This window comes from Catharus ustulatus, chromosome 14 (assembly GCF_009819885.2).
Source record: "Catharus ustulatus isolate bCatUst1 chromosome 14, bCatUst1.pri.v2, whole genome shotgun sequence".
Taxonomy (NCBI): domain Eukaryota; kingdom Metazoa; phylum Chordata; class Aves; order Passeriformes; family Turdidae; genus Catharus; species Catharus ustulatus.
Window position 1 is genome coordinate 13288212 of NC_046234.1, and position 288358 is coordinate 13576569.

A 288358-nucleotide genomic window follows, 5' to 3' on the forward strand; every position below is an offset into this window, starting at 1 on the left:
ATCAGGTCAATATCAAACTAAATCCATTCAACAGGAATGGGAAATTAGATTTTCCTCATAAATTTCACCTTTTTCAATTTGCATGTCTGTGAAATGTACAAGGGATCAACAAAACGAGGACTCCAGTTTCTCAATCGCTGTGTACCCGGCGCGTCCTAGAGCTACTCCTACCGCGCCAGCGCCAGCCCGAGCCGCGCCAGGGGACACCGCCGGCCACGCGTGTCCCGCTCCGGCCACCCGCGCCACCGACGCGCGCGGCTCCGGCGGGACGAGCCGTGGGACCCCGGCGAGGCCGTGCCACCCTCGGGGAGCCCCCGGCGGGAGGAGACGCGCGGCCCGCGGAGGGAACGGCTGCTAGAACGTTGCGATGCAAAAAAAATACACAGTCAAAAATCATCAGCTAAAAATTTCCAACTAAAAAACACGGCTGATTGTGAAATCATGTTCCAAATTACTAAAAACACTGTACTTAACAAAAATAATCTTAATAGTTTTATGAATCCATTTTATTTTAAATCCCTCTTTTATTGTCTGCTTATGTTACAGTTTAGTAGTAGTACTTTTTATTGAAACTACTAACAACCTTTTTTCGTGAAAATGATCAATCTCAGCTTTCATTTTCCCTCTGCATGACCCGTTTTATCCAAGTTTCAGCATTTCTTGCATATTGTTTGCATAAGGCTGAGAGAAATGGACAAAGAGAAATAACTTTGGATAAATAAAAAATATAGGTTCATGGAAAGTGGGAAGCTTATAAAAATGTCACTAAAATTATATCGATTTAAACAAACTTACATACATCTCTTGTCAAATAAAGGATGATATTCATGCTTTTATGACATTTGTTTAGAGTCACTAACTAGCTCGGTGACTTTGTAATAGTCTATTTAGGAAATTTATAGTCTGGCGACTGGTTTTTTTTTTCTTTTCTTTCTTGAACAAAGAAAATTAGAGCAAGTCATTGCACAACTAGTTTAAATAGTGCTACCTCAAAATGGCATTTTTGCCGAGATTGTTTTGAATTTGGTGAAGTTTAGTGCTTCAAGCTTTTCTTTCCTTAAACTCATTTACAAATTAACTCTAAATTTGCCAGCAATATAAAAACTGTTGTGGCACCTAATATAACTACCCTGAACATCCCTCATTGGACCTCTTTAATAAAAAATAATCCTTAAACGCTTTTTTTTTCAGTGCTTTAAATGTGACATGAAAACAGCTGTATTCTAGGTTTACATTCTATGCACATCTATGCCAGATGTTTAAGTCGATAAATAAAATAGGAGGTTACATCAAAGTTTCAAGATATACAAAAATCCATTTAGCACTGAAAAAATTTCAACCTCCTTGAACTCATAAAGCCATACAAGCTTGAATGCATCCTTTCTGGCTTAAGAAGATCAGCTCTGTTCTTTGTTGAGGCACTGGCACAGGTTGTGCAAAACCCATTTTTGATACACAAATAATTTCAAACAGGAAGTACTCAAATCCACTTTTTCCACTAACAATGTTATGGTTTCGGGAAACAGAAACACAGTGGTGAAAAGAACAGGTATGTGGTTGCCAATACAAATGAGAGTCACTGATTTCAGGCCACCCCACCACTTGTGAGCACAGGTGGCTGGGGAACATCCATGGGCACAAGCGACTGTCAAAACTCAAGGTCCATAAAGGAGGTCTGGGGGGATGTTTTTTTCCCCTTTCTATCAGGGTTTGGTTCAAAGTCTGCCAAATTGAATAAAAAGATTCCTGAAGGCCTTCTTGAGCTGGTCTCAAAGGTTCATGCTATGAGTGAGTCTCCATGGGCAGATGGTCAGAGCCTGCCCTGGGGCTGCGCCTCCATCGCTCGTGGCCCATGGAGACACACAGCTAGCAAACTCTCTGTGCTCATACTGCAGGAGAGGGGCCAAGGAAAAATCTAACCAAGGCCAAGGAACTGGGAAAAGAGAAGAATTGTCTGAATTTGGCACTCTACAGGACCACTCTGGGCTCGGGGTCGTCACCCCTCCAGACACTGTGAGCTGACCTCTTGCTTGATTCTCTTTTCTCCTTGTATGGAGTTTGTGGATTTACAGCAGCAAATCCATCTCTTCCATAATGCCAATGATACTGTAGAGATATGAGTGGGATGAATTTGGAGGTATCCTCAACCAAAATGCATTTCTGCAGCCAGATTGTTCAGCAACGCAGCATAACGACAGGCGGGGCTGTCCAGGGTGCACGGGCTGAAATGGTTTTATTCGTGCGTATGAAAAGGAGGTATTGAGAACTAGCCCTTGTTGTGCAGCAAACATTGCTCTTGATCAAGTAGAAGGTGCCAAAATAAATCCACTGACTGACAGGAACTCCATTAAGACGAATGTTTATCTGCAGCAGAAAGCTTATGCTGAGCTTTTTGCTGCTTTGTTACTGATGTGTTTGCTTCAAAGGGCCAGAGATCACGGGGTGGGGGGGCGGGCAGGGGGAATCACCCACTTATGGAAAATGGTGATTAAATAAATGGGGCATGCTGACAAAATTTCAACAAGAGACACATACAGGATTTCAGGCCAAAATGTTTCAGCATGCTTGGTGGAGACAAGCCCCAGGGCTCGGTGCTACCCAGCCTGGGCTGAGCCACCACCCCGGGCCCTCCCCAGCCACGGCTGGCACCTGCTCCTCTCCAATGCAATGAGCTTTTGCCCAACTGAAGCTGTCTCATTCCACTACCATTTTTTTGTTGTTTGTTTTGACTGCACCATGAGAACAGCGAGAGAGATTGTGCGCCGTTTGCAGCTGAGAATGCACTTCAATGGACAACAGAGCTGCAGAAATCCCTTGATGCTTACCCCTGTCTGAGCAAATTGTTCCTGTGCCCTTACTGAGCCTGGGCTTTTGTGGCTTTTTTTTTTCAAAAAGTTTCCAGAATCAGCTCATTGTATTGAAAGAAGAACCCTGAACTGGACTAAAATGATAGCTTGTCCTTTCACATCACTAAAAATTTGGAGACTATCTGAAGGCAAGTTTTAAATGATAAAAGGAGCATTTAACATAAGCAACTTTAGCTGACATTAACAGCAAAATCCAGCAAAGGGCAGAACATTCTGTGTCGTGTTTTTCAAGCACATAATTCCTGTTTCCCACAATAACATTTTTAGTAAAAAACAAACAAAACCCCATAAAACCTACAGTATATGAAAACTTAAGACATAACAATAATGAAAAAATGGTATTGAGTATACTTGATAATGATGTACACTTTAAAACAAATCAATAGACTATGATGTAAACAAAACAGTAAGATAACACTTTAAAAACAAGACAAACATTTATCCATCGATAGTATACAGTAAACCAACAGTCCGCTGTGCAGATGCACTTATCATGATGGTAGTCATAAAATGATTAAGTGTGTTAAAGTAATGTGTTATAAAAGTCTATTATAATTTCCTACTTGTATATCTCATATAACAGAGCGCTGTTTGTTAATTGTTTCTATAGTGCTTTTTTTTTTCTTTTTTTTTTTTGACATTCCCATTGATCAGTTTTTGGTTAACATGTAGGCTGCAACAGGCTTACTGTAGAGGTGGTAGAGAATGATAGAGGGAAGAGGGGAATATATACAGAAAGGCCATGCGCAGCTTCCCACCAAGAAGTCCTGGTGCTCCATAATTTTACTGTTCAGAATTTCAACATGGTCTGCTGCAGGGGAAAGAAAAGAACAACAAAGAACTAGTGAGAAGTTAATACATCTATATTTTAAAAGTCATTCTAATACATTTTACATCCTCAATGTGTTGCCCAAGAGGCTGTCATTAGTGTGTTGCAGACACATTTTATTCCATTAATTTTCTGATGTAGGGAGAAATTGCCAATAACACACTTGGCATCCTCTTAAATCTGCACTTATGATTCTCTCTTTCCCATACACAATGACAGGACAAATAGTGAAAGAAAGAAGTGGACAAATAATAGTCTTGATTTTTGGATGGGATGCCAAGTAGAGGGTGGCTAAGGAATCCCTGATCTGTGTTAGTGCTTGCTTCCTTCAGCCAGTCACATTAAATCTGATCCTAAGGAGTCACAAGCCAAAGGCAAACTGAGCCCAGAGATAAAACACAGGCACAGAAACCCTGTGCTCAGAGGACCCTCTTCTGGAAGCAAATTGCCTCTTTGTGGTGTACTCGTGAAAATCCTCCACTGAAGGACCCAACAGCTTATCTCCTGCAGAGGCAGACCAACCAGCCTGGCTACCAGGACTACTTCAACCATGGAGGAAAAGAAAATCATCCGTCAGAGCAGTGAGTGTTTCAGTTACCAAAGTGTCACTCAGGGAAAGTCTCCTGAAAAAATGCTGAAAACAATCTCAAAGACTTCAAGACGAAGCTCTTCCAATCAAATGATCTCCTTACTGGGTGGAACAGGCTGTTTTACACTGTCATGGAAACGGGTTAACATGTCCAGTGTCATGTCTGTCTGTCATCTGGAACAGCAGTACAGCCTAAGCTGAACATTTTCACTCATGTGGATAAGCTTGGTGTCACCCCTCATGAACAGGGTCCATGGCCACAGCTAGCAGGTCATGTATACATATGGTATTTAATTAAGGTCAGCAGAGATAAGGGCCACCACTAAGAAAGTAGCTTCTGTTGGTTGCTAATAGATATAATTACAGAATTGCTTGCCAAATTAATTTCCAGTGTTCAAGGACTTGTCTGGAATATGTGACCTAAGGAAGAAATGGGTGCATATCTGCATATACTAAATGGCTGCTTTGAGAAAATCTGCTGACCTCTTGTTGAATTGGCCAAACTGCTCTTTACTCTCTTGGGGTAAAAAAACACAGTCAAGAACTGAAACTACCCAGAGATTTTAGCTCATGAACTAACAAAGAAATGCAATGGAAAAATGACTTTGCTGCTATGGCTGTGAAATACTACTCTGTAAATCCAAGGACAAACTCCTCCATCATTCCTCTCAGAGGAAACTATCATCTTGGGAAGCCCAGGATCTGCAGGTGGAGTGAAGACTATGTTGTGTATGACATTCATTCTGGTCTTCACCCCACCATGAGCCAGGCCCTCTCTGCAGCTGACCAGCAGAATTCTGCCCAGACCAAGCCAGCCTTGCAGATGCACAGCAGCTGCTGCTGATCCAATCCTGCTTACCCCAGGAAAGAAAATATGTCACTAACAGCAAAAGAGAAGTTACACCTTTTCAGCTGACTCATTACCAGAGCAGTCTTTGCCATCAACACTGCAAATCCCTGAGGCATCTGCAGGCAGCTGGGAGCTGTGCAGAGCAAGAGCAACGTGTAAACAGAGCCATGGGACTGGGGGATGCACAGGGAGGCTGCAAACACCACACAGGTACTTGAGACACAGAAAACTCGTTATAAACCACGGGGCTGCTCCGTGCCTGTGCTGCAGCTGCTGAATTCCTGTTGAGTTGGCAGAGCATGAAGCCAATGAGGTCCCACGAGCTCAGTCCCTCTGCCTGAGCCAGCCCCGTGTTCAGGGGATTCACTGCCCATGAACAAATCAATTCACCATAAAGAGAAATACCAAAAAGGAACTTACTGTTCTATCGGGAACTTCTACATCTGTGAAACAAACATGCTGCTACTCAGTTCATCTACTGATAACTGGGATATCTACAGCAGAAAAAAACAAAGAACACAACACATTAAAACATTGCCTTGAGATTGGGTTGTTCATTCTGTCTTCAGTATCAAGTTAATATGTACATCAGTGTCTTATAAAACAGGATCCACTCCCAAGTCTTTATTTTGCTACACATTAAGTACAATGTAGTTGCACCACTACTGATGCCTTGTGGAGTACCTGGTGATTGTACTGGGATTTTGACTCCATAGACTACAAGTAAAACAGAAATGCCCTGAAACTATCTGGCTGAAACAGGACTCACACAGCCACAGAGCAACGCTGCACAGGAATTTCTACTTTCCTCTCATGACCAATACAAGTCTGAGTAAGACCTGCTCTACCTGAAAATAACAACAAAGCACAGAAAAAGACCGGCAATTCCTACTGTGAGCAGTAAAACACTGCCTAGGACTTATGCAGGCAAAACTACTGAAATCCTCATGACCTCACATCATCAAAAGACTAGAGGATGCCCTCAGAGATATTACTGGAATTCAGCATGGCCAACAGCCTCCTACAGAGCAAAGTGACACCCTGATTTCTTTGCAATAGCTCTAAACCTGAGAGCATGACAAATAAAAATGCTAAAATTAGTCCTGGGGGAAAAATTTTTAAAAAGGTGTTTGAAATGTCTCTGGTCTAACTGGGAGAAGTTGTGTCACACCAAATTATCAGGAAGCAGCACTAGGACAGGTTGTGCATATACAGTTCAGGACTGGTGCAGAAGCAGCCATCACACTCAGTAACTTCAGAGGAAAGTTTTGGAGAGAATTATGGCTCGGCAGACATGCATGGAATCCTGTACACTTATGGCAGTGCTACAATGGCACATACTGCACATCCAGAGTCCTTTCTGTAGGGATGGGTGACATGCCATTGGAATAAAAAAAACTTTACACTTCACAGCCTCACCCCCAATTTTTGGTTTTTTGGTTGTTCGGGGATTTTTTCTGTAGTTTTTGGAGTCCAATTTTGAGGTGGGGAAGGCCACTTTGTGTTTCCACTTCCACTTTCCAGCCCAGAGAGGACATGCCAAAATACCACAGGGAAGGATGCTCAGAGTGGTATTTCTGCTTGAGACTGAAAGCAGAAGTGCTGCAGGTCTTGCACAACCGGGAGCTCCACAGCCCGTGCTTTGAGGACGCGGGGAAGGTGTTTTAGGAGGAGAGCCTGCGCCCCTGCCAATCGCCCATCCCTACGCTCCGGCCGGGCTGGCGCCCGTCCCGCAGCGGCAGGAGGTCCCTGTCGGATCCCCGGCACACTCACACTCGCACTCACGCTGCCTCTGCGCCCCAGCCTGCGCCGAGCCGGGCGGGACGGCGCTCGACCCCGCACGGGATCCAGCCCTCGCCCGGTCCTCAAGATCTGAACACGTGAAAGAAAGCCATTGAAAGGGCCAAACCTGATTGGCGGTAGCTGTTGCAGCGAAGGGGACGCTGGTGGCAGGAGTTGTTGCTGCAGACACAGTGGTGGGCGTAGCACCGTGCATCATGGGCACTTTCGGAAGGGAACCATGGAAGCGACATATAGGAGGGTGGAGCGTATATATATTTTGTTTGGTTGGTTGGTTTTATGTAACCATGGCAACATGTGGTGGATTTGGGGGCGTGGCAGGAATCACAGCAACAAGCCATGTGACATCGTCATGAAGGACACATCGGGGCGCAGCATGCAATCACAGTGCAAAGCAAGACAGCGTTGGGAAAAAAAATAAACAAGAGAGAAGGGGAAAAGCCAATTACAATTATAATTAAGGAAAAAACCAAAACATTCTCAACACTTAGTACATTTATAAGCAGAACAATGATGTATTAGACTCCGAGGGCCAAATTTCCAAAGGGGGGAGAGGATGGGTGTGCTAGCAAAAGCCCACGTCAGCTCGCACCCGTGGGGAGTTAGACACAGCCAGTGCACGTTCCTTTGGGTGGGGACATTTTGGCAAGCGCACCCTCCCGCCCGCCTGGGAAAGCTTGTCCCCTTCCCTCCCCACCCCGTCCCCGCCAGCAACCAGAGGTACATGATGCACTTTGCAGCGGCTGCCGCAGCCCTTTCACCAGGTTTTCTCGCCTCTCTCTAGCAGGGACAATGTTTCGGCACGGGACAGAGCTGGAGGCACGGCATACGAGCGGCTGGCAGACTGAGCTCTCTCCGTACAAACTCAACATGCTTCCTTCCCACCCTAATTCTATAGGGTTTGGCAAAACTCCCCTCTTGCAGGGTGGGGGTGAGGGGATGGAGAGGGGAAGGGACAGAGAGGGGGAAAATACACGAATGCATCTGAACAGCTACGATTTGCAGGAAGAGCATCCAAAAGGACAACACGGCAGCAGGGAGCTCGGCAGCCTCCTGAAGCTGCACGTCCCGCAGAGCACAGTGCTGGAAGGGATGCTCTGGGGCACACACGGGCATCCCCCAAACCCAGGGCGGTTTGTGGGGCCGAGCAGCCCATAGGAAGGCCCAGCCATCCCCACAAACATGCCGTGGGAAGCAGACTTGCCTTCTGCTCCACCCCAGCAGCCACGGCCAGCCCCGGCAGGGAAGGAGCGTGTGCCTGTGGCTGGGCACGCTCCGGCCACGAGAGCTGGAACGTGTGGGTTGGGGTTTCCTACAGGCAGAGGTGCATTTGAGGGACTCAGCTCCCCGTCATGCAAGCGATGTGTCCTCCCTGTGCTACAGGGAACAGGCAGGTTCAAGAGCAGAGTGTTTAGCCATTCATGCCAGAGTTTCCAGACCTGCTCTTGGAAAGCCTTGCATCCCCCCAGGGCTCTTGCCTCTCTCCCTCTGGCTAAAGCAGGCACACACCTGGATGTTGGTAGTCTTGCATAAAGCAGGCACACACCTGGATGCTGGTAGTCTTGCATAACCTTGGTCAGAGGATGAAAGCTCAGCTTTCACCCGCCCTACTGTGCCTAGCAGCTGTAGACAGAGGGGAAGTCCTCAAAGGCCTGCAGAGGTTTCACCAAGACCCAGATGCTGAGCCTGAAGAGTGGATCCCTGCAGCACTCAGGAGCATGTACTCACTGCCTCCCTGCATCCCACGTGCACTTGCAGTGGTGCCTCCCTATGATCTCCTGTACCTGCACATCTAACACTGCCCTAACAGAGATCACTCCCCAGCCAGTCCATGGTTCAAACCCTGCTTCTCTCGCTGTACAAGCAGCATCCTGCTCTGGCAGAGGGGCTGACCCCAGACATGCTCCTCCTTAACACCTTTGTTGAACCAGTCTCCTAAAATATCCTCAGAAGGACAACTAAAAATCCAAACTTAAATCTGCCTGTTGCTTGATACAAAATAAAACAAAAATAAGCCAATAGGATCCTCCCACTTCTATTTCCTTGTGTCAGATGACTTAAATGGGTTGTAAAGACATTTAAGTGACAGATTCTTGTCTCTGAAGTGGAACTAAATAAGGGTGGGAACACATCACCTTGGATTCTCTTATTGTAAGTCACATGAAACACTGCACAGAAATTAAAAGGGATACAACCATTTAAGCCTCAAAGAAGACAGCAGATAGACAGTCACACCACTCAGCCACCCAGGTTCTCACTGATGCATACTAACTTGCAGTCTCTTTCAGATTAGGAAAAGTTGAGAAGTTTGTGTAGAAAAACCTACCAACGCTTGCAGTGGGTGTCATGCACAGAACTGACCCTGCACACCATGCAGTGAAGCGTGGAAAGATGAACAAAAGGGATATTTCATTAGTGAAGCTTCAGTGTTAGATATCACTTTAACTAAAAAGCAGGTATACTCTTTGCAGCATTCAGTATTTAAGCACATGCAACCAGATTCTGCATATTGGTACATCAATAGTTTAAACTCAGTTTTAAGAGATCACAGCAAACCAAATTAATTCTTTAATTCTTGGGTAGTAGAGAATAAACTCCTCCCACCTTGGTATTAAATTATATGATTGATCCCATCAGGGTTGTTTGGGATTTTTTGGGTATTGGGTATGCTGATTTCTTTCTGATCATGTCAACAGAAAACACATCACCCTCAGAATGTCACACTCATGTTAAAATTGACTTTCCAAAAGCAATTTACTCCCGCAAGCAGGACCTGTGATTCAAAGTTTCTAGTTTAAGCTAAAAGAGGCACTTATTTTTCTGGACTTGAGAAAATGGCAGTGGTGATGCCATTTTCAAGAGACAGCCTGACTCCCCCCTGCCATGGCAACCCATGATGCTGATCTCTCAACAACTGAACAGGAGATACTAAGAAAAGCAACAGCTGCCTTCCCCTCGCTGCAGTGAGAGCTGCGACGTGCCACCTCTCTGCTTTGCCTTCCTCAGCACTGCCAAGGCCAAGCCCAGAGCTGGAGTCTGATGTGCAACATAAATTCATCACAGATCCATCCTCTGACTGGAAATTTGCTGCTCTGCCCAGCATTAATGTCTTCAGACAAGAGCAGGTGCCAGTAAGCAGCCCCGTAATGCATCAGCCTGCACGTAATTTCATTGCCGTGAGACGGGCACTGCAGCTCAGCAAGTGCTGGGTACAGCTGATTTATGGTGCTCCATCAGAAATGCGTGTCCTTATGTCACCTTTGGCAACTGTGACCTTGGGGAAGAGGAGTGTGTAGCCAGCTGGGGGACTTGGCATTCCCCAAAGTGTTTCCTGAAGAAGTATTTCACTTGGCATCTGTCAGAGCTGTGGTAAGGACAGCTCAGCCCAGCACCTCCAATGCTTTGCAGAGCACAAGGTAAGAGGTTACCAATCTATCTCTCTGCAGGAGAATCCACTTCCCTGGAAGAACATCTTGGTAGCTGCTGAGTTCTGAGTGTTTCCAAGGGCCCCCATAACAGAAAGGCCACACAAGCAGAGGGAGTTTAGGTCCCCACTCCCTGGATCCACACTCCACCTGAGAAAGTTTGCTCTCAGGACAGGATTATCTCTAAAGCTTTCCCCCTGACCCCAAGGAACAGCAGCAGCAAGGTGCAGGTCCACTGTGTGTTCACCTTCAGGGATCAGCCCAGAGAAAAACTCTATGTGTATTTATGTAAATATAATCTGACAAGTAAATACAGCATTAAACATTAAAAACATTAATTTTCCTATGATGCTCTGAATGATAATAATGATACTAAAATACGAGCTATCAACTCCGTAATATTCCTAATTCAGCCACTTAAAATACTTTCCAAGCAGGTTTTGTTTTTCATTTGGCTGCAGTTAATTGGCCAGTCAGAAGTCAGTCACATCTGCCACACTAATATTTCCAGTCCTATAAGAATTACTGAACTGCATCTTTCAATTTAACTCTGAGACCTTAAAGGTACAATAAAAGCTGGGAGTTAAATTGCTTTTAAAAAGCTTAGGGTATTGCACTGGTCAAAAGACAAGGAAGAGGGAAATATATGCCTTTAAAGAGGATTATATAATTTCTATTTACTAAAGACTAGCCATTCCCTCTATAAAAATCACAGCTGCAGCAATATGTAGGTCACTGAGATACAAGCTCATGGAGGTGCTACAGCCTCAAGAGGGCAGGCACAGAGGTCTACAAGACATTTTAACATGAGTCCAAAAGAGTGCCACACAAGAGTCAAAGAATTAATTTGGGATTAACCAGTTGAACCATAAGGAGGAAAAACAGAAAGTATGAATTTAAGAAACATGCAGACATTTTTCTTAGTTTGACTGCTTAAAAAAAACCCCAAACCACACAAGGGCTAAGAAGGATCTTTACATGTGAAAAGCTCTAAATTGTAGTAGATGAAGAGAAAAAAAAAATCAAACAACAGATGTTAATTTTTCATCCATTTTTAACATGAAACTACACACCAATACTCTTTTACTAAGGACTCTTAAAAAACTGTTTATTAGCTGAACACCAAGGTCATAAAATAAACAACCATGATGGTGGGAAAGCAAGGAGACACTTACCTGTAGGGATGAATGTAGGCTGTTGCAACTGCATGTTGGCTAGAGCCTGTTGGTAGTGGAAAACGCTTGGGTTAAAGACTGTGGTGGCACCATTGTTTTTTTCAAGTGCTGGCCTCTTTGGTAAAGGTTGAAGTGCACCAGGCGGCAGGGCCTGTGGATAAGGGAGTCATTAAAGACAAGTGGAGTAAATAAAGAGGCCCAGATGTAGGTCAAGCATGCAATAAATAATAGGGGGTCTTGGCTGCAAATCACCTGCAACTCTATCAACTTAGCAAGACAGGAAAGAGAAGAGCGGCTAAGTCACAGTACGAGTAGTTGGTGAAACAACAGCTTCACTGGGTAAGCAGCTAGGAAATGCACCAGGAGGAGGGGCAGAGTCCAGAAAGAGGAGGGATGCTAAGGAGCTTTTCAGCAGGACTGACTTGGGTATAGAGGGAGAAAAAGGCACTGGGAAAAGGAAGGTGAGAGGTGATCACCTGGACAGGATGCTACAAAGAGCAGTTGCAGGCAACAAGCATTAAAAACCCCAAAACAAACAAGAAAAATACAGTAGGTGACTAAAACCCAAGATTAACATAAGCAACAAATGCCATGGGAAAAAAAAACAAATGCTTGCCTCTGGTTCAACACCTGCCTACATGTATGTGTGCATGTGTGGAAGCATGCACACTGTGCAGCCAACCCATGTGTCCAGATGGTAAAGCTGGAGCTGTTGCCAATTACACACATAACATTACACTCACAGTAAAATGCATTTCCACTTGTTAGTAGAGAGGCTGAGCAACATGGTCAAGACCAGGCCTGATTCTCCACCGCTCACAGCAGAGGCACAGCCCACCACCAGCAGATTTGGACCAGCTCCCACTTTATAGGAGGTGGCCTCCATCAGTCAAATACTGCTCACTCGTTATTAACAGTGGAAAAAGCCATTGACAAATCCCTTCTTTTCATTCTATCACACCACCGGGCTTCTTCCAGCCCGTCAAACCTGTTCCATGATCAGACTTGGTAAAAAGGATTAACCCAACACAGGAACTTTTCTCAGTGAGTTACTCATCATTCATCCAAGCATGTCTCAACAGCAAAGTAGTATGTCAGGTTCTTAAGAGACAGGAATGTTTCTAATGATTTACAGCTTTTCATTGTACCCAAGTAAGAAACCACATTTTTTTCTCCACATTGTGATAGAAAAGGGTCCTTTTTAATTATGCCCCGCAGTCCTTTTGCACGTAACACTCCCATTGACGTCAATGAGATTTATGCACGTGGAAGTCATGCAGAATCAGGTCATTTCTGACTAGTTGTTAGTCTGTATCATGTAGCAAAGCAATGGCTGAAAAACAGGGTTATCACTCCTATTTTCATTTTAATAGGGCACAAATGAATGGTAGGTAATGGAGAAGGTTTGGCTAATGAAGGGTTAAAGCTCCAAACACACAATTCACAGAAGAAGGGACACAAGTAAAGAGATTTTAAAGCGTTATGAAGATCAACACACAACAGAATGTAAGTGAAAGCTTGCAACAGTTTGTTGCCATCTAGAAACAGGTTTCACTTTAATTTGCTATAGGAGACTGCTCATCTGAGAAATGTTAAGCAACATACTTCCAGGCAAAACATTACTCCATCCTATCTCTACTCACATGGTTGCTTTTGGGTGGTTTTAATATTAAAAAAGAAAATTAGAAGAAATTGCATTTGCAAAACTGCCCTCAGACATGCACACATCCTTTGCCTATGCTAGTGGGCATTCACTGTCAGCATTAGGATTTCACCTTCCCAGATTTCTGGCTGCTACCAAAAGGCAGTAGTCAAAGATGGGACAGTATTCTCAGACACAGACACCAAAATATTTAACTTAAGATCCATATTTTAGGATGACGTATGGGTTTTCATTTCTAGGTAAGCTTTCATTGGTGTCTGTGTGGAATCTGCCTGTTATCTACAACTTGTCTATTTAATGATGGCTATGTGAACGTTCCTCCAGGCACAGGACAGATTAGCTTACAGTCTGGAGTAGTTTCATGTACATCACAGAGGTTTTACAGCTTTACAGTGACTGAAGAACTTAAATTCATGCTCCTTATGGTACCCGACTGGAAAACAATCCTTTTCAGACACTTCCAAAATCTGCCCAAGAAGAAGAATGTACTAATTATAGCAAAGCAACTGTGCCAGGCACATAATGGACTTTTGACTCCCTGCTTCTTGGCCAAAGGCTGTCACCACCCCAAACTGCACAATGGTAGTGCCAAAAGCAGAACAGCTGAAGGCTTTGAGACCTTGCTGTGATGTCCTGGCACATCACACGACAATTCCAGACCCAGCACTGCAGTCAGAGGGGAGCATACAGACACCAGCAGGCCCCAGGGATGTCAAGACACATCAGACTATCCCATCACCTCTCCAGCATCACCTCCCTCCTAACCTGCTACAGCCTCTTAGGAGCAAGGTAAGAAAGAAGCTATGGCAACCTCACTGATGCTCCCTCAACAGCAGCCAGGTGGAGAAACACCAATAAATGCAGCATTTCCAGAGTGCTCTAAAGAAACAAGCACTCTGCAGCAGCTCCTGTGCCATCTGAAGTCCAGCTCTCCCATGTGGGCTCTGTGGGCAGAGGAGCTAGGAACCCATCTTGATCTGCTCCTGGGGGTCACCCTCCATCCCAGCAGCTGGAGGAGTGTTCACACAGGATGCACGCAGATGTGCTCCTCCGGCTGCCAACCGATCTTATTTTAGATACCAAGGTGTGGGAGGGCCCAAGGAGACAGAATGATCTGGCTTCAGCCCTTCTCCAGCCCATGTGCTAAGGTAAGAGCCTCAGGACAGGAGCATGCTCACTTAAAGGTCCAGCTATAATGCCTTGAAGAGGCATCTACAATTGCACATGTTGAAGCTGGGCCAATACGGTTTCTGCACCGGGATGTGGCAGGGACACAGGATCAAACAAATGTGTCTTATTTGACACAGGTTACAATTTTTGTATCGCTCAGGACCCTGCAGGAATTGTAGCAGTTTGAGGGGATATAATATTTCTTTCTTGCACCATGTCCTGGTTCTGAAGGAATCCCAAAAGCAGAACACACAAAAGGCAACAGATTCCTCACCACCAAGTTCTGTAGCCAGTGTCTCCGCACTGCAGCAGAGGAATTAGAGTAAACCCCCGTAGCAAAGAACATACTTGATGAGCTTGCCTCATCCAGCTGCTTGTGCTTTCCCTCTGGACAAGCTCTGACCACCACAAATACAGCAGCAGCTCTGGACAGTAACTTTTCCTGACTTCACTTTTTCCCTGTGTGCTTGTGTGTACACGTGGCTATGCAACCTTTGCTACAGGATCTGGCCATCTGCACCAGGGAAAGGGTTAATGCAGTTCAGTGTCCATGCAATAGTCCTGCACTGATCCAAATGAACAATTTCCACTAATTAAATTCCAGGCAGCCTCCCATTTTTGGGCTGGGAAAGCCACATTCCTGCTCGAATGAGCATCTGAACAAAGAGGCTTGTGCCACTTCTCCGCATGGCATGGAAAACAATTCTTCAGCAAAACTGACAGATAAAAACACACCGCATGCCAAAGTCAGAATTTCCCACGTGCTGGTTAACAAACCTCTCGTTATTTTTTGCAAGACAAGAACTGGATTAAATCTTTGCAACAAATAATTTAATTGCACCTCAAAGTTCCCCTCAGATCTCTATCTCCTGGGACCAGATCACACTTTCACCCTTCTGCACTCAGCAAAGAGGGGCTGGGTCTGCTGCCAGGGATGACAAACACAGCATGATCTGACAGAGGGCAGAGGTAGCACCCATTCCCTGGCAAGCAGCACAAGCAAAGTGAGTCGTTTCCTCTGAAGATCATACATGCTCTTATCACTCATGAAGGTTTCAGAGGAGGTGACATGGAGGTGGCTGCAAACCTTTCAATGTGTCAAGAGCAGGAAGACTCTACTCGTTTGGGTTGTCTTGTCTCACAGGGTTTGTTCAGTGGGGGAGCAGTTATGGGCTCTCTCATTCTCTGCCAGACTGTGTCTCCTCAGAGTGGTGGCTCTTGGAGAGGGCAGCGAAGCACTGAGCAGGTCCTGCCTGCGCTGGCTTTGGGGCCGTGTCTGTGTCAGCCATGAGCAGAGGAGGTGAGAGGCTGCTGTCATCCACAGCATCATTCCACCACTGCTGCCAGAAGCTGGGCCCTAGCAAGGCTTCCTACTGCTGCTGCCTAAAACTCTGATAAGGAAGCCTCTTGACTACTTAAACCCAAAAACAAGTCTTTAGAGAGGAAGGGGAGCAGATCAGCTTCTTCTTCCTAGCTCTGGGAAGGAGAAGCAACATCAGCTTGACGGTTTCACAGCTCCTCTGCATCCACTCTTCCCTCTCACTGCTACAGCTGGGCAACAGGAGCTCTTTCTTTTAAAATGCATTGTATCACTTATTATTTGAGAAAACAGGAAGGAGCTGTCTTCTCTGGAGCCAGGACTGACAGCACTGTGAGGATGCCTTTTGCCTCACTGTGAGCATCATAAAGCCAAGTAAAACATACTATTTGAGAGTCATAAAACAATCAAAGACAGCATATATGAAGACAGCTTGCAGGCAGAAGCTCAGGGAGCAGATCCCATGCTTGAGACTGAAGCAAAAGGCACCCAGAGTGAGCTCCCTTTGCTGACACTGTCCCACAGGGGAATGGGGGATGAACCATAGAGCCAGCTGAAGAGACAGTCATCTCCCCAGCTTACCCAACACATGATCCACTGCACCTGCTTCAGTTCCCAGCACAGATCCCTAAGGATGCTGTTTAGCCCTTTTCCCATAAACCTCAGTTGTCTCATTACACAGAACACTCTTGTTCAGGGCAGTTACCAGCATGGCACAGCCAGGCAAGGCTGTGATGTTGGGAATACAAAGAGAAGTTACAGGATCTGTCCCGCAACCACGCAGTCCTCTGGCATTTAGAGCATGCTGCAGACCTAATGAGCTAAATTCTCAAATTCTCCCTGAAACCTTGCACCTTGTGACTCCAAAGCTGCCAGTGTTTGGAAAAACACTTCAAAAGCCAGAGCTGCCTTCCCCCAAGATTATTCACTGTCTCCAAAACACATCCAGGCTTCAGGAGGCAAAGCTTAGACATTAATGGATGGTGTGTGGGACACAGGATTGGCATGTCTGAATGCACACTGCACATTTCTGGTTGGGATGGGCAGTCTCCCCAGGCACTACCACCACAGACCAAGAGCAGAAGGCTTTCATGCAGACTAAGATGGTTACGTGCAAAGCGAGAAGGTGAAAGGTCCAAGTACCAGGTCAAAGGTTGCCTCGAGCGGTCGCTTCAGTGATCTGACAGCTGGCTGAGTCTTAATTAGCAGGCAGCGAGCACATGATGGCAATGGGCCGGGGAGGGGGATCAAGCACAGTAACAAAAACAGCAAGCAGAGGTGTGTCAAGAGAGAGCAACAATTTGGGAAGGCGAAGAGAAAAAAAAATAAAAAGTGAATGCATTATACAATATATTAAGAAGACGAGGCATGCACAACATGGGGTGGCTGGGTAATTACCTGGCCTAGTGGCAAGTCAGTTATTTTGCCTCGGTAAGTTTTAAAAGTAAAGAAATGTCATCACAGGACACGTGCTTTGGAGCTTCATCACATCAGCTGGCACAGCAGGGCAGGAGCACTCAGGGACTGGCACTGGGCTCCAGCCCTCATGCTGCAGCTACACATCATGCAGAGGCCAGCAGAGCACTCATGGAGAGGAAAGGACCACTGGAAAAGGAAGGAGCTTCAAGCACATGCTTAAGTGCTGTCCTGAACTGGGGACTGAGCCTTACCCAGTTCATCCAGTGCTGCACTGACTTCAGCCAAGCAGGAGTGAGTAAAGCTACTACCTGTGCACATCGAGTGACTGAAGGATTGGGTCCCTCAGAAATGCTGAATTTAGATTTGAAGTAATTCTAAACTGTTTTAGAATGCAGACCCATAGCGTGGCATCTGTTTTTCCCTCCAAGAAAATGGAGCACCTTTCTTCCCTTTAATAAAGTCTTACACCTCAACAGGTACAGTGAATGCGTCAAGCCTTGAAAAGTTAATGAATAATGTAGGTTGTTTTGGTAGCAGGGGTAATGCAACAAGCCATCAATAAATATTTTAAAGGTTCTAGTTAACAGCATACAAATAGGGTTAATTACATTTTTAAGAGAAGCCAGCAGGATGAATAAAACATGCATTGGCTTTGGTTAAGTAGCAGTGTCCTAGATAATTAGTGAAAAAGTAAAGATTCAATTGTGAAAAACACAAGTTTCATTTCAGAAGGTTATTTTTTGATAGAGCTGGACTCTTATTTCAACAACAATAAAAACAGTAAGTAAACTAATAAGTAAACTCTGCAGGACAAATAAGTACTGCAGTAAAATTAAATGTTCAAATTACATTCCAGGTAACATTGATGCTACAAGGAGGGCACTTGTTTAATTTCTAGAACTGCCCTGGCTCTGCATTAAATTTCATTATGAATTAAAAGCAACCTCCTTTACTAACTTAAAGAAAAGAAAAAGGTATTTGGAAAAATTTTAGTGGCCTTAATTCTAAACTAAAGAGGAGGTGAGAGCCTTTTTAATATTAATTAAAAAAAATTTAAGAAATCATAGAAGAGATGGAAGGGACTTCTAGAGATCAGCTAGACCAACACCCTGCTCAAAGCAGGATCAACTACAGCAGCTTGAGACTCCATTCAGACAGGTTCTCAGTCTCTACTAGGATGGAAAATCCTGTTGTAGTGTTAGAACTTTCTATAGTAAATAAATTTTCCTTATGTTTAAATGGAATATCCTGAATTTCAGCTTGTGCCCATTGTTTCTTATCCTTTCATTGGCACCAAAGGGAAGAGTTTCCCTCCACCTTCTTTACCTCCCACATCAGGAATTTATGCACATGGGTAGGATACCCTGGGCCTCTTCTTCCTTCCCCAGCTCTCTTATCTCTGGAATTAACAGGTCCCATCCAACCAAACTCAGCAGAATGGCAAACACATATACCAGCTAGAGAGTCACCTGGTGAGTCTTCCTTGACTCCTGTTCGGAACTGTAGATATAAGTAGTCACAATTCAACTTAAAATGCAGGTAGGACCATCTCTACCAGGTCCAAAGCATCAAACAGGTCAGGAAATAACCCTCATTTTGTGTCTTGTAATTTCAGTAAGTCTTGGCAAAGGTATAGGATACAAGTTTGGTAAGCTCAAGCAATTGATACCATCTGCTTTTTGCAGAGAATGGGCCAGGATCTCCCTGAAAAGGATATATTGTGTATTGGGGAAGCTGAACTGATGCCTATGACTCAGCCAGGGAAGGTGTTGGGTGCTGCTGCACTTGCATTCATGTCACATCACAATGTCATGTCAGCAAATCACAGGGCTGGGCACCATGTCCCTCCCTACCTGGTGAGATGTTTTGTACCACTGAGAGCTTCATGCTATGGTGAGCACAGAGACAGGATGAAGAGATGGGATGCATCTTGCACATGCTCTCAGCTCTCTAGTCAGCCATTTACAAAGCTCTCTACTTTTCCACAAATGACACATGACACGTGAAACCTCTTAGCAATGGAAATGCAGCTTGAGAAGAGCTCTACTTACCATTGCAGCTGCAGCTGTCTGGTTCACCTGGTGTTGAGCTGCCTTGATTTTGGCTTGCAGGTGTGCAGGGGGATGAAAGTACTTGCATTTCTCCCTAGAGCATCGACCTTTGATGTAATCCATGCAAACTGTAACAGTATTTTCATTTGTGTCTATCATTGCAATATCTATAGGGTGAGCATAGCGGCAATCATTCTCACCACGTGTGCAATTTCCACGCTGAAACTCTCGACAAACCTTAAAAGAAAGTCACATTATTGAGCAGAACATCAAATTACTTTTCACTCAGTATTTTTAACCCAGAATATCACATCAGTTGGCCACACTAAACCATGTGTATACTCTAAATCCATGCTCATCTGGGGTAGCACATCTATCAACAGACACAGGGGCAACTGGTGCAACTCACAACTGCTTCAGGGGATGAAAAAACCTCAACATTAATAAGGCCAATTACTAAATGCAACACAAGTACAGAATTTGTGCAGAATGGAAAATGACCCCAGAAAATCAATGTCATTTTGACAAAACTTTTGCAGCTCAGGATTCTTCCCCTGCCTCTAAAGCTTAAATGTTAATAACTTTGCCATTTGTGTCTCACCTGGATTATGTGTTTGTTATGGAGCACACTCTTGGGTAGGACATTTAATTCTAAATGTTACATGCTACTGCTATTTGCAACAAGTACTTTTTCTTAAACATGAGGTGCCTCTTTCACATAAATAGTCTCCCTGCCCTTCACAATAAATCCCCGACCCTGGCATTACGTGACAGCACATTTGATTACACAGCAATGTGTTTGAAGGTGTTGCCAAAATTACTAGCTGTACTAGGATCTCACAGATCCTCGTAAGTTATGAACACTGAAACATCACAGAGGAAAAGGTTTCACAAAAAGTCTTCAAGGTTTCTTGTCTGAGGAACTGAGAAAAGTTGTTGAATAATATAGCAAGTGGTGTAGCTCACATACCAATGTGCAATCACACCGAGTGTGGGGAAAGGTGAGACGTCAGAAAGGCAAGATAAAGTACATCACACAAAACAATGTGTTTTGAAATTACACCCTTCTCTGCTATCTTCCTGGGTTATAATTTACACCTGCAGGGGCCTCTGAATTCAGGTCCTCAGCCCTTATCTCCTGCAGAGTCTCTGCTTAGGGTTTGAAAGACATTTACAACTCCTCCACCAATAAGTCCCAGCATGTCCAGTCAGCTGGGGAGGCAGAGACATCTTTCCAACACTCCACACTCACCACTCCCATCAGTGTAATGCTTAAAGCTTTTTGTAAAAGCTCAATAAGCTCATCTGTTACCTCTAAAACATCTCTCACCCAACAAAGTTCAAGGGCAGAACACCTACTTGGTTTTTTGAGGTTTTTTTTAACCAATCCTAACCCTGCTCTAACACCTACTGATAGCAGAAGAGTGAGTTTTCCCAAATTTCCAAGGATTTGGGAAAAGGCCCCGCAAAAGCATCTGCTCTGGCAGAAAGTACCAGCCCTGTGCTAGGAAAGCTGCAAGTTAAACTCTGTACTGTGCAACATCAGGTCATTTTAGCAGAGAGCAACAGCTGGGACCACATGTCCCGTTCATCCCTGTCAGCAGTATTGTATCAGATGTCCAAATACCTCCAGTTTATCCGTACGCATCAGTTTCTGCCCAGCAGAGCCTCCTGGTACTGTAACAGTAGGATTTCCAGAAACCAGGACAGGAGTATTTGGTAAAAGCTCTGCAGGAACTAAGCCCATCCCAGGAGAAACATGACTCAGGTAGGGACTAAAAGCCATTGTAGGGCTTGTTGCAAGCGATGGAGTCACAGGAAACGTTGTCTGTGTACAGAAAGAGAAAAAACAAAGTATTAGTTAAAAAGCTTTGTCTTGGATTTCCCATCAAAGCCCTGCATCACACTTCAATCCTTTTAGACAATTTGATTAGCCACATCAAAATGCTGTGCTCTCCAATCTATTCATTTATTGCCATTTATTTGCGATCCATTCGCTTCTCCTGACTCACAGATTTGTGACTCATCCTGAATACAAGGCATCTTTATTTCTCAGATCAAAGCATATTGATGATCTTTATAGTTTAATGACACAATTAAGGATTTTATGCCAGCAATTAGGGCAGGCCCAAATTAAACAGACTTCTCATTCCCAAATAAATGTCTCAGCTTCTTTATGCCTACACCGCAATGCTGTAGAGAGACTCCACGGTAAACTGCAGCTTCAGGACCTGGAAGCAGGTAATACCCCATTAGCTGCACTGCTGCATTCACCATCAGCCTGCCCCTGAGCTCCATGCTAGCACGGCCAGTGGGCCTCAAGTTAGACCAGAGGCATCACTCAGCCAGGTAAGGTATCCCTGCTGCAGTACACTCTGTTGGTCAGGCATCCTGCACATCCGGGTTGGTTCCAGAGTGTCAACAGACTCCAGGCAAAAGCCACTTTGCAGAAGGACCCAAGTCTGTGCTACATGTGAATGGCAGAAAGAGGACACCAAACTCATTAAAGTCATAAAACGGCAGATCTCATGGCTTTAGTAAGAGCAGATGAGTCTTGCTTGGAATAGCAATGACTACCAGATGAGACAGCACAGGATTAGTGTGAGGCCCAGGACCCCAGCTGTGCTACAAGGAGCCATGTTCTCTTTGGGTCAGAACAACAAAGATCTCGACTGCCTAAGGTCCCTACATTGTGTTAGGCAGGTCTTCTGAGTGCAGCAGAGCTTCAGTGCTGGAGGCCAGAGGCACTTCCCTGACCTGAGCTGCTCCAGCAGCACTTGTCTGGAAAAGGAGCTGCTGTGCTGGCAAGCAGGTGAGCACAAGGCTCCTAAAAAAATGCTCAGTTTAAAGTGTGGGACTAGCCCCTATTGCCAAGGAGTTTGTGAGGTTTTAAAGCACCAGATCCAAAGTATTCTTGGGAATGAAGCCAATTCCAGCTGATCAAAAACTCCACCTGCCCCCACTGAAGATGAGAGTGTGCAGGGCAGCACCGCTGCTCCTGTAGCAGGGGCTCAAGCACCCGCCAGGGAAAGCAGCCTCAAACTTGCAACCATTTTTCCCTCCTGTCACCTACTCCAGTGTGAACTCTGGGTTCCAGTTAAAGCTGCTCACAGTGGCAGGTGTCTGTGATATTATCCTTGCAAGCTCTACTTGGCAATAAATACAAGCGTGCTTACACAATGGCCTGGGGCAGGTTTTTGGCCACACACATCACTCCCTCTTCTCTTCTGTTTTGGTATGCCTAGTCCTGTGAACTTCTAAAAGAAACCACATATGGACAGTGTGGTCCTCAACAGCATCGTCATCCTGGTACTTTCATACTTTGCTTGTTGTGATGTGGAAGAAGTTAACCCACAGTAACACCAGCCAACTGTCCTAACGCAGCTTCAGCTCAACAATGCCCCTTCCTAAGGTCAGTGACAGCAAGCAGCTCCACAGCTGATGGGAAAGGGAATTGTTGACAGAATATATCCCATTTTCTCTTTCATCAGTGGTGCTGGATGCTTTAAGTGTAGCAGAACCAAATAATTCCCTTTCTGGGAGGGATTTCCAGTTTCCCTTCTTGTGAGCCTTAGTCAAGCACTGCTTCAGCTGTTAGGAGACTTCAACCACTAAAACCAGAGATCCCTCAATCCATAGCCCTTTATTAAATAATTTTCTTCTCTCTCTCAATTCTCTGTAGCTCCCAGACATTTTACACCTTTTGCTGCTAAAAAAGCTCTTTAGGATTTCCAAAGCTGTGATTCCCTGAACACTTTAGTGAGAAGGCAGTATCATTAGACTGTTTTCTTTTGTGTAAGTACCAGTAATTACAATGGTGTCTGCTGAACTCCCATCACCATTTCCATTATAAACCCTATTTTAAGGAACTTTTCCCACCTGGTCAGTTTGCACAGGTTTTAGTGGGGCCTGACATGTCAGCACTTGTTTTATGTACCCATAGTAGCCCAAACCTTGCAGTACATGTGGCTTGCACAAACGTGTGGGCAAATCTACCCTGTTTTACAGCACCTAATACAGCAGAAGTATCTTCACTGAGCAGGTCTGGCACAAATATTGCTCTAAAATGCTAGGAGATCCTTCTAAGCAAGCTTCTCCTGCTTGGGTTCAAACAGAGCCAGCAGCCAGGCCAAGGACCTTGCTGATTTCTGAGACAAAGGAAAGGTGTTCCTCCCACTGCTGAAGGAGGGATTTGCACAGACCGGGAATGCTGGGGGCTTGCAACACCTCAAACTGAGTGAATTCACCTGAAGCATTTACTAAGAGATGATACACCAGCCTCTGCACCAAAGCTACTACAAAGGTGGAAGCAAGACCTGCTCCCTGAAACACAATCCCCATCTTCTCACTGGGAGCAAACAGCAAGGACTAAGGGATCCAAACCCAAGCTGAAGCAAGAAAAGATGTGCATGAGGAACAACTGAGTAGTAGGATCCAGTTGTGATCCTGGAGACCTGCAGAGTGATGCTTGCAGGAGCAGGATGAGTTTTTACTGCTGCTGCTGTTTTGTTCAGCCCTTTCTGTGCCCTGACATCTGCTGCTGCGTTCCCAAGGTTTCACAAGCACTCCTTCTGCCTGCCTGCACCATGTGCCTGCTTCCCTGATTGGAAGTGCCAGTTGTGCTCCACACCCTGCCTGCAGGCTGGGGCTGAGCTCACAGCCAAGCGGGTGCACAGCCAGGGAACAAGCAGACCTCACTCGACATATTAAACCTACAAGAGCTGGGGTTTTAAGTCTGGAGTGTGTGCAGCACTCTGAGAACTGCGCCTTTGTGAGCTGGCACCAGGGAGCTCTGTATTTATTGTGGCTGATGAGGGGAAAAGATGGGCTGTGCTCACTGCCAGACCCGGCTGCCTGTCTTGGATTGGGAAATCCAGTCTGGCTCATGCATCAGTACCAGTAATAGGGATGCTGCCAGCCAATTCCTTCCTCTACGTCTGTGCAGGTCCCCCATGTCCTCAGGGAATGTGAGCAAATTTTCTCCTTGCAGCCAGAACCCAAATGTAATTTTTACTCCAAACAGCACTGCCCTCCTCAACATGCCTCCTGTCCACCTCTTGTGACAGCTGTGCTGCTTTTGGCTGGGATACAGTTAATTTTCTCCACAGTAGCTAGTGTAGGGCTGTGGTTTTAATTTGTACAGTGTAGATAACTCAGGGACGTTTTTGTTGTTCCTGAGCAAAGATTGCAGAGGGTCAAGGGCTTTTCTGCCTCTCACCCCTCTCACCCAGGGAGCTGGGAGGGGACAGAGGACACCTGACCCCAACTGATCCAAGGGATACCCCAGACCAAATGGCATCATGTTCCTGATATAAAGCTGCCCCCAGGAAGAGGAAGGGAGGCAGAGGAGACCTGACAGAGCAATGTTATGGCTGTACACCAAAAAACCAAACTCTCAACTTAATTGCTGGTGTGCTCTAGGGCAAAACAGAGGGATTGAAAGTATCAGCACTTACTCCTGCTGCCCCCCTTAAAGCTCTTGCTAATTCAGGAAATACAGAGACAGGTTTCCTTGCAAATTAACTTTTATAAATCATAGCACAGAGACACTACCAGTAACGCCTGTGCAGAGGTTACAGTGCAGTAGCAAAGGGTTGGGGTTGGTAGCAGCTCACAAGACTGGTTTACTGAGTATTAAAATGCTTGTAAGAATAGTAATAATTTTAAAAAGCCAAAATGGCTGTTGTGAGAACCCATCTCAGGGGGAGGGTTGCCAAGGACTTTGACAGCTCTGAACTCCTCACACACCTCAAGCATGGAAGCTGTTGGGTTGAAGGTGTGAGCAAAGAGAAGGAATCGTCCCAGGGAGGGACATTTGTCACCACAGGTGATGACAGAACCCTGAACAGCTGATTTTGTTAACAATCTAGAAGTTGCATTCGATTTGGCTAGCAGAAATTGTGCTAAAGCTAGAGAAGAAACACAGAGTGGGTGTGAAGAGGAAGGCAGAGGAGCGGTTGGTGTTTTGTCAAACACAAGTACTGTCTCAGCCAGGAAGTGTTGATTCTGAGTTACCTCAGACCCTAAAAAAGGGAAAGCCTGAAAATGAGAGGCCCACTGTAAATACAGAGGTGTTGATAGCCTGAAGGAGGGGAGACAGGTCACTGCTAAGCAGCTATATATGGTAAGCACACAAAAAACAATGGCAGCTTAAAGTCTGGTGATAAAAACTGCAGATAAAGATCTCGTACTGACAAGATTGAGAACCTGGATATTAAAAACGTACTTGATGGTGTTAGAAAACCCAAAAATCTTCAATGTAACTGCATGGGGCTGGCTGGCTGCAAAACCACCCTCCAACATGAAGGCTGAATATGCTGGAGTGAATCTAATGGCCCAAAGCATCCAGCTACCTACCACCATGGATGCTCATTTCCCCATCCAGACTGCAAAGACACACTCCTAGCTCAAAGGATCTCTCATTTGTGGGCTGCTGTAGTGTAAAAGACAGGTGTCAACACCCCACAGCATTGTCTCTTGGCAGATACCAGCTCCTGGGTGGGCCAGGGTACATGTGTTTATTCATTCCTAGCGTGCCTTTGAGAAAGGCTGAGATATAAATCAGGTTTTTGCTTCGTGGAACAAATGCCTGTGCAAAGCACCTGTTGAAATTGGCTCCAGCACTAGCTCCAAGCATCACTGGCCAAGTTGTCCACCCTCTGCTTTAACCCCTCCATCAGCACCAAGGAGTGGCAGCAGGATCCCGCTGCCTCAGGAGGGGACAAAGAGGACTAAAGGCTGGGTCAAAGTCTGGGCTGTCTTCAGGGGCATGGGTGACTCAGAACTACCAGGATAGTCCTGGCTACAAAGACCTTGACACGAAGAAAAGATGAAGAGCTTGAAAACAAAGAAAGGAAACAGCTTGCCAGGGCAGCAGCAGAGGCAGGAGTGGTGGCAGGAGTGTCACCACTGCCATGCTCCATCCATGGCTTGTTCAGGCACTAACAGGGAAACACTGGGCAAACCAGTGCCCTGCTCCACCACTTGGACCCTGGGCTGAAGCACCTCCACAGTCAGCTCCAAAAGTCTGTCCCACACTGCTGCAGAAGGATAAAGCAGGATGGAGAGGGTGGGGACAAGGCACAAGCTGCAGCACTTTTTGGGTGGTCTTACACTGGCACACACAGGATGCAAAGTGACCATATCAGAGAAAGCAGACATAATATTGACCAAAGTAGCTCTTCCTATCGATGCCAGAGCCCAGCTCATAGACAGATGCCATTTCAGGAAGCCTGGTGAAAAGCTGATATAGCAAGTGCTGGTTTGGTTTGGATTTGGTGATTTTTTTTTCTTTTTAAACTCAGTAGCTTTTCTGGTGAAACTGCACTTTAAAATGTCTAAGCATTCAGCTATTGTTTGGAGCTTATATTAAGCATGCTGTTTCAAATCTCATCTCTGGCAAGCATCCCAATTAAGCAGGCATCCCGTTGATCAGTTTTCTGAACACATGGGATTTGTTCTGCTGCTGTATCAGATACAATACTTTCTGCTTTGACGAATTTCATGTGTACCCAGAAGGAGGCCCCACCCTTCTCATTTAGAGAAAAAAATTCTCAAAGCCAGCTTCCACTGACAGCATCTTTGGGAAATCAAAGGCAGTTGAAAGAGCAATCTCTGGTTTGTCCTGAAATTGGTGTGGAGCAAGTCGGGCAGCAGGAATCAGACCAAGAGATTGTTTAGTCTGAGTAAAGTGTGGGAAAGCATGAAGGGAGCAGTCACTGCAGAACAAATTTTTATTTTTCTTTTTTGCTCATGCCTCCCTTATGGCACAATTTAGAAACCAGGGGCCTTTCTCATCAGATAAGGTTACCTCTGAAATGAGAGCACTAACCAGACACACCAACACATTCAGTCTCAGAGGCAATTTAAAAGGCAGGAGTAAAATTTAGGAGCATACTGGACCTGCAAGATTGCAAAGTGGGAAGATGGGAACTTTCCAAAGAGGAAATCCCAAAGATGCTTTGAATAGCCAGCCAAAGAGCATCCACTGTGAATTCCCCACAGAGGAAAACTCCAAATAGGAAGGGTTTGCTTTCGGTACAGGGCTTGGAAACCAATGCCATTATTTTGTGGGAATTCAGTATTTCCTTCTGATGTGGACATACTTTCAAGCTCCACAAAAAAGAGGTGTGAGACTACAGCAGGTAACAGCCTAAGGCACAGCACAACTAGAGCCTTTTTCTGTGACAATTTTCTGTCTTACCTTTCCATCTTCAAAATGGGAAGAATAAATTTCCTAGCTTATAGGGCAGGGTCAATTTAAAGCTACTAGCAGACACACAGGATGATCAGAGTGATAGCAAACATGGAAAAGCCCCCAAAACACAGGAGGAATATGCCAGACTGAGGAAACAGTCCAGTCTGGTGGCAGACCAGAATGAAGGAACACTGGCCAACTTTCCCTGATGAAACAGGGAAACCTCCATCACAAGCTCTCACACCAAACATCACAACAGCCTCAAAAGAGGAAGAATCCTTCACTACTCTCTGTGAGAATAAACCAGAAACACCTGAGCTTTTCAAAGCTGGGGTGACAGATGCTGTGTCCCACAAGGGCAGAGAGGCCAGGCACTGCAGGTGGGACACCAGGAGGCCAAAACCAGGCTGGTTCACAGACTTGACACCTTCAGGCTAGAAGAGTTTGTCCGAAGGATCTGGCCAGTCCTCCCATGTGGAGTGCACAAGGAGCCCCACCCAACTACAGCACACTAAGTGCACATTGCCTCAGGAGAGATACTCAGCCCCAACTTTAAACTGAGAACTCCTAATTAACTCTCAGTGCAGCTTATGCACATCAGCACTGAAGAGCTGCTTCAAGACCTCTGACAGTTCTTAAAATATACGTTGTGACAGATAAAACTCAGCTGACAAATGTCATCCCCTCACAGATACACCAAGCAGCAGACACAAGCCATCCTCCCTGGCGTAACAGGGTTCTCCAGCCTGAAACCTGTTTTAACTGACAAGCAAAAGCAAGGACAGGCAGTGAAGGCTTCTCTGCTACCTGCTCTGCCAACACCTATCTCCCACAGGCTTCCCTTCCTACCTGAAGAGAAAAAAATCTTTCCTGCTCTTACTCTAAATCAGCATTACTGTGAAAAATAAGTGACAGGGCTGTGACATTAGCACAACTCTCTGCTGAGACAAATGCAGTGAAACGGGTCTCACTCCCAGACTTAAAAAGGATTGAAGTCTAGGTAGGATTCATCTTCCTCAGTTTCAGTCCAACAATGCAACACATTTAGTCTAAGGGAGTCAGCACCATCTCAGTGCAAAACAACTTTCCAAAACAGGATCCACTGGAATTGAGCCACTCAGAACTTCTGGGATGTATATCAACTGGTCAAATAAGCAAGTAGGTGCTTCCACTTGAAGCCCTGAATCTCACAGCTCCTCAGCTATCAGAGGATAACTCTGCAGAGATGCAAAGGTAACATCAGACACCCCTCTGGAAGATTCTGCTCAGTTCTGTGCAGCACAGACAATGGCCTGAGCTCAGGCACAGCGCTGGGGCTTCCATGAACAAGCAGGGGAGGAGCAGGGAGCGGTGTGAGCGCGATGGGTCCATGCTGTAACTCACAATTGGCTGTAGCTGCGCGCCCGGTAGCATGAACTGCATCTGCTGAGCAAACATGGCTGCGGCCGTCTTCTGCTGGATCAGGTTGTTGCGTCCATTTATTTCAAGTTGTGTTTTTAAGTGTGGGGGAGGGTGGAGATATTTGCAGTTCTCTCGGGTACACCGGCCCTAAAAAACATAATGGAACAGCATTTCAGTGAATGTAACACCCAGGGCAGCCAGAGAAATTTAATTAAGGATTGTTTGGGTTACTGGAATAACACAATCATCGAGGCGGAGGCGGCTTGGTAGCTACTGTGGCTCTTTTGTGATTTTTCTATAGTAGGTGAAGAGAAGAGCAACATGACTTCTCCTGCAGTAACACTAACTGAATACTATCCAGCTAAACTGAAAAGTCAGGCTTCCTGATGTTAAAATGATTGTTGTAAGAAAAAAGCCCCAAACAATCTAACACAAACACCAATACTTTCAGAAACTAGTGGCAACAATTCCAGAAACAACAACAAAAATTCAGTTTCCTTGCGTGGGTTGCTTTTCCCCTCCTTCCCAACACCAGACCACTTAATTGGCCCTGACAACCAGACAGCAAGAAACAAAACTGTCTCCACCACTTCCCCAGCTGCACTGGGTAAAACTTTTAAGAGGACAGCTCTGTAAGGCAGCACCTCTGATCCACCACACACAGGTACCCCAAGACACTGAGAACTGGCAGTCACAGGAGAAGAACTGAAACAATTTTCCCCCTTCATGCTTTCATTTGTCAAAAGTGATGTGTGTTGCATCACTGATTCCTTCCCCTCTGCAATAAACATAAGCACTGGCCATGCCAGTGGCTTCTAAAAAGCAAGAGACAGTGATGTTATCCCTACAAATCAATTGAGATCATAACTTGAAAAACATGTATAAACTGTGCCTTACTTTAATAGTGTTTGCAAGTAGACATAAGAAGATAAATATCAGTACACCGCTAAAAAAGGAAGTAACAAATGTTGTCATTAAGATGAAATAGTTCTTGAAAACCAAGGTTTTTTTCTCTCCTCCCCTTTCTTTCTGAATTTCTTCCTCAATAAACAAAAAGCATACAAAAAACATTAAATACTTAATGTAACTCTATGCAAAAACGGTGAATTTTTTGAGTAACAAATTCTTTTGAGTTATTCAAGGCCTATGAAAATAAGGCCAGACCTGGAGGCCACAGAGCTGTTCCATGACAGATCATTAATAACAGCTCCTGCAGCCAGCAAAGGCACAGGACCATCCATTACCCAGCATGTCCCAGGCACAGTCGTCAAGGGCTGGACACAGAGTTCTCAGTCTCAGTGTAATTAAATTTGCTTTCCAAAAGGGGCACATCAGATGACTCCATGCATCTGCCCCTGTTAGCAGGACCACGTGCAGCAGAGCTGTCACCCCACAACCAGGTTCAAAGATGCAGCTGTCACACATCACTCACCCAAGGCTCAGGTGGGAACCTCCTGGGATCAGCCCCTGATGCATGCAGGATACTGCCCTGGGGATTCTTTAAGGCTTTTGCAAACATACTGGACACTCCAAGTACCACTGCAAAAGGCCAACACTGTGACCCACTGCAGGGACTGGTTTTGAATCCCCAGCCAGGCTCCCCAGCACGCCAGGTTGCTGTAGAGCAGCCTGAGATTTCCAAGCTTTATTCTGCCTGCCTCCCTGGTGGGGTACAGCTCCACTGGGGAGAGGGCTGCAGAGCCTGACTGCAGCTTAAAAGGGGTGGTTCAACAGGTGGCATGGGAACAGGCTCCTCTCTTATCTGCTCCAAGGAGATCAGAGTTAAACAAAAGGCAAATAATTAAATGCTAGAAGGGATGGGCTAAAGGCAGTGGGACAGGAAAAAGAAAAAAACACTTCCAAACTTTAGTAGCCTGGCTTGATTGAATGAAACTCTCTGCCCTGCTCCTAAAAGAGCCCAGTGGCTCCCAAGAACCCAACTCAAAAGGAAAGAGGATTTTTAATGCTATTGTTTTGGCTTCTCAGCAATCCAACAGCCCCAGATCCTCAGCAGTGAATTAATTGCTCACAGGCCCTGAGGATATGAATCTTCACTAGACACCAGACACCTCCTCACATCTGTGTGAAGTGAGGGTAAAATGGCACCACGAAGCTGGCTGGTGCTCAGACACCCAGTGCTACTACAAAGAAAATAACTGCATTAACCTGCAAGGAGAACACTCATCAGCACCTCAGCACCGGGCAGGTTTGGGTCATCCTCTCATGCTGCAAGGAACCAGGCTTTTCTACAGCCTTTCCCATCACCTGGGACCCAGCAGGAGGGCAGGGCTCAGCCTCAGAGCACATCTGCAGTGCCCATCTCCACAGCTCTTGCAGGGCTGCTGCTGACCAGGAGCAGAATCCAGGAACCACAGGCTGTCCATGGACAGGCAGTGACTCAGTTCTAAGCTCCAGCCTCCACGGGCTTACACATCAGCCTTAGAAATTCCTCCTGACTGTAACTTGGCACAAGTGCTTTGGGTTGGGGAAACACTTATTTCTACCAAATTTGGAATAAATCTGTGTGGATGTTTCTACACTGAAGGAATGGAGAAGATGAAAAAAAGAACTACTACTTTTTGTAAACAATATTTACACAGTTGACTTCAACTAGAGAAGGACTTCGCTATTTCAACTGAAATTGTGAATATCATTGATACCAGCAACCCCAGCTTGGTGTGAAGCTTTGTTCTACTTTTTTCCCTCAAAGCAGTTTGTTTAATTCCAACAGGGGGTTCTACAAACAGAATATTTTTACTACCAATAAAAAAACCACCATACACCACGAGGCGTTGGTCTCACAGACAGAGACTGTAAGCTGAAACCAGTGCCCACACAGTGCTACTGGTTTCAAGGACACATATTTGTAAGAAACAGAGCTGTGCAGATGCTGCTGCAGAGCAAAGGCTGTGAAATGCTGTCAGTCAGGCCTTTGAGGGCTCACAAAGAGTAAATGAATCACTGCTACACTCAGATTCAAACCCATGCCTTTGGTCTAACTCCTCCTTGCCAACATTTTGATCCTGAGTACCACCAACCACTGTGTTTCATTGGAAGCCACAGCTGAGTTGAGCTGCACTCTCCAGCACCACATCTCTCAATTAATTTTAGGAACTGGTGATGTGACAGAGTGACACAAAATGTTCCCAATTTAGACATTTTGCTAGATAACAACTTTCAAGAAGTACTCTGTAGTAATGGGCACCACTAGTACCCCCTGAACCCCAACACTGTTGGGGTGAGCCCTTCTTCTACCCTTATATCACAACACCCACAGTTCTTGGTGCTTCCCAAAAACACACACAGTCTTCAGGACCAATTTCAGCTTTACAAAAGCTGCCAGAAGGACAAAGGAACTGCCATTTTTACCTCCTCAGTACCAGCTGCACCACAGCAGGGAAAGCAACAGGGAACTGGTAGCAAATCTGCTGTGTGGATGCTGGGCTGGGGATAAATAAGGACAACTCCATTTTATACCTGCGTGGCCTAGGAATACAGCATGAGAAAATACAACAGGAGCTAGGCCCCCTGTTTCAGATGAGCATATTTATGCTACAAGGCCCAGTTTTCCTGCAGGGACTAGCTGTGGCTCCAGCATACCAAAAGCTCAGCATAGGGCACAGGACAGTTCCAGGGCTGTGCACAGAAGACCAACTGAGACACTCTCCAAGCTGAGTGCTGCACCAAAAGCACCACTGCAGCACCTGGAGTGGCCACTGCACATATTGGGGGGCCTGGTGCCCAAAGACTGCACATTGAGCCTGCTGGCACCAGTGCAGCCATCTTCTGGAACTGGAAATTTGAAATTTGCTGCTGTCAGTTTAGCCTGAGTACTGACTCCAGGACAGGCACATTCCCACCCTGTCCCGGGTGGCACACAAGCCTGCAGCCAGGGAATCACCACCCAGTAACAGCCTGCTGCTGGCCTTGGTAACATGCTAAATATAGCTGTATTTTCTGGCTCCTCACAAAATGGAAGAAGTCTCAAGGACCACGTTCATCTGCTTCTTTGCCAACTACAGCCAGGAGGGAAAAGCATATGGAGTGCACTTCCCAAGGCTCGAAAAATGGATATTAAAAGTAAATCATTAAAGGATTTTATAAGAGTATCTTCTCCCCATTTCTTCCCACACACTCCCCCACCCTTACAGTAGGCTGCTGGCATGTGATTGACTCTGTGTTGCCAACTTAAGTCATGCTGTGATGGCGTATACTGTAAATGGCTGGCATCTGACACCGGCTAACGTGACAGCAGCTTGCACTGCAACAAAGCCAGCTGTTTGGAGTGCAGCACTGACAGCAGCACTGAAATCCAGCAGAAAAACCTGCATTACACCTGGCTGCATGGAGTTTGCACCTTGTCACCTGCATCCTAGCTCAGAGGGATGCTAACAAGAGCATTCTGGTTATTGCAAGAGACTGGATGAACCTTCCCCAAGCATGTTGCACAAATTCTCTCCTCTCTCTTCCCTGGCTGCTGAAGTGAGTTGAACTGTGCTGCAGAAACAAAGCCCCCAGTACAAACCCAACGCTTGCTCACATGTGCACCAGTAATGCAGTTTGTTACGGTCTCTTTAATCCCAGACACCAGTAAGGGGCTCCAGACACACATTTCTGGTTTTAATGACTGCACACTATGTCCCATCAATCATGAGCAGTTCTCATGTGAAAATCTTCAAGCTAATGCGGCTTTTTACACACTGGAGGCTGCAGTAGGTTGGTGCACTGACTGTGCAGTCTTTTCCACAGACACTGATGACATGTGCAATGACTGACAGCAAAAAGAATGAAAAGAGACCAGGCAGGAAAGGATTTCCATGTTTTGCACAAAACCAGGCACCAAAACACAGCTTGTCTACATAACTTTTCTCTGCATGAAGCAGCAGATTTCCACCTCCCCAAGAGGAACTCAGTGGGGAGGCACATTCAGAGATGTGCTGGCCCAGCTTACTCACTGCCTGTCGCTCCAGTGCTGAGGCATGAAACGCTCTCTGCTTTCCATCCCACTTGCCACATGCACACAAAGGCTCCCTCCTGGCCATGGATCCTTGCTACTGCCACAGCCTTGCATGGCTTTCTCATACACAATACAACCTCAACCAACATGGGGTTTGTCCCACACTTGCAGGGCAGGCTGCAAATTCATGTCATAGAGCATGAATTGTCCTGCAACAGTGAGAGGCAAAAAGTGGGAAGCTCAGGGTTGCATCCCTGTGTCCATGCAGCACAACATGCTGCTTCAGGTCTACTCCTACTGTCACCTGCTCTGTAACCAGAGAGGTCCTGGAAGGCAGAGCTGGTACCTGGTGCCCTAGCTCTAACTCCTTCACCCATCCTACAAGGACTTGAAGCTTCAAAGTTACCCTTCCAGGACAGTAAACCACCAATGCACCACCTCTCCTCAAGTGCTTTGCACTCACTGCAGTTTGTCCCTAAGCAACCTGCTCCAGGGCAGGGATGGAATGCTGGCTGGATTGAGTGGCTCATCCTGCCACCTCCAATGCTGCACCACACTCCTCTTTCCACGCAGGCAAAGAGCTGAGTCGGAGGAAGGGAGATAGCTGTCCATCTCACTGCTGGATCAAACACCTTTCACTGGCAAACATCAAATAGCATGGAAATAGCATGTTTTCAAGTGGAAAACAAAGGAGGCTGGAGCTGACAAGTCAGTCTGATCATTAGCGAGTGTTACGTCTCAGGTAAGTGTTCACGCAGCCCAGCTGTCACTCGCTGCAGTTCAAAGCCAGCCCTGAACACACCTTTATCTGCAAATCCCTTCTACAGGATAATGAAATTTCAAAAACTATGATCCCAACAGAGTCACTGAGAACTGCAACATTGCAACCTCCTTTGAACGTTGACCATGGCCCAATATATCAGGTAACTTCTGCTTAAGGGCAATGCTTTCTTCCTAGCAGTGTTGGAGCAGCTCACTTTCACAGAGAAGTTTTAAAGTGAAATTATGTAGAAAACAATCCTTGAATATGATCTCATGGAAGGCTGTTAGACCTCTATAAGCACCTCAAAAAGGTCTAGAAGAATACAGTGAAGTGATACATCTCCCCATTGCCCACACAGATCACCTATTTCCTTTGTACCCAGTACTTGTGTATTTCCCAGACATGGGACTCCAACACACCAATCTCAGTCTCACAGCTGATTTTCAGCTGCAGTTTTGGTCTACTTGCAACAGAAACCTAAAACTTCTGGTTTAGGCCAGAACAGGAATTATTCCCTTCCACCTTGAGGAAGGGCCCATACTTAAAGGTTGTGGTCATATCTACCCCCTTTCTTAAAACTCTCAGCTCTATAGACTATGCAAACCATCCTCCTCCAACTCTCCCAACACAGTCTCCAAGCTTTTCCTTAGTCCACTCCCCCAGTCCCTGCTGCTGTGGGTACCTGCACAGGGCACTGTGCTCCACTAATCCCTGACCAGTGCTGTGCAGGAACACAGATTTTTTCACATGTCCTGCAGATGACACTGCTGCTTTTACATCCCTGCATGACATTTTCTTTCCTAACAATGTAATGTTCTTTGATTCACTCTCAACAAGCCTTTTACAGAACCACTCCAGACCCAGCTATGCTGCACCCTGTATGAGGCAGCTGATTCACTCCAACGCTGTATTTCATACTGCTTTTATTGAACTCACTCGCCTTTTTATGGATTACTTTTCCAACCTGTCAAGACTATCTGCAACTCCACGTCTGGCTCTCTAAAGAGTGTCTGTAGTTCCTCCCAGCTCAAAGCACCCTACCAATTTAACAAGCATACTCTCTCTATTCCATCATTCAAGCCATCAGAACAAAACAAAACTGAACAGTCCTGCCAAGCACATCCTTCCTGACTGCCAGTGAACTCAGTTTTCCAAGCTGTTGTGAATAGTCACATAAAAGTTTATCCTATGCTTTGTTCCCTGTCTTGTTTGGAAGTGGATTTGTGCTGTGTCAAAGACTCCCAAGCCTAAAGCCAGCATTTCATTCTCCCCCTCTGAAATAATTCATCTCAAAGGCTTTCCAGTTCTACTGCTTTTTCTGCTCCTTTTGGGACAGATGTTGGAATTCTGGAGAGTCTGTGTTCTGCACCCCTCCTATGCCAGCAGCCCTGCTTGTACAATATTGGGTACAAAGAAGCTGGTGGTCTAAAGTTAATTGTAACAGCAATAAAAAATACAGCACAGCTGGCTGCCGACATTTTTCAAATGCAGGTGTAACACCCTTTTAACAGAGAGCCCAGAGACTGCTGCTATGGTGAGGACCCTGCTGTGAACAGATCATAGCTGGAAAGAAAAAGCAAAATGTATCTTCTAGTCAGCATTACCAGATGGCAATCAGCCTCCAAGGCAAGGGAAGCAACACAGACTTCCTACCATACAGAAGTTTCAATTTCAATGTGTGTGAATAAAAATGCTAGAGTTAAGGTTAATCTGGCAGTTTCCAGCTATGGATGATACAGACTCTGCAAAATGCATGCTCTAGCCAGGAAAGAGTAGAGTTCATGAATACAGAATTTGCTGGAAATAGAATTCAAACAGGCCACAAAAAGCACAAATCAGAGTTTTACAATATCTCTAGGGTGAGTTTTGCCTAACTTTGAAATTCCCACCTCTGAGTATAAAGAGCCACCTCCCTGAGCTTGCACAGACAGATGAGAAGAAAACTGCTAAAAACATTCCAGGTGTTATTTTGGCCCAACTCAGCTCCCCTGCAGTCACTTGAGAATCATTTGCAGATTTTATGCTGCTCTGAACGATGCTCTGAGCTGCAGCAGCAGCATGTCAGCTCTGACCCAGGGCTGCTCAGGTGAACAGGGACATGTCTTTTGTCAGGGTACAGAGGACAAGAGTCAGACCTGCCTTTCCACACAGCTTCAGTGGGAAAGCCAGAATAGCTATCACAAGCTCCCAGGGCTACCAACGTTCCCAGGGCTCTCAAGGCAGCCCCAGCTTGTCACTAAAACAGCAACTGAATTTCATGGCTTCAATGAATGTTAGGTCAAGCCCTTTCTGAGCAAGCCTAGACTTGATTTTGATCGAAATGAGTGAACCTTGATGTTTTGCATGATTCCAAATGAAAGCAGGTGACATTTGGCAGCTACGACAAGAGTTTTGGGTCTTTTTGAACTGAGAGCTCAAAGCAAAGCTCAGTGGCACACAAGTGCCAGGCAGCTTGGAAACCCTCGGAACACAGCAAGCAGATACTCTGTTCACCACACTGAAGGGAGGCTAGTACACTTTGCACAGTCCCAGTCTGCCTCTGGTACATTTTGCACACTCCCAGACTACCCAGCTTTCCTCTCCCTACAGCTGAGGGGCAGAGCCTTGGGAAGCCAACCAATGTTTGAGCATAAAAAAACCAAAACATTATATCCCTCTGCAACTTTAAAAGAACAGGTCAGTGAAACACAACCACTTCAGTCCAGGTAGGGTCTAGCTATGCACAAAGAATGGAAAGCAAACACAGCAATCTCTAAGACACTGATGCTGCTCTTTGGCCTCTCCCTGTGACTGTTCTGGGATATTTTTGCTTTGCAGGGAAGATGGAAAGAAAGACACACAAGGTAAAAAAAGCCAGCATCATTGTTGCAAAACGTATTCAAGTCCAGAAAAAAGCTGCCACCAGCCAGCTGAGGAGATTACTGAACAAACACTGCTGAAGACCCGTAACACTTCATCTCTGTCATTCCAGCCTTTGTCTGTGAAAGCCAAGCTCCACCACAAAAGGTGTAGGGGCTGTGTTGTGTGCCACTGGCTCAGGGGATGTGCTGTGCTTGAAGGCTCTCTCCCATCACAGGACAGGACAACTGCCCCTTTGATGATCAACCCTTGTGGCACATGGCCAAGCTGACAGGGCTTGGGTCATCTACTTATTGTAGAGTTGGACAGGTCACCAAAAGGCACATAAGGGACAGCAGCACTTTGCCCAAGTTGGGGACATGCTTTCCACCACATGGCACAAACAGTTTAGTAGCTGAACAATTTCACCAGTGTATTAAAAACGTACACTGAGCACATCACAGTGCTTCCCTTGCACCAGGGTAAGAGAATGATCAGGTGCAAATGCTGGGAACAAACAGATGCACAGCGTGGCCAAGCCCTTCTGTACATGCCAGTCCTTCCAAACAGTCTCTATAAAAGTGCAAAGCACTTGGACAGGGGGGTTTGTAAGATCAGAGGTGCTCTGCTGCAACTCAAACATGCTTATCTAGGACTCGCTTAAAATCTGCAGCCTCAAAATGCTTGTCAAGCTTGTTTTTGTTACATAGCTCAAACCAGAGCAGGAGACAAAAGCAAAGCAGAAAGCAGTATTTCTATGTCCTCATCTCCCTTTTTGGTAGCACCTTAACTGGTGACAGCCACTCACAGCCATTGCCAATCACCTCAAACCACTGACCTCGGCAGGCAAATCCAGCTCCAGAAAGAAACGATGGCTTGTTACCACAGAGCTCAAGTACTATCCCCCTGACATTTTAAAATACATTTTAATTAGCAACTGGGGGGACATGCAACTACTGCATTCCAGAGAACTCTAAGCAGCCACAGGCACTAGCCTAAATTCCCAAATCCTTATTCACCTGGCAATTAGGGAAGCTGAGAGCTGCTGTGAGTGAAGTTTTGCACATTGCTGAATACAGCAATGTTCCACTGAGTTTCCCCAGGACAGCACAAAGAGGTCATAGCTGTCCTCTGCTTTCACGCAGGATTTTCATTCCAAGCTGTTTGTTATACTTGAAGGTTCTTAAAAACTCAGAGCAGTTATTTTGTTGGGGAAAAGCCCTGTAGCTCCTTCATTATATTTTTACATCTTGACAACTCTTTCCAGCTCTGTTCCCCTGCCAAGCTCTCTTCTTTGAGGCCAATGGCACGCTGTTATGCTCAATGAAAAAAGTGTATTGATTTTAATGTTTTTGGTTTGTGGAACATTTAGCTTGCTCCAAGCAATGGACAGTGTTTAGCAAGCCCAAGAAATATATATTAAAAGAGTATGGCACTGTCAAAGTATGTTTTTTGAGCTGTAGAGCCACAGAGCAGAAAAATTTGTTTATCTGAGAGATTACTTTTTCCAATAACAGCAATCTCATGCCATAAAAGACAGGAAAAATACTTAATCAAGCTCTTTTCTTTTGTATCCACCAATACATTTTGATTATGCTACGTTTGTAAACCATATCAGTCTGTTACTACCACGTATTTGAAATTATGTTTAAACAGAGTAGAATTATCATCATTTAGAGTTCTGAACTGAGCATTTTTAATGTCTTCCAAGTATTATTCCACTACTCTCCTAGGTTCAGGAATGTTAAAAGCACAATAAAATAGGCTTCTTCAATACAGTATCAAAAACAGGTTCTATCCAATACAAATAAGACTTTAGAGACCTGCCTGGCCACAGCCCTGCTGAAGGAAATTACCAATAACAATTACAAAAGAAGGCATTTAGTGTCCAGTAAAGAGAGCAAGTTCAGGAGCATGTTTAGCCCTGGAACAACTGCATGCAGAGTGGGACGTGGAGTAGGTGACATCCAGCAATGTTAATATTCCTGTGGGTTTCAGTGTGGGACTTTTTCTAAGTTAAAAAATCAATTCTACCTGGAAGATAGAAACACTGGCAAGTCATTGATTTTTCTTCTATAATAAATTACAAAAAAAGCCCATGCCATCTTTCTGGAACAATACTGCACAACTGCTGTGTTTAAAAAAAACCAACACAAAACCCCAAAGAAAAACAAACAAAATTAAACTTCCCATATCTTCTACCTTCCATCTCCCTCAATTGTGTCCCTCCTGATTGCTATTACACCACACCAGCATTTGAAAACAGCAAGTGCAGCTTCTCTTGTCCCTTAAACCATCTTTTCATTGTAAATCCCATAATCCAATTCTATAACTTTCACCAGCTGAATCTGTCAAGGTCATATGGAAAGTTGATGCTTCTGACCTTCCTCTACCTACAGTGTCTGTTGAATATTACAATTGCAGCAGGCAAACCACACGCAGACAGAACCAAGCAAAGTACATTAAAGCCCAGGAGAATAAATGTTAAAATACTGTGTTCATGAATACAAATATCTGACATGTGACCACCTCTGGCAGCCTCATGCCTCAAGTTTACACAAGGGAAAAGGCAAATAGGGAAGAGCAGAGATTGATAACTAAGTGTCTGACCCAAATCCTCCCTCCTGTCCTGCAGAGGGTAAAGTCATGCTCAGGAAACCTCATTCTCACCGTGTTTCAGAAAGCAAAATGAAATTGCAAATAAAGATATGGAGGTGGCTAGGTTTGGTTAGGTTTTTCTAAGGCACTTGGCAGAATACAACCATTTTCTGAGCAGGGAATGATGTGGCTGGGCTCTGCCACTCTGGCTTTCCACATTTCAGGTGGAAACACCAAGATATGTCAGAACAAGACAGGACAATAGCAATACCATAAGCCAACAAAGGAGGTGACAGCAGGGCAAAGCAGAGGAGCAGTACAGGAGGGTGATGGCCTCAGCTGCCACCACAGGATTTGCTCCCTGACATCTGTCAGAGCCAGGGTCTGATGTTCCCAGGCACAGGACACCTTTCTGCTCTTGGCTAGGATTTGCCCCATGGCAGAGAGCAAAGCCAGCTTGCCCTGCTCCTCACCCTGATGGCCCACTGATGTCCCCAGCTCCTTTCTCAGGCTACATTTCAGTTCACCATAGACCAAGCTTTGTCCTTGTGCTCCTGTTTCAGCTACACGTGCCAGGCATATTTGTGCACAGCAGCACGTTTCCCCCTGCTCTGGTTTTGCAGAGAAGCTACCAGAAAAGGGCTGACTGTGCCACCAACTCCACACATCTCTGAGCAAGGAGCCCAAAGTTTGCTGGGCCTCAGATTCCGTGCCCACAGTATAATGAACTTGCTGTTGGTCAAAGGATTAAAGGTGCAGATACAAAAAGTACCTTCAAGAGAGCTCCTGCAGCCTGCTAGGCACAGCAGGCAAGGACCACACATCTCACACAGGCCTTGGCTTCCAAAGAGGACATTCAGGCCAAGTGACATTGAATCACAGCCCTCCATCTAGAAGGCAGCAAGGTTTGAAGAGAAAGGAAGAGAAGAAAGAGAAAAAAGAAAAAAAAAAAAAAAAGTAAAAATAAAAAGAAAGCCTGCCTTGCCCTAGGCAAATATTCCACCTCGGTCAGCTTTTGCAGACTGATCTATTTAGTGAGTTGTTTATTACAGCCAGTAACACATGCACATTTAAGTCACAGAGGAGATTTTTCTCTTAAAAAACCACCTTCAGAAGTGCTCTTTAAAAAGCACCTGGCAGCAGAAAGCAGATTTGTGCTCAATGCCTGCTAACATCTCAAGTGAAAGGGAGGTTAAGGCAGTGTCAATGTTTGTTAGGAGCTGAGCCCATGGAGAAGCATAGCAAGCTGTGGTAGCAACAGCACAGACCTTTTTACACAGAGGCAAACACGATGGGCTCACAATGCCAAAGATAATACACTGACATCTCTATGGGCAAAGGAGAGTTTGGCAATGACAATTCTGGGATAAGGCTGCAATTAGTGAGACATATTTAGGTGCAGTTCCCATGCACCAGTCACAAGAGCCACACAGGCAGCCAGCTTTAATGAACACGATGCCCAATTCTGTGCAAACATCTGAAAATCTGTTAACATACAATGGATTTATTACAACAACCTTGGCCAGAGCAAAACTTCTACCTGTTCTAATTACAACACAGCTCACAGGTCCCTGTTCCCACAGTCTGTTATGTGTTCTCCTGAGGGTCTGTGCAGATTCACACTGCCAACTTCACTCAGCCAAAGCAGATCCGTGCCCTTGTCCCTAACTGAGCACACTCAGTCAACAAAGTAAAAAAGCCTCTCCAGGAACAGTAAGCCAACACAGATGCTGCAAACCAGACTGCTGGAAGAGGCTTTCTGCTCACCCTGCATTCCATCCTGACCTACATAGCCAAAATTTGGGGTCTGTAGGTCTCTACACTGACATACAGCTCAAAGACCCCAAAATCTAGCAAGAGTGGTGTTCTTTCTCCCTGTGATGCCAAGAAAGGGTATTAACTGATAATGCATTTTGCAGAAACCATGATTTCAGCTGCTGAGAAGTGGCTCCATTCCATGTAGTCACTGAGATCTGTTCCCTTCCATGTAACAGGAGCTGTAGGACAGGACTCTGAAAAGGTTGTATGCCTTGTTAGGTGGATGTATCCATTTACTCCTGCGGGATGCAACTTTTGGTCTGACCTAAATTCTCCGAGCAGTACTGGTGCAAGTGCCAGAACAGCTAAGAAAGGAATGTGTCCTGCGTGTCCATACATGTGTGTCTGTCCATCCATCTGTCCCAGCTGACCAACAAGAATGGAACTGATCAGGGCTTTCCTTTCATTTGCTTGGTGCTTTGGAGCTCATGTTTTTAATAACCACCAGATTCACTTACTTAGGTTTGAGAGCACAAGAGAAAAGCTGGGGGAGGCAGAAGCAACTAAAGCATATCCATGTGGATGTGCTTGCTTATTCAGACTTGAGGCACAAAAGCAAACTGATCAAATTACCATGGGGTTTTTCTGTCCTTCCTGTATTGCTGCTCTGCTTTCCAAACTCCTGCCCTGAACTGCTTATCCTTGTCCTGTTCACCAAGTGCAGCACAGACTGCCTGAAATGCTCAACCTTTATGATGGGGAATGCAAGGGTTACCTTTTGAAGACTGTTTTCTATTAGAAAGCAATCTTAAAAAACATGACTTCCTTAGGCAGCAGACACCTATCTCATGTATTTTGCTTTTGCTTCTGATAAGAGGTATCTTCAGATGCAGCACAATTCCTTCCTAAAAGGGCAGCAAGAAAAAGACCTTTCACTGCCCTCACCGGGCACAGTCAGGATGAGTCAGCGGCAATGCAAATGTTCATTTGTTTTTAGGTGGGATGGGCCCATATAGATGAAGGTAGGAGGGACTGAAGGGATTTTTTTCTGCAAGGAAGAGTGACCTTTCTTGAGGACATCTGCAGTCTCTCTGCCACGTGAGAGGAGTAGCTGCAAAGAAGCTCCAGGGTCATTAGCAAGTCTGGAATGCAGCAGGACCAGTGCCTACGTAAGCAAACACTCCAACACTGCCGGAAAAAATGCTCAAACTGGTTTAAACAAAGATAGATGGGCTTCTGATAGGGCAGAAATCCCTGCACAAACTTTTCTTCAAGTGCCTCTGATACAGGCCAAGAAAGCACAAAGTAAGAAAAGTGCTAACACTTTTCCCCTGATTGGGCTAAGCATTGAAAGGATGCTTAAAATCATTCTCCAAGAATTAGCACAATCAAAACAGGAAAAGAAAAAAACGCTTTGAGTAGTGTTTTTGTCCTACCTAATGTGAGTTCTATTCCAAGACTTCTAAAGATTTTATATTACTGTGGACTCTTCAAAAACCCATGCAGAGAAACACAAAACAACAATGAAAATCCTCTTAATTCAATCTGTGCTTTATCGCACAAGACCGCAGCAGGGGATTTCTGGCTGTGGGAATACAAATACTCATCAATGCTACAGCTCAGGGTCCTGCTCCAATTACTACCCAAACACAAAATGAGACAGTCCCAGCCTGAAGAGTTTTCAGTCTAAATACACCAGACTCGGTGGAAAAACCCCAGGCAGTCAGGGGAAGCCTCAGCAACACCCAGACTGCATTCCAGCTGCTCTGTGCTGGGCTGCTGCAGCCCTGATGCCCTTGATGCCTCCCGAGCTCCTTCCTCGCAGCAGCTTGCCCATGTCCCACCTCTGCATCGCCAGCTAAACGTCATCCTGCCCATTTGTCTCCCAGCCCCCCAGGGATCTCCCGCTCCCTGCCCCAATTCTCCCAAGGATGGTGCAGAGCAGTTTGAGTGGGCTCTGGTGACAGGAGTGACGTGGGCTGTGCGGGTAATCCGTGCCCTGCTGTGACATGCCAGCCAGCAGATGCTGACAGAGCTGGCAGCAATAGGTAGCTGAGGTCCCTGTCACATCCATCCCCAAGCTCCCCAGTCCTATGGGAAAGTGGCTTGGGGAGCTGCACTGCTCCTCCCCAGGGTCACCCCCACCTCCTTCCCTAGAGGTCGTCCCTCGCAGCTCAGAGAAGGTTTCAGACTTCCCTGTCTTACTTTTATTAATCCTGATGGCTTTCCAGCTTTGACAACCAGTCACTCAGCCTGCCTTCCTTGCTCCAGCTCCAGCTCCCACCCTGCAGCACATCACCGAGGTTTTACACACAACAGGACTGACGCAGCAGGGAGTCAAAGTCTGCAGGGAGGTAATCGTGATTATATCTTCATCTGCAAGGGCACCAGATGCACTGAGAAATAAAAATGGTTGCTGAAGCAACAGGAGGGGAGAGCAAGAGACTTCTCAGGTTGCCTTGTACAGTCCCTGCAGACGCTACAACAGGTAGAAAGAGGACAGGGCAGCTGCACTAGGGCTTGGGGACAAATAGGCCCAGAGGGGAGGAGGAAACTGAGCAGAAAGAAGAAACAGGGCATTAAAATAAGGCTGCAAGTCTTGCATCATCGGAGCAAGATTTGGGAGGGTTTCTGCATAAGCAGGAGCATCTTTTAACACCTTCCCCTACAATGTTTGGGAAGAAGCAACATTCCCTCCAAAGACAACTCTCTGTTGTTTTGAAAGTCCGCTGGTTTATGAAACAAGATTCCCTCACAGGGAACAAAAAGCTTTCCTTCCTACAGCTGATCTAAAACATCACATCATCTCTGCCATGCCTGGATGACCTTCCAAACCCTCCTTAAAAGCTCATCTATATGTCTGGCTTTCAACTCCCCATGATCCTGAGCACTAAAGTGCTACTGCATGGGCTGAAATGTCCAGCCCCATGAGGCTCTAGCTCTCTCCTGGCAAACTCATCCTGGGTTTGCTGTCAGCAGCATCACGTGGAAGGGACTCTGGGAGCAGAGCCCAAGCACTGCACGCAGCACAACACTGCACAAACCAACCATTTGGGATCAAGAGCACATAATGGCCGCAAGCCTCACCCATGCTCTGATCCTTTAGGAATGGACAGCAAGAGGAAGAAACGGAGATCAGTGGGATCTGCCAACACCGTTGGGATTACACACTGAGGTTTTGTATTCAAACTCTACTCAGCTGAAGCAGGGCTCTTTAAGGCCCTAATCTCCGTGTGACTGCTCCCAGCATCAGTCGTGCCCCTGAGGATAACAGGGACTTAGGGAAGCACAGTCATGACGGCTGCGGTCTCAGGCACGTGGGCTGCAATTCCACAGTGTTGGTGCTGCCCTGGCCACCTCTGAACCACCAGATACTCCACACTTTCCCAAATGCCCCTCTCTTTAAGAGTTGTCTCCTCTCACTATGCACCCAGAGCTGATCACAGCACCCAGAGTTCATAAGGCAAAGAAAAAGTAATGAGACAGAGTTAAAGCACCATGTTTCAGGCTATTGGTTTAAATCCTCACCAGAATCTGATATGGGTACTGCTGGACACCATCCATGCAACTCAACTGGATTCCAACACTCCTATCTATAGTGGTTGTTTTGGGTCTTTTTCTGACATCAGTGTAGGAGAACAGCTGAAAGTTAGTGCTGTGTTAATGCAGAGTATGGTCAGAAGCAAAATAAAACTTGGAGACCACTCACCAAGGCAATGCATTGTGACACCATACCCACTGTGGAGTACTAGCTAAACTGCTCCTGGTTCCCATTCCCAGAATTAAGCAGAATTTGCCTCACTTGTTAATGGTGCTCTGTGCACCTACCTCAGCAAGGGGTGGGGGCCAGCAGCACCCCTGCAGCAATTATGCTGGACTGGGTGGTGGGTCTTTCCACTGTGCAGCCAGACTAACACACAAAGTAGCTTGCTTTAAACGTTCACATTCCACTGCTGCAAGAGGAAAACTTCCCAGAGCACAGGCTGCCACCTTCCAAACAAGGTCAGACACTGACCTCCTCCCCCACCGCCAGTGACCTTATTAGCACTGATCATGGTTCTAATAATATCCCGCACTGTAAGCAGGCCATCTGCCGTAACATTTCACTACAAACTTGGGGAATTGCTTGATTTGAGTATGCTCATGTCCCAGCAAGCCAATTGTGCCCTCTGAGGTATATGTTTCTGCCTCACAGTTTTAAACTAAATGTTGCAGAAAGGCACCTCCAGGTCCTTTCAGCTCGGAGCTGAAGCATACAGAGAACAGCACCGAGCCTTCCCAGGTGCTGGCTTCAGACAGAGGAGGTAAAAATACAGTTAGTGGTTAATAATCCCTCACTCTGGCATCCGGCTCCTCTGACAGTGAGGACATCAAGTAACCACGTCACTGAAATCCTAAACCAAGGCCAAACACTAACCAGACATTCAGAGAGCCAGATGCAAAACCCAGGGCTCCCAAGGGATCAGCATTACTTTTGTGCCATGTAATTTCTACTGTGTGGACAGCAGAAAGATTTTACTATCCTAACACATTAGCTATGGTCAAGCTGAAAATTTTCACTGCCATTACAGAACAGGGGGTTTTCCTAACAGGCAGGTAAGCTTACACAACTAAGCATGCCTGACAGGTATTCCTTTGGAAGGAGCCAGGGTTTGAAATGCTTACTCAGGACACCTGCCTAAAACACCCAGTCTTGCTACTACAGCTCAGCTACACTCAGCCTTCAAAGGCATTTTTTTTGTACTGCTCCTGTGAGGTCAAAAAGTGCAATTAGGCACAGAGACCGACATTACAACACTTTGAAGCAGTTTGCATCATCACAAGGCTCTGAAAGGTGGTTTTCCAAATTCTTAGCCTTTCCTCTAATCAAAAGACTGTCATCAGACATGGCACGAGCACTATATGGGGTGAGGAAGGGGGTCAGTGCCTGGGTCCCTGCTGTTTTATGAACAGCAATAAAACAGTATTAATAAGCCAGAAGTAAAACTGTGCCTTGTATGGGGCAACATTCACCCAAGGTCTTCAAAGCATTCATTTTAATACCAGCAAAACAGTATTTATAGGGGCAGAATTTCAAAGAGCTCAGCTCCTCACTTGGAAATCTAACCACTTATTGAAATGCTCTGTGGGAGATGTCAGGCGATGGGCTCTCCAAAAAGCCTGGCACATCTTGTTTATATTTGTTTTAAAGCTTCTAAACAGCTCAATTACATAAAAGCATGTTACTGCACCCTCCTTCAGAGGGGTGAACCAAGTGGCAGAAAGCTATTGTCAGCTAAGGGATTACATCAAACTGATGCTATGCCACTGAAGAAATCCACCAACTCCACGTGCTGTTCAGTCACTTCCCTTGAAGGCATCTTTCACCACCTTCCCCCCAGCTCATTCTGCTGGCCTAAAGCAACCAGGAGCATGAGAAGTCCCTAGATAGCTTCACTGACACTCCAGCAAGACAGGACATCACAGTCAAGCATCCTTTTTGCCCCAGACTCTGTCCAGGCATAGAGAATTGTAAGGTTTGGTGCTTTTATTTCAATCCCAGAGTCAGCTACTGCTACACATCAGGGCTGGAAGACGTAATGCTTGAACTTCTTCCCTAGAAAAATTTGGCAGTGCCATATTTTGCAACATGGCACCATTTGAGGTGCCAGAGCTCACTGTACACACACACACACCTCCTTTTGTGCTCCCTTGGCCAACTTCTGACTCACAGCAGGCGGGGTGAACGTGAGCACAGCTACTTGCTAACTGGGCCCAGCACCTCATCTTCCTCCTCCCTGTGCAGAGGAAGATCTGGGGCTCACAGAGCATCCCCCTGCAGTTGTGCTGGGTCACAGGCACAGAGCTTGTGCTTGCAGATCCCAGCAGGCTTGTCAAGACTGCAAACTCAAAGTCTGTGTGCAAAGAAACTCCCAAAAGCCAAAGGTGGCAGAGAAAATGACCATGGGCAGCTCTCCCCCTTTAGAGAGTGGCCAAGAAGACCACTTCCCACACTCAAAACTTGATGCAACAGCTCATTCCAGCACAAGGAGCTCTGTGCTGCCTGCAGGCACTCTACAGGTTTAAGTATTTTGCAGAGCCGGAACCTTGGTCTGGAGAGCTTTGCCCTTCAAACAGGAAAGCAAGCCTCAGGAGCAGGAGGTGGCATGCCATGGCCAGTGAACACTGCAATATGCCCATAAAAGGTTTCAAAATGTATCTGCTTAAGCACACACAGAAGCTCAGAAGGGTTTGGAGTCAACATCCCAAAATAATTTCTCTCCTGCTTTTTTAGGCAAGTGTGAGCAGCAGTCAGCACTTTACCATCATCTTCCCAACCAGAAACCCAAGGTTACTCTTGGCTAATATTAATAATGTAAATGCTCTGGCTTTACCCTTTGAGGATGGTGGTTTGCTCACGCCACAGGGAGAAGAACGAAGCAACATGAGCTGCAGGCAGGAGCAGAGGCCCTGCATTGCCAAGGCTGCCTGGCGAGGAAAGGAGGGGCGAGGCTGGCAGCAAAACCCCACTGCTGAATTTGCTTGGCCCATCTCCCTGAAGGGGCTGGCCTTCAAAGTGTGGGCTCAGGAGCAGTTTGTGGGCACAGCTCTGCTTTCCAACACGTACAAGGAGAAAAGCACACAAGCCTGAGGCCCAAGGAAAAGCTGTAATCAATTCATCAGCTGCAAGAAGATAAAGGATGGTGTTCCTGTCCTTGCCCCTTGCATTAGGGGTGCCTCCACATGCCAGCCTGTGCCTACACCTCTGCCAGTCCCTTGAATCTGTCCCAGAGACACCAAGAATGAGATTGGCACTCTCACACAGGCAACAGCAAAGGCATCTGCTCCTGTGTGGGCAAGCCCTCAGGAGAAATGTGGGGTCAGGAGGGCTGGGACACAGATGGTGCCCTCCACCAACTGCACAGCAAATACCCAGTCACCAAACGTCCACCCTCTGCAGGAGTACGAGCAACGAGCTGAGGAGAGAGAATCCCTCCAGGGTAGCATCAGAGCTACTCTATGCCAGGAAACCTACAGATATCTCACCTTTCTTGCCATGTTACATTGGACAACACCAAGATTACAAAGCACATGTCCTTGTAAATGTAAAGGCCAAGGTAGTGTTCCCTGCTGAGGCTGCTCAGCCACAGAAAGACCCAGCAGAGATAAGGACAAAGCCAACCTCCTCGCTCTCTATAACACAACTCAAAAATCACTTCCTTGCTTTAGAGCACAAACAAGAATTCCTGTCAAGGACTCTGCAAGGACCTTTGCAAATGGCTGGCAATGAGTAAGACCTTCCTGCACCTCCCTGTCTATTGCTGTCCTTGCAGCACTGTCACCAGGTAACACCAGCCTGTTTCCAGCTACACAAGTTCATCACCCAGCAGCTCTGCAGAGAGCCAGGACCAAGGGAATTCCAGCTGCTGGACTTGGTATTCAGTGCCTAAGGTGCTCTGTCCTCCTGCTAACCCTGCCACAGTGGCAGCAACCTGCAGCAGAGCAGCAACCTTCTAAACCATGACTACAAAACCCACCAGTGCCATGGTTCAGCTGTCAGAAAGTCACAGATATCTGAAATGAGACTACAGGGCCATCAGAAAAACCACTGGATAACACTAAACAAATCACACATGCTCTGTACAGATCTCTGTCCCACTGGAAGATCAGCTAGGTAGATTTAAGAGACAAGGTGTATCCTTTCTCTGGAAAGCTGAACATGCCTAGGGAGGTCACACATCACCTTCAAGCAACCAGCCTTAACCCCACTGAGAGCATTTGCACTGGGGCAGGCCTGGGAGATGCTCTGCCACAGACAGTGCCAGGTCAGCTTTTCCATCAGTGCTTCTCCATCCCACAGATGTACCAAAACCTTCTGAAGACACTACAGAGAGTACAGACAGAATGTGTGCCAATTAAATTAAGCTGTGAAAACATGGAGCTTGTTGCAACCTATAGACAAGAAGGGATCAAGCCTCAATTATTTTTCCCCCACAACTCTCCTATTCACCTTGAAATACCAATGTACATCAGAGAGAAGTACAAAGAGAAATACAGAAATTAACAGAGACACAGAAATACAGTATTAAGAGTTTTTATAAATAAAATTGTTTCTAAATACATTTTCCCTACTTTAAGTAGTTTGATTTGGTAGTTATAAAAAGCACTTATGACATGCGGTAAGACACACAAGCATCCAGAGTGGACAGAAAGTTGCTGCAAATCTACTGTTGCCACAGGTAAGTGGCTTAATGACCAAGGCAAAGTGGATGTTTGTCACACAGGCCACTTGGCCCAACACTGTTCTTGTGGAATATATACATCTCCATTACACTGAGTTGAGACATGGAGTCAGAATGTCTCCAAAAATATCACTATGGCTTTGTTTGCTTTCTTCTTCCTCTCTAAAAGTGTAACCATATGCTAAGTTTAGTGGGTGTTTTCAGTTGTTTCCTAATTTGGAGTTTATTTAAATTTGTAAAAAACAGATTTGATTGCCAACCAGTAAGTCAGAAATAATTCCAGTCAAGTCAGCATAAACCAGGTACAAATTAGCATGAAAACTGTGAGGAACAGCCTCAGGTACATCAGTTTCAAGATCATATAGTACATCCATTGCCCAAGCAGTGTGAACTTTTTGGATTGCCGTGGGATTTTGAATATTATTACCAGAGAATAACACTTCTTTTAAAAAACAGACAATTCATGCAAAACTACTTTTAACTTCTTTTTCTGCCTGTTCACAGAAAACTTTTCACCTTCTTTTTATAGAGTACTGCTTTGAAACATGCAATAGTTTAACAATGTTTTTCACATGAGACCTCCCAAAGTCAAAACTCACATTACTGAAATTTTTCACCCCACTATTTTCCATCTCAAAATGCTCTTTAAAGCTTCAATTCACATTAATGTTCATAAAGAAAATTTAAGTTTTAAAACCCCCTAAACATCAAAAAACCCCAGCCCACACCTCACAAAGCTGTATTTGGAAATTTTTTTAAACCCCAAATCCTCAGAGCAGATACCCAAACTGTGAGCAGTATAAATCAAAGCCTCTGTGAACACCTGATGTGCATTACCTACACATTTGTATATAATATGCCACCATCTCCTAACACCCCATCTCTCAGCTCTTTGCTGCATTGATGATGACCAAAGATGATGCTTTTTTTTTTTCCTTCCTGATAATATCAGAAGCTGAAAACAAGATCAATGACTTTTTGGCCAGAAACTGTGTTGGACAGGCTCATATCCCACTCTCCTGATCCACCCTGAATAGGAAAGTTAACGACTTGATGAGCAGTCCACCAAAGTGCCAAAACAAGCCTTTGTAGGAATTGCCATGTGCCAGTAAACCATGTCCCAGTCCTTACAAGAAGCACTGGCTCTGCAAGGGACACTGCACACTGAGCAAGGGAGAGAAGGAATAAACAAATAAACAAACCCAGAGGCCACCCGAGCTTACAGGGATGACATGACATTCCTCTCCTTTGCTCAGAACATTTCTCAGGTACCACAGGACCTGCCTAGGAGGTACCAGAGAGCACTGGCCACTGACCAGCAGCCCTCGTGGTCACTTCTGGAAGCGGGGTGGCCCAGCACAGCCAGCTCTTGTGCCTCTGGATTGCCCTGCAATCAAGCAGTGCAGACTCTCCTGCCATTCACACAAATTAATTCAGAGAACACTGCTTCCAGAATAACAAGGAGGGATGCACGAGTAGAGTGAGAGCTCTCTTGGCATCTGATTCAAATCACAGCTTTCTGCAAGGAACTATTTTTAAGTTTTGTATCAATCTGCTTGAGAAAGGTTCCTTCTGCTGCCTACAAATGTGCAAACTCCCCCTTCAAAGAAACACAGCTCAGGACAGCAAGATCCAGCCTTACACTTTCAACCTAATCAAGACCAGATATTTCACCAAAGCACTGCACAACACAGTTCCTGCAGAGCATACTCTGGTGACCCCCACCTGAGCATCAGTGAGGGCCCCCATTACCTTCAAGGAGTCCTTGTGTTCTTCACAAGATTACAGGTAGCACACATTTACTTGTGAAGAATCCACACTGAGGCAATCTGACTGCTTCTGGAAACATTACTGCTTTTTCCACTGGAAAAGGTGTGGAACTACTATAGGAGATTGAGGAAAAAGGGGGAAAGGGTGATTCAGTAAGCATATGGATGCTGTACATGACCTGACCAGTGAGGTGAAACCATTGTTTGCTGGGTTATCACAAGTTCCTGTAGGAAGGCATTGTTCAAGCTTAAGAGGTCTGTGAGAAAAAAAAAACAAGCAGCAGCAGCACACAATGGATGCAGATAAGCAACGTCTGAACAAAGCCCTGGGCGGCTGCAAGACAACGGGAAAACTTATTAGCCACAAGCATCCTATATCCTGCCTCCAATAAAGCAACACAGATGTTCTGCTAATGCAGGGCATGAAAAACTAAGCAGCTATTGAGCCCTCCACAGGAGAGAGGGTCAGTATTCTCCAGCTGCTGGGCACCAAGACATCCACAGGATGGGCACGAAAAGCCTCTTAAAGGGTCTGAGAATGTAACATCTCTCTGTGACCGGTAAGGGTGCAGCCACCCCAACAGCCATGAGCCCCCAAGATCACTGCCAGCAGGGCTTTGCTAGCCCAGCTCTGGCCCAGGAACACAGTGACCTCTGTTTGAGGGTTTAGTCCCCATGGGAGTTATCCCCACTGGGAAATGCATGGCATTAGACACACACACACTCAGGGGACTGGGAGCAGCCCTCCATGGCACAGGGAAACAGGGCTCTGCCCACCGAGAGCTCTGGACCCACGGGGCTGAAGGAAGTGCTCCAAGAGCCACTTTCTTGTCTGCAAAGAGGGGTGCAGAAAAGCCTCATCACCTTTGGCCAAGCGCTCTGACCATCAGACTTCCCTTCGAGTACTTCCTAAAGACAGAGTTGTCAGCCCTCCATGAGGCTTTCCTAAGTAAAAAAAAATCTTTGGAAAATTCAGGCCACTTAACGAGCACATACTGGGCATCTGCTAATGAGTCAAGAGGAAACTGCAACCAGAACATTATTTAACAGCCAGTTACACAGGAAACACTCTGAGCTGTAGAAGATTGCACCCCACTCCTTCCCCTGGGCTTTTTTTGTTTTGTTTAGTTTAATTTTTTCTTAACATGGTGTTCCCCACCCCACTCCCACTGTTGAAGTGGGAGAAGTGTTTGCTCATACCAGTGGCTGGGATTTGAACTCCAGCTGCCCGTGGACCTGCAGATTGTCCCAGCCCCAGCTGTGCAGAGAGGGGCTGGCACAGAGAGCCTGGGCGTGCTGCAGGAGCTGTACTGCCAACAGCACATGTGGGCAAGTGTCACACACCAGGTGACAGCAGAGCTCAGAGCCCAGCCAAGCTGGGGGGCTGCACAGGGACACCTCCCCAAGATGCTGCAAACACCAACAAGGGGCACAAAACTACCCTCCACAGCGTGACAGCCCGCCTTTCCAATCACAAATAAACACTATAAAATATGAACATATTAATCTCTTCATTAACAGTATCTGCACTGCCACTGGCTACAATTCAAAAGTTTCAAGGGCATAAGGAACAAGATTTTTTCCTCCTTCGATAAAAAAAAAAAGTTTGTCTCTCACTGTCGGCAAACCAGTAATGTAAATGAACATTTGAAAGTCACTGTATAACTAAGAGTCATTTTATATAATCAGATTAAAAAGAGAAAACCGAAGGCAAACAGAAAACTTGAGCTTCTTGGAAAAAGAGAACAGAAATGAAAATATGAAGAAGCCACTAACAGGAACAAATGGTATACTAGTGCTAGTCCAGATCCAGTCCTGGTCTGAACCTCTGTATATATAATTCTACTAGTTCTGTTACTCATTATGCTCATAAAAATAAAAACAAATCTTTTTAAGCAACAATTGAAGTTCAAGAGAAAACTTTATAATCTTAACAGTTTTCCAGACCTCTTCTAGAAATTTTACCAGGTTGATTACCTTGGTCAAAACATTAAACACAATGTCAAGAATTCTCATTCGCTATCAGTTATCCATATGGTCTCAGAGTAAAAATACTTTAGAGGAGTCATACATTTGGGAAAAAGAAAAAAAAGTGGATCTTCCTTTCCCAAGACCATGGTGAAGAGAGGCCAGAAAGAGATGCCCACATCCCCCTCCTGTGAGCCTCCTCACTCCTCACCCTGACTCACAGTCCAGGTCTTTGGTATTTTTGAAAGTCACCCCTGGAACTCCAACAGGGACAAGAAACCAAGAGCCAAATCGACTCTGCAAGGATTAGCACCAACCTCAAGGCTTAGTCATAGCTCCTACAGGCCTGGCAGAGCCATGGAGTTCGTGTGTCCCTAGCAGAAAGCATCTTCCCAATGGCCATTTCTGGAAATGTTGTTCTTCAAATATTTTGGCCGGTCTTCATCTACAGGACAACCTTGAAGTGCATGTGCAATTCCGTCTCCAGGAAATACGTGTGAAGTTGATTCATTATCTTAAAATGCTGCTTTTGTTTCTGCTCATTAAAAGCACATTTCAGGTCCCTGCACCAAATGCACAGCTGATGTGATCTGGGCACTCAAAACTGGGTTTCAGCTCTCCCTACTCTTCTAATTTCATTTGCTGCCCACAACCTGTGTCCTCTGTTTCAGGGACAGCTGTGTCAGACCTGAGCTACCACTGAAAAATGCCCTGGATGAAATCCTCTCTCCCTGCAAAGCCTGGCACTCCAGGCAATCGCACCCGATGTCAGAGTGAGCCTGGATGGCAGGAGCAGCATCCTCCCTGCAGACACAGAGCAGTAAACAGCTGTTCTGCACATCCCACACCCCTGCGCACCGAGCCGCTCGGAAGGGAAAGAAAAGCAAGGCAGCTGAGGTAATGCACGCGTTACAGTCCTCACCTTTAGGGAGTCAAAGCAGGCAATAACTCGACCATTTTCCACATGGCAACTCCGTGACGGATGGGCGAACTTGCACTCTGCATCAGACCGAGAACAAGTCCCTCTCTGAAACTCTCGACACACTTCTAACGTCAGCCATTTTGTATCACGAACCAGGGAAACGTTTACAGCCATATTAAAAAACAAAAATTAAAATGCAAGCAATCGCACCCTTCCTCAGGGTAATGTTTACTGCTGATCTTCTTTTTTTCTTCTTTTTTTTTAAAAAAAGGGTAAAAAAGTGAATTCAAGTTAAACGTGAAGAAATAACTAACTTGTTGCTTTGGTAGAACTCCTATTCATCAGCACTTAGGTTTTCATTTAAGTCAAATCGTGTTTCTTTAAACAAGAATTAAACATAAAGCCAATCATAAAATAGAAATCTTATCAGAACAACTGAAAATCAAATTAGAGGCCAGCTCCTAAAAGTGCAATTGTAGAAGTTAAAATACAAGTGTTATATTTTGTGCCACTGCCAAAGTTACTTGCAAATAACTGGCAGACTTTCAAAAGAATTCTGTGCTCTCCAGTTAATGGTTTCAATTATTCTTGCAAAAAGCATATGCTGCTGGCAGCACTTCAGTTTGTGGAATGGTCTCGGTCCTTGGGGAGAAAACTTCGGGTTGTTTTTTTTTTCCTTCTATTTCTTGCGTTTAAAAATTATGGTTCACGAGCATCAAAACAGGCAAAAGGATGTCTGCCTTTTTTTTTTTTTCCTCTTTCTTTTCTTTTAAATATTTGCTACATAGTCGGGGGAAGGAAAAAATAAAATGGCTGAGCAAACTGCGTGTAAATGGGGAGCAAAAAAAAAAAAAAAAAAAGGGCAAGGCTGGAGGAGCCGCCGTCAGGGCACGGACCGCAAGCAACGCCGAATTAAACAGAGAGGGGGGCGAGGGGCAGAGAGAGGCAGCCCTAGACAGAAATCCAAGCAGCGGTGGCTTCAGGAAAGGCACTTTTCAGCAACCTGCAGGAAAAAGAGAAATAGAATCAGCCAGGAGCCTGCGGCCCCGCTCGGGCGGGCGGGCGCGGGGCGGCGCCGGCGGCCATTGCGGGCACGGGGGCACTGCCCGCGCCGCGCTGCGCATGGGAGGCGGCAACGGCCAATGGCGCTCGGCGTTACAGCAGCACCGCGGGCAGCCGACCAATCCGAGAGACCGTCTCATCGGGCCGCGGGGGGTGCCCGCCGCGCGCCGCAGCCCCGGGACCCTCCGGGCCCGGCCGGGACAGCCCGAGGTGCGGGCAGCGCCCACAAACCGCCCGGGCTGCGGCAACAGGCTGCTCTTCAGTGTCTTCTTTTTTAAATTAACATTAACTAACCCACCCCCTCTTCTGTAGGAAACGCTGAGGCAGGAAGAGCAGCCGGTGGCTTTCTTGCATGCACGGCTCAGCCCTGCTCCGCACTTCCAAGGTGTTCCATTAAACCCAGCGCCGGGCTGCTCCTGCCGAGGAGCACACGGCTGGTTCGCAGCCGCTCCTCTATGGATTCAGAGCCTACAAAACCCGACAGGGAAACCTAAGCCACACACAGACACACACGGAAAAAATTAACTCATTGCTCACAGCTGTAGTTTTCCACCAGACCAAAGGCAACTCGAATTACTCTGACTCCAGCAATTCGTGTTATACAACAAACAACTTTCAATGCATTCCAGTTGAAGGCTTCCTTGGCATCCACTAAAATGTTAAGCTGTCCCTAGAGTCTCCCATTCTAATATTAGCTGTACCATTGCCGCCTGATAGGATTGGGCTGTTTCCAAGTTCCCAAAATCCAGCCCTTTATCTTCCTAAAGTACGACCGTCCACTTCTGCAAACATTTGACAGGCGCGGGATGTTGCCTCTGTGACTGCTATTAAGATTTCAAGCTTTCGTAGGAGAAGAGCCTTCAACTACAAAAAAAGGAAGCTTAAATTCCTCTTTTATTATTGGTGTGTTATTGCAATTACACTGATCAGTAACTGAAACCTACTGGAGCTGGAAACAATGGAAACAATGCTACCAAGGAAGAAGTGTGGGAAGAGGCTGTCATCAGCAGCAGGGGGTGGGGCACAGAGGCTGTTTGATTCACAGATCGAATTATTTCAATTTAGAAAAAACAACGCTCGTTAAACCTACACTCCAAGTACTTTCTAGGCTTAATTAGACTCAAGTTGATAACAAAACCTGCCCAGATCCCTGCAATCCAGCTTGAGGCATCAGCACAAAGCTTGGTCTGACCCATGCTTCCGGAAGGACCTTTGCATTTTTGCACATCAGGTGGGGATTTGCTAAGCGTGTTTTAAACTTCAAAGAGAAGGAAAAAAGGCACATCTAACCATGCTCATGTCTTTCGGGTTTTGTAAAGAAGAGATGCTCTAAATCAATTCCAGTTTTGCAAACAGGGCAAATTTATACAGGAATCCCATTCAGTGATATGTGGGCTCCCTGTTCAAATGAGCTCAGAAGGCAAAAGAAAGGAAAAGATGGGCAGAGCCCTTCTGCAGGGAGCTAAGGACTAGCTGGGTGCAGCTCTTATAAACGAGCTAGAACAGGTCAGATATGGGTGGGGATTAGAAAGAATGCACTCTCAGAAGTTCTTTCGAGCAGACTGAACTACAACCATCTTGTGAATTAAGTGCCTATTCCACAGCTTCAGACTACCAAGGGAAGTGAGGGTCTGCTGGGGATAGAATGTGATGGGTCTGACTTAACACACAGTTACACCAGCACCAAGGTGTCCAAACAGCATAGTAACATCTGCCCTCCCAGCCCTTCAACCTCAAGAAATCACAGTGTAACAAACCAGATGCTGATCTTGCTCTCAAAGCCATGCAGCTCAGGAGCACACACTGCCCACAGGTACATGGCTGCACTAAACTGCACAGTCCTCAAAATGAAGGGCATCATGTTAATGAAAGCTAAATCAAATGAATTTTACAAAACGTTAAACTACAAATATCAAAACATTCAGACACATGTAACACGGTGGATATTTTTCTTTACAACTCACGGGGGAGGAAACAAACCCACTGATGGTAACTGCCCCTGCCCCACACCCTGCAGAAGGGCACACTCTGTGCAACATTCAAGAGACAAGAAATTTTCTGTGCTATGGAAACAATCCTCCTCCCTGCAGAAGGATTGACTCATCTCAGACCCTGGCACTAGAGCTCCTGTACTGGAGGGAGCCAAATTAATGAATATATTCTTCATACCGCAATCCTGCAGCCTGCGAGGCACCTGGCAGAGCACAGCAGCAGCACACACTGCCCCATCACTTGTTTGCTGGGCACTCAGGAGAGCAGTAAAGCACATGCTTAACTCTGAGCATGCCAAGTCTTTCTGGAAAGAAAATCTGAAGCATGTACTTAAGTGCTTTGCTGAATCAGGGCCTAAATAAATGAATCTGTTTCACAGGTTTATCAGGACTGGGAGGCCAGCAAGCACAGGCAGCAGTCATCGTGTTTCGGCTTACATGATCCCAGCCTAGAGGAGCACGAGTTAGGCTTTTCTGCAAGTCAACAAATACAGTTCTGTCAGTGTTTGGATTGCTGCAAATCCCTCTCCATGTGGTCACGGGGAAGGCTGGAAACGCGTGCATGCAGGGCTGACATCACGGCAAGCGCTGCACACTGCTGCAGCGAGGCTCCCACGCACAGCCCAAGGACAGCACACCTCAGACAGGAACCACCGACAAGACAGAGCTTCAGCTCTCCAGGTTTCAACTCCTGGCAGCAAACAACTGTTCTCACCAGAATGCATCCCTACAATTCCCTTTTTGTTAGGGGGGGGCAGGGTGTGGGGTGGCTGGTATTTTATTCCCTTTGTTCTCCCATATATTTCAAATGGGAGGAATTAAAAAAAAAAAAAAACATCCATGCCAAAACCAACATACAACCTACAAGGATTAAAAAGTAGCTCCAGAAATCAGGGGCTTTGTTAGCATGCAGGAAATACAACAAAGGCTAGGTGCTGCCTTTTGAACCCTTCCCAGCAAGCCAGATCCATCTGGCAGGGCTCAGCTCCTCCACTACCAGATGAGCCAATCTCATTTCAACGGCATCGGCATCAAAGCTGGAGAAAGCAGCAGAGCAGAGAGAAAAGCCCATGGCTTTTATTCCTGTAAAGAAACTACAACATCCCTGAAGCCTCTGCTCCAGGGCCACTTGCTGGGCCTGACTCTAATTGCCTGAGCTGCAGGAGGATGGGGCTTGCTGCAGATGTCAGAGCCAGCCTTCCAGCTACCGAAGTGCAGGGAACAAGGGCAGTCTGAGGAGCAAAGGTCACACCAGGGCTCGCCTCTGGTGGGACTAGGATGCCCCGGCCGCTTGAGGTAACATGAGGACGAGTGTATTCACTCGATGCTTGAATTCCTCCTGCTTGCCACGAAACTGATCCCCTTCCACTGACAGCCCCCATGGATGTCAACTTGTGAGGACACTTCCTGACAGCCGAGTTCAGAAATGGTAATTTATGTGACAGGATGGATTCGAGCAGCTCCCAAGTGTAAATGATGCTATTTAAAAGAGAATTTTTTTCTTTCCTTTTTTTTTTTTTTCAAAATGACTACGTAGAAGTGCCAAGGTGGGTTCCTTATTTACTGTTTTTCAAGGATTTCTGGGTCACAACTGCTCAGCAGAGAAACAGAAGTGCTGTTGCCCTAACTCACAGTCCAGTGAGTAAGAAGAGCAGCTATTCCCTTTGCCTAAAGAGGAATAGGGATACTGCAGACACACTGGAGTTTTCCCAAGGTTAAGTTCCAGCCATGCCTGTTCTTTATCATATGTTATTCTGTCCCTGCTCCTCTTCCACCCAAACCACCATCCCGTGACCCTGGAACTGAGGACTGGCTCTCCTGAGTCCAAGCTCGGCCCTGCCAGGCTGCAGTGTGCTTTGTGCTTTACCTAGTTTTGCAATTTATGGTGAATGAAAGCTCAGACCCATCCTGGATGGATGGATGGATGGATGGATGGATGGATGGATGGATGGGGTGGATATCCTGGAGGAACAGCAATAGAGAAATTGTGCTTGCAAAATCAAGACTTCAAATTTTATACCAAATTCCACTAAAACTAAATATTGCTATTAATGTACACTGAGTATCTAGATACTGTCACTGCCTAAAAAAGACTTTTGTCTGTGGTCTTTCCTCAAAGCACTACATCCAGCTGGCAGTATAAGTGCCAAACTCACTCATCAGTCCTTGCACATTTGAGATTATTCTGTCACCTGGGATTTTTATTGCACCTTAATGAGTATGGAAGAGCTTGGTGTGCCCACCACCACTTCCTTGATAAGCCAGAATAGGGAACTCCTCACCCAAACAGCAGTGAGATGTTTCCATTATCAAACAATCTTCCAAATAGACACAGTGTTCCTAGAAACACAGCAAGGCAAAGAGAAATGGGAGCAATGAAATTAGCACATTGAACTGTTTTGTTCTGAAAGAGAAAGAAAACTCTGTGGAGAGAATACTACCACCCATCCAACAGCCTTCCTTTCTCTTCCACTTTCACAGCAAGTAGTAAAGGACTCACGAAACTCTATCCTTGCTTATCAAAGGAACCAAAAAATTGTAGTCAAAGGCAAGGTTTTACTGAAAAGTGTTCTACTGTTACATTTATTGGCAGTGATGCATGAGTTAAGTTAATGCACATTTGTGGGCAGCTTTCCAAGTCAATGAGGAGGGGAAACAAAAAAGTTTAAAAAATCTTCATCTAGGATCTACCAAGCCAGGAACGCAGTGATACTAGCTGAGATGGCTGACAGTAGAGAAGTTCATTTTGGGCCTCAGAAAAGCCCATGGCAAGTTAGGTCTGTCACCATCGGATCACAAGACTTTATTTGGGACTGATTCAAAAGTGCTGCTTCACGACAGCAAAAGAAACCACAGAATTAACCCCCATAAAGCCCAGGCGTGGACCCTCCATTGCTGAGGCACCAGTGACAACGCTCCTACCCTCCCTCACACAAACACAGCGGTGTTCAGATTCCCACAGACACGATTCCCTGCCATGTTCCAATGGTGGAACAGTGACAGTTTGCGCGCAGCAGGGCTGCCTCGGCCACAGGCTGGCTCCTGCCCCCCGCGCTCCCAGGCTGTGCGCTGGGACCGGAGCCATCTCAGCTCCTCCAGGGCTGCTCAGCGCTCCTGCTCTTAATGGGCTGCACTATCAACACCAAAGAAGGTCAATTCATTTTCTGTCACCTGCAAGAGGTATTTTTGCTTTCAAATTAGAAAATAATCTTCTATTTTTCGCTCTGGCCTCATACTTTAAAACAAACACTTCAGGGACACAGTAGATACTTTGAATATTTCCTTTTTGTACATTCTGTACCTGGACACTTTCTCCCTCGGGGAACAGTTTACTTAATTTAAGGTAGACCTTTACAGCTAAAAGAAAATAAACCTCCTTTTGTTCTTCTATCAGTTACTCAGAAAAAGAGCAAGTTTCCTCTACCATGGGCATGCATGAAAAGTTTCTGTTCAAGGTCTAATCACAGATGTTGGGGGCCGTGAATCACCAGGGGTCACACCGCGTGCCAAAAAGTCAACTCAGCTCCGAGTGCCGTCTGTTCAGAACAGGATGGCAGAACCCAGAAATAAATAATAAAGCCACGCAAGTAAAACAATCCCTCGGTGCTGCTGCAATGGAAAAGCCTCCTTTTCAGGATATAAACCCACTACAGAAATGACAGCCTGAATGCTTGGGCATGCAGGTACCACACAAATCTGTGCTGAAGGAGTCACTAACACTTGTCCTTCCTTTCTCACACTCTCTCATTCTGCTGACAGAGCAACTTTGGAGAGTGGCTGATACTGGTCGTGACCTCTCTGGACAGAGCAGCACAAGGAACATCCTCCTGCCCCTCAGTGGGGAAGGCTGTCCATACTGCATCCCATCTCTTCAGAGGCTCTCCAGCCTTGCTAAACTCCTGATTTATGGCACTCTGGAAGATGGCTGTGGGGCTCTGCTGGGCCAGCAGTGCCACTGTCCTTGGGAAAATGGATCATGCACCACTGGCCTCTGGGTGCTTCCCACTGCTCTTAGATGTCCTAACACAGCCTCAGCACCTCTCTTACATGCAGAGGTGGGCAACTGAAAAAAACAAAGGTGGGGGGAAAGGAAAAGATGCAAAATAAAGTAGCATGATGGAAGGAAGCCTTTCATTGCAGAGAAAAAGAATGTAAAAATACAGGGAACTTTATCTTCCCTTGTGTACATGCAATTCTCCACACTTACACCCTGAAGCAAACAATCACAGGAAAAATTAATGCTGAGTTTAAGGAAATATTGAAAAAATCCCTTTGTTTTTGCACTTCTTGTCCACCAAAATTCAGGGAACTCCTTTCCCCTTCGTTCCTACAAGATTAGTTCTTCAAAATGCTTCCACAGGCAAATGGCTGGGAGTTATTTCTCACTATCTGCTGGGGTTTTCTAAGCCAAAAATGCACTACAAAAACACTGCAGTTTAAGGAGCTATTTTGTTTATTTGTTGGTCTTTGAACAAAGTCACAGAAGCTGCTGTGCTGGACCCACACACGTGCCTTGGCAGAACAAATACCTTTCCATAGGGTGTTCCAGGGCAGCATGCATTGCGGTGCTTCAAAGGGAACTTCCCCCTCTTTCACTAAATAGATTTGTTGTTAGAATAACCACACATGCACATTTCTGTTCTTTTGGGCTTTTGATTTTCTGCCATCAGCTTATTTGGAACCAGTTAGAGGTCAAGACCCCTTTCCCTACTCCAGCTCTGACAGTGACCCACTGCCATCCCACCCCTGTGGGATCTGGGGGATGCTCTGTGGATCAGGCAGCCAAGTGAGAGTTTTGCTTAACTAAGGCCATCACCAGTAAGAGGCACATGGAGAAAAATGCTCCCTTCTATTAGGACCTACCTGGCAAATCCCTTCTGGACTCCTACACAAGGCAACTTCCCAGTGCTGAGGGCCAGGGAGCTGCCTTACAGCAGGGTGGCTGACCTGAAAGGAGCATTTCCTCTGCAGTGCAGAAGCAGCTACTGCACTTGCTGTGAAACAGTGCTAAAATCCTCTCCAGTGCCAGCACCACTTGGGAGGGGTTAGGACCACAATTACACCAGCTGCAAACACAAAAGAAAAGGGAAAAAAAAATGTTGGCAGGGATCTCTGGAGGTCAGCTAATCCAAACCCTGTCTCAAAGCACAGCCAGCTTCAGAGGTGGATGCTTCCATATCCAAGCACAAAGAGAGCTGTCTCACACAAAGAGAGCTCAATTGAGTCAAACAAATTTACAGAGGAGACAGGAAAGGCCAAGGCTCATTAAGGCTTGTTCCCCACCATGTAATCGTAAGAAATAGGATCAAGCAGATGTATCGCACAATCTATCTGATTATCCTACTCAGTGTTCAAGAAACCCCCAAGGTCCTTGCCAATCAGGTAAGTGTCTGCATGTGTTTGGGACAGCTCAGAGGAGGGAATGCTTCTACCCCACTGCCCTTCCTGGGATATTCTGCTGACAGGAACAACCTACAGGTATCTCCTAAGCTCCAAGCATGATCCTAGCCCTCAAGACAGGCAATATACTCTGTCAGTCAGGAGAAAAACACAAACAGGAGCCCAGCTCAGTCATTCACTGTGCTGCAAAGGCAGCCTGGCACTTCGAGTATCAGATATGTTCTATACACACAGAAGACCAACCCAGCTCTGGTGCTTCATAGATACCTCTGCCCAGGCACACACACTTGTGCCTGCAAAACTCCCACTCCAGACTTCTCAATCACAGAGCCTTCTGCTCAAAGAGACAGGTTTTCCTCCAACAAAAAGGCACTTTCCCTGCAGGTCCCATATTATATCTTCCATAAGCACATGCACTATCCTACACACACACTACAGCTGAAGACACTCCAGTGTTAACTGCCCTACCTGGTCACCACAGGCCTGCAGAAAGAGGAGACGGCATTTGGACTGTGGTTTGAATTACTTCTCAGCTGGAAGAATTCAGAGCAAACAAAAAAAGTTTTTCTTTTAACATTCTTTGTACTGAGCGCTTGGATAAGCCATAAGTAACTTGGCAGCAGACCAGTTTGGTACAAACACAGCACACCAGAACACAATGCAGTCATCACAAAGCCACCGCTCTGGGCCAGACAGTAATTTTCCCCTTCGCGCAGGGCAGGTCTCCAAAATCTTTGTGCTCTTACATTCGAGTCCATCTGAGTTACATGATGTGTTAAAAATGAGGACTCATGCACCTATCATTTATGGGCTACATGGAAGGGAATACAGTGCACAAAGGTACCCAAAATACATTGGTCAAATAATTCAGGACATGAGAAAAGTAAAGCCATGACTAATTTCTCAACTCAGACCTCTAACAGCATCCTCAGGTTGCAAATCAAATACACAATGGCAGAAGGAGACTGAAAGGCTGGTAACAAAAGCATCCAATGTATTTACAATATTTTCTTTCAGACTTAAAATAAAGAAGTTAGAACATATAGGAAAGCAGGAAAATCAAACATAATGATAACTGAGAGCATATTTAGCACTTCCATATGCCAGTGAAAACCCAGAGCAGCCTAGTCCCAAACCCCAAAGGCATTATCATTGCACAGGTAGTGATCATTTTGACAGGAAAGACTTTCTAGTCCTTCAGAATGGGACCCTGGAAAGAGGGGCTCAAACACTGCTGCAGCCACAGGTGCCACAAGTGACAAGTCACTTAATCCCTCTGCAAACAGGGGGTGTTGCTTTCCCATCTCTCAGTGATGTCTGGCAGATAAAACGCAGGAACTGCAATCAGGCATTAAGAAACTGCTGTGGTAAAGGCTGCACGAGCACCAGATGAACAGATCTGTTTCAGACCCCACAGCCATTACAGTATGAAGCAGGATAGAGGAGAGAGAGCAGAAAGCATGCACACGCACAGAGATCTGCCCCATTAATCCAGCAGGCTGCAACAGGATGAAAGGCACATCCAACAATTCCAATCCTGCTTGCGCAGCAGTAAACACCCTCCCAAGCGTGCAAGGGAGGCACTGCTGTCATACTTACAGGGGAGCAGCCAAACCAAAAGGCACCTAAAGCTGTAAGGGCGAGGTCTGGCACCAAATACCACCCACTTTACTCTCTGTCCAGTGCCCCTGTGGGAAACTGGGTTTAGGGGTGCATGCAGGGAGAAGCCAGCACAGCTAAGCCCTAAATAAGGCAAGAGGAAGTCAAAATCACCTTGAGGCACTTCCCAAGCCATTCAGAGTCAGTGTGTTGGCCTCTCCTGCCTTCCATGCACCCCAAAATCTGTTATTCATTACTCTTTACCTCACTGCCAGGTGGATGAATCAACTTTTCAGGGACTGAATATCCTCTGTTTTCCCTGCCATGCCTGAGTCATTGATACCAACTGAAATCCTCAGATCCTCAATTATCTCATTACTCTCCTGCATCTGTAACACCACAACCTGTAACTTCTCTCCCCCATGGAAGTCCTGAATTATTTTCAATTTCCCCCTTAATTCCCGTGGAAATGCTTTCCTTCAGAAAGCATCTGAATCAGCATGAAACCCCTGAATCAAAACCAGGAGCCCAAGAAGGTGGGCAGATGTACAGAGTCTTTCATGTGCCCCACCCTTCCTGCCAGCAGTCTGCAGGCCCCAGCCACATGCAAACACACAGGCACCCATCACTGCCTGGCTGGGTGTCTGTCCAAGCTGAATTTTAAATAATTGGCAAAAAAATCCCAAGTAGAGATATATCCCATTAAAACTTGAGCACACACACTGAACCACTATCCATTAATGCACTTCTGTCCCCCCACCCGAGAAAAGGAGCTTGGGAGATGGCAGAGGGAAGAGGGGGTAGATGGCAAGTGAAGTCTTTGTTTTAATTGGCTGCTGTTAAGAACATTAGAAGGATGTTTGAAGGAGAATGATTACGGGCAGAGTGCAGGGGAGGTAATCAGAGGTGTCCAACAAACTGAATTTATGATGTGGCTTAGCAATCCATCACCTGGCTATCATTCCTATGTACATGCACATACATAAGCCTCAAAATATATTTAGCTCAGAGGATCTGGAAAAAAGAGGCTTTTCTTGCAACCCCAGCTAACAGGACTTTGCTCCTTATAATATTACAGAAGCAATTTTTTTCCAACAAGGGTGGAAAATCAGATATAAAGGATAAATTGTTTTAAATTCTTCTTAGTGTGAAGACAACTTTGTTTACTAAACGCATACGAGGGAACATATGTGTACAGCACAAACTCAGCAGTGGAAATTTGGCTCCCTGCAATTCCCTGTTATATAGATGCATTTTTTCCAGAGGAAGTCCAATGCTCTTGTTTGTTTTCACCACTAATAGAGGAGTTCAATGAAATTTTCTATTGGGAAAGTCTAATGAGGTCAGAATAAGAGAACAGAGTAACTAGGAAGGAATGTCATTGCGTTTTATTTTTAGAAGAAGGATAAAGGTGGGGCCTCACAAGAGGCAGGGGATGGGCCTGTTTTGGCACAGAGGGACAGGCTAGAATGCTTGGTCCTGTGAGCCTGAGGGGGTTTAGCGTTTTTATTTTATAGCAACAACGAATCCCTTGCCAAAATCAGAGAATGAGTGGAGGGGTCCAGTTGGGAGAAGAGCAGAGTGATGCCGGGGGTGGCAGCAGCCCTGGGGAACAACAGAGGGGCAATTCTCAGCCACACTCCCCTCCCCAGCCTGTTCCCCTTTCTTTCCTGGGAAGATGAGCCCCTTCAGCTGCTCCACTGATCTGTGGATCTCTCTACTGCAATTTAAGGGAATCCAAGTCACAACAGGGCAAACATGGAGGGAATCAAGAGCAAGAAAAGCTCCATGCAGAAGCACAGAGGGGCACACGGCTCTGCAAAGGGAGCAGGCATGACTAGGACAGGAAAACAGGACTGACTGTTGTTAAGGCTGGATGTCAAAACCCAGAGAGGCAGCCTCAGGGAGAGGAGATGGGCCAGAGTAAGTCTGTGAAAATGAAAAGGAAGGAACAAAGCTAAATTAAAGAACAGAGGCAGAGCGGAAAGGGGCTTGACTAGGATAAACAGGTAAGGAGGAAAAAGGGTGCATTCAAGAGCAAGCAGGCCATGGTCTGTTTCCTGGCATCAGCTAATCTGATTGGCACAGAGATACAAGAAACAGAGGCTTAAATAGCTCATGGGAGCAGACCTTCAGCTGGAGAGAGCCATCATCACTCAGCAATTAACTCCCTCACAGGCTCTGCCCCCAAACCCGAAGTGCAGAGCTGACCCTGCTGAGCACTGCCAATGCAGAATGAAGGAGCCTAAGAGGAAGTGTCTTTCCAAGGGTTAACAGCAGAGAACAAGCTGTTCCATGCATTCAGGTCACAAAAAACAGAACTAGGACTTGCCACACGCACCATGCAGACACTGCTCTGCCAGGATCACCAGAGCTAAGTGCAGGAGCAGCCAACTCTGCCTGCTAGGAGTGAGATTGCAAGGAGATTCACCTTAAAAACGTGCAAGGACAGCATTAACCCAGGGGAGTATTAGTTAGAGAACATTGATGCATCTGAGAAGACCAGAGACTACAATCTCTGTTCTGCATCGTGAAATATTCTCTCTAGGAAAGAAATAAGGGAAAACTCTTTAGGGGGGGAAGTGTAGGACCAATCATAAAACACTCTTTCACCCTTTCCTGTGCTGTCAAGTGCTGCAGGTTTCCTACTTGTGCTGAATATATAGGTGGAAACAACCCAGAACTGTAACCAGAACCACAGGAATGGTTCAGGGAGGGCAAGAAAATGCTTCTGAACAGGGAGTCATGAGAGGCTGGACTTGGCCTCCAGCATGCAAGCCCTCAAACATCACATTTCAGTGTGGTGTGCTGTTTGAGGGTCCTTCCTCTGCTCCTGTCCACAGGAAGGTGTGGGCAAAGAAGGCAGGAGCACCAGGAGGATGGAGGAATGACCCTCCTTCCAGCTGGGCTACAGCTGTGAAAATGATCCAACAACACTAGAGATGCCCAGGAGCAACAGCACAGCACAGCAGGCACAATCTCCCACCCTGGTGCTCCAGCCTCCCACTCCTCAGGACTCCCTAAGCACGCCACTGTTTGCCTGCTCACTATTCCTCATCCAACTCAGTGCTTGCCCAGACTCCACAGCACTTCTGAGAGCTTCATGTGCCCACAGCACCTTTTGGCAAGGACCTCCAGAGCTCCACTATGACTGATGTGAAGGGAAAGACCTGCTCTAAGTCCCTAGCCACAGTCATGCCCTTATGTCCCTGCCTTCCCCCAGCTGGTTTTATGATACGCTGTGGACTGACCATCAGTCTCTTCCCACAGACACATGTTTTTTGGGGCTTCTAGTATCAGGAATGAACTTAAAATCTATGTGCAGTGGTTTACAAAGCTTATTTTCTTGTTAGATAAAAGGAAGAGGAAGAGTGAAAAAAGTAATTGCAGGATGAAATGCCACAATTTCCAGCCCCTTCTGGGAGCTTGAAACGGCTCCCCCAACTCCAAGTCAAGACTTGGGAAAAATCTTGCCATTAAAAAAATTAACAGTGACCTTGAATACAATGGCTACAGTTTAACTAACCCGCACTCAGGCTTTGTTAATCAAGAAGCCCTTCTGCAAACTACAGCACAAAGGCACTTTTCCAAAGATCAGGTTACCTCAGCCCAGCCACACCACGGTGGAAATTTAAAAAACCTTTATTTAACAGTTCAGAAGGGTTCTCCAGTGCTGAAACTGCCCCATTCACTCTTCACCCTCTGCTCTGCAAGGAGCAAGATGAGCAGAAGCCTGGCTCAAGCAAGGCTTGCAGTTGAGCAACAACAACCACAAAGCATTTCCAAGGCACTGATGACCAGCTGGGTGAGGTTACATCACATCCATGGACCTAACTAGCATCTCAACCTCTGGAACTGCACAGCAGAGGCTGCACCAGGATTGTAACACAAAATGAGAAGATACTTTTAAAACATGCATCTTTCAAGGCTCTGGAGAGCCTTGCAGCTACATCTTCACAGATAATCACATCACAGGTACAGGACAGGATTAGCAAGCAAGTGCCCAGAGCTAATGAGCCAGTTTATCCATTTTATCTAGCAGAGAAGTGGTTTTTACCCTCCATTCCATAGTAATGTTACCTTGACAGGTGCAGCACCCACAGTAAATACTATGTCTGTCCCATATTCTGAATTATCCCTTTAGGGATGAAAGCAAAGATACATATTGAGGGAATGGCTATTTCCTGCAGCCTCCTGCACAGCTTGCAGCATCAGAAAATTAAGATGACTAGAAGAGCAAAGCCTGATGCTGCTCCTAAAGCAAAACTTATTTGGTATCATTACTCATAGGCCAGTTAAACTAGGAAGTTGGCTACTCTGGACTCTTTTCTGCTTACGTTTTTATAGATTATAGAGCAAAATATAAATTTCAAAGAAATGTCCTGGAAATGCCATGTGCCCTAGGACACTGAGCCTAACTTTCCCCCTCTCCTTAACTTGTTACCCTTAACAAAATATCAACTGCATGCATTTACTCATATTGACTAGCTGGAATACCACTGAAATGTGGTGGCACTTGGTAATTAGTATTTTTAACTCTTGGGAAGTGTTTTTTATGGCAGTACTTTCTGCTGGGGTTGGTTTAACATGTTGTCCTCACTCCTCTGGAAGGCTCACCAAGACCACACGAGATGTACACATCTGTGCATGTGGATGGACCAAGCTCTTAGAAGTGTTGTCAGACTACAAGTGAGCTCTGAGGTCCAAATGGTCTTGTTTCCATCCAGGCAGATGTTCAGCATTGTAGATTTGTGCACTTTTCCCATCATTCTCATCTCTTGGCAGTTTTAATTGCTAGATCAGCACATCTGCAGAGCTCCACACTATTTCTGCCTAGCCTGAGCTCTGCCTGCAGACAGGAGGGCTCTTTTTGTCTGGATCTTTGTTCTTTCAACATAATCTAAACATCACTCCCTTAACACCTGATTTAGTATTTCAACCCCTCTAATTACACACAGTGAGATTTTATCGGAAATCTGATTATTATTTGAAAGTCTGAGCATTTCATCCCAGCCTCAGAATTGATCTATTGACTGCCTTTAAATCTCACATTTCAATTTAACATTTAACACTTTATACCCACATTAATTACATTTCCCATGATCAATATCAACAAGTACTGTCTCTGGCCCTATCCTGATAGAGAGACCTTGGAGACCCTGCTCTGCCAAACACTCAAGACAGCTTTGCTAACGTGGACATTTACAGGGCTGATCTATCCAGTGGAAGAGGAAGAGAAAGGAAAAAGTCATGAGAAACAGCAGTAGTGAGTAAGTAGCAAGGTTTAGTAAGCAACACCACCAGAGGAGATGTGCAGGTGCAGACCTGGCCGTGGCAGTGGCACGGGGACTGGCCTGGCCCCAGCACGTGGGGAGCAGAAACTCCAGGCAGCTCAACATCCATCTGTCCCACTCCCACCTTGGCTGGAGGGAAGCTGGGCTCTGAAGCAGGGAGCCACCAAGTACAGGCTGCACTGTAATTCCTGCTCACTCCAAGCAGTGGGTGAGCAGGGCTTGGCCCGTCCAAGAGCTGCACGCAAGCACTGGGCCACGGGAGATGCCGGACTGGCTCCGTATCTCCTGGCATTTAACCAACCTGCAGGTCTAGTCCTCCTGTTTGCCTCCACACAAAACAACAGGAAGAGCAAAGTGCCCCTCTGCTCTCAGAGTTCAGCAGATCTCTTATGAGCAGACACAAACTGCATAGATTAAGATTAATTACTAATTAAGGATGACACCCATCATGCTGCCTTTCTATCCAGCCACTGCCAGTCTCAAAGGTGGCTGCTGTAAGGCACTGGATCCAGCTTTGCAGAAGGACAGTACCAAATCTCTTTCTCTAGGCCATGGGAAGCAGAACTGGCTGTGCTTGAGGAGGGTCAGGTCCTCCTTGTACCCTGTCTGCAATGCATTTGTGTTTGTGTTACGACTGGAGATGGAAGATGACATTGTCCCCAGTACTGCAGAAAACAGGAATATTTGTCCCTGAATAATTTCTCTAGCATATTAAGCACAAGTCATTCTTATGCAAAGACTGCCCTGTACAGCTGCCAAGGTCAGTAAGACCTTGCTTTATTTGCTGCATAAGGGCTGGCTGTGCAAGATTTACCTTGTACATATTTTTCCATGTGTTGTCTTAGATTTCCCTGCTGCTAGTGTCTATGCATCTTGCTGTCTGTTCAGTAGGTCATGCTACCTTCTCTGGCTGTTAATAATGACCACCCAATATCCAGTGCTCCAGAACAGTCAAAATTCCAGCAAACCAACTCTTACAGTATGTTTAATTCAAAAGACAGCAAGAACAACATTGAATAACAATTTCAAGGAAAACATGCTCCACAGCTTTTGCTAACAACATCAATATGTTTCTATTTTCAGGGGGTCGTGACCTGCTATCCACTCACACAGACATCACTGTTCACATTCTAGTATCTACATACAGATGATTTTTTGTGCAAGGATTGCATTCAACCACATGGCACTGCCTGCACACATAGGCTCTGGGTTACAACACCAGTGAGTGCAGTCTTCAGGAAGCAGCCAAGTACTGAAGAGCCTGGGTTTAAATATATTATAGGATCTGAAAATAATTCCCTATGTTTTGTTAAGTGCAGACACATTTCAACAGACTACAGCCAATAGTTATACCTAGACTAAGGACTGTCCCTCTCCCCATTCACTAAATCCTGTAACACTGCAGGTACAAAGTCAAATTTAGATATTCACACAAGGAACAAAAATAGTATTTTGAAACTGTACAATATCATGATACTGCAAAACTCAAAGTTCTTGACATTTAACCCAAGCAACTCCTTTGCAGAAGAACAGAATTAAGTGATCCTCCTGATGTAAGTGGCCAGTTAGGAAAACTACTCAGCTGCCTGCCCTGCTCAGGAAGCACCCTGCCTCACCCCAGCCTCTGAACCCAAATCAGTGGGGAGATGGCAAACAAAAACACATCCCCTGATCTGCCAGGAGCAGTGCAGCAGAGTCTCCCAGCAACCCATCTTTCTCACTGTTTTATTTCCCCACACCTGATCCACCACAGCAGCATTTGGTGCTGAGCTCCAGTTTATCAGTGTCTGATGCAAACAAGCTTCCAGCCAGTGAGGAGATCTGGTCTGATGGGAACAGCAAACCAGAACCCCAGAACATGGCTCATACACCCTTCTTCCAGCTCAGAAACCAAGCTGTTCTGTCTCACTTCACCCCCCAATATTGCTTGAATCCCATTCACAATTTACAGCTAATAACACTAATGTCACATCACCCTGAGTGCTACAAGCTCCTCGGGACAGAAACCATCTTCCCCTTTATCCTGCAGCAGTCTCTGACCTTGGTAAAACTCCACAGCCATTACCAGTAACACAAACCATCATTCAAACTTAAACACATCCTGGTGCCAGCAGTTTCTCAACCGGAGACAGGCAGCACTACAATGGAGCTGCACAGAGGGGTTAAAAAGCACTGCTGAAAAGGGATGCAAACAAGGACTCCAGGCTCTGAGCAAGCACACTCTGCCATACAAAAGGTGAGCATCACTTGTGAGCAAGAGCTGTCTGGCTAAGTATACTGCCTTTGTTAACAGAGAAGGCTACATGATGGAGTGGGCTAATTAACTGCATTTTACTTTGGGAAACCCAGGCTTAAATCCTGGCTCTTGTTACAGTTGAAAACGAATTTAGGGACCAGAATAAAGGCCAAGATAATTTATTTTCTACAAAATCATCAAATAGTTGCCTGTCCCCTGACAGAGAGGCCCAGAATTCTATGCAAGGCCACTGCTGCTTATGCAGTTTCTCCAAATACAAGTTATTAAGTGACTGATGTGAGTGGTGATCACAGCTATCCATGCTGCTTAGCTGGACTGAGCACCCCAGTGTGATGAATCTCACCAGTGCCACATGGGTTGCAGGTCCTACAGGGATGGACATCATGCCTAGCAGGATTTAAAATTCAATTTTCATATGGAGTCATTTATCCCTTAAGTTTGAAGAGCTAAAGCACAGCTCTGGTGTAACTCTAGTTACTTCACTAGAAAACCACTAGGACTGGTTGTGGTCCAAGGGAGCTGAGGGTAATTTCCCCACTTCCTCCCGGCTGAAGGCTGCCCAGCAGAGCAGGAGGGAAGTAAGTACTTTCCCCATAAAGTAATTCTCTATTTTTATCATACTAAGAAAGTTTTTCATTTGGAAACTAAAAGTCCTGCTTCAAGAAGAAGCTAAGCACCCTCTTTCTTTCTGATTTATACCACAGAAGTGTTCATCTAATCAAATCAGCCATTTTTTCTGAAAGGTATCATTGTGGGAAAAAATCAGAACTGCAGACTAGCTCCTGAAGGTCTCCAGGAAAGAAGTACAGATAAATTACATTCCTGACCATGAAGGTGGCATGTTCCTTCATACTACCGTTTGCAGTGTCACCTGACCCATCCCAAAGGACAGAGATCCCTGGTGTCAGAGCTCTTCTGAAAGCAACATACTTAATGTGTAAGCAGCAGCTAATGATCATGAAGCACAGTTTTTGAGCACAATATGCTGTTCTACCAAAGTATGGGGTTAGTTATCGGCTTCTGAATTGCCATCACCCTCCTCTTTCCTTCTCTATGAAAAAAGAGACAGCCTCCAACATCCTCAGCCACCAACACAACTGAATTTGGGCAGGAAGACACAATGGAGGTCAAAAGGAGCAAAGAAACATTTTCTGAAGCAGCTTCGAGCACATAATGCTCCAGCACACAGCACAGCTCGGCAATACAGCACCTTTCATCTGCACCAAGCAGGAGACCCAGACACTTAACCCTCCAGCACAACAAAGTGAGGGGTGGGTGTTGTCATCACAGCAGGGTTTTACACCAAGCCAAAGGTTTGTGTGGGAGGTTTTCCTTGAACAGCAGAAGAAGAAAGCTTAAGTCAGACTTCTATCCAAAAAGTCAGATCTGGGGGGAAGGGATCAGTCAGAAGACACCCATGAACTGGAGCAGCAGCCACAGTGTCCTGAGGCTCACAGAGAACTCAGGGACCAGGTGATTCCCAAGGCAACCCAAATTCTACAAGTAAGGGCCACACATCTCCCCCCACTGTTATCTTTAAATCCTCTTTACTCTGCAGAGCTATTCTCCACCCTCCTTCCCTTTTAATCAGGCCTGACCTACAGATGTCAGCCTCATTTCGGCTAAGTCAACACAACTGCCACATCTAGGATGCTGTTGCAGGAAAAACCTTACACTCTTGGCTAGATTCCAGAGTCTACTTCTTGGTCTAGACCTGACCTCGTTCCTTTTCTGCAAGCTTAATCCTATACCTTAAGGGCACAGCGAACACACAGCGACTCCAGTGTGGGCCTGTCTATGCTCAGTCCTCCCTTCAACCTGCAGACTCTTTTGATCACCCTACACAAATACCAACAATTATTGACAGGAGGCTCACTCAGAACTGATTGTTCTTAAAAACCACACGTGTTCAAAAGCCAAAAAGCAAACAAAACACACAGGACTCTTTGAAAGGTGAATCCTTACCCTAGAGCTCACCTGACAAGACATGAACCTTAAATCAACAGTCCCCAAAGTTTCCTCAGAAGCAGCTCTGGCCTCACACTGAAACCATAGACAAGTTTGGTATATCCAGCTTCATCTAAAGGTTAGATGGGGATGAAACCAATCTTAAAAATCAGTTATTTCCAATGCCTCTATCACGGGCACGAATACCTTCCACTAAAACACGTTGCTCAAAGCCCTGTCCAACCTTGCCTTAGTCATCCTTTGTCAGAAACACAAGTAAGGATACCAACTGAACACAAAGGACTTCAACCAGATACCACACCACCCCCTGACAGCCCCTTACCAGAGCCAGCTCACTGACCTGCTGCAATAGTCAAAGAGCAAGCTGGCTCCTCTATTTTGCCACACGTGGCCTGGTCCCTGCTGTCCCCACCCCATGTGGCCAATATGCAGCACAGGCTAGAGATGGATGGACAACAACAGCTTGTCCTATCTTGCCCAAACACACCATAAAACAGGGTATCAACACTGAGCAGGATCTAGCTCCTGCCCTCCACCTTGTGACCCAAAAACCTTGACCCCAGTCACACATCAGTAGCAGCAGTGGGAATGTCAAACCACAAATAAGGTATTAGTAGCTAATTTGTTATCTGCTTATTCCAAGAAGGCAGCTAGCTGTGGAGTCAACCTTCAGGCAACAATGCAGGTTTTTGTTAGCTCTCAAAAACATTTGCACAGTGCTTTAAGTGTTTGTGGGCGATGTTGGAAACCCCAATTATCTGTACCTGACACGATGCTGAACCAATACTCTCCTAGTTCATAGGAGCTGTAAAAGCAAAACTCCATCAAGGCTAGGAAGAGCCTTTGGATCAAATTGTCTGAGCTCTGAAACAGTCTTTGAATGTGCTGCAAGAAATCCTCTGTACAAACACACCTTTCATATCATGGGAGGAGGAGAGGAGGGAGAAAAGGAGATTAAAACCAAAAGCCAGATCCTCAGGTAACAGAAAAATCAGAGGTTCTCCCTCAGTTTACAGTGCCACGGATTTGAGCCAAAGGTGCTTTAAACGTCCTTTTATGAAATATTTTAATCTTTCTGCCTGCTATGTGTGCGAGTTAGGCAGTGCTTTTCAGAGAAATTATTTATTCAGCTTTACAGTGACTAACCTGAATTTCCAGACTGCTTCAAAAGAAAAACTGAAGCATTTCTTTATAAAAGGCAAAGAGCATTAGACTTCTTCCCTCCTTGTTTTTCCTTTCCTTTTTTCCTGAGCTGAAACATTTGTACCTCTCATCTAATAAATAAACAAATTATGTCTCTTTCCATAAAAATATGCTCTTCTCTTCACCTTCATGTCAAAAATATGCTGACAATTTTTTCTTTTTTCTTTGCAGACGCCACTCAAAATAGAATAAATTCTTTTTTTTTTTTTCATTGATTTTTCAGTTTAGCTACATACATGAAAAAAAAACAAAACAGCAAGTCTTACATCATTGGCTGCATTTTACAACCTGGAATAAACTGAAGACCATGATGAAAAGCATGAGATTACCTCGACATTAGTGGGATACCCTAGGAGAAACAGCCACAGTCAAAAGGAAATTACAGGGTCTGTGAGAGTGGCCACACTGTTGCATGAACTGCCTCAATGTTACTTCCTAGTAAGTAAGTAGCATCACAACACTTACATACAATTACAGCTTTAATCCAAGCCATCAAATGAAGGACCAGTTCCAAAAGGCATGGACTCACCAGGAGACATTTCCTGGCACCCAGGGTAGATGTCCTGGGGACAGGGAGCTCAGGTAGCACACACCTCTCTGCACCATGCCTTCACTATGTGCTTGCCACAGGGGAAGCAATGTCACAAACAGCAGGTCTGGTTAAGGCAAGGTTTCAGGTTCTTACAACCGTATTTCATCAGCAGTGAGCTCTAATTCTGCAGTGTGGAGGGTGGATGTACATTTTCTTGGGTGGAGATGCCCTCTATGCAACCCAGCCTAAGACCTTCACTTACACGGGGCTGTGATTAGGGGATTCAGGTCATAAGCAAGCAGATCTCATGCTTTAATTCTCTCTCTCTCTCTCATTTTGGTTGCCTGGATCTCCAGGATGAGCAACATCACATTCCTACAGAAACCTGAGCTCGTGTGCAGCAGCTCTCTCCCTCAGAGAAGGGAAATGCATGAGGTTGATCGTGATAACCTCCCACTCGAAGATGTCGGATTTGCCACAGCACTTTTTCCCCATGTGAAAAACTCCACAAAGAGCAATCCTAAAGCCAGTCTTGCCTCCTCACCTCCACAATCCAGCTAACAATATTGCATCAAATCCATCAATACCAGTGCATTTGTACCTCCCCTCTGGTAAATCATCCAGAAAGTCATGCATCCAAAACTACAGCAGCCTGCAGCCTCTCACACTCTTTCAGTTTCCCCCTAAAATCACCCTGCTGAGAATCTCTTTGGCAGCACACAGGTTCAGGACCATCCTAAAACCACACACACAAAAGGATATCAGATTGCAGCCCTTGTTTCGCTCTCCTGTAAATTCATGCAGGATTAACCCCTTGCTAAATGATCTGGGACTATGGCAACATGCTGCCAGATTTGCTATTTATTTGTGGCAGCTTTCACTACCTGCAGATGCTGTCCAAAAATACAGAAGAAAAATGTGTGCCCCTGGGAGCTCATAGTCTAAAAGGCAGAGGTCAGAAGAAACGCTCTGTTCTTATTAATGCGGTTCTACAGAGAGCTGGGGAAAAAAGAAGCCTTGTCTGTATGCTTCTCAGAAGCAGATTATGGTTAATAATACAAAGATTACCGACATTAAATGAATTTAAATTCATTCTTCTATCATTCAGAATATTAAGGTTTTTGTACCTTTCTTCCAGAATCACTCCCATTTGTAGTCAGCCTTACCTTCTGCCTATCACAAAGTTATTATATTTGGACAATAATCACCACAGTGGACTTCTCCCCTCGACAGTTTTGTTGTATTTGGAGTCTTATTAAAAAAAAAAAGAATTTGTAGTGTTAGTATGCTTACAATTGCTGCATAAATCTCTAAAGAAGTTTCTGCAATCCTAATGAATTCTTTGCCTATCAACAGGCACAGGAAAAGTCTCCCTTATGCTACAGTAGTGTCACTCCTGCAGACAGAACAAGTGGTGCTCAGTCCTGGGCTTTGCCAGGGAGAGGGAGCTGACACTCGCCAGTGTGGAACATGCCACAACGCAGCACGTGTCACAGGGCCACAGGACCAACAAAAAAAGTGTCTGTTGCTGGTGACCAAAACCTGATTTTAAATTCGAGTTGTTCTTGTTCCTCACTAGCATTCAGATTCAAACTGAAGACACTGCTCTGCACCACCCCACTAGGAATTTAATGGTTTTACAACCAGCAGCGCAAACTGAAGATGGAGCACAGTAACAGCAGCAAAGCCAAACACAGACTTACTTTCATGAGAAAAAACTCATTTCGAAATTTAAGTTTCAGTTCAACTGTAAAATCCCTCTCCCCAGTCATCATGACACTGACAGAGAAATATCTGAGGATGCTCAAGAGAAAGCCATCAGGCAAGTCACCAGTCACACGTCTGCTGCAGAACATCACAAATGATTGCGCTAAAAAGGCGTCTCACAAGCATTTGAATCTACATTTTACTGAGAGAAAGGGAATTTCATGTCAAAAAAACTGCAAATCACTGCCAGTCAGTCCCAAATCTGGCAAGCTTGGCTGGGCAGTGGCATTCCCCACTTGTTCTCCTGGTCTTTACGCTGGGAAGTTAAACCAATACATCCCAACCTAGAAAACCAGAATTAGTGGGCAGCTGTCTGAAATGTAGTGTGTGGTGAATTGCCGCTGCATGAGATCTGTCCAACTCAACTGCCCAGGCCTTTTATTTCAAAAAGGGAATTACTGCTGCTAAAAGGCACCTGCCTTAGCTCACGGCCTTATGCAATGGATGCTCTAAGCATTTTCCTAATTAAATCAGTACATAATTATTAGAGTGTTTTATTGAACCAAAAATCCCCAGCACCTTGCGAAAGGCCGCCAGAGACTGACTCAGCCTCACCCATGCAGATGCTCTCCTGCAGCACTGGGCATCCTCCAGCTCCACTTTCACCACCTCTCCCAGCTGACCCAAGCACAGCTGCATTGGCCCAGGCATCATTCCTGCCCCCTCCCTCAGCCAGGACAAGCATTCACAAGACTGACAAAGCAGAGGAAAGAGGACAGCAGCAGTGAGGAAAGAGAACACACCTTTCAGTGCCAGAACACACATGAACTGCGTGAAGGAGCGGGCTTAGCTCCTTGTGGCACCCATGAAGCCAAGAGCACTTGGCACAGCCTGGGAGCTCAAGCAGTCAATGGCTCTGCCTTGGCAATGCCTCACTGTCAAGAGGTTTCCACCTCTTGTCCCAAATACACACATTCCTCACAAGACATTCCAAGATCTAGGGGAAAACTTTGTCATGTAAGGTGGCATGCAAAATGGTGTCACCACCCAACTATGGGCATCTATACCTGGGCCAAATTTAGAAATCCAGGTATCTCTAGAAAAACAAGATGGGTGGCACTGTACAGAAAATAAATAAATCTGTTATTAAACACACGAGAAGCTTCCCTATACCTTATTAATAGATCCCAAGGTCTTGTCAGAAGGATAACCTTCCATCTAACAGAATGAATGTGGAATTTGGCAGCAGCATCCTCATTCCAACCTTGGTACTTGAGCATCAGCTACTGAATGAGTCATATTACAACAGTCACCAGAGCTGGAAAGTCCCCAACCCAGCAGGTCTCTCCCTTCAGCAAGGTTCATAAAATCTCATGCAGAATCTGCCCTACATGCCATATTAATCTCCACAGTCTCAGAAGAAACTGTGGATCACAGCTACTCAACGTACTGCCCTGCAGATCCTGAAAATCATGATGAAGGTGGTCAATCCCCTGAAAAAGCCACCCAAGAGAGGTGCCCTGTGCAGGCTGGTCCAAGGGAGTGTGCAGTGCAGGCATGGGGAGGAGTGGGGATAACCTGCCTGCACTCCTGAGCAAGGGGAGAGGCTGTTTCACCCAGAGGCAGCAGGGGAGGTATCACCTTATGTGGAGATGCAGGAGGGAAGGGGCTCGCTGCTCATCCTGCAGGAGAGCAGCCCACTCTGGTTTCCTTATTTGCATGACCTGAAGTGCAGCTTCCTCAAGCACCATGAGAAAGGTGCTGCTTCATTAGCCAGACCACGCCTGGGCACTTGGGACACCGCCAACGTTAGCTCGTTACCGAGGCTCTGCTTAACGAAGGGCACTGAGGTTGTCACACCAAGCGCTTCACTGAGTAATTAGTCGAGCCAAATTCATCAGCGATGGACTTGGTCTGAGGAACAAGCAGAGTACACGGAATGGAGGTGTGTGTTTGTGGATCCAGGAGCCAAGTGCAAATGCAAGGTGGAGATGCTAGCGCCAAGACCTGGGCAGTCTGTCTGAGGGCACGGAGGCTTCATGAAACACCTCTGCACTCTGACTTTGTCAGATAGAACTCTGGCATCTGGAGGCTCAAGAGAAAGGAGGATAAATCACCTGTAACCCTGTGAATGGCTCCATGCTACTGTTTCTTTTTTGTACTTCAAAAATAACTCCACTGAAATGTATCTGAATGCAATACAAGCCCCCTGAGCCAGCGCTGCTTATTACTATTTATATAAAAATGTTCAGACTATATTTGAAAGGAGCCCACTGATACCTGGTACGGCCATAAAAAGATTTATCCATCCTGACTTGCTGGCTGCAGAGTAGATCCTAAAACTGAGCAACTTAGGAAGAGTGAATCAGCATTGATTAAGAGTTTTGATCAGATTTTGGGGAAAGAAACCCAAACACTTCTGCTGCCCAACCAGGGCATAGCCCAAAGAGCCTGATTCTCTCCTCTCCATCAGTTCTGCAGTAACATTTTGCATGCTGTGGACTAACCCAGTGCTCTGGAGAACAACTCCCAGCAGCAGCCCGGCAGTCAGACACGGCTCAGAGCTTGTCCTTCACCGGGCAGGATTTCCCATCAATGACATGGGGATGTTTTACATCTCACCATTCCAGCCTTTAGGACCACTTTAACAACTGGTCCATCAGCCCACACAGGCTCCTCCCAGCATCACAGCCCTGCATTGCACAGCCACACCTCACCACTACACAGTCCCAGAACCTTCCACCAAAACATTACCAAATGCTTCACAAGCACTAATGAATTAAGTCCCAGCATCCCAATTAACTCCAGGAGCAGAGAAGCAGGCTGAGGTGTCCCCATCTCCCTGTGAGCCTGCTGAAGAGCCAGGCATGGCAGACAGACCTGCTAGCTCCCTCCCTCTGCTAAGCTACAGACCTGTGAGATATTTCAAAGGCTCTTTCCAAAACAGAAGGATGGGAGAAAAAAAAGAAAAAGCTTTCTGTTTTCCTTGAAAAGCAGGTCGTGCAACAAAGAAAGCACTAATAAAGGTTTCACCATCCAAATTAAAAGTCAAAGGCAGCAATGAAATGTCTCTGAAATATAAGAAACACGTTGTGCACTGTGTGAAATTTATTGCTGCCTAGCAGAATGAAGCCAAACATCTTAATATGGAAAAACACCGCTACTTTTGACCCAAACAGATTGGGAACAGGAAGCAAAAACAAATCACCCAGCTGCGGCCTCCCCACACTAAGAGGAGCAGCAGCCAGTGTTTCCTGCCCACCCTCGCCCTGTCCATGGCTGCCAAGGTCTGCACACTGTTTGCTCAGGGGCCAATCCCACCTAAAACAGACAGTTTGTTATTAAAGCTGTTGTAGGCAAGATCAGGCCTTTATTGGAGGGGATTCAGCTGGGAAGAGCCAGGAAAATGGAACTGCAGCAATCACCCCAAATGCTGCATCCATTTGCAAACGGCACAGGGACAGGCTCCCCTACAAAGAGATTCCCCTTCTTTCAGTGGCTCTCTAGATTTTCACCAGCCAAATTCCTGACTCAGGACAAGCATATTTCAAGAGTTAATTTTGGTTTTACTACATCATCACCAGCAAACCCTGAGAAATTAAGTCAAGCCTCAATTGGCTCAAAACATAATTGCATTTCTCTTAAATAATAGCTTTGCATTATTTCATTTTTTGTTGTTTTTTGGGTTGGGTTTTTTTTTGAGCTCGTGCATATTACATTTTAATTATATTTTAAAGCTTTCATTTGCAGCTACAGAAATAACCCAGAAAGACATACAGATGAGCTCATTTTCAAATCATCACTTGACAAAGGACATGAAACTTTAAAAAAAGTGACAGATAGATCAAAGGCCTTGGGAAAAAAAAAATGAAACATACAAAACTGAAAGTCCATTATCTCTTTTGTTAAAGCCAGTAACTCAGTGCCAAAGAGAACAGCTTTAAGATCTCAGCAGAGTGAAAGCTGAATAACACACACGTAATGTAGTAGAAAATGCCATTTACACAAATGCTACACACTGAACAGCAGCTTAGAACCCGGTATTCTGACTAAAATTCTCCTTTCAGCAAATCTCATAAGTATCATTTTTATCAGCTCAAGCAGATTTTTCCTAAAAGATTTTAAAAGATTACATGCCAGGTGTAGAATACTTCGTAAAGCAGAATTAGATTTTTGCCTTGTGTGATTTTTTTTTAATTTTTTTATATATATATATAATAGCAACCTGCAAATTACAGCCATTAGTACGACACTGCCTTCACAGCTGATTTATGGCAGCATTACCAAAAGCAGAATTTCATCCAACAACACTTCTGGATAACACAGACATCTGCAGAAACAAGGGGGGAAAAAGCACATAAGCATGCACAACCACGCATTTTGTGCGTTACCATCCAAGACTTTTACAAGGATGGGTGTTTTGTGGCACTGTTCTGCAAGACAGTACCCTGAGCACGCACAAGAGTCTGGTACACTCTCCTGCACAGAGTGACCTCCAGTCCTACCTCATATTGCTTTAAATCCCTCACCTTCATGCTCATAAATGCAGCTTTGGCACAGGAGCTGCACTGCAAGGAAGGAAAGTCACCCCACGCTCCTGTTACATGAAATCTTCCCTCTGCCCCAGCAAGCTCCCAGCAAAAATATCCAAGTTTATCACGCCAAGGAAAGAACAATAAGTGGGAGTCCGAAAAGGCAGTCAGAAGTACCGCCAAAAAATCAGAGCTCTTTCTCAAAAAAAAGGCCCTCCCTTAGGAAGCCTGCCAATCAAACCCGATCACGAGGCTGTTTTCCGAGGGTGAATAGAGTTCTTATTGACACAGCTTATGTCTGCAGCATGCAGCCCTCCACAAGGCTTTCAAGAGCAGATCGGATTACACAGACACATTCTCTCTGATTTTATGCATTCAGAAGCCCTCAGACATAAAATACCCGGCTCAGAAGGCCACCGCTTTTTCAGCTTGCTATCGGCCTACGTGTTTTTACAAAAAAAAAAAAAAAAACCAGGCAAACATATCCTAGCACCTTTACTTGGGCTCCCAAGGCCCTCACCCTCACTCAGCAGGGCCTTATAATTTGCAGGCCAAGCCACAGATTTGCTCCATGTGAATAATACAAGACGGACTCATTCCCATGGTGAGTACTTAGCATCAGAATGAGAGAAGGGAAAAAACAAATATCTGCTGACACCATTTAAAATGGGAGACGATAACATCGCTCTGGGTAGACAAACCTTCCTGGAAGATGGCATGGAAAAAGGGGAGGATACACACCTTTTAAAAGAACAACACGCACTGCACAGCTTAGCAGGCAAGAGGTGACCAACTGCAAAAGCATCACAACCACAAATTCAGGTAAATCATCTACCCGGGGCAGCAATTTGCACACATGGATATCTGGAGAAAATAAACTAAAAGGATCCATTTATACAATTTCTATACTTAGGGGGCACAATAAGGAATTCCATTTCAGCAGCAGACACAGAAAGAAAGTCAGGAGAACCTGTGGTGTTGCATTAGAGGTGAACAGCGAATTACAAAATGTTTTATTATAAATGCTACAGCTTAAAGACTGAATTTCAGCAAAAGAGATAAGTCTGGGTTTAAATCATATGACAAATTAGAACCTGAACATTGCCCTAGAGATGGATGCATGCACTGCCCAGAGGTCTGGACTACCCCAATTAAAAAGAGACTCACAACCCACCCCTCCAAAAAACAGTCTAAAAAGCAAACCAGTACATTACACATGGGTAAGTGGATCCCTATCACCTAAAAAGGAACTCCTGCATCAACTCAGCCACACTGAATTGAAACTTCTCACTGAAATATTACATATGGCAAACACAGCAAACCAAGCAAGCTTGAGCTTCAGAGCTTTTAAGGGATTTTAAGAGCAAACACACACTGTTCAATAAAGACATCCTCTCTTCCCTGCTTCCAGGCTGCAGTCACTCCCCAGCCAAATTTTCTAGTATTTTATTAAAGGTTTTTCTCATATTTTTCCTGATGGCTGCTGGGAGGCCGGACTTGGGCAATGGAAATGCAAGATACCATGTCTGTCTGACACCGCAGCTCTTTGGTTGGGTGTTTGCACTGTTCTCAAAGCACACCAAGAGAGCCATCACTCCTATGAATACCTCTGGATACTGAGATCTAAGCAAACTGCACTTTTCAGTGCTCAGCCTCCCTCTCAATGAACAGTCTTGTGTTTCTAGTACTCTGTTTCCACACATGACTTCTAGTATGCTCACAGTCCAAAAAGCCTGCTCCTATGAATGCTCCATACTCTTTCCCAACACATCTGAGTCATGCAATGGTTCACTCCACTGACAAAGCCAAGTGGTGACCACAGCATAGAAGGGGTGTCCTACTGTGGGCATCAGTCACCAAATCCCAACTATAGATTCATCAGCTTCACCTGTGCCTGCATTAGCCACAAAGAAAATCTTTGTTTGTTTCCAGGCTCCTGACTGAGATGCAGGCACTGGTGACTAGGCCAGCCATGGTTTGGCCTGTGCCTTTAGGAAGATCCATTTGCCAGGCATTAGCAATGCAGTTATTCCATGGCCCAACCTCATCCTGTCCTACCTGGGCCCCCCAAGTCCTTGTGCCAACACAACCACTTCTGTGGCCATATGGAGAAGCTGAGCAATGGCTAAAATTAGTGTCCTTTCTTTTCTTGTTATTCTGCAACATTATTCTTAAATCACAAGGATGGAAGAGACTGGAGGAAAAGGCCAGAAGCAGCACCACTTCCACTACAGCACCAGTTTCAAAATTGATTTGCAAGCTATGCTGCAAAATGCAAGAAAACCAGCCTCTCTCTGCAGTCACAAGTTTTCAAGTTGCACTTTGAGATTCCCTTAAATGTGCAGAACAGTCCCTCAAAACTTCACATCTGATGGCATCATAAGTGCAAAAGCTCCACATATTCCTCTTGCCAAGATGGGACAAGCTCAGGAGAAAATTTCTGGGTGTGTAAAATTCTAAGAATAACATTTAAGGCTTATGCCAGCCATTCCCCAACAGAGAATAAAAGGGTAGAGCAGGCCCCCATTGCTTGTGATGTGGAATTGGGCATGGAAACCACTAGAAAATCCTCTGTGTGGATTCAGCATCTGAGAGGGCAAACTGTCCAGCATCCCTACTGTCAGTAAGCTTCCTGCAGCACATGGTGCAGCAATGGGAGGTTTAGATCCACTTCCATGTGGGTCCCTCACAGCAGTGGAAAGGATGTGACACCCTGAATGCTGCTGACCTGGCCAGATGCTGCAGGAGGCTGAGCAGGACAGCTTACAGCACTGTGGGGCTAATTTCCTTGCTGACCACCAGGTCTGCTTTGGGCCCCTGCCAATATATCCCAAAAGGCCCATAAGGCAGCACCAGATCTGCAGCGGCCACACAGCTGTAAACAGGCTGAACTCAGCTACTCTAGGAAGGCCAACAGAACCCAAAGTAGGCTGCTTCTTCTCCTGCTATCAGCACATCCCATAATACCTAGAAGCTTCAGCACAGTTCACTATCTTTGAAAGAGAAACACTCAAAACACTGAAATAGTTCTCAAAACTTTTCTGGGCCATCTCTACTTCAAAATGCCTTCATTTAAATGTGTACCACGTCTATATATAGGCACACACACCAAGGGAAATCAGCACCCGTGAGCAGAGCTGGTGCCCACACACAGCACCTCTGCACAGCCTCGCAGGTCTGCCTGTGCAGCTCCACACCACCACCGCCCTACAGCAAACCAGAGCCTCCTGGAGCTGCCCCAGGAAGATCTGCCCCACTGGCAGGAGTAATGAAAAGATCACAGCCTGCAGGCTGTCCACCAGACCAGGCTCTACACCAGACTTGCTAACACTCATCTTTCTCGGGGTATGGAGAGTAATGGGGACAGGGAAGTTTCAAGACCCAATTAGAGTCCTTTAAGTCCTTCACTTCTGCATGAAGCTGAATCCCCAAGCCCTCTCTTCAGGACTGTTTTCCCTCCCAGGACCAAGATGCATTATTTGGACATTCATTAGCAAATTAACCTCCAAGGAGCAGGACTGTGCCATGTAAGGCATTTCTCCAACCTGGAGGGAAGCACCATTGCAGCCTCCACATACTACCTTACCAGCAGAAGACCCGCAAGGAGGACACAGGGGGAAAACATCTCTGCAACCCCGTGGAAGCTGCTGCATGGAAACTACATTACTTCTGCTTCTGTATAATCCCAGAATAACTAGTTTAATTCAGACTGCTCCAACTCAGACACTCGATAGTTTCAACCTGGTATAGACTATAACCTCACTCTAATTACAGTATCATGTTACATGTCCAACAACTGCTGCAATTTAGTCTTGCCTGATACATCCCAGCTGAAAATTGCTCATCCCACCTCTCACTCGCTTACTTTCTGGCAACCTTTGAATGGAGGCAGGGATACCTAGCAACACCTCGGCATCTGACATGCTCACACCCCAAGCCCCATAAAGATCAAGTCATTATTTCCTTGCGGTAACAAAGGCAATGCCTTCCACCAGCACAGAATAAACCAGTTTTAGGCAAATAGCGCAGACATGACACTACTCTTCATACTTCTCTATGCAAACGCAATACGGGATGATTGCTAAGAGCCGCAACACCACGAATTCGCACGTCGCTCCCTGATCACACACGGAGTCTATCTGAGCAAGAGGGGAGTTTTCAGCGGCAAAAGCTGCAAGACCAGGCAGTCGGACTTTCACTACCTCAAAGGCAGGGGATGTTCCTTACAGCAGCGCACGTCTTGCCTTTGAGCTCAAAACTGCATCCGCGGCTCCCGCTGCCATGAAACGGGAAGGTTTTCTCCCCGCAGCCGCTCGCCCGCGCCTGAGCCGAATGTTAACAGGTCTGTGCCTCGCGTCAGCTCCGCCACCGCCTCATGCCCGGCCGGGGAATGCTCCGCTGCCCGGGCGGACGGGCTGTCCGGCCATGGCTCGGCGATGATTCAGCAAGGGGGTGGCTCCCGGTGAGAAGGCACACCTCCTGCGAGCTGTCACACCGCGGGGCCGGGGCAAAATGGGAGACAGAACTTGCTCTGTCTATCATGGCTGCACTTTCCAAAATGCGTAACCTGGCCTGGTAGGGGCGAGCGGGGCGAAGGGGAGAGGCGGGTGTGTTTCCATCAGCAGGCACATGGGAATAATTGAAGGAAACATCTCGTGCCTTTTACCGATAGCACAAGTAAATGAAGGAAAAGAAAAAGAAGGGAAAAAAAAAAAAAAGCCAGACACTTTGGGAGCCAGCATCAACTTCGCCAGGCTGTGTTCTTTGTTTCTAGGCAGACTCCAGTGCGGTGGCAAGAATGAACAAATGCGCATGTCTTCATAAGAGTCAAAAAAAAAAAAAAAAAAAAAAAGGAAAAGAAAAAATCCCCCCCTCCCCTCCGGCCCCTCTCTCGCCTCTGCGGCGGCCGGAGCCCTCCGGAGAGTTTGGGCTGCTTTTCCAGAAGTAAAACTCCGCTTCCCGCTGCTTCGAGCAGGGGTTTGCCACGCTACCAGGCGTCCGCGGGTACGGCAGCGCCTGCAACACTTTCGGCTGCAAAATTTAATTCTGGTGTGGGTTTTGCGATTTTTATTTTTTTTCCGTTTAAAGAACGGAACGCCGCCCCCGCCACGCGCCAACCGCGCCAGCCGCCCTCCGCAGCCGCCCGCCGGAGCGGAGCGGAGCCCGGGCCCGCCGCCGCCAGACAAAGGAGCGGTGCGGAGCCGCGCCGGCACCCGCGGCCAGCCCGCCTGCGCTCCCGGGACAGCGGCACCGGGACGGGCACCGGGACCGGCCGCCGCGCCCCCTCCCCGGAGCGCTCCCCCCGTCCCCCGCGGCTCGGGGGGGCACCGAGCGCCCCGCGGCCGCCCCGGCCTTACCTCGCAGCGGCGGCGGCGCTCGCAGGCAGCGGCGGCCGCTCCGTGCCACGCGCGGCGGCGCGGGGCGAGCCACGGGGGCCGGTTTAGCGCGGGGGCCGCCTGCGCGCCGCCATTTTAACGCCTCCCGCCCGCCCTCCGCCCCCCTCACCCCCCTCTCCCCGCGGCCACGCGCGGCGTGGAAATGCCACTCAGCGTCCCCCCCTCGTCCTCCCCGTCCCCTCCGCCCCCGTCCCCGCCGTTACATTGACGCAGCGGCTCCTGGTCGCCGGGCCCGCCGTGGCGGAGCTATAGCAGCAGGGCAGCAGCAGCAGCCGCCGCCGTCGTGGCCCCTCCGCCGCCGCCTCCCGCCGCCGGGCGCACATGGTACGCTCCGGGGCCGCGCCGCGCCGCGCCCCGCCGGCCGCGCGCGCCGCCCGGCTGCTGCCATGGCAACCGCCCCGCGACCCCCGCCCCGCCGCGACCCGCGGGGCGCGCCCCGCCAGGCCCGGGCCCCGCCGGCACCGCGCCGAGCCACCGCGGCACTCAGAGCCCACCTGTGCCCAGAGCCACCAACACCTGCGGAGCGCCTGCCTCCCCACTGTCCCCCAGCCACCGCCGTACCTCCCTGCCGTGGCCCCTCCACCCCCAGCTGTCATCGCACCTCCCTGACATGTCCCCTCTATCCCTGAAGCCACCATCACATCTCCTCGCTGAGGCACCTCTGTCCCCAAAACCACCGTGATATCCCCCCCACTGAGATGCTGCATCCCCACTGTCCTCAAATCACCGTCACGTATTCCTGCTGTGTCCCCTCTGTCCCCAAAGCCACCATCATACACTCCCACTGTATCCACATTGCTCCCAAAGTCACTATCGATTGTCCCCACTGTGTCCCTGCTGTCTCCAAAACTACCATCACACCTTCTTGTTGCGTCCCCACTGTCCCCAAAACCACCATCACATCCACCTTCCAAGGGTCTGTAGTTCCACTGTCCACAAAGCCACCGTGATACCTTCCCACTCTGTACCCTCAGTCCTCAAAGCCACTTCCACAGCCCCCTGAGGAGGGGTTGAATCCCTACTGTCCCCAAACCACTGTCACATATCCCTGCTGTGTCCTCTCTGTCCCCAATGCCATCACACCTTCTTGTGTGTCCCCAAAGACACCATCACATCCACCTGCTGAGGGGCTGCATCCCCACTGTTCACAAAGCCACCATCTCAACCCCATTGTGTCTCTGCTGTCCCAAAGTCACTATCATATACCCCCCCACTGTATCCTCTCCATTGCCAAAGCCACCATTACACCTTCCTGCTCTTTTTCTGTCCCCCAAGCCACCATCATATGCCCCCACTGTGCCCAAAGTCACCATCACACCTTCCCACTCTGTACCCTGTGTCCCTACAGCCGCTCGTACATGTCCCCACAGCATCCCTGCTGCTCCCAATGCCACTATTACACCTTCCTGCTCTGTTCCTGTTGTCCCCAAAGCCACCATCACCTTCCCCACTGCCCCCATCCTTACATCCAAAGCCATCATTGCACCCCCTCACTGAGGGGCCGTATTCCCGCTGTCCCAAGCAACCATCACATCCCCCCAAACACATCTCATTTGTCCCTAAAGCCACCAGCACAGCCCCCCGTCGCCGAAGCTGCTGTCACTCCACCCCCGCAGAGGGGCCGTGTCCCTGCCAGGCTTGGCCACCCTTACCTGGGTAGTGGCACAGCTCTTCCACGCTGCAGTGCTCATTTTCACTCCTGTTTTGCAACAGAAGATTGCGTACGCCAGGACAGTCGCGAGGGAGAGTAGGCGCAATGTGAAGCAGATGAGCGAGTAAATCATGAAGCCGCCGTACATGTTCTGCATACTGCAAACGAGGAGCTAATTTCCTGGCAGCCAGCTTCAGGATGCTTCGAGTCAGTCTCTGCCGATGTGGCCCTTAAAAACCTCCCAGGCTGTGGCTGCAAGCAGCCCTGCTCCTTTCTGTCTTTAGCATCTAATTCCCACAAATATAGATAATTGAATTATGCATTTTGTTTGGGGGAGCGGAAAACAACCGGCAACCACTGGATCACTGAGGAAAACAAAGTCATTTTTTTCTTTTTTTTCTTAATTCAGCGTTTTTTGGGGGGCTGGTGGCATTTTGTCAAGCATTAACTCAACCAGAGGCAGAGAGAAGCAGCTGAGGGTTGTTTATTGCACACAGAGTAGCCCTCCCTGACAGCAGCACTAATGGAAATAACACTAATAAAACTGTCATGTCTGAGCACCAAAGCGTGAGCCCTGGTTTCTGTGTCCTGTTCTGACAACCACTTCCCCAATGACCACTGGCAGACCCCTTCACCTTCCCTTCCTAGTTACCACCACTGATTCATAGTTGAGATCAATTAGTTAATGTTTGCAAAGTCAGTTGAAGATGACAAAGCGTTACATGCTGCTAATAAAACCATAATGATCCCACTGTTAAACATTAAACACACAATGAGGTGTAAAAAAAATACCACATTTATGGAAAATTCCTCTTCCTGCAAGGACAAAGGATTAGCTCCTAAAAAAAAGAAGGATGAGCACAAATTTGCACCACAGGATTGTGTCTCAAGGGTTTGGCTTCTGCTTGGCTGTTTGCTACTGATTATTTGTGTGTCAATGGGCAAGCCACTTGGGCCAGCAGTTGCTGACCCACCTGAACATGGCAGCTTAATCCAGAGCTAGCCATGCTAGGGATGGTCCTTTCCATTTTGTGTCTCTGCTTCCCAGTCTGCTAAATGGGATGAGGATTGCAGCTGTGTAGCCTGATTTTTGCAGACAACATAATACAGCAGTTAGCAAAGCCTCAAAACATGGTCATTAGGAGCCTGGGGAGCTGTGCTGCCTGTGAGACACGTCACACCACAGTGCGAGGAACACAGGTGGGTGTGTGGGACTTTCTAGGAGATTTTTCTTGGCAATGAGTCTTGCTTTAAACGTAGAACTGGTAGCTGTGCCACTGGTAGGGCCCCAGGTCGCTGTATGTAGAGCAGCGCATGTCTGATGCTCTGACCTACAGGCAAGAAGGAGGAGAGGAACCAGGAAAACCACATTTGTCTGTAGCTTTGGGCCTGCACGGGGCCACATCCATGGTGATGAGGCACTGGTGTTTCTGGCAGGGCAGAAGCCATGGGTGGGGATTTGCACAACAGGAACTCCAGGCAGTTTAGGACTTGGCACAGTGGGCTCAGAGAGGAGAATTCCTCTCCAAAAAGAGCAGCCCTTTGACAAGGTACCCCTCATTTCCTCTATCAAACTGCCCTTTGCAAGGAGCACGCCTGAGCTGCAACAGCCTATTGCATTTTCCTCCTGAAATCTGATGCTGCCCTGCTTTGATGGCGATCAGTTGATGACTGCAGAAAAGCTGAATCATGAAACAGAGGTTATAAACAAGGTTATTTTTAACGAAGGAAATGAATCCCACATCATTCAGAAGTCAGGGCAAGGGGCTGTCAGCTAGGGCTTGCAGGTCTCACTTCTGCCCCGACATTCTTTATGTCCTAGAGCAAATTAAAATCTCTCTAGCCTTTAATTTACCTCCTTGTAGCACGGACAAAGCAGCAGACTCCAGTTGTGCTTTCTTTGTACAGTAAAGCTCCTGGTGTGACAATAAAGCGATGCTGGGAGCTGTGTGATGCCAAGGGCTGGCTTGCACTGCCACCCGGCACCTTGCAGAGCTATTTTCAGCCATGCAAAATGATCACACGCAGTATTTCAACAATGTTCATAGACATTTCAGATGCAGAGAGAGACTAACCAGTCTGATTCCCCTCTCCCATATTTCACAGTCTTACATTTCAATTCCCACATGGAGCCTAGTCACTTCTGTTTCATTTTGCTCACTGCAAACTCAAAATAGCCAAGTTTTGCAGCCCAGAGACTCATGCTGTGTCCTTCAGGCACTGGGTGCTGCTGATGTGCTACAGGTAGCCAGCCCAGGGCAAGGGAAGATGGGTCTGTTTCACCTACAGCAAACTGGGAAATTTCCTGAGTATGCCACTTTTCTAACATTTAAATTCTTCCAGGAAAAACATATTTCATTTTTCCTAGGAAAGATGACTCAACTGAGAGAAGAAGGAGATTGAGGCTGGCTAGCCAGGCTTCCATGCACTTCCCAAGAAATATGAACAATTCCACACACAGATCCTTGCAAACCTGTCTTCTCTGCTTCAGGCCCGAGTTAACAAGTGCTTTGGGTGTGTCTTCCCAACATTGAGATAACTACCAAGGTTAAAGACCTCCAGATTTTTTGAAAATGTTTTGTAAATATATGTATTTAAATATATACACACGTATATTTACAAAAACTTTGGGAGATTGTAAACTTCCCTGCCATGCTTACTTAAAATGCTGTTAAGAAGGACTTTTGCTCCTGGAGGAACTTACCTTGCTCACTCAAGTTTTCTTTGAGTTAAGTAGTGATTTCCACACAGAAAATATCAGGTAGAACCCAAAACAGTAATGGGTTGGATGACAAGAGTTCCCTTTTCCCCTGGCCCATCTTCACTTACCTGCTGTGGAAGCAGACACCAAACCTGCACTGGCTTGGGACTCACAGCAGAGCCTTGGCACAAGTGCCCGAGAACCTCCAGCCCGGCTGTGAGAAGTGGAACAGGACCAACCTTGCAAGCCAGTTCCCTCTTGCTGGTGCCTGCAAGGACATGTGGCTGGGAGCCAGCAGATGGAATAACCATTGCCCCGCGCTAGTTATGGGGCAGGGATGCTGCAAGGCTGTGCTAATTAGTGCTTGAGACGCCTCTGTGATCTGTAGATGAAAGGTGATTTACAGCTGCTAATTATCGCTCTCCTTCATGTGAAGTCTATTATTTCCTGGTGTCCCTCATTTTGACTCATGGCACATCCCGTATTTGGCACAGGGCAGGCTCCTCTCTGTAGAGGTGATGCTTTACATCTCCAGCTGCTTGTACGCTGTGCAAGCGTGTGGTCTGCTCTCAGCATCCATTCGAGGCAGCCTGGCTGGGTCCATGCTTGGGAAACTGGGGCTGAAATTTGCACAAAGTTGCAACACTTGAGCAGATGGCTTAGCTGGTGGATTCAGAGGGGCTGCACTCAATGCTGAGTACTCAGCTGGATTGTGCACTCAACTCTGTGAGCAGTCAGAGGACCAGCTGGGTGAACCAGAGAGGACAAACAGGAACATCCCGAGCTTCTCTGCTTGGGACTGCCCCAGGGAAGGGGAAGAAGCCAGAGAGGACCAGACTGGGGCCTCTTAGTCTATGGCTTCTCATCTGTGTCCCAAACCTCCTGGGCAGGAATTACAAAGCAGGAGAGGTTTGTGTCTCTGGCAGGTGTCTGGAGGGAAGGGATATTAATGTGGTTTTGTGAACAGCCCATGGATAGTAGAAGGAGCAGATATATTCTATGTCCTTCCCACGTTATGCCCCATGGCACATACAAGCCATCAGATTGCAAAAGCAACTGACATTTTGCTCTTATTGCTAAATAAAACAGCAGAAAGTAGCACGTGGTGTAAGGTAGTTGTAACAACAGAGAAAGAAATATCCCTGATACTCTACACCAAAGCAATTCTAGCAGAGTGGGATTTCCTTCCCCCTCACTCATGGTGCATCTCTCCAGCTGGGAAGTAAATGGCCACTCACACAAGCTGGCACGAGGCAGTCAGGGATTTCTACACCTGAAAGAGACCTCCCTCCTGCCCAGCCCACAGCAGCTTCCACCTTCTTCCCTGAATCCACAAGATTTTAAACCTGCAAATGATGAAACTCCCATGCAGCCTCACAAACCAGAGAACAAGGAGAACTGGATGGGGCTTCCAGTCCCAGTGCAGCCCTCCCTCTATCACCCTGCTCCCTTGGCTCCACCAAGCCCTCCTGGCCCCTGCTTGCCTGCACAGTGAATCGGTCTGGGGCTGCTGTTACTCTCCCTATGGACACAACACTCACACTCTAATTCCAGCTTTGGCTTGCTCTCAAACCCATTTGGGTCCTGTGCCACCTCCCTGGAAGCCAACCATGGCAAGAGCTCTGCTTGTCCTCTGCAAAAGCCGCGCTAATGTACACAAAGGCTGCCCAGGGATGTGCAACATGAAGGAATCCCAGTGCTGAGCAGAAACAAGATTGCAGAGCTGCACCCCAGTGGCAATGCATGTGCATACAGACTGTTCAGAAGTGTCTGTGCCAAGTGGACTGATGAAGGCTGCAGTTTCTCTGGGCCACTGTCACCCTCACAGCCACCTGCAGAGCCCTTCGTGGGGGCCATGGTCCCTGCAGCCCATGCCAGAGGAACTTGGTGCTTCAGGCTGATGCTGCGACACCTTCCCTGCTCCACATTCCTGCAGTATTGTGAATCCTCTGAGGTACTAAGAAAGCCACAAGCTAATTCCTTTTCTTGCTACAAGATAATCAATAAGGTGAGCCAAACGCTGCTATGAGGAGTGTGGTTACTCATCAGATGTCCCACCTATGCTGCAAAGGGAAAACACAGAAAGATCCCCTGCCTTCTGCTTTGTTGTATTTTTTTGCTCCAACATTTTCTTCAGAAGGTTTTGTCCTGAATTCCTCAATGTGTCAGGGCAGAGGGGCCTTGGGTCCAAAGTTGCTTTGCTCATCACTCACCCTCATGGCAGTGAAACCCAGCATTTGCTGGGACAGGGTCCTGCATTGTATTCCTGCACTTCCGTATAGATTCTACCAAGGGAAATGCTGAAAATAAGTCTTCAAAACCTAGCCCTGCTCCAGCAGAAGCTGATTTTAATGGCTACTGCTGAGTATTAACCTTAAATGTGTTACCAAGGAGTGGGCAGAGACACAGGCCAAGAGCACCACTTATAAATTGACATTTTACATAAGAGGTTGACAAACCAGGATCATTTTGACACCTTCAATAAGATAAATAATGGTAGAGTATTCGAATTCTTTTATTTTTAGCAGCCAAATATTCACAAATAACAGTTTTTAATAACCACGAATGACGACATCAAACTGCCACACCCCTGACTGAAACCATCACTCACTTCTGGCAGGTAGGGAGGGATTTCTCAGCTTTCCTCCTCCTTTTAAACAACCTCTGCAGCAAAGAAACACTAAAAGGTGGAAAAAACACACAATCTTGCGTGGTGGTGACATTGACAGATGTGATGGTGCGGGCTGTACATGACGTTGTGATTTTTTATTAATAACTCTGCACTGCAGAGCTCAGTTAGGAAAAGAAGGAGTGCCTGAGTGCGTGGGGAGGACAGCTTTGTTCTTTGGACTTACAGGAGAAAGAACCTAACGTCAAAGGTAGAAACACAGGAGGGGAACAAGCCTCACAAAGGAGGCAGTGGGCTGTGGGTGGCTGTGAGCATCAGGTACAAGCAGCAAGTGAGACCAGGCTTTCAAATCAATTGACTTGGATCAACAACGAGAGGGTAGGAAAAGATGCTCTCTGTTTGTGGGAGCAGATAAGAGAGGTCCAATTGTTTTAAACAAAAGGTTTTGGTAGTTTTTCTTTGCTGACTGACTCACAGAAAAATGCTTGGTCCTTTACTCCAGCAAGGTAGTGTCCTTGTCCCCCCTGCCCCACACAAATCAGCCGTGCAGAGGTGCAGAGCCAGGCAAGATGGGGAAGGAGGGATTTCTTTTCCAAAGCCAGCAAATGGCTGCAGCCCCATTTGCCCCTCTCCCAAGCAGCCCCTGAGGAGCAGCTCTGCAGGGAGGACACGGGGAGCTGTGGATCAGTCGGGCTCAGCCCCGCAGAGAGCCCGAGTGCCAGCATGTGATGAACACACTGTCCCCAGTCACGTCGCTGCACCGCCGAGGGGAAGGAAACCAAGCTTCAAAGGGAGGGAGGCAGGAGGGGCCCGAGTTTCCGGGGGCGGCTGCTCCCCAGTGTTTGTCATCATCCGAAACAGGAGTGAAAGTTTTCGCTCTTGGGATAATTATTAAAGACATTTGGGTCTTGCTTTCACATGCCCTCTTCTTTTTTTGTTTTTTTAATTAACTGTAAACCCCATCCTGGCTGCTAAACAGGGATCTGTGGAACTGAAGCTTGTATAAATGTAGTGATTTATGTTCCTTTGGAAGTGAACTGGCATTTCTGAGGAACCCCACCCAAGCCTAGCAAATACCATGGGAGTGCTCTGACTCACTGGCTGCTGGCATTCTCTCCTCTCCCTCGATGGCTGCAGCCTGCAGCCAATTTGGGCTCATGTGAGACAGTGCTGGTGAGTGAACCCGGGTCCCCAGAGACACCTCACACTGAGGAAGTGCCTGCCAAAACCTGCTGCTCCCAGGAGAGGCTCAGAGGGAAGAGCAGCAGCACGGCGAGGCGAGCTGTAATCACCGGAGGAAGCAGCGTGTTGGCACAGCCTGTGCCTCCAGCCAGGGCTAAGAACCTGCTGCCAATTTCCAAGCGCTCAAGCCACCCGAAGGCAGAGGAGAGCCCTGTGCAGTGACCTGCCTGGCAAGCCTTGGCAGAAGCCCCTTTGCTTTGCTACACCGTGAGAGCAGCCAGGAGGGCAGATGAGCTTGAGGAAGCTCTAAAAAGAACAAATATCCAGTGCTGACTGCAGAAAGATCAGCCGAGGCAGCAATACCTGCTGAGCACCTGACACAGAGGAGCCTGACTTAGAGAAATCGGTTCAGCCAATTGCAGGTGTGAGTTTGGTTAAATAAATAAATAAATACATATATAACATAAAAAGCCATCACCACATTGTTAAAATGGCCTCTGCCTACTCAGTGCTCTGCTCCCTCACATTAATGAAATTGTGTTTGATGAATTGAGGGAGAAAAGTCTCTTTTGACTGCAGTGCTCCCCACAGGCTGCAGAGCCACCCTTGCAGGCTGGTTCTTGCCTGGCTCATGGGGCATCTCCCAGATTTTGCATACAGCCCAGATGCCAGAAAGTCCCCTGGGACCACCTATTCACTGCTTCACCCACCCTAAGGAGACCCTTTTGTCATGCACCCAGAGGTAGCAACACTGATCATGGGTGTACCTGGGTGGTGTTTGCCTGAAAAAGCATGTGCTGGGCTCCTACAGTTCCCAAATGCCATAAAGTGAACCAGCCGAGCCGGTCTTCCCCTGTTGGTTCTTTGTTGTTGTTGTTGGTTTGGTTTTTTTGCTAGCTATCCATCCAATATCTGCTGTAATAAAAAAGGCAAATCAGAAAACAATGCCGTCTGTTTGTGTGTTGTAAACTGGGAGAACAGCTGCTACTCCTGGGCTAAATGGAAAGCCTTTCCTTGTAAGCCATAAAAAGCAGAGTTTCTCCTTCCAGTTGCTGTATCATATCACAAAGAATGAGAATGGCTTCTGCCAGCCTTGCTGCCTTTTTTCTAAATAAAACCAGGTAAAATGTGGGGAACAACACACAGGACACAACTCTGCCCCTCAGTGCTCAGCTGTGCCTTTGGAGAGCCTGAGATGCATCTGAGAAGCAGAAAAATTGTTTGTTGGCAATGCCCAGCATGCAGGGGAACCCAAACACTCACTGTCCCTTGTGTGTCCCTCTGAATTGTGGCATCATCTCCAAACACAACCAGCACCATCCCCCTTGGGGACTTTCCCTGCAGATCACAGCACTGGGAGACGCTGTGTCTGGTGTGCACTGCAGAGCAGATATTACTGTGGAATAATATCTCCATTTCACATGGAAACAAACCTCCCTGGGTGATTGGTGGACTCAGGATATGATGATCTTTGGAGCTATCACCCTTTCCCAAATGGTTCTCATTTCTTCCTCCAGGGTCACTGCTCCAAGCAGAATGTGTGACAGGCTTCACCAGAAGCTAAAAGCTGCTCTTAAATCTCCTCTTGGGCTGCCTGGGCAGCCCAGCCTGCACACTCCCCACCGCCCCCAAACACACAGAGGCTTTGTTTAAGCATTACTCAGCTAATATTTCTTTTTCCGTGACTTACAAAAGGTGCACTAATCACTGTGGGAGAGCAGGAAGGCCAAGAAGGATTGCTACTCCTTGCATCACCACAGCTCCAACCCCTGACCCTCAAATGCCACAGTGTGTGTATCCCACCCACCGAGCTGTGCATCTACCTCTGTGCCAGGGCTCGGCAGAAATCCTGGAAAGCCTTCCCAGTTAGTTAGCTAGTGTCTGCTACTCTCTCCCAGCCTTTTGCTGGATTTATTTACCTCAGTGACAGGTCTTTTCAGGACTTGAAGCATCAGGCCTAGAGCCCCTTTGAAACTTTATTCAGATGGGAGTACGAAAAGAGCACAGGAGCAAGAGGATATAAATAAATGGGAGATGTCTGCTCTTGGCTGAGAATAACACTGTTTGATGGGAGAAAACTTTTGTCCTATTTTCTGTTTTATCAGTGGAACAGCACTTGACAAGACCACTGCTCGGCTTTTCTTTTCTTGTCATTCAGAAGGAAACATTTCTGCCTTAACAGGGATGATGTTTCCTTGCAGACAGAAAAGCAGCCCGTACCCGAGCTGCAGCAGAGACAGCTCATCAAAGCTCCAACAAAGCTGCTGTTGTGCTGTAAGGCAGCAAAGCAAACAGCCTCTGCCTGTTATCATTTGGGCTTCACATGTGCAGCACTGTGACCACCATTAACAACAGCATGGGCTAAATTCTCATATCCCTGCTCTGATTCCAGCCCTGTTCTGCTAACAGCCCCATAGAGCTGCCAGGGGAAACATTGTGAGAATCCAGGACTTGGAGTGGCCTCGCACAGTGCATTAACCTCCTCATGGACCCATCAGCACACAGGGATTGCATCACCAGCTCCCAACATTAGCTCCCAGAGGAGGCAAAATTGAATATCTGCATCTGAATATAAGCATCATTTAGCTGAGGGAAAGGGGGGCTCAGGAGGCAGGCAGAATCTGGGACTCTGCTGGTGAACTGGGAGCTCTCTTTCCCTGTTTCCCAACGCAAAGAGGGCTCAGGCAGAAGGAAAACAGGGGAGCTCCTTCTCCCCCAGCCCCAAGGACTCCCCTCTCTGGAAAGCAGAACTGGGAACACAGGGGACTTTAAGAAGAAACTAGGAGAATTTGTGGTTGGTGGGCACACAAAGATCTGGGAAGCAAGAGAAACAAATGGAATTTCAGATGAAACAGAGTTGCAAAATAATTTCCTGTCCCCTGAAACATTTTAATTGACTCCTTCAATGGATACCTTCAACAATGGGTGTCCTCCTGAGAGCGGGATACTGTGTAAAAGCATCTCCTGGATGTATACACAATGTGTCAGTGGGGAAGAGGAATACAGGGAACATCCAAAAGGACCAGCATCACCTAACCTGGGACATCCTCAAAAGGCAACATTTAGATGTATTGAAATAAAAGCCTTTTTCCCATCTAAAATTTTGGCCAACACCACTATATTCAAGCAATGCAGTTTACTTTCAACAAACTGGTCTACAGCGTGGGTTTTTTTTGGTTTTTTTTGTTTTTTTTTTAAATTTAGAGTTCATTCCTCAAAGACACCCATTTTCCCAGGGGAGAGGCCAGGATCAGGCAGAGCCCGAGCTTTGGGGAGAAAGGCAAGAGCCTGGCAGCAGGCTGGGGATTGGTTTTTCCATGGCTCCCTCTAGTGTGTACAACCCAAAATGGGATTGAACACAGACTGAAATCCGTGCACTCGATGCCAACCAGAATAGATTTAATACAACAGGCACTTAAAATGTATTTCCAGAGAAGATGTTTGCTCTAGTAGCAATTCTACCACTCTTGCACAGAAAAACAGCTATGAGGGCTGCAGGAGCAGCTGGCTGAATTTTGCATGCTCACACTCTGATTTCCTGTGTTTCTGAACCAAAAATTAAAAGGTCAGAAAGACTCTTCTGTAATAGCAGCTCTGGCCTATTTTTCACCTATTGCTTTTTCATTTATTCATATCTTCCTCAGGGACTGATCTACCTATTATAATAATAGGGTTATTTTCTGAGACTAATCTAAGAAAATAAATTAAAAAGTCTAAACCTTTCATTAGATCTCAAAGAGACAGAATTTCTCGGTCAAGGAGAGCTGAGACACTGAGGAATAAATGTCCAGCAAATAACATTTATTAATTATGCATATTCATACTCACAGCCATGGACAAAGGCAGCCTCCACCAGCAGGCTCACAGGAGGCTGCCTGCAAACTAATGTGTTAAGTAAACAGCTCCTTTATTGCTCTAAGCAGTCACGCAGTAAAGGAGCTCACATTTCCAAGTTGCTGTGGAGCAAAATAATAGAAAAGCTATTAAAGTCCAGAGAAAGATTGCATTATATTGCCTAAATTAAAGCCTAAATCAGTACCGATGTAAATATTAGGGTTCCTACTTTCTTCCACTTCTGAATACCAAGCAGAACTTGGCCAGCATACAGAAATCCTTTCAATACATGTCTCTTCTACCCCTGGACTTCAGATGGGGCCAGGGAGGAGAAAACTTTGCCCTGAGGACAGAGATCCTGGCACTGGTGAGGGCCAAGATCAGGCTGGGTTGGGATGTCCAGGCATCTCTGCTGCTTGGCAGGTGGGAACATTAAATACTGAGCCCCATGATCAGCAGCAAAATCTTCCTCACACACCAGCCCTATGGCAAAGAGTATCCCTGGCTTTGGGAAATGTGCCAGTTCGAGAAATGGGCTCTTTCTGAGGTCTTACAAGAAAATCAACCATGAGATGTGCTCAGTAAGTCCCCTCCTATCCTGACTGCATCCTCTTTGCTCCCCGGCTGCTGAGCCCTCCCTTGAGGAGCCAGGCTGACCATCAGACAAAGCAAAAGAAATGAGCCACACCCCAACACTCTGGTCAAGCAAATCCAAGGTGCATCCTGCTTAATTGCTATCAGCCTTGAGAATGAATCAGAACAATTTCCCAGGACCAGAGCTACAGTGCTGCATGCAATTGCAGGGGATGCACCCAACCTCCCACACAAGGTCTGTGAGGAAGATGAGCAGTGCCAGGTCAGATCAGGACCATTGGCCTCTATTGCTGCACACAAGCAATATATAAAATGATCAACAGGTTGCAAAGCAGGAGAGTTCTGTTTTGCAGCTGACTGATGGAAAGCAGCTTTGCCACATTTGCCTCAGGGCAGCCAACCTCTCACCCCCCAAAACAAAGCACTGCTCCTCTCCATGCCTGGGTTTCCCTTCCAGGGAAGGCTGTAGGGCTGCCCAGAATGGCCCTGCACAGCATCCTGTAGAGGACAGAAGCCTGCAGCTATTGCACTATCCCTGCAGGCACAGGGGACAGCACCACTGCCCCAGAGACTGGTGCCAGCTGAGATATTTCTTCAAGGGGACAGAATGAACTGATCCATGAATATTCAGAACCCACACAGCAATAGAACCTTTTCTAAGAGTATGTCACATGTGTTAAGGGTGGCTGAGATGATTAGATTGTCTCCACCTGGGCTCTGCACTTGGTGGGCTCCCTGCACAATTCAGCTGGTTGCACTTGCACAGAGTGCAACTTTATGTGGCAAAAGCATCCCTCACAGAGCAGCAGCCAGCCTTCATCTGGAGACAGCAGGAACTGGAGGATCCCCTGCTCCCCTCAGTGGCTTGTTCCAGCAGTTAATCACCTTTGCTCAGAAATTTGTGCATGAACCAGAAACATGAAATTAATGATTTCTTTCATCTCCTGCTTTGGCAGCCTGCTTGGGCTGCTTGTTCTACTGACAGCAATGATTCAGTAATCTGAAAAACATTGTACTTCATTTACAGTATTACCAGCTGAGTGTACAGATACAGAGATTGTATTTACCCTCATGGAAAGGCTGTTCTGCAGCCTGCAGGTGAAGAATGACTCACCTTTACATCTTAATATCTAGCATTGCCTCTGCAAACTTTGGTTTGGCCTTCACTTTTGTGCAGAAGTGACAGAAAAGCAGCCAGGTCAAAGAGGTGAGGATTTAGGGCATGAGTTCCCAGATTCAGCTAAGAAGAAGGAGGCAGGAGTATGTGGCTTCCTTTATCACAGCTCATGGTCTGTGCCTTGCAAACCTACAGCCCAAGCACTGCTGTCTTACCCACCACCCAGGTGTCCTGGGAGGAAAAACTCTGCTGTGTGTTCTGTGAGTTCCATCCTGCTCAGGAGCTGAGCACCACTGGGAAAAATGGAGAGTCCAACATTTTGATTCTGATTCTCTTTTCCCCATCTGAAATCTGACCTGCCACTCCTGGAAAATCAATGCAGCCAAACCAGATAATGCCACCCCTCTGCCCTTCCACGGGAGAGAGAGAGATCAGCTATGACAAACGCAGAAGGCCACAAAAAGCGCACTGCCTTAAAGAGCCATCAGAGTAATTTTAAAATCAATGTGATGTTTGACAAAGAGCCAGCATGACTCCTTCCAGACTGGCAGCAACATCCCGAAAGGCCCTGGAATGGACTTAGAATTCTGCAGGCAGCACTTTGCACACACTGACGCCGATGCAGCATTTTGTCAGCAAGGCCATAAAAAGAGAATTAAAAAAAAAAAAAAAAAAAAAAAAAGAGAAAAAGGCAGCATTGCAATGGTGTGACCAGCTGGTGAGGGGAAGTGGCACTGTGTGTGAGTCAGCAGCACCACAGCGACCCTGCAGAGCCACCCACACACCAGAGCCACGGATGGCCAGGCAGCCACGGTGCAGAATGTGCTCTGAAGGGCACCAGAGGGAGGCAGGACATCCCTAATTTTCATTTGTGTTCTCTCCACCATGGAACTTGAGGACACGATGGAAGGGACTGTTTGGGAAGCTGCTGCTGCCAAGCATGCCCCCTCTGCCTGGTGTGGTGTGGCAGTGCCTCCCTGGCACAGCAGATCAGCCCCAGCAGGCAGCAGCATTCTGGCAGAGCCTGGTGCATGTGGGGTCCCTGGGCAGGATCCAGCGTGGCTGGACTGGGGGATCCATGAGCAATCCCAGCATGGATGTAGCTGAAACACAGCGGGGTGCCCACAGTGTGGCAGGGCAGAGGGGCACAGGACTGTGACAAGGACTCACCAAGGACACTGTGTCCTTCTCTGTGCCCCCATCACCCTGCCTGAGCAGTCCCAGGTGGGACATCCCAAATGTGTCACTCTGAGGAGGGGATTGCCTGCTCAAAGCTCACAAATCTTTAGTGATTTCCAGAGTGATGGTCACATTCCAGGCTCCTTGGCTAGGGGAAGAGCTCTCTCTCCTGGAGATAGCTGCCTGGAAATAGCTGCCCATGTGTCACCTCTTGGCCCAGCTGCCTGCCAACAATGCTGACACCTGGCACCACCCAGGCCACCTCCAGGTTCGAGTTCCCCATGTGCAAACTGGAGCACAGGACCTGAAGGAATCAGTTCTGTGATTCCCTTCTCATTATTCCTGTACATTTGTACCGCAAGAATATATTTTTCCATATTTTCAAAATTCAGTATATCACTATTTTTGATTCACAATTCATTACTCCCAGGAAGCACCTGTAACTTTTATATATATATATGTATAAATAAGCAATACACCCAGACCTGCTCATTGCATTCATCCACCCACCCCAGCAATTAGCCCCTCTGATCTGAGGGGCTAACGATGTGATTTTCTATTGAATAAGAATAAAGACACGGCCATAAAAAAACCCTCAAAGGATTACAACAAATGGGGCAAAGGTAGCAGCAGTAAATGCACTTCCCAGCAGCAGCAGAGGTTATCCCACATCATCACTAAACCCCCAGCACTGGGACCTGAGGAAAGGGGATTTCCTTACATTGGCTTTCAGTCCAGCAGCAGGAGTTACTCCAGGTGTGGCAGCTCTTCAGAGAACACAAAAATCCCAGTAATGATGTAAATCTGTGGCTGGTGTCTGCAAACACCTTTGGGACACACTGGGCACCAGACAGTGGCACCTGGGGTCAGTCTGGATGTGGTGGCTTCTCCCCACCAGACCCAGACCAATGTGCCCAGCTGTGCTGGTTCCTCCCAGCATCACCAGGGCCCCGCAGGGATGTGCATCACAGCACCTTCCCTGCAGGGAGAATTTTGGCCCTTTGTGAGTTTACAGCCTCATAAAACTGTGAAGCTGCTGCCAGGAGCAGAAGTTCCTGCCTGGCCCAGGCTGTGAGTCGAGAGCAACCAGCAGCTACAGCCAGCCTGGGGTTTTGACAGGAGCGGTTTTGCCCAGCTGATGTTTGGGATGTGAGTTGGTGCTGAGGGTCCCTGCCCAGCTGTGGTTTCTCACTCAGCCATATAAACACCTACACCTTCTCTGTCCCCAAATCCCTGCCATGGATGGACTCAGGTTCAGCTCCCAGCTACATGCAGAGTGTACCTGCACAACCAAGGATGCTCCAGGAGGGCTGGGCCCTCTGTCCTGAGCATCCCGTGCATCCCCTGCATCCCGAGCACCTCCTGCAACCCGAGCATCCCCTGCATCCTGAGCATCCCCTGCATCCCCTGCATCCCCTGCATCCCCTGCATCCTGAGCATCCCCTGCATCCCCTGCATCTCCTGCATCCCGTGTATCCCCTGCATCCCGTGCCCCAGCAGCATCCCCCAGGCATCCCCACTGGGAGCAGCGGCAGGGTGGGCTCTCACCGACCTCCAGACAGTCCCAGCCTGCGGGGACAGCGACAAGGACTGGGCCGGGCCTCTGCCCTGTCGCCCGTTAGCAGGGGATTGACTTCAAAGCCCGATGCTGCTGAGGGTGCTGCAGCCATTCAGACAGCTTTATTCATTAGTAATTAGGCAGGCGTTGTCTGGCATCTAGATTAATCCCACTTTTAATTATTTTGAAACTGTGTGAGATTTCCCAGGCATTAAAGATTATGTACGCGCTTGCTGATTCCACAGCAATTATTCTAATGTAATGATGTCTATTAATACGCTTCCCAGCTTGCCATGCCCAGAGGGGAAATTCCCAGTCTGCCCCTGTGGAGCACACATCTCCCACGAGGCATAACCCCCTATTTACCTGCTTATGTGGCACAAAAGAACACTTTCCATGTGCTCCACCTAATATTAATAACATTACAGAGCTGTTGCTGTATCAAGTACCAAGCAATGATTGCAAAGGAGAGAGAGACCCCTTACAGCCATAGCCCACCCCAAAATCAGCACCTTATTTTTGTAGGATGTTTTGAAAGGAAAAGGTCACAGTATTTCTATCCTATGTCAGGCTGAACCATTTACCTGAAATCAAAGCTTTAATTCAGCTTGTGGATCATTTGAGCTCATTACAGATTGCCTTTATAATGTAAAGACAGCACTTAAAAGAAGAATGTAATTTCAAAGAGGGACACTGAAGTGTGAGCTGAGAACCTCAAAACATAGAGTTGTTCCAAAATCTCACCTTTCCTTTGGTCTAAATATCCCCTGAACTCATCCATTTCCCACTACAATTCTCATAGCTCCTAAATTTCATGTGTCAGAAAATTTGATATTCAGTGGCAAAACAAGTGTTCTGCCATTGGCCACCAACTGATACTGTGGAGCTCAGTTATCAGAATGAGGGCTCAAGTGAGTCCTGTGCCAGGACCCATTTGCATCCCTCTGCCCATGAATGCCCATCAGAAAATACATATATTTGACATTAATCTCTAGCTTATATAGAGGTTTATGTCCACAACCACTTGTGCACAAGCTATCAAGTGAAAACCTTATTTGCAGCCATATGAGGGAATACATAGATTAAAATAGCTGAGGCTACCAAAAGGCAGTGGTTGTATTGTCCTGAAAATGAACACTCTGCCCTCACTATAACTATTTAGATTGCTTTGCATATATATTGTTTCAGCATTTCATTGCTCCCCAAACAAAAAGCGATATAACCTCTCCTGCCTGGCCTAATGTATCCTCACAGAGCTAAACTGCATGACAGAGCTGCTGGGTAGAGAGCACGGGTAATTTGGCTGATAGATCCTCTGGAAGCTCAGAGCCAAATTCGATTTCAGGCCCAAACTCGTCAGTCCGTCTCTAGAGATGGCAGAGCAGTGATATTAGCATGATGGCAACGCTGCTCACTCTGAACTCAAGAAATGGATTAAATGAAATTACACTCTTCCCTGATGAGGCTGGTGGAACAGGGAGATTGCTTTAGGAAACCCAGAATTGAATTTCATAGGTAAGAGTTCAGATGCTGTGCTATTTGCTCAGGAAGGTTTGTGCAGGCTGCTCCTGCGTGGAGCCACAGCTGCCAGTGGGGCAGGAAGGACACAGACCCAGCTGCCTCCGGAGCCTGAGCTCACCCTCACTCCATCACTGCTTGGTTTGGCTGTGCTCCATCCACTTCAGAGGCAGGAGATCCCACATATTCATTGAGCACCCCCATTTCCACCTGTGAGGGACTCCCCACTTCTCCCCTCCCAGGCACTGCCATTCCAGCAGGGTCCAGCAGTACTCAAAACCATCCCCAGCTCCACCCAAACGCTTTGGAGACAGGGATGTTTTTAGTAAGTGAAAGATTTAAATTTATCCTCCACTTGGAAAATATTTCTCCTGCAGAAGACATCTCCATAAGGATGACCTCTCCACCCAGAGCTGCTCTCTGTGCTTCCCTGGGAGTACTGGGCCAGCCTGGCAGCTCAGGGCTGCAGCTCAAGGTTTGCATCAGTTTGACAGATTTCCTCAATTACCTGACATTTCTGGCTCAAATTTAAGAGAGGAGATGCATCAGCCTAGCCTCTCCTCTCCTCTCCTCTCCTCTCCTCTCCTCTCCGATTTAACAAGCAGAAACAGCTGAAGCAGCAATTGCACTGCTATCTGTCAGGTGTTACCCATGGCTTTGATATTTTGGATAATGTGTGAATTTTAAAAACTACACAAAAAGGCCCATTAGTTAATTTTTACTCAAAAAATGCACCATTGGAAGCAAATGTATTCCAGCACACTAAAGTGGATAATTTGCCATATAAAGAGGATGCAAAGGTCATTGACAAAAATCAGCTGAGCAGTTCATGTCCAACAGCCTTTACATACCAGATACCCTTTAGGAAAACTTCAGTCCCAAACTCCAATACCCAAACACAACCCTTTGCAAGGCCACACAGGTCTTACAGTTATCAATTTCCCAATTTTTTGGAGGGCAAAAGGAACCAAGACTTTCTCTTTAACATTAATTTTAGCACTACATGTCTTCATCTCTTCAACAGCTCCACAGTGACTGGCCTGGGTGGATGCTGGGCTGGAGGTGCTGACATCCCATTCCATCCCTGGAAACTCACGGGGCATCTTGGTGCTCCAAAGAGTTTTCTTGTATCTCCAGGCTTTTCAAAACCCACCAGAGGGTTTGAGAACTACTTGACTCACTACTGGAGCTCCTTAGCTTCTGAAGTTTGTCTGTCCAAACACATCCCCCACTCCTCCATCCTTCCTCTCCTGCAGTAAGAGTTTTCTCAGCTGTCAAATTACTCCCCTCAAAAGGCAACCCCAATTGGTTTTACGCCAGACTTCACTGCTGGGTGCTTTTTTATCTTGCATGACCTCTATCCCATTAGCAGCTCCTGCAGCAGCTCTCAGTGCACTAACAGACCTGTCTATAAAGCCAGTCAAACGCAGATCTGCTGGCAGACCCCTCCTCTCCCTGCTCCTCAGGGCTCAAAAAGCCTCACAAACATAAGATGCCCCTGCAGGTACTCCTAGGAGAAGGGCAGCTCTGTCTTCACAGGGGAATTCCAGATCAAGGCAAAGTCTCCTGTGGGCACCTTCATGTTGACTGTCCCACAAGCCTGGCAAACTTGTGGATCTTTTACAGCCACCAAGAAAAAAATGCCTCCATCCAAACTGTCAAAAAGTATCTTTGTGGCAACTCTGGCCAAGAAGAAGCTCAGAGGGCTGGAGAACTTCCACTCTGGAGACAGGCTGAGAGAGCTGGGGGTGTCCAGCCTGGAGAAGGCTCTGGGGACACCTCAGAGCCCCTTCCAGTGCCCCAGGCAGCTCCAAGAGAGCTGAAGAGGGGGTTGTGACAAGGGCATGGAGTGACAGGACAAGGAGGAATGGCTTTAAACTGAAAGTGGGAAGATACACATTATAAGATACGAGGGAGAAATTCCTCTCTGGGGGGGTGGTGAGGCCCTGGCACAGGTTGGTCTGAGAAGCTGAGGATGCCTGGGAGTGTCCAAGGCCAGGCTGGACAGGGCTTGGAGCAACCTGGGACAGTGGAAGGTGTCCTGCCAATTCTTTTTGTGTCCCCAGAAGGGATACAGCGGGATGGACTGGAAGTCAGTGGCTAGGCAGCATCCTCCAGAGTCAACACAGAGGGTGGGTATGTCATAAAGGATAAAAATAAATCATATGCATACACACATATATATATATATACACAAAGAATTCTTTAATGCTGCAGACCACTAACAATCATATTTAAAGCCACCAGAAATCATAGCTTGTTTTTTTGAGGGCTGCTTAGAAAAGAAGCTGAAACCTCTGCAGTAATTTCTGAACCAGACAAAAGCCCAGGGTGGCTTTGCCCTTGAAAGCTGTAGTTTAAACACAATTCAGAAAAGCCGTGACTTCAAATTCACATACTTGCTGTCAACTGCTATTTCACTCATGTCAGAATTACCATCCATTCTCAACTGCACAGCTCTCAACACATCATCAGAAAAAGAAATAATCACATGAAAATCAGAAGTCTGTAGTTAAATTTTATTTATCAGTTCTATTGTTAAATGACACAATCAAAGTCAGTGGATTGGCCTGTAAATCTACACAATAAGACAGCGTCTACGGTGGAAATCAGTAGAATTTGATATGGTTATGACAAAACGGTATCCTTATATTCGTACATCCCCTATATACAATAAACAGTATACACAAAGAAAATGCAACTAGTCTCTGTAAACCATGCACACCACAGCATAAAAACAAGATGCACCTCCTGCAACAGGCCTCCAGCTCGCCCACAGTTAAGTCCTGTTTACAGCAGTGCCTTTCAGTTTCAAGAGCGAATTATTTTCCCCCGTGAAAACCAAAATACAACTGAGACATCATATTGGCAACTGCAGTTCTCATTTAAAAAAAAAATTGCTGTACATGAAGTTCTCTTCTCAAAGCTGCTAATGCAGGGTATTGGTTTGCTGCTGCTTTGCTCTCCCCTTGCCCTTGGCAGGGTTGCTGCCCCCAGGCTGCCACACAACATCAGATGTAAAACCACCTCCAGGTAACTTAGGCGTTGAGCCATAAGATGTTTTTAAAGCCTTCTGCCTCATGTTCTGCCCCCCTGCCTTCATGGTGTATAGAGTATTACAGGTGAAAGGCAACAGTGCAAGTGAGCCTTGCAAGCATCGTGTCCCTGGGGCCACAGAGGGCCCTTCCCGGTGTCTCTGCTCAGTGCCAAGCTCGGGAGCACAGCAGGACAAATGTTCTGAACTTGCTCAATGTCTGGCCCAAGCCTTGCAGAGGTTTTTATTTTTTTTTGCATAGAGATTTATAGGAGCCCCTTGCACCACGTGCCCTGTTTGTTCTCCCTGTGTGTCTGGGGGAGGCTGGAGAGATGCAGGTGTGGCTCTGCACCCCGAGCCCCAGCAAAGCCTGCTCAGGAACAAGCTGCTGCACCCCATGCACCACATCCTTCTCCTCCTGTGTAACTATGGCTATGGAAAAACTGGCTTCCGTCATTCTCACTCCTCATCTCTCATTGCTTTGAAGGGCTCAAGAGCATAGGAAAAAAAAAAAGCCCTGTTCTTATCTGGTGTAGCAAAGATTTACTGGAAGTAAATCCTAATTCAAGTGTAAATCTACTTTCATTGAGCAATTCTCTTCATAATATTGCTGGGATTAGAGAGTTTTATGACTTTTTAAAGACACTACACAAATATCGGCAATATAATTTCATCTAGTTTATACCACCAATTATTAAGGAATGATAAATTCAGCATTATGTATTCTAATGGGTAAGAAAGACTTAAAATGAGACACTGTCACAGGATTATAATTTGGAGAAGGTTTTATGAAACAAACATGAGAATGTGCTGTAACTTTTCCAGAATGGTTAAAATCATACTGCCCTGAAAAATTCTGGAAACAGTGTCTATAACATCAGCATTGAGCTCAGAAAAGTATGGATGTAATTTTTTTTTCCTTTTTTTAAAATATGAGATAGACCAAGCTTAAAACTCTAAACAGCAGTAGGTAGAAAAAGTTTAAAATTTTAAATATTTATATAACTAGAGAAATTACTTCTATTCATTTTAAAAGCCAATATTATACATAAAACTAGTCGACAATTTTTCTAGACCTTTATTGTTCCCTTCACTGTCCACTCATTAACTTGGTAAATATCATAAGCAGATGGTGCCCTTGAAAACACATTATTAAAATAAAATTAAGATAAAATCAAAGGGAAAAGGTTTTGTTCATATACTGTATTGTGAGAGTATGCTAAATGCTCGTTATTAGGAAATGAGTTTCCTTCCCAGATAAATTTCAGCCGAGCATCATAAACATTTTCCAGCATCCCGTTTTGTACTCATAACTAATTTAAGAATTTTTTTTCCTTTCACTTCTTTTAAATAAATGTCCAAGCAAACATTTCCGATGAGCCGAGGTGGCTCCTGTGTTTCATAAATAATCCAACAAACCTAAAAAGGACAATTTAATTACACACTAGGATTAAGTGTTCCACGTACAGTACAACATTTACTGCAAAGGCAACTGCAAAGGCAACATTTTGACCTCTTTTTGCTTCAGACCCTCGAGAAGCATCGCTTTGTTTGCAGGCTGGGTTGGGCTCTGCTTCTTTCCCACCCTTGGCAGGCGCCCCCACTATCGCCGCCACCGCTCCACGTTCCCTGTGTAGTCAGTGCTGGAGCTGTTCTCCCCCTGCTCCCTCAGGTGCGCCTGCTTGGCCCGCAGGATCTTGCGCTGCTCCTGGCGTTTCCGCCGCGCCTCCTGGTGCTCCTTCTGCCGCATGTACTGGTACCGCTGCAAGAACAGGTCTTTTGCATAATCGTACAATTCCATGTCTAAAAAATTGAGGGCCTCGATGCGCTGCTGAGTCTGCTTGTCTATCTCCACGCTGGAGGCCCTTGTGCTATTGTACTGCGTGAAGGGCGAGATGAAGTTCATGTTGAAAGTCTTCTCAAAGAGATACTGAGTCTTGCGCTGGAACTCGGTCAGGCCGAAGAAGGCCATGCGCTTCAGGTTCTCCTTGGCACTGTCCAGCAGAACCTTATTCCTCTGCTCCTCGGGCATGACCGACAGGTTGTAGCATCCCACCAGGCTGAGGTCGGAGAGCATGCGGACCTGGCGGTTGTTGGCCAGGTTGTAGGGGCAGTCCATGAACTCCTGCAGGGAGCAGCCCGACCAGTCGTCCCCGGTGTAGCAGCTGGGCAGCTCCTCGGTGGTCGGGGAGCGGCCGTCGCAGACGTGCAGGGACGCTTTCCACGTGGCTCCTCGCTGCACGTGGCGCCATTCGCTCAGGTACCGGGACACGGGGTCACGCAGGATGGTGATGTAGTAGAAATTCCTGCCAAGGGGAGAGCAAAACAGAGCGTTTAGTCCCGTGTGTCTCCAGCACAGCGCATTAACGCTCAAAATCAATACAAACAGGGAGATGCACTTAAGAGGCTTTCAGCAGCCCTGCTGCAGAGGCTGCTCTGTGAGCTCATCTCCGCAGGGTGAAGGATGGCTGAACAAATCCTTGGGGGGAGTGAAGGGCTCTGTCTACCTGCACGCACACAGAGTTGTCTCTGTTTTAACAGGTGCTGTCTCTACAGAGGCCAAGGGAACCCAAAACTCCCCTCTGTGCTGGGCTGTCCATGTGGCAACTGGCTGGTCACTCCCGACCCTGGGAGAATACTTCACATATCTCCCAGGATGCAATCCATAACCCAAGCAGGACACAGGCAGCTTTGGCTCTTTTAATTTCCTTGTACAACAGAGCTGCATGGACAGGTTTCCACAGCTGCCTACGTTCCCTGATGAGCAGTTGTGGGTCTCAGCTGCACGAGCCCCAGAGCAGCAGAGCACCTCTGAGAAAGGCATTTCCTACACAACCTTTCCTTTTGCAGCCAGATAAATGGGGTGTTCCCAGAAGCCCCAAACCACTTCCACCCTAACAAAGACCTTGGCAAAGCCCATGTAAATCCTGTTTTATTCTCCTGCCTTTATCTGATACAGGACTGAAATGATGAGAGAGGAGAGATAAGTGACTAACAAGAAATTAAAGGATGCATTACAGCATTTTGTAAGAGAAAACATTTTCAAGAGAGGTGTTGGCTTTGGTTTGAAACAACAGGATAGCAGCACATGTGAGGAACATGCTGCCACAGGCTGCCAGCTGAAAAAACTGCAAGTTCAACCACAGAATCTGCCCAGAGTTCACTCTGGGTTACACATTAATATCCACATCTAACACCATGCTGTCCACCATCACAGCCTGAAGACGGACACAGCTCTTGGAACCTCCACTAACATGACCATGGTCTCACCTGGATGATGCTGGAAGAACACCATCAGGATATCAGCCATCTACTTAAGCAAATGGAATAAAAGTAGCTCAATAGGCAAATTGTCCTGCCAGGAAATCCCACTCCTCCAGGGGGATGACACCAAGGAGTGTGTGCCCAGGAGCCCTGAGCCCCTGGGGTGTGACTGCCATGCCCTTGGTGCTGTGTAAGGAACAGAAGGACATCAATTGCTTTCTCAAGCCACACTGTGACTGTCCACATTGAAACCAACTTCTGTTCCCTGATGTTTCCTTTGGCAGAAAAGCCACTAGATGTCAATGTTTTACAGAAAATTGTCTTTGAATGGACTAAAAAGTGAATCACAAGCACAAAAAGGATCCAGCTGCACAGGGAAAGAAAATCTGGAGAGTCACCATTCCTCTTCCTATTTAGAGCATCCACACTCATGAATAATTAAGTAATGAGAAAGTACAATAAACATGCAAAGCCAAACAAAGCCAATGAGCCCAGAACAGGGTCAGTGGCTGGAAACAGCAGCACTCAGTGCGTGGAGCTGGGACACCACAATCAGCACCAGCCCCATGCTCCTGCTCACGCTCACCCGGGGTGGGGCTGCTGCCACCCCCCCGTTCAGAGGGATTTGGACACAGATTCACACAGGCAAAGGGAGCCAAAGTCCCTGCCACCATCCCAAGGAAGGTCCTTTTCCACAGAAGTGCCATTCAATGATTTCACTGTGAGAGCTGGAGGTAAGAGGGAGCAAGAATAAAGCTCACTTTCATGAGCGAGTGGCAGCTGCTAACCCCACACTGTCCCTTGCAGAGATGGGAAGAGTTTTGCTCTGTCTTTTCTCAGCAGGTCTCTGGTAGCATTGGAAAATCCAACCTGGCAGAGAGGAAGGGCTTTCCATGAGCACCAACTCAACCAGCTGCTCCAGTGGGCAGGAGCTGTTCCTGGCTGTGTTTGTGCCTCAGGCTCCTTTGCTGAAGCAGCAACACAGCTTTGTCAGGATCCCCAACGTGGGGAAATGGAGCCACTCTGGGACAAACCCAAGCCCCTTCTTTACCTTCTACCAGGACTCCTGAGCCTTGGATCTAGTTTGTTGGGACACTGGACTAAAATAATGACCCAACATACAGCACTAACCTCTACATTAATTATAACAACATACACCCACAAACCTCTGACAACTGGAGGCAAAGCAAAGCCCTGCTTACCCCAGAGCCCCTTGTACAAGCTGGCCCACGAGCAATTCAGCTCAGGGGAGAAGAGTGCAGGCACAGGGGTGCTACCAGCTGAAGGAGGAGGCCAACCAGACTGAATGCTCTGAGGTCATCACAGAAATCGATGGGGAGTTAATGCAAGAAGGGAAACAAATCCTGAGCCAGGATCGATACAGCGAGCGTTTTATGACAGTTCAAACTCTTCAGCCACTCTCCCTTTGTGCTCTTTGGTCACAGGTGGTGACAAAGTGTCTCCCTTGGCTGCTGTTGTAAAAACAAAAGAATGAATAAAACTTGGTGTGTTGGTGGAAGAGGCTGTGCTGTAACAGATCACCACCAGCCTGGGCTGCCTCCTCTGGGCAGGTGTGTCCATCAGTGCCTGCCAGGAAACGCTGCAGCCCAGGGATGAGGCTGAGTGAAGATGTTCACTGGACCCTGCAGTGAGCATGGAGCTGTCTGGGCTTCCCCAGCACCCTGAGCTCAGGATGCCAGCCAGGGATACTCATGGCACACCCCAGGCAGGGCCCACATCCTCCCTGGCCTGAGCACAGCCCACTGAAACAGGCTTGCAGCTGTTACTTATTCCACCTTGTTATTTCCCAGATGAATCCTGCTTTCAAGAAACTAGAAGAGATGTTTTAGAGAGAGATGCTTTTTCAGTTGCTGGGCCAATCTCAGCAATTTTATTAATTTCTCTCCTTCTTAAGCCTGCCTATTAAAATTCTACCAAAAGAGGCACTGACCCTTTTGGGAACATCAGCTTTTGCCCCAAGCCTCTCCTCTGAGTTAGGAAAAAAAAATTGAAGTCCAAGGAACTGTGAAACCCCATGGGATGACAACATTGAGTACAGCCAGACTTCAGAGTCTGGAGAAGCTGCCAGGGAAGGGATATCCAGAAATCCACACTACAGTGCACAGGGGGCTCATTGTGTGCACAGCTAAAGAGGTGAGGAGCAGGTGACTCTAATTATGCACCAAAATGGGTCAGAATCTCCCAAAGTCAAAGCACATCTCACCCCAACCCCACTGCCCCACTGTTTAATTGCCTGTTGAGGTCGAGGGTGGCTGGAGGTCAGACACCACAGCTGCTATGGCTTCAGCCTGGAAACCTGAGCCTGGCTTGATGGAGCTGTGAGGTAAGGACTGAGAGGGGAGCTGAAAGCTGAACATCCACTCACCATTTACATCCATTAGTGGTTTAGTAGGTGAGGGACTGAGTGACCTTTCCCCATTTCTGCTGAGAAGTGGGGCTGTAGCAATAAGGGCTCTGTAGGTCACCGAGGGTGAGAAGCCTACAGCCTTTGCACAGGGAGCACTGCAGCCCCAGAAACATCCCCATCTCCCCCACAGACTGTTCCCAGGGGCAAACTAACCCAGGGAAACACAGCTTCAGCACAGGGCTGAGGAAGCAGAGCTGTGATTTCCAGGGAAAGTACTAGGGCAGTCCCATTCACTATGCAGAAGTAAGGCTATGCTTTAAGTGCCTCAAACACACCAATTTATATCTAGGTCAAGCTCAGTCAGATGGTAAGCCTGGCTAGGACGTTTGGAGTCACAGACAGGGCTTGTGCAATAAATGGGAGGCAATTTTATACAAGTGTCTCCATCTCTTTGAGTGGAGGTGGGGGAGGCAAGGAAATTTGTTAAGTTTCCAAATCTGTGTGGGGGTTTTTCCCCAGTTCATGGACTTTGTGGTACATTAACAGGGCAGTGTGAAACCAAGTTCTGCTCCAGGTGGAGATGGATATTTTGAAAGAAAAGTTCATTCTGAAGGTGCAGGGGCAAAGGGCAGACCAGACTTATGCCACATCCCAGAGAAATGCAAATAAAATGAACTAAAACCCTGCAGCAAAGATTCTGAATACGATGCAAAGGATTAAGGATGGAGCTACTGAAAAAAAGAAAAAATAATCATAGGGTTGGCACTTCAGCACCAGAAACAATGCACAATCACCAGAGCCAGCAGGCAGCACAAGGACATCCATGTCCTTCCCCCTCTGCACAAACTGCTCATGTGCTGAATAAAAATCTACAGAGCTCGCTTTAAAAAGAGCAGCCACATACTCATTCTTTCAAAAGCTGAGCAATTTGGGTTTTTCTGAGATGGCAACTTGTCTCAGCTCACCTGACCACAGGAAGATGCTCCTACACTGTGGCCTTGCACACAGATGTGAGATCCCATCTCCTTCTCCTCCACTGCTCCCAGCAATGAAGTGAAGCTGTGTCACAGGCAGCCCCCTGCACCTCTCCCTCACCCCACACCATTCAGAAAACATCTCTGCCCAGGATTATTTGACAGCAAAGTCACAGACAATGATGGAAGGTCAGGAACACGAACGGTGTGAGTCTCACATTCCTTGTTCTGCTCTTAGAAACCCTCCCTGTGGGCTCCAAAGCTGCTGATGGATTTTAATCTCTGGCAGAGGGTCTCCCAGCCGATCAATCACGGCCACCACATCTCTCTGAGAAGTCAAACTCAATTATGCCATGCTGGGTGCTGAGTGCTTTGCTCCCAGAAGTTGAGGTTAATTCCCATCAAGAGTGGCCCACTGAGAATTTGATTTGCTAATACCACAAATTGTTCCTCCAAGAGAAATACCGCTGCTGCCTCGTTTGTTGGAGTCAGGCATCTGGAGATCACTCAGAGAGAGGCAAAGTGTTCATTTAATACTGTGACTCATCCTGATTCTTAACAAACTCTGTCACCTAGAGACACAATCAGAAGGACAGGGGTGAGCGTCTTGGGGAGAGCCTCTCCTGCCTCAACCATCCCTGCTTGGAACCTCTCCCCAAAACCAGAATGTCTCTTCCCTGCCAAGAGCTGCTCCTGCAGCAGAACTCACAGAGATGAGGCCAAAATATTTGGCAAGCCTACTGAGGAGGCAGTGCTGGGAATCAAATGTTTGCATCCACTCTAGATTGGTCCCAGATGCTTCCCAGCAGTGACAATGGCAGTGGCAGCAGTGGAGATGCATTCATTGCCCATGGGCTTCCCACAGTGCTGCTCTGCTCCAAGGGCTCCCAGCCCCACAGACAAACCCCAGTGGGGTTTGTGGGAGTGGGAGAGGAGCAAGGGGGGCTGTCGAGTTCCCCATGAGCTGCAGGGAGATCTCATGTCCAGTATTCCATGGCTTTCCATGGATCTGCCGCCTGGCTGCCCATGCCAGGGACTCCCCTGCCATTGTCACAGCTCTTGCAAGAAGGTGACCATGGAGTGGGGTATTGGAACAGGACTGCTCCCCTTCTCTTCTCTCCCCAAAGATCTCAGTGCAGCTCCTGCCCAGCTGGACCCTGGGCTCTACTTGTTCCTATGAGACCTCTCTTTATTCAGTCATTTAAATGAAACTAAACTTCCAGGTCCACCTCACCCAAAATTCAAAGTACAGTAAAATCTAGATGAACAAATCCCTTCTTCATTAAAGAAGTGATGGATAAAGATTATGGGGAGGGAGAGAAGGGAAAACAAACAGCCCTTTCCTCTGAAGCAGCCTGCAAGACTACCTGGACTATATTCCTTTACTCTGGGTCTCAGGGTGGCAGAAGCAAATAATGCATTAGCTCTGAAAAAGGGCCTGGAAGGAAAGGAGATAAGTATTTCAGGACTGCGAATTAAAGCTGTTAGCAAATGCAAATTTACATTTCCTCTAAGTAATCATTATGTTTTCACTTCTATCAGCACCCAATGAATCACAGAGATGTTTTGTCTAGAAACACTAATGGTGGGGGTAGGAAGCCAGCAGCCTACCCACAGCAACGGCAGCAGGAGAGAAGTGCCAGAGGAACCCATAAAAAGGAGCTGGATTCTTCAAGAACAGCAATTACACCAGCCCATCATTGCCCGTGAAATTACCAAATAGGAAAGATCTGCAGAAAAAAAAAGCATTTCAGGCACAGAGGAAGGCAGCGATTTAGCAGGTCAAGGTACACACTCATATATGTGCAGGCATGGCATATGCAAACAAAGATAATGAAAATAAGGCTTTAAATAAGTGAAAAATATGCAGCCTCACACACGCATGTGCTCCCAGCTACCCTCACGCACAAAGTAATTGTCCACAGTGCTGTCTGCAGAGGGGAGAGCAGCCCTGCAGATCTGCCAGAGTGGTATTAATTTCATAATTGCCTGCATTATTAAGATCTCTGCAGGAAACCCCTGCTCACAACCAATTCAGCAAGAACAGTGACCTTTTAAATTATTTTTTTCCAGTAGTGCATAAAAAGAGAAGCAAGTTTCTGTTTTTAGACTTAGCAAACAGAAGAGTGACTCAGCTGCTGGTGCCAGTCCCCAGTCCTGTGTTTCCATCCTGTAGTCTGGCATGGGAAAGAGTGGAAATGCTGGGCAGAGGAGCCCTGACCCATCTCACCCACCCAACCTGCTGGATGAAGGACTGACCTGCCCTTTGGAAACACCCAGCTTCCATCACAGCCTATCTAGAGCAGAAAAGCTTCCCACCTCATGAGCTTAGTTAAATGACAGAGGCATCAGGATGGAGAGCAGCAGAGGTGTGGAGCCCCCAGGCTGGACACGGGAGGGAAAAAAAAGGAAGGAAAGGAGAGAGCAGGTGACAGGATGATCAGTGTGTGCCATGCCTCCATTGTGCTGGGTGACAAGCTGCAGTACAGCTGATGCTGGATTTGTGAGGTCTCAGCAGCATGCAAGGCCTTGGCTTTGGAAAGTGCCTTTCTTGCCTTGGGCAATAATCTCTTAATAAACAGGAGGCAGAGCTGAATTTTGGTCTTAATATACACTAAAAAAAAAAAAAGTCAAGGTGCCAGGAGCACCTTCCTACTGCTGGTGTGAGGAGCTGTCCCTGTCCCCTGGAGCTGCATCACACACACCTTCCAGCCCTGGTACAGCACAGCCCCATCACACAGCTCTTATGGACTCATTAAAAACCATGGCAGATATCCCAAAGCAAAAAGGAGGCCACTGCAACAGAGCTGGTGAATAACCACAGGATGCTGCAATAAATCAGATCTTTACAACAGTATTTACCCCATCTAAATGCCGCTGCAGGAATTAGTTTCAACGTGTAACTGATATTCCTGCGGTGGCAAAGATCGAGGTTTGCAAAGCCTACACTCCATAAGCAGTGGTTTACAGAGATGGAATAGTGGCAGTTTTTCATTTTCCAGAGTCCACTCACCCTTCCAAGAATCTTAATGCCTCATTGATTCATAATACAGTACATAAAGATTTCATTTTTTCTTGCACACAGTGATATATTATGGAGGCAATCTATTTTGCCACTGAAAAGTTTGCTTAGTAGAGAAATTTGGAGTTTTGACATTCAGGAAATTACAGTCATCTGTAAAACGCGATTGATATGCCAAGGCTAACATTTTCATTGCACTTATGGAGCCAGAGTAACTATGCTAAAATATTTATTATATTCTTTAAAAAAAAAATCCAGCTTCTTGTTTATAAAAAGCATATATTTAGCAATAAAACAGCTTTATCCTTATATCCATATATATTTAACTATGCCTTAAACGCGCAAAGCCACATACTCTCTTGACCAGATGAAAATACTTTAAATAACCAAATAAAGCCAGCATTTCAGACAGGCTCTGCACGTGCAAGCAGAGGGCACGAGCTGACACATGGCTGCACAGAGCTGCACAAACACAGATAAATGAGACAGGAGCTGCCACAGCAAACCTGCCCCGGTCCCCTGGGGCTGTGGACACTCGTGCTGCAGCCACCAGCCACCCATGGGAAGCAGGAGATCACTGAAGCCTGTGTGCTTCATCTGCAGGCTCTGTGGCTAAGGAGGAAGCGGGTGTGGAGGGCTCTGGTCTCAGCTTGGCACGCACACTTGTCTTCTTTATGAGCACATCAATGTGTGTTTAGAAGTTGTGATTTATCTGATATCCTGAGCGCTCACTGCAAATTGGCAATCACTGCCTGAACACTCCTCCCAGCTCCTCTGTATGTGACAGCAGCTACTACTGAACATCCTGCTGGAGAAACCTTGGAGCTCTCAAGAAAAAGATCCTGTGATCAACCCCGAGAGCTCTGCATCTCCCACAAGGGGAAATTAACTCCAGAGAGGTATTTATAAAATCATTTGTTACTATATCAGAGCTCAATCAATTCTCTTCAATAATACATAAAAGGAGGAGGTTTGGCTCACACGAAAGAACGTAATTCCTTCACAAGCCATTTGCAGATAATCTTCTGTATGCCAGTTAATACATCCCACGATAGGCTATACAAAAGAGCTTTAAAAAACTAAATGGAGGGTATATAGCACATAAAAAAGGCATATTAGTGCAACTTCTATTTTGCTTATCATAACTATTGTGCGTACAGAAATCCAAGGAAAATCCTTCCCAGTCTTTTTAAAATTTTGTCAAAAGCAAGCATCTCTTGAAAATATTTTTGCAATGTAATTAATGAACTGATACTAATGTAATTCTCAGCCTGCTGCCAAAAGAGGGATAGAGGAACGGACAGTGTATTTACAGCTGCAACTTCTACAGTTTTAATTTCAGCTCTCATTGATTCCATTGAGCACCATGAGACTCTATAATGAAGAAATCCGTATCAATTGAAAATACCAAGTGTGCTCCTGCCCCACCAGGGCACTACTGTAATATCATGTAATGGAAGGGGATTCTCATTTAATTGAATTGGAAATGAAACACATATTAGCTAAGAAAACTTAATCAGTGCAATAATATTAAAATGGGCCACTCAGACAAACTATACTGATTAAGTCACTTGCAAACATTTCTGTAATCATCACTGAGACTTGTGGCGTTAATGATTTAAACTCACTTTTCTACTCCAGGGAACAAAACTGCAATTTCATAGCAGACAATTAGAATATTTTAAGCCCTCTCTCACACACTACAATACGGTCTCCTGGCAGAAGCAGAGGGCCTCATCCTGCAAGGATACACCCTGAGCTCTGATGTACAAGGTCTGCATGGATGCTGGGATGTTTGATTTAAGATGGGAGACAGCCCTGAAAGCACCTGGCTGGCTGGGAAGTGTTTCTGAGCTACTGGCTGTGGTTTCTGCACAGACTTCATCTTTAATCCTGACTTGTTATCGATGGCACACTCTGATGCACCGCAACACTGAGCTCCAAATGGCTCCCAGCAGACCAGGATTTTTAAACTTGTATTCACACACAGTTGACATAACTGGATTTAAAATTTTCATGGAACAGCAGAGTGCATTTCTAGTAAAACTCCATGGATACATTTGTTGTGTCAAAGCTCAGCTGGGAGGGGTTTTACATCAGCTAAGCAAGCAAGGCTAAGTAAACATTACAAGATGTGCAGAACATCTTGTTTCCCATGTATGCCAGTTCTACCCCAAACATTCAGTAAAAATATACCTTACTCAGTCTGAATCAGTGAGGATAATGCCCTTAGAAAGCCATGTTAACAGAAAATGTCACTTCAGCCTCTCATACAGCCCTGTACAAACGAGAGATGTGTCCAGTGTGTTGTGCTCAGGACTATCCACAGAGTCCAAGCTGGTGGTGTGCTGGAACCTGGAGACTGAGCTGGCAAAACCAAAAAGATGAGATGCTTTCCTGGCAGGCAGCGTCAGCACATTCAGCACCAACATCAGCTTGGACACACTGAAATTTTTTGGATTTCAGATGCCCCCTATATTGTTAATTGATTTGTAGCATTAAGACATTCAAAATCCTACATGCAGACAGTCAAAAGCAAATTCAACTTTTTCATCTCTTCAGTGCCATGAAGCAAACTCCAGCTAATGTAGCAGCTGAACTGAGGCCACCACAGGGAGGCAACAACCTGGGCAGTGAGAGGAGTCCAGCTGAAGGACTGGCACTGCTATGCAAAAAGCACCCAATTCCACTGCCCATGAACAGAGCTACTTGCTTCACCTTTTGCTCTGCTCTCTCACTGTGAGGGCATCACAAGCTTGAGCCAATATCTGACCTTCCTTTGAGCAGCTTCTCACTGCAGCTCTTGAGCCCTGAGCTTCAAGCCCTCACCACCCACAGCCAAACATGCAGCACTTTGAACCTCAGCTGGAGGGAAGTCTTGCTTAGGCTAGCTGAGAAACCCTCAGAACCAGGCTGATTTCAGCTGAAGCCAAAGATAACCTACCCCTGCCAGAAGGGGTATGATAAACATGGTATGATAAACCTAAAGCAAAAAAGAACACATGACATGCAGGGTTATTCACTAAGGTCACAGCTCCTTCCAAAAGGATCTGCCATTGCTCCCATTCCCCTAACCTTGTCCTCAAATTATGAAAGAAAAAAAAGAAAAAAACAAACCAAGCCAACCAAACAAAAAAATGCAAGAATCAAAACTCCTCTATGAGCAGCAAGAGATGGTTCAAAACAGTTTTGTTCCTATCTGTATCTCTTGAAAGATTTTCAGAAAACACAGTTCTACTCCTTCATGGATTATTCTGGCTAAAAATGTGTGTGACATTTTAATTATCAAGTACAAATGTTACTGCAAGTAAGCAATGAAACAGATGGTGTCCTGAATTTTACAGTACAGCCACATTTTCCAGCTCAAATTTACAGTTCACCAATCATCAGCTTAAAGTTCTGTCTCTACTGCATCTGAAACACCATAACCCTCCAATGCTGAGAGCACAGCTTTGGGAAAGTTGGGAAATTTTGGGAAATTCAACCCAAGCTATCTTCCTCCAAGCAAATGTTTCCAATGAGCACAACTCTGTACATCAAAAAAAGCATGGCAGGTAAGAAGTGGGAGAGCAGTGAGGACCTGCCCTACTCAAGGGATCAAAGAGGTGACCCTGATACCTTCATCTCCATGAAGGACCTGATTGGTTTATCTCATCCTCTTCCTCAGTGAACTCCACTCATATCAGTTGTAAGTCCTGACATTTCCTTCTCTGTCCATCTGGTGTACTCAGCAGTCCCCTCAGAGGGTGTCCCCAAGGGGAAGGGACAGGACAGAATGAGTGTCCCTTCAGGATCCACCAGTGCCAAGTCCCACATCACCAGGAACAACAGAGCAGCAAAGCCAGAAGCTTTTCCATTAATTGTTGGTCTACCATCCTTCCAAAAACCCCTCAATGCTTAAGATCAGATGTTTCACATGTTTATTTCCCCCTTTTACAAAACATGAAATATAATTCAAGACACAGGAGCCACACATGTGTGGATGAGGACAAGGAGGACCTGGGAATACTCATGGATAGACAGTGCCATGGTAAATACGGTCCTTGCTTCGAGAAGCTTTATTATCCACTTCAGACAACACTCCAGGAGAGAGTGTGAGTTCAGTGATTGCTGGGGAACAGATGTAGCAGCATCCCCAGATTCAAACAGCAAACACAGTGAGTTTTCAGCTGTCCCTCTTAGCTGTGTGTGGCCAGGCTGAGGAGCACACGATGCCCTCATTGAACAGCTCTTGATTTAACAGGCTGTGACCAAACTGAATCCTGGAAAGCTTTCCTGATACTCCACTCCATTCATCCCCACTAAAAGGGAGCTGCTGCTGGAGCTTATGGCATCAGTGCTGCAATTATGACAAGGAAACATTTTCTGGGAAGGTGTCCCAGAAAGTAATACACTGAACATTTCCTCTCACCACTCACAGCACTGAGCAATAACTCCTCTCGCCATCAGCTTTGAGCCAGGTCTCCAAGGAAGCACACCCCTCCTGTCATGCCCCTGTGCTGGCACAGGGCTGGGACCACCAGCTCTGCTCTCACCATTCAGTTTGTGCAGACACCCTGCTGCAAGGATCAGACAAAGGGAGATGCTGCACAGGTCAGGGCATGGATCTTTTGGACCCCAGACTTCTCCCCTTTTGCTTTGAAATGGAGTGGAGCTTTGGACGTGGAGGGGCCAACTCCAGCTTTGCAGACAGGCAGCGATGCTCAGCCACAAAAGCATTTGTAAGGTGGGCTCTGCCTCTTGCATGCAAGGTTTGTCACTTAATCCAGCACCACGCTGGCATCCAGGGGTGAAGGTGGCAAGATCTGTGGTGTCTGTCTAAGCCCACCTGGGAACCTCCTCCTAAAGGGAACCAAACAGGGTGCTCGTAGATAGGAAGGGATCTGAGGGCTGAGTTTGTCTTGGAGCAAAGCTGCTTTAACAAAACCTCCCCATGAGTTCCTGAACACCCAGGGAAACACATCTGGGGATTTTGTCCCCAGGTAGAGAAGCCAAATCAGTGTCCAGTGCCCTCAGTGCCAGGGTACACAGCCTGATTTGCAGCAGATCGATGCTCCTGCATTTGAACTTGGCCAACAGGTGCTCCAGAGCATGATGAAGTGCATGGCAGCAGCTCAGGCTCTGCTCTCAGTCACACTGGCAGCTGGATTGCTGTGATAAATAAACCTGAAAATCGACTGTCTGAGCAGCAACAGCTTCTTCCTATGTCTCTATTCCTGGAGGGGTTAATCTAGAATTATCTAATTTATTCCCAAACTGCAGGCAGAAGTGTCTTTCCCCATTTAGCAGATTAAGAAACTGTGCTCTACCAAATTTATCTGAACAATTCATTCCCATGAAATTACCCTGGTTTTGAACTGAGATTGATACACTCCATTGTATCTGCAGGCTAAGCAATCCACTGAGGGGGCCAGACTAAAGCACAGCTAAACATCACCTGAGTGGGCTTTTCTGGCAAAGCATCCATGCAGGGATGGGGACAAGAGCAGCAGGTGCAAGAGGGCTCCCAGCAGTGCTAATCTGGGCCAGGGCTCAGGCACAACAGCAGCATCTTCAGCTGCATCTCTCTCCCCCATCCTGTCATTAAAACAGCAGCACCCCCATAACTCATTTCAACATACTGCAACCAGGCTCCTCTTCACATTATTTTAAACAAAATGACACTTTCTCTAGACACTTAAATGCATCCTGGTCTCATCACATCAACAGAGGAAGCATATTTTTTCTGTTTATGTGAAAGGTGATATTGGATGCATCATACATTGAAATAGTTTGCTAGCTTCCTCTCTTGACATAAGTAAGGGGAAAGAAAGTCAGAAAAGACAGATTTTAAAGATGTATGCATATGCATGATCATTTTCTAACCTAGAACATTATTAAATTCTTTCATATATTCATGTGAGAACTGCAAAAGATTATGAAAGTAGAGATGCTATCACTCATACTTTCCCAGAGCAAGGATTAGGGAACTTTCCTTCTTAATAGAAGCTATATATTTAAATACTAGCCCTAGTTAGTACTGCCCAACAGAGGTACAGCTCACATCCCTGCTTGCAGAATAAACTTGTCTGCAGGTCCAGCCCAAACACAGGGCAAGACTGAACAAGAGATGTCACACAGTTGTCAGAGCTTTGACCTTTTTATGGGTATTAAAAGCTTTTAAATTTCTTCAGTTTCACAGGTCTAGCACCCTCTACCAAAAATACACCCCACATGACCCATCCAGCTTCTTCCCAGCCCTTGGAGAGCTGAGCCCTGCCAAACCCTGCCTGAGCTGTGTTACCCAAAGGCATTGCAGAAATCTTCTGGTTTGCAAGTGATGCTAAATTCATCTAAACAGCTTTATTTATGAGTGGTGTTACATCCCACTTCTTGGGGAGACAGATCTGCCACTAGAATTGCCTTTTCCTGCCTGCAGAAACTGTAACTCTGCATCAACATTACACAATTACTTTAAAACCACTGTTTAGATAGCTCTATGGTAATGGATATGTACTCCAACTTCAGTGCCACAGAATTTGCATAGCAGAATTTTTTATCATGCTTCTTAAAGATTAATAATTTAAAGCAAGTTGTAACTGTGCTAAGATTTAGTCTTATGTTTTCATCACTGCTTTATATTCTCATAAATATCCAACACTCCCAAGTACATAGGAATCTGAGATGGTATTCAAGAGAAAAAACTGCAACCAATATATCTTTCATTTATGGAATTGAATATAAGATCATATTCAAAGTGCTGCATTTACCGACTGATTTTGAATACATAAAATATATAGCCATTGCAAATTCACCTTTCATTGCAAAGCTTTGTTCTTGTAGTGACATAACTTATTGCCAGATTAGAGCCCCAAGTACAGCTGGGTCATTTTTTGTGTTCTCCATTCCCACAAACACGACTGGGAGAGACAGGTCGTGCTCTCTATCAAAGTTGTGCTTACCACACAGCAATATTGCAACACGTCCCATTAGAGTTATGTCTGCTGAGACTGTGAGCACAGACTTGGCTGCAGGCACCTCCTAATGGAATTACATAATTGGAGGCATGTCATCTAAATCTGAACAAATTGGATTCCCTTGTCATGCACTATTGAATCAGAACGGGAAGAACACTCCATGCTGTTATCTGTGGTAAACCAACAGTGGCAAATCCAGCATCACTAATATTTTGATAATGTGATGTTTATTAAAAATGGGAGAGAAGAAAAAAAAAAAGATAAAAGTTTCATGTAAGGCATGTCAAAATCATGTTGCATGGAAAAATGAGCTCATCCGAGACCGGGAATTACGTTAATGGTTTATGATGGTTGCCATGTTCAGAAGATGCAGCTGAAGACCCACGTGAGGCTGGCTGCCTGCAGCAGCCAGGGAAGTGCAGACAAGGATTTGAGACAGGCCCCACCACAGCTCTGCACCTGGCAGGAGTGACAGCCACCGAGGTGTTTGCTCTGCCACAGCCCCTCCTGCCCAGCCTGTGGCAGATCACAGCATTAACATTCCCATCCTGCAACCCAATTCTCCAGCCCTTGCAATTCACAGGCATGCCCTGCTTTTCGTTTACAAGTATATCAGCTTTAATTTGGAATTACTGGAGGAATCATAACGAGGGAGCAATAACTTTGAGCACACTGAACTGCGCATTCAGGGCAAATTTTCACTGAGCGCTTGGCTCGACCTCCAGCTCTGCACATATGAAAGAACAGAGGCATTAATTACATTACCAGAATCACTAATCAGCTCATTGCATCTTTACATTCCATCAGCTAAATGCTGGTGCAAAACGAGAGGCTTTTTTCACCCTGTAATTCAGCTCTTCAAGCCTCACCAGGATGCTTCCACAAGCACATGGAATGAATTCATTAACAAAAACAGCAAGACAAAAGAAACGAAGAAATTAATTGTGAAGCCTTACAGATCTCATGGTTCTCATAGTTAATTAACTGTGGGCCAGCTCTGTGTCCATACCAGGAATCAGGGCATCTCATGGAAGTAGCTGGCCCCCAGGGCAGAAGAATGTGATGAGCCGGAGGGGCAGAGCACCCACCAGGTGCTGGTCCAGGGGATGGGTGGAGGGTCTGTGAGGACAAGAGGGGTTTTTGCAGTATGACTCTCCTGGAGCTGGCACAGTGCAGAAATTCAGGTTTCAGAATGCCAGCAGCACGCTGGCTGCACACTAACAGCTCCACTGCCCGTGCCCCAGCAGTGCTGCAGTCCTGCAGGACTGTGCCAAATGCTGATCTATGCTGGGCATGAGGGAGAAACGCTGTCAGATCACCAAATTACCTCAAGTTGTGAGAGCACACAGCAGGGGAAAAGTGTTAACTACCTAGTGAGGCTGTAGATCAGCACTGTGAGGAGTCAGGTGAACATTTACTGTGAGCTCTGGGCTCTGAACAAGCCCCCAGTCACACCACAGCCAGACCCACTCTGCAGGTGCATGGTCCCACCTCGGCAGCCCCTTGCAAAGAGACCCCCAAAAAGGTGCACCCCTAAAATCTGCACAGCTAACTGGTCTAAAGGGTCATTAATCTACATGGACAAAAGAACTGCTTGAAGAACAACTGCTCCTCAGGGCTGCCCAGCATCACATTTTCAGCCAAGTGGGTTTCTCTGCCTGTGGGTTGGAACAATGACACCTCACTGCCAATTCAGTGCTGAGTACCCAGGAGTAACTGTGCCACAGAAAGCAAAAAACCATGGTGATGCAGGAATGGGGCAGCTCCCCACAGGAGGGGAAGAAGCAATGATAAGAGAGCCCATGCTCCAGCTGTGACTGCCCCCAACTGTGACACTTCTTCAATGCCACCATGTGGTCCTGCCTTGATGGCTTCCAGCCCAAAATATTGCACTAATATTTGTGATATTTAGTGATATTTCCAGATATAAAATGAGGGAGAGGGAAAAGGAAAATCAAAAACCAGCTTTGCAGGAGTTGGCAATACCTGGCACATCTTCAAACTGAAGACACTACATTCCACTGGCACTACATGATCTCTAATTATTGTTGAAATTAAATCCAAGAAGTTCCAATATCTCTGACAGGAGGACTGGCTGTGTGGATTGCTCACCCTGCAGGAGCACAGCAGGGACCTGGTCCCTGCTTCCATGGTTCTCTGTTCAGCTCACATGCTGAAAGCTGTGCTAAATAAATTGCAAAGGTTGTTTACCTGCTCCTGTCAGGCTTGGGGCATCATGGGGGAGTTGACTGGGCACAAACAAAACTGAATGGGATTATTAGCTGCAGCACCCCAATTCTTTCACCAAATCTATTTTGTTAATTTGCAGCTTTAGCCTTTTCTATCACCATGCTGTGACCTGTCTCCTCACATGCCCACCTCCACAGAGCTCTCCTTGATGGATGCATTGCTCTCCTTGACCAAAACGATCCTCTTAAGTGACTGTCGCATATGCAAAAGACCTGGAAGCCTAAATTACATGATACACCCTTACATCTTCACAGCAAGCGCCAGCCTGTCTTAAAGCCTCAGCACATCTGCTTACACAAATGACCTCAACCACGTTGCTAAGGCTGGGTCGTTGCAGGGCTCGATGACACTGTGCTGTATCCTCGAGCGACACCACTGACGCCACCACACCGCAAGGACTTGACACAGCCGTGCTGAAATGAGGCTGCTGTTTTGGCAACAAACCTGGAACTGAACTGCAGACCCTCAGGATAGGCAACAACAGATCTGTTCTTGGCTTTAGAGTAGAGAACTGGGGCTGATGCAGGCTTTTGGTCTGATATGGTTCAGAAGGAGCCACAACAAACATCCCCTGGGGCAGCGGTGTGGAGTCAGGACTCACCAAAACCTTCTGCAACACCAGTTACAGACAGAGCTGAGCCAGCAGAGCCACCTGGGCTCACACAGAGTGACAAAACCCCCAGAGCACCACAGCCAGAGAGGAGAGCTGGGAAGGGCACACCAGGATGCTGGGCAACAGAAATGTCCTCAACACACTGCCAAGAACAACATCCACTGAACTGGGAGACACCAGCACAGCAGCTGTGAACCTGTACATACAAACAACATCATTAAAATCAATATTTTAACTTCCAAATTGTAGGATGCCCCTGTTAGCAGTAATGGACATAGCCACCTCTGCTACCTGGCAGGCATTTCCAAAACTCTCTAGGGCATCCCCAATATTCCCAAATAAACCTTTACTCATCCACAGAGAGGTTATGAACCACATTCTTGCATTCAGACTCCTTTGCTTAAGAAGTATCAGCTTGCAATTAATACAACTAATTAATATTACTAATTAATGAATTGAAGCAAGGGTAGGGAGCTAGGAGAACATTGTTTTTGAGAGATATGAAATGCACTAACAACAACCAGCTGGATAATTACTTTTCTCTTCAGGAGTTTTTACTAGTTGATTTTCCATCAAAAAAACCTCTTGTGAATATTTAAAGAACAAATTGTAAGAATAGGGTGAGAAAACTGCTGTCCAGTTTTGCCACTGTGACTTATCTTTTCCCCCCCAGAGATGCTGTCGGATTTTAATGGACATGAGGGAGCCCAGATGGGAGAGGGATGGCACGTGCTCCAATTAGCAATCACACCTCTTAAACACCAACTGACCATGAGACATAAACCCCCTGAGGAGATCCTGTCAGCGCTCATGGGGATGGTTTGCCTGGAAAAGACTAAGCTGGAGTCGGGGTTCATTCACAGACATGAAATGCACTGAGCTGGGGAAGGAAATACTGAAAAACATCCTCAGAGTGTCCATGGGACCTCATTTTCCTCCTTCACGGCCAGGGCAGAGTTGGTGTCTCCCTTGGATGTTAATTTGGGGCTGCTGGTCACTCACTCAATATTCATATCAAGGCTGGAAGAACATCCAAACCCACACCTGAGCCAGCCTGGGGCTGGGGTCTATCTGTGTGGAGGGGTGGGTTACACAGCTACACCATCTGGCTGGAATAATAAATTAGCACCTAATTAACAGGAGTGCTGGCTGCAAAACACTGAGTTAATGGAATAGAAAAAAAAAAAAAAAAAAAAAAAAGAAGGCAAAGAGCTGGTGCTGTGAAATAGGGAGATTGCTTTAGAAGCTGCTTTTTCAAGGACGTCTTCGAAGTGGAGGGTTTAAAAGCTGAAGGAAGAAAAGTGTTTTTGTGGGGGGAAACTTGCCCAGCCCTTACCCAAGGTCAGGATTTGTTGCCTGAGCAGGCATTAGCGGCCAGCAGCACTTGCCAGACTCTCCCTGTCAGGTAGAAAAAGGGGCTGTAATGTCTTTAAGTTGCATGCCAGAGGACAGGGTAAGCATTTGGGATGCAGATAATACAGTCAGGACAAATATTTATTGGGCCAGTAGTCACTGGTGAGAAAGAGGAGCTATAAAGTGGAGATAACAGGGAATAATGCTGCCACAATGGGAAACTGCACTAATGACTTAACAGCTCTTTGCACCTCTCCATAAAAACCTCCTAAGGGAAAACTCCTATTCAGTGCAGAGGAAACAGTGGTATAAATCTGCTTCCTGCTACATCTGACCCCCTTTGCTCTTGCAGCTGCTGCCAGACCAGCTTCTGCCTTGCCTTACTGTGCTTCTACCCTGCTTTTGATTCCCTTCTCCGCACAAACCAGCATAAATCCTTTTTGTGGCAGGTCACAGCAGCCCTGGTGGGGCAGAGCAGGAGAGACCCTTCCCACTGTTCTCTGAGCTTGGGGTCAGTCCCAGAGGGGACATCAGAGCAGCAGCAAGGCTGACCTGCACCCTCCTACACCAGCAACACTCCCAGACCCCAGCCAGCACTTCAGGGGACTGGGCATGCACAGCAAACACAGAGCAAGTGTCTCTCCTAGGTAGGAGACACTAAGGACACCGTTTAAAAAAATGCTGTTTAACTGTCTTTAATTAATATTCTGAAGTACACGTAAGCCTTTAACACACAGCAGGATCACGGTGAAAGATTTATGAGATTGGTTCACCTTTTGCAAAGTGCTGCCTGGGGTCATCTGCACAAACTTATTGTCAGCCCATACACCAGTGGGGAGCTGGAGCGAGAGGGGAAGGGGAACATCTGCACAAATATGATGTGACCTACTTTTACAGTAATTTGAATGTGTATCTGGGAAAAAAAACCCCACCCTCTAAAATTTTAAGGGAGAATTATAAATCAAAGCACGACAGTAAACAAGTCATTTGTGAAGTCGTACTGTCTACTCAGTACAAACAAGAGATTCATCAAATAATAAAATACTACTTTAGAAGAAAACAAGCACAATTATTTTATAATTATGGCTGCTCCAGTCTTCTGAGGGCAGGAAACCTTTCTACCTCCATAGAATCATAATCGAGACTCATCAAAGTCCTGTAAAAGCAAATCAATACCTGCTCTTGGCAGGACGAGTTAATTAATACCAGAGTGCTCTCCTGCCTGGCTGTCAGGCTGCTGGTGCTCAGCACAGCTCTGCCAAGATGCTCTCTGAAAAACCATCCAGAACCCCTTGGCTACTGGTGAGAAAGGAGAGTCTGGATGTAGGGGCACTGTGGGCTGTGCTCTGCTTTGTAAAGGACACAGACATCAGGCCATTCAAATCTCTAAAATGCAATCAACTCCTCGCTGCTCTGGACCCTTATTTCCATCAAACAGGAGACTCAGGCAACACAATATGGATAATTTTATAAAGGGAAATCAAAGTCATGTCCTTTTCACCACTTCTGCACTAGCAGAGCTGGTCCCTGGTTATGTGTGGGCATCTGAGGTGCTGTGCCAGTCCCACATCAGGCGTGGGGTTCTTATCAGGTAACTGGCTCAGGCCACCAGCAGTGGTGGCTTAACACCCTGCCGGAGACTTCAAATATTGGCTACCAGAGTGCAAGCTTTCATCTTTCCATGGCACATTCACTGGAGCTCTGTGCCATTTACTGTGTGACTTCCTTCTCTTTTTTGCTTATTATGAGACCTTTAAAGTGGAAGGTTTGTCTGCCCTCTGTGATTAGCAAAGATCTCACAGCCTTCCTAAAAGTGCAGAGAAAATTGCAGCCAAGAACATGATAGCAGTTAGATGCCCAGAGCAGGAAGGAGTGAGACACACTCAGCAGATTGCTTTGAAGCAAATATTCAGTAAAACATTATTAAACTTATTTTTAGTCTCGTTTTCTAAAGAAACCAGCCTCTTACGAACACACCGTCCACCTCCCTCTTCTCTCACCACCCTCCCCATAATTTTTTAATTGCTTCCTTTATCTGGAGACTCTTCTGTTAAATTGGGGTGGAAGATAAATAAGCATTGAGAAGGGATAAAGGGGAAAACACCCAGCTGGCTATGGAGAGCAGGAATTGCTGGGAGGTGCAGTCAGCCTGACAGCAGAAGTGTCACCCGTGCCTGAGATGAGATGGACGTGCAGGGTGATGTCTAGCATGGAAGGCTGGCAGATGCAGCAGGGGCAGGATGCAGAGGTACTGCTCCATGGCTTTGCTGAAGAGCAGCATTCACCACGTCCCAAGAGTGCCAGTGACGTTTCACAGACCTCCTGCCAAGAGCAGCTGATATGTCATTTCAAATCAGGCATAAAAATGGGACAAAGATGCAAAATGCCAGAAGAGTAGGAAAAGCCAGTTCTGCTGAGTGCCACTGCTGATGTACTTTTATTGTTGTTTAATGGTTTTCTTGGATCAAACAAGGGAGAAAATACAAGTGTGCAGAGAGAACTGGCTGTTCCCTGCCACGAGGAAAAGGCATCAAACACAGAGCAGGGCTCAGCAACAAAAATACATGGGTCAGAAGAGTACACACACACAGGAGAAATGGGTGGGGAACCAGGCTGCAAGGTAAGAGGAGTGCAGGAGCACAGCTGCCAGTCAGCAGAGTGCCCACTGCAGCCAGGACCAGATCCTAGGTGTCAGTATTTGGCTGGGAGAAACAGATTTTCTCTACCCAGTTAGCAGAGACTTCACCTGGTTCAGTGTTTTACTAAGAGGATGAGGAGAGATTGCAGGCTATTAACTTGCCAGAGGGCTAAGTGATGTTAAGATCCACTGCTGGAGCTCAGGTAAGTGGCTGGGTAAGTACAGCCCCATGTCCATTAGCTGTGCTGCCATCGTCGGAGAGCGGAAGGCACAGCGATCCATGGGGATGCTGTTGTTTATAACCCAGCTCTCATTTCACTGCAGTCTCTGAGCAGACTGAAACAGTGCTAAAAAGTGGATGGTCAGGAAAAGGCTCCACCATCTACACCCCACCACTCCATTCTTTCCATGTACCCATGTACCCATTTTCCTTCATGGAGCAGACAAGGGAGGCACACTGCTCACTCACACTGGTTTCAGCTCATTTTATCCCCTTTTTCCCCATTCCTTAGGTTTTGTTCTGCTCTGGGATTTAAGTAAAAAATAAGTGCAACCTCTCCAAACCTTTTTGGGACCAGTGAGGGCAGCTGGTCCCCAAGAATACCCAGCACACACACACATCCACAGGCTTTCTGCTCTTCAGAGCAGGTTTACAGCACTGCCAGCCTGGCTCCCTGCTGCCTTTGGCTGAGGAAGGAATGAAGTCAGTGGACATCACTGCACTGTTCAACATCTGTTAGGGACTTTGCTTCAAACACCTCTCTGGCAGATGTGGCTGAGAGGCTCACATTATCCATGAGAGAGACACAGAAGGAGCATGGCAAAGAGCCTGGGTGCAATTTGTCTGCAAACAGCCAAACATCCCAGTGCAGAGCTGGATGACCCAAGACAGTCTGCTATTTCTGTGTGCTGTTTTATGCTCCAAATAAACTCTCCATTCACTTCTGCACCCAGACAGGGAGTCTGGATGCATACCCCACTTCCCTGTGGTGAGCAGAGGGGGCCTCCCAGGCAGCTTGTGAGGGGTAAACCATTCTGTAGGCTCAGGGCTTATTTTAGAAGATGTTCTGTGCATTTGTGGCTCTGCAGTGCCCCAGGAGCCAGAGGAAGGAGGAAAGCTGCCCCTGCACAGCTCCAGCCTGGTAAACAGAAATGTCCAGCCTCTTTCAGGTCACTGCATACAGAGATGCCCATTTGTTTTCAAAACCAAATTTTGCATGGATCTATAGAGCAAAGGCAACATTTTTCTCTATCTGGGCATCTGCCTTGTCTCTGCTTTAGAGAGACAGCAGCTACAGCAAGCTGAAGATATAGAAAGGCACAGGGCAAGTACACTTCCAGTGAAGTTACCAGAGCAGTGGGGCAGCCCCAGGGTGGGACAAACCTTCAGGAGGAGCAGGGGAAGGAGCACTGCTCCCCCCAGTACCAGTGCAAGCTCCTTGCAAGCTTCCCAGTCAGGCCCTTCCAACCAGACCATCACACCTCAGGTACAGGCCTGGCATCCTGTGCCAAGACCCCACAAAACTGCACTCACACTAAAGGAAATTATCTGCTTTTTTAAGATGCAAGTTCTTGGACTTGGCAAGCCAAGTAGCCTTGTTGTATACAAACATCAGACTTTGTATTCTTGATATTTCAGGCAAAATTACTTCTCAATAGTCTAAACAACTCTCCAAGAACATTACCTTCCCTTGCATCCAGTGCTCCTATCACTACTAAAGGAGGTTGTGAGAATGGGAAACACCACAGACATTCCTTTTTAGCAAGTCTCATCTTTCCTGTGGATTTGGCAATTATTGCAAACAACATAGGATGACTTCAATAGTAGGTGAGTGAAAAATTGGATCTGACAGCCCTAATTGAGCCTGAAGTCCCATTTACTGAAAATGATCTGGCATAATTAAAAATTCACAACTGGAGACCAGTTGTGAACACTATACATTATAGGTTCTCTGAATTACTCTGGGAAACATATGCTCTCCAAGCTTTGGTCTTGCAGCCAAAACAGCTCGAGCCACGTTGATGTATTCATTTGAAAGGAGTAGCTCTGGATTTCAGGGAGGGAGGGATGGCAAGAGGGTGCTGGCTGTGCTGAACTCACACCAAGCACAGGTTTACAAGTACTCTTTCTGCTTCTAAGATTTCTTCTGCTGCAGTACGTTGCCATCCTTACACCATGGGGATATGCTCTTCACCAGCATGTTAAGCCAGTAACAGGACAGCTCTTGCTTTTCTATTCTATTTCAAGTTTCTTGTGTTGTCTCAGTACAAAGCAAAGGGACAAACTTTCCTGTTAGCATTAATGGGAGCAGCTCTGCAAGCTCAAGGGCTCTCAAACCTCAGCCCTGTAGCTGCTGCTGACACTGAACATCCTTGGTGCCCCAGCACAGATCTACGTACAGCTTTCCAATTGCTTTCTCCTTATTAACGTAATTGGGATTTAATTCCAGCACGTCATTTGCAAGCCTCACTTAGCCTGAGACAACTTGGGGAATGTGACTGTAAACATTTTAATTTCTGCTTTTAACAAACCACCAAGATATGGCCAATAAATAGAGTATTTGAACAAACACAGGACTGCCTTTACTGGGGCAGGGTGTGGGACCTGGGACATGAATCCAGTTGCAGTGTGTTGGGGAAATAAAGGCCTCAATAAACAAAGCACGTTCTGTTCTGCACACAACCAATCACAGCTAAATAACAGGCTTTAGATCATTTATAACAAGACATAACTTTATAAGTGTTTTTAGGAACAGCTCTCAACCAGGAGATTTAACTGAGCTGAACACTGAAGGTACTAATCAAATGCTCTAGTGCTGGATCTCACTTGACATACAGGATAAATATGGAGGAAAAAGAATAATTACCTAACACTAGCATTTTTGAGAGCAAACATATCCACAGTTGTAACTGCATTATATTTTTATCTAGACCAGCATAACAATCACCCCATCCTATACCAAAGGCTGTGATGGACAGAACATGCCATTCAGTTTTCTTCTCTAGCAGAGTTTTGTTGTGGGGTGGACTTTTTCCTCCTTCTCTGTGTCAGCTGCTGAGAAGCAGCATGACAACCAAAACTTTCCAATAAATCACAAGGCAGTGACTCATCTAAACCCTTCACTTCAGAGGAACAGCAAGGTGTCATCCTCCCAGCAGCGCCGCAGCCAGCGCTAGCAATGCTGCTTTTCCCAGGCACGTCACCTGTGCTGCAAGCCAAAAATAGGCCAGCCCAAAATAGGCTGAAGAGGCAGGAGAGGGATCTGAGTGGCACATGCAGGCTTTTCCAACAAGTAATGCAAACCCTACTGCATGCCCAGGGTGGAGAAAAAACCCAAACACGTTTAAATCCTGGTTAATCCTGCAGGGCATCTGGACCTCTCCGGGCTCTGTGATGCTGATTTGAGCATCCAGGTGTGAGACGAACATTTATGCACCAAGGTGCTCATCTGCTGCCAGAGAAGAGCCCACAGCAGTCACACCTTGTCACCTTCCTGTGCTAGAAGGTGGAATGATGCAGGAGCTGGAGCTGGGCACCTCTCCACATGCTGCTGCAGCAGATTCGGGGCCACTGAAGATAATTCCACTGAGGTGGGGACAGCAGAGAATTGCCAGAGTCCAACTCTCTACTTGGGGCTATGAAACATCAGGATTCAGCTTTATCTCTCATTTAACCAGGGACAACTGCAAGTGGGCTCTGCTTCTCTGTCAGCACCATGGGATCAAATGTGTTTTAGTAAGGGAAGCTCAAACTCCCCAAAACTGTTCCCTGTGCAGCAGATCACAAAGGGTAAAAGCAGGTGTAAGCCCTCCAGTCAAACTAATGCCCTTTTATATTTCTTTTGTGGCTTTTTGTCATCATCATCTAAGGTCTCCCAAGACAAACTGCAGAGAGGCAAACTGAAGAGAACAATCCAGGGCTCAGACCAGATACTCCAAGGGCTTGTGAAAGGATTTAGGAAAAGGCACCAATCTGAACATAGAATTTTCATGAATTTCATCCATTTCCTGGGCTATCTACAGCTCTGCAACAACAGATGAACCAACAGCACCTCTGCCTGCCAAGTTTGCAAAATCCTGACTTAGCCCATGCTCCAACTGCCTAGGTCCACCAAAGCACAATGAATCCAGGAGACTCAAAAAATAGTAATCTAGAAGTAAAAATGACACCCAGCACAAACTACTCTCTCTCTGCTGATTTCAACCACAAAATTTCATTACTTCTGCTGCTGTCTTGCTGATTTTCTGGCACAACACTCAGAACACTGGAACAGACTATTTTGCACAACATCTGCCATCATCGAGGGACTCTGCAGCCTGCAAACTTGCAGGCAATTTATTGCTCAGATTCCTCCCCCGGACAGCCCCTCCTTAAGCTTTATACAGAAAGCATTTGCAGAAACCTGCTTTGATGCTCTCTGTACAAACTGTGACCTCTAACCCTGTCCCCAAACAGTGATACTTTGGATGCTCTTATTTTTGTACTAATTTGGTTAAAAAAGAGGTATCCCAAAACTGCAAAACAACCACAAAAAAATCTCCCTAGGTTGCTGCTGCCCTTAGCCAAGATTCCCTTCTGTCCTTTCAGGTGTCAGCTGATGTTGATGGCAAAATATTCTCCTGGGATCACACACAGCCTGTCCTCATAAACTGCTGGCAAAGATCCTTCTAAGTTTGCCTGAGAAGTATCTTGCCTCAAACAAATCCATATTTATAGGCTCCAGATATGTTTTTCAGCTTGCATTTATTTATTACAAACAAGGCCAATAAATCAAGAAAATTTAGTTCTATGTGCATGCTGGATTCAATGAAGAGAGCAAAATTTGCATAACTTTGAAGCATAATCTTCCAAAGCAGCAGCTAATCTGCTAGTGATTATCTTTCTATTTGTTTATCACTGCCTGTATTGATGGGAAGATGAAACAGGACAGCACTGCATCAATAGAGGGGCATCCACGACAGGGCTCAAATATGAAGCTCAGGAAGGTATCCAGGTGTTTGTTTTTAGTTAGGCTAAAAGTTATTCTATCTCATAAATACCTGGCCTTTCCCAAGCTGCTGGATCCCAGAGAGTTCCACAGCCTTGGGAGAGTCCCCAGGGTGTGGGTTCAGCTGCCAAGTGATCAACTTTCTATCTATTAACCATCCGAAACGAGCTCAAATCTGGCGAGCCGCCACTTCACAAGCCCACAGAATAACAAGCTCATTGTAAGTCCTTTTAGCATGGATTAATTGGTGCACAGAGCTGGCAGTGTGAAGAGGGCAAGAAAACAACTGCCCAGTCCCCCTCAGAAAATGCAGAAGGCTCATCAAATTTCATTTGCTCCGGATACTGGGTGAGTAAAGACTTCCGTGCTACACGAGCAGGCACAAGCTGTCACTGAGCCTGGCCTCAGCTGTGCAGCACCCTGGTTGTCTGCTGCTATTCTAGCATTTCCTGCCATTCCAGTGGTTGTTTGGGAAAGGAAATAAATTAAAAAAGCATCTGGATACATTGCAGCTATCATCACGGTAATTAAATGAAGGGAAAACAGCCCAAAGTGCATCCGTGAAGAAAGGAAACCAGAAATGTGAAGTTCTGTTCAGTTCTGGCCAAGTTCTGTGGCTCTGTGTTCTCCAACTCCCTTGCACGTTAGAAAAGAGCATGAATAGTGGCTAAACATAGTGCAGGGAGCACAGGAAAGAGGTTTATTTACATAAGGCTTGGATGCTGTCACTAAGAGTTTTTGAAAAATATTTTTGTGGGGCTCTGGCTGTCATTAATCTGTTAAGAATATCCCTGGTGCCAAGTCAAACACAGGAATTACCAGGTTTTCTGCAAATCACTATCTACCTCCTTTCCCCATGTCCTCCAAGATGCATTTGCTGCCTTTCAGCCATGTGAGCACCTTGGCTCAGGAGACTGCATCTGTTCTGCCAGGTAGATCTGCACTGCACAACCCTGGGTCACATTTTTGGGTGTTCAAAAGCTGCCAGTGTGTTACTACGAGCAGTGTACGATGTATGCGACCCCAGGGAGCATCAGAGAGAAGAAAGAACTGTGATGAGAAACAGGAGGAACATTTTGACATCCCAAGATGCATTTTTCCTGACAGTTCACTGGGCAAAGGACAGCCAAAGGATTGTGTTGTCTAATGAATCAATAATTTTTGGAGAGAATTTCATTAGCTCTGACACCTCTTGCCGATAGAGGGGTAACTGGAAGTCATTCAAGTCACTGGACCCCGTGATAGTATCTGCATGCTGATGGAGTGCTAATTGTATTTGGGACATCAAAAGGTCATAAATCAAACTGGCTTCTCCCTGGGAATACAATAACTCAATTCATACACGAAGGATTTTAAAATTTAAACTCATGATCAAATGGGGAATTACACTTATTAACATTTCTTCCACTGTGTTCCAACCCCTCAGTCAAGTGGCTGAATTGTCCAAACAGGCTTAAAACTACAGTTAATCAATACTGAATGTGTTATTAAGCAGCATGCGGCCAGAAAACTGCCTGCTGGTTTGTGTCAGCCCATTCTTCTTCCAAAGACCAAATGATAGAAGCAGTCCCTTTATTCCCACTAGATGCCTGCAAAAACTCAGGACCAAACCTCAGCTGATTTTACACCTCTGCCTGCCTTAGCATTTCTCTTCTGGTCGCAGCTCTAAGCCTGGCTATTCATCACGGGGCTGAAAGAGCCTGTGATGCTGGCAGGAGGGGCTGTCCCATCCAGAGGGTCTCACAGGCACTGCTCCAGAACCAGTGCACCAGCAATTATGAACAATATAAAACTTCTACTTTGTCCAGAAAACAATTAGAAGTAGTAGATGCAAAGGAAAACAAAGGGGGGGACACTTGAGTGTTAAACAGATTGCAATATACAGATTTGTGTACTGCTCTGCAGCATGAAATCATGGAACAAATTAGCTACATCATAAAAGAATTGGGCAAGTTGGGCAAGAACATGAATCTGGTAGGAATATCCACAGTGGAGCCAACCTTAGCTATAAATGTAAAAACTGTACTGACACTTCTGATGGCTCCAGCGAGCAGTGGAGGAATAATGCCATGCCCTTATTTTGCAGTCAGATTTTGACTTTGTTCTCTGTTCACTGATCAGGGCCACTAAGAGGAGTGAGCTTCAAGCAAAGCAGGCGTACCACTAACTAGGACACCGACAGATAGCCCAGGGAAGAAGAGGAACTTCTACTCTTTGTAGTTTTTAAGACATCTCTTACCACACTGAGGATGGCAAAGGCACAGGAGAGCCTGCCTTGGACAGGAGGAGCACACAGGAGGAAACTTGGATCTCTAGTGAGACAGATACAGCTTTAAAATAAAGCAAAACCTAAGAATAAGGCAGCTTTTGGAGTTTGCAAATTTCCTTGCTCCCGTGCTTTGTTTTTCCCTCCTGCTGAAGAACACGCCTGGATAATTGGCTTTGGCACAGCAGCAGCTCTGCAGCTGCCTCCCTCCCTCCCTCCTCCAGGGGTGTTTGCACCGTCAGCAAGCGGCTCTGCCCAGGACCATTTGTACCAGGGATGGAGCAGGGTACACAAACCCACTGTGCTGCACGCTCGGCTGCCCCATCCGGGCTGAATCAGCTGTCACACCCTGTCTGGATCACTGATGAGCCTTCCCTTGGCTCTTACAGCAATCTCCTCTGTGCTGAGCAGCAAACATGGCTCTAAATTCAGCCCCATAAAGGTCCCTGGATCCTCGTTTCAGGTCACAAATCCAAAGGAAAGTTCCCACACTCTAATGACAGCTGGTGCTATCCACCCTCCCGCAGGTGGCTAAGGGGGATGAATTAACTCTCCTGGGGTCACACAAAACAGCAAGCACATCATGTCACAGCCAGCCTGACCAAGAACAGACCACCAGGGCAGACCACCAGGTAGGGCAGGAACTTTCAGAAGCTTCTGCCTTGGACCAGAGTGTGGGATGCTTCCCTCCCTCCCTAGCACATCCCTGTTCAGCAGGGCGGTCTCCCAGGCTTATTGCCTGAAGACAAGGGGAAAAGAGAAATGAATTAGCCTTTAGACAGCACCATTCCTTCCCTCTTTTCTGCAATGATAGCCTCACTCCAAAAGGCTTCAAATTCCACATAATTTTCAGACATCTGAAAGATGGAGGAGATGAACTCCCTCCTGCTGACCTGAGACTGACTCAGAAGTAATGATGTTTAACAGAAGTGAACTTGCAGGCTGAGACTGTGACACCTACAAGAGGAGCAAGCAGGAGAGGGACAGTCTGTGTTTCATCAGCTCAGACTTGTTCCACAAGCAGGGGGAGGACATGGAGGAGCAACACAGAGCAGAGAAGAGAAGCTGTGTCAGAAAGGTGAATGCCCAGAGCTGCTGACCCTAGCGAGTCCCTGAGCTCTTTATCTGCACACTCAGGGGATGGTGCAGCCACGACCCAAGCAATAAAATGCATGGAAAGCCAACACTCCTGTGTCCATCCAGAGAAGCACCCAGATGGCCATTAAGGACCTCAGCCTGTGGTGCAGGTGGCAGTGTGCATGGGAACACAGCATCAGATACACCACACCAACAAGGTGTTTTCACTTGTCCAAGAAACATATTCACACCCATAGATAGATTCTGATCTATGTATCTTGTATAGGTTATAATAAAGGCTCTGATAAACATTTTCTCTCAGCTGCTTTATTCCAAAATTTGTGTTATTTTTCTTCCCTCTCTTTGTATTTTTAATTAAACTGAACTCACACAATCTAAATAACAACAGAACTTTTTGATGTTGATCTATGCAACAAGAGACTCACTAAAAAGAACATTGTTTGGGTATTCCCAGACTATCCCTCCATGTTTCTAACAGTCAGGATAGTTAGTGGAGCATGAAATTATTATATTAATGGGTTATAAATGTGCAGGTGTTTAACTGGAAAACTGATCAAAGAGAGGGTGGAGAAGCTGCAGGTGCATTTATTTAAATGGCTCATTTCCAACTTCTCCCTCTGTTTCAGGACCTGCATTCTGCTGAAGGACTCCTCCATATACCTCTCAAATCCTGTGAGTAGCTAAAAATCAGAATTGGCTTGCATGACCACCTCTTCCTGCCAGATTATAGAGGATACACAGCACAAGGACCATTACTTTCAGCATGGGCACTCTGACGCTGAATATTGCCTTTACTACCTGAAACACTGCCTGCTTTTATTCCACTGCCTTTTTCCTTCTGCTAGCTCCCATAAGATCAAAGCATCATCCACCATCGATGAGCTACAAGACTCAGGCTCACACGATGCCTTTGGCATCTGCAGACTGATAAGGTTAAAGAATAAATGGTTGGAGGTTTTTTGGGCAATCCACAGAGAGCTCTGCTGAGATGAGACACTGGCTTATGAGGCTCATTACGATCATTCTGCAGCACTGACCTTCAGCACGCAGCAAAGGAAAGCAGGATTTAGTGTTCATGTCAACAGCATAATGAAACAACGCAGGGGAAGGCCAGCCTCAGCCACAACTTTTATCCCGCTAAAGAACTTGCAAATCCACAGCAGTGAGAGAGAGTTTGCAAACAAAAATAAAAGGAAGCCTTCAGCCTTTTCATCCCAGGCTTCCATCTTATAGAAGAAGTCATAAATAAGGCAAGAAAACATTTTGCTGGATAAAAAGCCATTAGAGAAAGCATTTCTCAGCCTTTCATCTGGAGCTTTCCTGGCAATGGCCATTTGGGTGAGATCAGCTCCCCAGGGACCAGCGGCCGTACCCGAAACACAGCCCAGCGCTGGCCCTGCAGCCTAACACACCGAGCTGAGGGGCTCAGCAGGGCTGGAGCCACAGAACCAGCAAACAGGAGGAGTCCCCAACATCACCAGCTCCCAGAAAATCCCTTCACCCCCTCGTTTCTTTTCCAGGTGGACTGAGCTACCTCTGCAGCCTCTCGCCGTACCCGGAAAGCAATGGGATCAAACTGTTGCACGCAGCTGAAGCCAGCAAGAACTTCCCTCAGCAACATTAGAAGAGCCTGTGTTCAGTGCTCAGCCATGCAAACACATCTAAAAACACAGCAGGCCTTTCAGCTCCCTCTCATTAAACCAAACACATCCACAGTCCCTGCGAACACGCTGACAGGCCAACTGCAACCACAGATGAGGGACAGAGCACAGCTTCAAATGTGCTCCACAGCTTAGCAGCCCTCTGCCCTTGAGCCCTGATGACTTTTTATCCTGCTAGTGAGTAAACACTGTGTGACAAAACAAAAGGTATTTGAGAGTCCTTCCAAGCCCTCCTGCACCACATGTGTGCAGCTGGTTCTGCTGTAGTGGCTGAAGTGTCAGATGATAATTTATTTTCCATATGATTTAGCCAGCTTGCAATTATAGATTTGACTGATTTACTGGAAATCCCCGAAGACCACCTGCCTCAGAAGGAGAGTCACCCCCTTAGACTTCAAATTAGTAGCCAAATTAATCAATCCTTACATAGTGATTTTGGTAATTTGATGAATTACCATCAACACTGCAATGCTGATTTGCCCTGGCTATGATACTTATTTGATAAGCATATTGCTTTGTTGCTGTTTTAACAAGGCTGATAGCACTGGGGGGACACATCTTTGCCAGAAGTGTGTGAAAACACTTTGCCAAGACATGGTGCACATCTGTATTGATAAATTGCACATGAGCTAAGAAGGAGGGACTTGGGCTCACCCCTCCTTATGCCCACTGCCCCTACCTTGGGGTACATCTTGTCTGCTCTGCAGGCCTTGAGCAGACCAGGACCTGAGTTTTGGGTGATGGGAATGATCACCCTTCACCTTCCCCAGCCATCAGGTCTGCTGGATGGGGCAGCATCAGGACAGCCTCGGAATCCTCTGCAGAGGAAGGGGGGTATTTACTCCAGTTACTTACTCAGGCAGGTCTGCTAATGACCAGACCATTCAGGGTTGGGCAGCAGAACAAGAAGAGACAGATGATGATACTTTCAGTCTTCTGTCAGTTTATGAATGAAAATAAGGGGCAAAATTTGTATGATCATGTGCAATGGATGAAATGACCAGCTATGACCAAGTTCGAGTGTAACTGTGAGCAATATTTCCTTTCTCAGTCAAAGCTGAATGCAAGAAAATAAAGTTTCAAGAAAGTTTTCCTATATATCCTCTACTTTTAAGCTACTTTAGTCAATTAACACCAAATTCTAAGAAGTCACTTTCTGGAATGCCTTTTCAACCCAAGGCAAATGGTGAATCAAAAATCAAATCCAGCCAATTAGCTGCAAAGGTAAGACAAGGGGACCTGGGTTAGCAAGAGGTACCAAACAATCAGACCAAACCTCCCTTCAGGGACACAACCAGCACACATGAACTGAACAAGAAAATGAAACATCGATTATTTAAACCTGAGGTGCTGCTTGGCAATGCAAATCACAATTACAATCAGGAATTTAAACAACCACTTTCGACTGAAGACCAGTGCATTGGGATGGATGATTAATGCTTGTTTACTTGTGGGGTGGCTGTACTGGGGGAAATCAGGCTGCAGCCCCTTCCCTTTGCTGCAACTCCATCTGCTGGGGGAGCAGGAGGACCTGTAACACATCAAGGTCAAGTCCCTGTGCCAGGTTCAGCATCAGGGAAGATCTTTAAACATCTGCAGAGTAGTAGCAGCAAAGCTGGAACAGAACAATGACCCAAGCAGTGCTTTTCAATTATAGAGATGATGCAGTCCAAATCTTAAGTAGGTTTAAACACTTGCCTTGGCTGTTTCTCCTTTAGCATAATGAGAATCTGCTACTGAAATGAAAAATAGTTTATAGCAAAAAAACCTCCCAGCAACCCAAAATTGCTGTGTTTGAGCAACTGGTGACAACTGTGCAGCCAACAGGCTTCCCAGAAGACAGAGATGTATAAAAAAGCAGCCTGAAAGACAAATCATTGTCATATCACCTGTGGTCCTTTACTGATTCCTAGAAAAAGGTCTTTTAACATACATATTTCTACATAAAAGTAGAAATATAAAAGTAGGCTTAAAACCTACCAGCATAATTTCATAAACCTGCAATGACGGCACATTTGTGAGGATACTCATGTGTTCACAGGCTTGGATTTGCTGTTTCTGCCTGGTGAACTTTTCTGGGAAGAGAGAAAAAGCCACCCATGCCAGGAGAGGATTGAGAGAAACAGCTTCTAAAACTAGGAAAGCTGATGGACAGGCTCCAGTCTTTCTTTACACAAAAATTTTGTTGCATCTCCCATGTTCAAGATGCTCAACGAGCCTGAACCCTCAACCTGTTGAGCTCAGGTCTCTGGGGACTGGTGGAGCACCAGGCTGGAAGGGATCACAGTGCATGATCCTGCATCTCACAGTTAATTCTCACATCCACACATTCACACAGGCATCATTCAGCTCCTTGCAAAGAAACCCTGGTTTGACTCCTCTGCCCTCAAGCGCCACCAAACAGGTCCTCATCCTCACAGAAGGCTCTAAGTGCTGCTGTAGCAGACGTGAAAATCCAGTTAACATCCCCTTTCAGTTTGATTAACGTGCCTTAATGCAATCCAATTAACAAAGTATTATGGTTTCTAACATCACAGCTTTTATATCCTTTTCTAACCAGGAAAAATCTATGACATATGATACAGCCATTAGAAAGGAGCAGATAGCTCTCACTCAGAAGCTCCCTATCGCCTGATCCAAAGCCAGATAGGGTCAGCACAAAGACATTTGCTGACTCCAGCAGGTCACGGATCAGGCACTAGAGAGTGAAATCTATAAATGCCCTTTCACTGGGGAAGTCACATTACTGAGGTCCATGAATTATGTGGGGTGGGGGGGAAAATCCCAGCTAAGAGCTGAAGTATTTACAGCACTGTCTCAGCTGTAAAAACCTTTCCTGGGAATCAGAGGTTGGGCAGTGCAGACTGCAAAGGACTTTGTGAGAATTACGACCAGATGGATTAGCTGAGCACCATCAGGCCAAAGCTGCAGAGAAACATTAGACAAGGTGTATTTGAAAGCTAGCACGAAGTCTTTCCAGGATTAAGTCCTTCCACTGTTATTCCTTTCAAAATAAGTGAAAGCAAGGTAAGATTAATTCCTTGTCAAGCCTGTGAAGAACAGACTCCAGCACAGAAATAAACACAAATTGAATTTACTCTGGTGGCTTCAGATAGGTCACATCAAGCCAGAACTAATGCAGTATTGACCTGCTCTTACTCTAGGACTACATAACAAAGCAGCCAACAGCATTGCAGGCACTGCAAATTCATTTCCTTTAATAATGTCTGGCTAGCAAAGTTAGCCTGGGATACAGGCTGCATTCAATAGGCACCTCCAGCAGCAAGAAGCAGGATGAATAATAAAAATGGGACATTTAGGTGCCATCTGAGACAGACAAGTGCCTGCACTTCTCACCACAGCCCTGACCACTGAATGGCCACACTGCCACTCTCACCAGTAACACCCCAAGGCCTGACTGAGCAGCCACAGCCCAAGGGGAAGCCAGCATCTGCAGGCTCTCAGCATGTATTTTGAAGCCCCACAAAGCTGCCAAATTTTAAGTAGCACAGTGTGAAAAGCACAATGCACCGACAAATGCAGCTACACAAGATCCAGAACATGTCCACGTCATTGTGTACTTTAGACTGATGCTTATAAATTAATTTCTGCCAGCTATAATTCCATCAAGCAGGCCCTGAGACTTTGGATTGCTCTCTCTCATTATGAAATCTTGGGAAGCATCAAAGAGTTGCTCCCACGACTTATTTACAACCACGGTCACTTGCAATGGGAATTGCACGATCCATCAAAGGGCAAAATAAATCACACCTGCTTGTGCAAATAAAGGGGCAAGTAAGACCAAAGGTGCAAGTTTCTAAGAAGTTTCCATCAGAAAGCTTTTGAAGGAAAACTGGGCTGTTGACAAAACTATTTATCTCAAAGCGTTTCTTTTCCTCAGGGAGCTTCCACAGATTGGGAAGGTAAACATTTGAGACAAAACAATCAGAAAACTTTCAGCCACAAAGAGAAGCTATGCTGCCACATCTCAGCAGGCAGTCCTAGAGTTGCCTTTTCTCTGCATTTTTTTCTTTGTGGATAAATTGGTTTGGGCTGCATCTCTTACCAGGCTGCAATAGCAAGAGGGGCTGTGCAGCACGTGCTGGGAGAGCTCTTCTGCACACCCTTGGTACACAACCAGCAAATGGTGAGAAGGAGGATGTGAAATAAGGGTGCAAAGCCTCTCTGCAATTCCTGTTTCCTATTTTCTCCTTGATAAAAGCTAGATTTCCAGCAGGAAACATACAGAAATTTCTTACTTGCCTTAGCTATTGCTATTCCAGGATACCAGAGCTGCTAATGTCTTCCCTTTCTTGAGTCAAGATCTCCCAGTTGGAAACAGGGAACTCTCCAATAAGCAACTTCTCTCTTGTTCTTATTCAATCTGCAACCCCCTCCAGAGAGAGATCTGTTTGGAGACCCCACCTTGTAGAAGAAAATGGCTCCATAAAGGGAGAAAAAATTAAAAAGAAGCAAATAAGCCCTTACGATGTCTTCCCTCTTCCCTCTTATGATTTATGCCCAACTCTTCTCCTCCTCACATGAGCATTTATTACTTGTATTACTTGTGTTACCTGATGGCTGAGGAAGGGTGGGAGAGATAGGTGAGGGTAAGGGAGACTGGAAAAAATCAGCAATAAGTATCTCCAAGATCTCTCTTCCCTTTCACAAGCAGTTTGACTTCTAAATCCCCAGTGAACAGAGAAACAGAGATTATGCCCCAAAATACCAGTTTCAAACCCATGCAGTCAGAGCCAGACCCTGTCTCAGAGGAAATGGGGGTACAAATGCTCCAGAAGAGCATCCTCACAGCCTGGTGAACTGAGCTGGTGGCTCATCTGCATTGCAAATAGGCACTGCCTTGCACAGCCCAGCTCCAGCAAGGGCTGAGGGACCCACTCACAGCTTTACCCTTCATGCCTCTAAGCAAGCATTATTTATAGCCTCACACTCAACCTGTAATAAACGCGAATCAGATTAAAAACCCGTTAATAGTTCATATTTATTAGCAGTGCATGGAAGGTACTCATAAAAATAAGTAAATTATGTTGGTGCAAGCCTGCACATTCACTTCTTTAAATGAGGTTTTGGGTTCATTGCATATTAAATCATTTGGCTCTTGGATTACACAATATTCTCATTTCAAGCAAGTTCTCTAAAGACACTGTTTTGCCCTTTTAGCCCCCATGCAGTAGGGCCACCATTTAACAGCAGTCTCAGCCTCATACTGAGGGCCCCATGATTTCAGTGGCCTGTGCTTCATGGCTCTGTAAATGTTTGCTACATATAGGACATATGTACCACCAGTAAGTGGTACACACTTTTCTCCAGCATAAAATTATTATTATTTATGCAGAAAAAGCTGCAGCTTAGTACAGGGAAAGATCTTTAGAGAATCTTAGGTTTCAGGAGCTTGCCACCAAAAGCTTAAAAGAACCTTCTCATACAATCACTTTTCTAAGCTGCTGATTTTTTTCCTAACTCTTCACTGCACAGATTCAACCACAGGCTCTACAGACCTTCTGATGTGAACATAAACTTGCTGCCACCAGGGAGAGATGTGCTCCTTCCTAAACACCAAGGAGAAAGTGGCCAAGCAGCCCTACAGTACAAGGCTGGGCAAAAAAAGGAACGTGGTGAGACATGCTGCCCCATTTTAGGATCAGAAAAAACAGAACTTGTGTTTTTATCAGGATCGAGCAGCTTCCTGGAGGAAGAGCCATGTACTTTTTAAAATTCCCAAATAATGTCTACTGCAGCTCAGGATTCAGCAGACATTAAAAAATTGTGTAATTCCCAGAGCTAGGTTCATTGCCAGCCCATCCTTTGCTCCAACTTACTAACCCAGTTCTACACCAAACTCAGGCTATGTGGCATAAAACAGAACTCACCCAAGACCTACACTCAAAGGCTTCAAAAGGAAATGCTGCTCACAGAGGTGGATTTCCCAGCTCCCACAATTTCCAGTGTACATGAGTGCAAATAAAACCATAATTTTGTATGGGGTCAGTCTGGTTCTTCACATGGGCGTGACAAACTTTGCACCCCATTTTCCAAAATCACACCCAGATACGCAGAATTTCTTTTCCAAAGGTATATTTAATCATCTGGAGTGCAGGAGCAGATGAACAGGTGAAGCCAGAAAGCAAAACAGGACTCATCTTTTGGCACTCACTAGGCAGGGATGCTCTGGCAACAAGCAGGTACCCACGGTATCACTGGTACCTTGGCTGAGCCCTCACTTCTTATGACAACAGCAGACACAAGGATCCATTGTTGAGAGTCTGAAACACAGCCATGACTACACACATTTACATCCATTCCACTGCTTAGACAGAACCTTGGGAAAAGACAAGACTATCGCAGCCGCTACGTTGCAAACACAACAAAAATAATCTGGTTACAACCGACTGCAGAGCCTATGATACCGCTGGCTAAGGGGAGAAAAAGAGAGAGGCACTCTGAGAATTAATGTTCTTCCAGTCTATAGAGAAACAAATGAGTTTCTGGTGCTGAACAATTAGTACTCCTGTTAATTATGCGTGCGGGTTAGAAATAACACCAAGCATTTGGGACTGCTTCCATTTTGATTGTTTTCTTTCTGCACTGGATAACAAAAATATATTCAGACAGCTAAATAAATCCTTCATAACACTGATGGGACTTCTTGTTCACAGCAAGCAGTTATGCAAATTGCTAATTATGAGGCTGAGATAATCATAATCTAGCACATTTATGCAACCACATGTACAACAGGGATAGCTAAAGCAATAGTTGCCTTATTGTCCTCACTGCATTTTGAAAAGTCATGCCAATGGCTAGCTCACTGCTTGGCAGCACAGCCTGCACACTGGGTGTTACAGCCCAGGAACAGCCACGTGCCCCTGGGATGCTACAAAATAGAAGGTTTAATATACTGGAAAATAACACAGCCACAGGAATAAAAACTCCAGGTTCCTTCTAGAAAAAGCAATGGGAGAGTGGGTAACAAAGCATCCCCACTTGGTTTTGAATTGTCTCTTGAGAACTTTCTGCACCCTAAGCTCAGGTAGGTACTCAGGCACTTTTCAGTGACGCCAGGCTTCAAATCCTGGGCTCTCAGGACACCACTGGGTCAAGTCCCACCCACCTGAAACCTGTCTGAAATCCTGACCCAGAGTGCTTGGGACAGAAGCACACGAGAATGGCAGGGATCCTCAGAGTGCCCATTTTGTGGCATGAACTCTCAGGCCTGAAAGGAAAAAGACTCAGAGCTACCCAAAAAAGTGATCCCCCTATCACTAATGAAGCAGGCACATGAAATGAAAGCTTCAGTGCTTATCCTGAACTGCATTTCATGAAAAGTATCAGCTTCAGGGATGTCCTTTTGCTGCATACTCAGGGAGACTGATTTAAAACATCTAACAGCCATAAAACAAAAACCAAAAACATGAGAAAGAAGAAAGGCTGCACACAAACACAAACTTGCCCAGCCTAGAGCAGTTCCAGCTCATTTACTCTCAGCCAGCACACACTCGCCTTGCTATTTCTGTCCACTTTCCCAGATCAGTTATTCCAGCTCAATAAAACCAGCAATGCGTTATCATTTTCATTTAAGGCTCCAAATTCCAAAGTTTACCTCTATTTTTTTGCAGTAAGTGGTGTAAGAGCACAAAGTACTGCAATGCACGGTGACATCCAAAAAAACGTTGCAAGGGAGCAGCCTGGAAGGTGGCCTGTTTCTGCCCCAATTAGCTATCGTTTTGGCAAACCCCAGAGAAATGCAGTGAAAACAACCCTGTGACTCCACATACCCAAAACCCAGAGAGAAGCTCTGGATGGGCTCTGAACTGGAAATGATGGATGTGGCTCACTTGCACTGTAATTAAATCTCCTTCCACAAAACAAGAACAGCGATCTGTGTCCTGCTGCAAAAACTTGCTGCATCATGGAAATGGAAAAGACCAGACAGACCTGAGAGGAATTGCCAAGGATTTTGTTATGACTGTTGGTAAGATATTAAACTCAAAAAAAGAAACTGTTTGCTCAGATCTGATTGTCTCTGCTGGGTGAGCAACTAGAGCAGGACACCAGGACAGGGGTCATGGCTGGAGACTCCTCCTGAGCTGGCACCCAGAAATCAGCCACCACACCTGGTGCTGCTGCTCAGCACAGCCCTCTGCCTGCAAGGAGCTGGAGGTGAGCAGGTGAAAGAGTAAATGAGTGCAGGGCTGGATCCCCATTCATCCCATGCCAGCCAACCTGCCCCTTGCCTGGTGGTGCTCATGGATGTGCCAGACCCAGCACAGCAGAGCTGCTGGGGCTCCTGGCTCCCCCCTGGGGTCACCCCAGTGCCCTGCAGAGGGTGTGCAGCAACAGCAGGGCTGCACCTAAGCATGGATGCTGTCCAACTAACAGCAGCAGCTCTCCAGGAGTGAAGGCTGTGCAGGAGAGCAAAACCAGCAACCAGAGACAGTCCAGGATCAAGCCTTCAAAACCTGATAAAAAACCCAAGAATCCTTCACCTACACAAACACATCCATGCTTGATTATCTGTATTTGGCTTCAGCTCACAGCATTTAGGTTCTTGTCTTCGAGCAGTTCTTAGGAGCAGAATTAGAAATTAATTTTGCTCTCTGAAGAAGAATAACGCAAGTAAAATCTTAGTTCCTAAAGAGGAACCATCAAAAGACAATTTCAAGAGGTTGCATTTGGTGGGTTCCTAAATGTATTATGCTGTGTTTGACATTCACATGGCCCACCAAATTCAGTTTACTCTGGCTGGTATTTTGCAGTATTAATACCTAATCACTGGGGACAGAATGGGACATAGCACAGACTGTTCCATTTCAATTGCTGACTATTTACTCTCCAAAATGCAATGTAAAAGTCAGGTTAGGCAAAAGATTCAAATCTGCATGCATTGTGTAATAACAGCGAGCTTACCTGCAAGTAGGAATTTCCAGAAGAGTTAAGATGAAAACCAAAGATGCCAAATATCCCATCATTTCAAATGTTTCCAATCATTGCAGGTGAAAGGCATTAGGAGAGAAACAAAAAGACACTGATTAGCATAACAATACAGTGTTTGCAACACATTTTTAACACTCTTAATTGCATTCATAATGCCAGTAAAAACCAGGAGCTGTCATACCAGTTTTTCTTAATAGGATTTGCTAATATTTGAGATTGGTTTTACACCATTTTTCACAATACTGGGCTCCAATTTGCAGCCTTCACTCAGGTAAAGCTCACACAACAGCCACAGAATTGCAGACAAGACATGGAAAGCTTTGCAAAGCTTGGCCTGGAGGTACAGGTAGTCAAAAAAATACAAAAAACCCCAAAAAGGTCCAGAAAGGAGACAGCTGTAATTTATACCCTGTGGCAAGCAGAATTCAAAGTCTGTTCTACTTTTACCAAGATTTCTATCTGCAGCTGTATGGTGCATTTTCAAATTCATTCTTTTTCCTTGTGGAAATCAAAACAAAGCCATAAGAACTTCATTGCAGCACCAGTCTGTTGCCCATATAACTTTATGTGATCAAGCCTCACATAACCGTAATAAAAGAACTCTGTAAAACATAGTTTTACAATACTTGAGCATACATTTAAACAGCTGAGGAGTTCCTCCAACCTGATGGAGCACATTGTTTTCCATCTATTCCTGGAGACTGCAAATTTCAGGTGGCTTTCACTGCTCCTTTGTGGCTCCCATTCCTGCCCAGCAGCTAGATGGAAATTCAGTTACTTACAACTGACCTGGCTCTTGGAGAAGAGCAATTCTCATTTGAGCAGCAAGAGGAATCCACCTTTGCAGTGCATCCTTAGGAAAACACACACTGGGGGTTGCTACACAGAAATTCTGCCTGGAATTTGCATTTCTTTTTCTTGTTGTATTTATTTGTTTGGGTTTTTTTTCCCCTTCTCCTTTAAAAGTTATGGAAAATATGTGAACTTGTGTCTCAAAGATAAAATAAGAAACACAGGATAAACAGATAGAAATACTGTAAGGAACTATTTCTTTACACACTGGACAACCTGAGCTCCTGTAATCATATGAAATCAGAATCTGAACTGCTGTTAAACACATAAATAGTTTCTACTCCCTGATTACCAGGAAAAGATTGAAAATGTGATCCCCACAGGCCTGGAATAAACAAATAAAGAAAACCCAAGTCTGGCTGTGATCCTGCAAAGCACTTAAGCACAAGCTTAGCTTTGCAAAATCAATGGGACTTTGTGAGCTTCTGGAGAACTTCAAGCTCATGAGAGATTTGTGGGATCAAATCAGGAAAAAAATCTGAAGGTCTTAAGTCTTAACCTAATGGTATTTCAGCTTCTCTAAAGCCTAAAGTTTTAATTTAAAAGCTGAGGACTAAGCTTAATATGCTTGCATAAAATTATTTACTCAGCAGTCTTTAAAAAGGTGAAAGGTCTTAGAAGACCTTCAGTGGGGGATCTGACAAAGCATCTATCAACCATCCACTGTCCCTGGGTGGGATGGCAGCAGACCTAAAAACATAGAAGACAAAATCACCACTTACATCTCTCATAATTACAGCACTTTAGCCAGTGCTTTCACCATAAATACTACTTCCATGCCTGTCTTCAAGTCTGCACAGTTTAAAATGGAAAACCCTTCAAAATTGTTATTGCACTTCACTCCAAGCTGTTACAACTTTGAAAAGTAAAATAACAGAAACTGTCTAAAATTTGAAGCACTTGGGAAGAAAAAAATTTAAAATGTATAAGGATTTTGCTCAAATGTCTGCCAGGCATTGCATGGCCCAATGAGTCCTCAATCAACATGTTTGCTCATATCAGCTAACAAGGAAGTGACTGTGCAAGAGCTCAGAATGAACTTAGCACTGTTTCTTGTTTTCTTTTTTTGTTATTTTATTTTTTTTAATTCAAATAATTCAACCAACCCTCAAAACAGACATCTTTCTGATGGGAATTCACTGGTTTAGCAGCTCCCCAAGGGTCACTGCATGCAGTTACTAACAACGGGGAAATCAAAAAATCAATGCCAGACTCAACAGTAACTTCTTCTTTTACTACTTCTGTTTTTAATGAGTCTGAACTAGAAAGCCAGGGAGAGGCACCTGGTGACAGTGAACAGCCCTGATGGTCCCTGCAAGCAAAGGGGAGGGAAAAACGAAAGGCAAAGTTCCTCTCCCATCCAAAGCACCCACTGCACCATCATGGCCCTTCTTCCAATGAGCCCAACAAGATGTCAGCAGATCACATAAAAGCTGATATTTTACAAGAAAAACCATAAAAGAGTGACTGCACAGAATTCAAGGAGAAGAAAAAAAACTCTGAACAAAAAAGATATTGTACTGTAAAATGAGCTGAAGGGCTTTCCAACCAGTAACAAAGTAAACTAAACCTCTGCTATCCCCTCCTTTTAAACCTGACTATTTGCAATCAAAAGCAGGATAAAGACTGTACTTGAAAGCCATTAGCAAACTACATTTTGAATTATTCCTTTATAGTAGTTGTTAAACCATAAACACACATTTTACTAATGCTCATTTCTCATGTTTTCTCCCAAATGTTGTTTTTACTGCTGGATTGCAATGATAAACACCAACGACTCTGATATTTCTTCCACTTTCTTTGAGAATGAAGGCACATTCCCCCAGCAATGTATTCACCAAGGTACCAATCACATTTTTTAAAGTAAGTGGATCTGATGATGAGAACTGCTGAACAAATCTTCAGCAAATGGTGTTTATTGCCTATGCGAATGTTAACCGTGCCACGCCAGCTGATATACTGGTCCTTAAAGCACTCAGCTCCCTGTATTTATAGGAACAGCTCTCCTGATCCAGAGCACGAATTAGCTGAGCAAAGCCTGGCCATTTCCATCCCTCACACACCCCCCAGTGCCACTGTGATTTGCATTGCAGACTTCACGCTCATCCGAGCGCACCTTCCCTGTAAAATACATTTCTGCCTGAAGCTCCGCAGAGATTAAAGAGTCTTACATCCTGCAGTTGGTTTTCCTGAAGTGCTTCCTGCCTACCTTAGCAAGGGACATTTCTAAGCAGGAGGGTTTAAATAATTTCTTTCTGATGACAGGTTATGTGATGAGTCACTTGCCCAAGTGTGGGATATCCATGTGCACACACGGGTTTTTGCCCCACAAGCAGAAATCACCTTACAATTCCTGCAGGTCATCTGACTTGACTCTGAAGCTGGCTCTGCTACAAGAAAAGGATTAAAAGAAGGCCAGAGACCCCTTCCAACTTCCCACATCCTCTGACTGCAGGCAGACACCAATGCATGCAGGCAGCCCATGCCAGCATGCAGAACCCACAGCCCAGAAACGCAGTTGTGCAATTCTCTGCCCGAGCACCGAGAACAGCACCGGCCGAAGGCAGCTGCAGGGTGCTCCAATACTGCAAACAGTGTGATATTCCCACTTCACAGGCAGGTTCCTCTGACACAGAGCAGTTCTTCTGCCATCTCTGCAGCCCCTGTAGAATGCCACATCTCCCTAGAATGAACCATGGGCTGGACAGCTTTGGATGCACATGCTGTCACTTGGTTTGGGCACAGGACAGACTCACTTTTCTCTGTAAAATCAGCTTCTCCAAAAACATAAAATTTGTATGCCACAAGGCTAGAAAAAATATTACAAGAAAATATGAATATTAAGAATTATTAAAAGTTAGTCACTGAATACCCTAGTCTAAGCTAATTTTTAATAGCCTGAACACTTTCCAATTTGTCTGCTTTTCTCAGTCAAGAGTTCGTGTTTGCAGAGTTCTTGAGGAACTGGATAAACTGAGCACACAGTGAAACAGAGCAAGTCAAGGACAAAGCTACAAACCTGAGCGTCCATTTGGAGTTTGCAAGATTCTTAAGAGATATTTTTTTCCAGTCAAGCTGATTAATGCTGTTTTAATGTGCAATATTTTGCGTTTAATAACCCCGGCCTTGCTTCTGAAAGGAGGAAAGGGTTTTACAGTTCAGCATTTTACAGTCGGTTTTGCAAAGGGCTACCACTAGATTGCATCCATAATTTTTTATGCTGCCACCTCCGACAGCAGATGGCAAACTGCCAAGGTGGAGTCCAACTTCCTGCCTGGAATGGCAATGTTTTGGGGCAGAGTGGCACAAAATGTGGCTGCAAAAAGAAGAAATGCAAGACCAAAAGCAAAGCAACAAAACTTGGCCAGGGCTGCTAAAATTAATTATGCAAATATATATATATTTTTGAAGTCTCCATCCCCTGGGAGCTCCTCCAATGACAAAAAAATGGAAAACCATTTTACTCCTCCCTCAGTCACTGCCCATCCCAGCCTGGGATTATGTGCACTAATAAAAGCAGGATGGGAAGAACATTAAACATTTGGCAAAAAGCATTCAGGGTCAGTGTTGTGCATCACTGCTCTGGAGGAGCTGAAGGTGAAGAGGGGAGAGCTGCCCCAGGAGAGTCATTGCCCACCTGCCACCAGTGCTCATGAGAGAGATGCTGCTCAGGGCAAAAACCCCTGCCAGGGGGACAGGCTATTCCTGCTCTACATTTCCAAACCATCCTTTCAGAAGCTTATATCCAATCCCAAAACACAACCAAGAAACCTGTGCTGAAGATGATTTGTTTTAGTTAACACTTCTTTGCATCGCCACTGAGCAGAAAGCCAGGATTTTATTACAACAACTCCTTCCACAGGAAGGGTTTCACTTTTAATTACACCATTTTAAGGTTATATATTGTTCTCTGGCCCTTAAATGTAATTAAATATAGATGTTCTCAGAGCTTAATGTCAGTTTAAATTCCAGGCCGGAACAAGTAATTTGTTTGCATGTTCAATGAACAAACCATTTCTCCCACGTTTCAGAGACCTGTGCTCATGCATCATGTATAAAGGTTGCCTTTCTCCAAGCTAAAAGGTCACACAGACCTGAAATTACACTTGGCCCTCTAAGGAGGAACCAAGGTCCCTAAAAACCAGAAATCAAAATTTTGATCTTCCTGCCTTGAAAACCCAGTAATTCCAAATTTTCTAGTCCAGTTAGTTCCTGACTCACCGGCGTGATCTCAAATGCTTCCACATTGGCTTGTGTCAACATGAGCTGCAGACAGCAGTTTGGGATGCTTGTGCAAGGGTTTGGGATTAGACTTCCTGGGGTTATCTAACTCAATGCTGATGGTGAGCCACAGTCCAGGACAGACCATCAGATTAGATGGAAAAATGCACATAGAATAAACACTGGCATCTCCCAACCTTTCCACCACCAATGTTTGCTCAATTACTGGTAGCTGGAGACTTGTGAGGAATGAGCTGATGAGGACAATTCACCCCATTCACCCTGGGTCTCCCCACCTCAGAGTTCCCAGCTGAGCTCTGTGTGGGACAGGTGGCAGCAGGATGCACACAAACACCTACACCCCACATGTGCAGTCACTCCCCTGCTAAGCAAGGACTACAGCCCTTCAAATAACTAGGTTTAACTTGGTCAAAACCCACATTTTTTGAAAATTTTCTTCTCTGAAGGCCTTGCCCACTGTTCATTTATAAACTTTATTTAAGGTTGCTCCTCTTAGACTTGTCTGAGTTGCAATGACTCCTGCACACAAGCAGCTACCACCAAGAGATGTGCATGTCAAGACAGTTTGCCTCAAAATTTCAGAGGAAACTTTCCTGCTCTGTAGGGAGTATCCCTCTTCCAGCATGGAGTTAAATCATGTACAGAGGCAGCCTTACATGGAGCAGGCTGTGTTCTTCCTAAGCCAAAAGGCCTAAGAAAGCTTCTCCCATGAGCAACAATGAGTTACTAATCCCAGGTTTCGCTTATTCACTGTGAATGCATCCTTTTCTAAAAAACATTGTTCGATCCCTCAAATAAAGCACTGGAAAGAAACCAAAATCATTGTGTTGCAGTAATTGCTAGTGATTTTGCTCAGCTTACAAGTACAGAGCTTTTATTTCAATACCACTTCAAAAGTCGGCTGGCACAGGAAGATTGGCCCATTTCTTGATTTACTTTGCATCACTCTTGATAAAAAATATTTTACAAGTCAAGTGCTCCACTGAGACTGAGTGGTAACTTGTTTGTTCTCAGATGCTTCCTCCACTGGGTTTACACTGCTGTTACTAGAATTGGCAGTGAGGGCACTGGGGTGAAATCACACCTTCACAATTCTGAGACTTCCACAGGACTGTTATTTAAAGTTGAAAACTTTATTCATCTAGGGAGGTAGAGGGGCTGTGCAAGCAGGCAGATTCATTTCCATCCACTGTCTTCTGGGATCAGCCTCCCCTCTGACACCAACTCTGCACAAGCCATGTCAGAAAACAATTTAGAATGTCAGAAGCCCCCCCTTGCAGTTGACCCTTGCAAGGCTGCCATGCTCCTGCTGTTACCTGCAGCTTCCCATGCACAGCAGCACCTTGGTGAGGGGGCTGTTCTAGCCCTTTACAAAACACACAGTTCATGACTCCTTCTCCTGGTGCCCACTGCTCATCCTCCCTTGCCATTGTTTTGTTTCCACCTCTGCAAACATCTGCTGCACCAGGGGCTCTGCAAACACCACATATCCCAGGACCCAGCACATAAAAATCAGTTTTATCTATTTCAAAGCACAAAGAGGAAACCCTGCAGAAAAATCAGGAGCACCCTGGCAGCTCTGAGGCTGCATCAGTATTTCTTCTCTCCTTTGTTTCACTGTGTTTTTTGTACTGAGAGTTAAAGCACAGCCATGCAAGGAAATCAGGCCCAGGTTATTCAGCTTCTGGCCTCTGGCTCTTGCTATGGATCCTGCACTAGATTAAAGAGCTCTTTAATGGAAGTGATTTTCTGTGCAGGAGGGTATTTAACCACAGTCCCTTGGCCACCTTTGTGGCAATTTGAAAAGCTCAAGGAGGTCTGCATCCCACTCCAGCACTCACTTTTGGGTATCTGCTTTATCTGTTCAGGGTCCCCACAGCACCCTGATGTGGACTGAGGGACAATGCAGTGGCCAGTGGGACAAAGAGCCTCCACACTGCCCAGTGAGCCCAGGCTGCCATCAGCTCTCATTCCACCTACTCTGCATCATCCTCAGCAAGGGGCACACACCATGGGGGAAAACACTGACGCTGGGGGACAAGAGGGGACTTTCACCCTGTGCAAAAACAAACAAGGATTTGGTCAAGTGATTTTCTTCTTCTCACTGCTGATTTTCTGAGCTAAAATAAATACTTTTTTTAAAAAAAATCAAATCTGACAGGTTTCCTCAATCTATTTACTTTCATCTTTTAAAAAAGTATTTCCTGATCAGCAGCACAATAAATTATTTGCCATAACATTAATTATGCATTATTTACTTAATACATGGTAATTTATGTTGACAATGGCAATAATTCTCTGTGCTGAAGGTGCTCCATGCTGACGAGTTACCAAGGGAGATGCTTCTACCTAGCTGAACAAAATACTTCCCAGTCATTTCAGACATTATAGTTTGATACGAGCTTTGAGGAGACAGAAAACAGCAGAAATGTCTAAAACATCCTTCTAGAATTCCTCTCCACTGAGGTATTTCAGTACCTATTTCATCACAGGAGCAACAGGATTTGGCACCACTTGATCATCTGGGGTTAAAAAGGAGAGGATGGAGGAAGGTTAAGTGACAGTTGTACAGGAAACTCCGTATTTTGCTATCAATAGTTAATCTACTGTGTCACATTTCTTAGAGAACTAAATGAAATGCAGCAAGCACTGTGTAAAATTGGAGCTAGGGAGCAGAATGATTTTGTAGAGCAAATAACTGTCTCATACTGGCTGTTTTATGCCTTATTGAACAACCAGCAGTTTATGAAAACAAAGTTTCATAAATACTGGTGGAGATTTCCTTCCCAGAAAGCACTCTTTGGATTTAGAGGGGCTCAAAGTGTGGGAAGAGCAACCTAAGGGCTGAGAAGTGAGTCCCTGGCCAGTGCTGTGGGTCTGGTGAAGAGAGAGCAGCAAGTACAGGGCAGGCAGGCTCCTTCTGGAGCAGCATCACTGCTTTGCTCATGCTGTCACAGCTGGACAGGCTCAGCAGCTGGAGCAGCCCAGGGAGCATAAGGAAACCCAGTGGTCAGGGTTTTGAGCATCTGAGCCCATAGAAGATTACATACTGGGAAGAAATTAGAAATTCTTCCTTCTGAGGGTGAGGCCCTGGCACAGGTTGCCCAGAGAAGCTGTGGCTGCCCTGTTCCTACAAGTGTTCCAGGTCAGGCTGGATGGGACTCTGAGCAACCAGCAATAGTAGAAGGTGTCCCTGCCCAAGGCAAGGGGGTTGAAATGATCTTTAAGGTCTTTTCCAACCCAAACCATTCCATGATTCTGTTTTAAACCTTGCTGCTGCTGGTTGGGGTCCCAGCATCTCTGACTGAGAAGGGACAGAGCACAGCACTCAACACAGGGATGCAATTGCAGCGGGGGAGAAGGGCTGCTTTGAGGGCTCTCCTGGTCAATTCCTAGAAATAGGATGGAGGAAAACTTCTGGGAATACCCCTGAGGACTGTGAAAAGTAGGATTTTAAATCTTCTTTTCAGAAGACTGCTGAGAAAACAAAAATCACCCATGGAAATCACATACAGGCTCACTGAGGCTTCTTGCCACATACCAGGGTTCATCCAGGAGGAGAAAACACACTGAACCTCACAGAGCATTAAAATCCAAATGGAAAAAGCCTGGTCATTAAATCACCTGGTGTTGTGGTACACATGGCTGTTTGCATTATTGAGTCATTTTCACATACAAGTCCCAAGCCTTTACCCAGAGCTCTGAATGCTCTGTATCACCCACAGCACATGACCTCAGATGTATTCCCTTCATCTCAACTAAAACCTGTTACCTCCATGACTCAACCTCACCTGTGGTACAGGAGTAAGTCTGACTTCACTTATAAAACCAGGATTTTTGCCAGATGCTATTGCAATTAGAAATACTATTTTTAACACCTCAAGTGCAGCTAATTTTTTTTTAAAGTTAAATCATGATGAATCTAAATTAACTTCTATAAAATGAGTCAGGAACAAACATTTAATATTGCAATCAAATATTTTCCTCTGTTGCCCTCTTGCCCTCCTCACCTCCAAAAACAACCAACAGCATCAGCACACAGACAAGCTTAGTTTATGGGATGCTCTAAGACACACAAAACAACTTTCTATGTGGATTTCCCAAGGACAAGCAAAGTTTAAGAAAAACAAAGAAACCATTATTGTGAACCACGTTGGTAACGCTTCAAAAATCTGGACTGAAGAATTATTGACCACCTCTGAAAGCCATTTCACTGTGAGAAAAACACAGCCTGAGCGTCACTGGGTCTGAGGAGAAGTGCTAACTCCCAGAGTATCAAGGCCCTGAAAGCAAAGCAATAAAATGTATGTTTTATGAAGTTTCCCTGCAAGAAGGCTCCATCAGTTACAGCCCCCACGGGAAGCGGCAGGCGGCCAGCACCAAGGGCTGTGTTTTTGCCATAATGTGCTAATGCTGGCTGTATTTTATACCTCTCTGGACAACACCACAGCACCCCAGCTCTCTGCTCTGCAGGACATAAGGCTGAGATTGAGCATACCATCATTTAAAGCCTCCCTTCATCTCTCTGTACCCCTCTGCCCTCCTGCAGCTCTGCTGGGCTCTTCTTTGCCTGCTGGATGCAGTCAGCAAGCAAGGCTGGTGTGAGAGAGGGCGAGTCAAGGAGAAGGTTGCTGTCGACAGCTAACTTTCCTGGCCTGACCCTCTGATAGCTTTTTTTATGTTTAAATGATGTGATAAAAATCAGCAATGAATTATGCAGCATCACTTGATAAGTCCAACCCCAACAGTTCTTGAGAATTCCATTTTAAAGTTAAATTGGAGTTTGATCCTTTATCTCAAAGCTTTAATAAACTAAGCAAGCCATGTGCTGTAGTCTCCACTGAATTGCTCTTCAGCAGGCTGGGGTGCTCTCTCCCTCCCCATCCCCAAGGCACAGGAAGATCAGGAGCTCTCCATGACCCACCCAAGGGCAACTCCTGCAAAACAAATGTCTTGCCCTCCCCTGTGCTGCAAGCAGTTTAATTTGCCAGCCACGTTTTTCCAGCCTTTTGCACCCACCAGCTCTCCCTAGGAAACACCCATTCCTGCTGCTCTCATACCACACCCCTCCATGCTTCACTTTGGGAAGTGCAACCATTTCTCCTTGGCCTTTGCTTGGTTCCACCCGCTCTCTGAAGACATCTTTGCAGTGTCTGTAAGCCAGCAAGTCTTGCACTTGATCTTTATCTCAGTTTAGCAGAGTTTAACCTAGAGAGCATCCCTGTTTGCATCCCAACACTGCTCTCCCAGTCTGGGAGGGTGATGGTTCCTAATTGATTCCAGGACACTGGCACTGTCTCCTTTGTGGAATCATCAGCAAGGAAAATGCCTGTAGCCATTAATGGGACAAGTATTTTGATGGATGAACTATCACAGCAATGCCTGCTGTAAAGTTTCATACTGCAGCCAGCTCTCCTCTTGCCAAATGATGGAACACCAAACCTGCAAAAGTAAGGGTTTCTGTTTGTCCATCTGTTTCCCTACTCTGGGCAGCAATTTTAAAGATTCCAGCTGTGAGTATTTTAGTGGAGAGGCAGAACAGGTGCCTTGCTGGAATGTTAACCACAATTCAGGTTTCCAGACTTCTGGGGCTTCCCTCTGAGCACTTTTTGGAGACAGGGTGCAGAGGGTGAGGTGTAAGACCCCCAGGATCCCAGCACTCAGCAAAGCAGTGCTGGTGATGCAAGCTCTAGTTGAATCTTGTGAAAGCAGAGCAGAGCACTGCTGCAGGACCATTTTCCATTCAAGAGGCTGGAAAAAAGGACACTGAGAACATCCAGAATGAGAACACCCGCCTCAGCCCCACTGCAGAGCTACAGCATTAATGGAGCCACCACTGAGGGAAAACAACAACACACACCTCTAACAAAAGCCTTTATAAAGCACTAAAAGGCTGTGCTAGCCCACACCACTGCAGGCCCTGACTTCCTGTGCCTCGTCTGTGACGTTACCAAAATGGACAATGTAATTAATTAAATTAAAATGCATTAAGCAATCCAGCAGGAAGGCAGAGCTGCCTATTTCAGTTCTCCTGAAGCACCAATTATTACAGCAGGGGGAAAGAAAACAGCCATCATCATAGCCCTGGTGCCATTAAAAATAAAATCTAGGGGGAAAATAAGCATAAGGAATAGCAAAGCACAATATGAAATTGTGGCCCAGTAAAAACTGGGAACAAGAACAGTCACTGCAGAGAAAAACAGGCACAAACAGGAGTGAGACAGGCAAGCTGCTTGCTCCCTGCACGACTCCAGAGCAATCCTGAATGAGCAGTGGCCAGTGGCTCATTATACTCACCCACAGATGTGCTGGACAGCCAAGACATGAACCCCCAAAAAGGAGGCAACTCTCCATAAGGTGAAGCCAAATTACTTTGGTGTAGCAGCCAGGAACAGAACCTGCCCTGGGGAAGGGATCAGTTTCTTTGTTAAGAAAATTCATCTCTATACCAACAGCATTTTTACAGAGGAAGATACCCTAGAAATGGCAGAGAACAGCTGGAACACCCAAGCACCATGACCACCCCCAAGCCTTGGTGACAGACATGAAAATAAAACACATCCTTATGAACTGATGCTCTATTTAGAAGGAAATTCACTGTCCTTGCACGAAATAGCCTTCAAATTGCAGCCAATGCCTTCAACAAGCTATTTGCTCCTGTACCTGTGGCAGCAGCCTTTGGGACAGAGCAGTGGTCCTGCATGCCTGGCACACAGAGCCAGCCTGGAGACTCCTGAAACCCAACAGAAACTGGGAGGATTGTCTGCAAAGGAGGAAGTCTCTTCCTGAGAAATGCTTTTGAGTGCAATTCTTTTGAGCTGTCAGCAAATAAACTGAACAAAACGAATAGTAAGATATGCCCCTGGATGTTTGGTTGGAAGCTGGCCCCTGGCTTTGTCTGCAACATGTTGGTCCCTTCCTTGCCCAACTGATGCCACCTCAATTCCACTGGCTGATGCATTTTTTGAGCCAACTGTCAGAGAGAGACTGCAGTATCCACATGCAAGGAAGGCCTTATTCTGCAATGATGCTGAGATAGAGCATGATCCTGAATCCTGATGCACCAGGAAGAAGCACTGGGGGCCAGCAGAAGAGATTTCCCATGGAGAGCATCCTCCAGTGGGTCTCTCTGCAGCAATACCACACTACACTCTCATGCCAAACCTCCTCAGTTTCAGCAGGGCCACAGTAAGGCAGAGGGCTGTATGGATTTTATTAAACCCAGACCTTCCCTGCCATGTCCAGAGATTCTGACACGCAGCATCTGCTATTACAACATTTATCTTCTGGCACGAGGTGTGTCATACATACATCCCCAAGAGCCACAGGCAAGAGATGCAGGCATGAGGTTGGAACAGCTTGCTGATATTTTACTTTTACAAATAAAACCAGAGAAACGATTCCAGGCACGGGATGCCCAGCAGATAGCTGAAAGAACTGATTTGGATCGACAGCTACAGGCTCCTGCAGCCGCAGGAGAGAGGTTAAGACAGAAAAATGTTCCCATAAAATACCAGTTTATCACAGCCACCTCTGCCAGTCCTTTTCTTTTCACAAGAATAACAATAAATGGTTTCTCCATTATTTTCCTATTTCCCATGCTGCACAGAGCAAGCCCCACTGCCAAGATCAGAAAGTTCCTGCAAGAGACTGCAAGCATGATTCCTCTGCTTTGTCCTGCAGACTTCTGAGGGAACCTGCAGAGCCATTATCAGGGCTGGCTCCCATCAACGAGCCTTTCATCTGCTAAAGCCTCATATTGACACTTGCTTATTTATAGCAACTGCACTGCACCATTCATTTAAACACATCAGCGTTTGTGAATAAAAGATAAAGTGGACTTTGAAGCCCTGGCCTCATAACACACCGGTCAGAAACAGGAGACAAAGCTCTCTAAAGGTGAAGCTGCAATTGGTTGCTGCCCCTGAGACCTGACCTGTCAGCAGAGGATGCACATCCATTCCCCAAACCTTCTTTCCAGCCAATCTGAACAGCACCAAAAGGTTGCAAGGACTCCAATATTTCTTGGCCTCACCCAACCCACCTTTAAATTAACTGCTCTTAATTATTTCCTTTGATTTAGTACACTCTAGGTACAAAACAACTGCTACAGATCTTTGCCATCAGTGTTCACTGTCGGCTGTCAACATTTCCATCATCATCATAATTTTATTTAATCACCACCTCTCATTGAGACTTACCAGCAGAAAAACAAACAGAACTGTTCACAACTTGACTGCAAAGCCAGCTGAAGGGAGAAAAAAAAAAGGGCTCTAATCCCGCAGCAAACATAACTAAGTTACAGAGGTAATCCAAAAATACTGAAAAAAATCCAGGGATAACATGAAATATTTAGCAACCATGGTGTGAAGTACGTGTACTTTTTACTTCATATCATGCACTAGTGAAGCCAATTTTTAATTAACCAAAACCAACGATAAAACTCCAAGCCTGGATCTCCGAGTGGCAGAAGGGCAAGATCAATGCCAAAGAAAGTTGGATGCAGATAGGAGCATCCAAGAGCGTGGCATTTCCAAACTCTCTGCAAACATGAGAGGCTACTCAGGACTGAAACAGTCTAATTCAAGGCACATTTTATTCAGCCAGAAGCAGCTGAATAGAGTTAATTTGGATTTAAGTAAAGGATTTAAAAAATCAAGCCTCTAAGATTCAGTACTGATATTCATCTGGCTTTATGACACAACTCACAATACTGTATATTCTTAGAGTTTCAGCTTTTGGCATCTGGCTTTCCAGCTATAAAACATTTGTCACTCTGGAGATGAAAAATGAAAAAAAACCCAACCAAAAATTCAATGCAATTCAAGTGCATTCAAAGAACTCAAAATACAAAAGAAGTTGATGCCTCCCTCATTCCTGTAATTTTAATGTTATGTTTTTATGTCAAACATACTTAACAGGAAGAAGCTGCTGCATGAGCTCAGGTTGCTGTTATGTGGAACATCACACACACTTTATTAGTCATGAAAATTGTGATCCAATCTGAGCTTAAATCCTCACAGAACTCAAATCTCTTTGAGAACAGTCCAAGAGCTCAAATAAGAGGCTGAATTTCAGCTTGGCTGAGCCCATTAACAGCTGATCAGCAGGCACCTCCAGCATGCTGCTGCAATCCCAATTCTGGGTAGATCTTAACTCACAGGAATCCAGTGGGAGCACCTCCCACAGCTCTCCAAACTGCAGTGAACACTGCAGTATCCAGATGTGCATGAGAGGGTATTTATGACATGGTATTATCAGGTACACCCTATTTAAGCAATATTTTTCTGGGTAACTTCTGAATTACAACAAAGGGAAGTGCATTCTGCAGCAAAGGAAGTTGAGTACTATTTTTTTTTATCTTGTTACTTTGCTTCTGAAAAAAGTGAGAAGTACAAGCAAGCAAAAAAGCAGTGGCACCATGTGTGAACCATGGGAGCTGAGTCTTCTCCAGGCACACAGACCCCAGCCTTACACACTGGCTGCATCACCAACCCTGGGTGAGTGCCACTGATGGCATATAGGAAGAATAGCTGATTAGGACAAATCTTCCCACATTAATCTGCATAATGGCAATGTTTATAACCATAGCTTTTCATCAGTCTGGTTTACTCCACACCACGAGCTCAGTGTTGCCAGCTGCCTGCCTTAATTATGTCAAGAGCCTGTGTGGGCCAGAGAAGCATTTCTTTCTCCTATCTCTCCTAACCCCTTTAAGACCATCACATTCTTTTCTGTCACTGGCACCTGGATGCTCTTCATGGTAGCAGGATGCTCAATCCCTTTTCAAAAAAATCCAGCAAAATCCTGCATTTAGCTGGTCAGTAAAAAGGAGGAAAGCTTGCTTTTTTTTTCCCCCCCTGCAGCACCACAATATGTGATAAAATGTTATGCTTTTAAAAGTAGAAAGATTTCATTGGAAGCAGCATTACCTAAAATATCATTTTCAGCACAGAGGCAGCAGGAAAACACTACTTTAACATGGGAAGAGCTCTCTACAGGAATAGGGTAGGTTTGAGATAACCTGCTTTTCCCTGCACTAGATGAGCAGCACTCTGGCAGCCAGAATGAGGGGCAGCAATATGATGCAGCAGCTCTGACCATCTCACCAGACACAGAAAAATACACATATCCCCTTTAAACCCTTCTGAACGCTCTCACCCACAAGTGAATTGACAGCCTGCAGGAAAAAAAACCCTAGTTTGTTCAACACTAAGTGCACAATTTTGTGCTAATGCACAATTCTGGGGCCACAGGAGTACCAACACTCCTGTGGACAGGCGCAGCAGGGAACCACTGCTGAAATCAATATTGCTTATCAATGAAGGGGAAAATACATCCAGGTCTTTGAAGACTTCTAAGCTCATTGTAATGAAGCTTCCTGCTCTAATCTAGCCTGTGCACACAACAAAATCAGCCAGACTTCTGTTTGCAATTCGTGCATTTTAAATAATTCACAAAGAAATCAAGACAGCTTATCACGGCGCACAGGGAATCGCAGTGGATGCAGTCTTGCTGCAGTGCTCTTCCCTCCAATGCCTGTTGCTCCTGGTTCTGCAGGACAGCCCTACCCTTGGGGTCACAAATGTTTTAGGAACAGCACAGGGCAAAGGACCACCTAGACCCTCTGGTCCTCTGCCACCACTGGGGGAAACACTGAGATTTTACACAGCAGACTCCTCCAGCCAAAGAGCAGTGCTGAGAAAAAAAGGTGAAACCTTCATTAGCCAAAATAGAGGCAAAGAGAGACCTTGCCAAGGTCTGTGAGAGCATAAAGCCTGTGGAGAGGTCCTCAGCAGAGAGAGCCCCAGCATTCAGAGCAGGGGGATCTGAGCAGGATGCAGCCACCCCTGGCACTGCTCCCTGCATCGCTGCCACAGCAGAGTCCTGCTTCACCCTCAGCCCAGGGCAGACAGAGCTGTCATGGAGAAACCTTGGAATAAAAGCACACAGCTCTGGTGGATGGGTACACATGTGGGAATTGGAGGGAAGGCCAGGGAACCCCCCCAGGTTCACAGTGTGACACCACAGTGAGAATGCATCTTCAGTGCAGTGTTTTCCCCTGTTCTCTTATGCTCCAGCATTTCCACTCAACCATGTCCAGCCAAGCTGTTGTTACTGGCCGCAGCATTGCTGCCCTGGGGCTGAATTAGTGCTTCTTCTGCAGCCAGCTCTCCTTTTGCCTGAAGGGCTGCCAGGGAGGAGTGAGGAAGGCTCCTTCCAGCAGCCACCCTCGCGGCATGGATGTGCAATACTTGTATAATTCACTTTGAAGCTCCCTGCCTCCGGGCATGAAGCAGCAACCAACAGACAGTTGATCTTGCTCTGTAAACTCCCAGTCAGCAGACAGCATTTCTCAGCACTGGTGTCTTCCCTGATGTGTTTGTCAACAGCTTTTCCCCTCTCAAAGAACAGGTTTTTTTGGAGGTGAGGAGGTAGCAACCCTTTACCTGGGTGGGATGCCAGTGGTCCAGCATCCCTGCCCATCGAGGCAGGGGCTGCTGGAAGTGCCAGGGTGCCTGGCACACACCTACTGCAGCTTCATCTCTTGCACCTCTATGATTTGCTTTCCCATGGCAAGCACTTACTGCCAGAAGCTATTTTTCTTCTTCCAGTTTTAGTTTTAAAACCAGGAAAAAGTCAGCTTGCTTTCCTGATAAAAATCAGGAAGCCTTAGAAGCAACTTTGTCTAAAGAAACTGTTTTTAAATGATGAAGAACTGTGGGAAACTGTTCTCACCAGCATCCACCTGGCTTGGAACCAATTCTCTGATTCTTTTTCCTCCAGAAACCTCCCCAAGTGAATATGTTCATCAGCCATGTGGTAGAAGCCCCATCAAAAACACCTCTGCAGGGACTCACCTACCCAGAACCTCTTCTCTGGGCCTCCCAGGGCTCCAAGTTCTGAGCCCACCTGAAGAGTGGAGTGCAGTTCTGAGGCTGCTCAGCACTGGGCTACAGCCCAGAACCCCTGAGGCACCAGGAACAAATAATTTCTCCCCAAATTGCTTGTGTAGCTGCCTCCAACTTACAGAGAGCACCATGTTCCTAATGTTCCCCGTGCATTTCTGGAACCTACAGGATGAAGAGTGGAAGATGCCATGAGTGGGCTCCTGGAGCAGACCTGAGCAGGGGAGTGGGACAGGCCAGTATTTCCTGCAGGAAGCAGAGCCTTCCCTGTCAGGCCTTGGATGGAGGGGCAAGCAAACCCCCAGAGAAAGCTGCTGACACTCTACAGTCTATTTCCTTAAATCTAGTGAGTTTTCCCCTTCCCTGAGAGCCACAGTACTTCTCAGCCTCCACTTTTTAATCTGATGCTCACATTTAAGTGTTCTGCTAATTAAACACTCCATTGCAAAGCTGCAGTTGGATGCCTCCCTCTCCCCTTGCCAGAGCAGGGCAGCACTGTGGAGCAAATACACTGCAGAGCAGCCTGATGGTCCTGATGGATTTGGGAATAAGATGGCACTGGTCCCAGAGAGCACCAAACCTCCACAGCCTGAGGATTATGTTACACTTCAACCTGTCATCCATCAAAACCCAGAAACCAATCTCACCCAGTGGAAGAAAAATCAATAGCTTTCTCTTTCAGCACCAGGGGATGTATTTTGTCTCCTATCCCAGGGTCTTAATCAAGGGACATGATCCCAGATAACTTATCAGTGATGGTTTTGTAGCAGCTAAGGACATCTGGCACATCACAGTGGGTTTTAACCATGGGCCACTTCTCTGGTTCAAACTTCATTCCTGTTAAGAGAGGTTCAACCAAAGCATTAGATGGAGCAGTGCAGGTCAAGCCATGCAGGTCCCTGCTAGAAGAAGAACACCACATACTTGAGCTGAGCTGGAGACAGCCCCAGTGACAATTTGGGTTCTGGGATGGCAGCCCAGCAGCACCCCTGTGCCAGCAGGTCACCTCACCTTGCACTGTTTCTGAGATGGGGTTTAGGAGAACTCAAGGCAGCACCAGGAGGCTGGAGATGCTGAGTACTCCTTGGCAGAAGGAAAGTACCCATAACCCTATCACTGAACACCCTGATGGGGCTAATTGCTACATTAGACATCAGAACAAACAATACCAACCACCACATTAAACAACTGCAATTAATGCTGTGCTGATGAGCAGTGCCACTGCCTTCACCGGCAGTGCCCTGCATGACCACCTCCACATCAGGTCAGCTGCAGGGTCTGAACTGGTCCCAATAACTCTGGACACTGCTGCTCACCAAATCCATGGTGGGGTCATTTCCCCTGGCAGCCCACAGGCAGAGCAGCAGCACACAGCATCAGTGACCTGCTTTCCTTCTTTTGGCATGTCCTTTGCAGAACACAGCTGCAAAGTGGGCAGAAATGTGTTGCTGAGTAGTGTTTTATTTTCAAAACCTTTTGCATTCTGCTTCCTTCATCTGGAGCAGACAGGGAATACTCTTTGGAAGGGAAAGGTGTCTTAGCACTTCGGTAGCTTCTGAGCTCCTGGAGAAAGTGCAGTGACAAGGGACAGACAAGGACATGACAGTGCTTTTGGTCCTGACACTGCTCACAGAGCTGGATCCTGTTCCCACACCAGCAGTGCCCAAGGCAGCTCATAGGCAGCCCCATAACTCTGCAGGGATCAGCCAGCATGACTGAGCCTCCCATCAACCAGGGGACACCAGGGACAGCTGGACTGTTTTTAGAGCCTCTGGCTTGGCAATGAATTTAATTTCATTTATTTACAAAAACAGCATTTTTGTGACAAGCCTGGGTCAAAAGCATAAATAAAACATTTTATGCCACACTGGATTTTCACAGAAGGAATCAATAGAGTTTTGATTTAGTAATAATGAGAAGAGATCCCTGTTTATTACCTATCAGAAGGGCAACAAAAAGCTCCAAAGAGTCTCACTCCCTCTTGGCACTTCCAAGCTGCCACTTTGCAGTGGCAGTGCAGGGAGCAGCCTGCGGTATCCCACATGGCTGGGAGAACATTCCAAACCAGGCTACAGCAGACACAGCTCACTCTTACATTTTCCCCTTTTAACTTTTCCCCACGGCCTCGCTGGTTTGAGGTCTCTGGCCCTTTTCCATCAGGGTTTCCACGTGCTCATATTGAGGGGGTTTGCATTAAAAGCATCACCTACACCTGAAACATCTTTGCTCCACACACAGGACCTGCAGCCAGGGATGGTAGGGGACAACTCCATCACCCCCCTGCAGCAAGGTGCCCAAATCCTGCAGATTGGGCATGTTGCACTCTCTGCTGCAGATCCCTACCCCCTCCACAGCATCTCCAAAACCCCACATCCAAGACTGAAGATGATGCTGCCAACTAAAAAGGGCCTGGAGGACAGCACAGCAAGGGCACAGAGTTGCTAACCTCTGGGTTTTTCCTCCCCAAAATCCATCCTGGGTTGAACAATGCCAAATCCAATGGAGAAACAAGGCAGCAGCTCTCCAGGAATGGATTATGGGGAAGACAAGGTGTCACTGAGCCCTCTCCCACTGAAGACCCATCCACCCTTGTGCTGCTGCTGCTGGATGGAAGCAGGAATGTGGGAAGCAGGAATGTGGGAGAAGCCAAAGCATTCCTGCACTGGAGGATGTTTTGCTGCTCATTAGGCTGGAAGCACAGAATTGCCCCTCTGTGGCCCTGGCAGACGTCACTCGCTGTGACTGGGCACAGGGGAGACACTGCAGGCACCATCTCATTAACACAGATCCACTCCAGCCTTGCTACATCCTCCTCCCAGGTGTCAGCCACCAGTTCCCACTGGATCCTTGTCACTGGGACTGGAAAACATGGAAGAATGAAGTTGTTTGCTAACTCACTCATCCCTGTATTTCCTGGTGAGGAAGATGAGAGGTTACAACAAGCCTAGAACGGCACCAAGCCTTTGCTTGAGCTTGTCCCCTCCACACCTGGGAGAGTAGGAGGCTGTGAGAGAATAAAGCCCCAGTGTTCTCCACAACATCCTGAGTGATTTTCAAATCAAGTCTGCTCACGTAGTCATCATCAGATACACGGGACTTCCAGTTAATTAGTTTCTAATGTTATTAATTACCTGTCTTGCAAGCATTTTACATCAGATGCACAATGTTTAATTTCATACATAAGAACCCAGAGCACTCAACTACCAGTATTAATCGGGAGGACTGTTTTTAATGCCAGTCTCATTTTCACAGCACAGTACTAGTACTTACATGAGGAAAGCTGTGCTACATCCCATCATCTGGCACTCAGTTATCACCAAGAAGCACAAGAACCACATGCTGTTGTTTAATTAAGTCTCTGTAGCACAAGGGGGGGGTTGCTGTGTTTTTTGTTAAGAAAAAGACCCCCTGGGTACTCAGCACTGCTCCTGTGGTGCCCTGAGCCCCTCCACAGAGCACAGCCCTGGGGACTCTCCAGGCAGCTTTTGTATTTTCCTCAGATGTTTGCTCTCACTGCCTGCCCCTGAATGGGCTTGCTTTGCAATTTATTTTGGGAGGCTGAATATTGTACTTGGAGCACGTTTCACAGCATGCTTATACCCCACTTTGTCACGGAGCTGCATGCTGCTTCCTTCATCCATCACTCATCCCGAGCCTGAGTGGAGGCAGGGAACAAAGGGTGGGTGTGGGAAAACTATGGTTTAGCACTGTCTGTAAAATAAAATGAGGCATCTCTCCACGGGTCCATTTGCACAGAGAAAATGCCCAGCCTCATTTGCACACACTGATAATGACCACAGCCATTAACACTCCAAGCCACAGGCTCTGAGCTCGGTGTGAGGAAAGAGGAGACAGTGCAGACAGCAGTGCCATGGACCAAAGGAACATCACCAGCCCATCTGGTACAGCTGAGGGTGCACCAGCAACACCAGGGGGGTCCCAGCCTTGCCACACTGCACCCACGTTCCCCTGGAGCAAAAGCACCCAGGGGTTCCCCTGTGCTCCGTGCTGACTCCAGGCCAGCTGGGTGTTCTCTTTGCTAACTTCATCAGAAAACCCCCATGATACTTGAAGCCAAGGGCTCTCAGCTGCTTAAAACAGCTCTACAACTGGGTGAAGTAGGAGACAGCATTGGCACAATTCTGATGATGAGCTGCTGTACAAACTCTGTTTCTATGGCAACACCACATTACAAAGCTATTTGGACATTCATTATGTTTTTTCTAATTCTTAAAAACCTACTTAGTCCATAATTCCCATTTATTCCAAGATCCTCTGTGTGATCTGTGTAACTCTCTTCAAACTGCACATTGGACCCTTGTTTTGAGACACTCTGCTCACCTGCCCACCAGGGAGGAGACCTTCACTCCAGGTGTGCTGCTGCCAGCGTGACTGCAGAGGGAAGTGAAAGACCCTGCTCTGCATCTGGACTGAGAGAGTCAAGGAAACAGTGACCTTCTCTGACGCTCTTTGAAACTCTTGTCATGGCATGTTGAACAATTTAAGCCTTAAAATAGACTGAGAACAAAAGGATAATATCATTAACAAATAAAAAGACTAAACCAAAACCAAGAAAAAACCCAGACAGTAGAAAGGTTCACAAGCATAAATCAAGAGGACAGAAGAAAAATGATCACAAAATCAACACCCCTGCATTTAGACAATTACCAAAGGACAGAGCACAGCCATCTGCTGGAACATGGGTCTCATGAAGTAACAGGGCAAGCACAGCACTGCTTATGCAAGGAAAGTCTTTATTTCAAGAGAAATGTATGCACTGTCATCAAAGTACTGGCCCTCACACCATGTCACCCCAAAGGCACAATCTCCTGGACACTGGGTTCCTTCCAAACCTCAGCTCTGAAGAGGAGGAAGTCCTTCCCCATCACAACCAGAAAAGGAGAAAGGGTTGCACACACTAAATTCTTCAAAAGAACAACTAAAACTGGAGTCCTCACTCTAAATGCAGAGATTCCTTTATTCTACCACCTTGCCCCTTGCAAAGAGAGCAGACTGAAAGAGGAGCCTCAGGGTACAGTCACAGGCATCCAGCTCAGTCCGCAGCACCTCAAGTGATGGCAGCAATGAGCTCAGCTAGGAGCAACTACAGCTCTGAAATTACAACATACTTTTATTAAATAGTAAAAAAAACCCCAAAAAACCACCAAAAACCAAAAAAACCCAAAAAACCCCACAAAAAACCACAAACAACAACAACAACAAAACAACCAAAAAAAACCCCCAACAACTTTATTTCTTCTCCCAGCATGTAAGGTTACAGCAGAACTCAATGCTGCAGGCAGGGGGGAGGCAAGGATGTCCACAGGTCTGAGAGAGGAATCTTCCACCTCCAGGCACCACCAGGATCTCTGGGCTTGCCACAAAATCCAGTATTCTCTGGAATGAAGACTGTAGTTTCAGACCTTGCAAGTAACTTATCTTCCTGGGTCTAGGCTATGGTCTGTCTGCACATTCCTCTGAACCACTGTGGATCTGATCCCATTTAGCAATTCTCTGTTTACTGCAAGGTGAGCATGGGGACTGGCCCATTTACACCTTGGAAACAGACAGAAAGCAACTGAAAGCTTCAGGCATTAAATCACACACCAAAGAAGATCCACAATGTTATGCTGCAAATACCACAAACAGGACTCAAGACCACTTTGCTGGTTATTTTGGGTGCACAAGGCTCCATCCCCAGCACTCAGTGTTTGCAGTGAGACCCATGGCCATATCAGCAGCACCATCTGTGACTCTATCTGAGCTTGTAAACTAAGCCACACTGGACACAGTGCTTTCAGCTAGAGCAGCTATTCCCTGCTTCCCTGGTGTGCAATGCCAGTGACAACAAATTGTGGCTGTCTATTACATCCCAGAAATGGCCCCACTGCAGCAACAGAGCTTACTTAAAGTTAAATCTAATGTAACATGCACTTAAATATGCACGTGCAAAAAAGTCCATCTGGCACTTTAGGCACAAGCATTACTAAGTCTAGATGTCCATTACCAATTCAAGGTATTAGTTTAAGAAGAGCTATAAAAATGATCTCTGCAAACAAAGTGGCCATCTCTAATAATCTTGTCAAAAGTAAAAAATTTATGGTGCACTATAATTACATTTCCAAAGTTAGAGGAATCACCATGTGAAACAAGAGTTCATGAGATGCTACAAAAATGTGTCACCAACAGGAACACATCTCTGCTGGAGCAGGGAGTGATGGAAAGCTGTTTGCTTATTCTTAGCCTCTAGAGGTCACAGCCTCACAGTTAAATCCCTGAAGTCAGACAAGCAGTCGCTATTTTTGCTCCAATATATGATTTACAAGACATTGCAATCTTTTAAACAGCCCGATTTAAGGTCTCAATTTTGTGGACATCAAAAGAAACTTTGCTTGGCCTTACTAGCTCCATACAATCCACAGGGCTGAGTACAGGAAGGGTGTCACAGCAATGCCTCAGCTCCTGCAAGTTGCACGGGTCCCATTTGCAACCCACGGTGCTGAGATGACAGCAGTGGGTAGAACTGCCGAAGCATGAAATTGGTTTAAAATGATGAAGTGAAGATCTGTTTTTCTTTAAGATCAAACCACATCTGAGAACACCAGCAGCAGTCTATTCCCCCCTGAAATCTGATCTCTACCATTGTTTTTCATCCTCTTATTTTCTTGTTTGGAAACCAAAACCTCCTATACTATTACCTGTGAGTTTTTCACTTGACCAAATGTCATCAGGTGGTTTGCAGCAAGTTCTTGAAATGGAGAGGACAAAATGCCTCCTTGCCAATTCCTTCAGACTGTGAGATACAAAGCACCATGACCTATCCTGTGCCATTCTGGAGAGGCTCCCCAGGTCGCTGTAAGTCAGAGCCACTCAGCAGCAGCTGAGCAGAGCAGTATTTCTGGCAGTGATGGACACCTCAATCCAATCACCCAAGCATGGCAACTAGCTGGAGCCATTTTAACATTCCATGAAATGGTTAAAGGCAGCATGTCCTCCCGAGGATGCTCAGATGATGATGGATGTTGGGCTCCCCCAGAGTGCCAGACCCGTGGTGCCACCCCTTCTAGACTTTGCAATATCAGAATATACAACATAAATGCATGCTCCTAGACCTTAACAGGACTTTCTTCCAGAGAAAAACAAGCCCTCTCTTTTCACACTGTTCCTTGCTTATAAATAGTTCAAACTCATTAATAACTTAAAAGCAGGTGATGCTTGGTGTGGTTCAATTACAGCTGCAGCATTTAGTGTACTACCACTCTCCAGCATGCCTCCATCATGTACTAGCTTGTAACCAGATAACAGGCTTCCCCAGAGGGAGCAAAACCCTGACTTCCAAGCAAGAAAGCTGGTTTTTGTCTAAAGCAGAAATTTTAACATGGCAGCACTGCTGCAGGTTCTTTCTGGACACAGAAAAGCTGTGTCAGAAAAGCAGAAGCTAAGCCCAGGCCAAAGCTGAATGTACAAAATGAGGTTCCTATTTTGTGAATATCACCAGTTAGGCAGTGAACCTATTCTTCCTTCCTTCTGCCTCAGTGACTGCCTGGCCACATTGAAACACATTGATAGCGAAGCTGGACTTCAAATAAAACATGAAAGGACCTATAAGAGCATTTCTGCAAATTTTTCTGAGGTCTTGAACAAATGTTAGAAGCTCAGGTCATAATACAGCATTGCATAAACTTCATCAAGGCACCTTAATTTAAAACCTACGTTTCCTGAAATCCTTTTCCTGTCATCAGCCCTACAGTATGCAAAGCTCATTCAGGCCAAACAGTGAAGAACCCACATAACTCCAATGTCTTGGAACAGCAGCCAAGAAAACATTCTGAAGGAATAAAAATCAATCCGCTCCTGCTCCCTTCAAACATTACATTTTATTGTTTGGCTGTTAAAAACCTCAACACCACACAGAGGCATCTGCCAGGCACTTCAGCATCACTTCAAGATTCACTGCTGGGAATGAGCTGTTCACTCCTCACTCCTGTATAAAATGCTGTGTTTGTTGCTATCCCTCTGGGGAGCACAGCCTTCCCTCCACCCCAGGCTCTCCAAGGCAGCACCCACTGCCACCACCTTTCACAAACCCTGGCTCTACCACCAGCAATCTTATTGCCCCAGAAAATAAGACTTGGACTTGGAACAAGGACAAGAGATAATATTTGCTATTATCAGAGAACCATGCTCTTGTCACAGTGTGACCACAGACCCAAACCAAAATAAAATAACAGCATAATCCAGTCTGTGTCACTCCACAGAACCCACAGAGACAATGACTTCTGTTGGGAAAACTGTTAATACAGTGGACAGCTTCTGAATCCTTTCATCAGTTGAATCTGAAGATTGCCATTTGTGCTTTGTCAGTCTTTTAACAACATACCTGCATTTCAAACTGCCTCAATGAAAGGTATACAAATGTAGGTAAAGCAAAGCTGACAGGTTTGTCTCCAGTTGCAACAGACCAGATTTCCAAACTTTAGCTCAGCATTTCTAAATGCAGACAGGGGTGCATTTCCTACTGCAATCAGTTGCAGTTCAATATAGGAGTTGATTAGGTGCTCAATGTGACTGCTCCAGAAGTCAATGTACATATTCCCATATTGAGGATGGAACCCTGCTCCTCCTGGGTCACAGAGCCTGGGGTCAGGTCTGCTACTCATTTCTATTACTACAAGGATGTAAGAAGGGTCTGAGAGGAATATGTATCACTATCACTTCCAAATTTCTCTTTTTTCCCAGCTCCTAAGCAACTTCTCAACCTCAAACAAACAAATACAAACTAGAAAATGTGCTCTCTGCATCTGTTAGCTAGGTTGAGGAGGTATGAAAGCAATTGAATCTCCAGTACAAAAGGAAAAGACCATACCCTGCCTCCATAATCTCTATAACCACAGAGCTGCTAAACAGCACTGGTCCCTCTATCCACCCCAAAGGAATCCCACATGAAACAGGACCTTTAACAACTCTCCTTTGCAAGTGATGACCCAGCAGTTCCCCCCCATCTTTCAGTCTGCCCATCTCTCCAGTTTGGCTGCAAGGATGCTGCAGAAGATTACAGTCCAGTTGGCACTGAGATGGTCCAAATCCCCACCACGAGTTCAGACTGCAGCTAGGAGTGTTCCAGCTAATAGAGCAAGCTTCATCCACCTCCCTTTCAACCTCTGCCTACTGCTTGCATCCCCTTGCTGAGCCAACTTCTGATCCTGACCCATAAGCTCTCAGCAAATGTTTATAAAGCTACAAATGCCAACATAACCCACAGCAAAAACTGAAAATAACATTCACATTTACGTGGTTTGAGCTGACCCATCTTCCCTCAAACCACTGTTTAATTAAAAAGCCATACCTCAACCCAGTACCATAAAAATGGTACAGCAAATCTGCATGCTGTTTGCTTAGATCAGTTTAAAAGACTGCATTCAGCCCAAATGGATCCAACTGAGCTGGGCTTGAGAGTTGTTTCTCTGGAGGTTGGTGGTGGTATTTTTAGGAAAACATACACTAAAATTTCTATTAATAGTCACATACAAAAATTACTAATAGCTATGAGGTCTTTCTTTTTTCTATTTTAATATGTGTCTTGATACAAATAACCTTCAAAACCCTGAATCATCTTCCTGCTATCAGTTTGAGCCTGACGGGTGTTATTTTGTTATTTTTGAACACTCAGGTGAATCAGTGTTCATACATGCACTTAAGAAAGTGAAATCTGGAAGAATTACATCAGGACAGACTTTTGGGAATGCTTTAAGTGCAGATTCATCAGATTGTGCCTCAAAACCAAACCATCACTCTGCTAAAAATTACTCAGTTGTATGCCCCTGTTCATTTGGGAAGATGATGCTATTGTTAGGAAAACACGCTAATTAGGATTCCTGTGCTAGTTTCAGCCTGAGTTTCTCTTCAAAATCTGCCTTTAGCAAATGCTGAATCCATTGCTTTTGTTTAACTAAAACAGGCTTATAATTTCTTTTTCCTTTGCTATATTTTACAGCTCAGATTTGAGTAAGAATTTCAGTTTAGAAGTGAAAGAGCTCTTGCCAAGAACACATTCCTGTAACATTGCAATTTGACGGTTTGTTTTATTATTTTTTCCCCACGTAGATGTTTATTTGCAAATGATTAACCATCCCATATATGCACACAATGCAAGTTAGTGTTTTTCACCTATTCTTTGTCTGCAAGGGCTTAGTTACCATGAGCCAACCTGCATATTTAATGCATTTTAAAACAGTTCTATTTGCTGCATTATTGCTGCGGAGTTTTGGATGGCATCCAAGGGTACTAAGTTTAGCTACAAAACAGGCTCTTTTAAAATAATTTCCTTGTTAAGAAGCTGACTGCAGAGGCTCTGGCTGCTGTTTGGCATGGCAAAGCAATAGGCAGGGTGCTGCCAGCACTAGGCAAAGGCAGCAATCCACAGGCACATGTGGATGCTCCCCATGGGTGACATCCCGAACGGTGCATCTGAGGGAGAAGCCCCGCTGTCCTGTCCATTCCCCACCTGTGCTGTTTGATGAAACACCCAGCACTGATCACATCAATGCTGCCTGCATGGCTCTGACACAGTGATGTACTGCTGGGCAACCTCAGGGAACCCAAGCCCACCTGCAGCTGGAAAGCAATTTCAGTCACTTAACAACAGTAAAGGGCAGGAAAAGCTCCCTGGGAGTGCTCCCGTGCCCCTTCCTGCCTACCTGCTGGAACATCTGTGCACAGAGCAGTGTGGCAGGATGTCACACTGGCACAGGGGGGACAGCAGCTGGCAGAGACCCTCCTCCTCCTCTTGGCTGTCACTTCAGGTGAACACCACTCAACCAGCCCGTCAGGGCAGGGATGCTGGAGGCCACCCCTCTGGAGCATCCCTGGGGCTCGGTGCACAGGTCAGTGAAGGCACACCTGACAGCTCCAGCAGAGACTCGTGTCTGAAAAGCCCTAAGCCAGCCCTGGCCAAAGGAAAAGTGAGAACAGACCTGACAGACCTGGTAGATCTCCCTGACAGACCTCCACAGAGCTGCTCCTGAATGCCCAGAGCATACAGATATCCTAGGTTCTTCCCTAAGATTTAACTGGATTCAGAGAACCAATGATCTGTAAAATAGTATGCAGCTGCATCAATATATGTATATATTTTATATATAGTTTTCTGTAATTAATTAGTCAGTATTATTATTTCTTTTCATGATTTCTGACTTAAATTAATGATACTGCAAAAACACCCTACTCCTGCCCTTTCTCAGATGTGACTGGCAGAAACAGAAGCAATTTCCGGATTTTTCAAAAGCTCATGCTAAGGGTGTCCTGCAAACAAATCCTGAGTAGTTTGGCACCAATCCCAGCAAATATGTAACACCACTCCAGGTGAGATGATCTCCAGGCCATAGAATATTATATTCAATTATTTCTCCTCAAAAAAAACCCACACTATAGTTACTTCCTTGGCCTCTGTGTAGAAGCAGGTTTCTTCCACTTACTTAAACTCAGCTTTTATGAATACATTTATAACTACATTTAACTTTCACATAGATCATCTTCTACTAGGAAAACTGAACACTATACTAATCCCAATTAGATCTGGGAGAAAGAATAGTCTATCTATCTCTTTATAATTACTATGAGAATGTATTCAATTTGCTACTTTCATCTAATAGCAATTACAACTGTTTACCAGTTCTAAAGCACATCCTTTAGGAAGTGATGAGTCATATTTCATGCTAATCACTATTTATTTGGTATTCTCTTCCAAAAATAAAGGGATCAGCTCACAAACCCTTAAACAGAAATGATAAGAGAAAAAAAAAATCTAATGAAGCGGTGCATAAGAAAGAGATAAAAAAACTAAGATCTTCCACATGCTAAACAGTTTTACGAAGCATCCATTGTAAAATTCATCCCCAGGACAAATGCTGACTGCAAATAAGACTCTTTAAGGTACTACTTTGAAGCTACTTGGAAAAAATTAGTAGGCTGCTGGTACTACAAAAAAAAAGAGATTTAAGCTAAGTTTTAGAAGAAGAAAGATTCCAGCAAAGAGATAAGATAGCCACGAACAGACCACTAATGAATACACTGTGGCTCCTGGGCTGTAAAACAATTCTGTCTGCTCCTATTTGGTACAGTCTGGGGGTGACAATTGTGATCCCACAGCAGAGAAATGCCCTCCTGCTTCTGACATCCTGAGGCATAGCAGGTTCTGTGAGCACTTTGCATCCAGCATTTCTCCTGCTCTCCTTGCAGCCCCCTCATCAGCAGGTTTTAACATCTTTAATGCCAGAAACACACACAGAACGTCTCCTTTGTTGTTGAAATCTACAGATGTAGATATCACAGAACTTGAGCAAGAGACTGATACAGTATGATTGGTGATTAGTATGGATTGAACAAGCACCCACAGGTTGTGCATCTCAAGGAACAACCTGGCTGTGGGCAGGTCTGTGTGCTCTGGCAGGGATGTGACCTGACACAGCCACGGCTGCTTCAGGCATGGAATGCTGACCAGTCCCCCAGGAGCTCTGTGTGCTGGCTGTGCGGGGGCAGAAGGTCAGAGCCCAGCCAGGGAGGATTAATTTGACCTTATCTGGAGTTGGGTATAGATGGAGCCCTGCTGGAGGGTCAGTGGAGCTGGTCTGCTGAGGGTGACTCTGGGGTGGGAACACAACCTAAGATAACTCTTCCAAGGTTGAAAGCCCTCACTTGATGAGGTGAGTGACTGCATGTTCTGGGTTAAGCTTTTTAAAAACAGGAATTACTTTAGTGAATTACATAATGAGTTTTGACATCACAAATCTGTACTGACATGTTGACAGGGCTTCAGTTGGTTTAATTAGTTTGTCTGGTTTAACTGGTTTATAAAATATATCTAATTTGAATATATATCTTGTTTCAATTTTATAAGCTGCTGCACCCACCATGTACACACAGGAATCAGGAAACCAATACCTGATGGATCAGCAGTGGCTGGCAGCCCTGATCAGCCCCATGTGGCACTGTGGCCTGTTGTGCAAAATCAAGCTCCAACTATTTGTATTGGTTAAACTAACGGGAAGCAAATTTCAGCTTAATCCAATTATTTGTGCTAAATTAAAATCCCTCACTAATCCTGCATCAATGCCTGGTGATTTTACAGAGGAGAGAAGCTGGGAGTTTCTGTAAATGATGGGAAGCTGCACAAGGTAACGCAAGCACGGGACCTGCTGCATGCCAGGCATGAAAGGGTGTGAACCAGCAAGAGATCCCTGGGCTCCAGCCCAGCCCTGGGCTGGACACAGGCAGCAGGTCCACACCATGGAGCCACCAGGCCCTCCTCTGCAGGCTGCACAACTGCTCATGCTACAGAAAAGCAAGGAAAGGGGAAAGTACAGAATTGCTAAGGCTGGAAAAGACATCTTGGCTCGTTGAGTCCAACCACAAACCCAGAACTGCCAAGCCCACCACTAAACCACGCTACCCTCCAAGCTTCCACGTGCAGATGTGAGGTCAGTGGCATACGCAGAACACAACTGCCTTAAATAAGTAATTGTGGCTACATCGTAAAATAATGAAAAACCTCAGCACACTGCAGAGATAAACAAAATCTCGGTTCTTGTCCTGATGCAAGCAGCTCCAGCTGGAACCATATGTCCAAACTGGGCTCTGCAACCCCACCTTGGGGTCTGAGCACGCTGCTCATCCCTCTCTTTACTTAGACCATCTGTCTGAGCTCCTGCATCCAGCCGGGGCAATCCGGCAGGGCAGTGTAAGCACTTCCACAAACACTGCCTGTAGTGCTCCTGCTGTTGGGACACACAGACATCAGTGCTGCATCTCAACAGGCTTCACAAGACAGCCATTCACACCAGCACCCCCCAGCAGCCACCACCCACGGCTTTTCCACAGCACCAAAATAAACTCATTCATTTCAACATTCAACAGCATTTTCCCCGCAGAGGAGGAAGATGCATGAAGGCTTCTTCTGAAAGCAGCATTATTCAGTGCTCAAGTTGCTATTTATTTGTTAGATGATGAGCAAGAAAAGGAGACATCCATGTTGAACAGTCCTCTTGAGCAGTGTGTGAGTTTATTCCGAATGCGGATGACGCGGAGCGAAGCCAAGAGGTGCCTCTCAAACCACAGACAGGCAGAAAACCCTGCTCCCAGTGACTCCAGGACCCAGCAGATTTCCAAAAAGACTCCCTTGGTGGGTCACAGAGGCCTCTCAGGGCACAGGCAGTTCCCTCATTCACCCACACTGATGAATGACCCAAGGCAGCGAGACAACACAAACCATGGGAACAACTCCAGGAGCCCACAGGCCAACAGCATTTTTGCTGGAATAAGACAAAAATGGCACCTTTCTAAAAGGAGAAAAAAAAAAAAAGAGAAGAAAAAAGTATTTCAGCCACTACTTAAAAATAATGTGGATTATATTTACTATGCATATCCAAAAAAGTGCTTTCCTGCTTTAGGAGATGTTGGCAAGGACATGACCTTTAATGCTGTGAGTTAGAGCAAAGGATGGATTTAGTGTCAAAGGACCATCTCCTGTGGAAAGAAGTAATTACAACAGAAACCCATCTCATGGGGATTTTCATCCAAGAAAGGTTTTAAAATATAAACTAAAGGTGCTCCTGTACAGTACAAGCCCTAGAAAATACCTGGAGATTTTGCTCTGATCACCATAGGTTGTGCTCAGAATTAAGAAATAGTCTCACAGTTAAAAAAGAACCTGTTGGAGGTTAAGATTTTTGTTTTTTCCTCTTAAAAAATTTTCTCCCATGTTGCCCAAGAGATAATAACGACCAGTACTGAAGAGAGACAGAAGAAGTGGCCAAGGTGGGGTGAGGGGGTGCAGTGGCTGCAGCTCCTTAGATGGGGGCTTTTCTTTCGGGAAGGGCAGAGGTACTTTTGAGATTTTGGCTTTTGAGGGGGTGGGCTCTGAGCTCTCTCGCTCTCGGGATCAGAGTGGAATGGTCAAGTCGCTGCCACTGCGGAGTCCAGCCCGTTACTGTTTCCTCCTGCAGTGAGTGAGGTTTTTGCTTCTAAGAACTGGAACCTCATTAACACCCGATCACACTGGAAAGGACCCTCACCATCTATTTGGGTGCCTCAGGGGAAAAATCCGGGACCCCAACGCCCTCCCTGTTCCCACAGGGCGCGTCTCCCAGCTGTGCGCAGCAGCTGCTGCAGAAACCCGGCCACCGCTGCCCAGCCCTGCTGCTTTCTGCCGCTGCCTCTGGGTTTTCTGCTACGCTTTAACCCAACAGCCCATGTCCCCCTGACCCCCCAGCTCCTGCAGGGCTGCAGAGTTCCCTGCTACCTTTGCTTTGTCCCCGGCTGTGCCCACCCTGCCATCATTACCGCCAGGCCTCTGAGCCACAGCGCCCCCGGCCGGCTCGGGGGAATCATCGCACCCGCCCTGCCCGGCCGGGAGCCAGCAGCGCCCCTGCTGGCTCTGCCTGGAACTGCACCAAAGGGGAAATCACTTTAAGAGTGGGAAGAGACTTCTGGGTTTTCTGTTCTTTGTTTGTTGTTACTATTGTTGTTGTTTGCCTTCTTACACGTATACATATCAGTAAAGAACTGTTGTTCCTTTTCCCATACATTTGCCTGAAAGCCCATTAATTCCAAAGTTATAGTAACTTGGAGGGAAGGAACTCATATTGGCCGTTCCAAGAAAGGTTCCCGCCTTCCTTGGAAGACACCTACCTTTCAAACAGAGACATAAACCAACTGCCAGAATCAACCAGCAGTGACTCATTGAATTCTTACTAATCAAAGCAGAGGAAAAAAAAATCCTTATCTTCTAGACATCAGTAAAAAGAGGTTTTGCAAGGTCATGTGGTGAAACCTTAACATTCAAATGAGACCTCAAAAACAAACCAAGGAGAACCAAGAAATCTATGCATGCATCCCTCTCTGAAAACATGCATTTCACTGGCTCACAGACATCAGAACTCAAGGCATTCACTCAAATAGTTCATCTCTCCCCTCCATACATCTCAGGGCAGAAATCAAATATTTGGGACATTCATAATTCAAGCTTCTTAAATCTCAAAATTAAATTAAGTTTTCTTAATAAGCTACACATCATGCACTTCTTCTAAAGGGCTTACTTTTTGAAAGATTTAATAAACCTTAAATAAATAAATAAAAACATTGTACATCAAGAAGTCATAAAGTTCAAATATGATAACCTTGAATTTAGTTTCCTGCACATAGTAATGAAGCTCCAGAGTATTGGAAATTCCTGCTGCTGCAGAGAAAAATAAATTGGGCAGACACAGTGAGTGCTATCCCTTAGTACAAGCGAACATAAACAAGATGCAAGAATGCAAAGCCAGCATGTGCGGCCAGCTATAATTTTCTGTGATTAGAGACTAAAATGAAATGTAAAACAACATCCCAGAGTGTCAAATTAGTGAAAAAAGTCATGGACAACATAAAAAGAGGATTTTTGAAAGTCTTACAAGTGCTTATAAAAATGATGAAAATGAAAACCAGACTCATCTGAGTATATTCAAATGGGTTTTCTCCTTAGCTTCCTCTTGCACCCACCATTGGATATGTTAGGAGGAGGCTTGGTGGGGTTTGTGAGGTGCAGGCAGGGTCCCAAGCATCCCCCTGCTCCCCTTGGGACAAGGTGCTGGGGTGGCACAGACCCACAGCCCTGCAGTGCCCTTGGCTGGAGCTGCTTCCCACACTTTCCCTCAGTAGCATTGAAAAAGAGAGGGATGAAACTGGGGTATTTCAGGCAGAAAACACTGCAAGATGAGTCCCCACCCAAGAGCAATAAATCAATATCCTACCATACAGGAAAAGGCCTCCAGGAAAATAATTTGGGGCTGGAGAGCGTTCCTTCATTCAAACCCAGATATCCCAGCAGATGTTCCCGCAGTGCTCTGGCTGAGGTCACCAGGAACAATGCCACACTCGTATGAGGTGACACAGCACCTGGCCTGCACATACAGCTGAGTGCTCTCCATCCAGAGCAAGCCATACCCAAGGCAAAAGCACCTGATGAGCCCAGAAGAGGAGGCAGGCTCACCCATGGGAAATGCTCAGTCCAAAAGGAACAGTGGAAACACAGGGGTCAGTGTAACCTCCTCAAACTGGCAGACAGAGTGTACAGGCAGGTGTAAATCCTCATTTCATTGTTCTCTCTGCAACCACAAACATGCTCAGCAAGGTGGGATTCTGGTACCTTAACAAGGCACAGCAGGGCACAAAGGGCTATGGGGACAAAGTGCCTCCCCAGGGAAACAGGAGATGTATCACTGTTTGCCACCTCACTGTGTCATAATCAAAAATCCCCAGGCACCTTTCACCTCACTGGATGAGAAGCCTGATGGTAAAGAAGGCTACAAGGTTTGGAACAAGAATCTAATTCTGCCGTGGGGTGCTGTAGGAAGGCTGGGACACCAGCCTGGAAACATCCTTACACTGACCTGTCTCCCAGGCAGCTGCATGGCTTCCTCCCAGCCTCTAAGAAATAAGCAAGCTCTATCCCGAAAATAAGCAGGATTTGTCTTCCCCAGGAGGCTGTGAACAACTGCTTGGTCTAATGAACATTTCGACATCCTTAATTTCTAGCCAAAATGTGTTTCTGGGCAGCTCATCCCCACAGTAACACACTGGCCATAGGCATTCAGCTTCAGGTCTGAAGCCTTGCTAGCAGATGAAGATGCATCTGCTTCCCTGCAGATAAACAGCTCTGCTGAGGAGGCTCCAGACAACACATTAATCCTTCTAAAGTCAGTTGCAATTTAAGGTCATTAAACAAATTTAAAATTAACAAACTACATGCAGAAAGCTGGTGTAGTGGGTTCCTATGGACTATCACATCTATCAGCACATCTGTGCATCAGGCTGCTTCCCAACATGGCTTTTCATTATTCCAAGATCTAGAGAAAGCAGCCCTCGAGCTCTGGAGTCAGAGACAAGGGGAGGCAATATGGAAACATGTGTTCTTTCTCCTTCTTCCCTTCCATCCCATGCACCCCCTCCTCTGTAGGATAAGTGGTAGAGTATCAAAGCAGCAGGACCTTATGCCACTGATTTCTGACATTTCAGAGACTTTCAAAGTATCTGCCTGAAAGACCCTGGTGAAGAATCTAAGTGGAAGCTGCAAACACAGAGATGAAACCTCATTGTTTAGCATGATAAAACCAAACAAAGCAATGGAGCAACCTGTTCCATTTCACAGAGGAAGAGGCAGCATTAAGCCAAAAGCTGCTCCTGGGCAGCAGACGGTTGGGGTGGTGGGTCCCAAAGCAGAGGAGGGGTGTCCCTCTGCCTTGGTTCAATGGGCAGGTGATGCCTCAAGATCTCAAATGGAAAAAGCAGCACAAAACACAAAATTTCATCAGCAAGGGTAGTTAGGAGGCAGGAAAGCGCAATACCAGGAGCCAGATCCAGTGTTCCACAGAAACATCTCTCACCCAAAAAGACTTGAATACTTCTGCCACATTCTGAAAAGAGGTTCCAAATCCAGCAACCTGCCCTGTATTCATGGCTATCCCAACAACAGCTTGTCCTCCCATGCCCAATTCCTAAGGACCCCCAAGAGGTTTTGCATGTGCCCACCTATAATCAGTTCCAGTAACACCATTTCTAGCCCATAGTTCTTCATGCACCAATGACAGACTAACTGCATGTGAAACTGCTCCTCATTTACACTGGATGAACTGGCATCAGAGTGAAGACTTCAGAGTATGTAGAGCTGAAAAAAAAAAGGTGCATCTTTATTCATCCCTTTCATCTTTGCTTCAGGAGCCCAAGGGTCTTGACAGACAACTTTTGTTAGTTTATCACCTTGAGAGGGCAAGAGTATGCAGTACAGAAATGTGTTCAGAACTGAGATCACATAGGGAGCAGAGCCTCTCTTTAAAAGCAGAAGTAACCTTCAGCAGAAAATCAGAGAAGATAGGGCTGAATGATCCTGTGAGGCCACCTGACTTGCCAAACTGTCAGTCCATAACTCATGGGCAATGGGCAATGCTTAGCCTTTCCCACCCAAGAACACCTCTCAACTGCTAACATTTGCAGCTTTAGCTGACAGTCTCTCATTGTTTCTTAACCTCTCATCTGGCAGCAGTATCAGTCATTACAGACTTTTCTTATAAGACATTCAACTCCAGTACACCTGAAGGGGAAACAAAGCAGGAGTTTATGAATGCCTGGCTCTGTCATCACCCCAGTTCAAGCTACAGTAAGTCTCCACTGCTGCCACAAGACTTTGATATGAGCTTTTCCAGGACAGAACTACTGGAACTCCAGCCAAAAAGCACTGTGCAAGAGCCCTGCACAACATGCTTGAACCAAGCACTCAGTAAATTCTTTTTGGGATGGATGCCTTGGGGACAGACCAAGTTTTAAGACACCCTATCACAACTACAAATCATCACTGAAATTCCACATATGCCTGTCCTGTTATCCCTGGGTTTGCTCAGGAGGCTGCACATCACTGAAGGCACAGCTTGCCTCTCTCAAGGAAGAATTCAGGGAAGAGCATGGCTGATTTCAGCAGCACAGCTAAAGCTTCTTTAAAACATAAAGACTGTGATACTTGTGTAGGCCAAAGACCTCTCTAGCCCAGAATCCTAAGGTGATTTTGTTCACTCTTTCAGCTCATATGAATTTGGAATACCCACAGTGAAGAGGAGTTATGAGGATCCACCTCCCACAGGTTGTTTGAAGTTGATGCCTGCTGGCCCGTGAGGCAGTAGCCAGTGATCCCCTGTCTGGCCCCTCCAAGACACACGTGGTTCTGCAGGTTTTGATCATATTCTCACTCCCCACCATCAATTTTCCAGGCAGTGTGAGCTCTCCCTTGTGTGTAACTCTGAAGTTCAGCCCTGCTGCTGGCGGTACAGCTGTCACAGCTGCTCCCCATGGGGTGTCACCTGTGCAGAGAGGGATGCTGTGGTTCTGGGAGGGATGGGGCATTCAGAAGTCAAAAGAAGTCTCCTTAACTGAGAGAGGCTTAAGGTGCAATGCAGAAAAAAATAATTAAGCTGTGATCAAATCTATTCATCTTTTTTTACTTCAGTTGCATAATTGAAGCCCAAAGACATGGCTGTTTGAAATGCTCAGCAGCACCCTGTGGGAGGGGGAACCAGCAGAGTTGTAACCTGTCCTTCAGGCTGTTTACTACATAAAAAACAAGTTTTCTCCCCTTAGACATAAAACTCACAGATTGCTTCACACACATGCTGCAGCATAAAATCTGAGTCCTTACAAAAGCAAGGATGGTGGGACAGACAAGAACCCTCCCATGCTGCAGCCTGGACTGGGCAGAAGCAGCAGCAGGTCTTGCTTCCCACAGGTTTGCTGGGGTCCCAGCCTGACCTGCAGAGGGAACCCCCAGGGAAATTCCCCAAAGGTTTTACAAGGAAGAAATAATGCCAGAAACATTGCTCCAGTCCAGTGCTTTCCATGGAAAACAGAAGACTATTTTTATCTTGGATAAAAGATAATGAGTAAATACAGAGTGGTGTGGACAAAGGTTTTAAATAGGATTTTCCACTAATGACTTGGTCTTTGTAATTTCCATTTTCCCACCTCTGCAGGAACACTGTCCCAGAGCCTTCTCCTGGGAAGCATCACATGATGGTGCTTGCACAGCACCTGGCAGGGTGAAAAATCAGACCCCAGCTGAGCTCCCAGCACATTACTTTTTATAAATACAAATTTTATTTGAAACTATAAACATCCCTAATTTAGAATTTTGTTTAAAATGCAAAAATCTTGTAAAACTTTCTCCAGATAGTATTTTGCTTATAGATTCCCCTCCCAGCAATTTGGATGTCTTCTCAGTGGTTATTCTTTCCTTTTTCCTTACAATAGAAAGTACAGTAATTTCACGAATACAAGCCGCACCAATTTGACCAAAATTTTGGTGGAAACCCGGAAGTGCGGCTAATATTCCGGGGCGGCTAATCTATTAACAAAATTCTAAAAGCTGCCAACACGGAAGTGAGAGCCCGCGGCAGCCCCAAGCCAAGCTGGAGCCCGGCCGGCCCCGGCAGAGGTGGGAAAGCCTGGCAGAGGCGGGGCCAGCAGTGTGGGGGGCGGGCGGCAGAGCCTGAGCCAGCAGGGTGGGGGAGCCCGGGAGAACTGGGGCTAGCAGTGCAGGGGAGCATGGCAGAAGCAGGAAGGCCGGCGGGTAGGGCTGCCTGGCAGCGGGGGAAGCCCAGCATAATCGGGGCCAGCAGCGTGGGGGAGCCCGGCGGTGCGGGGGCCTGCAGTGCCGGCCAGGGCGAGGAAACGCGGCGGCGGTGCAGACGGGAGGGGGCGGCCGGCGAGCGTGGTGGCGGCGGCGGCAGCCCTGCCGGCGGGGCGAGCGAAAGCGGCGCTCGCGAAAGCGCCGCCCGGCGAGCGAAAGCGCCGCCGCTCGCGAAAGCGCCGCCGCTCGCCGCGAACCGCGAAAGCGCCGCCGTTCGCCGCGAACGCGCCGCCGTTCGCCGCGAACCGCGAGCCGCGAAAGCGCCGCCGCTCGCCGCGAACCGCGAGCCGCGAACCGCGAGCCGCGAACCGCGAGCCGCGAGCCGCGAGCCGCGAAAGCGCCGCCGCGAGCCGCGAACCGCGAGCCGCGAAAGCGCCGCCGCGAGCCGCGAAAGCGCCGCGGGGCGGGGCGCGGCGCGGGGCGGGCGCGGCGCTCGCGAGGCGCGGCGCGGGGCGAGCGAAAGCGGCAGCGGCGCGGCCGGCGAGCCGGGCGGCGGCGGCAGCCCTGCCAGCCGGGCGAGCGAACGTGGCAGCGGGGCGGTGCTGACGGGAGAGGGGGGCCAGCGAGCCCGGCGGCGGCAGCAGCACCACCCGGCCACCCCGCCGAGCCGTGGCGCTGAGCTGGGCCACCCGGCCCCGTCGGCAACCATGAGTGGGCCGAACCTGCCTGGCCCCGCCCCGAGCCAGTAAAGCCCGCTATGCCGCGATCCTGTTACTAATTGGCCAATTTGTGAAAGCTGTGCACGGATTCTCGCGACGAACGAAAGTGCGGCTAATATTCGGGGTGCGGCTTATCTATTGACAAAGACAGCAACATTGTCGAGGCACCGGGGGTGCGGCTTATAATCCGTGCGGCTTGTATTCGTGAAACTACTGTATTCCTCAGCCCCCAGGAAATCTATCTACACAGAAGGGCAAAAAGAAAGGAAAATGCTTCATGGGCAGAAAAAGCAAAAAAAAGCAGAGCTCTACAGAAACATTTTATATCCTCTCAATAAAGAAGAATTTAAGTATTAACAAGCTATAAATGTTAGAGAACTAATTTCATATACTTTTCTTTCCTCCAAATTAGGCTGTTATTCTTTAAAATAGAAAAAATAGCATTTTGCATTGTAAATTACTTCCACTGCTGTGCCATGCAGCCTCAACAAGCTACACTGAAATTCACACACACAAAAATCTGCATTTTGCCATGAGCCTGAGTATACATCCTCTTCCTTTGGAGCCCAATTCCATGAGACTTTAAAAATGACATTCTGAGCACAAAAATCCAGCACCTAACAGCTATCAGAAGGGCAATGTGGGAAATGATGTGTGTGCATCAACTTTCTGAATTAATTGGGGTCCGACAGCACACGGAGCAGCGCGGTGTGTGACCAGTTACCATTTGGCTGTGGTTATATATCTGCATCTCCTCAGGCACACAGAGGTGTGACTGCACTCCACTGCCATCCACATGGCACCCTGAACCCAGGGCTCCCTTAATGAAACACACTGCCAGGCAGGAGCAAGGATTTGGGGGGGATTTTGACAGGAAAAGGAGAAAGGAACCCAAAATATTGTGATATTTCAGATTTACTTTCACTGCAACCTAAACAAAATGTATCCCCAGTGGCACTAGTTGCTTGTTATCATCATACATGAAGGAACTCTACATGAAAGAGCTGCTCTCATGGAAAATAGGTTTAAGGTCAGGTATAATCCCATCCTGAGCTACCTAGAAGGCAGCAGTGTCCTCTTCAGCAGTGAATACCTTGGATCTACTCTCCTCTTACTGGGCAAGATGCTCCAGGCAGGCCAGAACTGAAGACTGACAGCATTTAAACAGGAAATATTTTCATTCTGGTACATCCCACCTCTTGAGTCAAATGGGCCTGGAACATTTTTTCTATGAAAGCCTTGCATAATGAGCAAAATGTCCACTCCTTTACAAAACAATACCCTAAACCCATCCTATTAGCACAGCAGTACTCCACACACATCATTCTGGAATAATATTCATTCATAAGGTATCTCCTTCAACCCTTAAGAAGCTCCCTTGCCACAGACACTTTCAGTGACAGCACTGTACATTGCCAGTGAAAAATCAGAGTTGACATCTACATTTTAAGTTTAACAGAAAATGCAATTTACAACTTCCATACTTCCAGATGAAAGAAATCTAGTTATCTTTTATGAAAGCAATTATTTAAGCTATCAGAAATAAAGCAAAGCAGCAACATATTTGACAAGCTTCATGCCCCAAAACAGATTAAAAATATCAGGTAATACTTTTTTTCCACTAGCCTACATTAAACAGGAGCAAGAGGAAAGGGAGGGAGAAATGCCCCCACCTTTTCAGGCATAAATTAAATTGACACATTCAATATCATCTGCATTAGGAGTACACTAACTGACAAACAACTCAAGCTAGGGGAGAGAGCCCATCCCACTCCCCCAGTGCTCAGAAAGGCGCGTTAATACGGGATCGCAACCAAGTGCTGCGATGTTCCACATCCAGTAGCTTAGCAACTGCTTTTATTTCTTATGGTTTTTCTGAGAAAGAGGGGCAAGAGGGGGCAGAAGCAGCATGGAGGAAGCAAATGTCATGTTTGGTTTCCTTCTGAGTAGCTGATGAGAGGGAATAAGGACGCGCGGTCGTTACGGACGGGAAGGATGCGGCGCTCGTGGAGGGACTCGGCAGCCCGCGAGTGGCAATCCCAGCCCAGCAGCTCTGCTGCTCCCTCATCCTTGAAGGCATGGAGAAATCTCACCACGTCTAGAGCACAGTCAAAGTAGAGCAAATGCATTATTTATTACCAGAAGCTTGGGAGGGAAAAAAAAAAAAAAAAAGAAAAGATGCTCAGAGACTCCTTCGTCTCTGTAGCTCTCAAGTTCTTTGGTCACATCAAAATTCTTCCTGCTTAATCTCTGTTGCCTGCTTGAGTGGGGAAGAAAAGCCTGACTAACAAAAGCCAGAGTGTGCCCAGGCCCAGCAAGGCTCTGCCTCCAGCACAGCAGCCCACCCCATTTCACTTCCAAAGATATACATATTATTACCAGAATACTTCACCTGAACAGCCTTAATAAAATACGAGGGGATATTAACTAAGCTGTAAAAATCTATAAAAATTCTGCTTTACAAGAGATATTTACCTATGAATCAGCAGTTGGGTTAATTCATTATTCAGTAGGCTTGTTATTTACAGTGTATTACAGCTTTGTAAATTATTTATACGTGCTTGTCTCTGTCTGTGCATGGTTTTCCCTTAAGAGACAGGAAATGTTTATTATCTCCCACACAGGGAGGTTGTTTCAGTCAGAGGTAGGATATTAAAGCATCTGAGGCTTCACTCTGGCTTTCTTCTAACCTGCATTCTGTTGTGCTGTTCTGTGTATGGGATGCAAATACACTGAGATCCCAGGGAAATCCACCCCAGCATCTGAGAGGGTTCAACTCAAACCCAGCCTTTTTGCACCATGTAAGTGAGGATCCATTCAGACAGCAGCCACCCCAGGGCCACAGCCAGCCACAGCTCCAGGAGGAAAAGACTTTAAATTTCTTTTCATGTCAAAGTGCAAATACCCACCATCAAACCAGACTCCTTTCCTAAAAAGGACACTTTTTATCTGTTAATGATAGGCAAGGTTTTAAAATCTGTTACCTAATTAGCAAGCATGTGAATTTATGTAGTGGGCACCAAGAAAACCATTGGAGGCACCCCATCTCCATCCTTCCAGACAGAGAGTTGGACCATAGCTACGGGAAAGATGAGTTATGGGGGAAAAATTCTTTAATCAGAAAGTAGTGATGCACTGGAACAGGGTGCCAAGAGAAGTCCTGGCTGCCCCATCCCTCAAAGTGTTCATGACCAGGTTGGGTGGGGCAATGAGAAACCAAGAGAGTGGAAAGTGTCCCTGTCCAGGGTAGGGTGTTAGAATGAGATGATCTTTAAGATGCTTTCCAACCCAAATCATTCCACGGTTCTATGAAAAGCCATCAAGAGCTCTGCAGCATTGCTGCCCAGGGCCAGCTGCTCTGGGCACCCAGCATGAACCTGGGAACGTTAAAAGCTCTCTTAGACCCAAAAAATATCAACAGGAGCTCACTGGATTCTTTCATGCATCCCAAAATCAGTCAGCCACCCCCCTCCCACAGATACCAGTTGCAGAAGAGACTTGCCAGTCCTCATGCAGGTCTGATAAACAGGGCTTGGCACCCCTGTCCCTTGAAAATACTTTAGTGACTGCTCTGATCCCACCATTCCTTTCCTTAGTAAGTCATGAGAAAATAATGATTAAACATGGGGTTTTTAAGGCATCTAGCAAATTTAAGACTTTTCATCAATAAAAAAAACATTGAGCCCACATTCCTGTATTAATGAAATTCCAACCCCTGTGCAAATGCAGCTTGGTGTCCATCCAAGATAAGCAGTTCATAGTAAACATGAGCCATGGCATTTGCCATTCCCAACATAAAAATACGTGCAGATGGACATGTGCTAAGCCACATACTAGTTCTGTGTGCTTGTCTGTTCAGCAAGTGCAACAACAAATTTAGAGCAGGAATGCTAACAACTGTAAACAGCTTGTTTTAGTACTCCTATCCATTGATAAATGGGAGTTACTTAAAGAACACAAATTTGACCTGGAAGCTGGAAAAATATTGACTCCAAACATTTCTCTTGTTGGTTTGAGCAGTGATGAGAGACCTCAAAAGTGGAGTGAATGAGGAAAAAAAGAGGTGGATGAGCTTCAGTGCAAATAAAGGTACCAGAAAGGTACCACTGAAAACATCCAGGGAGGAGCAGTCAAAAGCCTGACAGGGAAGAGCAGAGATGCAAAGGGCCACACTAATCACCCCTTGGGGCATCTCTGATGTTGGAGGCAATTAAAGATCAAATTTGCTCAAATTGCAGGCAGACAAGGAGGTGACACTCTGGAGAGGCAGAGGAGCCCCTTCTCCAGGCTGTGACCAGCTTGCACTGAGCTCACACCACCCCTGCCTGCAAAGCACAGACACAAAGTGTGTTTAACTTGATTAAATATTAACAACGTGCCTATGTAAAGTCAGCATTAAATCACTAATCGCATTACTCATTTTTTAAATACTATTGGCAACGCCTGGCCCAATTTATGTCAAGCCACTCCAACAAAGAACTACAGTCTTTTCATTACCACTAAAATTACAAAATTTCTGACCTCAAAGAAATCTGTCACACAGCTATTGTTTCTTTTTCCCAATCTACTGATCGTGAAAACTTAATGAAACTGCTTATAGATAACTTTCTCCCTTTTGAATAAAGTGAATGAATTTCCTTCCCATATCAGAAACCACAGGAGCCCTGAGATGGCCCATTTTTCACTCTCACAGTCAGAGTTCCTATCTTTAGGTCTTAAAGAACAATGGTTTGTTGTCTTGTAATCTTTTCCTTAGTAAACACTCAACATAGAGTTTGTTTATTCTTACACATTTTAATGATGCAATGGTTTCTCCTTTCATAACTGACTTTCTAAGATAACAAAGATTTTTATTGACAGAACCTTGCTTTTCCCTCAGCTGCCTGAAAAGTGAATTTATTAGAAATACTTCTAGTGGCTAAAAGTCTGCACTTATATCTGGGCAACAAATTTTCCAGTGGGTCTCCCACATGAAAGCAATGTCACTGCAAGACCAAGACCAGAATCTGAAGCAATTCCCAATTTGTGTTGGGAATCTTGGCTGGTTTTTCTTGAATAAGAAAGTTTTCTCAAACCACATCACAAATACATTTTGTAATATTCTTTCACTATCAGCTGAAGATTTGAAATACTTCTACTTGTTATTTGTTACCAGAAATGAGAATTCGAAGAGAAAACTTTGTAAAAATAGGTTTGGTGACAAAGTTTTACAGAAATTGAGCCACCAAATTGGATTAAAGAAGGTGACTTCTGTGTGCAGGGGCTCAGCAGATCCATCCTGTAAGAAGGTACCACACTAGTCCTAGACTTTTCAAACAACTTTATCCTCTCACACTTGAAAAACTAACTGGATTTAGACAAACTGTGGAGCTTAGAAGAGTCTTCTCTCACAAAGAAACAGTGAGACCCACTAATCCTCAGATTTTCAGAAGCATGGTACAGACAGGCCATCAGACCAAATTTTTCACATTCTAAACTTGTTCATTAGAAGCACAGTCCTAATGCAAAGGACAATATTTCTTGTGTGCTTCTGATATACTTTAGATAATTATATTTCAGTACAACTATGTAAATGCTATTTTTGTTCAGAGTAATTGAATTCCAGTGTCTTTTCAAAGAGAGTTTGAGACAAAATCACAGGGAAAACAACACTAATTAGTATATCAAGAATGCTACACACAATCCTAACACACACATATAAACATATACAACACTAGATTTTTTTTCATGGATAAGAAAGAGGGAACACCAAATCCGATGTTACACAGCCTCTCTTCCTTCATTTTATAGCTACCAGCAAACCCAAGATTCAAGTCAATTATTTAAATGAAGGCTGTTGCCTTAATTTATCGTGACTAAATTCAGTGTTTTACATCCATCAAGCCCAAGTCTGAAGTCTTACACAAGCCTGTCCATCACTAGATTATTGGTGCTGTGCTTTGCCTGCCTTGCCTGCCTTATCATTTTTCAGCAAAAGGGGTGAAATCCTGTCTCTGGAGGGATCCTGGGGATTTTAACCATCCTTTTATATGCCCATTGCTCAAGGATTGTCTGGGAAGCTGCCAACCCAGCCTCAAGCCATGCACAACTCCCAGCCAGCCCCAGGCAGCATCTCTCAGCCCTGCCATTGGGGAAGATAATTGAGTCCAGTGGCAAGGAGATGGCTCAGTGAAAAGTCACAGCTGGCCAGAGCCAGGACAGAACCACCAGCAGGGTGATGAGGGCAAGGGGAAGGTGCCCACAGTTCCCCATGGATGTGCTTGCAAGGATTCCTGCAGATGCAGAACTGAGTGCAGCCCTCCTGAGCTCCAAGCCAATAACACAGCCCCCTGACACACTGCATGCCTGCTCTCAATCCATGAACTCAACAGCTCAGAGCCAGGCACGACAGCAGAGGACCCTTCCTGTTACTGCTTTGCTGCTTGTTAACAGCACTCTTAAACTAAACTGAAGATGGAACCAAAATTGTTCTTTTCTCTCTATCTTCCTTCCCCACACCTGCCCCCCCAACATGTAACACATCCCTCACTGCAGCTCCCTGCCTAGGAGCTGTTTCAGCATTTAAACTCTGGATTCCTCTAACAGGAATCATTCAACTGTCCTCAGAGAAAACCTGGTTTCCCAGCTGTGTGTATCGACCGGGTATCTGCAGTGCAGAAGACTCTGTAAGCAAACAGAGAACGATGCCAGCTCTTCCCCCTGCAATCTGGTCCCTATTAATTTAGAATTATTTGAAAACTCCAATGAAATATTGAATTAAAATGTAATTGCAGGGGTTGGGAAAGGTTGTGGCACTAAAGCTCTTATGAAGCTGCTTCATCTACATGACATTTTGGCAGCATTTACTGCCAGCTTTGCAATTTAAACGTGGAAGCTTAATAGCCAAAGGGAGAAAGATCCCAAAGCTGCACATTTTGGAGCGTCACCCCACATTGTAAGATAACCATCTAGAGGCAGGATATCTCAATATACCAATCCTAAGCCTCCTCTGCAGTGAAAGAGAGTTCATATGAAGGAAGAGACATTCCAACAACAGAAAAAAAAGAAAAAAAAAAGTGTAAAGCCAGATTGGTTTCCACGTGCCATCTAAGACTCAAAACATGCAATGTCTTTCTTCAGCCCCGTGGGCACGTTTTGGCGAGCACTTCCCTCAGTGGTATGGTGTGCCATAGCTGCACTCTCTCTTCCAGCTCAGTTATTTTTACTCTGCATTGACTCCCCAGCTTGGTTCACTATAGAGCCGTGATGAGGAAAGCAGCAGAGCAGAGGCAGCTTCAGCTGATGGAGAGAAATGCTCTTGAAGCCATGGTCTGAAATAGTGTGGGCAGACAGTGAGTTATATCCACGTTCTGCTGCTCCTGTTTCATATTCATTATCATCCAGCACAGCCACCAACACACTCGCCCGCTCCTCTGGAGCTCAGACATGCATGGCCACCCTGCTCCCTCCCCAGCCTCCCTTCCTGCTGTGCCTAAAGCAGGAATAACCCCAAACCACTGTCATACAAACCTTTTCCTACAGCTCATGCCTTTCTGGTTGGGTGCTCTGCTCCATCTAAGTCACACCCTGCATGGGTTGCAGCAAGAGTTAGCAACAGGACACAAATACACCAGGTATTACGTACAGCTCCACTTTGGGATGGCAGAGCATCTCTGACCTCCCCAGTATCCATCTGGCTGTTTCCTATCAGCACAGACAACAGCTCACGCAGGAGCCCGAGAGCTTTCGCACGCCCACCATCAGCTGCGTGCATAAATAGAGACTCGTCTGCTGCACAGACACTGTGTCCTGCAGCCCAGAGTAACTCAATATCCTCCCACCACACCACCAGCCTCTCCCTCAGACGTCCATATAAAGAAGCCTTTGCAGGCATCTTTAAAAAAATCCCACAACTCCAGCAGAGCAGAAGCGAGTTGTAAGTCAGCAGATCCCACACGAGCCTCACGTTTCAGCCAGGATGCTCTGCCCACAGCTCCCTCCTGGCAGCTACGCTGCTAAACTGGGACATGTGGAACCAGTCAGAGTCCTGTGGCACTTAGCCACATCCCTAAATAAATCCTTATCACCAACCAGCATCTCACTGGAAGGCAGTGGGGTGCCACTGGGACACACAGTCCCAGCAAGGCGAGAGGTTGAGGAAGCACTGCCATATCTGTGCTGTCCCAAAATGCATCCCAAACCCATCAAGAGCTGACCCAAAGATGGCCCTGAGTGCCACTGACTCGGCCTCCATGGATGCAGGGACAAGTCCCCATGTGCTGTCACTCCACCAACTCAAGGGGGGTTGGCTAGAACTTGTTATCTATGGATGTTTGCCAAAAACACCGTGGCTGTTGTTTTATTCAGCCACAAAGAATACAAAGACATTTGCCACAGACATGGCAAACATATCACTTGTCCAACTAAAAGTACTAAATCCTGTTTCTCTTCAGGAAAAAGCAGATCTAGAATACAAATTAACCCAAATCTACTACGGCTGTAAACAAGAGCTCCCCTCTCAGCCCCTAGCTCTCCACCAGCCCCAGAAGGATGCAGGAGTCCTCACAGAGATGGATCTTTATTTATAGACACAGATTAGCATACAGGACTCCACTGTACAATGTGCCCCCATGAGACAGAGTCCAAGGCGACACCAGCCACAGACAGTTATTGATTACGAGTCAAAATGAAGAACGGTCTGTTTTGAACTGAACAATTTTATTACAGTCTTTGCTACCAAGACACAGTGGCTCTGAAGACTGGCTTCAGCAGGCAAATCTCCAGGCAATCTGTCAAAGGCAATGCCAGCATATTATTCTACAGGGTTATTCAAGTGACCTTAAAGCAACTGTATGGACCTCTGGTATTTGTGCAGGTCAAAGACTGCCTTCATACATTCTGAAGACATATAGTAGATATACAGCATTGTCTCAAAAGAGGAACTTTTTCTTTTTTTCTTACTAAAGTCTTTTGGTTCATTTAGTCACCAAGAACATGGAAAGTTGAGAAGTACCAAGACACCATGAAACTCATTTAAATGGTCATGCTTTCTATCCCTAAAAAGAAGCTACTCCACAGCAAATATCTTACAGAGTCCAATATCCTCTCACTCTCCAAAGTGGTTATTTCACTTGGCTGGACACTAATTCGAGTTTCATTAGATGGGTATCAGCTTCCAGAGGTAAACTGAATCCATAAGATGACATGGAAACTAAACCTAGTGACACAATTTCCATGTATCAGAACTTTTAAAAACATGCTCTTGCACAGCATTAGCATGACAGCAGATCAGCTTCAGATCTTCGTTCTCAATTCAAGGGCATTTATTTAATGTCTGTCTTAGCTGCTTGGGTCAGTCTGTATCCACCCATACTAACAGATTTTTGCACAGCACAAAGCAGTGGTTTTCTCCTAACCCAGGCAGCAGCTATACCCAGGTAGGCAACGAGCCACGAGCCTGCTCACCAAGAGCTCTTCCCACCTGTCAACAGATCCTTACAACACCATGATGAATATCAAACAACCAACCTGCACACCAATGTTCAGCTAAGCAGATGCTTCTTGGCTTTCTAATAAAACAGCTAACAAAAACCAGTTTATTTCTTTCCAGATCTGATGGTAAACAACAGTGAGTACTCCAAATATGCAGATTTCGACATAACACACCCACTCTGTTGTCACAATACTTCAGTAGAAAAATAATCACTTTCAGCAGAAGAATAACCACATTAATTGTGCAATTCAGGCCTAATCCCAAGCACTGACCCATGCAGGTGAGGGAACACACACATGCAAAGGCTGGGATCTGTCCCATACTGAGATCACAGAAAGTGCATCCTCACAGTGGCATTCCCGCCAGCAGAGAAGCAGAAGAGCAGCCTTCATCCTCCCAAGGAACTGACAGAGAAGGTACAAACATGGCTAATTCCCAAAAGGGAAATTTGTGCAACTAACCTATCCTGCAAAAGCACTCTCATACCTGCCTCTTTCTGGCTACAATTATCAGGCATTTGGTGTTTTGAGAAAAGCAGGACTGCAATTAGAGCTCAGAGCCTGGAAAGGCTGTTGGATGAGCTCTGCAGAAAGGACCCACCGGGATGCACAGGTTTCTCACTTAACCAGCACATAAAATAATGATCCATCAGCCATAAGAAACACACTGTTGTTTTGTTTCTGACATTCCCAACTGGTACATTCTCCTGCTTCAGCTACCCGCCATATTCAGAAAAGCAGATGGCATCATTCAAACAAAATTAAAATAGATAAGAGCACGCTAACTTTTTATGCCTTATGATGATCATCTTTATGATTTTGAATCGAAAGTGCGAAAACTACACCAGATCCAAGATAGTACAAAGTGCGTCACTGGAGAAGGATTAACAAACATCCTTCCCCTCCTACAGCAAATGTAGATTCCACAAAGGTTTTGTAAACCTGTAGTTTTAATATTAATGTGACTGAGGTTGGCCACAGTTTGGGAAAAGTGAGTTGAGGGCACATGCATTTATGTACGATTGTGTGCACACAGGGAAAAGTGTGCAGCACAAACTTACACTGGGGTGCATCACAAAATCCTAGGGCCAAGCTGCCTTGCAAAAGTCACAGACACTTAGGGGTGAGGGAGTATTAAAAAAATTAATTAGTTGGAGCTGTTTTACAAACACAGTAGTCGGCACTGTGGAAGTGAATAGATGGACAGACTGTGGCACTTACACCCCAGAAGAGGGAAGGGTGGGGAGGGGGGAAGACCTCAAGAGAGAAGCCTCTCCAGTTCAGACAAGAAGTTCACCCCTTCCCAAACTCGCCTTCTCTGTAACACCAGTGTCACCAGAGGTGGGTGTGCACCTGGTGCTCAGACTGCAGACATCCACCCCACACCAGGAGCCACAACACGGGATGTTTGTGGTCCTGCAATCCTGCTCCATGCCTCATCCAACCTGCACCTGCAGCCTGTAGAAAGGCTCTGTGTGTGTTTGTTTTTCCAGTAACAGGGAAGTGGAGAAACGAAAAGATTCAAAGTCATTGCAAAGGCACAGCTGAGAATGCAGCTTTGTGCAGAGATGTTGTGATACGTGGAAAGCAGCTGAACTCATTTTTGAAAGCATTTTATTTCCTCCTAAAGGCTCTGTTGCCATCCTGGCAAAGTGTACCCTTGTCAGTCAGTGGCTAACCTTGTCAAGGGGAAGAAAAGGTTGGGATGTGACAGGTTTGACAACCTGTCGGATGCCTGGTGCTCTGCTCTCCTCCTGATCTGATCACTATCAAACATTAAACCATTGTTCCTCCACACAGGAGTGCAACCTGATGCTTGCAAGCCTCAGCCAAGAAAGATAGAGAGGTTGGTGAGCTGCCAAGATCCTTGCTTTGTCCCTTCCTTGCATGTTCTAGACTTCACTTTTATGATCTGATTGTTGAATATGTCACACTGGGAGCAATCCCACAGGAGTCCCAAAACAGGGACACTGAAATTGCCATTGGTTTTCAGGAAACAGAACTAGAGATGGATGATGGATCTGTAATGTATGAAAGGAGAGACATGGGTGACAACTGCCTGGTTGTCAGTCTGTTTGCAAACCAAATTCAAAAGTTGGAGAAACCCCTGACAGACCAAAAGCTACCCCATCCTCTCAGAAAAGCAAAATAGCCCCGCTCCCATGCGACATGTACTGAAAACCCTGGCACAGTGCACATCACTCAGCCCTTAGACACCCACTGAATGAGATCATCTAAACATAAGGACTCTCTTTCTCTGTGTTCAGGAGGGGATAAAATATTTTAATTCATCTCTTCCCTCCACACACAAAACCTCTGCTCTTCCGGAGCAGCTTTCAGGATATACGAGCAAAAGCAGCAGCACTGACTGTAAAACCCTGCTCTTTATGCTCTTTAATTCCATTGACACTGCAAGAGTCAAAGGCTGAATAGTCAGGAGCAAAAAGCATCCTGCAATCAGGAGCTTAGCTACAGCAAGCAAAGTTGGTGCTCTAGTGTGTATTTGAAGAGCCCATTTAGCCAACAGATGCCAAGGACAGACTACAAGTAGCACTTAAATTGTTCTTCATAGAGTTGGTATTTAACTTACGGCAAGACTGTCTGTTATCTTCCCAATTCCCAGTGGGCTCAAGTCAGAACTTGCATCTGGTTAATTTGTTTCATGAAGACCTCAGCAACAAAATCAAGATGCCTGCTGCAAAGCCCAGCTGGTTCAATGCAGTGTGGTCATCTAACAGGTAAGTTGACTTCAGCAAAAGGCAACCTGGAGGTTTCCTCAAGTCTCAGGCTTGTTAACTCTTCCCAACCTTCTCTGCTAAAATGCAAAGCAGGCTGGGAGACAACACCCCCAAAACACAGTCCTCAAGTTGTACCATGCTAGGAGGAGGCACAACTGGACTTTCACAACACTTTGAAGTGTGGTCTTGCCCAGCTCATCCCAAGAGATGTGCAGAGGGGCGGCAGGTGCAGCGCTGTTCAGGGGAACTGCTGCCCCAAGATACTCGGTGCCTGGGCACACGGCTGCAACATCCCTGGGGCTGGCATGAATGGGCTGCTCCTCTCTCAGCTGCTGGCAGGTAATGAGATGGAAACACAGAGACCTGCTGGGCGGGGGCAGTGGTGCTGTGTGACAGCACAGGACAGCAAGGCTGGCTCTGCAGGGAGCTGCTGTCCTTTGGATAAGACCAAACACACTAACTCAGAGGACCAGACAACCTTTATGGAATACACAAATCCTTTTCATGTCTTTGTAACTTGTTTGTCTGAAGACTTGTGGATTCTTTTCCCCCCACACAACTGAATTAACTGCTGTTTGAATACTTCAGATTCTGAAGCCCAGGGCACTGCCAACACAAAGGACAGGTGAGGCTGCCCCTTCCTGCTCCACTCCTCACCTCTGCTCCCCACTGCAAACAGGTGCACAGATCTCACACCATACATTCATCCAACCACAACATTTTCCTGCTCTGAACAGAGCCAAAGCCAAGCCTGTGCAAAGTTTTAAACACAGGTAAGAATTCGGGGAAGAAATACAACCGTGAGAATATTTTTCTCTTTAACAAATACAATTCCACACCTCACATCACTTACGGATTTCCAGGGCTGCTCCCTTGCTGCAGACAGCTCACTGCTCACTTAGCTTTAAGGATCCTCCCTCTCTTTATGCACCAAATTTGTTTCTTTTTTTAAACAAATAAAAACTAAGGCTTTTAAAGACTGATTTCCCTTTTCAAGGCAGCGAGGAAATAGATTCCTTTTAGCATGCTTCATGCTTGAAAAGGTTACAGTGGCCTTTCAAAATACCACATGCTGTGCATTCTGTACAGCATTAATGACTTGGAGGATGCTCTGATACTTTCTAGTACATCTTAACCTTTTAAAATTGGGGCTTCATTGTCTTACCTTAATAAGCAGTTTGCTCACCTTATGTCACTTATGTCTCACAAAGGCCACCCCAGCTGAAAATATACATTAGATGTAAAACCACTTGTCTTGCGTGCATAGTTTAGTGCATGTGGCAGCAAAATAGAATATGCTTATTCTCTCCTCCCATTATTTCTGTCCACTGTGACTAAAGCTACCCAATAATCCCAGAGGAGCAGTTCTCTGGCTCTTCACAGCACTTCTTTTAAACACAGGGCAAGAGGGCACCAAGAAAGGTGTAAGGTTTTATTCACTGCACAGAAGTTGACAGGCCAGTGCAAGCACAATGGCTCTCTGGGAAAAGGGAGGGCAGGAATCGATAAGAAATCAACAGTGATTAAAGCTGTTTGACCATTTTTTACATTAATCATGTTTCCATGCTATTGTGAATGAGAAGTGCAAAATCTATAGTCATAAAAGTGTAATTGGGAACACCCTATCTGCACTGAGACGTGGGAGAGAAAATCTTAAAAAATTTATTAAATATCTCATTTTAAGTGATTCAATAGCACTTTGTTATGCCAAGAAAACCTGGAAAGCAAACAGAGCACCCAGACATCCTCCCTGCCTGCTGCAAGCCCTGCCAGTTTAGACAACACTGCCTTTGTCCAATCCGCCAACTCCACCATTAACAACCTGAGGAGAAAAAAAAAATCATTAAAACACACACCTAGAAGCTAAGATACAGCCACAACAAGAAGTCAATCACTCTTGCTGGAGAACAAGTTACAAGATGCCACGGAAAGCAATGATGTCTTCATTAGCTTTTACAGTAAACATCCCCTTGGAAAGCAGCCTTTATGACCCACCAAGGGCAATAAAGATGTCTTTGCAAATTGATGAGACAAATACTTTAGAGGCATAGTTTCCTCCAGAGCTAGTGGGAAACAGAAGATAATAGCATTCTCCAAAATCATATATAGAGGGGAAAAAACTTATTCATTGTTATCATGGCAAGTTCACACATATAACAAAATTAGGGTCAAGCACAGAAAGGGCTTTAAGCACATCAACAAAGAGTGAGGGGAGTGTCTGCCCAGGGAGGGTGCACTGAGGTGGCTGGAGAGGAAAGGTCTGGTTGGCTCAGTGTAAGCTGGATACCCACGGATCCAGCTGTACTCTCAAGTCTCACCTGTAACCGTGAGGACCATTCTGTGCGACAGCTTTTCACCATTAATTTGGGGACGTTCCTGAGTGATAAAACAAAGGAGAAGGAAAACAGAAAGATAACAACAAGCATCTGATACACAACAGAGCAGGTTGGAGATTCTCCTTGCACTAATCAGATATGATGCTGACCAACCACATTATACAGAAAAACCATTTTTGAGCAAGGACTGAGTTACCAGAAGCTAAAGAAATTAAATTTCCAGGTCTCAACCGGCAGTCTTAAAATTTAATTTTATCCAAGGCCTCTCCTAGCATGAAAATATGAAATGCCTCAAGTAGAATAGCTCTGTTCTTCAAAGTAGCTGTGTTTTTCAGAATGGCACTGGAAGCAACTGGAAGTCAGCAGCACAGGTACATCTGGAGGGAGGACAAACAGAACTAAGATTCTTTCCTTGCCTTTTTTTGCTCCAGTTACACTTACTATGGACATTTCTAAATCATATTTTGGGGCACCTGGAGCACCGGGGCTAAGCCCCAATGAGAGGGAGATCTGGCAGCAGCAAAGCCCTGCACAAAACTCGGCCACCAGAGCTGGCAAGACTGGAGGGTTTGCCAAACAGGGAACCTTAGGAAAAGGATTGGCTGAAGAATTTGTCGCTGTTTCTGTTACAGCTTTGCCAAATTAAATACACTGCACCCCAAAAATTACATTTGCCATAACATCAACTCTGAGTACAGACTTATAGACAACTCTCCCTTGCAAGAATCCAGGGACTTGTATGCTCTTCATACCTTTCTTAACACACTCCACATGCACTGGGTAAGCCAATCCAGTTTTACAAGATGTATTGCTTAATTAATAATTTTGATGTTGGCAATTAAGGTGTGTTTGAAAGAAGATAATGAATATTTTTTCACATGAAAGCACCACCTTTTTAGTCTAGCAAACCTCTGTGCAAACTATAATTGATAGTTTGGTTTAACGTGGAATATTCCTGCTGCAATTATGGGGTTTTATTGCTCTATGCTACTGCACTTCGCACAAAAAATATTTTCACTATCATAAATTCCTTTGCTAGCAGATTGCTCAGGATGGGAATGGAAAAAAAGCATCAGTTGCTCCAGAGTTGGAAATCTTGGCTTGTTTCTTGTAGCACAGCAGTGGAGGAGCTCTCACACGAGATGGTTGTGCCTGTCCTGACTATCCTGCAGGCAAAGCAAGATTTCAGCTCTAAGGCATTTCAGTCCTAGAGTATTCCCTGGTTGGGAAATGTTGAGCCAAACAGGTTTTTCAGTTCACTGCTAGATATGTTTCTGCCTTAGCTCCAGGAATGAGCCTGCAAGGAAGCAAAGCAGCACCAGTTTGCTGTGTACCCAGCACACCTTCTGGGGCTATCACTGTCCTTGGCTGGCCCACAGGTCTCTGGAGGCATCTCTTAACTCCCTCTGCACGAGTTGCTGTGCATGGCAGGAGACTTACTCCCTTACCCTTGGAAAAACATCATTTCTCAGACCAAAATGACATAGCACTTCACTGCCTGCCTCTCCCAAAGCTCCAAAGAGTATTCCCATTTATCTCTGGTTCCTACCTGTAAAACAGGAAGCTGTTCTGCAGGACAGCAGGGCCAGCTCTCCACCCAGAAGCCCATCTAGGGAACCCTGACCCCAACCCTCAGACTTTTTCCAAGGGATGGTCCTGTAACAACAGGTCATGTGCTCCCACAGAGTCAGTGGATAGGGACGCCCTCATCTCCCCCCACCACGACAGCCTTTTGACAACTCATCTCTGCAGCAGCAACGACCTTCTACCATGTCCTCTGCCATGGTCAAACCACTGCTACCTGGAAAAAGCCTTGCCCAGATACAATAAAAGTTATCCATCTGCTCTCAGGAGAGATGACATTTACTTAAGTTGAAGAGGAATTAATACAAGAAAATTAACAGTCTCGGGGCTTAGATGTGGCACACAGCATTTACAGTAATTTCATGATTATAAGCCACACCTGATTATAAGCCGCACGTCCGGGTGTTGGCAACTGTCTTGGGTTACAATACAGAGTGTGATAAAGGTATCTATTCTATCACCATCTGTTGAGGGTGGGGGCAGTGATCCTTATCTCAATGGCAGATATTCTGCTAATGGGCCATCCATTGAAACCAGGCAGGGCATTGTTCTTTATATTTTCACACCCCATCCTTCCCCCAGCCAGTCATTTTCTGCCAATGGCCATTGAGTCCCACTGTGGGAATGATAAAATTACTGCATCCCATTGGAAGTTGCTCCAGCCAGGGGGAAGAGCCCAACATTTCTTACCAAAATAAAAACAGAGGTTTGGGACACTAAGGGAGCCCCTTTCTCCACTGGACTCCAGAGGAAAACCGGATTTCTCCACAGCACCACTGGAGCTCCGGAGGGAAACTGCACCTTGTACAGGAGCACTGCTCCAACTGAGCCACATCTGTCACTGCAGGAGGATGCAGCCACCATGGAATGGGACTGCTGCCAACACCCTGCCTGACAGGGTGTCAGGTTGTACTCTGACTGTGTCAGGGTTTGGGGTTTGTTTCTTTGTAGTACTGTATTTCTATTTTAATTTCCCTAGAAAAGAACTGTTATTCCTAATTCCCATATCTTTGCCTGAAAGCCCCTTGATTTCAAAATTATAATAATTTGGAGGAAGGGGTTTTATGTTCTCCATTCAAAGAGAAGCTCCTGCCTTTCTCAGCAGACACCTGTCCTCCAAACTAAAACAGCAACTTTTCATTCTTTGTCCGTATATAAGCCACACCTGATTATAAGCCGCACTTTGGGTTCGGACCAAAATTTTAGTCAAAATGGTGCGGCTTATAATCGTGAAATTACTGTATTTTCCAGAGCTCTTTGGTGCTGCCACCAAGCCCCATTCTTGAGCTAAAGCTCTTCCTCCCCTGCTTAGAAAGAGGGTTTACCAACCAATCAAGAGTTGCAGAATATGCTCTAATCCAGAAAGCAAACTTGAACCAGCATGAGACAGACACAAAGTTATTTTTAATACCAGACACGGTTCCAGGAAGCAGAGCCCAGTGTTCCAGCCACACTTTGCCATCCTGCCAGGACCAGCAGGAAGGCTGCTACAACCACACAGCTTCTGCAGGACATCCCAAACCAGAGCAAGGAAACAAAACACCCACTCAGCCAGACACCGACAGAGCCTTGTGTTCTCGCCCAGCCTCAGCAGTACAAACCTGCTTGAACATGAGGTGCACAAAGCTGCTCAAAAATTCTGCTAGACTTGCTCTAAAATAAGTCTCGGAGGAAATGGCAAACTTCACTTCATAAGCACTTAAATAAATTTAATGCTATCTATAGTTGCAGTTCTAACTATAGCTACAGCTCAGCAACCCTGCAGAGTTGCATTTTAAGACATTCCTTAACTAGAAACAATTTGCATCAAGCTGTGTAAGGTGCTGCTTCCTACTAAGAACAGAGAGGTAATTTGTGCTTTTCCCCTCCTCGTGCTGTTTAATTTCCTAGGAGGCTCAATGGCTCACCTGGCCATTAATATCACAATACCACTAAGTTTGCAGAACTGCTGCAGACTGTGATCATTAGAACAGCTGTGCCACAAGAACGAGTTTCCACAGTTCTGTCTCAAAACTCTGCTCTGCACACCTATGAAAGGACCAGGACAATTTTGCAGTACTTGTGAGAGTGAATAAATCTGTTGTGCATATGGCACAGCAGCTCACACAACTTCTGGGACCTGAACCTTTGCAGCCTGCACTTGTGGGAGAACCATGTTGTGTTGAAAAGCTATGGGTGCATGTGCCCACTGCACATCCTGTGAAGAATAAATTCCTTTCAAATGTTCCTTTCCATGTTACACTTGCTGCAGCAGCCCAGCTACAATTTTTCCACAGTGAATTGGGCCCTAATTACTGAACAGTTTGTGAACAACTGCCCTTAAAATGTTAACAGCTGAAACGATGATAACAATAATTCCGTTTGCAGTTCTAATGGCCCCTCATTAGAGCCGCTTAATTAAATATTTTCCAAAACTATACCAGAAAAAGAGTCTGCTCTCTCAACTGGAAAAGCAGAACCCAAAGCAGCCGCAAGGAAATGGTGGCTTTTCCAGCTGAAGTATTTCCTAGGGCCAAAGACAAGGCATGACCTCACCCATGTCCCTAACACGGCAGACGTTGCCATCATTAATCCGTTCATTCAATAGGAAAGAGCTGCAGGTCGTGCTGAGCGTATTCCCCTGTGAGCACTGTGCCATAAATTAGAAACACTTAAACAATTTACACTTGTTTAGCCTTTATGCTATCTCTCCACCCTGTTCACTGACTGCTTTTGGTAGGATGAAGCAATTATTTAGCATTCTCCCACAACAAGTCAAAAGTAATAAATGTGCTTCCTTCAACCCAAACACAGCAGGATAAAGTGTTTAAATAAGTGTTTATGGCATAAGCAGTGCTATGGCAGATGCTCTTCCACCACCCAGCTCCCCATCATCTGCCCCCACCTTTGCAGAACCACATCTAATCCTCTTAGCCACTCACCAACAAATAAACCCTTCACACTACCTTCCACCCCACGCAAATGAGACTAGAGAGACAGAACGTAGCACATTACAGTTTGTTAATTAATCAAGATTTAATGGCAAACCACCACCGGTTTTCACAACCTGCTCTTGACAAGCAGAGAGATGGCCTGCACAAGCAAACACACACTTGCTGTTGGGGTTGAACTCAACCTCAAATGAGTTGTAAGCACTTCTGGCACACAAGGTAGGTGTCCTTTTTTCATCCATGCTTTTTTCAACATTGACAGAATCACAATGTCTTCACAGGCAATAATGTTCCTTGTTCTCCCAAGCATCTCTACCCTCCTTCAGGTATTTGCAAAGCTGTTGGTAAAATCCAGTTCTATCAATGAATGCTTTCCAAAGTGCTACAGATAGCAGCAAGGTTAAAGCATCACTGAAACCTTGGTTACACCTTTGCAGCCTGACTCAAAACAAATTTCCACCTGGATTATTCATCATAAAAAGATCCATCCTGCTCTATTAATCTGAGGGGAAAAAAGCCAGACTAGATTAATTCAGGTCTGAATTAATTTTTATTACCTCTCCAAGTACAACTTCAAAATATTTAGGGCCTTTCTACCACCTACATCAGAATATGAAATAATCAACAGCAATTTTTCCAAAGCCATAGCTGTATTACCTTGAAATCAAACTTCAAATTAAAGCTATTTTAATAGTCAAAAAACCATCAAAGCCTCAACATAAACTGCCCTTAAAGCACACCCATCTGGTTGGGAATTAAAGTGGAAGGGCATTCAACTGCAGCCAAGAAGTGAGAACCAGTAACTTCAGTGTGATTTTATTTTGGCAAAATCTGTGTCAAAAGCCTTCACTGAAGCTAGTAAACACTTCCTGAAGTACAAGAATGAAACAGACTCAGGAGCCAGAAAGCAAAAGTGATGAAGCTAAGGAAAAGGAAGACTGGAGAGGAGAGAAAGCTGTTGGGGCTGGAATGGGGAAGGATTTGCAGGTAGCCCAGCACCAGGAACAGAGCCACACCAGGCACACTCAGAGTCCCTGTGCACACACACAGGAAGGGGATCCAGGAGCCTGTGTGACACAGCCAGCTGTTAACACCTCCCCCTGAATTTGGGGCACAAACACACACCAGCACTAACCAGATCTGAGTGTCACTGCCTTTCCTGCAGACTCTGTCAGGCAAACATCTGCCAGAACGTCTCAGTTGTTTAATCACCTAAAATGTTTCCTCTTCATTTTTGGCACCTTATACTGACATAGTCTATGGCAAGATGTCTCTGTATCACGCTCCATCAGCGTAAAGCAGAAGAAAAGCTGTTTATAAATAAAGGAGGCACAGTTTAAGGCTGATATTAGGTTTTCATGTGCTTGCTAGCAGCCAAACATACATTACAGCAGAATAATGGCAAATAAAGCATGAGCATATGCACGGTGCAGGAAAAGCACCCCTGAGCAGTTCTGCAGCACACTTTAATTTCCTCAAACATTATCTCTGTAACAAACTGCGAGCCTGATGAATGATCCCCTTCCTCTGCCTGGCCATGTTCGGACTGTTTCAGCTGCTGTCTGCTGGTTACTGGCTCTGGACAACCAAATCTAACTTCTTTTTTTTTTTTCCAAAGTAGCACTCATTCAATATTGATTTTAACACCAAGAGGGGAAAAAAACCCAAAACCAAACCAAACAAAAAACAAGTCCCCCTGCCTTCCCCCAATAAAACCAAAAGGAGGGAGAAAGGCATCCCCCTAAATTACTACTGCAGCTCTTCACCTGCAATTCAAGAATATTTGTGATAGATTATATATATTGAAGATCCTGCCAAATACCAAGTGCATGAATGTTAAAAGCTAACAGGAAAGTAGTTAACAATTCCCCCTACTGCTACAACTCCTATCCTATGCAGAATCTGAGACAGGAAATCACAGGATCTCTATCTCAATAGCATTGCTAAAGGATAAAGCAGAAACAGCCAACACCAAATGGTTTCACTAACACACTGTCAAGTTCTTTTAGAAGCCACCTCCTTTTTAAAATAAGCAAAATTTAATCAGAGGTTGAAAACAGGACATAGGAAGGAAGAACTAGTTACAGCCAGGGAGGTTGATTTGGTTTTCCAAGGAGCATCTCTCTGCTAAAGTCTCCCTCTCCTGCCCACCCCAGCTGCAGCCACCACCACCACAAAACAGCTCCCAAATTGCTGCAAGGCAAATTGATCATGGTATCTTAGTCATTTATTAAAGTCCTACTAAAATCCAGCAAACCAGTGAGAGGAAACAAGCAGAAAACCATCAGTGGGTCAAACTACCCTCACTGGTAAACATTTGCCTTTCCTCCAGCATTTTGCACAAGCACCCCGGATCCTCAGCGGCAGAGTATTAGGATTTTTGCTCCTTTTGGCAACACAACACATTAGTTCTCCACATCTGTCACCAGAAATACAAAGCTCTGGGGAGCAGCACTGTACCCAGAGTGATGACTCCATGCACCTGTGACTCCCAGCCCACCTCTGCCCACATTCCTGCTCTCCACCTGCTTGCTGCCCTCGCCCTCCAAAGACTTTTCCCTCCCAGGCTGGGATGCACTCCTCTCTCCAGCTGTTTTGCCCATCTTCCCTCCATTTCTACACTCATCAAACATGCCTTTAACAAACCACTTGAGATCCTCACAACCAGCCTGAATCTAAGGATTGCTGATTCTTTCTGCATAAGATTTAAAGAACAGCCTTTCCCTACCCAGCCAAGTGTAGCAGCTTCCACCCAGGGACAGCTCATTGCACAACTCAATTACAGCACATTTCTTGACCTCTGCAATGGAATCTTGTCCTGCTCATATCCACTCCTAGAGATCTGAGGAGAAAGGTCCTTTTCCTAGCCAGCAATTTTAACTGCATCTCCAACGATACAGTCCTCAATACCTGCTTTTCTACTCATCCAGCTGTTTGGGTTCAGATAAAGGAAAACCTTCCCACCCTTCCTGACTGTCATCTCCCAGTCCTGCTGGGAAGAGCTGAATCCGACCTCCAAGCCACCCACCCCACCCACAAGCCAAGCAAAACAACCAGCCTCTGAGCTTTCTTCCATAGGAAAATCTTCCATACAGTTAAAAAATGCACTTGGAAAGTAGCTCTGCTTCTTCTACATGAACACTTTCAATAAAAAACTATCTTCAGGAGCTCCTTTAGGTCTCTGCTGATGTTGTCAACAGACCTGGTGGTCCTGGGCTCTCTTCTATCAACTGATGTCATTTTGAAGGTGAGAACATCACACATCTTGGAGCACCTTCCAAAAGAATGGGAAGACCAGCTGGATCCCAAGACTTCACTGTTTTTTAGCAGTAAAAAAAACAAGCAAATATCACTTGAAAAAAAAACCTGCAATGCAGAGGGACCCTGATAGCCAAGCCAATTTTGAACATGAGCACTACTTCTTACATATCCCACTACTTTTTGGACCCTTAAGCATTTTCTACTGTACAGTGTTTATGGAGACAGGAGGAGGATGGATGGTCATGGCACACCTGTGCTGCCCAAGAACAGCCCAAACCACACAAGTCTTGCTGTTTCATTAGGGCTCCAGCAAAACTACTGGTAACTCATAGCAATAGAGTCTTTCTCATCCAGGGATACTAGAGGAATTTCCAGACCTAAAATGCTGTGTTGCTTGCATCTATTGCTAGACACAAACTCATCTAAGTCAATGATACAAAGGAGTTATGTATGCACTCCTTCCATCCATGTACACCCTCCCCACAGCCAGCCTATTTCTTTCTCTCTCCTACAAGTCCACCTGCTACATGCACACACTGGTGTAGAAATACTGAAGTTCCCATCCCAGCAGCTTTTGGTTTGGGTGTGGCTGATCAACCACATTCACTAGCAGTGGTTGAACAGAACCAGCTGCACATGGTGAACAGCAGTGTCTGAATCAGTCCACAGGTCCCTTTAATCAATGGTCTGCTTAATTACAGCAGGAAGGCTCATTTACTATTGCTTTTCCAAATGTAGTTTTTCCACTTTTATGGGTTTTTTACCTTAAAAAGTTAGTATAACTGGGTTAACATCCATGAAGAATAGGCAGTTAGTTCTATGGATGAGATTAGCTAACAAGCTTGAGCAGGTTTTATGTTTGACTAGCAGCTGATCTGGGCACATTAAGTCATTTACGTGGTCTCTGCTGCAGACACTCATTACCTCACTGTGTAGGATTCCTCAGAACTACTTCTCTTTTTTTTTTCTTTTTAAAGTCATACTTGAAGTAACCCTTAATTATTTGTGGTCTGGCAGAAGCTGTAATACTAACCTAATAATGAGAGAAATACAGCACACACAATAATTATCTGCCACTATGTGCACTGAAATGAAAGTGAGCATGTTAACTTAAGCCTGAAAGACTGTTTTAACTCTAAATTTGAAAATAGAATTTGATGGTGCATGATTAAACCTCAAATTCTGCAATCAGGCAGGTGCTATTGGAGCAAGAACATGTTAACTTTATAACAGCAGGAAGTTTTATGAAATCTTCTTTTAAAAAAAAAAATCAAGCTAAAAATAAGCACTCACTCTAAAATACCGTTTTGCTCTGCTTCTACAAATCCTTATGATTTACTTTTGAGTCAATAATTCACTAAAATTAACAAGATGAAATTATGTTTTGACAAGTTCCAGTGCTGATGAACAGATTTTTATATCACGCATCCAGCTTCACCTCATTTTTCCACCACAGCTGACAGTCAAGACGTGAATCATTCATTCCTTCTGGCCTTTGTGTATTTTATCAAATGCTACAGGGAACAACTAACTTCAATTCCCTCAAGTCATTTCATAAAATGCCAAACTTAATGTTCTTTCATACTTTGATAAAATTGAGTTCTATAGGAAAGAAAACATACATCTAGCCAAGCTCAACCATTTTGACCAGATGCTGCCATCAGATCCACCTTACCAACAGAGACTGACTACACATAATCCTGCCACTCAATACATATATATAAAATACACCACTGGATAAGCTTTCCACCATTCTTGGGCAGCATACAAGGTTATCTTCTGCTTATGGCTTGGGTCCCACCACACCAAACAGATGGGTGGGATGGATAAACCTCATTTAGGGTAAATATTTGTCCCTAGAGCCAAAGAGCTGAAGTAATTACAATACACACTAGAGGACAGGCACATGTAGCATATGCCCAAAACTTAGTGGAATTCATACAGAGGAGCTTTGGAAAGCTTTTGGAAGATGCTTAACAACCAGGAGAGCAGTCAGAGCACTCCCAGAGGGATGCAGACCTGAGACTCTAAGGGGAGAAAGAGCAAGGGCCATTTCTAGGCTGAACACCAATCAAAGGATGAGCAAGGAAACTGCTCCCTCTGGTCAGCTCTCTCCTGAGCAGATCTCACTAACAACCTCCCTTCCTCAGTGAGACAGCTCAGAGAACTCCACATTTTGGGTCAAAAAGGAAGTCATTCCCTTTGGACAGAAGTCAGATACCTGCAAGCTTCTTGTTTCTCCCAGAAAACTGGAGCTGTTGGGATCCTGGCAAGCTCCTGCCACACAACAAAATTCCAGGGAAAAACACACACAAGTTTTTATCACAGCCACAGAGAGGCAAATCTTAAGTAACTCTACCAAAGTAAATGGGCTTGCAACAGAGAACATGATCCCTGTGATAACACACCAAATCCATAAAGTCTCCATTTTCTTGTATAGAGTGGATGTTTTCCATTTAAAGTGTTTAAATACAGCACCTGAGGTACTATCCCAGCCCTGCTGAAGTCAGCAATGACAGCAACTTCCACCAGTTCCTATGCCCCACAAGGACACCATCCAAGGTCAGGCAGTGTGCAGGGATGTGAGGGATGCTGCCTCCTCCTCCCTGAAACTGAGCATCTCCTCCCCTTGCACCTTTACCAGGAACAGCACCAACTGGAGACACCCGAGAGTATAAGAGGCTGCTCTATTTGCAGCTGCAAACATTTTATTTATTCTGGAAATTCAACCAACACAGCTGTGAGATCTGAAATATGACTCGGTGGAGTTTGCGTCTTACTGCAGGCAATCACATTTATTATAATAAATAACTATAAATAAATAATGAGGTTGCTTAACAGGGACACTGGTAACCTGTCTAGACAATTGCAGTGGTGACGTAATCTGCACTGGAATGTTCTCCACATTAACAATAAGTCTTGATTAAAAGAATTACTTTTTTTTTTTTTTAAGTGAGGCAATGATTGCTTATTTAAAAATACTAAAGCCTGCTTCTCAGCCCTGCCAGCATGCATTCAGCAAGCTTAGCTAGTAACACCTCACTCTCTAGCAAGCCTTCACTGAAGCAGACCCTTAGAAAAATCAGGGAAACATTCCAGCATGCAGAATTTCTCATCACATAACCCAAATGTTCCTATTTGAAGCAGCAAATAGTGCTTCATTGGTAGGCTGGCATACCCATAGCTCAACACCCTGTGACCATCACTGCAGAGTCACAGTGGTGCTCTGTGGCAGGGAGAACCCTTCTTCCTTTCCCTGGCATTTCACTGCGTGCCTAATGGAGAAAAGCAGTGGCCAAACTAATAGCTGGGACATATGACCTTAATTAATTAGCAGACCTAGTGGAAAATGCCAGCTCTGCACTGTCACTGCCTTGCTTTCAAGGACCCTCCGCCTGCGTCAGCAGCACAGAGACACCGGGGCCATTAACGTTTGCTCCAGGATAAGGACAGATGATGCGAGGGTGGCTTTAGCAACCTGGTACAGAGAGAGAAGCTCTGAGACAAAGGAGTGACCTCCTGTGAATGTGTTTGTGGTGAATGTCTTCCCTCTCCATAGTGACGGGTCCTAGGAGAAACTCCCCGAGAACAAAGCTAAGGTCAGCTGGAAGGGATGCAGAGCCGAGCAGATGGCTGCCTGCCACCTCACCAATCAGCAAAATCATTCACTCCAACTGCCTCATGAAATATTTCCTAACTTCCTCCTCTCTCTCTTTCTCTAGCTGTTTTCTTTCATCCATGCAACTGTGTCCATTTAGGTTACAAGACCTATTTAGCAGGTAGTGGGGAATAGCTGGGAAAGTAACAAAACCAAAAAAAAATCAGACCACGACCTCCTTAGATGACTCCCAAATCCTAGAGGCAACTGCAAGAAGCAACACTCTGGGAATAATACAAAAAATGTTCTTTCTCTATAGAAATATCCCCTGCCCTCAAACAGGTCTGCAGTTAAAAACCATTTCAATAATCAACTTTATCAATACTGGTCACCAATCTTCAGGAAAAAAATCTTTTTTCCTCTAAGCCATTTGTCTGCCCTGGGAGGAAAATCCCGGTGTTATGGACTTTGTAGAAATAAATTCTGCAAGCAGCAGCTCTACTAATGTTCACAGGGTGGCCACAAGAAACTTGACCAAGGATTTGAAAGACATCTGGATATGCTGGAGAGATGTGTGTTCACATGAGCATGGTTTCATCAGTCAGGTCCTAGTGCTGGCTCAAAATCTTGTGCATCACAAAAATGAAAACCACAATCACAGCTGCCTGTTGGGAATTACAAATTTATTTCATGGGTCACATTAGGGAATAAATGTTGTGCAGTTTTGCAACCAAAAACAAAGTTCTGTTATTGTTATCACCTCTAAATCATGCAGGCATGTCCAGATCTGGGTTAAGCATGTTTTGAATACAAGTAATAAATAAAGCAAGTAGATTCCACATAGGCTACTTTTTTTCAGAGAACATGACATTATCCATCTCCTCCAGGACCACAGGCAGTCTTGCAATTTAAACCCAATTTTTGCCTCTAATTTCCCATCTCCTTTTTTTTAAAGCTCAAGTTCCTTCAGTATCCACTGCACGTTAGACTTATAATGCTAATCAAACTTCTCCAGGTAGAGACAGAGTTTATAAATTAATCCTGGGTAAAATAAATACATCAGCCAATCTTGGTACAAACATTCCTGCCTCTGATTAAGCTGAATTCCAGGACCATGTGGCATGCATTTCAAAAGGGTGAAGAAGCAGCAAAGATGCACTCAGCACAGTGTATTTGCATCAATGTGACCTCAAAGCCACAATGCCTGGGCAGGTGGCAGGATGAGACTCAGAGTTATTATGCAGAAGTACAACTTGCTTTGCTGTTCCTTCATGCCTCCTGAGCCAGGCAGTGAGCTCCAGGTGCACGGTGCTTGCTGGTGGCAGGGCTGCAGGGTTTGGCTCTGAACCCCCAGTACAGGAGCTGGGATGCCCTGAGTCCACAGCCCCACACCAAGAGGCACAAACTGCACGTTCCAAGGCTTCCTGGCTGCTCAAAGGTATTTATAAATAAGTGCCCACAACTCCAGTTGTACTTTCCTGTTTTATTCTAACTACAGGCACCTATAAGAAGTGATCAATAATAGTCTGTGCCATACCCTAAGAACCCTAAAATGTTAAGTGCAGGAATCCTCACAGACAAGACATTACAGCATTTATAGAGGCTGCACTGCTGTAACAAAAGCTATTTATACACTAACTCAGCAGAGCTGAAGTGTTCATCTGCTAACAAAATTGGCTGGGTAGTTTAAACAGGACCCAGGGCCAGAAGTCTGAGCAGTTCTGTTCCCTTGTATCAGGTGTAGCTCTACACTGAGCCAGTTCCCAGAGCAACCAGTAGAAAGAAAAAGCATAAAATTTGCAACTAGGCATTCATACATGAGGAATATAAGGGCATCAGGGGTATCTCAACCCATGGGGAAGAAGAAATTTCTAACCCTGAAATCATCCCAATGGCACCGTTTTACTGCAGTACTAAGGTGAGATTGCCCAGTTTGCCATCCAAAGCCCACGAGCACAGAAGAGGGCACAGAGTTGTCCATCAGTCAAGGTGGACTCACCTTGGACTCAGTCCTCTCACTCACCCCTGAGAGCCTGAGAAGCAAAGGCTCCTCTGGCCACATCCCTACCACCCATGTCAGCCCATACCTTCCATGACACTGGCACCACTGCTTCCTCCTTGGCTGTGCCATGGCACAAAGTCTTGGTGAGTTGCTACCAATGCCCTAATTTATCATTCTTTACAGAGTGTTAAGTGTGTATTATATATCTGATAGGCTTCACTTCAGCAGACACCACTTGGTGTAATAGGTACACTTTGAAGAGAAGTACTAAGTACCTTCCTCATTAAATGAAAACACAGTGGTCCAAATCTCTGCCTTCAATTCCACAGTGAAATTCCCTCTCTTTCACCATGGACACCATACAATTGCCAATTAAGAAGTGAAAGCAGAACTCAATGCAATACTAAAGCAATTAAATAGGAAAAAAGTCACGAGAGTAGGATGAGCACAGTCTACTGGGGAAGAAAAAAAAAGAAATTAGTCCTCTAAAAGCAACAGTAAAAAACCTGTATGCACTGGATTTGATTTTAAGAAAATGTTAGCAATAATACATATGCTCAGTTGAGTTGCCCAGAAGAATTAGTTTTAAAGAGAAAACAGAGTTTAAAAAATACACTTAGAAAGCAATACTATTGTTCTGGTTTATGTACTGCCACTGCCATACATTGCTGCACTTCCAAACGCTTCAGAGATCACAAAGTGCTCTCCCATCCCCAAAATGAAGCCCAGAAAATTGCTAATGATAACAGTTAAAGCAAGACGTGGAAACTCAGTTGTAAAAATGAACAATGTCAGAAGCAGCACTCTGGTTTAACACCCTAAGCAGGCAGCCAAGTGCTTGTCCTCCCAGCAGACTCCTCTAAAGAGCATGGGCAAATCAGGAATTACTAATTATGAGTATCCAAGGAGGATGCAGTGACATTTCTTTGTAAGGCTGGAGCATTTTGTGGCTATTACACTGGCTTTTAACCTCTCATCCCATCATACAACTCCTGTGAGTTTTGTGATCCCAGCATAAACCCTGCGGAAAAGAGCTGACACTGCAAAATCCCAGCTCTTATCATTAAAGCTAAACCGGATCCTGTTCTTCAACCAATTTAAGACAGAGCTGATGCAGGGCATGAATTATCTCCTTTCCTGGCAGGCAGCCTCTCCAGGGAAGGGGGCTCTTCATGCAATCAACGGGATGAGCAGCATTGTCTTTAACAGGGCGAGCTGGGCCATGAAAGCAGCACCCCTGCCAAGTCCAGGGCACACACCATGGGAGCCTGCAGATTTCAGCTCCACAGCAGCCAGACCAGGCAGCTCTGGAGATCAAATCAAGATCAGAACTGGCAGCACCCCAGGGCACAGCGTCTGCTTTGACATTTTCAATGCCCTGTGGATGCCTCCAGGAGCAAGCTGAGGATGAGCTGCCAGAGGCATAACAGGCAGTACAAACTCCTTCCCCAGGTAGTTCAAACTCACTGCAATCTTGCTGTTAAATCCCAGAAAACTTCATTCCAACACAGAACTGAAGTCCTCTAGTGTTACCTCTTCTAAAAGTTTACCTTGTGCTCAAGAACAAAAGTAATGTTCTAAACCCAAAGCAATGAAAGGGTTACATGACCTGTGTGTTACACAGATCTTGAAGTGTTCTATTGTCTGAGCAACTGGGAAGAAGGGGGATCTGACCTGAAATATCTAAAAATACCTATGTGTTTAGGAAGCTTTACTAGTAAACTCAGCTATTGATCACAGTACTGACCCTTTCAGCTTGCACAAACCTAGAATTTTAATATCTCCTCCACTCATCAAAAAGAAACTCTAAGGCCATGTCTTAACAATACCAAATAATGTTCTTTTAAAATGTGTGTTGCTATTAAACTACTGACAGTGCAGAGCTTTCAGGTATCCTGTGAGCACCTCCAGCATTGGCCACTGTGGAAACAAATACTCTTGGACAACAAAGCAACCAAAGAGCTTCAGGATGCCAAACTGCACAAGCCCATCTCTTAACACAAATATCATTCTGAGACTCTAACATGTACAAATTCAACGGGATTTACTTGCTCACCCTCTAAATCTCAGGTTAATTTCCTTTTGACCACCTCCACCCTTGGCTTAAAACCCAAGACAAAGTGCTAGAACAATCTTCAGACAAACTCACAAGCAGAGAGCAAGGAAACACCGCGGGTCATAAGGCTCCCCTGAGCAAACAACACCCAGCAATATGCAGGTCATTCAATTCAGAGCAATAATTCCCACCCCAGAGGGCCAGAGAACATGCAGCTCAAGACACTGCATACAATTCCCATCTGTGGGAGGCAGGAACATACAGCCAACTGCAACAAGCAGGGAGTTCTCAGGAAAGGTGGTGTTTTGAAAGCAAAACAGGCAACAGCTTCCACTCTGGGCTTTGGTTAGAGCAGATGCTATTTGATTTTTAAACCCACACCTATTTACAATGTGAAAGTAAGTGAAAATGTCTGTTGATACTTGTGTTATGCAAGAGTTGCTCTAATTGTTAACTACAGCTCTGTGGCCTACGTGCCTTCTCCAAGAAACCTGCAGGAACATCTCCACTGCCATTAACAGAAATACCAGTTTTGACCTCAAGGGGAGCAGCCAGAACCCTGCACTCTGCAGGGCTGTGGGAAGGAGACACAGGGAAGGACACAGGTCTGCAGCACATGGGACTGCCCTGCTCCAGCTCCATCAGTCACTGCCTCCACTGCACCTCCAGAACATGGAAACAAGCTCACCAACCCACCGCCACCACCAACCTTCTGGACTGCAATGAAGCAGAAGAAAAAGGCTAAAACTCTACAGGGAAAAGCTGCCTGCTGGTTTGCTTCTTACACCAAGTTGTTCCTCCAGCATCAGCCTGTCCCCGACAAATTGCTTTTATATCTTGCTGTACAAAATGTCTTTTTCTTCTCAGAGGCTGGAACATCTCATAGGAATGATGACCGGATTTCACAATACGCGGTTTTGAAGGTTGGTGTTAAATTTGACACTGTAGCTCCAAAGTAATTGTGACTAACCACTAAATCAGCATGTGTAATGGATTCCTCTGAACATTTATAGCTAGCAGTTCCATTATGCTCTAATCTGGAAAACGTCTAAACGACTCTCCACAAAAATTAGATGGGAACATAAATGTCTTGATAAAAACAAGATTCCAGAGATACTCCACTTAACCACAGTGACTTCTAAAACATAATGTCTGGTGCAATAACATCCACTGGAGTGCAGTCATTTACCATTTGATTTTTAAACCCATGCTTCAAGACATCAATCTAGAGAGCATTGAGATTATGTGAAAGGTGAAACAATTAAGAACAAACCTCTAGGACAGTGCTGGGATCTGCAAAGAGAGTGAGGGGCAGCTAGTAAGGAAATGAGGAGCACCAAGAGGCTGCCTGGGAGCTGTGGAAGGAAGCTGCCTCTCCCTGCTGCCAAAGGGTAAGCTCAGAGACATCCTGTGCTCCTGGATGCTCATCCCTGCACATCATTTGAATGAAAACTCCTCAGTCCACAGGAGAACAATGCACTGTAAGAATTGTTTCCCCTTGTTCAGATTCAGCCTCTTCCTAAAGCTGCAATTTCCAGACTGAAGGTCTGGGGATAACACAGCTTCTGAGGGAGAGGCACCTTAGAGATCTTGTCTGCCCTCTCTTATGCAGAAAATGATGCCAGAAAAAAGCCTTTATGCAATCAAAACCACAACAAAACAATACAATTAGCTAAGCATACAAGAAGCAAAAGAGGAAAATGTTATTGATTCATTCCCTTTTCCTGGAAAAGTTTGAACTGTGTTTAAGCGGAAGACAAGCTGAAATTTTCCATTAGTGAAAAAAAAAAAAAAAAGAAAAAAAGAAAAAAAGCTTGTTTAAAGAGAGAAGGGGAAAATCCACTCAGGTTAGTGTTCAAGTACAGCACAATAAATTTTGCCACAAAATCTCTTCTAGGTAGAAGCCCTGCTCCCAGCTGAAGGAGCGGTGGAGCTTGCAAAAAGGCTGCTCAAATAGCACAAAAACTGTGTAGAAAATAAAAGGCCATAAAACAAACCCAATCTTCAAGCAGGGAGGGAACAGACAACTTTTTGACAGTCCTCCCAGAAAATTTAACTCCAGTCTCCCTGCCTAGGGGGCACCTGGGAACAGGGGGTGAGGAAGAGGTGGCTGGGCTGGGATGCTGCAGGTGACCCCAGAGAGCAGCATTTGCAGCCTGGAGTGATCTCATCTTACTCTGGGCCAGTAACCAGGCGTCAGTCTAAACCAGGGACTCAACAACACTTCACCACTACACTTTCCTGAGCTGTACTGTGCACTCCTACACCACAACCAAGGATCAAAGCCAAGTGATTGCAGCATATCCCAGCCCTGCTACCGGCATTAAAGTGAAGGGTTTTGCTTTTGTCCTCAGCAGAAAGGGATGTTTCATCCCAGCTGCTCAAGCAAAGATGAAAAACCACTTGCAAAAGAAAAGGATGTTGTCCACATGAGCTAAAAAGTCTGTCTTCTGCTCCTCACTTCTCCAAACATCCAAAATTGGCTCCCAGCAGTTATCACACTGCAGATTTTGGATCACTTACTCTAGCACAGGTCATGCCCTGGGGACACAATGTACTCTTCAGCTCCTATAAATCCTACAGTAACCTAAATCCACAAGAAAGCACATCTCCCAAATCCTGTAATAAAGCCCAACACAAACTTCCACAAATACAAAAAGGGAATGACTTCCAGCAGCCCAGAACTGCAACTCCTGCCTTTATATTGCATCCCAGGTGCCTGTTTCCCCTTTCCATAGGAAATTAAGTCAGTCCTCTGTTGTAATCGAAATTATTAGCCATGCCTTAAAAGATACAGTCCTAGACAGGCAAGACAGCTGTAAATGCTCAAGTGTGTCCAGTGACTTCTGCCTGCTGAGTGTTTGGTGGGAGGAGATGAGGTTCCCACCCCAAAGCTGCTCTCAAAGGTTCTTGGAAAGCCAAATACTTGAAAGTCACAGGAAAGAATTTTGATAACACCTGCTGCCAAAAAATAGCAACTCATTTCACAGACTGTGACATGATCATCCCCTGATGATCAGATTTCAGCTTGAGTGCCCATCATCATGAGGTGACAGACCTCAGGTTTAACCAATCTAACCCCCATTATAAACAACTAAAAGTACTGGGACTCCAGTATGTACTGAGACATACAAATATCCTTTAAAAGAGTTTTAATCACAAGAGTAAAGAGACCAGAATATCACTTGCCTTGATGGACCATTTTATAAGACATTAAATATTTTTACTGTAAGGGAAAAAATAAAGTATGATACTGCACTTTATACCCATAACTCTTCTATGATTACAGAGGTTTATAGCAGGAAGCAATTCACCTTCCTGACATCAGATGATACATGAGGAAAAGCAGAAGCAAAAATGTTCTGCTAATTCCAGAAAAATAATGTAACATGATGGGAAAAGCAAAAGTAACCCTTTGGAGAAGAAACAAGTGAGCCTTAGATTACTTTTAAAAAGCCTTAATTGCAATTTCCAAAGTACAGTTAATTTGTAACATTTAATACGCAAGTTGTCATCAGCCTTAAACTTCAATTTCCAGACTCAGCTGTACCTAGGAGAGCAGTAGGATGGGCTGAGCACACAATCAAATCCTCCAGCACGACTGCTGAGCCTCTGCAGCCAAGCCAGAGAATCTGCTTATATATTTCACAAATAACCGGATCCTTCCATAATCCAGGCTCTGAGAAATTTTTATCTCACCATGAGCTCAGTTATTCTTAAGTCCTTTCTGTGTTTTTTTCTCTAGGCTGCCTGATACACTGACCAATTTTATAAAAAGGATTGGCTGACGGGAGGTCTGGATTCAGGTCAAACAGAGCTGGCCATTTTAGTGTGCTCTTTCAGATGCTGATGGAAAAGGGATCTAAAACTCCCATTTTTGCCTATACCCTCAAACAAACCTGCCTAGAAAGGTATCTCTTCCTACAGCCTTCTCCTGCAGAGGCCTGGCTGTTACACAGAGTCTGAAAGAGCTGCTGCTTTTGGCTCTCCAGGTCCCCAATCCAAGGCTGATATAGCAGCCGGGATGGACATCAATCACATGGATGCATCAAATTACCCAAGCTGCTCCCCAGGTCTTTGGGTCCTGCGACAGGGAATCTCAACTTTCACTTGTCTCAGCAAGTCTCTAGACCCTGCACCCTCTGCTTGTCTTGGTGCACTCACAGCTGCAGCACTGAGCACCCCCAAGGTATAAGGCAGCAAGAATTACAGCAGGGGAAAGCTGGCATCACAAACAAGAGCAAACACAAAGAACCCCAAGTGTGCAGAGCACAAAACTTGGCCACTCCAGGGCAACAAAACATGCTGACACCACTACTGATCCCTATTCTGCAAGGTCCTGAGCAATAAATCTAAATCTTTAGAGTCTATGCTTAAGCAAGATATTTGAGTACTTTTGTTAACACAACAGAGTTCAGGTTTGACAAGACAGTTTGTGTGCCTCTTAAACCTAGTGATGCACAACCTCCCTCTGATCCCATCTCCAGAAATACCAGCACAATTATGCGCCTTCACTTAAACGTCCCAATAAATAAATTTAAAAATATTTATGGCAGATTTTTCCAAAAGCTGTATTGTACCAAACCCCTGGCCAAATGCAACCAGCCATGGTCACAGACAAGGATAGTTAATACACTTTCATTCTTGCAAGCAACAAAATAGCTCACTAATTCAAAACACAGGGCAGTGCTGACATATTTCCTGCATTTTCTGTATTTCTAGCAAAACTGAGATTTCTTCTTGCATGTGGTAGCATGTTGACCATGCCACAAAATTCTGGGTGACAAAGCAGCTTGCAGAACTGTTCCCCAGTCAAAACTCATCCCGAGCCACTGCCCTCTTGTTCAGCTCTTCTGCATCACTGCTAGCTCCAATCTCCAGCAGGTTTTATCAGCACTACCCTATAAATCTAACTCAGTGAGGAAGTTGTCTCTAGCCATAAAATTCTGAGAGTGCTCGTATTCCAATCCAGAACACTGCTGACATCCAAAATGCAACTATCAGCATGGAAAGGGAGCCAGTAGAAGGCTGGCTCATCTCAGGAAAAGCAGCTGCAGGTGCAACTACTCTTTTGTTTTCTGCGTCTTCTCTGGAAATGGGATGAAAAAGCTTTCATAACTCTACTTCACAAAATCCATTAGTTATGTTTATGGGCTCATCTGGGGTCTATCTGAAGCAGGACTGACTTAAATGGCAATACAGGACAGTTTTGGAAATTAACAGTTTAAGAGATACAAGGAACTGATGAACTGTGACTTCTGAAGGAAGTCTCCTATCAAAGAAGTGAAGTTTCTCCTAGGTCTCTGCTACCACTGTGCCTTCTGATGGTCTAGTCCCCTCCACTCTGAGAGCTGCAGCCTTGACAGCCACCAGACAAAGCAACAGCTTAAGGCACAGCAGTTTCATTCCTACTGACTTTGGTCACGACATGTGGTGTCAGATACCCAAAATCTCCTGTTTGGAGTGCAGGTCCTGGCTTTCTTCACTGCATCCTTCAGTCACCAGGTTCACAAACACACCATTAGAGCATGATTGGATCTTACTTTAGGACAACTGTACCAGGCTTAGGATCTTACCAAGTTGTTCCTTTCAAAAAGCAGAGTTGTACACTGATTCATCCATGAAAAGAAGTGAAAACAAGATCATACAAGAGGTCTGGCCTAGAAGCACTGAGTGGTGTGACCCCACACCAGCAGCCATGTGGACAGGGAGCTTCTCTCCCACCTTCCTGGGAAGGGAAGGAACACCACAACCCTCCCAGGACACCAGCACATACATGGCAGGCTGGAGTCATCTGTCACTAAAGCACATTGGTTTTATATTTCAACACTACAGCTTCCTTAAATTCAAACTGAACACAAATATTTCCAGTGCCTCCACCTAGGACTAGTCACATACAGGCAGCAAAGCAGTCAGGCTAGGAAACCCAACATCCTTTATGCTATGTACAGATGGAAAGATATCCTCATGCAAAGAGCTGAATTACACAGATAAGGCAGTGGCTGAGAGGAGATGACAGAGTTGGTGAAGACAGGACTCATCCCAGGTATAACGTTCTGGCTTCTCAAATCCCACCCTCATGTTTATGTACCACTTTTCTTTCAGGTAGATGAGAACCAGCATACAGAGTCCAGCAGCAACACATCACCTGAAAGCCAAACAACTGAGCCTTACAGATAGCTGCATTTGAAAGCAAAAATTCTACCCCACATTTTATTGGCCAAATAAATCACCAAAATATAAAACCCAAACCCACTGAAGTTTTGGCTAAAGATGTGCACTTAGGAAAAGAGAAAATGGGGTGACCATGCCAACAACAAGCTTCTTCTCTCACCAGAGACTGACTTGCAGCACACAAGAATTAAAGGAGTAAAAGACTAATTTATGCCATTTATGTTTTTGCAAATCACTCAGCTACCATCCAGCAGGCACATCCTGTTGTGTCTGACATTTCCTTGAGTGCTTGTGTCTTCTCCCTTCTCTGTGCTACCACTGTTCTGATTAGACCAAACACCCCCACAGGAAAAGAAACAGCTCTGGGAAAGGCAGAAGCCACACAGGCATCTTCCTCCCCTTCTACAGTTGGTGGAATTAGTTCCAGGAGGAACAAAAACTGCTGCTGTTCTGGAAATGTTGCAGGGACAGATGCCTCCTCCCACCTCCAGCCCCATTTCAGTCCTCCTCCATGGGGAGGAGAACACCCACAGCATCAAGATGAGTTAACTGCTGGCAAAAAAGTATGATAAAGTTAGTACCTGGGAGGTTTTGCTTAAGCAGGACACAAGCTTATTCCAAACAACTTTCTCTGAACCCACAACAAAAAAAACCTTGCAACCTCAGAATGGCTTGGGATTGCTCCAGGGACTAACTTTCCCACAGGCAAAAGGAAATGCTCTCCCCTCAGTTACCCTGAAAAAGAAACTCTCAAAAGCAGCTTCTCTGGCTCTGACCAAGGAAACATTGTTTTGCTTAACAGGGGGGGTTAAAAGAGTTGCTTTTCTCTGAACCCAAGGAAGGCTGGAGAAAATAATCAGTGGCAGAGAGAGTTTTAGTCACTCGATTTGGGCGTCTGCCGAAGGATCTTGCAGCTCAAGTAGCACTGAATGAGCAGCTTGCCATTGCTGGGAGCCTTGCAATGCTTTAACTTGGCCCAAAAAAATGGAGTTATGGCAGAACTGATCTTCCAGCTACTTGGACCTCTAAGAGCATCAAAACTGCACAATCCTTTTGATTACGGGAAATTAGGAGCATTTGCTACAAGGATCTCACGAAAGGCAGACTCTTCTTCATGCCTTTATGGAGATGTGCAAAATCATTTATGCCACAAGATTATCTCCCTCGGAGCTGCATATATTTAGTTATATTACATCAAAAGTTTGGCTCCTTCAGAGTTGGATAAGCAGCTGAGAAGTAAGAAGTAACATGATTTGAGTCTCACCCCTAATGGATCTTATGATTTATAGACCTCTAAAGACTAATGATTTTTTTCAAGACTAAGAAAGAGATTTCACTCAAAGTTGTATATAATAGCTTAAATGGATTCTGTCTTTAAAAGCGTGAACAGCTGAGAAAGAAGGCTAAAGTCAGGGAAGAAGAAAAAAAGCTGGTCCTAAATGCCACTTACTCACAAACATTATCTTGTTATATGCATATATTCACTATCCACCCAGAGATATGGTAATGGACGGAAAAGGCAACAGCAAATTAATGTTTAGACTTTCTATTTCCACATGCCCCTCGATGTTAAACACAGGTCCCACCCAATGAAAATGAATTAAAGGAGTTCTACATTGGCTGTTTACATCAGCAATATGAACTTAAATGCAAAAGAATAGATTGCTTTGGCTTCTTAGTCTCACATTAGCAAATGCAATTATCTTTCATTAATTTTACAGAGTGTTCACAGTAGAAATTAAATAATTTCTTCATGTCTAAGAAAAACTTTACCGTGTTAATTATTCATAAATACCAAAGTCTCCTACTTATTACTCATCACAAATGTGATTTGTTTCAATAACGCCTGAATAATTTGGTGCTACCCTATTAGTCGCAGAACACAATGTACAATTGCCAGCATCAGCAAGTCAATCACAGACAGTAATCCACGCTTGCCAGCTGCCAAGGAAGAAGAGGAGGAGGAAGAGGAAGGCAGGAATGGCATTTTCCCCCCATCCCAATCACCGTGCTGCCTCCATAGAAAAGGAGAGTCACACATCTCCTGCCCTGGTTGGCTTTGCTCAATCCAGAATGCAGCAGACTCAGGCAAGAATTCCATCCCAAAACTGGGAGCAAGGACCCAGCTCCCGAGGAACAACGGCAGCAGCTGGGGATGCTCCCCTGCTTTGCTTCCCTGCAATGGGAATTAACTGATGGAGAAGGAAAAGGGAGATTAATCCTCACATGTAAGGAGCCAACAATGGCAATTCCAAAAATGGCTGAGGGCTGCTTGCCCTGCAGAGTGAAACAAAGCCCAGGCACCATTTGCTGCAGCAAAGTGGTTAAATAAGGAATTACCCGGAGTTTTGCACCCTGGCTGCTCAGCTGCTCAGCAGGTTGAGCTTATAGGAGGGGAAGAGATGACTGAAAAGTTCCTGCAGGAATAACATAAGCTCAATATGTTACAAGTTTTTGCATTATTTCTTCAGTAATTTAAAAAAGATAAACCTGTCCACATCACCAAAATCTCTTGGAGTTGCACCAAATGACAAATACATAAAAATATATTTTTTTTTCCATAAAAATGTCAAGGAAACCTTTGACACAAGGTTAATTTGACATGGGTTCCATCCAGCCCAGCATGGCTCCTCCAGAGGCATCCTGGACCCTGCTGCACTTCCCAAAGCCTGTGTCTTCTCAGAAAGACCTATTCCAACATTTTCAGCCCCATATTAATTATTTTTGCTTTCTAGCAAGTTATATGAGCTAATTTGGCCCAATGCCATACAGAAATGCTGCCTTTATTATTACAGTTGTGGAGAAAGTAAATTAATGCAAAGGATTGCACACAGAGGCCTAATCCATTTGAGGTAAATCAATGTATTGCACATTTAAATTGCTCTGCTTTCCTTCAGAAAAGTACATTGAAGTGATTCATTAGGCACTGAACTGTTCACAGAAACAGACCAATTCTCTTAGGCATGCCAGTGCATCTCTGCTAGTTAAATTTAAAAAGCAATCAAATCTACTAATAAGTCCTTTTTGCTGACATTTACATCAGTAGAGAACATGATTCCTGACAATTCAGATTAAATAAATGAAGCACAAATTAATCTCAGTTAATATGTCTCAGAACAAATGCTCAACTTGTTAAACTTAAAAATCTGTCTTTTATTAAAAATAACTTATTGGTAACGCCTGACTTCCAAGCGCCTTTGATAATCTTTATTAAAGGTTATAAAGTTATCAAGAGGGATCACAAGGCACAATCTGTGTCTGTTTTAATACAGTCACAGCATTTATTTATAGTTTAATTTGAATATTTATAAATTCCAAAAGAAAAATTAGCAGAAAGGTACCCTTCTAATAAAAAGTAATCATGTCTTAGTACAGTAGCCCCATGCCACAGTGTTCAAATTCTCAATCTATTCTTCAGGGAGGACCAACTCAGATAACATGGAATAAACAATTCAAGGTGTAACACCTATGCCTCACATCTTGCTCTACTGCAATCACTGGGATTTATTTCTGCAACAATTAATGCCTTCTCTCTACCCACAAGAAATTCTCCAAACTTAAAGGCAGTAGGAAACATACTTTCAAATAACTAAAAGTCAATTTGCACTTTATTAGAGGAGAACTGAAGAGACCTAATACGAAAAATTATTTTTTAATCCCTTTAAGAAGTCTCACACTTTATCTGCAAAACCAGCAATACCAATTTAGAGAGCTTTACAAGTCCTATAGCCCAAACCTAAAAAACCCAAGAACATAAGTTTATAACCAAGCCTTTCAAGATCAGACCTTGTAATGGGATTAGGTGAAGGAAACACTTGTACTTATGAAAAGAAACCCTTGTCCTTCCCTACAAATCTCCTTTTTCACTCTGTAGGCTGATCCACTGCTCCTATTGCTTTGGTCCCAACAGGTGCCAAGCAGGAAAATTCAGCTGCTGGAAGTGCACATTTGTGGGTGGCAGAATAGTACCCACTGCAAATCCCACCCTGCAACCACCAGGCTGAAACAAGCAGGGTCATTAGGAAATCTTGCAGATCAGTGAAGCAGCTCAGAGTCACTCAGGCCTGGCAGCATCTCTGCAAAACTCTGGTTTGTTTTGTTGGGGATTTTTTGGGGTTTTTTTTTGGTTTGGTGTTTTTGGTGGTTTGTTGTTTTGGGGTTTTTTTTTTTGCTGTTGCTGAGTTTTTCCCAGGGAGTTTTCCCAGTGATGTGTATTTCAAGGGCAGGCAGGCAGGCATCCTCTTGGTGCTCTGGCCAGAGCCCAAGCCAGAGCAGGTCACCCCATCTCCTCACTCACAGCCTCCAGCTCAGCTGTGCTGGTCCCCTCTCTCCCCAAGCATCCCCCCAGGTTTCACCCCAAAACCAGCAGCACTGGGGGACTCTGTCCTTGGAAATGGTGTCTGCTCCACCAGCTCCAGAGGTTTTAAATCATCCATCTCCTGCCACAGCCTGCATTATCCACCCAAAGTCTTGGGGTGCCAAGCATCTCTTCAGCCCATAACGAGTTTAGAGCTGATTTATGGGCCTTAACTATTCCCCAATTCCACCACCACAGGTGAAACAAGGAGTTCATCCACTTGCTCAGCTATGTAACACCTCTGCAGTAGAGACAGGCACACTCAACAGCTGCTAAGAACCAAACTCTGCAAATGACTTTTCTCTCCCTGGCAGTGCCACATGAAGGTTTTCCCTCTCCACACCAATAGTTTACTGGGAAACTGTTACCAGCACCTTTGTAGCTAGGTACACACAGCACCATGACAAAAACTCACCCTGGGGAAAACTAACAACTAAACTAACCCCAACCCAGACGCAGTACTGCAGACCCAGAGTAGATGACTCCACACGTTCAAGAGCATTTGGATTAATCTGTTCAGCCAACAGAGACACACAGTTTCCAGTTTGCTAGGAAATGTTTCAACCTTTTTTTTCCAGATTTTTGTAAGACTCAACCTGGAAGGGTTTCAGTAACACGCAGGGACAAGATAAGAACACCCACATTGCCAGTGGCTTCTGCCCCACATCCCAACTGGTGCCAACATCAGGCCTCCCAAAAGCCAGCAGGCACCAGCCTGGTCCAACAGGCTTGGACCAGCAGCACCAAGTTTCTTCCAATCTCAGACTTCCTGGCTCCAGAGGCAGTTCTACAAGCTCCTTCTCCTTTCAACAGGGAACATCTCCTTCCTTTAATGCTACCCAGGAGGAACATCAAATACAGCCTGACCTTCAACCACAACCTCATCTCTCACCCAACGAGGGGACAAAGCCATGACACCACTTAAGAATGTTGGTACCTGTACTTGCTCCTATGTCTCACTACAGTTTCCTGTCTAACCTCAAGGCCTTTTGTTTCTTGCAGTGGTGCCACTGGATTTACTGCTATAGACAACTTCAGTAGACACTTCCCATAATAATTAGCCAGAGCTGAGAGAAATCTCTGTTCTGTGATGCACAGTTACTTTGGATGCTGCCTCCGTTCAGTGTGCCAAAAGCTTTGAGGCTTCCACAATCAATCAAGTGACCCAAGTCAGTCACTCATGACTAGGAAAAAGCACATTTCTCCTTTCTCACCACTGGTGCCAAGAAGCTGAGACAATCCCCTCCTTTCTGCCACCACCATCGGCCCATTCCACCCACCTCCCAAGTGGCAGATCCAAAGCACTGAAAGCATCAACTTTGCCTATACCTTCCCCCTTCACTCTTGTGTGATTTCTGGATGCTGCAGTGGTGAGCAGGGCTGATGGAACAGGAGACAAACAGGAACAGGAGCAGGGAGAACATGCACTCCAATGGGATCCAAGGAGAGAAGCTCAAAAATCCCTCCCTGCACACCCAGGGTAGAAAGAACCAGAGAAGGAGAAGATCTATTTACCTGTCTGATACTTATTAGGGAGCACAAGCCACCATTACAAAGGAAAGGAAGTTTTGGGAACCTGTATGCTCACAGACAGGAAAGCACCATGGTGTTAAATCCACCTCAGGATTGTGTTAAAGCAGAACAACCATCCTGAGTATTTCTACTGCTCCAGTGAAGGAATCTGAACACCAAACCTGCAATTCCCAGAGAAAAGAGGCAGACTACTAACAGAACTAAGAGCAGATACTGTAGGCAGCAAGGTTCTTCATGTGCACACCCTCCAGGCTGGTCCCACCACACCCTACCACAGGGATGCTCTGTACCTGGTGCTGGGCACAGCATGGTCCAGGACAGAGTTTCCTCCAGACTAACAAAGGCTCAACTTTTAAACAAAAAGTCCCCTAGAGACCAGACCAGGTAACCAGCAACCTGACAAGCAGACTCACCACGCCTGACAAGACAAACACCTGTGCCAAGTAATCACACATAGGTGCGAGCTAAAAGGTTTGATGGAACATTTGGGTATTTCCAGACAAGGCTACACAGCTCCAAGACAGTAACTACAGACTGCTTGATGCAGCTGCCAAGGAGTTCAAATCACTCTCACAACAGGTCTAACTTTTCAATTATCTCAACTATAAATACAGGAATTTCCACCTTTGTCAAGCCAAGGTTCGCTTGAGAAAATTCTTCTCTGCTCCTGATTGAATCCTTCTCCCTGCCCTCACAATGCTCCCTGAATGGGCCTTGCACTCCTCCAAGTTGCTTTCCCTTCTCTCAGGATTTGCACAGCAGGGCTGTGACTTCCTTTCCTTTCCCTTCCCACCAGCACACACGATCCAGGATGGTCAGGCCTCCCCCTAAAAACCTCAGTTCAGGAATAGCCAAGCTGACCCCACTTGAAGCCAGCAGGGCTTCCCAGCTTAGACACCCCTATCCCACACCTACTGCTGCTCTGAAAGCAGCTTTTATCTGCCCAGAAAGGGCTTAGACTTTCTGTCTGTTACTGGCAGTAGGCAGAGCTGCTAATTAACCAGTTGTCAGGTGAACCACTGCTAAATTGAGAACACAAACTAAAATTAAAAACGAGGTATTGAAATGGGCAGAGAGACTTGAAAGGAGTATTGTTCATGTAAGAACTTCTCTTCCTCTATTTTTTAAACAGCTAGAAATTGGAGTCCAAATAATTGTTTGTCAAGACTTTTTTTTTGAGAATAACTGTAGCTATCCAGCAAGCTGTGTAATTAGGTTATTAAAAGTATAATATAATTTCAAAGGCTTTGAGAGAGCAGACCTCTACCTAACACAAAATCATCACAGCTTCATTTTCCTCCCTCTCTCCTGGCTTCAGTCCCAAGTCCTAGCGACCTCTCAGAAGTCAGCTGTGACAGAGTACATTGTTTATGGGATGAGGAACCATTGCTCTGAACTCCTGAGCAGGTACATGCACTGCTTCCATTTCAACTCAGGGAAGCATGTCTGGTATCCAACAAAGGGAAAAAAAATACAAAGCCAAAAGCTGCAGACAACATCCTAGCTCTCTGAGCCTGATGTTCCCTTCCCCCTTCTGGGGGTGGTGGGTTCAGGACAAGGAGCCTCCCATTTTTCTGGAGGGCACAGCCAAGACCAAGCACAGACAGACTTGTCTCTGGGAAAGGAAGGAAATCCCTGACCCACAGCTAAAGCTTTGCAGGCCAGGCCCATCTCTGGGGAAAGAGAAACACGTATCACTGGAAGCAGCACAGCAAAGCAGAGCACACATTATGTGATTTATGTTTTTGCTGACAAACAACATCTTTATAGGACAGGTAAAATAAACTATGCAGCTGCAAGGCTCAGCAGCCTAAAACCAGGAAGCTAACAGACCCAAAGGGCAAGGAATTGGTCCTGATGTTAGCAAATGGGATGTCACAAAAATTGGACAATTAAAATTCAAAGCAGTAGGGAAGACAAAAGAGCAGGAATCACAATAGCCAAGTCTGATGAAGAGCTGCTCCTTGGGTACAGGACCATAATGATGCTAAGCATTTTTCTACTAGATGGCAGTGTAGTGTCACACTATATAAAAGGAATTCTAGAAAGAAATTGCTTTGTATTTCAAGTGAATCTGTGCTTAGACTTGACTTCAGATAGCATGATATACAACAGTAGCCTCTTTGTAAAAGGACCTGCCATTAGTCTCACAGTGCAATAGCAGTGATACTCTAGTTTCTACTTTCCCACAAAAAAAAGGGGAAAAGACAGTGAAACCCTGAGCAGTTCTGCTACACAGCACAGCTGCATGCACAGCCCCAGACAAGCCCCCGAGCCTGTTACAGCCGAAGGTGGGCTCTGATCAAAGAGCTCTGGGAGCGGAGGAAGCAGGTCCTCACTGCTCGGGGGAAAAGGCAGCCGGGCTTCTGAAAGGCAGGAGCAACTTTTATGGAAGCCCTTGCTATGGTCAGGATAGACTGGCAACTTCAAAGGAAGATCCAGGGATACAGAGACATCAGCGCCACTAAAATTCAAAATGCAAGCACAAAATAACCAAGGTTAGGGCTGAAGAACAATGTAAATATTTGCGGGTAACTGAGCCATAACAGTAACCTTTAATTTTAAGGCCGCCATTCTGAAGCCAAACTTCAGGTACCAAAAGATACAGTAGCTCGCCAACACTCCCTAAACCAACACTAATTCTAGGCTGGAGCTACACGAGAAGCTCCGGAGGAAGCTCGCAGGCAGCCGGAGCGCTCTCTCTCCTGCGAGAGCCGCTCCGGGGGTCCCCAAGCTGTGCGGCTGCCAGGCCTGTTCCTGTGTCACCGGGCTCATCACCCACGGGCGGTCACAGCCGCGCCAGCCGGCGGGACAACGCTTCCAACCGGAGCGGGGCTGGCCGTGCGGCACCGCGGCAGCGCCGGAGCGGAGCGGAGCGGAGCGGCTGCCGGAGGTGACACCGCTCCAGCCGGGATGCTCGGCTCACACCGCGCTCCCTCCTCCTCCTCCTCCCGCAGCATCCCCGCCACAGCGCGCATCGCCCGTCCCGCCGCACACCGCGCACGGACCGGGGCGCACGGGGAGCCCCCGGGGCACGGCCTCACCTGGAGGGCCGGAGCCGCACCTCCTTCTTGCTGTCCACCACGGAGGGCACGCAGTTGGTGAGCTCGGTCCAGTCGGCGTGCAGCCCGCAGCTCCAGCCGGTGGAGAAGCGGGAGAAGAGCCAGGTCTCCCGCTTGCCGGGCCGGTGGCAGGTGCACTTCTTCTGGCCGGCGCGGCACTCGCAGGGCTGCTCCAGCTGGATGTTGCGGACCAGGTGCCGCCCGAAGGTGGTGCCGCCCGTCTTCTGGATGTGCAGGAACACGATCAGGTCGTCCCCCTTGATGTTGAAGTCCACCCGCCGCAGCAAGTCGTCGGCGGAGAAATTGAAACGGGGAACGAAACGCGCCGGCGTCTCGTCCTCCGCCCGGTACGGGTCGGCGGCGGCGGCGGGGCTGAGAGCGCGGAGCCGCAGGAGCTGGCACTCGGTGCCCGGGCAGACGTACTGCAGCACGATCACGGCGAAGAGGAAGAGCATCACCAGCGCCAGCAGCACCTTGTGGGACCGGTCCTCCATCGTCGCCGGGAGCGCCGCGCATCGCCGCCGCCGCCTCGCTCAGAGCCGCCGCCGCCGTCGCCGCCGCGGGGGAACCCGCGCCGCCGCCATCGCCCGCCGCTGCCCACGGCCCTTCCCGGCAGCCCCCGCGCCCGGCCCCGCCGCGCGCCTCCGCCCGCCCCCCGCGGCCGCGCCCCCTCCCGGCCCCGCCCCCGCCCCGCCGGGACCGCCCCGCGCGGCGGCTCCGGCACCGGCACCGGGACAGCACCGGGACAGCACCGGCACTGCCCCGCCGGGACCGCCCCGCGCGGCGGCTCCGGTACCGGCACCGGGACAGCACCGGGACTGTGACCGTACCGGCACCGGGACAGCACCGGGACAGCACCGGGACCGGGACAGCACCGGGACCGCCCCCCAGAAACCGCCCCGCGCGGCTGCTCCGGTACCGGGACAAGGACAGCACCGGCACCGGGACAGCACCGGGACAGCACCGGCACTGTGACCGTACCGGCACTGTGACCGTACCGGCACCGGGACAGCACCGGGACAGCACCGGCGCCGTCCCCCAGAAACCGCCCCGCGCGGCTGCTCCGGTACCGGGACAGGGACAGCACCGGCACCGGGGTAGCACCGACACTGTGACCGTACCGGCACCGGGACAGCACCGGCACCGCTCCACCGGGACCGCCCCGCGCGGCGGCTCCGGTACCGGGACAGCACCGGGACCGGGACAGCACCGGGACGGCACCAGCACTGTGACGGCACCGGCACCGGGGCAGCACCGGTAACGCCCCGCCGGGATCGTCCCGCGCGGCTGCTCCGGTACCGGGACCGGGACAGCACCGGCACCGGAACAGCACCGGGACAGCACCGGCACTGGGACGGCAGCGGCACCGGGACAGCACAGACACCGCCCCACTCCCGGACCGCCCCGCTCCGCTCAAGCACTGACACCGGGACAGCACCGGCATCACCCCCTCCCACCCTCGCCGGGACCGCCCCACGCGGCCGCTCCGCTCCGCACCGGGACTGGGACCATACCGGCACCGCGCTCCACGCACGGACCGGGACTGGGGCCATACCGGCACTGCGCTCCACGCACGGACCGGGACTGGGACCATACCGGCACCGCGCTCCACGCACGGACCGGGACTGGGGCCATACCGGCACTGCGCTCCACGCACGGACCGGGACTGGGGCCATACCGGCACTGCGCTCCACGCACGGACCGGGACTGGCCCGGGACCGTCGCGCACATCGAGCGTGCTCCGAGCCCCCGTGCCCGTGCCTGAGAAGCGGCGGTGCGTGCCCGTGCGTGCCCGGCACACGCTCTCATCGCTGGGCACCGAGCTGTCTTTTTCTTGATGCCCCAAGTGGTTTCTGTTGATTCAGGTAGCAAATACCTGCGCTCTCTCTGTCAGCATATTTCAAAACCTCTCTGCACAACGCGAGTGCTCTGTAAATAAAACAATAACAACAAGGGCTCTGTGGATTTATCTCTGATTACAGCCCTGTGTATATTTGTATGCAAGTGATGTTTAGCCCTCCAGCTGCCGGTGGCTGTTCAGTGAGGCCTTGCAAGAAAAAAAAAAAAAGCGAAAAAAAAGCCCCAAAACCATGGGTTTCTGGCTAAAGGCTTTCACCCCATCCCCAGTGTCCTGTCCTTCATGGAAAAGTAGGACCATGGGTTTGGCCACCCCCAGTTTGACCCATGTACTCCAATACTCAACTGATGTTACACAGAGATGCTGCATTTCAGGAAACCCCAATCCGAGGTAGGGCTGGAAATGTTTGAGCTTTCCCCCTCCCCACCACAGCACCTCAGCTTTTGCTTCCTTGTCCCCTCTGTTTCTCTGCCTGGCCAGCTAGCCTAGAGCTGAATTTTCTAATATGCACAGCAGGCAGCAAAGAAAATAGTTTGTAAACACTCTCTTAGACCTCTATTCATCATCATCATTAAAAAAAAAAAAAAAAAAAAAAAGACTTGCCTCATTTTCCCCTGCCTCTCAAACAATTCTCTCCAAATAATTTCATCAGGTAAATGTGGTGTTTGGAGGTGATTTCTTTATAGTTTTCATCCTTGAGCAACCTCTCCTGTCTTTTCTATTTTTTCCAGCTGTCCATAATATTTTGAAAACATTTACACTCACAATAATAGGCAATTTTATCACAAAGATTCTAAGCATGAGAACTACTGAGTTCATTTGCTTCCATTTGGATCTCCAAAATGAATGGATTGCACCATTTAATGAAAACTGTGTTCTGAAATTCAAACCTTAAAATTATAAAGATGTTCCTGTGCCTTATATCTATCATTCTCTCACAGTCGTTTGTACAAAAAAATATATTTGCCTCTAGTTTTATTTATTTTACATCATGAAATAACAAAGATGTGTGGTGAGTTAAAACCAATCCTGAATGCTAATACCTGGGAATTAAATGGATAGAATAACAATGGTCTAATGTCTACACTAAATTAATATATACTATAAAAGATATGATGCATACTGGGTTGGTGTTCCCAGCAGAGCCATTATTTTGGAATGGGCTAAACAAACAATGATCATCCTTTCAGTAATGAGTGATGGTCTCCAGTCTGCTGCCTTCTCACTCTCAGTATGTAAATGATGCTCTCGAGCTTTGATCCAGGGACCCAAAACATTTGCTTAGGCATTAAAGAAATGAAAATTGCTCCGAACTAGATAAAAGTAGCACAGAGCAGAGCTGTTAAGGTTTCACAGCACAGATGAGACTCGATGTCTGGCAGGGCAGCTGGTTTAAGTTAAGAGGTCAAACAAAACCACAGAGTGCCTAGTGAAACGCCAGTGAAAAAAATCTCTACACCAACCACATGATCCCTGTTCCCACTCCCCACACAGACCCTTTTCTGCTGGCACAGGGGACCCCCTCACCCCATGGGTCACACCCAGATAAGCACATGGGTATGGCCACTGCTCCTCTCCCTCCTACGAGTGTCCTCTGCCACTGGCTGGTCCCTTCTGCACCACCCTGTCAGCAGCTGCCTCCCTCCAGTACAGCAGGGCCAAGCTGAGCTGCTGCAGGATCTCATTTTGGGCTGGCCCTCTCTTATAACCCACGGGAACGTTCAGAAAATCAGGGGTTTGTATGCAAAGGCTCCGGGTGTTTGCCCAGAGACAGATCAATAAAACACCTTGTGCCTCAAGCCCTAGATTGATCTCTGCTTTAGGAAACTGTTGTTAGCTCATCAGTTGGGGCTGATCATCACATCCCTGTGTACTTCCTGAAAACCTTTGCTTCCACTGCATCTGAATTTCACCTCTGCATTTGGCTGGCAAGTGCTGACTGCTTGGCTCCAACAAAAAGAAAACACACATCAGCTTTGAGATAAGCGGGTTCTTCATGAGTAAAACAGAGCTTTACCAAGCATTGAGACCTCCAGCTTGCTGAAAGGAGCAAGGTTTCATATCAGTTCAGGCTGAGTAGGTCCCAGTGTCCACAGTTTGGTACAGGTAAGGGCAGGAGTGCAGCCAGCTTGAACCCCCTGGGCAGATGGGCAGGGCTGGAGTAACCCCAGCTGCTGAGGCACCCACAGCTGCTGGCAGGATGAAGTCTTTTTCAGATGAGAGGAGAAACCTTATTTGCACAATAGCACAATTAGAATAACTTGATTAAAAGAAATGCAAACGAGCCATTAGGTTTGCTTTATCTCCTTGTCATGCGATTCATTTTACAGTACCTGTGCAGGAAGGGGAAGATATATGAAATAAGTACAGAAAAGACTCCTGTGTCATGAAAATAGCATATTTATTAAAATAACAAAGACAATCATCACCAGCCCAACTGCAGCAGCTTTCCTTTATATGGAATTGTCTATCTTGTCTGGAACAGCTGATGGTTAAACAGGTTTGTGGCCAGGGCATTCAAAACCACTTTTCCCATAATTTGTCCTCAAAGTGATGAAGCCTTGTCCCCAGCTGTACCAAAAGCATCTCCTCCACCACTTCCACAAGATATGCAAACCAGAAACTTTGATAACTTTACTTCTCCTTTGAGACTGGGTAAAACTGGTTTATGGAGACAAAAGGTATCACCAGGAGACAGACAGCACTGAGGACACCACTGTACCCCCTGAGGAAACAAGTCTGAAAATGATTGGAAAAGCAGAGAGCAATGAGATGGTCACTGCATGGGAGAAGAAGCAAAGCCAAGAGCAAGGAAATATCTGGGAAAGGACCAAAAAATGCTGTGGTGGGAGAGAGATGGAAGCACTGCTAGCACCTCATAGAATTACCCTTATGTAGTAAATGGTATGCAAATGAGGGAAGGCATGGAGCAGTGGGGTGATGAATAAACTAATTAGAAAATGAGGCTTGATTATTCATGGACTTGACATATCAGAGAACAGCTAATCAAAGGAATAATACAAGTTTGCATATTCTTTGTGATGTGGGCATCAAAGTATTCCTTTCTGTCACTACAGCATCACTGCTGCTCATTCCTGAAACCAAATACTCTTGCTGCAAGTGTAACATCTTGTTCTGTATTAGGAGATGGGTCTTGGAAAGGCTGAGGTGTTCAAAAGAGCTCTGCTTTTTCCAGCTATTGAACTGGTCTTGCATTTATCTCTACTTATAGATCTTGCCTCCCTGAACACAAACATTGCCCAGAGTTTTTTGGGTGTGTGGTAAACTGGGCAGCCTTTAAAAGCTTGAGCCAAAGACCTGTATACTCAAGGGACCCACCTTGCAAGATAATTGCAAGATAATCCCTTACAGTTTCATTTTGCTGTGGACTAATCACTAAATAAACTTTGTCCAAATGCCACATGGCATTTAGTTGGACTTGGCAGGAGGTATTTGCACAGAATTTCCTGGGTGCAGGAAGCTTTGGGCAGTACCTCCTTCCCAACACATGGCATCAGAAACCTTCCGTCCAGGCTGTTCACTGCAGCAAATCTTGGAGCCAGAAAAAAGGCAGGCTAGCTTTCAAGTTACAAGGCATCAGCAGAATTTCCATTTCACACATAGATCCCGGTCCTGTGAAAGGTTTTAAAGGGGGACCTGATGTGGGACTGACACCTGGCCATGTACCAAGTGTCTGGGCAACAGTTGGAGGGTGAATAAATGATACTGCCCCATCACCACTGATTCTTTCCCAGCATGAAACTGGCTGAGAAACTGCTGAAACATCAAATTCCCTTTTGATGAGGACAGCCTGGGACAACTCCAGGGAACAGGATCCATGGGGATGAAAAGGCTCTTTCAAGTATTCCTCTGAATCAGTGGGAAAAGTGAGAAGTTGGGATTGCTCCTGCCACTGTTTGCTTGTCTGGATAATTACAGTGATGGGTATATTAATACCATCTGGCATTAGATCCAAAGAGCAACCAGGCATTGAAGGAGATTACTGGTGAGGTGTGTGAAGAACCCTTTTGGAGGTGCTTATGAGCAGATTAGGAGGAATTAGAAAGGGTGTGAGCCAACAAAGCCCAGGGTTGCAGACCATATGGTCCAAGGGACATTTTGTGCCCACTTTGAAATATATAATGCAAAACTGGTGTATCTGACCCAGTTCAGGACAAAACCTGCAGCATTTGCCTGATCAAGGTGGGTAAGAGACTAAAATAATGTACAGTGGTTTTCAACAGTGGTTTTACACAGAAGAAAAAGGCTGTTAAAACACTCATACAAATATTTATTGAATCTTCCTAAAACCCAGAGGGAACCACATGGCCCTGAAAGAACAGTGAGAAAAGACATAATACTACCTCAATAGTAATATAATATACATTATCTCATAAGTAGTCCTGTGTGAAGTGAAAGCAGTGGGATTTGGTCCAAGGGCATTCAAGACATCTGAAAGGTGAAATTTGCCCTTCACAATGAAATTATTCCAGTTTAATAACACTGGGTTTGAAATAGATTTAGTGAAACTGGTACCACCTTTTGCCTGGGCACGCCTCAATTCTAGAGCAGTTACTATCAATTTAACTTAATTTGTTGTCATTCTGTGTACAGACTGCATCTCGGATGCTGTATAAATATTTGCTTGCTGAAATTGATGCTGAATTTGGGCAACACAGTGTTGTGAAATTAACCTGTGTGACAGAGGATCAGATGCAGGAGCAAAAAAAGAAAATGTCAGGAAGAGGTCTTAAATTTCAGATGACTTCATGCAATCACCTAGTTTTTAAAATTAACAGAAGAATAAATGAAGGTGAAGCAAAAAAAAATCTCAAGCATTACCTAATAATAATAATAATAATAATAATAATAATAATAATAATAATAATAATAGAAACTTTGAGGGCAGCTTCTTCCAGCAGCAGAGCTGATGAATTTTCAGGGAGTGATCCCATAGCCCAGTGAAACAAAGAAATGCTCTTTTCACAGCGAGGTTTTGCAACTGCAGATTTACCAGGAATAGCAAATAAATAATTCACATTTCTGAAGATGCAAAGAGAAATTTTCTTTTTTTTACTTCAAATCTAGGATTGCCAAACTGCTAAAGATCTACAGCAAGCATGCCTCTATAAAAAAGAAAATGAGGGACAAAGCAGGACTTTCACATTCCAGTTATGTGTAAAAAGATTCCTAAAAAAGAAAAAGCTGCCTTTTCTCCATAGCCCACCCCCCTCCCCCCACACATACTGCTGCTGTGAGTCCACAGGGAAACAGAATATTTGTGTTATACTACACTGAAACTTCAGGAAAAGAAAACAAAAATGCAATCAAACATTTAAAATTTCACCACAACAGAATTCAGTAGAAAATCCCCAGCTGGACTGGATGTAAATAACAGATACTGAGCGCTGCAATTTCTTGTGGTTTCTCAAAAACACTCAGGGTTCATACCATTGCAATAACTCACAGAAAACTGGGGCAGTGTGAATTTATACCTTCTGATCCCAAATTCTACCACCCAGTTTTCCCCAGGCACCCTGGGCCAGCCCTGTGTGCATTACTACAGTCACAGGCTGAATCCCTGCATTCCCCCTTGGAATCCCTCTTCGCAGGGATGCTGCCAGTCCTGCATGTGCCTGAGCTGCCACTTCACTGGATCAAAATAGCAGCAGCTATTTTAATCTGCTGCTGGAATACATCTGAAGAAATTCCTTGCAATCCCTTCCTTCTGTTCCCAGCTGACACAGAGCCACGTGGAGGGAGTGCACGTGCAGATGGTGTCCCCTGGCCAGAGCCTTCCTTCCTTCCTTGGACAGGAGGGGATGGGGTACCCAACCCATGGGAGCACCACTCCACCCACAGGCTGCTCATCCTGGGCTCAGCCTGCTGCTCAGAGCTTTGGGAATGCTGGATCCAAGGAGAGGATGGCTGGGGACCAGCAGCAGGCTCACCACAGCCTCAGCATCCCCTCACCTGTGATGGTGGTGTCTCTGGAGCCTGAACCGACCACCTGTGTTGTTTTAGAGTCTCTGTGTTCCAGCCTGAGCACCGGAGAAAGAGACAGGAGACATCTTCTGTTGTTTCCAGAGGTGTTTATTTTATCTGATCTAAAAGTTCTTTCCCTGCCCAGCCCAGGTCCGTTCAGCAGCTCAGTCCCAGGCACACTGCCCACCTTCAGGGTAGTATTATCTTTTATACTATAAACTACATAAACATTATTTACAATTATCTTCCAATACCTATCACCTATATTGTACAGTCTGGTTCTACTCTAAACCAATCCAAAAATGCCAACATCACCCAAAAGATGGATCCCAAGAAGAAGGAGGAAGAAGGACAAAACACACCCAGATTCCTCCATCTTGACTCCAGACCCTTATTATAAACAATCTTAAAAACCCACTTTTTCACGTTATAATAATCTAGCTTATACCCTACTTACTTTTTGTGACTTGTAATTCTTCATGCAAAGGTGGTAATTTTTCCCAGGGGCTAAAATCAAAGGCACAGGGGTTTTGGGCTCTGTGCCAAGGCTTCTGAGCCCTCTGCCAGAATCTGAAGCCATCCAGGGTATCCAAAGGTATGTCCTGGGTTCCCACACTCACCTGTCTGATGTCATGAGTTCTTCAGGCTTAAATCAGAGCAGCCAGCAGATGACCTCCTTTGTGAATTGAACCTTTGCTGACTGCTCATTGATATAATCAGAAATTAAGTGGGCAGAGGAGAGGGGGTCAGTGCTTTGTTTCCTGCCCTCTCACAGGGACAGGGTCCAGTGCTCTGTCTGTGCACTGTTACTCTCAGACGTGCACTAGGTTACTGTGCAAGAATTACCAGTCCAAAGAGATGATAAGAGATGATATTATTATAATGCATGGTCCAATAATTTTCCTGCTCATATTTCCCTATTAAAGACAAGCAGCACACAATCCTGTCTTTGCACACTGAGGGGTGGAGGGCAGCACCTCTCAGCATCAAAATTTAGGAAATTCCCTACAATAATATGTGTCCTACTGCACAGAGCTTTTATGGACCTGCCTAAGTCCCAAGTGAGGCAACAGTTTTCCAAGAGCTCCCTCTAACTCTGAATTTTTGAGACACTCAGGGTAATTAATCTGGCTGTGACACGACGCAGAACACTGTAACAACCAGAAGAAAAATAACTTATTAAAAATATTATTTTCTTTCATGCAAAGAATCAAACTTTAAATGATTCCATCTGTCACTTTCATCTGCACCCTGTTTCATTGGCTGGATTTTGCTCATTAAGATAAATTTCAAGCCAGCAGATCATTTTTACCTTCAGGCTTTGATGAAATGCAATGTTTGGGACTTCTTCCCTTCCTCCATTTTAGACAGCCTTGAGAGAGGAGTGTTTCTCTCTTGTGCTGCTTTGCAATTGTCTGGAATGGTTTTGACCTTCCAAAAGGGAAACACACTACAGTCAAATTCCTCCTGCTTTCCCCATGGGACTAGGATCCAGCCAAACCCTTCCAATAAAAGTTTCCCACTCGACCTTGCATCATAAAACCCTCTTTGCTTTATTACTCCATCTCCTCAAAACTTCCTTAGCAAACCTCTAGCCCTTTCAAAAGGTGGGCTGGAGAGTTTCTATGCTATGCAAATGGTTCAAACATCTTTATTTCTTCCCTGAAAAGACATAAAAGCAATTTGTTGGATTCCTTACCTCATAACCAAACACAACTGTACACTGTGCACTCTGTGTGTTACAGCTCCCTGTGCTTTCAGTCCCAATGACTTATTTTATTGTAAGTGTTAATTATACATTGGAATGGCTTCACGAGGGGTGTGATAAATCATCTGCCGCTTAAACTCTTTAAATCAAGGCTGGGTGTTTTCAGTGGGGTCCTGCTCTGTGCCTGGAGCACACAGGGGCTCCCAGTGCATTTACAGGAGGGTACATAATCACACAGCCCTGGTATTGAGGAATTAGGGGATGAGGGAATGGCCTTTGTCATGCAGGATGTAAGATTAGTTGGACTTAATGGTCTGTTTTGGCCTTTAAATCTATGAATAGGGAAAAGGAAAGAGGAAAAAGAAAACAAACAAGAACAAAAGTCCCTATTATAGCCAGCATGTTTCTGCCTTTTGAAAACAGAGCCAGAGGGACTGCAGGCAGCTGGGGCTCGAAATGAGTGCTGGGCACTCCTTTGCACTGCCCCTGCTCCCAGAGCTCCCCAAGCTCTCCTGAGCTCCCCAAACAGGTTCTTGCAAGCAAAGCCAGGAGCCCAAGCCCACTGGGATTTGCTGACGTCTTTCAGAAAACAACAGACGTGAGCACACACACAATGCTCAAATGATTTTCAATTTCTTTCCCCCCTTGAGGTCATTTTAGGTGTTCCAGAACCAGAAATCTAATGCTTTTTCTATTTCTAAATTAAGCTAATTAAAATTTTAATCTGGTGGACATTATCTTATTGCATAATTAGAAGAGCTTATATTGCAGTGGTTTGGTTAGTACAGATCCTTTTTGCTTTAAATTGTGTTTCATTAATTGAACAGGGCTTAGATAGGTGCTTATGAGGTCCTAAGCCAACTATCTATCCTTAACAAAATACTCAATTCTCCCTTTCAGCTGTACCTGCTCTGAGCCTGCAAGCTTTATGCTATAATAGTTTTTCTTTAGTGAAGGGTGGGTTATTACACCCATGATCCACATGGGAATTTCAGGAACTATAGGCACCCTCACAGACTGACTTCACAGAGCAAACACAAAGGATCCTTGCTGGAAAATGGCAAATCCAAACCCTACCCACTGACTTGCTGATATCACCTGCTTAATCATGGGTTATTGCATAATTAATTATTCTTAGTTCCCTATTAAGTTCCAAAGAATCTTTCTATAGACCAGACTGGTATTACTCTGCCATACATTTAAAAGAGATTACTGTTAATTAATTTAGCTCATCTGCATACCTAAAATTCAGCTATTGTGCTACCTGCTGTCATTTCAGACGTGTAGGACTTCCAAACTCCTGTAGAAACAGAACAGGATTAAATTCATCTATAGAGATAGAAAACACTTTAAGAAGTTGCTTTTCACCACTTCCCACAGGGCCCTGTGCAGAGTAGGACCTGGGATCTGGCAGAACCTTTCCTGCTGGTTATCCATCCCACCAGGAGTCAACTTCCCTCCAAGACTTTCCACCCAGTGCTCTCCAAAGGCACTAAATTTCCTGAAAGCGTGAATAACACGTTAAACCACAATTTATCTACTCCTGGGGCTAAGGCACCTGAACCGGTGAACGTAAATCACTGGGAATATTTATGATGTACTGACACATTTCCATTCTAACACAGGAGTCCAGCACACATAAATCCTCATAAATGCTTCTCCAGAGCCATCCCCATCCCATTCACCCCAGATACTGTCACCAAATCTGCACGGGAACCTCCACAATGCCCCAGGCTGACATGGATGGGCTGAGGGCTCTGCTTCAACCACAACAAATGAGTAAATAATTACATTAATAATGAGCCAGACCTTCCAGCTGGCCAAGTCTCAGGAGCCAGGGCACTTTTGCTAAACAATTTCAGATTTTAAGAAAAGCAAGCAACCTGCTGTCAAAACCAAACAGCTCCATGTAGCAGAAATACCTTGGATAAAAATTGCTAATTCTCCATAAGGAAATCAGAAAACAATTCAGTATAAAAAATCTTGGGGTTTTTTTTTTTCTTTTTTTTCCCAAAACACACAGAAGAAGAAGATTTGAAAACACTCATTATTCCTCAGGTATCAGCTTCTGCTTCTTCTGAAAAGATGGAGAGTTTCAGTAGAAGGTTGCATCCTAGGTGTAGTTTTTTTTAAAAAAGCACAATTTTGTTAGGCTCTGTTACCAGCTCCCCTTCATGAGCTGCTTTGGGATTAAGGGGTTCACAGCAGCCTGGTTAGCTAGCAGGGAATCATGTGGATCTGTGGGGGTGTGGAGCTCAGCAGGGCAGTGAGCCTTAAGGCACAGCATGCCCAGAGCAAACCTGCAGCTCCCAGCACTGGGTTAGGGAGATCTGTGAGATGGGGAAAACTCAGAGTTGCTGAGCTCAAACGCTTGCCTGCTCTTTCAGGTCCCGTTTGGAAATCAACACAAAGTTGCTTCACAGTTGCAAAACAGACAGTGCTTAAGCACAATCTATTTCCTAACCAATAACTCATTTCCAGAGCAGTCAGTGACTCTGCCCAAGGTGAGTCCCAGCAGCCCTCTCTGCATTTAATTTGCACACTGGTTTTGTTCAGGATGCAGTCCCTGCATCACCACCTCTCCAGCACTGGCATTTTCCAGGCTCACAGCCAAAGGGATGCTTAGGCAGACATTCCTGCAGACAGAAAGCTAAAGCTGGTTTGCTTTGCATTTGCTCCAAGAGGGGCAGGATGGAGAACAATGGTTTGCATCCAGGCAAGATATCTGAGCTCATCACTCAGACAGTTTGCTTGCAATGAGTGTTCCACCATGCTTAAGGCAGGGAATGGTCTCTGCTGACCAGAGCCTCTACCTCCCTGCCCCCACTGCCCCTAGAGTTGTGTCTCTCACTCAGGTGATGTCAAAACTCAAGGTGTATTTGCTATGAAGACAAGGGTTCACACCCCACTGTGCCACCCTTCTTGAATTCCCTTTCAGGGATCCTGAAGAATGGGACCACAGCAGTTTTGATGGGAAGAGCCTCTCATCCAGCCTCCTCCTCAATACAGGGTTATCACCACCACTAAATAAGCTTGGCTAAACAAGCTTCTGTCTAGCCAGAGCACGAAAACCTTCCAGGCTGTGGATGCCACAATCCCACTGCATGACCATTCTCCTGTCTCACAGAAGTTTTCCTGATCTCCAGTCTCAGTCTCTCAAGCTGCTGTTGTCCCCTGTAACATCATTTGCCTTTACCAGGAGGAGTTTGGCTCTGTCATTTCTGCAGGTAGCTGTAGGTTGTAGGTTGCTATTAGCTCACTCCTTCACCAACCCTAACTAGCCCAAGGCACATCAGCCAGAACCTTGAAGGGTGTCCCAAGCCCCAGAAATCTCCCTCCTTCCCAGTTTCTTCAGTTAAAATGGAATCAGCCTGTTCTGGTAGCACAGGTTTAGGTCTTGGTCTGTACTTCACAACACACATCCCAGTCCCTTCCACCCAGCCAAGCAAACAAAGCCTGCTCAGGACATCACTGAGAGGGGCACAATGTTCTCCCACACATATTGTCCAACAGCAGTGCCGAGGCACCCATGCTAAGCAGGCAAAGATAAACTATTCAGTTATTATTTGTCCTGCTCACTGTATTGTCTGGAAACTGTGGCTTGGGCAGGCATTAAAGCAGCTACAGCCTCAGGGGCTCAGTAGATGCCCCCTATTTGGTGGCCCCCAACCATGTCCTAAAGCCTTCTCAGTCTCCAGCCTGACTAAAGCCCACCCTTTACACTTAACTTCCTTGTTTACCTTGCAAAACAGCTTCCCAAAATATCCCTGTGCCACATCAAACAATCCTGCTGTTGGGACTCAAATTTCAGTGATTGGTAATGAGTGCACCAGGCATCAGAACTAGGTTATTAAAATATCTTTCATGATGAACAATGTAAAATAAATGGGGATAAATTGTATTATTCTGGGTCATTTAATTTTAAGTGCAGCAGCCTCTGTATTTTTTTGCCACTTAAACGATATGCAGCATGAAACAGCACAAATAAATACAGATGTAGAGAACATTAGATACACTTTGTAAGAGCAAATTATGCACGTTCACATTTCATTCTACTTAGATCAAAATTAGATGGTTTTCCTCCATTATCTCAGTGGATACACTAAAAGTCAGTGATTTATGAAAAAAAACAGTGTGAATGCCATTATAATTGATTAACCTAAGAGACTGGTGACCTACTTATAGATATACAAATATGATTATAATTGTGCAGTAAGTAATTGAATGTTCTGCAGGACTTCTTTATAATGTGACTATAATGCATAAAAATAAGAGGTAGAAAAAAGGCTTCAATGCTGTGCACGCTCTGAGATCCCAGGGAGAGGTGCTGAGTGCTTCCTGCTCTCTCCTGTCAAGGTGAATTGGTGTTGAGACCCTGCAGAATCAACCCCCTCCTGAACAGCAGCATTCCCTGAAATAGACTGTCCTGTGGACAAAAGGCTCCACTGTGCTTTGTGGCTGGGATAACTCTGGACACCCTGAGCAGAGTCATTGTCTGGGAGATGCTGCACACAGACCCCTCCTGAGCCATCTCTGCTGGAGCCCCTCTTCAAAGACTGCCTTTGAGTCAAGAAAGGGGGACAGGCCAGAGGTCATGAAGAAATAAAATGAACTTATGGGTCCCTGTTTATAAACCACCTCTTTGCAGTGGGACTCAGCCCTGCCTAGTGGGTCTGGGAGTCTCTGAGTCCAGCTTGTCTGATAATGGGTACAGCACCCTCTTGCCTGTGCTACAGTCACAGCACACAGCACAGTGCAAGAGCATCTCCTTGCCTCCAGAGTTTTGCAATCCACATACAGAATGGGAGCAAGACAGACCCCAAGTGCTGGTAGCTCATGGGGTGAAGCCTCAAGACCTTACCTAGACCATGCAAAGGGTTGTGATCTGCAATCCCAGGTAGTGCTTCCTGCTAATTAACTTTCCCAACACCTCAGCAGTGTGTACCCTGCTGGACAAAGTGCCAGCATCACCCAGCCCACAGCTGCCTGGAGGCCCTCATGGCATTATTATGTGTCACAGATTTTGCTGTATCTTTTGCTGCCAGTCACTTCTTCTGACTTAATTTGCCTGAACTCCTCTGCATGGACACAGGTGGCAGAGCCAACCTCTGACAATGACACACACCAGCTCTCTGCAGAACAAAATTCTAGATTCCTAATTTGAATGACTAAATATACCAAAGCCCAGTGATGAATTATTTAAAATCTATACAAATTTTGATGCTGCATACTGAGCTAGAGACTTGAATGCACCTCTGCAATTATGAGTCCCTCTGCCTACAGCTCCATCATGGAAAAGCATCCATTTAAAGCCCCTGGGATAAATGATCTGTTACAATTCCCTGGACTGGAAACCCTGGAGATGGTGTGGGAGCCAGGAGTTGCTAGGATGGGATTGAGTTAATTAGCACTGTGTCTGAGGAGAGCCGTAACAGCATAATGAAACAAATAGAATAAAAGCAGTTTAAAGCGACTCCAGTGGATTGATGGGCGGGCTCTGCTGACTGTGGAACAGTCAGATTGTACCCATGCGTGCATGGCTCTGCATTTGTCATGCACTGCTCACACTGTAGGAGAGGGATGAGGAAGAGGGTGGGTCACTGCAGCTCTGCAAAGACTCAGGCATGATGTGTGTGAGGGGCAGAAAGGTGGAAACCATTGCTAGCAGCCCCTTGCTGCCACAGCACACCTGGCTCAGTGTCTGCCTTGCTAGGGTAGAGCCAAAGCCACCACCCCCTGAATCCTCATGCAGGATGGGGTCAGGTCCAGCACACCCAGTTTCTCAGAAGCCACAGTCAGGGATGCACTGTAGCACCAGGAATGCCTGGGTGCCCAAGGATAACCTTGTACACAGCTCCTGGACCTGCTGTAGGTGTCCCCACGGCTGTTGAGGGGTCCTGGCAGGGCTTGCAGGACTCCTGCCCCTTGCATCCTGCCATGGACTTTATCAACCACTGCTGGAAATGGCTTTGCTATGCCCTGCAGCAGAGTAGTGTGCCTATTCAGATGCAGAGCCCCAGACATTTAGAGCAAATTCCAGAGAAAAGTTTGCATCCCACCTCCCAAGGAGTTGCCTCTGAGCTCAGCATTCAAGTGACTGGATATAGATAGCCATGTTTGACTTCTTCATCCATCCTTTCCAGTGCTGAGAGCTGCCAAGGGATGACTGACAGGTTGTGCTTTTACAGTGTGTTTTGCATTCTTTTCAATATTCAGTTGTCTGGAAGAGGAATATGTTTGCCCCAGCAATGCTGCATTTGAAAGAGGTTCCTCAGCATAAATTGTTCAGGGTATTTTTACAGTCGGCATAAAAATACTGACACTGCTGGTATGGATAGCTCTGTTATCATGCCTGGGGCTAATAAAGAAAGTGTAAGGAAAAAAAGAAAGCCACAAGTTAAACCCCTGCTTTACAGCAATCACACTCTTCCTTTTAATTTTCAAACTTCTCAAATTTCAGCTTCTATTAAAATGAATCAGTAAAAGATAAACAGAACTGCCAAGCTGCACTGTTCTGAAGCAGAAAGATGTCTCCCAGCTTGGCCAATTCCTCTGACTGCCAAATATAATATACACTAAAATGACAAAGCATAACAATGCAAAAGACCACATACAATCTCTGTCTTTACCACGGGGTCCTGGAGCTGTGCCCAGCAGTGGTATCTGGTCCTGAGCATTGCCTATCTACCAGAAACTGGAGAAAACTGCTGGGGACAGGTAGCAGCTATTAGCTGAGCTACTGAAATTATATCTGCAGCTTTGCTTAAACAAGAGGAGCATAAATAAACCCAGTCTGGCTTTCTCCTTAGTCAAAGTCCTCACTGCTGCTGCAGAGGCATTTATGTTGGGGCTTTGCCCAGCCCATTATTGCCAAAGAGCCTGACCCACACAATCCACACAGGAATTTCATTGCTCCAGCACCAGGACATGTCTCTTTCTATAGAGCTGTTCCTCATTCCTACCAGCAGCAGCTGGGCCAAACTCCCACTTTCTGCTTGCCCCCTTCACTTCAATCCTCCCCTCCTTTCAGCTGCACTCCACAAATCCAAGCTAATGAGAACTCTGGGATCAAACAAATCCCTGTGGGTATTACCTGTGCCACTCTCATCCCTCCACATACATCAGCTGCTCTTCCTTCCTGAGCATTGCTTGGAGTGAAGACAGACCTACAGTGAAACAATCTCAGTTTCAAGCCCATTGCAGAAATTACAAATGACTTGCTTCCAGTTGGATGCAAGGCTTACTAATTTCCCACCAGCATTCAGGTGGCAAGCTTGCCACATGAATAATTGTGTGTCCAGAAAAGTGTTCCACTGGTAGGGTTATTAGCAGGAAAACAGGAATTCAGTTGGAAAGCATTAATAAACCTTAAAGACAACAGCTGTTAAGGTGATTGATCCACTATCCAAGTGTACACAACTCATACAGGATGAAGGAGCAGAGGTTATTGCACAGGGAGGATATACTGAGAAGTGGAAAAGGAGGCTGGGTTGCTACAGAGGCCAGGGATAAAAACTGGTACCATCAGGTTCAAAAGCATTTTAAAACCCCACACCTCTTTTCCAAACCTGACCCAAAATTAAATTTTAGCAATTTGCGGCATTTGTTGCTTAGAATGTTACTTGTTTTCTTTTAATACACACGGGTAATGGAAGCAGAAGAGTTCAGTGCGTGACACAGAGACATTTCTGTTTATTCCCCTGGCTCAGCAGATGCTGCAGTGTGAAGGCTGCAGATGCCCCAGGGAGCACATCCAAATGTGCCCAGTGCACCCATCCCTCCTCCTGAGGGGAGTGATGAAATCACCAAGCTCCTTCAAGGGCTGAAAGAAGGATTAAGGAGAGAACTGAATTGCCCATTGAAATGCCAGGAATTTCTAGCCTCTGTGTCTGGTGCAGGGCTCTGCTGCTCACAGACAGCTGCACATTGGGAGCATGACTCCTTTCTGTTTGTGTGCATCAGGAGTTTGTCCTTTGCCACGCGCTGAGGTCAGTTTTTGGTCTGTCTGGGTAAGGATGTTGGTAAGAAAAGAAGAAAGTAAACCTAAGGTGGCATGTTTGGCATGTAGGAACATGCTGTGCTCTTCTGCAGCTCTCTTTGCCTTCCTGGAAACATCCTTTTCTGCAGGGATATCCCATCCATCCCAGCAGTACTGCCTTTGCAAGAGCTGAAAGGACAGCCCGTGGTCATAGCAGAGACAGAGCAGTGGGAATTCAGGTCCCTCCAGGTCCCATCACTAGGGCTGGGAGCAGGCTGTGATCCACCCCAAAGAGTTCATACCATGGCATTACAGGTCATGCCAACTGCACTGTAGGGTGTTGAGCTCACTGCAGTATGTTTCCTTCCGAAAGGAAACAAAACCAAACCCTTTCCAGTTTATTATTTCAGCTAATTATATGAACCAACAGTTTTTCATCCAAACCATTTTAGGAAAATAAGTGGAGAATGTTTGCAAAACCAAAGCAACCATTTTTCTCCTGCCAGGGTGGCAGATGCAAACATAAAGAGTAACATGTCCATACATCTCCAATCTCAACTTCTTATGAAACAAAATAAAAGCAATCTGGTTGTGAACTGATCCAAAGCAAATACAATATTTCAGAACATGCCACATTTAGTTGGTGGGGCTGATTTATATGATGCAATTTAAAGACCAGTGTGCAAATATGGAGAGGAAGACTATTTCCCCTTCACACTTTCTTACCCCACAGACATTGTTTTTGTTCTGCATGTAAGTGAGGAGCCCTTGGTCTATGCAGCAGCTGCCTTTGAAGGATGAGCACTGACAGGTTTCTATGGCACTTCCAAAAAGGGTTGTTTCACAGGCCAGAGGTTCCCTTCGTCATACAGAACGTTTTGCCATTTATTGCATGATCCAGGAGACATCTCACAGTGGCCTTCAAAATAAATACTGCTGAAAGCATGCCCTGCCCAACTTCAATTTGCAGACACTACGTCTATTTCCAATTTACAGCTGGAAAGAGAGGCAGGGAGAAGGCAGCAGAAGGGTCCCCAGGGAAGTGCTGGAGTCCTCACCCTGTGGCACTTCACAATATGGTTTAGTGGGAATGGTGGCATTTGCACAAAGGTTGGACTTGATGAACTTGGAGGTCTTTTCCAACCTGAATGGTTCTCTGGTTCTGTGACCTTCCTCAGGGCATCTCTGTGCACTGAACATCAGCGCTGGCAGTGCAGGGATGGCAGGCTGGGATCTCCCCTGGCTGCACCATCTCCTTTGTCACACATCATCTGAGAGGCAAACAGTTCATTGTGTTTGACGTTTCCACAACTCTTTTCCTGAGGAAGTGCTGCTCCAGCCATCATCTCTGTTCTGTTTTTAGATTTCATGGTCATTTTCCAAGATTTAGTGGCTTTTCAGCAGGCAGAGGAGTACCTCGGCTGTGTGGCACTGCAGTCCTACTTAGAGATAATTGCTGAAATAAATCAGAAACAAGGGGAGACCTAGTAAAAAAAAATGAAAATCACATGCTTTAAAAGTGAAATAAAAAATAAAATAAAAAGGAGGAGAAAGAAATACCACCAGGATAATTGTCATTTTCATTAAGGACATTACTAAAGGATTTATAAAACAGATCCAGTTCCAGTTTTCAGTTTGCATTGCTAAACCTTGATCCATCATTTTGCAATGAACTTAGGCATCCATTTGTTAGGGACCTGCAGGCTTTCTGAATGAAATCCTCCAGCAATCCCTCATGGGCTGCAATCAGGAAGGATGCCAAGTTGCCAAGTGCTCTGGAGGGTTGCTGCTGCTGCCTTGAACAGGAGTGCTCCTGAGTCCTTCCCCAGCTCAACCCCATCCCACTCCCTGTTCCCTGGAAGAGCCAAAGCTTGGAGTCTACACATGGCCAAATCCATGTTTTACATCCAGTCACCCTCATTATTTTGGGCTGCATCAGCCCTGTAGCATTACAGGCCAGTGCAGAACACCACCAGGCTGGACTTGCTCTAAGTTACACGTCCCAGGAGAGAGGGAGGTCAACAACAACAGTAAATACATTAATTTAATGCTGTCTTTGCTGTTTCCCTCTTGTTACCAGCGGTTCCATTTGGGCATTTTGCATACCAGTGTTTGAGGGGTGCTCTTGAAAAGGGCTCAGTTCCAGGACTTGGAGAGCCCTGATACCTGGATTTCATGAGCAAGGCAAAACAGCCACTCTGAATTAAAGGGACATCTTATGGCAATGCTAATAAACAGATTTGCTAATTAATATCAATTCAATTACATTCATTTAGTATTCAGATTGCTAACCAAAGCTCTTCTTCCCTCACATCTGCAAAACTTAAGTGAGGCTGGGCATTTCCCTCAGCTTGAGAAGGAATCTGGCAGCTCCTGGGGCATTGAGCTGTGATGGAAACTGCCGGACTGCCCAGCCCTGTAGGATCCCCAGGACGTTCCAGGACTTTTCTGCAGTGAAATATGCTTGATATAGAGGTCAGCTAAACTGTGCTGTGCTGCATTCAGGAGCTTTTTTCAATTAGCACTGAAGACAGCCTCCAGCCTTAAAGTTCAGATATTCTAGGTCTGAGGGTTGTTTAAGGTTGAGCATGGTTGAGCTGGGCTAGACCTCCATTATTTTCTAAACACTGAGTTTTCTGTCATCTTTATTTATTATACTTAATGTTCACTTAATGTAGACTTTCCCTGGACTTCTTCTGGGATGTGCCATACTCCTTTTTCTTGTGATGAGAAGCATTCTCCTGGCAGAACACAGCCATGACATGATGACTCAAATTTGTGAAGTCACTTTGTTTTTTATGGAAATCTGATTATCAGTGAAAAAAATGCCCCTTCATTTTCATGGCAAGTGGCCTGTTCTGCTTCACACAAAACTCTGGATGTTTCCATAATTACACACTGACCTGTGTTGAACAAGCCAGCTCAAAGGCTATTTTATCTCAGCATGACCAGATTTTATCAGATTTATTCTATCTAAAGAAAGTTACATCACAGATAAATAACTTCAGTGGTAGATTGTAGTACGAGAAAAGCAAATTATTTGGCAACTATTCCCCTTTTCCCTCCTTAGTCACCAGGTTTATAGGGCTGTTAACAAATTCATCCTGGCTAAAAATGTAGCCTTAGAATAGAAGAGACAACCTCACCACTTTTCCACTTCATGAAGTTTTATTTTGAGTCCCTTTTTCCTCTTGCCCTCTAGAGACTTCATGTCTCTGCGACACTTTGTGATTCTCTGCTGCCAGTCTGGGAGGGTGGCCAGGAGATGAAGCGAGGAGAATTTTTGGTGCCTTCCCTGAAGGACAACGGTTCCTTGCTGTAACTACAGTTCTGCAAGGTGTTTTGTGCATCACTGGCACCTCACCTCCTTGCACACAGCCCTCTTCCACCCATCCTTACCCCAAATCACTCCCATGTGGGCTGGGACTGGATCTGCTTGCAGGTAGGAAGCAGATCCACAGTTGGGTGGGTCAGCCCAGGCACCACCTCTCCATGCAAGGTGGCTCCTTTTATTGCCATGGTCCCTTCTTGCTGCAAGCATGATAAATGCCAGAGCTCTTCAAGCATTTTCCTATAGGAGAATTAAAGTTTTAATGATTAACCTTTATAAATTACAAGAGCAATACTCTAAATAATAAATAGTTCCTGGCCAGGTCTGAGCTATTATGCTCCAGCATGATATGCTGAGCCCCCATCTGCATTTATTTTCCATACTGTATTCAAGTCCTCTTATGTCATTGAGATAAGCAGTCAGGAGATATGTGTTTTCCAAAATGATGTCCTCATTCATCATTTCTTCCTCGCTGCTCAGCCTGATTACATTTAATTCAAGAAGAAAGAAGCCTCGCCTGGGCCCACTGAGCATATAAGGTTAAAAAAGCAATACAAATGAAGCAATGGCTTCCTGGAGAAACGGCTACAGAACACAAAATAACAGCATCCCTTATCAGCACCGATGCTGTGTATTTTCCTCCTCATTTTCAGAGAAAACTCACAGCACAAATGACCCATTCATCAAGATCAGCAGGTACAACTCTGCTTTAAGCACATATGCACAAAAGCAACCTCCCTCCCCATTAAGAGGGAACAAGCTTTGAGCATTAATTTCATCTGGTATTAAGGCAAAGCTTAATTACAAGTAGAGATAGGAGAGCAAAAGCTTGCTGCATCCTGAACTGTTTCCAGTGGCACTTGGCTTAGGGAGAAATATCTTTTGTTTCTACAAGTTCTCTGTCGCAGTATTTGGCTGCTCCAGGATGCAGCAGGGAGAAATGATGCCAAAATGTGTCTGTGCACAATGTGAGCAGCGGCTCCCCAAGCCTGATGGAAGATTTCTTGTGACTTTGCACACTCACCCTCTCTGTGGCTGCCTGGGATGCAGGGTCTGGGTGCACAGAGCCTCCTCAGTGAGCAGAGGGGACTGGCAGAGTGAGAGGCAGGCTCTGCCGAAATGCTTGCTCATCTTCTGCAGGGATGCAGCCACTGCGAGCTGCTCTTCACCAGCCCATGCAGAACAGCACAGCCAGTGCCCCTGGCACTCCCCTGGGTGCCAGCATGGCTGCTGCTCAGTCCCACATGGCTCAGTGGCCAAGGTGAAGCTCTTGGGAAGATTTGTGTGGTGCAGACAGTGGCTTGGCTCAGCGTGGGGGTCTGCACGTGATGGGAATGGGCACTGCAGATCCTGGTTCATGCATGGCTCAGAGTGGCAGCAACAAAACAACCCCCCAAGCCCACTCCCCCAGACAAGCTGGGCTTGCTGCTCCTGGCATCCTCGTGTTTGCAGAAGGAATTTCCCACTAGGAAAGGTGGTTTGCATATTCGCTCTAATCAGACTTCAAAGAAATGCCAAAGGAGCCAGGGAAATGAAACACGTACTGAGCCAGCCAAACAGGCAAATAAACACAGGGAAAAAAAGCCAGAATCTCTGACCAAATGAACTCAGACCAACTCTGGATTGAAAATGAAAATTGAAAAGGATTTAAAGAGATGGGCTGCTTCCAAGCATGTCCAGAGGGCAGCAGATCCTCAGCTCCAGCTCTGCCCCACAGCCACAGCCCCAGTGTAGGTGTCAGCAACTCCAGGGCAGCACAGCTGCTCATCCCACCCCTCCAAAGGGTGAAGGGCTGTGGATGCACTGGGGTCCCAGCTATCAGTGACTCTCCAGGGCTTAACTTGTTGTTTTTTTCACAGAGAAGTTGATGTTTGCTGTAGAAAAATCTTAAATAAATACCTAGCTGAGATGCCCTGGGTTTCCCAAAGTTCCCCTCCCAGCACTGTGACACAGCCACCAAACAGGGTGTCAGCTCCATCACTCACTTTGGTGATGCTTTTCTCACAGTGCGCTATGAATGCTTTTGAAACACATCCTCAAAGGAGCAGTGACACCGAATTCCCACTGAGGCAGCTCTGAAGGACAATTCATCCTTTTTTTCCGCTCTCTCTGGGTATGGTTCAAGCTCTGGCTAAGCTGTTCATAGGCTCAGAGTTTCACCCAGCAGCTCCCTCTGCACACAGTTGCAATGTCAGGCCATGACCTGTGTCTCCCTTGGCCTGGACCAAGCAGGGCTGTGTTTAACCTGCCCTCACAGGGAGCCCTGGGCACATGGATGGGGTAGGGCAGCTACTGACACTGCTGGGAAAGCAAGGGAGAGAAGTTCTGTTATCCCTCTGAAGCTACAAAAGCAGGCAAAATGTAATTATAATCACCCAAACTGGAGCTCTGCCAGGACATCAGGGCTAATGGTCTTGTTCTTCCAAGAAGTGCCATGGGATTTTTCTAATGATCACAAGTGGTCAGGACCTCAGTTTCACATCTCATTTGGAAGATAATGAAGAACTCTCCCATTTATTTATGGTCCAAAGGGAGGTAAGGACAAATTGACTGTGTCAAAGGGCATGAGGACTTAGAGACAAAGATTCTTTTGCTCAAGATATCATGAGGAAATCTGACAGCCAGGAGGGACAGCAGAGGGAAAACAAGAAGCAAGGAAGAAGCGTGTGTGATTTCATATGACTCCTGTTAGTGTTTCAACTTTTTCTGAATCTGCTGTGACTCCAGTGACATTGCTGAAAGGAAGGTGAATCTTTTTTCATATGAGTTATTCCTGCTGTAAAATATATTTGGAGGGAATGAGTTTATAAAGCTATCTTTGAGATAATTGGCAAGGATACTTCACTCTCCCATGAAGGTTACGAGTGGGTTACAAGAGGGTCTTCACTTTAAACTCAGAGCAATGAGAAATTAATAGATCTTGCAGTGCCAGTCCCAAGGCAGAGGATCATGATAAACTGGAAACAGGCAGAGAGACTCTTTTTAAGTTATGAAGCGAGAGAAGAGAGACGTATCAAACTCCTGGGAGTTACACGGATTCAGACTGATACATCTGCCAAGCACAGGCGTGGTGATTGCCAATAAAAGGTCAGTGCAATTGGAGAGGACAAATATTGCCTTCTCCTCTGAGAAGAGGAAACGTGACATCTCCAGAGACCCTGCCTGTTGCTTCCCTGGAACAGGGAGCTCTGCCCTGCGAAGTTACACCATAATCAGCATACTCAAATGCTGCCTTTTAAAGTGAAAGCTGCTGTGATACAGAGAAAGATTTCCCTCTTTCCAGCCCTGATTATTTTCATACCTAAAATGTTTGCAGATCCCCTCTTTTTCTGCTCTGAGCACAAGAAAAAGTGACCATAACCTAGAAAGCTGTAGAAAAGGTTTGGACAAGAGGAGAATTAGAAAAGGCTGCTCTGGAAGGTCATTACGTGGATATTGGCTGTTGTATAGATGGAGCTGCTGGAGTGGAGAAAGAACTGGCTGTGATATTGATGAGAACGAGTGGTTAAATGAGAGCAGTTTGGGTTGCAAAATATAGACTGCCACTGAGATCAGCACTGGAATCAGTTTAATTAATTTATATGATCAATAACCTGGAAGGGTGAAGGCACAGACCAGCAATGCAATTTGTTCTTGGTACAAAGCAATCACAAAGGAGCCATCAAAAGGTGAGATGATGATCTCAGCTTGGACTGGGACAAGGTGCATACAAATAGCACATGAAATGCTGGTGGGGACGGCAAGCAGAGTCGGGATCTGTCTCAGTGATCTCACACAATAAAACAGAGAGGAATAATGAGCAAAGCTCAGCCCTCAAGCACACCACTTTTGGATTCAGGGAGCATGAAAGGCACATTGCAAGGATGTGCCCTAGGGACCTCAGACAAAGTGGGAAAAGATGGGCTGGTGTCAGCAGGGAAATGGGCAAATCCCACAGATACACAGACTTTGATTTCTTCATATAGGGAAGAGTGCAAATGACACATCAAAGGTAAAAAGAACTCACATTTAGACATGTTTGCATGGAGCAGAGGCTGAGCAGTGAGGATTAGCTGTCCCAGGATCTGGTACAGCAGCTGGGAGGCTGACCTGTGAGGACAGGGATTCCCAAAAGATGTGATGGACAGGGCATGGTGCTGGTGGAGGAGAAAGAGGAAGAACTGGGCTTCATGCTCCTGCTTTGTGTCCAAGAACATCCAATTTCAGCCTTCAGGTGAGCAGGACAGTGAAAGGTGAAAGCACCAGCATCAGGGCTGTCTCTGGCTACACCACAGGAGCTGCAGGAGAAGGGGTGTTGCTGGTTAGGTGGATTCCTCAAAAGACTTTGGATAAAACAAGGTGGTTTTTTTGTTGTTGTTTTGGGTTTTTTTGTTGTTTTTTTTTTTCCTCCTTACCCCTGGAGGGGAAAGCCCATCTTCCCTGGACTCTGGAAGAGGCATATGCACATCCCTCCTGCCTGCACTCATGCATGAGCCCTGCTGGGCTGAAACCCACCCCAGAGCCATCCATCTGAGCTCTGCAGGGATGGGACAGGATCTCACAAACACCCTCTCATCGCTGGGGCTGGCAGAGAGGACAACACCTCATCCATGGGCAGGGACACTCCTGAGGGTCTGCTCCTGGAGCAAAGGAAAGGACAGAGCACACAGGAGAGTAAGCACATAAATGTCAGTCCTTGGGGAGAGAGGCTGAGAATTCCCCTGTGTTTGCTGATCTGCAAACCTTGTCAGAGGCTTTCGATTCTCTCGGAGCAGAGAAAGAAAGAGACAGATGCTGAGATAATTACTACCCTGGCAGAGAACTTATTCTTGTATCCAGAAGGAGAATTACAGCCTCACAGCTGTCTTCAGGATAGAGTGAAAGCATTTTCTCCATGGTACATTGCAATGGCAATTAATTTTCTTGATAAGCTTAAACTAACCTTTATTTTAAAAAGGAAGATAACTTGTTGTGTGAAGCATCTTCTAATCTGGCATTTACCAAGGGCACTGGGATAATAATTTGAAAAGCAATTAAAGGTACCTTTTTAAGTTTTCCTGTGCCTCTTTAGGGTGCTGCAGAGCCTGTGGCCCCTCTTGCTCAGGATGACTCAGTGCTTCTCCTTCTACAGCACATTTCCAAATGTGCAAAGCCCAGACTTTGGAACCAAACTTTGGTGCACAGACTCTCTAAAATAAGCAACAATTTATCCTGAAGGCTTGATCAGAATGTTGGACCATTTTCTTGCATAGCAGGCATGTGAAATCAGGAAAGTTCTTCTAAAATATTAGTTGGAAAGCCTTTTTGAAGTGTTACAGTCTTTCAGCAGATGGTGATAAAATGTCACATTCTGAGAGCTGTCCCCTTGACCCCAGTGCTCTCTTCCAGTTTTTATAAAAGAACTTTTTCCTAGATTACCATTGCTGAAGTGCTTCAAAGAGAAAGAATGCCACATAAATGCTCAGCAGTGTTCTGGTACAGTAAATAATCTCTTTATCTGAATGGAAACAATATCAGGATTATTTTAAATAATGCATTCTAGATTTTTAATCAACAGAACCTTTATAGTGATACACATGTAATTATTGCCAAGAACATGAGAATATCTCATTCTAACATGGAGGAGGCAGCAACAAGTTGAGAGGTGCAGTCCCTGTAAAAACTATTAGCCTGTTCTTGCTGGTGCATTGTTTATGAAGCATTTAGTCAGGATTTAGCACACAAATGTGACAAGCTCCAAAATCAAAGCAGACATCCCCACAGGAGCACCAAGGTGGAGACCTTTGGGTCCAACACTATGCATGTATCAACACATCTACATCTAGGAGTGGGGAGGAGGAAGGGAAGGGATCAGACAAATTACCCCAGGAGCAACTGCAAGCCCTGAAAACACTGTTTATTTAAAAGTTTTCTTAGTGTCATGTCTTTGATATGTAGCACACAGAGCAACATAATAAAATATCTCCAGTCCCTCCTAATTGTTTTGTGGGACAACCTGTCAAAGCATAATTAGATCATTCCGTGCATTGTTGTTATGGGGAAGCTTTGTGATCCTTGAATGTCAAGCTGCCACGGAGATAACCTAACCTTTGAAATAGCAATGTGTTAAAACCAGGAGTTATTTATTACTGGCAATGCTCTTTACACGATGTCAGTGCAGAAGCACTGAAAGGGAAAGGCAGACCAAAAACCCAAGGCTTGATAATGACCACATGCAGTAATAATTACAATTGTGCAGGAAAATGGGATCTGACAATGTGGTCTCTGCACAAGTCAGCTGCACTGCAGAGAGCTTCAGAAGCCCTTGTGTCACATCATACTGCACCCTGACCCATCTGTTTTAATATTTGATCTTTTGTACTGCTCCAGCATGATACCTTGGTGCTTCAGATCTCCGAAAACTACACTGCTGGATTTTATACAAATACAGAAAGTCTGGATAAAACTGCTTACCAGAGGGAACTAGGTTACAATATTGCTTTAGGCAGAGAGACCTATGGGAAAAGAAGCTGTTTTATATAAATAACTCCTCCTAAAGTGTAAGGCGGGCCTGGGATGAATTCATAAGAGAAAATAAATCGCATGCAAACAGAGATTTTAACAGCTGAAAATACCTAGGAGTCAAATCAGCCAGTGAGAGGGTCATGGTGGGGGGACTGATGCACACACAAGGACAGAGCCAGCCACAGCATCCCACTGCCCAGGCAATCTGTGTCCCTGTGCCTGCCCACCCACTGCCTCCCTCCAGCCACTGACCACCATGCCAAGCACTCCTCAACCTTCAGGTCACAAATGGAATGAGACAACTCTCACAAACTCCATGGGGCAGTTTCTCAACATTCTGATCATCCTCCTGTCTCCCCTGCAACATTTTGCAAGTTTTCTCGGTGCTTTCTGAGACGTGGACACCCAGAATGAGCACAGCACCCAGCAGCTGTGCACCAGCACCAAACCCGGAGGTAACACAACCTCCCCACTCCTACTGCCTACTAAACTTAGCCATCTATCCAGGGAATCTCGCTGGTCTTTCAGCTGCAGCCACAAGTGAGAATTCATATGCATTTCGTTTTCCACAATCCCTTTCCTGCTTTCTCCTTCCTGAGACATCCTCCTCCTCCACAAGCCAGACCTACATTCCTTATTTCTAAGTGCTTGACCTTGTATTTGCATGTCTTCAAATGCATATTTGCCTGCTTGTCCTTGGCTTAGCGAGCTGCCCAGGCTGTTTATCGGTGATCCTCTCTTTGTTTACCACATTACCAATCTTCAAATCACTTGGGAACCTTATCAGCACTTTCAGAATATTTTTCCTCCATACTGTAGATGAAAACATTACAAAAAAAGCTTAGGAACAGGAGCTGATCTTTAGGAATAAGAAATTAGAGAAACAGCTTCCTTTTTTGATGTTGACTGGTCACTCATTAAACCATTTAATGTCTGCCCTAATGACTAAATATCATTCTTGATCGATACTTAGAATTTGCAAAATCATAAATGCTCACAGACCTCGACGTATACTAGGTCAATACTATTGCTTTTATTGATCCCAGGAATAATCTAATGAGAAAACAAAATCATGTTAATGTTCTCACAGCCCTGCATTGACTGATACAAATTATCTCACCTTCCTTCAGCACTTTATTCACCAGAATCTACCCTTTCATTGCTTTCTGACTACAAATGTCAGCTCCAGTCCATGTCACTCAACTCCCCTGGACACTGGACAGATGAAGGCTTTTATCCAGGCTCTTCAAATTGTCCCTGATTTAAGATTAATCATTTCTGTTCAGTCTAATGAATCAGGACATTTTTGAGAAAATTGTGAAATGCAGCTGCTCTTAGGACCCTCCATCAGAGTAACTTCCACACATCCCAGCTCCTCCAGTATAATCTTACCCTGTGTAACCAGGAGTGCCACATTGAAGATATCTGTGTGAAAATATCTCTCCTAAGTTTGGATAAATACAGTGACCCCACAACAGCCTCTGGTGGCCCTTCCTACACTGCAAAATTAAGCAGCCAGTCATGCAATGGTCTCATGAAAGTTGCCCTGGTTGAGACCTTGCACCATCTCACTGCCTGCCTGTTTCTCAAGAACAGCCTTCGACCACTTCCTAGAGGACAATTCCCTTTACATTTAATCAGAGATGGTTATTTGGCAGGAAATCAGTTCAACATTAACAGGATGAGTATCAGACATAGGATTGTTATTACAATTGTCAAAATGGTTTTGCTAATTGACAGAGAATTTAGGACAAATATTTATCTTCCCCTCTATTGTGTGATCCCAAAGAAGTTAACAAAATGGAAAATGAAAGAGCACAGGTTTTTATCAGAGCTTCCCAAACTTTCTCTTTTTTTTGAAGGTAAGCCCTCATGCTGCATTTGGCTGGGCTAGTTAGTTTTCTTCAGAGTAGCTGATATGGGGCTGTGCTCTGGATTTGTCCTGGAAGCAGTGTTGATAATACAGGCATGCCTCAGTTATTGCTGAATTGTTGGAATGTGCAAGAAACTGGGAGGTTACGCAGCCAGGACTGTTGACCCAAGGGATATTCCATACCCTGAGATGTCATACTCAGCAATAAAACTAGGGCAAGGTCATCAGAAGGGTTGCCAACCAATTGGTGAGCAATTGTTTTCATTTGTGTTACTTGTCTTTCTCAGTGTTTATTTATCTCTCTTTGCTATTTTCCTTTTCACTACAATTTTTGTTGCTATTGTCATCACCATCACCATTATTATTATTATATTTAAATTATTAAACTGTTCTCATGTCAACCCCTTCGAATTCTCCCCCCACCATCCTGCTGGAGGGCTGAGCAAGCAGTTGTGTGGTGCTTAGCTGCCATGGGGTTAAACCATGAGAGCCTCATTTTTAATAGGAATGGTCAATACCAGTCAGTTCAAAGGCTGTGGTGAGTCCCTAACACTTAGAGCTTCTCCTTCAAGAGATGTCATGTCATTTCTTGGGCAAGCACAATAAATCTGGTTTAATGCAAGACCCAGTGGAAGGACCCATCCTCTCCATGGGATTTCCAGAGCAGACCAAACTATGAAGAGGGATCTCATCAAAAGCCCCACAAGCATTTCTCACCCTTACCCAGCCATTGAAAAGGGCTTCCAGGCAGCTCACAGCAAGTCAAGCTATGTTCTCACATCCCTCCTATGCTGCATTCCTTCCAAACTTCAGTTTGCACAGGGTCAGCAGTTTTGTTTGCCTCTTACGACACTTGAGTGTACATGACCTACGAGATGATCAGCAGCTGGAGCTTCTCTTGCCCTTTGCACATGCAGCAACAAGGCTACGACTTTGTGCCATGTTTTTCATCCAGGAGGTTATTGATATTTATAGCAGTGATATAGCAGATCATTTGGACATGGAAAAGAGACAGGAAATCAATTAGCATCAATACATGTCTCCAGACTGTTAACTTGCTCATACAAATACAAACGACCTTCCCTCTCGACACCCCGTGGTGCTCAGGAGAGGAACAGACCCTCATCGTCCTCCAAGGGCTTTGGAAATCAGGAGGAAACACAGATGGGAACTTCTGGAAGAAAACAGCAATTTCTTTGCACACCCTGAGGAGTGTGATGGCCTCACTAAGCACTAAACAGAACTAACAAAGCAGCAGCAGAATAACAACAGCACAAAACCACTAAAACAGAGCCATAAAAGCAGCATTATGGATTCACGTGGCAAGCACAGCTTTTCTCCCTCCCTTCTGCTTGGTCAGGGTTGCACACAGCAGTCAAGCACCACACCTGGCTCTTCTAACCCCACTGCAAACAAGCTCACTGTAGCCACTGCCCTGTGCTGAGCCTCAGGTCCAGGAAAGGCAAAATTTCCTATTGCCTGAACCCAGAATCATGAGCTAAACCTCTTGTATGATGAAGGGGAGGGCTGAGAAGGTGGTAGGATCTCTGCTACACAGGCACTGGGAGATGCTAGATACCCCTGGATGCCTCTTGCCATCATGCTGCACGTTGTGGGTATGACACATGTGGTCACTTTGCTGCCAGGGCATGGCAGTGCTTTACACCCAGACACTCCAAGAGGCTTTTTGATAGAAAATATTCCAATCTGTGGGAGTAGGAGGACAAGATATACTGCTTGAAGATAAATCTAGTCTTTCTAGAAGTTGTAAATCCCTGCAGCGAAGCTCAGGGAGCCGCAAAAATCAAACCACCAAGAAGCTGAGTGATATAATATGAAACTAGTTCCTTCTGAGTATTGCTTGAGAGTGAGAACATTCTCACTGGAGCTAGGCATAGCTGGAGCACCCTGGTCCATATGGGAGGAAGAAGGACAGCAGAGCAAGCAAACACCCCCATGCCATGACACCCGCAGTGCCACTGGGCAGTGCCAGCACCCATCCCAGCCCTGGGCTGGAAGGGACATGGACAGTCTGAGCAGAGCATGGCCGAGGGCTCTCTTCTCTGTGGGGGCACCCAGTGGGTGTTGAGGGCAGCCAACAGCTATGACAATTTGGGTGTCACCTTCCTTTTGTGAGCAGAACTCCTTCTCTTAGGTGAGGCACCTCAGCCCCCGTGGGAAAGCCCATGTTTGCACATCCTCACTCAGTCCCTCTTCACTTGGGAGCCAAGGCAGAGCTCAGCAGGAGCCTTGACAAGGCACAGGCGTGTGCTGCTGTGCTCAGTGCTGCTGGGCTTCCCCAGAGCAGAGATGAATCCATCCCACAGGGGCTGACTCACACTGGAGACATGTTCCCGTCTGCTGATTCCTGCCTTGGCTCTTGCTCTCCAAAGGTCTTGTGAGATCCTTGTCACACTGCTCCTAGGTGTAGGCAGTGGCATGGAGCCACAGTGTTTGGTCTGAAGCAAAAAGAGGCTGAGTGCTGGCAGGAATACAGCTGGTGGGTGTGCAGGGCACACCAAGAGCTCAGGGAGGGATGGGATGTTCATTTCTCCTGAACTTTTTCAGGCCACATTGCTCCTGGCATCACCACCAAGAGCTGGGGCTTGCACCCAACCCAGTCCTGCTCCCCTCCCCACAGGCACTGCATCCACACACTTCAGACAGGTTGTTTTCCAAAGTCCTCTGGAAAAGCAGTGCAGCCACCTGCCCTCAGACCAGTAGGCTTCAAAAACTTAACAAAAAATTAAAAATTTTTAAAAATTAAGGAAAGAGCTTCTTGCAAACATCTCAACCAGGACCAAAACCCTTATCATGGTTTCCTTCCTACACCAAACCCCTTCAGGGCTCTGCACCCCCTTCAAACTGAGCATCTCATCACCCCGAGCCTGTGGTGATTCACCAGCCTGAGCACATGCAAGGCAATTCTGCATATGTCTGCTGTTCCTGTCAATCTGTCTCCTTGTGTACTGACAGAGAGAGAGAGAGAGCACAGATCTCTGACAGTGGGCAGATTAATAATACATTTAATTTCTCCGTGCATCATGAGGAAGAGGAAGAGCCATAATTCAAGAGCCTCCCTGAGAGCTTTGTGGATTCCTCACAATAGGAGACAAGAGCAGGAAAGGTAAAGCTTTTGTGCTTCAACTCCTTAAAGCTGAGGCAATCTGTATTTTAATGTAACATTTAAAAGGCACAGAAAGAACTGTGTGTACTATAAATATAAAGTGAAAACATTAAACCAGTTGATACAACCAGGACATCATTTATCATAAGCTCTCAGGATCAGGAGATGGCAGCAAAATGTGGGTCTCTGTGACACTGATGGCTCCTCAATATCTCTAAGAGTGTTTTGAGCACCCACAAGGAGTCCAAATCAGAGCACCTCTCCCTGGGGAAACACCATGGCACTGAGAGCAAGGCTGCTCTGTGGCACCACAGAAGCTCTGGTTGCTCAGCACTGTCCTTCACATGGAGATGCATCTGCTTGGAAGATGAAACATGAGCTTTATTTAAGGAGAAGTGCTAGGTCTACAGCCAAGGTGGAAACCTGGCAATGCCAGCAATGACTGGCATGATTTCAAAGCTTGCAGGAGCATGGCAGCTCCTGCCTGCCTGTGCAGTGCCCTCCCCTGCCTTTCCCATCCAGGTGCTCCCTGAGGCCTCCCAGCTCTCCCTTCCAAGATGGATTTCTGCCCCATCTGCTCTTATCTCTTTACCTTCCTAAAGTTTCCACAGTGCCTGGATGAAAAACATGAGGCAGCAAGAGTGCACAATGCATTTCTTGTCTGCTTAAACCCTGACATTTCCATTTTGGAGAAGGAAATTGTCATTTAAAAACCCAAAGCTATTTCTTACAGTGCTTTTATATATATACCTCGCTTATACATTCACCTACTTTCAAACAAAGGGAAAAAGAAGATGACATTTTCTGATACTGGCGTTACTTTCCATATCTGACGGGTAGGTACAAAACAGGGAGATAATGAAGGCATGTTGGTGTGTATTCATCAGAAACACACAGAAAAGCACAGGCTGAGACAGGTAATTTATATGTCTCTTTCTTCACAGTTGCCTTTTTTTTTTTAACATCAGGAAGAGAAAAATGTAGAGAAATTAGAATAAAAATAGTGTTAGATGTCTGCATTTCAGAGAGCAGAGCTGAGCAGGTCTCCCCAAGGGTGCCAGCCCTACAAGGTCCTGGTTTCCTTAGGGCTGTGCAAAACCAGCAAACTAGAACAAAACCCCAAAGTAAAACATGCAGACCAGGATAAGCTGGGAAAAGCTGAGCTCCTGGCTTGGCTCAGAGGCCCTCAAGCTAACTTGTCTGAGAAACTGTCTTTCAAACACACAGTTTGGCTGAGAGGTTGAGCAGAGCACTCTTGTCTTTCCTAAGGCCAGCTACTCACCTGAGACCACAAACATTGTCCATGTAAGTACTGAAATCACTTTTCTTTCCAAAAGTCATTTTTTCCTAAAATGACAGCACAGGATAATGCTGTTCCCAATAAGTAGCAAACCATGCCAAGTGCTCCCAAAGACAAGCCTGCAGCAGGTGTCCTTGTGAGACAGTCTGAGTCTTTACGGTGTCATGCAGAAACCAGATGCCATGATGGTCATGAAAAACAATTTAGAAGAAACTGAATTTAGGTAAGAGTATAACCTCCAGCTTCCAACCTGCCTGCATTATCAAGAACTCTTATGATCCTGACAGAATTATGCAGTTTCATACATGCTTATGTTAGACACTGTTAGGTCATCGTTTGAGTCAGTGGAGCTGCTGTTCCATCAGTGTTTCAATTATAAAACTCCTTTGCAGAGATTAGTAACACAGCTCATGCTTTAAGCCAGGAAGCAATTTTTTTCCCCTTAAAATTTCATTAAAGTCTGCTGATATAGCAAAAAGCACAGTAACTTTCCTGTAGTTTCAGATACTACTTCTATACTCTCTCACTATAAAGAAATTTCGCTCCAGGCAATTAGTTCTTTGCTGGGACTGGTCCTTCCTGACCTCTAACATTCCATAGTTAACATAGCCCAAACACCACTGCAAGAAGCCTGTGCAGCAGCAGCAGCAGCAATTCTTCCCCTGTAGCAATGGCTCCAGCCTATCCACCATGCTTGTATAATCCTCAATATTGACCATGTCTCATGCTGGATACAGCCAATTTCCAGTAAAACATCACATTAAGCCTTAACTCTGCAAATGCAGCATTTGCAGTGTGTTTGTAGACCTGAGCTGCACTGGGGAGCTGGATGGGTGTAACCTGCTACCCCAGAGCACATTGGAGCATTGCATTCCCTGCCTGTTTTCCATCAAAGGAATGGCTGCAGACCATGAACAAAACTCCCTGCTACACCACTTCAGTCCATTATTCCAACCAAGCATCACTGTGGTTTACTGCCCACACTCTGTTCAGAGCAATGGAAAGAAAACACATTTGTGAGAAAGATCATTCTAGCGAGTTGTGAAAGCAGCGACTGAAGCTGTGTCAGAGTCACCTCCCAGGCTGTCCCCAGGATCCCTTCTTCCCAAAGCCTCCTCCATACACAGCCAGGCTTCTGGGGGGCCACCTCCACCCTGGTCCAGCAAACAGGCAGCAGCAGGAACTGGGTTAGAGCCTAATCTCATCCAACATGTGTGTGCAGCCCTTTACAGAAGCCCCAAACTTGGGGAGGTGCCACCAGCATTATTTCCAAATCCAGCATTATTTCCAAACTCTACTCCTTTGCACTGAAGGGCTGCTGTTCTCTAAATAAATACCTGTGCCTCTTTCAAACCAAATTTGTCAGGTTGATTTGTAATATAGCCCCAGTTTTTATTTTTTTCATTCATGTCTGTGTCTTCTCTCCCTCCAAGTTTCTTCCTGGGCTTCAGTAAACCAAGCAGCAGGATTGCAGAAACAATCATATTTATCTGACAAGAAATTGAATCATAACATTATAGGATTTCTGTCTGTAAGCATCTAGTTCTCAATTTCAGCATGTTTTGTCTTGTTTTGCCTTAATGGTCAATAGAAAGGCTCCCTAAGACCTTGATAGGATGAAAGAAAACTTGTTAACATAATAAGAACATATCAGAGATTTCATTTCAAAGCCACTAAGGGCTTTCTGCTCCTTCCAAGCTGCTCAGAGGCTTAGCCCTGAGTGCTGATGGCAAAGATCACATCTCATTGTCCCAACAGGGTCCTGGAGGACTTTGTACCAGAGCCACTTGTACATTAGAAATTCACATTATTAGGTGAAAGGATGTCTGCACATGCACAAAAATACACCTGTTCCTGTTATTAGAAAAGTTCTACAGAGCGTGGCATACAGGGAGGTTGTCCATGGGTGGGAGTCATGCTCTTGTCCCAGGTAACAAGCGATAGGACAAAAGGAAATGGCTTCAGGTTACACCAAGGGAGGTAGAGATTGGATGTTAAGAAAAGTTCTTCACTGGAAGGGCAGTCAGGCATTGGAGCAGGCTGCACACTGTCCCTGGAAATGTAAAAAAACCTGCAGATGTGCTGCTTAGGGACATGGTTTAGAGGTGGACCTGACAGCCTTTGGTTAATGATTGGACTCAATGATCTGAGGTCTTTTCCAACATCAATGATTCTATGATTCTAAGATGCTAATTCCAGGATAGGGAATTTAAGCTTTCCAGACTCCTGGAAAAGAGCCATACACCTCCAGAGGGTGGCCTGAAAATCCCATCACCCACAGCCCTCCCTCCTGACACCCACGTGAGCTCCTAAGAAACACGGGTGCAGGCAAAGGATGCTGAACACCAAAACCACAAAATTCTCTTTTTGTTTGATGAGAAGCCTAAAGCAGAGAGCCAGCAGCTCCACCAGGGTTTGCCAGTGTCCTGGAAGGCTGACACAGGACACTGCCAGCTCAGCAGGGTCACTCACAGCCCGTCCAGCTCCACAGCCTGTGCGAAGCAATCCAGCCCAGCTTGAGAAAAGACAAAACCACGCCATTAAATCACAACCTGAGTGTACTTTTAAAAGTACAGTAGCTAGTTGTTTGGTTAATTAAACTATTAAATTATGCTGGAAAATAAACATTTGGAAGTTTTGAGCAAGATAAGGCCATGAATACTAAGAACTCCCCAAGTTAGTGTGATTGATTACACAAACAAACCGTATGTATTGGAGAAGTGTTACGGAAAAACATCGCTTTCATCAAATTTTAAGCGAACAGTTGTAGAGTGGGGAGGGGGAAATTAATTAATTACACCCTGAAACATTTTACTGATTGAATCCATGACCCCAGCACTTGTAAGGTCATCAAATGATAGATTAGTGCTGCATGGAGTATCACAAATGGCATTTGCGCTGGGAAGCTCATTATGTGAGATGTCAGGTCATGTAAATCATAGGAAACAAATACAAACATCCATCAGAAAAATGCAGATAGTCATTACAGGCAGCAGAGAGGAGTTGAATTATTATGCAAAATTTGTTTTGACTATTAAAATACAAAGAGGTGACACAAAATTGTCCTTTAAGCAAACATAAACTACAAGTACTCTGACAGGAGGCTTTGTTTATAAATGTTTCATCTCTTCAGTATTCCATGTCTGTAAACATTACTTGAAAAACAAAGAAATGGGGGAAAAACAAAAAATATAAAACCAACGATCCAGTGTTTGGGTCTTCAGAGCTTTTTTTTATTCAAGAGAGAGCTATTCTTTCCACATCTGAATAATCAATGCAAGATAGGAAGAAATAGACTGTAATTATTGCATGTGAGTCATTTGTTACAGATCCTGTCTGCTCCAAGAGAGCAGAAGCAAGCACTACTTCTTGACAAGCAATTTTTTTTTTTTAGGGAGATGCACTAAACAATTTGGCAGAAATATGTGGGTGCTCAAGAAGAGAAAACCGAACAGCAGGAGATACTAAACCAGAGGGGCTATTAGCACTCTCCAAATGGCCCAACAGGAGCCCAGCCACCTGTTCCCAACACCATCCATGACTCCAGGAGATGGACTGGCTTCTGCTGGAGCTCATTTCCTTGCTCATTACAATAAACCCTTGGGTGTTATCCCTATTTCTTGTTAATTTGCTTGGTGAAGCCCATTTCATACCTGTTGACAGGACTGATGATTTTTGGTTTGGATTAGGAAGGTAAGCTCTGTCTTAAGTCCAGATACAGCAGCTAAACACTCAAGCCATAAATAATATTGATAATTTTGAAACACTATAAATTACACCCATAGTATAGTTTCCCCATGTTGAATGCACATAAAAATATCTTTTTCATTTTGAAAAGCTCGGTGACACAGTATTTAAAGGACACTGTTTTACAGCAGTATCATGAAGAAGACCGGGGGTCAGAAGGGAGTTTTGGGAGATTTCAATCTGAATTTCTTGGTTGATTCTATAAAAGATAAAATCAGGGCTGGCAGGTTTTGTTGGGTCATGTTTTCAGTGCTGAAAGCCCTCAAAGGTACATCTAAGTCCCCTAGACTGCTTTGGAAAATCGCAGCACATCTTCCTGAGCGAAGCAGGCTCCTTCCAACTGCCTCAGGATTATGTCTAATGAGTCACATCTCTTCTTAGTCTTGTTCCATTTCTCACCATTGTAAATCACTCTAATCTCATTTTATGAACACTGCATAAGAAGGCAGGCACTGAAAATTACAAATAATAGGTCAAACTGTGATTTGTGAATAGCGAATGCAATATCCCTTCCATTACCTGGAAGTTGTTTGTATGATGGAAAGGAAGAACTGGACCTCACAATAAAACAGAATAAAGCAGATATATTGGATCTCTTACTATCTTAAAAAAATGTTTACAGTGTTACTAATGTAAGACTGATTGATACCATCTTTACAGTTCTTCTGTTGCTGCTCTGTGGTGGGATAAATTAGTATGCTCTGAACTTTCCTTGGGTAACAAGCCATGAGTGCCTGAGCACTGCCAATCTCAGTACATTCAGTGCTGCCAATATAAATTGCTTAGTCCCTTTGCCACCAGACAAATGGAGTACAATTCCAGTAAAATAAATACAATTCCAGCACTGAAAGAAATTGCATCTGCTGGTGATGCCTTTTCTACTGATGTACAAAGGAGGTCGTGACAAGGAGCTAAACACAGTTGTTAAAGATGCAGTGAGCAGTTCTTCAATTCACCCAGAGACAGAAAAGAAAAATAATACTGTGGGATCCAGTTCCTCCTGGCCACATTTTTAGAAAGCATTGACTACAGCTTTTTCAGGGAGTCTTGTTAGCACCTGGGAAAGCCCCTGGCCTGGTGGGCAGTGAGCCCAGCAAGCCTGAGCCAGCACCTGCAGATGTACCATGGTCCTGCAGATATGCTGAGAAAATTAGAATGATGCAACAGAAGTGGGAAGGTTGGAGGTGGGGGTTATTTAAAATCAATGCCATCAGCTGCTGTGCCATTTTGTATGAGGAAAGGCTCCTGAACTTGTTAGAGATGCTGACCTTGAAAAACCATGAACCCTGGTAAGTGTGGCTGACTGGGGCAGAACATTTCCAACCTCTAAAGAAGGGTAGGCTCCTGGAGGTCCTGTTACATGCTGGATATTTTAACTGCCAGACCTACATCTGAACCTCCTGGTGCAGGGCCACGGCAGGGAGTGCTTGTGCTTCAGGGTAGTGTTTAGGATTAAGTCTCCATAGAGGCTCTGGCAAGAGAGCAGATAGTGTGATCTGCCCCTGGGGAGTATGGCAAAGCCTTTCCTGGGGAGCCAGCACTCCCCAGCACCCCCAGCACTGCCCAGCTCCCCCCAGCACCCCGTGGCTGAGCACTGGCACAGCCAGCCCTGCACACCTGCGATGCTCAGCTTGGGGCTGCAGAGTGTCCTCATGCTGCATCACGGTGTGCCTTAATATATAATCCTAAAAGAGCTCACCTGGTGACATCTTTATCTTGAAAGAAGCAGCAGCCGGTGTGTGCTATTTTCAGCCTTGCAGGCTTGTTTTGAGCATCTCTCCTGCTGTTTCTGGAGTTGAAGCCCCAGACGAGCTCATCCCAAAGGGAAAAACAGCGCTGCCTCAGGTGAGCTCACAGGAATGAGTTCAGAGCAGGGAAGGAGCTCACTGCTCTGTCCTGACTCATTCCCAAACACCAGCTGGGAGACAGGACCCCCAGCACCCCTGGTCCAGCAGCCCTCATGTCCTTGGACAGGCAGGGATTGTACTGGTTTATGATGGAGATGATGCCAGGCTTGGAACTGGAGGCACTGTGCCCCACACCCTCTCCTCTTGCCTCGGACAGGCACTAGTGATAAACTATTGCCATTTCATTTTAAACAGGGGAGGTTTATTAGAATCTCCTGTAAATCAGGCCTGAAATTACCACTGTGGTTTTGCAATAAGCCTGAGTCCTGCTGAACAGCTCATACAGCTCCTGCTTGAAATTCCTATTTTAAAAGCACTTTTGCAACTCCCCCATGAAGGCAGCTGGATTTGTAGCTGTACACCAGGACACAGCACGGCCTGCCAGGCTGGGAGAGGCTCCTTCCCTTTAATGACAGCCATCTGCAGGTTCCTATAACTTAGCAATGTTCCCAGCCATGATTTATGGATGGTGCTTAGCTTTACGGTACAATCTTTACTATTTTACAGGGTTCCTTTTTTTTTCTCAGTTAAATGTTGTTTTCTGAATAATTCCAAGCTGCCAGTAGGTTTACAGAGGAGAAAACTGGAATGAATCTCTCCTTGCTTTTATTTACTCCTATTTGAGTACTGTGTTTCTGCATCCATTTTGGAGATTTACAATGGTATTAAGGTTGCTTCCCTCATCCTCATTTATAGATTTCTGCTGCAATCATTTTGAAAACCAGAAAGCTGACAGGAAAATTGGGAAATTAGATATCATGTTCCTGCTCCTTCCAGTGCCCCGATGAAGGAGGCGAGAAGAAAAATCAACTGAAGGCATAATAAATAACACTACATATCCTGGAGTCAGTGATGCTGGCACCTCCTCTGGGCATCCCACTGCATCCCATCCCACCAGCCCTGCTCTGACCCCATGAGCACTGGGCTGTACCTGCAGCTGTTGAGGCAGCAGCAGTCCAAGTGCTGAGTTCACAGGCTAATTGCTTATCTAATTTTAATTGCTAATGGTGGCCCGTGGAGCAGCGGCTCCCTGTGCTGAAGTTATCTCAGCCTATCGTTCAAGTTTGTTGAAAATAATTGCCCCAGAAAGAGAAAAATGATGGTGGTGACCATCAGCTCTGGGGACAATGGTGTGGTGGCTTTTCATGTATGACCTGAAACTCCATCACCACCAACACCTGAGGGCAGAGGAGTCTCAAAAGAATCTCACAAGCTTATGAAGGACAGCAGACAGACTCTCCTGCAGCTCACTGCACACAGCAGTTGCACTAGCTTGCTCCAGCATCACCAGCTCTCCAAAAAAACAACCTCTAAATCAACCTTTCAAATCACTCATGCGATTTTATGGGCCAAACTTGGGCCTTTCCAATCAAAATGAGCATGCTGAGCTTTTCAAAAAGGAGTGGCTTATCTAGTTATGAGCACAGGCTGCTTATCTCATGGGTGAGCTTGTACCACCAGCAGCCAGAGACAATCCCTAGCATGGGCAAAATTCACCTAGGGAAGGTTTCTGCTTGTATATGTTAGCTGTCACAGGCAAAACAAAAATTTGAGAAATCATTCCAGGTCACAAAGTGACCTATTCCTTCTAATTTCTTCCCATCTTGGGTTACAAAGACTGGTGTTCTACATAGTTTCTCCCACTCCTGCGCTAGTGATGTGCTGACTAGGAAAAGGGCTTTCCTTGCTCATTTTACCCCAGATATGGGATTTTCCACCTCTCTAAAATCTGGCTCCTCATTTTGTGCAATACACTACTCTTGATTCAGGCTGAGAACAGGTATTTTCATTTAAACTGGGAGAGCATCCATTGTGTCTTTTCTGGTCTTTATGGAAACATCTGTGAAACGAAGGAACTGAACACTGCAAAATGTTGAAATTGCCCAGGGAGTGAAATTCTGAAATTGCATACTACAAAAATGCCATTTCCATTTAGCCCAGTGAGTTAGAAAGAGATTTAAATATAAAATACTGTTTTGGCTTCATGGGCTCAACCTTTGTACGTCAGAAATTATGACTTTATGTTAAATTATGATATGGTATGATATACAAACAAACCCAAACCCAACTCTTTACTCTGTGTGTTCTTTATTTTTGTATATTTGTATCCCATAAAATGAGTGTTTAAAACTCTTTTAAATTATAATATGAATTATTCTCATTGAGTGACTTGCACTTTGATTTGACACCTGATGTTCTGATGGGCAACAGGGGATCTTTTAATGCTGTAACTAAATTGGATATAAAATATAAAGATGAAAATGTAGGGGGGAAAATGCAATATAAATAGAACAACGATGGAGTAAAGAAAAATCAAATGGGCTGCTGGCTGCAGTGCAGGGGCCCAGCTGTCCCAGAGAGCAGCCAGCTGGGCACAGGCAAGGAGGCCAGGCAGATGTCTGGCTTCTGCTGTTGGCTTTGATGGCATTGATGTCTTCCCACAGAGCATCTCATACCATGAAATCAGCCTTTTCCAACAGAAAGTAGCTCGGAAAACTATTCTGATGGAAAACTGTTCACCCACTTTACTGGCTGCTGAGGGTAGAACAATTCCATAGAATAATATTGGAAAGGACACAAGAGCCATCGAGGCCAACCCCTGCTCCTTGCAGGATTGTCTAACACTGACTAAAGGACTAAGAGCATCCTTTAAATGCTCCTTGAATTCTGATGCGCCTGGTGCTGTGAGAGCCTGTCCCAGGGTCTGGCTGCCCTGGAAAAGCTTTTCCTTTCCTGAAATTCCCCTGGCACAGCTTCATCCTGTCCTATAACTGGCCAGCAGCTCTCCCTCCACTGAGGAAGCTGCAGACTGTGGTCAGGTTCCCCTCAGCTCTTCTCCAAGCTGAACAAACCAAGTGGCCTCAGATGCTCCTCCAAGTCTTGCCCTCAAAGCCCTTCACCATCTCAGTTTCTCTCCTCTGGACACACTCTGAGCTGAGTGCTGCTCTTCCAAATAAAATAAGAAATGAATAAACAAGCCCTCTCCTCTCCAAACTTTCTCCCTCTTGCATTACAAGCAATGTTCACCCCGCCCACCTTCACATCACTCAGGATGGTGCAGACCTTTATCCTTTCCCCTTCAGTGATGGTCTTTCCAACAAGAGCCCTGAGAGTGTGGAACTTTTTGGGTCACAGAAGTGGCTCCTACATCCCAAATTTTTTGCCCTCCCTTTTCCCCCTCTTGCACTCCTGCAGCCTTTCTGCAATGGGTCACCAGAGCTGCAGCAGGATCAGAGGGGTGGCTGTGCAGGGATTTAGCCTTGGCATAGTGGTGCTCCTCATTGCTGGAGCATTCTCCATCCTCTCCATGGCCATGAGGATGGTGCCAGCCTCTGGAGAGGAGCAGCTGCAAAGGCTCCAGCACATTTTCCTGCTTAAGGGCAAGTGCTAATTCAAAGCCCATCATTCTGTGTATGTAGGCAGACCTGCTTTAACAAGGGCCTTAATTTGCACTTATCAGTACTGAATTTCACCTGCCAGTTCACATCACCCTGATAGTTATTTCTGTAAGGTCCTTCTGCAAACCTCTGCTTTAGGTCTGGCTACTCTGGGCAAATCTGTTTCACCTGCAAACTTCACCATCTCACTACTTGTCTCTTAGTTCCAGGTCATTTTGGAATAAGCTGACAGTGTCCAGCACAGGCACCTGCAGGATTGCAGCTCTAATTTCCACACACTGTTAAAATTGATATAGGACATTTTACCTAGCCCTTGTTTCCTACGTGTAATCAGTCCATAGAAGATTAATCTTGTGAAAATCTAGTTCCATTAAGCCCTTTCAGTGATTCTCTTCTGTGCTTTAGCCCTGCTGGCTGCTTCCTGGTGCATTTGCCTGCTTTTGGAAGCATTAAATAGACAATCTCTGCTTTTAGGTAGCATAGTAAAGGTCACTTGTCTTGGTTTATTTTAAACTTTTTAATCTAATCCCTTTCCATTTCATCTAAATCTGTTTCCTCATTCTCCTCTAGCTTCTTCATTTAAAATGAAATACAGCTGTGGTAGGATGGGTTTTCCATAGGGATGCTGAATTTGATAACAACAGACAGTAGTAGAGTAGCTCATCAGTACTTACATCAGGAATAAATCCAGAGCTGATTCTCCCCACCTGGGCTCTCTAGTTGATGTCCCCCCCTAAAAAAAAAAAAAAAGGACACTTATGGTACTTTCAAACCTGGTCTGTGAGTAATCACCCCACATGACACAACCAACTGTGGTGAAAACTGAAGTCTCCGTTTCAGGGCAGGGCAGGACATTTCCTTTGCACAGATTCTGAAAGCCTGCAGGATTTACAAGATCCTGATAAAAGCCTTGGCATGAGGAAGCTGGGAAGGAGATCTCACACCTGCCTTGGCAAAGCCAACCCCCATGACAGGGGGCAGGTGGGCAGGATTGTGTGAGTGTTCACCACTCACCTCCCAACCAGCCTGGCAGGGCTTCTCTACATTGACCTGTGTGGAATGAGAATTGATTTTTACAGAATTCCATTGTTAATCCTGTTGGATCACTGAATGGCTGAGTTATTTTCTTCTCTGGCTACTTGCAAACTCCTCAGCAAAGCTTGATCTTACTCCACAGAGTGCTTGGCTGAGTTCCTGTTAGAGACCTGGGAGAGAGATGGGAATGGACTATGGCACTGGGAAACAGGCAGTGAAATACTATACAAATCCTTTCTAGTAAATCAGATTTAATACTTTTATGCTATTACAAGCTCCATTGAAAATAGTGCAAAAACTCTTAGTAAATCTGTCCCCTAGGTGCCTTATATCTGTATTTATTCTGTCTTTTGAAATTCGGCCATTTACCCAGTTCAGTTTTTGCTTCTGGGTGTTAGTTTTTATCCAACATGATTTAATTTTATACTGGGGATTGGGTTTAAAGCTTGCACCATGATATCTAAATAAGTTCATTAAATGCTCTAAGTTTCTCTGGTTACAAGTATAAATTCATCAGCATGGAAATAATGACATCTTAAACCTATTAAATTTAAAATATCTTTATGCTCAACCCCAGAGCTCAGATATGCCAGCCAATGATAATCAAATGCCACCCAACCACTCAAAAATTCCAGAGAAGAGAAAATGAGCTGTTTTGAGGATGCCTGCAAGGCAAATCAGGCTGTCAAAATCCTATCATTCTTGGGAGGAATTTACATAGCTCATATTAAACTCACCAGAGTGACTGGGAACCTGGAGTAATTAAATGCTGCAGGGGGAGGAAGGATGCTGGATGTGCCTCAGCCAGGAGGCCCCTGCAAAAGGAGGAGGCTCAGGAAGGGTCCCCAAGGAACCAGGCTGCCCTTGGGTAGGGGAAGCTCTGAGCTGGGAGGAGAGATGAGCTTTGGGTGGTCAGGGTGGTGAGTGAGTGGATGGATGTCCAAGGGAGAATGGCAGAAATCTCTCTGGCTACTCTCTGCACACATACTGCTCCCGGATTTCTGAAAGAAAACACTCTTTATTTACATAAAGAGAGCTGGGAGCTGCTCCCAGCCCACTGGTTTGCTCCTTCCTCCATGGCAGATGGCCCTGGCACAGGAGCAGGTGAGCCTGGGAGGCTGGAGACAGAACACCATCACTGATTTGCTCGGGCATCCCTGGGTTGCAATAAATGAGGGCAGAAGCAGCTGCCCCATCCAAACCACTGGTCCCCAGCCCCAGAGCACCACTGCACTGCAGGGTGTTTGAAAAGCACTGGTTTTTGTTTCACAGCAGATAGACTGTCACTGCACCAAGTGTGAGGGACCTTAATCCTCCTCTTATTGACATGACAGATCGTAATGGCTTCTTTGGTTACCTATCAAGTCACTGTGTACTTAGAAAGCTTTAATCTGTAGATTATTTACTCAACAGACTGTAAAGGCTTCGCATAATAGCACATAACAGCTTCCAGGAGTTACAGCCTATTGTGTCACAGGGAGTTTGTGTTGATTCTCCCCCCACCCCCTAAATCTAACACAAGGCATCTAAACAAGAAAAGGAAACTTTCCCCCACAAACCAGAGAACTGGATTGCATCCATCACCTCCCCCTTGGATCTCATTGTGCTCCATCTTCCTTCACACTTTTGGACTCCCTCCCTGTCCTGGCTGTGAATTTCACTACACCTGTAGGAATTCTACAAACCCTGAGATCTTTGTCCCGCTACCCAAAGTGGCTAAAACTGGGCAGGAATCTCACAGATACTGAGGCTGAGTGTACAGTACCCACATCCTACTTGTATGCAGCAAACATCTTAAACCTGCTTTCTTGCCCATCTTCCCTACCTGGTACTGAAAGAGCTATGTTGCACCATGATAAGTTGTAATAAAAAAGGAAAATTGTATATTCAAGATTCAGGTTTGACATGGGCACTGCATGTCTAGAAAATGTGTAAATGTTGGTTGTAGCAGATAGAGCATAAAAGGCTCTAATTTTACTGTTGTTCTAGCAATGACAGATCATCCTGGCCATTCTCCGAGTAAAGAGAACTATGTGGGTCCAATTTCTTTAAGGCATTTTTAATTTTCATTTTCTTTAAGATGTTCATAATTTAAAGGACATCCCCCACCAGGTGAAAACAACATTAATTTTGAGCCTAACTCCTCCAAATTGATTTGATTTAATTTAAAACATAGCTAATTAATTAAAACTACTTGACAGTGCCCCTTTAATGTTTAACCAAAGAGCACACCATACTCCAGCTGAGCTGCTAAATGTTTATGTCTTATTAGCAGGCTTCCCAAAGCTTAGAGAAAAGGATTTCCATGCAACTTCTCACTCCCATCTTTTAATTACACCTAAACAACTCAGCTCATTATAATTCTACTACAAACATTGCTCTCAAAAGCATCCTGCAACATGCATTTAGCAGGTATCACCAATACTCACTCCCACATCCATCCTCACATATATTTCTCTAATTTTCAAGGGACAATTCCTCAGCAGAAGATCTCAGAAAGTCACCCTGCTCCATTTCTGGCACAGTGAGCACTCTGGAATTAATTGCCAACGTGAAATAAATACAGTGTGAAGACGTGCATTAAAACCGAGTTATAATTAGGCAATATGGAGATTTGTCCCTGGTAATCAATAAGCTCTGGGAACTTGGAAGTATCTGGGGCTGTGGGCGGCCTGGGGAGAGGGTGTGAACGGCTGTCCCTTGTGGGGTGTTTCACCATCTGCTCCCCACTGCCTTCCCTGCAGAAGCTGGCTGAGAGCTGCTGGGTGCTGTGGAACCCCGCAGAGTTTGCCTCTTGCAGCCATCCCCTGTTCAGCCTGTCTGTCCCCATGCCAGCACCCTGCCCAGCCACCCTGCAGCACCCCACAGCCTGCAGCTCCCATCAGGGTTCAGGGCGAGGAGCAGAGCCCTCAGAGCCTCATTTCTGCATCTCTCTGGCTGCAGGGGCCACTACTGCTCAGAGCTGCTCTGCTAGACCAGGGTGTGGCTGGACTTCGAGCATTCCCAGTGCTGTTTTCCACCCTAACAGATTCCTCCCAGCTTGCAGATGGTTAGTCATGCAAAGCAGAAATAACATCACATTCCGTCTTCAGGAGGCATCAGATTGGACCTCACTTCTTAACTCAGCCTGGGGACTGGAATGATAATTTGTCTGAGATTTAAGGAGTCATTTTTGAAAATGTAAACAACATCTTGCCATGTGCTGGCCTTTTTCTGTTTACAGGGTTTGATTTCACGCCTTAAAAACAAGCCAAATTGCATCATCCTGGTGGAGGGATTCTGCAAGAAAGTCTTGTCTGGGTGAGGAAAATCACTAATGCCAGCTCAAAGTTCTAATTGCCCCAAAGGAATTACAAGCTAAAATGGTCTGGCCCAGTTACTAGCAGCCACCAAACCCATAAGAGTTTGGCATGGTGGCACAGAGGGAAGGCTTCATGTGAGACACCATTCTCCACCCTCTCCCTTTCCCTGTTGCTTTTCTGAACAATTCCATTAGGATTTATACTGTTGACGGGGGATTATTTCCTTTATTTGTATTTCTTGTTCAAATGTATAGAAATTAATTTTCTGGTCATAATTTCAGTACCTCTGGGACATTAGCAGGCTGGAAGTAAAAATAGAACGTCATTACAGTGTCAGGTAATGCGGATGAGTGTGACTAATAACCTGAGTGTCATTGATTTAATAATCTAATAATGTCTCTGCACACTCAGCTCTCAGACTCACTGAGTGAAGATAAAGATTTAAGCCTGGCTGAAGCTGCAGATAAGAATCAGCACCTCAGCTTTAGGGATCAGAACCAATGATAAGCAGCACACGGCTGGTCTCCAAAAAATAAAAGCAGGGGAAGGAGCCAGCTGGTATCTGCAGCTCAGGCTGCACAGGAGGCAGGGTTTCCATTCCCTGGGGTGACAGCAGCAGGAGGTCACAGCTGCCCACAGGAGACGCTTGTCAAACTCAAAGAGAGATGCTCACCGTCTAGCAAAGGTCTGGCAGCTCTCAAATAGCTGCTGGCCTGCTGACAGCTTGGTCTGTGGTTGTCTGAAACACAAAGGAAAAGCCCATTAATGCCAGCTACTACAGCAGCCTGGAGAAGTGTGGTCCACAGCCTGGAAACAGGAGGTGGAGTGAAGCAAGTGGGCTTTCAGCTGGGACACAGATCTTCTGACTTGGTATAATATGGGTTATTCATTCAGAGAAAAGCTGCCACAGCAGCTACCAAGCTCCTTAAAGAGAGCTGCAGAAAGGATCTCATCTCCTTCCCTTGAGAGCATCCCTTCAGCCAGGCCATCCTCCAGCTCCTCTGATCAGCAGTGCCAGGTCTGGCCCCACGCTGCTGATGGATGGTGGTAAAGGTGTTCCTTCACCCTGGCAGCCCCTGGATGAGCTGGGAGATGGATCTCACCCACAGAGTATGAAACCACACAGAAATGCCTGCTAATGAGACATGACACCAGGTTTATTATAATTTGGTTGGAACAGGGACAATCGATCTTCTCAAACTGCCTGTGAAAATCCCATTCCCCAGCAAGGCACCTCTAGGCTTGGCTGGTTTGAGCTCCATATGCTTTATTATTAATGCAGAAAAATTTTCCACTACCTGGGACTGTGCTGGCACAACAGAGGGCAAGTGTACTTAAGGCAAAATCTTTGACTGCAGGAGCTTCAAACCTCTTACAGTGAGGAAGAGTCTGCAAATAATTCTGTTTTTTTTCAGATCATGCTCTGAAGGCCTCATCAGTCTTCCCCAAAACCACTTAATCTCAAGTATATTTACTTGTTTCCAGTTAACTTCACCCAGATAACAGGAAAACTCCCTGGGGAGTTGCTATAGAAACACCCGATGGAGACAAGGAGAGATTGGGGCAGCAGAGCCCAAAGATACTGTTAAGATTAAGGGAGATTTTGACTCCTGCTCTGTAAATATAATTTCCCTGGAAAAGTTGCAAAAATAGGAGTTAAAATGGAAAATGTCCTGCATGGTTAGTGATGGGGTGGCTGCTGATCCCTCTCCCAGGGAGATTCACCACCATGAAGTAGTGGAAAAGCCTTTCCAGGGTTCCTCAGTTTCCAACCTCAGTGAGACTCTGCTGAGTCTCAAAAGGACATGTGAACCCCATCTGCACAAAGGTGCCTAAATTGTCTCCATATCTTTTCCAGTGCCTGGTGACATTGATAACCCTTTGAGCAAAACAGCGTCCTTCTGCATAATGGTCTGAGAAGGACTAAATGCAAGAAAGGAATATAACAGGAACTCAAGGAGCTACCTTCCATTAGCAGCTATTTGAGTGTCAGGCAGTTTTGTTTCAGGCGATTTACCAGTGCTTTTGTCCAAGCCATTCATTCCACAAAACACTATTATGAAAATAGATGTCATTAGAAGAACTTTTTAATACATAAAATATTCTTTCTTTTTGCAATTCAACTGTGTATTCAATTCGATTTTTTTATTAAATTTCCTTACACTTCTGAGAGTTCAGAAAACCCCAACAATAAGAAATGGGTGCTCTAATCTTCTGCATAAGCCAAATTTTGGGGACATTAGTGTCCTTTCTCTTATTTGGTGCTCACACACATAAATACTGAGGGTCATTAGAAATGAATTATCCCTGACTGTAAAACAGAAGGAGATTAATCAACTATATTGATTTTTCACATCTATGTGTATATGTGTAGCTCCTGTGGCAATTAGTCATTAACTAACACTGCTTCATTCCTGTGAACCAAATTTTAGTTGCATGTTCCTTCATTGTAACTGCAGACTTTTCTTTTCACTGTTTTTCTTCATGGGGATTCTCAGGCTGGATTTGCAGGGATATTTCTCTTCAGCCAGCAGGGTGGTTAATTAACACCAGCTCCATAAGACAAAGGTGGAGCTGCTGGGGGAGCCCAAAGAAAACAAAATCTTCACCAGGAATGAATGTGCCTGCCCAGGAGCTCATAGACAGTCAAAAACAAATGCAAAATTACAAAACTCCTAAGGCAAGGAAAAAACCAGTTGGTGCACACCAAACACCTAAAAGAAATTTGGAAGGAAAAAAATCCAGAAACTAAAAACCTCAGTAATTTTATATAAAACACAAAGACTACAGCCAAATACCCACCTTTCATACTAATTATCATCCAGGAGATTGTCTGGGCTGACTGGGCTCTGTTGGGGGTTTGTGAACACATTTATCTTAATTGCATTCATGTGGTTGTGGGGTTATTTGATTTGATCTTGAGATACCTGACGCCTGATTTTTATGTGCATTTCTAACAGGTTTGAAGGATGCCCAGAGCAGGGAATGGATTGTGCCTATGTGCAGAGTTGTGGAAAATGTTCTTAAGACCAAGACAAAGTCAGGTGTTAAATCTCATAAAGAAACAGGCAAATTCTGTATCTAATGACTTACCATGTAAACTTGTACTCAAAGGAGATGATACCAATTTCTGTGGTCTTTGACCACCACAGACACACTCTTTAAAGGGAAGAATATAATGATTAAAATGAATGTAAAACATAACTTTTAGCCTTCATTTTTTCAATATTGGGACTTCTAGGACTAGTTAGAATACAATCATTTTAAAACATATTGCATTCCACTGTAACTACACACAGAGAAAAGAATGCTCATAAAAACCAGCATTTTCCTGCACAACAAAAACATGATTGATCACCAGTCAGCAACATCATGTGAGCAAACCCTCAGCTGAATCACTCAGCTGCTCCAGGTTCATTAGTCGGTATGTTAATGCCCTATGCAATAAACACAACAAATGAAATATGGAATTACTCTAACCACAAATCATTACTAATTGATACAGCAAGATGCAAGGAAAAGCTATCACTTGGAATAGCTTCCTGCAATATTATCCCTGGATATACTTTCAGGTCTGCATTCTCCCTGCCACAGAGGAGCAGGAGCTCAGTGGGGTCTCTCAGGCTGCTCTTCCTATTTATCACATCTCATCCATCCTGAATTCTATCATTCCATGCTATTCCCAGTCAATTCAATTTCAGTGAAATTAATTGAAATTTTTTTCTTGATTCTGTTTCCCCCATAGATTATTTGCCCTTAAATTCCAGGCTGGTCCACAATGATTGTTTAAAACAGGATGCAGCCAAACTCTTCAACTCTACATTGACTGAAAACCACATACTATTATGGAAAACACAGCTTAAACAATGCTTAAGTTATTCTAATTAATCCATTTACATAATCCTCAGGCTCTTTTACATGTAGTAAGAAAATTAAAGTGAGAGCAAGATAACCATTTTATAACCAGGTTATCTTGCTCTTACCTCAGGTTTCTTAGTACATGCAAAAGAGCCAGAGGATTTAATAATTTTTTCCAGTTTTTGTTCAGGTCAAATTGTGGCCATCTCTTCTATGCATAGCCCCTGCCCCATAGATCATTTTCTCATTTTGATGGTTAGATGGTTGCACCAGTGACCTGTGAGGGCTTGTGGAACAACACATCACGTCTGCAAACCCTTGTAAGTAGAGACTCCCCAAAACTGCTCTTAGGTATTTTGAAATGGCACTTTGTGCCTCCCTTCAGATTTGTTGTTTAATTTCCAACTGGATTTAAATTAACAAGTTTTGTTAATCAAACATTTAATTCTGAAGAAGAAATCAGCTCTTTGCAAAACTGCAGCATGGGCTGTGTGAAACTCTCCTGGCCGTGCTCACAAAAGAGGAGCAGACCTTTTACCATCCCAGACATACTCAGAGGAAAATGAAGACAAAGCCCTAGAGAAGCAGATGTGAAAAGACAAAACATTTCTTCCACATATTAGGTACAAAAATTCAGCTTACATAGTGCAGTGTTCCAGACACCAATGAAGCTGACTTACCAGCAGTCTTAATCTTGGGTGAAGTGTCCTAATGTTAGGGATATAAAAAGAGAAATTATCCATACACCTGTGTGGGCAGGATATTAGAGCCTGGCTCGACAGGGCAGTGTATAATTCTCCCATTCTCACTGAAAGGTAAAAAGCCTCACATTACAGCTCATCCAGGAATTGCTGACAGAATTTCATCTCTCTTTCCTGCTCTATTTATCCTTCAGGTAGGAAAAAAAAAAGGGTGGAAGGGTTGAATGGAGACCTGCACAAGAGCTGGGTGACTATTCCAGCACAAGGGGCAGGGGATCTGCAGGGGCACACTCCTGCCAGCATAGCCCAGGGAAAGCACACAGGGCTCCTGGTCTAACCTCTCTGGACTACCCAGGTCAATCTCTAACAGCCAGGATCCATGGTTTTCTCTCTCTCTCTCTCTCTTCTTTTAAAAATTAATTTCTTTATGGTAATATTTTAATTGCTTTTTTTTTTTTTGATGGCCATTACCCACTTGATGTGCTCTTCACATGAACACTGACTGCCATCCCCTCTGGATTTTAGATTTAAAAGGCACAAACAGAGACTGCTAGCTCAGCACTGGTATTCCAACATAACATTTTCCTTAGGGAAACATCAGCACACAAGGTAAAAAATAACCCTTAGAGATGTGTGGCCTTTGATGAAGGTTTTTCCTTGTCAGACCACACAAAGAGCTCTGCAGCTGCACACCAGCATTCCCAGTCCAGGGGGTTCCAGTGCCCCCAGGCTCAGCACAAGGTTGTTCTCCCATGCCCAAGACAGGGATACCCCAAGAGCTGAGAAGTCTTGTGGAAACTGCTGCTACAACTTAATTTCCCCAAGCAGCTGGTGCTGGTGCTTTGCCATGGGATGAGTGGCTGCCCTGAGGGTCTCCAGCTGCAGCCCAGGCCCCCAGAGCCATCCTGCTGATGGATGAAGTTGTCCCCATCATGACTCCCACTCAGTGAAGTGACAACTATCCAAACATCTCTCTTCTCCCTGCCAGGACCACTTATTGCTGGTTTTGAAACACAGAGAGTGAAAATCCAGTTAGTGCAGTTCTCCAGAAGAGCAGAGAGCCCCACAGCTTCCAAATCAGAATAATATCAAATTGATATAATGTTAATATAAAATTATCAAAAATAATAACGTGTTTGAGATTTGCATGCAGCTGGGTTTATGGATGACCATCAACCCTAAATACAGGCATGGGATGTGGTGTTTGACTGATTTCAGCTCTACTCTGATTAGGTATTTAGGAGAGTCACCAGAATCCCAAGACCTTTATCCTCATAAACCTTCTGGATTTAATAGTGACAACGTCTAGTGGGTGAATTAAGCAAGTCAATTTTATAGCAAAGGCAAGTCAAAGCTGCTGTAATTAATTCAAATTAACACCCACGAGCTCCTGAAGCCTATCATTGGTAAGGTGTCGCTTCAGGGACAACAGCAGAAACATCCAAATGCAAGTCATCAACAAGATCTTTCAGACTGAACATTTCCCAGGAAACCAAAAGTAACCTGCACAAAAGCAGGCTGGATTACAGAAACCCAGATGTTCTCTTCCTGCAGAACTTTATTATTAACATGGTCAACAAAGCAAAACAGTTTCCTGTAAATATGATTCCTTAACATTATTTTTATCTGTTCAATATTAAGCCTCTATGGAGAATTACTGGAGTATATCCCATGGCACATATGGTCTGTGATAGGCAATGATACCTCTGAAACTCTGAATAGCCCCATGCCATTCAGGAAATGAGAAAGGAATGTGGTTTGCAGTTGCAACCTTCACTATTTTTTCTTTTCCTCTAGGAAGGCACAGTGTCCAGAATGGATATTTAACATGAGAGACAATACCAAAGCAGCAGCTCTAAATCCAAAAAAACTTTTCCTTAAACAACAAAATTATTATTTAGACCAGAAAGG

At 45.8% G+C, this 288358-nt stretch overlaps 2 protein-coding genes across 9 annotated transcripts; both read right to left on the reverse strand.

Moving 5' to 3' along the window:
* Positions 1 to 484: 484 nt before the first annotated feature.
* Positions 485 to 89568, reverse strand: MBNL3 (muscleblind like splicing regulator 3). Of its 8 annotated transcripts, none has more exons than XM_033072066.2 (10): positions 89143 to 89191; positions 54550 to 55552; positions 28737 to 28901; positions 20784 to 20984; positions 19157 to 19393; positions 11536 to 11686; positions 9262 to 9297; positions 7045 to 7139; positions 5556 to 5629; positions 485 to 3678 (listed from the first exon to the last, which is right to left on the reverse strand). In XM_033072066.2, exons 2-9 carry the CDS (start codon positions 54721 to 54723, stop codon positions 5573 to 5575), a joined length of 1116 nt encoding a protein of 371 aa, XP_032927957.1. In that variant the 5' UTR covers positions 54724 to 55552; positions 89143 to 89191; the 3' UTR covers positions 485 to 3678; positions 5556 to 5572. The 8 variants fall into 8 exon arrangements, 7 of the variants coding, with proteins under 7 accessions (XP_032927957.1, XP_032927955.1, XP_032927958.1 ...); XM_033072064.2 differs by lacking the exon at positions 89143 to 89191 and adding an exon at positions 87694 to 87775; XM_033072067.2 differs by lacking the exon at positions 89143 to 89191 and adding an exon at positions 87452 to 87483.
* An 18390-nt stretch (positions 89569 to 107958) lies between these two features.
* Positions 107959 to 235463, reverse strand: HS6ST2 (heparan sulfate 6-O-sulfotransferase 2). The gene is made up of 2 exons (XM_033072591.2): positions 234839 to 235463; positions 107959 to 110793 (listed from the first exon to the last, which is right to left on the reverse strand). Exons 1-2 carry the CDS (start codon positions 235348 to 235350, stop codon positions 110091 to 110093), a joined length of 1215 nt encoding a protein of 404 aa, XP_032928482.1. The 5' UTR covers positions 235351 to 235463; the 3' UTR covers positions 107959 to 110090.
* Positions 235464 to 288358: the final 52895 nt, after the last annotated feature.

Coding starts and splice junctions, on each gene's coding strand:
- MBNL3 (XM_033072066.2), bottom strand. CDS start 54,723: ATGGCTGTAAACGTTTCCCTGGTTCGTGATACAAAATGGCTGACGTTA. Junction 28,902..54,549: donor CCTGCTTTGACTCCCTAAAG/GTGAGGACTGTA, acceptor TATGTTTTTTAG/GGCCGGTGTACCCGAGAGAA. Junction 20,985..28,736: donor GCGCGCAGCTACAGCCAATT/GTGAGTTACAGC, acceptor TTCTGTACACAG/ACAACGTTTCCTGTGACTCC.
- HS6ST2 (XM_033072591.2), bottom strand. CDS start 235,350: ATGGAGGACCGGTCCCACAAGGTGCTGCTGGCGCTGGTGATGCTCTTC. Junction 110,794..234,838: donor GTGCGGCTCCGGCCCTCCAG/GTGAGGCCGTGC, acceptor TCCCCTTGGCAG/GAATTTCTACTACATCACCA.